This window comes from Dermacentor variabilis, chromosome 1 (genome assembly GCF_050947875.1).
Source record: "Dermacentor variabilis isolate Ectoservices chromosome 1, ASM5094787v1, whole genome shotgun sequence".
NCBI lineage: Eukaryota > Metazoa > Arthropoda > Arachnida > Ixodida > Ixodidae > Dermacentor > Dermacentor variabilis.
Window position 1 is genome coordinate 74,849,942 of NC_134568.1, and position 288,358 is coordinate 75,138,299.

Here is a 288,358-nt window from a genome sequence, read left to right on the forward strand (position 1 = left end):
TCAACCACGCAGTTTTCTGTATATACACCCTCTGGTAGGTTGACGAAAGTTGCTGAGGCTCAAGGCAGGTGTGCTTTGAAGCTCTCAGATATTAGAAACCTACCTTATGCCCGTTGAGTGAGTTACTGCAAAAAATAATGTATATCTGGGGCCTTATTCACAAAGCTTCTCGTTCCTAAACGCTCTTTATCAATGGCTCGCCGCCTTTGCTAATAATATGTCCAAACATCAGAATTGGTTTAAACTTTTCTCTTACGAACAATTGCGCAAGAACGTTTTTGGGAATACGAGCCCTGAATTGGGAGCTACCTTCTACACAACACTTTCTTCCTCAGGCAGTATCATGAATGGTTCTTTTAAAGTTTGATAATTTCAGTGTGGTGACAAGAACTGTAACGTTTCAAACATTTACTTTTAATTTTTATTTGAGATTATTTCTGAAATGAAAATTGATTTAAAAAATAAAAGCACGAATAAGGTTTGCACTATAGCCAGGTTGCAACAGGCTGGGCTGGATATCCTTTGTGTGCGAGTGGCTTATTCTGATGACATTGGAGATGTTGGCAACTCTTGTGCCGCCGGCTTCTCCACAAACAATAGATTGGGCAGCGAGCAAAGGATGACAACATGATGTGATATGGAAAACAGGCAAAGGGGCCCGGCAATAAAGCAGATTTCATAAACATGCTTAAGCAGCAAGAGTAAGTATAGAAAAGAAAAACTCTGGATTAGGGAACAGCCCCGCATACTGTCACGTGGTTGTGGAGCTGCGCAGGCGATGAGGCAGGGAAGCAGGGTGACTTGAGATCAGATGCCAAACTGTTTATTGGGTGAACTTAATCGTGCCCTAAAAACTATACTACGGCCGTAACTGCAAGCCCAAATATATCGTCGGTCGTCGCATCGAATGCCTGGTTGATATTCGCGGTCCCCTACACTAATAGTGGCGTCATCCACATTCTAGACCGACCGGCCCATGGTTGTGATGTGGTAATAACCACAAGGTCGGCCGGTTCCAGAAGTTGTTGCATGCATACAAATCAATCCGATAAGGTTGGCGCGTCTTACTAAATACGCAACAATCGTGACATCAAAAATTTCACATCCGAGAGCGCTTGTAGCGCGAGAACAGAAATGCAACAACACCGATGAAACCTAAGTGGCAACTGGCCAACATATATATTGGGGAAACTTTCAGCAGCCACCTTCAGTGCCTCCTTACGAAAGGCGAGCTTTTTCAGCTATAGCCATATGACTTATGCTACAATTCGTATGGCGCTTTCGAGGACACCTCAACGAAGAAGATAGGACCAGCGCGAAAGGGAGCTTTGGCGCTGCGATGTTGTTCTCATTAGCGCCATACAAATGGTAAGGATTGAACTAACTAGCCTATATAGTAGTACGTGTTATTAATGCCCCTTCTGGTGCTGATGTTATGTAAGTGGGTCTCGCGTTATGTAACTGCGTCGTCATAAAAATGATAGCCACCCGGTAATACTTGTGAACGAGCGCACCTCGTATAGCGGGACTCTGGATTGCACTAGAGGAAATATGCACGAATGACAAGCGAAACCAACGAAAGTCATCGGTAACCATTCATGCTAAGTAACTTCACGAATCGATTTATAGCTATTAGAAAGTGCAATCACGGGCCTAGTGTCCAGGAGCCATAGATTCGCACAGCGATGAGAGATGGCGAAGAGGGGCATCACTCAGTATAGCTGACATGGCTTGTCCTGAAAAGCGGGCTATACTTCTGCTGATATCTGCAGCGTACAAAGCACGTGGCTGCATTGCTCGCAAACGCACGTATGTATCGTCGCCCGCGTTGCTTGAAATGACCAAACGACACACACAAATCATAGCTATATGGTACAATTTTGTCTGATATTCAGTTTACTCCCCCGGTGACAATAAAGCCGCGTAAAATAGCATTTGAACAGGACAAAGAGGACTCGGAGCCAGCGTTTAGACAAGGAGACCCGCCTTTGACTGCTGGCTGAGGCTTTAATAATAATAATAATAATAATAATAATAATAATAATAATAATAATAATAATAATAATAATAATAATAATAATAATAATAATAATAATAATAATCAACATCATCATCATCATCTTTTATGTACACTGCGGGACGAAGGCCTCTCCCTGCGATCTCCAATTACCCCTGTCCTGCGCCAATCGATTCCAGATAGCGCCTGCGAATTTCTTAATTTCGTCACCCCACCTAGTTTTCTGCCGCCCTCGACTGCGCTTCCCTTCTCTTGGCAACCATCCTGTAACCCTAATGCTCCACCGGTTATCTAACCTACGCATTACATGACCTGCCCAGCTCCATTTATCTTAATGTCAATTAGATTATCGACTATCCCTGTTTGCTGTCTGATCCATACCTCTCTCTTCCTGTCTCTTAACGCAATGCCTAACATTCTTCGTTCCATCGGTCTTTGCGCGGTCCTTAACATCAGAGTTTGCCCCGCGTGAGCCCCTGTCAATCGCACCAAACATCAGAGAAAACCTTACAGTGGCCCCCATACCTCGGAATGTACACCCCGAACACTATAAAAGCAGGCGCACTGCACGTGCAATGGCACTGCACCGAGCATACGGTAACGACCGCGACACCTTCTATACAGACGCCGCGTGCTACCCCGACATTGCAGCTGAAGTGGTAGCGGTGGCCGACGGGAGGGCCGAAACAGTATACCAGCCACAATACGCACTGACAACTGCACGGAAGCGGAAGAATGTGCCATAGCTCTCGCCATCGGCGCTCAATCCCAAGATAAGATATTATATTGTTGCAAAGGTCTCTGCAAGAAAAATACGCAGGAAGCGAGAGTAGCGAAAGACGAGGACGACGTTGCTCCTACGATGTCGACAGTTATTTGTGCTTTGGTGATCATTAAAGCGGCCCCTTAACCCTCTCCGGAGACCGTAACAGATTGGTGTAGGTGCGGGGTAAGGCGAATACGAACCCAGCGACGGAAGCTCTACTCCCTGGACTTCACCGCAGCCGCCGCCTTGCCGGGCTTCCACCTTCGCCGATCGAAATGATATCCCAAGTCCAGACCACTGATGCGGTGGGGTCAACTCCTATGGGTTTCTTGCCATACTATCGAGTGCCTCCGAACTTCGGCGGGACCTCAGGAGATGACGTCGATGAGTGCTCAAGAAATACAAGCGGGTGAGCAGAAGCAATGGCTGGCACTCGGCAGCGCAGCTCAGTCATGTTGTGTTTTCGCTAACATCGCTCTCATGTGGTATTAAAACCACGACGACATGTTCACAACTTGGGATCGTTTTGCTGAGGAAGTGCAGAAGTGCTTCGGCGATTCTTACGTGAAGAAAAAGTGAGCGGAGCAGACATTGGCTCAGAGGGCACAGCTTTCAGGGGAGACATATGTACCACATATATAGAAGAAATTTTGAAGTTGTGCAATATAGTGAATCCCAGAATGCCTGACGAGGACAAGGTTGGACATGTTCTTAAGGGGATAGCCGAGGACGTGTACAATTTACTGATTGGCAAAGAAAACCCGAATTCCATGTGCGAAGTAATGCAGCACTGTCGCACATTTGAAACGCTGAACATGTGACGGATAGCTCTGAAATTTGGCCGTCTGTTGAACGTCCCAACAGTGGTCAGTGTCGATACAATGCCGCCTATTGACCTCTCGTCGACAATACGGCATATTGTAAGAGAAGAATTGCTTCGATGTCAGAAAATTTCTCATTGCCAGGACGGCTATGGAACAGAAAGAGAACGCACGCGAACGCCGGCCGCTCCGGCCCCATGGCAGCCATCAGTTAATGCAACAGATGCCGTCGATCAATGCCAAGGAACACTGGGATCTGGGCACTCATATCGGCGACCCTCCAATTACGAACGCCGTCTTAGAGCGATACTACCATTCAATTCCTTCTGAGAGGCCTGGCTACTCTGAGCTGCCGCAGGTGTCTCGACCCCTTCCGGTGTACTACAGCTGTGGCGTCCCGGGTCACATCTCATGCTTTTGCAACTACCACCCTTCATACCAGCGAGAGCGCTTGCACATGTCTTCCCAGCCTTCCGACCGCCCGTTCTCTACGTCATGGCCACCACGCACACCTCCCGGTTTACGCTAACCCTCGCTAGCTTATGATCGAAGCTTAACGCCGCCACGAGCTTCCCGTGCTCCACGATTCCCATCGCCGCGGCGACACACGCAGTCGCCGTCACCGGAAACCTAGTCGGTGTGGCCGATGGGGGCGAGGCCGCAAGATACCACGCACTATCGATAGATATACCCGCATCAGTGTTTATGCTCAAGAACAAAGTTCATGTACTTGTTGATGGCATACCTACCATGGCACTTGTGGATACAGGCGCGACAATATCTGTGATGAGTCAATTTTAAGAAGCTTCTTGGACTGAAAGTGATGTTTTCTTTAAGCCATGGGGCGACATTCCGCGGTGTGAGTGGTGATGCGTTGTGTCCTGTGGGAGTCTGTACTGCGGACGTGTCTTTGTGTGGCAAAGTGTTTCCCACAGAATTCGCGGTTATTACACGATCCACACATTACGTTATTCTGTGATAGGATACGATAGGAATAAAGTTTATTTGTCCAACGGTTATTGCTGTTGGTACCCGGGGCTAGGCTGCCAGGGGTCCATCGCCCGAGGAAAATCTTCCGAGATCCTCGGCAACGGCCCTGGCCCGCTGGACGGCCCACTCCTGGTGTTTGGGTGCCTCGCTGAGGAGGGCGGCTTGCCATCTGTCAGCGAGGCGCCCCGCTTCAGAGGGTCCTGCTGTTGTCTTCCCCTTTCCTCCTGGTCCTTCTTCCCCATGGCGCTGGCATTGCCAAAGCACATGGGCCATATCGGCCCATTCGTGCTCGCACCATGGGCAGCCGGGCGACGGGTGCGGTGCGGGCCACAGGCGGTGCAGGTGATAGGGGTTGGTGAAAGTGCCTGTCTGCAACCGTCTCAGGTCGACCGCCTGGGACCTGTCCAGCCGCCCGTGGGGTTGTGGATATTTCCTTCGTTCCTTCCTGTAGTGACCAAGCACCTCTCGGTACGTTGCCGGAAACTCCTCGACATAGCGATCGGCGTCCCCGTGATCCCCAGCTCCGTCCGCCGCGATTTGGATTGTGTTGGTAACGAAAGCGGCGGCACCGGACGGGGTGGCCGCCGCCATCGCCGTCACTCCTCCGCTGGGGTCCTACACAACAACGGCAGCGGCTGTCCTCTTGGTGACCGCGTCGCGGCGGGTAAGCTGCCTCGCAACGAGGTTGGCGCGCTCGTGGTGGTTGGGCGGGGTGTAGGTGTGTCTTCGGCCGTTAGTATTGTTCTTGTCGTTGTCGCGGCTGTTGTTGTTGTTAGTGCTAATCTCCCCGACGTGCACGGGGAACATATTGAGGGAGTTGTTTGTAATCGTGCCGCGCCCGAAGTCCCCGGCCCTGCATGGCGTTGAGCATGCGCACCACCTCCGCGGACACCCAACCTTTGGCGTAGTTCCGAATCGCTGATTTGGAGTCGCTAATGATCAGGCCATCCTCCGCACCTCCGTGGAGTACCGCGAGGGCTATGGCCATATCCTCCGCTGCTTCGGCCTACGGCAGCCTCGCTGATGCCGTGAGTCGGATCCTCCCCTTCGTTTCTACGACTGCCATGGAGAAGGCGGCCGCCGCCGCCGTCGGCCGGCCGTGTCGATGTTGCCGCTGTTGTTGCTGCCGTTTTTGTCGTAGTAGTAGTGTGGTGGTGTTGGTAACTCCGGTTCGTCTCGCAAATTCCGTTGTAACAGCGGTGGTGGTCGACGTCCCTCGTCGCCATCACAGTCACCGGCTGACCGTGGGTACCTGGCTGCATCGACGAAGAGGACGCCTTCTCGTCTTCCGTGCTTCTCAAGAATTGTTACCGCCTTGCGTTTACGTCTTTGCACGTCATGCACCGGGTGCATGTTCTTCGACATGTTTTCCGTCTGTATGGCGTCCCTGACTTCCGGTAGCAGTGTTTCCTTCAGTCCCCGCGCCTCGTCATATCGAATTCCGAGCAGGTCTAGGATTCGTCTTCCCGTTCTGGTGCTCGACAGCCTCTCCAGCTGCGCGATTCTCTGCACCTCGACGATCTCCTCGAGCATGTTGTGTACGCCCAGCTCGAGGCGCCTGTGGGTTGGCGTGTACTGGGGTACTCCCAGGGCTTGAACGCCTTGCGGATTGCCACGTTCAGCTTGTCCGTTTTGCTCCTGTTCCAGTCGGCGTACGTGGCGATGTACGCTATGCGGCTCAGCGCGTACGCCTGTAACAGCCTCGTAACGTTGTGTTCCTTCATTCCTTTCCTCTTGTTCGCGACCTGCCGCACGAGGTGTGCGGCGGTGGCCACTTTCTTCTGCAGTCGGGCAACCAGCTCGCGGTTGGCACCGTTCTCTTCCAGCCACACGCCGAGCACTCGAAACTTGGACACCGTCGGTATTCGGGTCCCCTCCCTCGTCGTGACGCGGACGTCCAAACGACGGGCGTCTAGCACGCCCTGCGGGAGGCGCCCTTTGTTGCGCGGTCTGTGGAGCAGGATCTCCGACTTGTCGGGTGAGCAGACGAGTCCCGTGTCTTCGAGGTGCCGCGCCACCTCCCGGACGGCCCGCTGCAGCCGGTCTTGCATTTCGCCGACGCTCGTGATCTCCGTGGTCCTCCACACCGTCACGTCATCTGCGTAGATCGTGTGATTGATGCCCTCTATCGCGTCAAGACCGATCATGATCAGGCCGATCATGATGAGCTTGAAAAGCATGGGGTAGAGTACGGAGCCCTGCGGTGTTCCCGCACCACCCATTCAGACCATTCGCGGCGGGGCCCCGTCCATCTTGACCGTCGCCTCGCGCCCATTCAGGAAGTTGCTGACATATCGATGGAACCTCGCCCCGAGGTCGAGTCGGCTGATCTTGTCCAGTATGGTCACGTGCTTCACAGTGTCGAAGGCGCTCTTGAGGTCTAGCCCGAGCAGGGCGCGCACGTGCGTGTTCGGAGCCTTCACGACCTGTTCCTTGATCTGCAGCATGGAGTCCTGCGTGGAAAGTCTCTCCCGGAAACCGATTATGTGGGTGCCGAAGGCGTCCTGCTTCCCGAGGAGCATCGTCACCCTGTTGAGGCAAGCATGCTCCATCACTTTCCCGATGCAGGATCAACCTCATGTTTCGGACCTCTAGCGGTTTGCCCGGCTTAACTGATATGAGTATAACGTCCTGCGGTCTTCCACTCTCGCGGAACTTGGCCCTCTTTCCAGCACGCGTTGATGTACTCGCAGAGCTTCTCGATGGCGTCGTCGTTCAGGTTCTTCAGAATTTTGTTGGGGATCCTGTCAGGATCGGGCTCCGATTTGGTCTTCAATAGCTAGAGGACTGTTCTAATTTCCTGCACGGAAAAGTCCGCGTCCAGCTCCTCGTTGGCAGCCCCGCGGCAATCTGTGGGACTCTGCCCTTCCAGTCGAGCGATGTGCCTCTGCACGATCTCTTCCGCGAAGGCCTCCGGGTCGTCCTTGGAATCGATTTTTTTTTGCGGGAGTGTGGGAAAACTGTTGACTGTAGAAGTGGGCACCTTTCCGTCCGCTGTAGCTTCCCAGCTGCGCTCTATGAGAATGCATCACGGGATAAATGCATCTTTGTCGTCTCCGAGGACACGATCATTCTTGCATTTTCTGCTTTGTGGATTCCAGTAACCTCTTCTAGTAACGACGTTGCCATGTTCGATGCCACTCTGGAACCGATTCAATTGACTTGTGTGAAAAAAAATTTTAGTTCCCGATTGCGTGGTGTCTGTAGTCGATAGACGCGCAAGTGTGTGGACCATTAACAGTTCAATGGAGCTTGCAGTGTTGCCTCGTGGCATGAAACTGGCTGTATTCAAACTCGAATCCTCTACGACGCTGGTTGCGCTTGTTGCTGCTACAGGCGAGAATGAACATCTAGATTCTCAAGGTTCAAAAGATTCACAACTTCTAGAAATGATCAGCAAGTCACTTAATCAAAGCGAACGTCATACACTCCTGGGCGTCTTCTCCAAGCACTCAAAAGTGTTCGACTTTTCGAAAAGCAATAAAATATCTCTCATTCCAGCGTCTCGAATACGTCATCGGATCAACACTGCTTCGGCGCATCCCATACGGCAGAAACCTTACAGAAAGGCACCGTCAGAGCGCAGCATCATCATCGAGCTAAGTGCAAGAGATGCCAGGAAAGGGAGTAATTGAAGAATCAGCAAATCCCTGGGCTGCTCCCGTCATTCTTGTGAAGAAGAAATATGGTACGTGGAGATTCTGCGTTGATTACCGCCCACTGAATTCCGTTACCAAGAAAGACGTCTATCCGCTGCCCCGTATTGATGACGCCATCAACTGTCTGCATTCCGCTTTCTACTGTTCTTCCGTCGATCTGAGAGCAGGTTATTGGCAAATCCTGATGCACCCAGCTGACAAGCAAAAACGGCATTCGTTACGCCTTGATGGGTTGTACGAATTCAACGTCATGCCGTTCGTATTGGGCAATGCGCCGGCGACATTCAAAAGATTCATGGATACTATTCTGCGCGGTTTGAAATGGCAGATTTGTATGTGCTACCTTGATGATGTCGCAATCTTTGGACGCACATTTCAGGAGCACAACTCATCTCGCTATTGTACTCGACTCTCGAAAACGCTGGTCTCGAGCTGAATTCCAAAAAAATACCATTTTGGCGAGTGCCAAACTGTGGTGTTAGGACATCTAGCTCGTCGATAAGGATGGCATTAGACCCGACCCACAGAAGACGGCAGCCGTTCAATCATTTGAGCAACCTAAATCTGTCAAACAGCTTCGTAGCTTTCTAGGGCTCTGCTCATATTTCCGGCGGTTTGTATCCCGTTTCGCGGATGTCGCTTATCCTGTGACGAATCTTCTGCGTAAGAATACTTCGTTTCAGTGGACCCCTGAGTGTGAAGCCGCTTTTCGCCAGCTGAAGTTTTTGTTAACTTCACGGTCAATCCTCCGGCACTTCGGTCCTTCGTCACCAACACAGATCCACACAGACGCAAGTGGCGTCGGCATCAGTGTCGTCCTCGTTCAGCGCTCTAGGAACAACGAACATGTCGTCGGCTATGCAAGCCGTTCTTTAAGCAAAGCTGAACGAAACTGCACTGTAACGGAACAAAAATGTCTAGCAGTACTATTTGCCGTGCAGCGGTTTCGCTCGTACGTCTATGGTCGCCCGTTCACCATCGTCACAGATCACAATTCTCTGTGCTGGCTGTTCAACCTTCGTGACCCGCCCAGTCGCCTCGCGCGATGGGCCCTTCGTCTACAGGAATGTGTTCACTATTTCGTACAAGAGTGGACGTCGAGACGCAGACGCGGATTGCCTTTCTAGGATGTCACTACGTACGGATTGTGAAGCCGACAACTTTGATCACCTTATTGCTTCCCTTTCGCCTGACTTTCCCGATGCCTTGACATTCGCCGCAGAGCAGCGGAAGGACCCAAGCTTGAAGGCTCTTTTCTCTGTCACAAAAGGGCCTATAGCCTCAGGTCGATTTTGCGTCCGCGATGGTCTTCTATACAAGAGCAACTTCTCAAAGACGGGCGCCCGCTTTCTACTGGTAGTTCCGGAGTCTATTTACACATCTATTCCGCGCGTTACGCACGATGACCCGGCCTCAGGTCACTTAGGGACCGCGCGAACACTTACTCGTACCAAAGAAAGTTTCTACTGGCCTCAAATGCGCAAAACAATTGACACCTATGTGGCCAATTGTACACAGTGCGAGAGCCACAAGCGAACTACCTCAGCTCCAGTCGGTCACCTGCCGCCAGTAAAGCCGCCCAGTTCCCCTTTTGAAGAAGTCGGCATAGACCTGATCGGACCGTTTCCGCGTTCTTCAAGAGGCAACCGTTTTATCATTGTGTGTGCGGACTACCTGACGCGGTATTGTGAGACGGCAGCTCTACTCTCCTCCACTGCAGCCCAGATTTCCCAGTTTCCCAGCATTCAGTCGCACTCCGACACGGGCCGCCTCGGTGAATATAAGTGACCATGGTCGCAAATTTATTGCCGATATTGTGGAAGAACTACTGCGTTCGTGTGCCTCCACGTTCCGACACTCAACAGCTTATCATCCACAATACGCAGGCGTGGCTTGAGCCAGAAGCTGCTCAGCGGCTATGCCAGGCCGTTCGTTATGCTCGATAGTCTAAGCGAGGTGAACTACACGATTGCGCGTCTCGCTTCCAATGGCCGCTCTTCACGCAAGACTGAGGTGGCGCATGTTGCCCGCCTGAAGCCGTTCACACGCAGGAAGCAGGAGTGACTCGCCCGGAGGGCTTCGTCTGGGAGAGGAGGAATGTTACAAAGGGTCTCTGCAAGAAAAATACCAGGAAGCGAGAGTCGAGAATGAGGAGAACGATGTTGCTCCTACGATTTCGACGGTTATTTGTGCCTTGGTGATCATTAAAGCGGCCTCTTAACCTTCTCCGGTGACCGTAACAATATATTCTTACAGATTCCCAGCAAGCATGTCGAAACTACGCACAAGGCCGTATTTCCCCGATGGCTCATAAATTGCTACACAAGAACCAACATATCCCTCTATAGTTCACCTAGTTTGGTCACCTGGGCATGCTTCTTTCCCTGGCAATGAGCGCGTTCATGCGACAGCCCGAGGCCTCACCCTACGGGCGCCGGTGGAAGGCCAGTCCAACCCAGACAAGGTGGAAAACATGCCACTTACATACTCGCATATACTAAAACACTACAGAATATCCCGTAGAACGTTCCCTCCACGACACGTGAAACTAAACCGTGCAGATGCAGCCGCTTGGCGCCAGCTCCAAACTAATACGTTCTCCAGCCTTGATGTCCGCCACACTTTTTACCCTACCCAGTATCCCGACAAATGTCCGTTCTGTGGAGGACACCCAGACCTCTACCATTCTACGTGGGAATGTTCCAAACCACACGGCCTTCCTGCAATACCCAACGCCTCCCGATCACAGTGGAAAGCCGTTCTTTCCAGCACAGCCTTGGATGACCACCGATACCTGATTGACCGGGCCAGCTGGATAGCAGCAGCAAATGGGGCTCTGGAATGAGAGCGCCACCCTCTGGGACTTCATTACCAAATAACAACTTGCTAAGAGATTTATTAGCAAAGGGCGCGAACGGGTAGCTGTCACAAGCGTCCGGCGAAAGACAGCAACCACGAGCTCATGCCGGTGGCGATGGTGCTGTGGCGCAGGCGGCTACTCTTCTTCGTTACAATCGCCCTCCGCAGAAAAAGGCGCCATCCTGGCGGCTTAAGGCGAAGAGACTACTATGGGGTCGTAGTACGGCTTAATGCGAGAGACGTGGACAAGTTCGCGGCCACGATAGCGTAGGTCCGTCGATGGCGTGAGGGGCTCTACGATGTAATTGACGGAGGACGTTTGCTCGAGAACGCGGTAGGGTCCTAGGTACTTTGCGACAAGTTTTGAGGAGAGGCCGGGTGTAGTAGCGGGTACCCGAAGCCATACGAGAGAGCCAGGCAAAAAAGTTGGTGCAGAAAGGCCGGCAGGTTGACGGGATTGCTGCTGCCACTGGTCCTCGGTGGAAAAAGAGCGGGCAAGCTGGCGGCATTCCTCGGCATGGCGAGCAGCTTCAGATAGCGGAGTACTTTCGGAGGCGTCAGGTGTATATGACAGAATGGTATCGAGAGTAGTAGAAGGTTCTCGTCCGTATAGGAGAAAGTAAGGGGAAAAACCAGTAGTTGCTTGGGTCGCAGTATTGTACGCATACGTCACGAAAGGGAGAACTTGGTCCCAATTTGAATGATCAGAGGCGACGTACATGGAGAGCATATCGCCAAGAGTACGGTTGAAGCGCTCGGTCATGCCGTTAGTTTGCGGATGGTACGCTGTACTGGTGCGGTGAACGATTCGGCATTCGTCGAGTAGTGCCTTCAAAGCCTCAGAAAGAAAGGCGCGGCCTCTATCGCTCAGAAGTTCGCGAGGGGCACCGTGGCGAAGAACGAAATGTCGTAACAGAAACGATGCAACGTCGCGGGCGGTGGCAGTCGGCAGAGCAGCTGTTTCAGCATAGCGGGTCAAGTGATCCACTGCAACAATAATCCAGCGGTTGCCTGCTGGAGTGGAGGGTAGCGGTCCGTAGATGTCTATACCAACACGATCAAAGGGCCGACGAGGGCAGGGAAGGGGTTGTGATGGGTAGACTTGTCCGGGAGGTAATTTTCGGCGTTGGCACTGAGCACAGAAGCGAATGAACTTTCTGACGTAGTTATACATGCCGCGCCAATAAAATCGGATGCGTAGCCGAGCATAGGTCTTGAAGAGGCCGGCATGTGCGCACTGAGGGTCTGTGTGGAAAGCGTCGCAGATAAGGTCACGGAGATGGCGGGGTATCACGAGAAGCCACTTGCGACCGTCAGAGAGGTAATTACGACGATAAAGAAGGCCGTTGCGAATGCAGAAGTGGGTAGCCTGGCGGCGAAGAGCGCGAGAAGGTGAAGAGGTGGATGGATCAGAAAGGATGCTGATGAGAGCACTGATCCAGGGATCCTTGCGCTGCTCCGACGGCATGTTGCGCAGTGCATGAGATGGAACTGTGGGCTCAAGGGCGGATAGGCAAGCGCAGTCAGCGGAGACCGGTGAGCGAGAAAGGGCGTCAGCGTCCGTGTGTTTGCGGCCGGAACGGTAGAGAACGCGGATGTCGTACTCCTGTAGCTTAAGGGCCCAGCGAGCAAGTCGGCCAGATGGGTCTTTAAGGGTAGACAGCCAACAAAGGGCGTGATGGTCAGTGACGACATCGAAAGCATGGCCATACAAATAAGGACGGAATTTTCCAAGGGCCCAAATAATGGCTAAACACTCTTTCTCTGTAACAGAGTAATTAGCCTCGGCCTTTGTCAGAGTTCGGCTCGCGTAGGCAACGACATATTCATGAAAGCCCGCTTTTCGTTGTGCGAGTACGGCGCCAAGTCCGACGCCGCTGGCATCGGTGTGGACCTCTGTGGGCGCTGCAGGATCGAAGTGGCGGAGGATAGGTGGCGAGGTTAGCAGGTGGCGTAATTTCGTGAAGGCGTCATCACAGGCGGGTGACCAAGCGGAAAGTTCTTTGTCGCCACTTAGAAGGGCTGTCAGGGGTGCACTTATGGAAGCGAAATTTCGAATGAAACGTCGGAAGTATGAGCATAAACCAAGGAAACTTTGAAGCTCTTTTAACTTCTTTGGTTGCGGAAAGTCGGTGACAGCGCGGAGCTTGGCTGGATCCGGAAGGACGCCGTCTCGTGATACAACATGGCCAAGAATAGTGAGCTTTCGGGCGCCGAAACGACATTTTTTTAAGTTAAGTTGAAGTCCCGCGTCAGTGAGGCATTTGAGAACTTGCTCGAGACGGCTGAGATGGGTTCGGAAATCAGCAGAAAAGACAACTACGTCATCCAGGTAGCATAAACATGTGTTCCATTTGAGGCCGCGTAAAATATTATCCATCAATCTCTCAAAAGTGGCTGGGGCGTTGCACAGGCCGAAAGGCATTACGATGAATTCGTACAATCCATCAGGTGTTACAAATGCTGTTTTAGGTCGATCAGATGGTGCCAAGGGGACTTGCCAGTATCCGGAACGTAAATCCAGCGAAGAAAAGAACTCAGCTCCCTGCAAACAGTCGAGGGCGTCGTCGATGCGCGGTAACGGGTAAACGTCCTTGCGCGTTATCTTGTTCAGACGTTGGTAGTCGACGCAGAATCGAATAGAGCCATCCTTTTTCTTAACGAGGACGACCGGTGATGCCCAGGGACTGTTGGAAGGCTGCACAACGCCACGCTTGAGCATGTCAGCAACCTGGTGGTCAATGACACGGCGCTCAGAGGCGGAAACTCGGTAAGGGCGCTGCCGGAAAGGTGCATGACTGCCGGTATCTATCTGGTGAAAAACGGTCGATGTGCGGCCCAAACCGGAAGCATGGCTGTCGAAAGAAGCGCTGAACCTCTGCAGGAGAGCAATAAGCTGGCGTTATCTTCGGACACAAACAGTTTAACACTGGAAGGGTCGTTTTCGATAGGCTCGACGTCGGGAAGTGCAGAAAGTTCAAGTTCGGCGTGGCAACAGTCAATAACGGCGTTATTATTTGCAAGGAAGTCCCAGCCTAATATGATGTCATGGGAACAAGTGGGCAGCACGACGAATTCGACGGTATACAGTAGACCTTGAATGAAGACGCGAGCAGTACAGGCAGCGAGAGGCGTTATATTTTGAGCGTTCGCGGTTCGAAGGGAGAAGTCGGAGAGAGGCGTCAAAACCTTTCGTAGTGTGCGGCAGAGTTCGGCGGAAATTACGGATACGGCGGCTCCTGTATCTACAAGTGCCAGGACGGCGATTCCGTCGACAGAGACTTCAATGACGTTGGCTGGAGAGGGACGAGGACTTGGGCATTGCGACGTGGACGCAGTTCGTGCCTCGGGAACTGCGGCCATCAGTTTTCCTGCTCGGTGGACACGGGACGACGCCGCATCGGAGAAAGCGAGCGACGACGGGGAGATGGTGAGCGGCGAGTAGAGGCGGTTGGGTGGTCAGGGGAAAAGGAAGAGGTAGGAAGGCTGGAAGGCGAAGAGGAAAACGGAGCGGGGAAAGGTGGCGCTCGCCGGATGTTCTGAAGAGGAAGCATGCCACGACGACAGTGGCGCGCCACGTGACCAGCACCACCGCAAGCAAAACATATTGGACGGTCATCGAAGGTGCGCCACTGGTGGGGGTAAGGTCCGAGTCGCGGTTGAGGATTCGGAAAATGCTGTCGGTCGGGAAGCGGCATAGGAGGAAAATGCCGGCGGTCGTGAAGCGGCATAGATGGCGGCAAAAATGTCGGTGGTCGATGCATAGAGGGCGGCAGGGGCGTTTGTGGACGAGATCGGGAAACTGCTTCAGCGTAAGTGAGAGGAGCCGTGACTGGTGTCTGCTCAACGGCTGGAGGAACGGCTTGAGAGACTTGTTCTTGAATGAAGTCCCGGATCGTAGGATGCAAAGCAGGGGGTGGTTCCTGGACAGAAGATATCAAAGATAGCTGGCGGGCGACCTCTGCGCGAACGAATTCCTGGATTTTTACGAAGAGAGCAGCATGGTTGTCGTCGACTCCAAGGCTTGATAGAGAGTCGGCGGGTGGGGTGGGACGTCGGGTGTGAAGCCGTTGCCTGCGCAACTCGTCGTAACTCTGGCACAATTCTATCACTTCAGCGACAGTGTGAGGACTCTTCGATAATAACATTTGAAATGCGTCGTCCTGAATACCCTTCATTATATGTTTTATCTTCTCCTCCTCTGACATCGACGCATTCACCCGTTTGCAAAGGTCGACAATGTCCTCAATGTAGCTTGTGAAGTTTTCTCCGGCCTCTTGGGCTCGTGTGCGCAAACGTTGTTCTGCACGAAGCTTTCTTACTGCAGGCCGACCGAAAACTTGGGTAAAGTTGGTCTTGAAGACCAACCACGAAGTGAGGTCGGCTTCATGGTTTAGAAACCATAGTTTCGCAACGTCCGTAAGATAAAATGCGACGTTTCTCAACTTGGTAACGTCGTCCCACTGGTTATGGGCACTCACTCGCTCATAAGACGAGATCCAATCTTCAACGTCTTTGTCATCTGTGCCGGAGAAGATAGGGGGATCTCGCTGACGCAAGGCACCGGCACAAACCAAGGTGGCCGGCGCCGTTGGAGGAGCAGGAGGAGTGCGTGCGTCGTCGGGCATGATGGGGGGTAGAGTGCGACTCCGAAGTTCCAGGGTGGTCGAAACCCCGCACCTCCACCACTTGCTAAGAGATTTATTAGCAACGGGCGCGAACGGGTAGCTGTCACAAGCGTCCGGCGAAAGACAGCAACCACGAGCTCATGCCGGTGGCGATGGTGCTGTGGCGCAGGCGGCTACTCTTCTTCGTTACAAAATAAACTTTTCTACTACTACTACTACTAACTTATTTTCGAGCTTCTTTGTCAGTCTCTAAGTTTCTGCCCCATATGTCAGCACCGGTAAAATGCATTGATTGTACACCTTACTTTTCAATAATAATGGGAAGCTTGCAGTCAGGAGCTCACAAAGTCTGCTGTACGCTTTCCAACCCATTTTTATTCTTCTGTAAATTTTCTTCTCATGATCAGGGTTCCCTGTGAGTAATTGACCCAAGTAAACGTACTCCTTCACAAATTCTAGAGGCTGACCGGCGATCCCGAACTCTTGTTCCCTTGCCCGGCTATTGATCATTATCTTTCTCTTCTGCATATTAATATTCAACCCCACTTTTATACTCTCTCTGTTAAGGTCCTCAATCATTTGTTGTTACTGATCTCCAGTGTTGCTGAACAGGACAATGTCATCTGCAAATCGAAGGTTGCTGAGATATTCGCCGTTGATCCTTACTCCTATGCCTTCCCAGTTTAATAGCTTGAATACTGCTTCCAAGCACGCAGTGAAAGCGTTGGAGAGACTGTGTCTTCTTGTGTGACCCCTTTCTTTATAGGCATATTCCTACTTTTCTTATGGAGAATTCAGGTAGCTGTGGAATCTCTGTAGATACTTCCCAAGATATTTACGTAAGCGTCTGGTACTCCTTGATTATGTAATACCTCTATGACTGCTGGTATCCCGACTGAATCAAATGCCTTTTCGTAATCTATGAAAGCCATATAGAGAGGTTGGTTGTACTCTGCGCGTTTCTCGACTACCTCATTGATGACATGGATGTAATCCATTGTGGAGTATCCCTTCCTGAAACCTGCATGTTCCCTTAGTTGACTAAAGTCCATTGCTGGCCTTATTCTATTGGAGATTATCTTGGTGAGTATTCTATATAATATTGGAAGTAAGCTAAAGGCCTATACTTTTTCGATTCTTTAACGTCTCCCTTTCTGTGAATTAGTATAATGTTGGCATTCTTCCAGTTCTCTGGGATCCTTGAAGTCGATAGACAGTTCGTATAAAGGGCCGCTAGCTTTTCAAGCATCATGTCTCCTCCATCTTTAATTAAATCGACTGTTAGTCCATCTTCCCCTGCCGCCTTTCCACATTTCATGTCTTGTAACGCCCTTCTAACTTCATCGCTAGTTATAGAAAGAGCCTCTGTAACCTGTTCGTTACTACTTCGAATGGAGATGTCGTCGCAGCTTTGGGTACTGTACAGGTCAGTATAGAATTCTTCCGCTGCTTTTACTATATCTTCGAGATTGCTGATGATATTACCCTGTCTGTCTTTCTGTGCATAAACTTGGTTTGTCCAATGCCTAGTTTCATTGTCACTGATTTCATGCTGCGTCTATTTTTTGCGGCTTCCTCCGTCTTCATCACGTTATAATTTCGAATATCCCTCCTGTTCTCCTTTTTGATGAGTTTTCACGGTTCCGTGAATTCTATCTGATCTCTTGAGTTGGACATTTTCATTCTTTGTCGTTTCTTTATTAGATCCTTTGTTACTTGGGAGAGCTTACCTACTGGTTGCCTCGGTGCCTTACCTCGCACTTCAACTGCTGCTTGTGAAGCCAGCCTAGTTAAGGTTTCATTCATTGCATCTATGCCATCTTCATCTCTCTGTTCTAAGGCTACGTATTTGTTTGCAAGTGCCAACCTGAATTGATGTGCTTTTACCCTTGCTGCGTCTAGGTTGGCCTGTTTCCTCTTGACCAATTTTGCTCTTGCTCTCTTCAAACTGAGGTGAATCCTAGCCCTGACTAACCTATGATCACTGCACTTTACCCCACTTCACACTTGTACGTCCTGCACTATGCTGGGATCTGCAAAAAGTATGAAATCAATTTCATTTCTTCTTGTTTCACCATTAGGGCTTTTGCAGGTCCACTTTTTGTTCCAATGCTTCTTGAAGAAGGTGTTCATTATTCGCAGCTTATTCCTTTCCGCAAATTCTGCCAACATCTCTCCTTGGGTGTTACTAGAATCCATGCCGTAGTTGCCAACTGCTTGTTCACCAGCCTGCCTTTTCCCCACTTTTACGTTGAAGTCGCCCATGACTACTGTATACTGATTTCGCACTTTTCGCATCGCTAATTCAACATCTTCATAAAACTGTTCTGTTTCTTCATCATCGTGATTGGATGTTGGAACGTAGGTTTGTACTACCTTTATTCTATAGCTCCTATTCAGCTTTATTACGACAACTGCTACCCTCTCATTAATGCTGTAGAATTCGTCAATGTTGCCCGCTATGTCCTTATGGATTAGGAATCCTACTCCGAACTGCTTCGTATCTGGTAGTACTCTACCGCAGACGACGTGGCCACTTGTCAGCACTGTATAAACCTCAGCAGTTCTTCTAACCTCAACTGCCCACCAAATCTCCATATTTTAGAAACACCATTGTCTAATTTGTATTTCATCCTAATGGGTGTATTTCTACGTTTGGTAATAGGCATTTCGCCACTTGATTCATTAGGCCATAATTAACGCGGTGATAATGTCCACAGTGAATGAAGTATGGGATCGCACGCGAACGGTTTCCCGCGTGTTGGTTTGTTTTATTCATCCTTCGCGGCCGTGTCAAAGGCCCGAATTTTCGCGCTGCGCGATCGTGTCTCTCAGTTGGATAAAGCGTTGCCATAACTCAAGCTAGTAAATGTAGATGGCGCCACACAATCAGCCGACGTCTTCGGTTTTCGTTTAAAAGAGCCAAAACGTTCACTTAATCCAAAGTTTCATTAAAACACTGTGAACCGATTCCTTTCAACACAATTGTAAGCTAGAGTTAATAAATTTAACTTGCTCGTCAGACATAGCAAATGCAGCTTTTCTCCCAGGTCCCACTTGGAACTCCCGTAATAATGCACGCCACGGGCAGCATCAGTCGCTTTTGTTTCGCGTTTCGTCGGCACACTCAAAATGTGCAAACTTGGCAGCTTTTATACTATTTTGTCACAAAAATCGATAGCGTTTGCTTCAGTCTTTCTGTAGGAGGACGCTATGGCTAAACATACAGATTGGAGCACGTATATACACAAAAAACGTTCTTATATGCTAGGACTGTTTGTAAAAGCAGATATCAGCCAATCATGATGCTGGACATATTAGCAAATGCGGCAGGCCAATGGCGAATGATACTCACATACAGAAAGCTTTGTGAATTCGGCCCCTGGGACAGCGTTCCTAAACCTTCTCCTAAACCTTAGCGTTTCCTCATTGGGCGGCACTCGGGCTCCTGCCATTCATGTTTGCGCGATCGGTATGATAAAGAGACGACCGTCGCGGCGGAAGCTAATCGCGGAGGGAGCTTGCGTAAGGGAACACTAGAAAAAAGACTTACCGTATAGAGCTTATCTCGTATTAACGTTAGTTGATGAGTTAGACGACACATGATTTGGAAGCAAACAGCGCTAAAAACGGGACAAAAGAAGACACCAAGTGAAATATTTATTTCGTGAAAGATGGCCTATAAACCTTAGAAGGGGAATGAAACAGAAAAAAAGACTAATGGAAATATAGCAGGCAAAGTTCGAGACACAACGCCTGCCTTAATCGCAAAGATAAATAATTTCTCTGTCGCTGAGTTTCACAGACGGAACGCTGACACACATGGCACCGCTCTTGAAACCTTGTGCTAGGATGGGGCCCTCCTTGGTGTCATGTGACTCCCGGTGCTCGGGCGTTGCCGCGAAATCGATCCTCAGTTTGCAATGATCGCGCTTAAATGTCTTTTCGAGCATGAAAAAGACATTCTAGGCAAAATTCAAAATGATATCCGGCGCCGGGGTTTGTTTAGTCAGCGGTGCATGTCAGCCCGAAAAAATTTCGAGGGTAGGGGGGCTGAAGCCACATAAGCCCCCCCCCCCTTCCCCCCGTCTACGCCCTTGCTAATGACGTACTCAGAAAAACGCAAAAATAGCAAAATGAAAGGCAGGAATTCGTTTACAAAGGTGGCATAACTCAGCTGCGATGCCTGAAGGGATGGCGCTTCGCAGGACAAGTGACTTGCTGCGTGCGTACACAACAGGCTTTATTGTAGGATAACTTGAACTTTCTCTTATAGTCGAAGACAACTGGGATCTTTTGATATTATTGTGATATTGCTCCATGTAAACGTTATATAGAAGTTCTATCTGGTATTATGTGGGAAAAATAAGAATACAAACATTGGTTTAACGCGAATGTATTTCTAACTGTCAAGAAATCTTGAATATTAAAAGTTGCAAGCATGTTAATTCTACACTATGATCGTGGGCATTGTAAAACGTTTGTACCTCAAGCCTGGCGCACACCAACAAAGTAACTACACGTACAATAGTTTTCCGTCTATGCACAACATTATACCACATCAGCGGTTACAAGCACGCTCGGGACACAGGCATGGTATAATTATTATATAATTCCCACAATTGGTGTCTCACCAGGCCGCCTACCGCGAACCGACCCCGTTAATTGTTTGCTGACGTAGTCGAGGACTAAAAAAAAGGCATTGTAGGTTTTAAATATGTACACTGGCTTTAGTATAGTATTACATATGTATATAAGTTCGTTAACGTTTCACAAAAATTAAGAGTAATTTAGTGTCCTTATAAGAGACGACATTTCATGCAATAAATAAATAAATAAATAAATAAATAAATAAATAAATAAATAAATAAATAAGATTCCTGAATACGTGTTTACCTTTTTCGGAAATAATGATTAGGTGGCGGTGGGACATAAACATAAGCTGTTGTTCTCGGTCGATCTATAGCCCGACTATAGAGTGTGTTCACAGGGACCGACCTCCGTCTTCTATAGACAGGCTGATAACGACGATGACGACGAATATGACTGTGTAAGAACGAACTAGTGAAACCTTTCTTTCTTCCTTCAACATGTATCACTGTAGGTTATAATAGACAAGTTCTTAAAGCCGACTATAAACATGTGACGCAAAGACGGAGCTTAATTTGAGCTATATACTCTGCTCACTGCTGGTAACGAAACACCACTATTTTCTAGCTAAAAATGGTTCGAATGACACAGAGCACTAAAAAAGTAGGAAGACTGCAGTCTCCGCTAGAATAATTTGTATTTAGTTTAGGATCTTTGAATGTTGCGCCATGCTTATTGCAACTTGTATTATGGGTTCCTTTGTGCAAAGTTGGTTTATTATCCTATTTGAGGGACCCATTTGCTAGGCGTGCCCAAAGAAAGAATTGCGTCATCACAATTTTAAACAAAATGTAAATATTTTTTATTTAAGTTGTTACTCATTTAATTACTTCATTAACTATCTCACTTGCGCATGAGTAACATTTCACTGGGTTTCAGTGGTGATTGCGGGTGGCTGGGGTCGTTACGTGACCGTCACCCCTTAACGCTCCAATGCCGTCTGTCATGGCGAATCCTGCTCTGGCTTTAGTTGTAAGCAGTTAGGCTCGATATAGCCCTCTTGGTTGGGGGTAGTCGGCACAGTGGAATGCAGCCAGGATATCGTCTCGGCTGTGTTTGTCGAAGCACCGCTGCGTTACTCCTCTGAGGCCGAATTCACAAAGCTTTTCGGGCATAAGTTCTCTTTACCATTACCATGCCTTCGCTAATAATATGTGCGATGATTCAAGTGACTGGAAAGAACAGTTCTATATAGCGTGTGGCTCCAATATAAGACTCCTCTGTCGACCATAAATCTGTGCCGAGAACTCACAGACAAGTGCATCAGTCGGCGCAACGGGGAACACAATTCAGAAGGGCGAAATTTTGGGCCAGTTGGTGATGCATATTTGAAGTACGGTGAAGCGCGAAGAACGCGCTTATTGAATTCGCTTGTCCTGTTTATCTCACCTCGCGTTGTCCCGTCTTTCGTGCTTCACCGTTCTCAACTGTGAACACAATTTCTCGAGAAGGCAGTATATATGGGCCGACGTGTCCTCCCAATAGAGTTCTTGCCGCCGTAGTCCCCTCTTCGCGACCCTACCTTCCTCCTCTTCCTTCCCCTTCCCATATTCACGCACATGAAAAACGTTCTTACATTACAACTTTTCATCAGAGCAAATGCGAGCCAATCGTGATGTACACATATTAGCGAAGGCCCGCGGCCAATAGCAAACGGCACTTACGAACGAAAAGCTTTGCGAATTTCGCTCTCACTTTTCTTTTATTGCATGCTTCTGTTCCGACGATTTCGTACAGGCGACTCGATCTCAGGCGAAACATAAGCCTTACGGTTACTTGAAGAAAGAAAAAGGAAGAAAAGGGGGAAAAAGAGAGAGAGAGGAACCGGTCACCTCGTGAACGGCCTTCCTTGAACTTCGAACTCTAGCCTCTCTGTTATTTTCCTCCTTCTCCTCTTCCTCTTCCTCCTCCTCTTCTACTTCTCCTTCTTCTCCTTCTTCTTCTCCGTAATATGTCGGGGCACGCACTTGACAGCCCCACCCATCACTCCAGACAGTAACATCCGCCGCTGCCGTCACGTCGAGAAATAATTAGCAGGCAACCGTGGTGAACGAACTTCCACGCGTTCGCAATTTCTCAGAATCGACACCGGGCGTGACGTTGCGCCATCTTTGCACCTGCCGATAAAGTCTGGATACGAAATAAACGAAGAAAGAAAATGCCAGGCTGACGAGCAGGGTGAGGTTATAACTAACCGGCACGAAGTTATGAAGAGAGAGAGAAACAACTTTATTTGCCACTGCAGAGTTGTAAGTTAGGGCAGGTAGGCCTAGTGCGGCCCCCAGGTGGGAGCCACACTAGTCGGTGCGCCATTTTTTCTCTCTTTGTGTCGACGACTCTGAAACAATTTATGGCTTCGACTCGATTAGGCCATTTCCCTACATGGCGCTCATTTTTGCGAGCTTCTTAGTGCTTCTGACACGATGAAAAATTAGGGAACCCCGATATAACCTATACAGGGTGTGTTTTTTTTTAGCTTCACCCAACTATTTAAAGATTGCCTGTGGCAGATAGCGTAATTCTAACCCTTGACCTAAATTACTCGATGAGACGACCATTGATTCTACGAGAAATGAAAATGTTCAATTGAATAATTAACGTAAATAAGATAGTTAACTTTTTAATTATTTACTGTACTACGCATATATCAATCCACGAATTATAGCCGCTGAGTTGGCATGGTGGGTGCACTGGGAATGAATCCTCTGGACAGCACCATGCAGTTCCGAGATATTAATTTTAAATGTGTCCGACGAAATGCACTGGCGTTCCTGTTACTTTTTAAGAAACCACTGTTTATGCATTGAATCACGAAAGTAACCGGAACACCAATGTATTTCGGCGGACACTTTGAAATTTAATATCTCGGAACTGGTGCTGTCCAGAGAATTCGTTCCAAGTGGACACACCGTGAAAACTCAGCAGCTATAATTCGTAGATTGATATATGTGTAGTACAGTAATTAAGACGTTAATTATCTTAATTACGTTAATTATTTAATTGAACATTTTGATTTCTCGTAGAATTATTGGCCACCTCATCGAGTAATTTAGATCAAGGGTTAGAATTATGCTATCTGCCATAGGCAATGTTTAAAAAATTGGGTGCAGCAAAAAAAAAAAAACTGTATAAAGCGCACCTGGGGTCAGATTCACAACAGAGCCCTTCATTTTTAACTCATATATGACAGCTGGCTGCCTGTCGAGGAGCGAAAAAAAAAATCTACCTAATCCTCTGTGGTGCACCTCGCCGAAAGCACCGCCGAGGTTGCCTTTTCTTTGTATTTTTTGAACAAACATTTTTCTCACTCTCATCCACCGGAGCCGTCCGTTATAGCGTCTAGTTGGTGCCCACTTCAATGCGACTAGACATCGTCGGGAACTTCACGCACTTTTCGGTTTGTCCGTCCGTACCTAACCCCTTTCACGCCAATTTTGGTCACTGGGTATGCGCCACCGGGTATGCGCCTAACTAGAGAACTTGTAGCACTAGATAGGTGCAACTGGGCACGTGACACTAGGTATGCTAATATTCCTGGCCAGTCCTCCAGAATGAGCATGGGCCACTGGGTAGGTGCCCAGATAGAGAAGCACAGAACAAGATGCAGGAAGTGAAAAAAAGTCGACATCAAAAGCAGCCGAGTGTAGAGAAAGAAGGGAACAGAATGCGACCAGAGCATGAAACGAGTTGGAAGCGTTGACCTACAGAGAAGTGAAGAAAATTGAATAAGTCGGCCAAACCGAAGTGAAGCATTTGGCAATTCGGTGAATCGCTATATTGCTTCAGTGCTAATCACAATAACGTCGACATTCATCGTGAGGTCGCTTCTGCTGGATTCTTTTGTTTTTCACGGACCGGGTCAACCTACAAATAGATTTCCACATCCTGCCCTGGTTTATTCGTTTGTTTTGAAAGCGACAGCTGTTCATATATAAATAAAACGAAACATATGTATTTTTCTTGATCTCGATGCAGTGTTAATATGTTTACGATGTATGAAAATCCTCAGCGACGTAGCGAACGACGTATAAATGAAAAAAACATAAGGAAACAGTTTCTACGTAATCGATGTAACCGCCTGGTTTATTCAAATAAATCAAACAGGTGTTCCCTCTTTTCTTTTTTACAGGCACATGGCCTAATTCTTTGTGAACATATTGCATTGTTTACAAGTGATAATGTGCTGCTTATAGGCGATTTTAATCTCCCACACATTGATTGGGAGAATGTATCTTCCTTCACCGAGTCTGACTTACACGTGAACTACCTACGCAATATTATGCGTTGTCATAACTTGCAACAGGTTGTCACACATCCGACATGCGTTCACGGCACGTCACCAACGGTCCTTGATCTTGTTTTCCGATCCCCTCCTGTCTTTTAACATTATGCCTAGCATTATTCGTTCCATCACTCTTTGCGCAGTCCTTAACTTGTTCTGAAGCTTCTTTGTCAATCTCCAAGTTTCTGCCCCATATGATCAGCACTGGTAAAATGCATTGATTGTATCCCGTCCTTTTCAATGATAGTGGTAAGCTTCCAGTCAGGAGCTGACAATGTCTCCTGTATGCGCTCCAACCCATTTTTATTCTCCTGTAAATTTTTTTCTCGTGATCAAGATTTCCTGTGAGTAATTGGCCTAGGTAAACGTACTTCTTCACAGACTCAAGAGGCTGACTGGCCATCATGAACTCTTGTTTTCTTGCCCGGCTATTGATCATTATCTTTGTCTTGAGCATATTAATCTGCAACCCCCTCTTACACACTCTCTGTTAAGGTCCTCAATCATTTGTTGTAACTCGCCTCTGGTGTTGCTGAACAGGACAACGCCATTTGCAAACCGAAGGTTGCTGAGATATTCACCGTTAATCCTCACTCCTAAACCTTCCCAGTTTAATAGCTTGAATACTTCTTCCAAACACGCAGTGAATAACATTGGAGAGATTGTGTCTTCTTGTCTGATCCCTTTCCTTACAGGTATCTTCCTACTTTTCTTGTGCGGAAATAACGTAGCATTGGAATCTCTGTAGACATTTTCGAAGCTATTTACGTAAGCGTCCTGTACTCCTTGATTGCGTAATGCCTATATGACTGCTGGTATCTCTACTGAATCAAATGCCTTCTCGTAATCCATGAAAGTCAAAGGCTGAGTATATGCCGCGGATTTCTCGACTACCTGATTAATTACATGGATGTGATCCATTGTAGAGTATCCCTTCCTGAAGCCAGCCTGTTCCCTTGGTTGAATTAATTCCAGTGTTGCCCTTATTCTATTGGAGATTATTTTGGCAAATATTTTATATAATACTGGGAATAAGCTAATGGGTCTATAATTTTTTAATTCTTTAACGTCTCCCTTTTTGTGGATGAGTATAATGTTTGCTTTCTTCCAGTTGGAATGCATCATGTAAGCGCGCAAACAACAAAGGACAAAGAAGGAAACACGCAGGACAGGCACGACTTTGTTATTTGCGCGGTTACATGATGCATTCCAATATCGACCATCAACTAGCCCGCCTATCCCTGCTAAATATGTTCTCCCAGTTCTCTGGGACCCTTGAAGCCGATGGACACTATATAGAGAGCCGCCAGTTTTTCAAGCATTATGTCTCCTCCGTCTTTGATTAAATCGACTGGTATTCCATTTTCTCCTGCCGCTTTACTCCATTTCATGTCTTGCAAGGCCCTTCTAACCTCATCGCTAGTTATGGAAGGAATTTCAGCAACCTGATTATTACTACTTCGAATGGCGGTGTCGTGAATGCTTTGGGTACTGTACAGGTCAGTATGAAATTCTTCCGCTGATTTTACTATACCTTCGACATTGCTGATGATATTACCCTGCCTACCTTTCAGTGCATACATCTTGGTTTGTCCGATGCCTAGTTTCATTCTCACTGATTTCGTGCTGCCTCCATTTTTTTGCGGCTTCCTCCGTCTTTCTCACGTTATAATTTTGAATATCCCTCCTGTTCTCCTTTTTGATTGGTTTTCACAGTTCCGTGAATTATATCTGATCTCTTGAGTCGGACGTTTTCATTCTTTGTCTTTTCTTTATTAGGTCCTTTGTTACTTGGGAGAGCTTACCTACTAGTTGCCTCGGTGCCTTACCTCCCACTTCAACTGCTGCTTCTGAGGCCAGCCTACTTAAGGTTTCCTTCATTGCCTCTATGTCAACTTCATCTCTCTGTTGTAAGGCTACATATTTGTTTGCAAGTGCCAACCTGAATTGGTCTGCTTTTACCCTTGCTGCGTCTAGGTTGGCCTGTTTCTTCTTGACCAATTTGACTCTTCCTCTCTTCAAGCTGAGGTGAATCCTAGCCCTCACTAACCTATGATCACTGCACTTTACCCTACAATCTCTTCTACATCCTGCACTATGCTGGGATCGGCAGAAAGTATGAAATCAATTTCATTTCTTGTTTCACCATTAGGGATTTTCCAGGTCCACTTATTGTTGCTGCGCTGCCTGAAAAAGGTTTTCATTATTCTCAACTTATGCCTTTCTGCGAATTCTACCAGCACCTCTCCCTAGCGTTCTTAGAATCGACGCCGTAGTTGCCAATTGCTTGTTCACCGGCCTGCTTTTTCCCAACTTTTGCATTGAAGTCGCCCGTTACTACAGTTTACTGAATTTTCACTTTTCTCGTCGTTAAAAAAAGTTATGGGGCTTTACGTGCCATAATCACTTTCTGATGATGAGGCACGCCGTAGTGGAGGTCTTCGGAAATTTAGACCACCTGGGGCTCTTTAACATGCACCTAAATCTAAGTACACGGGTGTTTTCGCATTTCGCCCCCATCGAAATGCGACCGCCGTGGCCGGGATTCAATCCCGCGATCTCGTGCTCAGCAGCCTAACACCATAGCCACTGAGCAACCACGGCGGGTTCCCATCGCTAATTGAACATCTTCATATAACTGATCTACTTCATCATCATCATGACTGGATGTTGGAGCGTGGGGTTGTACTACCTTTAATCTATACCTTTTATTAAGTTTGATTACGACTACTGCTACCCTCTCATTAATGCTGTAGAATTCGTCAATGCTGCCCGCTATGTGCTTATGGATTAAGAATCCTACCCCGTATTGCTTCTTATCTGGGAGACCTCTGTAGCAGAGGACATAACCGTTAGTCAGCACTGTATAAGCCTCACCATTTCTTCTAATCTCACTAAGACCAATGATATCCCAAACAATGCCTGATATTTCCTCTGAGAGTCCTGCTAAGCTAGCCTCACCCGACAGAGTTTGGGTGGTAAAGGTTGCCAGGGTCAGTTTACACTGGCGTACAGTTACCGTAATTCTACAAACCGCTCATTGTGATTTGTCGTACAAGCGACGCCCGCCTCTTCAAGTAGTTCAGCTGAAGGGGCTTAACGACGGGTATATGCTGAAAGCGATTTGAATATCTTAGACTTTCAAAAGACGAAAGGAGAAGGCATGGGGAAAGAGGCCACGCGGTATAGAAGGGGCTTAGAAAAAAATGCTAGGATAGGAGCGACCAGCCTGAATAAGTGCGCGCGGTTTTTCATGGATAATAGTTTTCAGAAGGTATTTCTGCAGTTCCTGTACAAAGCAAGGGCCACGCATTTGTTTAAGCATCTTACTCCGTGACAACTCATGCGAAACAAATAAATGTTTAAATGATAGCTTTGACGTTCAAGAAGGAAGGCACATATGTTCAAGTCATAAAGACCCTATACATATATACAGGTGAGGACTATATTTATTTATTTATTTATTTATTTATTTATTTACATGGTCTCTTACAGGCCTTCGAGAAGGCATTGTCTAAGGGGGGAAATACGGTAACATATTAGTATGGAATCGGGAAAAAATAAAAATCAGTATAATGAAAGGAATATTCACGCAACACGGAACCTAATACGACATTAGCAAATACAATATATAGAGCAATAACAATAAACGGTAAACACAATAACCTAATAACCCGCCGCGGTTGCTCAGTCGCTATGGTGTTAGGCTGCTGAGCACGAGCTCGCGGGATCGAATCCCGGCCACGGCGACGCGTTTCGGTGGGGGCAAAATGCGAAAATACCCGTGTACTTAGATTTAGGTGCACGTTAAAGAACCCCAGGTGGCCGAAATTTCTGGAGTCCTCCACTACGGCGTGCCTCATTATCAGAAAGTGGTTTTGGCACGTAAAACCCCATAATTTAATAGCATAATAACATTATGAACGTTTTTACATGTATAAAGCAGTAAGTACAGTAAAAAATTAGGATAACTGAAATTCTTTTATTAACTTGTAGAAAATGCAGGAAAGAGAAGGCAAGACGTGTTAGACGGTTGAAACAGCATATTGATCGATTAGAAGATAGCGAAATGCCCTGTGTTTAGATTGGCAAGCGATGTTATCTGGTAGAGCATTCCATAAACGGAGTGCACGGGGCAAAGCTGAAAAATTAAAAACGGGTGTGTTGCCACAAATTCGGGCGTAGCTGAACTTATTGTTCAGTCTTTGTGACGTCGGGGACGCTTTCTTAAGGTTTGATAAGGTTAGGCCAACTGTGTGAGCGAGTCTATGAAATAATAATAGAAGGGCAATATCACGGCGATGAGATGAGGGTAGAAGCAAACGCCTGTATACATTTCATTCACGTGGGCACTAATCACTGAAGATTGCGTATGTTCTAATTCCTGCCGTCATGACTGCACGCTGCCACTGCGACCAAATCGGCCATATATGAAGTTGTCCTGCTGTGCGCCAGGCGGCCTGCGTACACTATAGCAGTACACTAGCGTTTGTAGCTTTGAATGTGCCTTCGGTTGGGTTTGAGACGTATGGTTACCGGACGCGCTGGTATCCGCTGCTTATGCCTCTCGCTGGGCAATTGGCTGTAACAAGCTTTTGCAGCTACTCCCAAGGGGAACGCCTTACAGGCGAGCCGAACTCACTAGTCGCCAAGATGGAAAGCGCGCAGGCTCGCCACATCGCCTCGCTCGACGTACACCGCTCACTACAGCGGAGGCATGGTTTACCGCTAAAGCACCGCTTGGTGCGAGAAAAAAACTGTCCTCGACCACAAGAATGGCTCTGCCGAACGGCGCAAACGCGTGTTGCCTCACACCAGCCTCGCGCTTTGTGCAAGTGCTTGGTGAAGAAGATCTCACGAACTCTGAAGGGCGAATGTGTTTGAGGAAGCTGGGGGGAAGGAGGAAGGCATACTGTTAAAGCCTTGATCCCTGTGTATAGTTTTATTCGACCGCTACATATTGGCTCAGTATCAATAAATTGACATAAATATTTAGCAAATAAATTAATAGATAGAGAAATATATTTAGGTGGTACACTGTAGAGATGGTGCTGCGCAAGATACAGCAAGACCCCTTCATTCGGGAATACCTGTAGTGCCTGACTATAGTAGCAAACATTGCGCAAAAAAAATCCTAATTCCGCGTGACAGACAACTTTTCAAGCGCGTGCACGGAAGTTGTCGCGCTTGATTCTGCAGCAGCAACCTAGTCTGATTGGTACACCTATCTTATGGGGAGATGCGGGTGGGGGTTTGTTTTTATTCTAACCTCTTTTTTTCAGATTTTGCTCGCAATATTACTCTTCAACATTCTGTATTCATTTGCAAAAAAAAGAAAAAAAAACTACGGCCTTTTTTTCAACCGGAAGACTCCGAAAAGGTATTCTAATTGAGGCATGGCAGCTGTAGGGGCTTCATGTTTCCAATTTATGCTCGACCGATCAGTCGTCACGCCCACAAGTTTTGCCTAGATGGCGAGTTTTCCTGGTGAAAGTACAAGGAAGCACTAGCTCATTCTCCAACTTTCACTAGTGCTCAGGCGAAGGCCATGTGTCTTAGAACTGATAGGTTGACAGATGAAAAGTTGTTGTTTTGCTGTGTTCAAAGCAAAACCCCAATTGCCTCCGAGTTTGAAAACAGCAAGGTTTTGTTGCTGTGCCCGAAAAGATTTTCTTCACGCACTGTTGTGGAGATATGGCCACTTCGATAGCCATCCTGTTGTTCAATAAGGTTCATGAATACACTGAGGAAGATCTACAAGGGGCTCGTAGGGGATCTGAGGGCACCACCTATGCGGAAAGAGAATCTAAGTTTTACTCTTCTTCTAGAATTATTAGTCTACATTCTCGGCAAACATCAAGCAACTTTATTATCTGCAATAGTAGTAAAAATGTGCAGAAACTTTCAAGTCTGTTTTTCTCTTTTTTTCAGTCTTATGCTGCTTTTGATACTTGTGCACAAAATTGCTTGTACTTAACCATTTATCGACGAGTCTTGCCTACAGACAACATACAGAAAAATATTTTTTTTTCTTGCTGAGTTTCGTTATTGAGAACTACGTATCTCGTTAAATGCCTTCGGCCAACACTATCATCAGAAGCCAACAAGCACTGACACCAAGGACAACATAGAGGAAATTACTTGTGCTTAATAAATGAAATAAAGAAACGATAAATTAATGGAAATGAAAGTGGATGAAAAAACAAGTTGCCGCAGGTAGGCAACGATCCCATAAATATTCGTGCGATGCTCAATTGGTAGAGCATCGCACGCTAAATGCGAAGGTTGTGGGATTGTTCCCCACCTCCAGAGTGCAAACATCCGTATTTCTGCACCGGCTGGCGCCTTTTCCTTTCTTAAAGAAAGGCGCCGGTTATGTGAAATGTTGTGGCCAGATAGACCTCTGGGGAACAATAAGTCAGGTAAAATTACTGTTAGCGTATATGAAATGAAGATCCAGACAAAACATAACTGGGACACTGCTATATGGATATTGCGATTTTCATTTCGCTGAGTCACTGCTCCATGCAATACGCGTATTTTCGCTGGAATGCGTGTTACTCTTAAGAGAAACGTTTTTGCATAAAAAAATTTACTCTTACTAGCAGGAATCTATGTGTAACCAGATTAAGAATGTAGTTTCTGAATCAAGAAAAAAGCTATAGAAAGCTACTCGTATATGTATTGTCATGCATTCAGTTAGGCGTTCAACAATGCGCTTCGGAATACAGGCCGCATAACAAAGAGTCTATAGGACTAAATTGTGTGGAGTATTGAATACAGCGATCGTTTTGTGTGTGTAAGTGAATTTTTCCGCCTCATTTCGCTCTGTTGAGGCGTCAGCATGTCGCGTCAACTTGCCCAAACCAAAGTTATTGCATTTGCCGAGAGCTTCATCTTGGTGCGCGCTGTGCTTTCCCGAATAGAAATGTTTGCAGCGTCTAACAAAGGGAGTAATGCTGCGATATGTGTGAAGCACACGTATGGCAGCAGCAGCACTTGTTCCACGTCAACGGTGGAGCGAAAGAGACGCGTAAAACAGCACTATGTGTTTGCGAACCTTACGGGTGCGTCGACTCTCTGTTCAAGGTTACCTTGAAAGGCAGTCACATCTGAGTGGCTCTCCGCCTACAGACGTTCACTTGCGCTTTCCTGAGGAACTTCGATGCTTCAGACATGCGATTCGATGCTCGCGAAAATAGCCTTGACAGTGGCTACAACTCCTTCAGAGAGCGGCGCCTCCTTCTTACGGACTCGAATGAACGCTTGCCAACTTGTTTGAGGCAAGAGAGAGAGAGAGAGATTGAAGAAATGAAAAACGAGGAGGGTAATTAGACGCACGTCTGGTTTACTACCCTGCACTGAGAGAAAGGGATCAAGGAACGGAATGAGATAGAGAGAGAGAGAGAGAGAGAGCACTAGTGCGTGCACACGTGACGATGCGCAGCAAGTCATGTGTTCAAATACCTGTCGATTTGAGGACCATGAGTAACCCTCTCCTTGTTTTCTGCACCAGCGACGCGCACTATCATGGTCCAAGGACCTCGATTCTGAAAGCCGCATCGAGTGCAGCCGGTTTAATGCGACCCTTGTTGAAGCGAAGAAGCTATTGAACAGCCTTTGTGGGCCTTTGTTCCCGGGACGTCTGGTGGGGACCTCTCCGGACAGCATTGTCTGACGCAACGTTACCAATGTAACCGGATACGGGATATACGAGCTCATTACTGCTTTGATCTCTTCAGACAGAATGAAGCATCGATACGCGCTATTGCCGCTTCACCCTCATTTCTCCGAGCAGATACCGGATAAGTGGCCGATGCAAGCGTACTTGCTCACGCTGTCGCCTTACGGAATCTTCATTTGACTTATCTATCCATCCAATCCTTGAAACCTCAATGCAAATACGCCGTGCGGGCATGCTTTATTCACTATTTTCGCGTCATAATCACGTCGCAGAAGAATGCCTGGACAGGTCTCGGCTGTCGCTCCTGCAGCCTATATTGTTCAGCTGCTCAGACTTTGGTGCACAGGAGTCGATCTGCTCCTCACGAGTTTCTGTGGCCGAGAACAGGCGCCGAGGATTAAAAACAAACAAACACTAGACCTGCTAAGTGTTGCAGAGAAAGAAATGGTAGACGAGGGGGGAAAGGGGGAGGAAAGACTGGCAGGCGATGGCGACACTCGAAAACAGGTAGCGCGCAAATAATGTGCATGGTGGCAACGCGTGCGTGATTTCGAGCGGGACCAAGGTCTACAGGTACGGTGGCCAGCTAAACAAGCAAGAAAAGCAATCCAGAATTTGGAGGAGCAAGAAAAAAGAAAAAAGAACAGCCATAATATTGCATAACGTTAACAAAAACGAAGCAAACAATCAAATAAAGCTATCACCAGTCGCCCAGCGGTGGGCCAAAAAGCGAAGCAGGCGGGGGAGACAGTGCCTGCTCAGCTGCGGCGGCATCGCAAGACGGAATCGAGGTTGGGCGGCGAATTACGCCACCCGCCGGCGCGCTCGGTCGCTGGCCGGCTGGCCAAACAAAAGCGCTGCCTCGGCGACGAGACGCAGGCCGTCGCCGCGTCCGTATCCTTGACCGGAATGGGAGGCCGGAATGAAACCGCATCCCACTTTCAATCTCGATCGACGCGCCGCTGGCTCGGGCGCGCGCGTGCAAGACGGAGAAAACACCGGAAAGCGGGTCAACGCGCCGAGGGGAAACGAGGGAGGGGGGGGGGAAGCACCGAGGGAGCAGCCTCCACCCGTAAAGAGGGAGGCACAAGTGGAAGCAGAGGAAAATAAAGCAGTGAAAGTGAGAGAACACACACACACAAAGAAAGGTGTTGTTGCATATGTACAACTTGTTAACTTTCGCTGTTACCGTTCTCGCTTGTCGTCTGGCAAATAATTGGGCTCACATAGAAGTATAGAGTTCAGCATTGTACACGCATTGCTGGCGGCTTGCGCATTAAGGTTAGAACGCGTGCGGTTCATTTGGCGCGCAAAAAAAAAAAAAAAAAATTAAACTATCCTATCTCGCGCGTTCTCAGGGATTCATCTAGGGTGTTAATAGTAAGGTTGAAAACTTAGCTCAACACTGCGGTCCAAGTAACCAAACGGGGTATATGAACCCGCCGGCTACTATGCGCTCTAAGTTCTGAAACTTAGAACTTAGGAAATGCCCTCTGTCCTATAGGATGACCGCCTTGACTAATAGCATGCTCAGCATCAGGGTTAACTGGAATTTACTCTTACGAACAATTCTAGCATAGCTTTTTGTGAATACGGGCCCTAGGCCGAATCCTGAGCGCTTTTAGTTCGCAAGGGTTGGTTGCAATGCGCCGGTCACCTCCACTAATGATAGGTGCGACATCACCAATTGGCTCTCGTCTTCTCTCAGGAACAACTTTAGTGGAAGATTCTTTTTGAGTATGAATAAAAATCAAGGGCCCATTTAGAAAAAAAAAGAATCTCTTAGGCTATAATTAGCAATGCATCATTACCACGAGCGCTTGCCTAGTGATCCAATCTATTAGACAACTTGGGCCACTGGGTCAGGGTAGAAGGCGGGACGACGAGGCAATGGTTAGATCAAAATCCAGCCGATCCTAACGGTGGATAAATTATTAGCGAAGGCGGCCAGTCAATTGCAAAGAGTACTTGCGAACGAAAGACTGTGAATTCGGCCAAGTTTTGTCGGTAAAAGGTTATCTGTAGCACCGTATGTGTATATCTGTACGCGCAGTAACGCAGTACATATATAGTATAAACGATTCGGCAATTCGGACAAGCAATGTCTTCGACTACGGTTGACGCAGACACACCCTGCGACGTATGCCATTGTCTATAATTAAAGAATATATGGGGCCAAATTCACAAAGCTTTTCTTTCGTAAGCGATATTTGCCATTGACAGGCCGCGTTCAATAGTCATACGTCCAGCGATCACGCGATCGGCTTGCATCTTACGAACATGTCTAAATGTTTGCCCCCGAATGCGGGCTCTAACCTTCAGTGCTAGCGAATGGAAATGCACGAGTCAACCTGATTAACGGAAAGAGAAAACGCCACTTCTTGTGGAAAGGAACGCGCACTCAGGCACTCGTGCCCACGTAGCCCGCACAAACGAATCTCGTGCGTTGCGTCGTAGCTCCGTCGCAGAAAAAAAAAAAAAGAAGGGTTTTGTGTGCCACTTAGTGAAACCCGACCCCACTTCCCCAGGTTTTGTGCGCACTCGCACTCTTCTTCATGCCCCTAAATTAAGAGTGACAAACGTAAAGAAGAAGAAAACAACAACAACGGGGTAGAGTGCGACGACGCCCCTCCAGCGGTTCCTGTTTTGCGCGACGGCACAGACAAAAGCAGTTGTCGACTGCGGCCCGCGCTGCCTTACTTTTCTCTCCATTACTGTCGTAACGCGAGGCGGTGTGCGGCAGAGACTCGCTCGCCTCCTTTACGCGAGAACGCAAAATGCCAAGGCAAGCCTCTCTCCGTTGCCCACACAGCCGGGTCTGACGGCGCTGCCGCCGCTAATGTAGCCTTCGGCGGAGTGACGCCCGGAGAGGGGCATTCCACCGGCGCGGCGCCTGTTATGTAACGGGCACTAAAGAGACGTTGCGCGTGCGCAGCCGCATCTTGCGCAAAACGTCGCCCTTGCATTGCCTTCGCTCCCGCTTGCTTTCGCCCACTCCCAGAAGCACGTTCTCGCCTCGAGTCGGAAAATCGTGCGTTCGTGCGAAGCATGCGTGCATACTTTAATTGCTATATAGGCTGCCATGGTTGCTAAACGGACGCTTAAAGAGAAACGTTAAGTCAATTTAGACTTACAAAGTATTGTTTCAAAAACTACATTTTCGCTAATTTCACGATAATATGTCGACTGTGAGAAAAGAAATTGAAGGTCAAAGTTTTGTTCCCATTCTTTTCTTGTTTTCTAATTTCGCGTCGAAACCCCAGCACCTGTACACGTCAATGTTATATATGTCACGAATTTCAAAGTAGGAAAAATTTCTCTCGAAACTTGACAAATTGAGTCTTTGGCTCTTTTCGAGAACACCATGTAGTCATTCTTTACAGATATATAAAAAAGGAACTAGACCCGAGTACGGACGCATGTCAAGAATCCATGACGTCACGGCGAGCTAGTGCGGGAGCTCGTCGAAGGAGGCGTCGCCACCCGTCTTTCGCGTATGCGTCTTTTCTGGCTTGTACGAAGCCAATATATATATATATATATATATATATATATATATATATATATATATATATATATATATATATATGTGCGCGTATGTGTGTAGTCAATGCTGGAGCTTTATAACGTCTGGCTCCTCGGTTTCGTAAGATACAGCCTCCCAGTGATAGGCAACACCTTCGAAACAAACCTGCGTGTACTGCAGGGACTACAAACTCAAGCCCTCTCGGTCTTCCGAAGTGTGCATCTACCGCGGCAACTATTTTCATAGTGCGAGATCACCCAATATCAAAGTATACGTAGCCACCGACGCTCTCAGGGCGCACATTCGGCACGTTGCCCGACTGCTTCCCCACCATCTTGCTTCTTTACCTGCAGATAGGCCACGCACAACTTTCAGTCGTATAATTGCTGCCAATCGTACCTCGTTGCCATCGAACTGCATGCCTACAGCAAGACCATCCTCACCTTTATGGGGCCTGCACCAACCGGAAATACGCCTCACCATCCCAGGAATCACGAAGAAAGCTAACATGCCGTCGTTTTACCTGAAACAAGCCACATTAGGACATTTACATGAGGTGCACTGTGGCCGCGTACATGTTTACATCGATGGCTCAGTCACACCTACAAGTTTAGCTGCCGCGGTGGTGCTTCCAGCAAGATCCGTCAAAATACAGCCTAAAACATCTCAGGTATTATCAACGACAGCTGCTGAACTGGTACCTCTCCGTGTGGCTCTTCATTTCATTCAGGAGGAACCACCCCTGCATGGTCAATCTTCTGCGATTCCAAGGCAGCCCTCCAGAGTGTACTCTCAGCACTGCGCCATGGATAACATGAGCAGCTCGTCACATAGATCAGAGAAGTCCACCATCGCAAAGTCGCCGAAGGACACGATATAATATATCGGTGGTTGCCTAGTTACTGGGGCATGCATGGCAGTGATCGAGCGGATGCAGCTGCGATCGACCAAAAGCGGCGTCAGCTGCGTTGCCATTCCTCTTTCGAGAGCCGACGCAGCGAAAAAACTTTCCGCACTTGCGCGTGAATTAACATCAGCTCAGTGGAATTCATCTGAGTTTACAAGTGCACGTCTTCATACCTTGGACCCTAATTTACAGCTCCGTATTTCACCCCCGACCTTACATGACGTATCTGCATCCTTCTAGTCCGTCTATGGCTTGCAGTAGCATTTTGAAATGCATACTCCTTTCTTATCCGAATGGCCAATAGCCCACTTTGTGACTTCTGCGGGTACAACGAAACAATCGCGCATGTTCTTTGTGAGTGCCCTCGTTTCAACCCGCAAAGAGCGGTCCTCTCAGCCACCATAGACCAACTGGACAAGCGCCCACTAACGGAAAACAACAACCTTGGAAATTGGCCTACGCGAACATCAGCGCGAGCTGCTTTGAAGGCACTGCTGCGTTATTTAAAAGACACCGGACTTTGTGACAAGTTGTGATTGTACACTGTGTGACGTATAGGATGGGACGCTGACACTGTGTAACACTAGGAACGCCTTAACAGACTGCGTGAGAGTGCCCACAGACACAATTCTGTATTTTGTGTGTGGTTTTTTTTTCATTCTTTTTCTATCTCTCACCTGCCACATCCCTTTGCCTTTCTCTCCCTCTATTTTCATCTCTCTGTACTCGCAAGCACGTTTCGTTTGGTGACACACACACACACACACACACACACACACACACACACACATATATATATATATATATATATATATATATATATACACAGTAACACTATAGAATAGAGTGTCATCGGTCAGCAATGTAGGGTGAAAAGCTTGTTTGAACAAAAATTACTTTTCTTCTACCCTTTACTATATCATCCCTGTGAACAAGTGGTGGGCGACTCAGGCTTACACGGTACCGTTCAGCCACCGCTAACACGTAGGTGTTACATCACAATCTTGCGTGGTAATGCACTAAAAGAAAGCAAACACAAAGAAAAAACGAGCTTTTTCTTTTGCAGGCACGAACCCATACCATTCGCACGCATTTTTCAATGCGAAGACGGCCTTGAACGCAATATATATAGGTATATAGCGCAGGGGCCGAATTCACAAAGCTTTTTCTTCGTGAGTGCTGTTCCGCCGTTGGTCGGCCGCCTTATGTATAAGTCCGACATCCTTAGCGCGTTAGAAGCCGTCGGACTTGGTGGTAAGATATATATGTGGGTATGCAGCTACTTGCAGAGGAGACCATTCTACGTGCACACAGAAAATGGCCCGACATGCGAGCATTACGGTAGCCGAGGAGTCCCTCAAGGCGGAGTGCTTAGCCCGACTCTTTTCAATCTCACCCTCTGTGGATTAGTTGACAACCTGCCAAGCATCGTACGACTTTCCATCTATGCGGACGACATCTGCATTTGGGCATCAGGTGTTACACGGCTTCAGCTTCGCGCTCGGCTTCAGAAGGCAGCCACAATGACATCTTGCTACCTTCGTGAACAACGACTTGAAATTTCATGCGGGAAGTGCGCAATGGTGGCATTCACGAGGAAGCGAATGTCTGCTTACGGCGTATCTATTAACGGGCAACTTATACCATACAGCAGAAGTCACAGGTTCTTGGGAGTCGTAATTGACAGAGACCTATCTTGGACTCCGCACGTGAATTACGTGAGAAAGCGGCTGACTGCTATCTGTCACCTGTTCAGGTTCCTTGCAGGAAAAATTTGGGGAGTATCTATACACGCTATGTTACAGCTGTACATGGCGTTGTTCGTTGGTTTCCTGCGATACAGCATGCCTGCAATATCCAATACCTGCAAGACTAACCTGCGTACGATTCAGAGTATTCAAGCCCAAGCCCTTAAGATATGTCTTGGCTTACCACGCAGTGCATCAACGGCTGAAACCATTGCCCTTGCGCAGGATTACCCAATCACGACGCACATTACCGTTGAGACAATGAGTATGCATCTCAGGCATTATGCTAGGACCCCTTCCCACCACTTGGCGAGCCTTTAGCGGTATTGTCAATGCACATCGTGCGTCGTTTACTTCAGGGTACGCACCTGCGGCCAGCCAGCGTTTCCTCCGTGGTGTTTGAGCCGTCCACAAGTACATATAATGATTCCAGGACTACAGAAGAAGACAGATATACCGGCCCCTGCTCTAAAACAGCTGAGCTTACTTCTTTTGCATGAGAAGTACAGCAACCACGTGCACATCTATACCGATGGATCGACTACGTCGTGCAGTTCTGCTGGTGCCGTGGTTATACCAACGCGAGGAATGACACTGCGGTTCAAGATATCGCATGTCACGACCTCAACGGCAGCAGAACTAACGGCCCTGCGTCGAGCACTGGAATTGATTGATTCTGAAAGACCTACAAAATGGGCTGTGTTCTGTGATTAAAAATCGGCATTACAGTGCACGCAGTCAGTTCTCCGACATGGATGCCATGACCAATTGACATACGAAGTCGCGAAACGTTACCATCACGTCCAACAAGAAGGTCACGAGGTCGTTTTTCAATGGGTACCTGGCCATTGTGGAATCAGTGGCAATGATTCCGCCGATAACGCTGCTCGCACAGCACATCAAGAAGAGCACAGCGTTTCATTTCCGCTTTCGAGGACAGACGCCGCAAAGCAGCTTCGACACCTGGCACGCAGTCTCACACTGACCGAGTGGAACTCGCCAAACTTACGACTTACACGGCTGCATCGACTAAACCCCTCCCTACTACTCCGACCTCCACTCGGACTTCCTCGACGTGAAGCTGCGCTTCTCTGTCGCCTTTGGTTAGGAGTTGCCTTCACAAAGGCATACTCTACATTAATTGGAATGACTGACAGTGCAGCATGCGAGGTCTGTGGCACCGAAGAAAACATCGATCACCCGCTGTGCCACTGTCCACGATACACCCAAGAGAGACAAGAACTTGCCAAAGCTTTCCAAAAACTGGACAATCGGCCGCTTTCTGTGCAGGCGCTGCTGGAACACCGTCCCCATCGCCCATCGGCCCATAAAGCGGTGAAGGCGCTTTTGTGCTTCTTAAGGACGACGGGCTTGTGCGACCACCTGTGACTATTAATGCAATTTCTGTAAGACCACACACGTCAGCGAACTCACCGCAATTTCCTTCTTTCCTTCCCTCCTCTCTCTCCCTGTTATCTTTGTTTCCCCCTTCCCCCTTCCCCCGGTGTAGGGTAGCCAACCGGACGTTATTCTGGTTAACCTCCCTGCCTTCTAACCCGCCGTGGTTGCTCAGTGGCTATGGTGTTGGGCTGCTGAGCACGAGGTCGCGGGATCGAATCCCGGCCACGGCGGCCGCATTTCGATGTGGGCGAAATGCGAAAACACCCGTGTGCTTAGATTTAGGTGCACGTTAAAGAACCACAGGTGGTGAAAATTTCCGAAGTCCTCCACTACGGCGTGCCTCATAATCAGAAAGTGGTTTTGGCACGTAAAACCCCAAATATTATTATTATCCCTGTCTTCTACTTATCTCTTTCCCTCCGACATGAAAGTTATCTGGCACTTGCCAAATACGAACATTTCTAGCGTTACAACTTTTTCGTGAATTCGGCTTCATGCAAGACTTTAAGTTCTCCCGCATGGCATCGCCACGACTCCTGTTCCGGCCTTCCTGCAGAAATCGTCGCAAACCACGGCCCATAGCTTTCGCTGTTTGGCTGTTGGGGATGACGAATGTTTACGCCCTCGGAGCATAATGCGAGCGGAGCCTGGGCGAACGCATCGAAGCCTGCCGCCTCGTCTCGCAGGCTGTCCCTACAGCTTTGCGCGTGTTCCTCCGTGACAATGAATCGCGGCTAGCTAGCGCGCCCCCCCCTCCTCCATAATGCGGGTGCCCTCCTCCTCTACGCTTGCACCGAGCACAGAGGCGCCAGCTGGCCTGCCGTCGTGTGCTCGATTGAACGCGTGAAAGCCTGTCTAGGCCGACGTGTAGAAATCAGTGCTCATATTCGCGATACGCGCGTCCCCGTGGTGTTATACGTGTTGCCTTGGCGTGCAACAAAAAGCCGTTCGGCCAGTCAACTGTACGACGGCTGAAAAAAAAAAACACACAAGATCACGCAGAAACCATCGACGATGATCGTCAATGTATAAGCGATTAGCCGAACACTTCTAAATATCCATTCGCTTTTAAAGGAATCATGCCCAAGTTTGGCGACGCATGTTCGTTGCAGTGAGGCTAACTAGGTAGCGTTCGTTATATCATCGGGTAATTCTGTGGAGAGTAGAGCCGTTAACCAGCATAACTGTAGCGGTAGTATAGGTATACGGCAAGTACGTCTCAAAGAGCTACAATATATATAGTTGGCGTTGGGCGACGAACGCGAACCGCAACTCGGTTGCGCAAGAGCACGTTCCCTTTACGCCACCATCTTTGTGTCAGCGGTGAAAATCCAACCACCGACCACGAAAACGCGCGAAAGAGCGAAACAAAGCTATCCACGTTAAAAAGAAGAATAGAAAAATAAAGTGAGAGAGAGAGAAAGCATTTGCGTGAACACTGAATAATAATTTTTAAAAAATGCCCGAGTTCCCTAAACGGAAAGGCTTGCCCTATTTTAGAGAACACCAAACTGGAGACACTTCTCTGTGAACAATTCGATTAGCCGTTATAAATTTCTTGATCGCGTTTATACAAGGCGTTTTAGAAAAGGCATTTGAAATTGCTTTAAAATACGGAAGATCTAGTAGTTATGCGATCTCCTCGGCATTGTTCTCACCACGGCGATATATTAAAATGACTCGGGGAGGTAATCAAACGAGTAATAATGAAAATTAGACTAACATTTTAGCCGAAACAGTGAGACGGTTGGTCCTAATGATCCTAATCGTTGCACCTAATGCAAGTCTGTTAAGCGAGGGGTTGACAGACAGACCGATTTATTCGACATCATGACATTACACAATGTCAGGAACGTGGGCGAAAAGCCGGAAGAGCGCGGCTTGACAAAGGCCCATGTTCCCTCTAAATACAGGCTATACTTCGGTTGTACAGATCTATGTAAAAAGAAAAGAAAAATATTTCATAACCGGTTGCAGACATGCAAAAACTGGCGCTCCTAATTTCGGCGGCCATGATGAAATCCGGCGAATTTCACCCGGCAAAAGCGTAACTGCCGAAGGGTGCAGTCGTCGTGCCCTTAGCAGACGCCCAAGAGGGACGTGAATGTTTACGCCTCGAGATCGGTAAAGCATGAAGAGAGTGAGATCGTGCCTGGATAGGGCCCATGAGCTAATCTCCGTCTCTTAAAACACAGAGCACAAGACACATTTACTATCAATAAGGAGGCTCGCTTTACTTCTCGAAACCGTTGTAAAATTTAGGCAAATAGGAAGGTTGTAATCGACAAAGCCACGTAGGAGGCTGTTGCGCCTCGTGTCAGCCTGCGAAGGTTTACGTTTGTAAGTGCTCATTGTCACTGGCTGCGGTCGCGTTCGCTAATGATGAACCCATCACGAGAATTGGCTGTAATTTGCTTTTACGAACAATTCTATATAGCTTAGGAGATTTTTGTGAATGCGGGCTCTCATATGCAAGCGTTCCTGAGCCTAAGGCATTGCCTAGGCGATTGCCAATAGCGGACGACATCTGCGTATGAGAAGCTTTAAGACTATACAGGCTTTGAAGTCTGCTTCTGTGATCATCAGGGCCGGTATTCACAAATACAGTTCTAACGCTAAAGGAGTTCGTAGAAGCAGCTAGGCACCAGCAAATCATGATGTTAGAATTACTGCCAGAAATAGTCGGCCCTAACAGCCTTTTACGAATGAAAAAAAAAAAGAAAAGAAAATCCGCAGACGTATAAGAGTGCTTACGCGTGGGAATGCGGAAGCATTGTAGTCCTCTTGGCGTAATGTTTTTGTTTCTGCGCGTTCCCTGTCCGCGTAAGCTCTCGCCTGGGTTTTAACTGCGCCTCGGTAAGGCCACATGAAAACGCTCTAAGCGCTCAACGCACTTGCTTGCCCGCGAGGAGTTCATAACTCGAAGGACCACTCAGCGGCGTTCAATTGGACATTCGTGCTTTTTATTTTATCCACTCCTTTTATACACTCATGACGTGGCGCCACCTCCTACCCATTGGATGCGCCGTCACGTGCCCAGCGACGCGCGCTCTAGGTCACACGTTTAGTCAGCCAGATCGCTGCGACGTGATGTGCGCAATGACGCACGTGCCAGGCGCGCATTTAGTCAACCAGAACCGTGGAGCCGCCGAGGCGGCGGGGAAGCGTGCTCGTCTCGCATCCCGGTGGCTCGGGTTCGGTTCCCACCCAGCCAGAAATTTACCTGATAGTATTTTCGAAGGCATTAATTCACTTTATTTGCAAGAATCTCCCTGAGATATTTGACGTCAACTCCAGAATTTTTTTGTATGTTGTTTTACTCTACGCCGTCGGCCATTTTTGGTGCCATCATTCGGTCACGCCACCGACTACAACGCCAGATTTTCGTCTAACGGGGCGTATAATGCTTTCGCATTAAAACTTTGGGGAATTTGGCCCTAGATTCGAACAGACGCGGGCAGATTGTGGCACGCAGAGCGCACTATAGTTAAGTGGATAGTTTTTGAAACAACTCTGGGCTGCGAGGACACAATAATACACCTGGGCCCGTATTCACGAAAAGAGTTCTTCCGAAAAAAATATTGTTCGTAAGCATATTCCAGCGAATAATTATGTTGGACATCATTAGCGAAAGGGGCTTGCCAATGCCAAACGATCAAGATCAAAAACTCTGTGAATTCGGCCCCTGCCCTGTGACATCTCCCGCTACATAGTGCAAACCAGACCGCGCTAGGAAGCCTGTACAATTGCCCTTAGTAGCTGAAAGATATAGAGATTGGCTGAATGGGGAATGTTGACCGCATCGTAACGGTTTAATGCGACACCGGAACATTGGCCAGCATGCATGAAAAGTGTGAAGGAGAAGACGGAAGGAGGGACAGCAAGCAGGAAGAAGAAGAGTGAAGTTCGCAGCCCTATACTCGAAGAAGCTGCCAACAAAACACCACAGGTGCTCCGTAAGCAGGCGGGACGCGACAAACCACGCTGCGCTTACCGTGCCTATGGCGTCTTGCTCATTACCTTCCTTCGTGAACCATAGCCATGCCGTGACTGGACTCGAAGAAACGCGGGACTTCGTTGCACTGCGTCTGCAGCTGCCCGACAAACGGTGAGTATACAGCGAATTTCGCCTTTATGCCGACAACGCGGAATGCATGCCTTGGCCGCGTTGGTACGTCCGAGTGCATGGCAAGGTCTACTGTAAGGTCAATTTCATCGTCATAGGGGAGAATTCAGTGTGTCCAGGCCATTGTCAGCAAAAAGGGCTTTAAGCTGCGCTTCTTTCAAGGCGCACGAACTGAGCGATAAACTTTAAGAGTAGTGGCACTCATTTTTGTATTATTTACGTGCATTTGATTGTCTCTACTTAGAAATCATCTCGTCCCCCCGTCTTCTAAATAATTTAACGGACTAATGGATTTAATGGAGGCGAACCTCCAATTTTCCGCGCTCTCCCTCTTGTAACCATGCAGCAGGAGCTCAAGCTAACGTGTCATAGCAAATTCCAACTGCGAACAAGAGCACGTTTCCGCGTACAGAAAAATGTTCTCGCGACGGATCGCACACACCCCTTAGTATTATCGCCAAGATCGGCGCGAGCCATCGCGAGAACGCCGCACAGTTAACTTTACAATTCGCTACTAAACAAGGGAAAGTCACTTATAAAAGAGAACAACCCAACCGCGACCGTTGTTCTCTTTTTCCCGCCTCTTCTGTAGCACCTTTTGTGTCCAGCTCGATGCACCGAGACGATCAGCTCTGGGACGTCCAGCAGGTCCTCGAGGCGCTCGAAAGGCACGGACCCAGCGAGCCGGCAACGGCGAGCGGAGACCCGCGCCGAGTAACGGCACCTTCGAGGATGACGTAGGCCCTCGTCGGGGCGCGCGAGCGCCCAACTGCAGGCATAAATAAAGTTTCTCCAATCCAATCCAATATATCAGCTGGTCACGCCAGTATGTCGCTATTTCTCGGCACAGCACGCCCGGCAAGGAGGGAAGCAAAATTCAAGGTCGTTTCGCATTCCTTTTCAAGCGTCCGGAACAGCAGCAGAAAACAGAGAAAGAACGCACGTCCGCTCGCCCGCAGCTCATGACAGCTAAGTCAACGCGGGGACACGTGCAGCAGCGAGCGAGTCAACAGCACGTCCGTGCACGCGCGCCGAGCGAGGCGCGTGAGCGCAGCTGCTGTCCACGCTGCCAGCGCCGGCCCAGTGAGGCCACGAAGCGCGCTGCTGCTGTCACGCCATGGAGTCATTCGTCACCGCCAGTGGGCCGGGAACAACGCGCAGTGAGAAGGATACAGGAAAACGAAGATCCGCCGCTGTAAAACCCTCGACAAATCCTTCCTTCACGCCAACCGCGACCGTTGTTCTCTTTTTCCCGCCTCTTCTGTAGCACCTTTTGTGTCCAACTCGATGCACAGTGGTAGAACGGCATAGCGGCTCCCTTTCTCTTTCACTTGTACCGTACGACTGCGTTATGCGGCTGTGCGGTTGTCCCGACCGGCGATAATGGGGAAGAAGACCCACTTGAAGAGGTAGGGGCAGTAAGAGACCTTTAGGATGAGCAGAAACGCTTTCTAGGCATGCCACCAAGCCCTATGTGTACTACGGCCACTCTGGCCACTTTCTCTGGCCACTCGTGGCATTCATCTGTGATGCATCATTTTTTTTTAATGTTTGGTTCTAGTTAGGTGAAATGTTCTGTATATTTCACGTGCTTCCGCATGGGGCAGCAATACCCGAACCAGTGCTAAAATTGCCTCAGCTGCCAGCAGAAACTAAACGCACAGCGTAGCGAGTGGAGAAAGCAACATTTAGCTGCACGCGCTCTGGTTTTTTTAGCCTCTTGTCTTAAAACGACAAACGTACAGAGAAACCAAGGATAACGCCTCTGCCCACGCTCAGATGCTTATTAATATTATTGTTACTCGATATTGACTTGTGCACTTACTCATCTTTTTCCGGCCACCGTTTTTCCCCCGCAACAGATGCTAGAGTTATCGCTGAGCGCAAGACACGCCTTGCTGTATCGGAACATTCTCGAATGTTATCACCGATCCTACCGTGTGTACTGCAGCTACCGTTAGCGAAGCTGCTCATCAACAGCAAAAAAAAAATTATTTTAGAAAGGCGGTACAAGATACAATTATAAGACCTACGGTATTTCGTCATCAGAGGTGTGACGACCGAACGCTGTAGGTCTTCAGATCGCATCTTGCACAGTGTTTTTTAAATTCTTTTTTCTTTGAACAGCATGGCTAACGTTAACTTGGGCACCCTATATAGCGAAACCTGCCTGTAATAAGATTGCATGCGCGGCACGAATAGTGGTGGACTATCGCGCTCATGTGCGAGCTCAATTGGCGAAAGCGCGGTGCAAAGCGCACGTGCCAGAATCTACTGCGCCAGAATCTACAAGCCATGCATAAATGCCACCATAGCCGACGCACTTGACGCGTACATCACATTTTTGGACGATCGACAATTGTGCTCGCCGCTATGGCAGCGCTTTGAGGGCCACTTGTGTGGGCACAAGTTCACCCATGCAGCGAAGAGTTAAATACGTGGCGGACAGTTTTCGGACTGCGTTTTTCTTCACCGTCAATACAACGTGACAATATGAAAGCACACATATACGATAGACAGAGAGGGATATAGCGGTGGAGCTAGCTGGCAATCGCCACCGAGAGGAGCACAACGCCTGCCTGCTCTTTAGGGAGAAGAGAAGAGGAAAGAGAAACAAGATGATCGCAGACAACTTGCAACCAAGAACGCGCGCTGGAGCACGCTTACGTGATGTAAGACAGTGTAAGCTCTATGCAACCTGATGACACAATCTCGTGCTACGTAGGAGACGACAAAACGCATTTGCATAATGTGTGACTATGTGGTGCCTTCAGAAAGTGTGACAGCGCTCACACCCACAACCTTGTGTTGTTCAGTCTTCACTTCTTGTTATCTCATCCCTCTTGCAGCTTTTCGTTTTTATAAGCACAGGGTAGCCAACCGGAGGCCCTCTGGTTAACCTCCCTGCTTTTGCCGCCTTTTATCTCCCTCGCTCTCTTACAGGTAGACAATGCCACTGAATAATTGAAGCGCGAAATTGAAATAGTTTGTAGCGATTTTCGATGCAATAATCTTTTAATTTATTTTACGAGAGAACTAGTTACAACAGTGCTGATAATTTTTTCTTGCTCCTGATGAAGTAATGATTTGTCGTGACGGCCACTAGCAGGCCAATAGACGGCCGCGGGATGTAGCGACGGGCCTATTGGCCGCGAGATCGAGCAGAGTCACCGCCTGGCAGAGAGCGGCTGAACCACACTATAGTGTGGATGGCGAGTAGCGACGTCTGCTAGCCGCTACTTGTTTACACGTGCGCGTGCGACGCACGTGTGCCTTAATGTCTGCTCACTGCGTGGTTGTACTGCAGTCGTAAGTGGTGGTATGCATTTTTTGGGGGAATGTAGAGACTCATTTAGCTTGGCGCTGTAGTCACTCGCTGCAATAAAAACAGTGACCGCACGTGTCGAGAGCAAGATTTTGTGATCGTCGCGCCCCTCCCTTCGTGACAATTATTCAAATTTTATTGCTGAATTGTTGTTAAAGTAGTTCACACAAAAAGAAACAACACTTGGCGTCGTCTTAAACAGCTGAATTGGTCACTGCTCTATCAGAGCGCAGCGCTTTATCGATTCCCTGTAATGATGCTTTGGTCATAACGCAATCTTCATGATACTAAGAAACATGGACGAGGTGGCGTGAGACCACTTAGCAGTAGGAAGTAAAATCTTATGCGCTCATATTGTCGCAGGATATAAGTTAGCATAGGCGTGCAATTGTACGGCTGTCGTGGTTACGTGACCATCCTTAGCTATTCCTGAGGTGCCCTTCCATCATGTACATATCCCACAACGCAGAAATCATTTTGTCTCGTAAGTGAATTTAGACGCTTTGGTACTTTGATTACGTAATACAAAATGGAAGCGGAAATAAAGTATTACAAGAGGATCACGTGTAACGTTGCAGTTGCTAGGCACAGGACGTCTTAAAGCTAAGCTGCTGGTGGCTAATATAATGCGCTCCTTAGCGTGGTGCTTTTAGCCTGACGGACGGTGGCGCCCGCATTATTCACAAAAACAAAGCAAACAAGGAAGTCCCACCGAGCGGCCGCTGCTTCTTCGGTGAGATATTATTTTCTGTTTTCTTCGAAGAATCAGTGCTGCTTTGAGACTTGGTGCTGTTGCCCAGAAAGAACAGACATCCCGTGGGATACCTATGTGCTAAAGATCACGCACAATATCGCGTGGTTTTGCTGCGCTCTGCAGCGCATTTGTGCCTACCATGGCGGTAGGCAGCAAAGAACACCGGCGCGAGCCTTATGTCCGACAGCGCATTCCTAGGCGCACGAGTGCCACAGAATTGGCGCCGCATTCGGAAGTGCCACAACACGCGCCTAATGTCATCAAGCCGGCGACGCTAGTTTTCAACTCTGCATTACGTTCCAGCGCACCTTCAGTGAATATGGCTCAGATATGCGAAAGTGATGCCAAGAAACCACCGGTTGACAAAGACAGAACATCCACCTATGAGCTAAGCGAATATGAAGACAGACTGCGATGATACGCCGTTCTCCTTGGTAATCTATAAAAAGAAGCGATCTGAGGGAACTCCAGTTGTTTTTCGACCCTCACAGGAAGGCCGCAACTTCTGGCAAGTGAATCCAAACCGCGCTGCGTCGGAAATTGTCTCCACGGCAAAGGAAAAAGTACAGTCATTCCGCGTAAATAGAGATGGAAGTGTCTCTGTCAACGTTACTTCAGTCTCATCTACAAGACATCTACTGTCAATGAGCGAAGTGGCTGGTTTGGGAGTCAAACCATTCATTCCGGCATCTTATACAAGAATGTCGGCAAGATACGCCATGTACCAGTTGAATATACAGAATAACAACTGGTTGACTTCCTCGAGGATTTTGGCGTGACATCTGCCCGTCGTCAGGCGCGCTACAATCGCCAAGAAGACGGAGGAACAGAATCACGCCCTCTGAGAACCGTCATTCTCCATTTCAGAGAAGACAAACCAATGCCGCAACGAGTGCATTTAGGTTTCACGAGTCATCCCGCAGAAGAATATCACGGCCCTGCTCTGAGATGCTACAACTGCAGAGATTCGGACATTTATTGATGAACTGCCGCAGTCAACGTCGCTGCAAGATACACTCAGAAGACCACAACCATTCAGAGTGAAAGTCTGTGCGTCAGCCAAAGCGTGCCAACTGTGGCGCAAACCACACAGCTGCCCACTCCGAGTGCCCTCAGAGCAGAGCTGCCTCAAAGTTACATAGACATGAGTTGAAATACGGAAGGCTGCCTCCTCGTAATGCGCCCCCATCCAACCTAGATACTGTAAGATATGCGCTTCCAACTCCCAACAAAGAAAAGGAGCAAGGGGACAATTTGAACTATTCTGCAGCTCTAAAGCACTCAGGTCGACAACGTTCTGACAGCGAGCGACACGATCCATCTTCAGAGAATGCTAATCACCTTGCCCAAACATCGAGTCAAATTCGCAGACCTCAGAAACGCCCTCTGCCATAGACACAGGAACCTCATCTAACATCTGAGTAACTGTCTTAGCATTCGCCTCAGCCACACCAGTCATCACAGCGACCATCCCAGTCAGTTCTTCAGCGACCTGCATCGATCACATATGGAGCTTCAGCGTCGCTTGGTGATTACGCGTCTTTACCCGTGCCACAGATGGTCCCGCACATGCTATTCACAACTTTGTGTGCAATTCTCAATGCCATTCCACACGCAAAGAACCTGCCAGAGGTAAAAGCACTGCTTTCTATAGAATCGTTGGTGCTTCCACAACCACCAACAGCTTCAAGGCAGGCTTACAATGAATAATCGTTACAACAATATTTTCATATTTCAGTGGAATGCTAATAGCCTTCGAAACAAGTCAGCTGATTTTCGCGAACTACTAGCTCAACATAACTTTACTGTTTTATGTATACAGGAGGCAGACGTACGAGATGACTTTCGTCTTTCCAACTATGTTATATACAAATAATTGCGCATTGCTGGAAGTAACAGAGCGATGTTATGCATGGGAAAAGACCTGCCGTCCTATTTAATACAGTCGAGCGATTTAGATATACTGGAGTTCGAAGCATGCAAGATATCTCTTAGAAATACATGCGTCACAGTGATGAGTCTTTATCTACAATGGTCTAGCAAAATATTTGTAGACAGCTTGGTGAATGCGTTTGATATCGCAAACTCACATGTGCTGGTTTGTGGGGACTTCAACGCATATAGCGTCATCTGAGGCAGTGAAGATAATGATTCCCGCGGAAGCATTATAGAATGCGCAACAGAAAAAGGCAATCTGATCGTGTTAAATGACAGCTCTCCAACGCTCTTGCGGGGGCTTCGTTACTCAAGCTGTATAGATGTTACGCTCTGCTCACAAGACCATCTTGATGGCGTTGAATGGTCAACGGACAGAAACGCCCGGTAGTGATCATTTTCCGGTTCTGGTAAAACATTGACTCATACGGAATGAAGGGACCCGACACTACTGAAAATATACTAATTGGCAAGGTTTTCGTCACTACTTAAGTAACACTTTGGGTGAAAATCCGAACTTTCAAAGTTTTGCAAGTGTATTGTGTGACTCTTACAAGATCTGCACAATGCAATTCATTGTTCCAAATGAATACGCTGCAGTTGACGAAAAATATGAATGTCTAAGAGCAATTAGAAGACGCGCAGAACGTGCTTACCACCGCAGCGGAAAACTGGATGACTACAAGATGGCACAGAAAGTTCAATCAACTTCGCGCAGACGCTTACAAAAAGTAGGTACGAGAAGATGGCGAGAATACTACGCGCCGTTGTCTCCGTTTACTCCAGTTCCCAGAATATTATCCGTTGTCCGATCTTTTAGTGGTCCAGTTACCCAGAGCCATCCCTTCCGAGCCCTTGCCGTAGCTCGAAGCACTCCGGAAACATCTGTTTCTGACGAATTCGGTCAACTCATATCCAGACCAGTAACTCCGTTTACTTGCCTACAATTTACAAGTTCCACAACACTAGCAGTACAGAAGGTTCGTGCATGCTTTATGTCACAACACCCTCAACTCGAATGTGAATTTAGTTTAGATGAATTGAAATGTGTTCTTTCGTCATGCCGTACAAAGACAACCCAGGCCCAGACGGTGTTACGTATGTGATGTTAAAGAACCTCCGTTCCGCAGGAAGAATGGCTCTTTTGGAGATATAGAGACTCTTCCAGATTCATGGAAATTAGCTCGAGTAATTCCAGTACTGAAACCAGGAAAGATCGACTCCCCTTTGTCTTGAATCCTGCCGACCCGTCAGTCTCACAAGCTGTTTTTCCAAACTAATGGAGAAGATGATAGACAGTCGACTGCAATGGTGGTGTGAACACACAAAGGTGTTTTCCAACTACATGACCGGTTTCGACAAAATCGGTGTACAATGGATGCAGTATTAGACATTGCCACATGCGTCGAACATGAACGAAGCTGCGGAAATGTGACAGTAGCAGTATTCTTACATTCAAAGAGCATTCGACACTGTAAGTCACATACACGTACTTGCTGGTACGTTAGAGCTTGGCCTACAGGATGGAACGCTGCGATGGATATCACATTTCTTGAACGAAAGAAAAAATATTTATGGAAACAATTGAAGGAGAGAGTAATTATCACAGCAACACGCAGGGCGTTCCGCAGGGCAGTGTTTTCAATCCGTTTTTATTCAACTGTGTCATGGCAGCCTTACCAAAAAAACTACCGTCTGGTCTACAGTATTCTCTGTACGCAGATGACATCTGCATATGGGCCTCTGGATCTCATATACAAGACATTCAAACAACGCTGCAAAAGAGTCTTGATAGAATCGACACCTTTTTAAAAGAAAGAAGCACGAGTCTTTCATACGCAAAGACATCCGTACTTTCTTTCACTAGACGACAGCTGAATAACTTCCAACTTACGCTTAATGGGCAAACTTTGATGTCCGTGAAAGAGCATAAATTTCTTGGCGTTATTCTTGACCGTCAGCTGATATGGGCATCACACATCCGCGCAATTCAAAAACAGACCAATGCTGTAATAAACGTACTTCGGCGACTGGCTGGCACAACGGGGGGGAACAGCCTCTTCACTATTACAACTTCATAACGCACTCATAAAACAAAAAAATGCTTATTTGGCACCTATTCTCCATGGTTTATCGCAATACTTGAAGTGCACCGGCTTAAGAGACCGTTTATAGTGTCCTCGGGTATAGTGTCCCTCCCACACGCACTCAGTGCTTACTCTCTCCCTTTTTTCCTCTTTCTATTCCCCTTTCCCCCACCCCCATTGTAGGGAAGCAAACCGGATGCTCTTCTGGTTGACCTTCCTGCCTTTCCTATCCTTGTTTTCTCTCTCTCTCTCTCTCTCTCTGAGAAACGTCTTCAACGTTTACTGGCAAGGGGGCTGCGAGTATGTCTTGGGGTCCTGCAAGCTACCTCGAGTTCTCTAATAATTGCTGAAGCTCATCACCCACCATTTGCAGTCATACGAACGGTTGAAACATGCCGACATGTTTATCGCATCTTAATCCAACACGAGGAGCATCCATTACACTTCGCGCTTAGCGAGCGAAACAAAAGCAAAATTGATGATGTTCAAGAACATAAAACATTATTACCAGGATTTGAATTATGCAAAGTGGATGTTAGTTAGCCTCCTTGGATGTTAACAAGCCCTAAAATAGAGGAGGAGGAGGAGGAGAAACATATATTAAAAAAAAGAAAGGAGAAGCAGGTGTCTTTCTGCTTGTGCGGGAGCCGCCCTTAGTCCAGGGCTCCTGCGGCTCTTGCTGTCTCTCGGGCCCGCCGCACCAGTTGCTGCTGGTTACGAGGGTCCAAACTAGTCAGCACGGCCTCCCATTGCTCGCGTGTGGGGTTGGGTATTTGCGGGGCCGCCTTCACGTTGGGGCACGCCCATGTGGTGTGATATACGGAGGCGTAGTCGTTACAAAGGGGGCATTTGTATGAATATAGTGTAGGGTGGATTGCGTGTAGTCTGCTTAAATGTGGGTATGTATTGGTTTGTAGTTGTCTCCATGTTACGGCGTCTTCACGTGAGAGGGTCTTGTGTGGAGGTGGGTATTGTCGTCTGTTCAATCTGTGGTGTTGTAGTATGGTGTTGCATTGTAAAGGTACTGGCTCCATGGATGTGTCCGTATCCCTCTCTTGTGGCGCCCGGGAGGCATGAGCTCGGGCTACAGCGTGCGCACGCTGATTTCCACGGAGGGACTCGTGTCCTGGAGTCCACACTATTTCAACGTCCGGGAATTCGGAGGCTTGTTTGAGGAGTCGGTGGGCGATTGAAGATATTCGACCTCTCGCGTAGCTACGGCAAGCTGCCTGGGAGTCAGTAATAATTGTGATGTACTCGTTGGTTAGACTTGAAGTGATGGCCAAGGCAATGGCTGTCTCCTCCGCTACGAGGGCGCTGGCAGTGCGGACCGTCATCGAGACCACCTCTTGTAGGCTATAGCCGACAACGCTGGCCGTCATGGCTGCTTTTTGGGGGTACTGCACGGCATCTGTGTATAGTGTGGTGGGGAGACTGCCATATTTTGTCTGTAGAGTTTTTGCGCGAGCTTGGCGACGATCGGCATGATGTTCCGGGTGCATGCTTCTGGGGATAGGGGCTACCTTGATGTGCTCCCGGAAGTTGGGGGCCAGATGGATTGCTTGTTCGTGGCCTTTGCAGTGTGTGGGGTAGCCTAGGCGAGCTGGGACTGTTCTTCCTGTTGGTGTGAGGGCTAGTCGTTCTCGTTGGCTTGTGAGGTGGGCGTCTATAATTTCTCTTATAGTATTATGGACTCCTAGGGCTTCAAGCTTGAGTGTCGCTGTTGCCGGGGGTAGGCCGAGCGCTTGCTTGTAGGCTTTCCGAAAAAGTACGTCTAATTGATCTATCTCCTTGGGAGTGAGGGGCAAGTACGGGGCAGCGTAGGCAATGCGGCTGATTATCAGGGCCTGGACGAGCTGTATTATGTCGTCTTCTTTCAGTCCGTATTGTTTGGTGGTGATACGACTGACCATTCGCATGATCTGGAAGGTGGTCTGCTTGAGACGTTGGATGGTGTATGCGCCTCCGCCTTCCTGTTGTATGTGGAGTCCGAGAATGCGGACGCGGTTTACTGTGGGTATTTCTTTGTCGTCGAGGGCGAGTGTGATGTTTGGTAGATCATTAAGTGTTCTTCGGGATTTCTGTCCAACGACTAATAGTTCTGACTTCTCGGGGGAGCACCGCAGACCACTTGTTCTTGCATATTGCTGGACGACGTCATCGCTTGTTGAAGGGCGTCTTGTTTCTCTCCTTCGGAACCAGCGGTGGTCCAGATAGTGATGTCATCGGCGTGTATAGCATGCCTGATTCCTGGTATTGCGCTGAGTTTGTCAGGTAATTTCATCATAGCAATATTGAAAAGGGTGGGTGATAGAACAGCACCTTGTGGAGTTCCTGTGTTGCCGTTTCAGAATGACATGTTCCAGAAGCTTGCCTAGGCATGAAGTCAGTGAGATTGGTCTCATATTTTCTAAGCTGGAGAGTTTGCCTGGCTTCGGAATGAGTATGATGTCCGCGTGCTTCCAATCTGCTGGTAGTGTACCCGCTTCCCAGTGGTGATTAAAGAGGTCAGTAAGAGATTGAATGGTGCCATCATGCAGATTGCGCAGGAGCTTGTTATTTATTTGTCCTTGCCTGGGGTGGTGTTTCGTGTGAGTGCATGGAGTGCTTGTTGCACCTCAGTGATAGTGATCGGCTTGTCGAGGTCGTAATTGTCGCTGCCGCTGTAGGTTGGAGGTTGTCCTTGTGCAGGTTCGAAATCGCCTATGTACCGCGCCCGCAACTCCTCCAGGATTTCGTCATCAGAACCCGGATGGTTGTGGAGGATACGTTGGATTGTTTGCTGGCTAATTGCCTTGCTTTGTGTGGGGTCAAGAAGATGGCGTAGCAGTGACCATGTTTTGGCCGTGCTAAGATTACCCTGCAACTTGTTGCATAGTTGTCTCCAGTTGTGACGGGTGAGCTCCCCAGCATAAAATTCCGCGGTTGCCGTGAGTTTCGCTATACGTAGTTTCAATTTACGATTATGTTTTTGGCGCTTCCATCTCCTAACAAGGCCTTGACGTGCTTCCCAGAGGTGAAGAAGGTGCGGGCCTACGGCCGGTATGTCTGTGGTGAGTGTGATCTGTTTTGAATGTCTGGCTACGTCTTGATGGAGCTCTCGTACCCACTGCTCGAGATCCGTAATACCCGTTGAGGAGTCATCCGCTCGCTCTTTGCGAAAAGCTGTCCAATCTGTGAGTGTTGTCTTTTTTATCGGGTGGCGTGCATGCGTAACGTTCAATGTGGTGGCAAGTATGCAGTGGTCACTGCCCAGAGTTTCCTCCGTGTTGTGCCAGGCTGCTTGCTGTATCCCTTTAGCAAGGGTAAGGTCAGGGCATGTATCTCGGGAGACGCTGTTTCCTAGACGTGTGGGGTATGCGGGGTCTGTGAGGATGGTGAGACGGTGCTGCTGTATCGTGCACTGGAGTGCAGTGCCTTTTGATGTGGCTGTTGAGTAGCCCCATGCCTGGTGAGCAGCGTTGAAATCGCCTACAATCAGCAGACTATTATTTTTGGCTATGCCAATCGCTTTAGTGATCAAGTAGTCGAACTTGGCCTGCTTCTGCTTGGGCGGGCTGTATATATTCAGTATGAAAAGGCTCTTTCGGCCTCGTTGGAGCGGCAGGATCTCAATTAGGTTATGATCGACGTCACTGCCGTCTATTGTGTGTTGTGTGGTTGTGAGCGTTTTAGCTGTAAGTGTGGCCACGCGGTTTTCAAGCGTGGTGGTATGTGTATTGTAGCCAGTTTGAGTTGGGTGTGTGCCTGTTTCCTGTAGTGCGATTACGCTTGGTGTCGTTTTGGAGTTACCTATGTACTGTCTCAGTGATCCTTGCTTGCGTTTGTAGCTGCAGCAATTCCATTGCCAGATTATGAGTGGGTTTTCGTTCCTGTGGTGTGTTTTGCTATTCGTCCTGGCTGACGGGTGGATCGTCAGGGTGTCCCTGCTCTACTTCCTGTTGTACTAGTGTTCTGACTTTCTTGCGTCGCTGATCTTTTGCGAGCCGTGTTTCTTCAATAACACTTGCCAGTTGCTGGATGCTTTGTTGCATCCTAAAATAGAACATTCGGTCGGTGGGATCATATCTACGACAGACATGTTCATGGTAGCCGCACAGCAACTGGAACTTTTCCAAATTTGCTCACTATATCCCCAGTACATCCACGTATATACAGACAGTTCGTGTCATAAAAATTCCTTGACTTCAGCATTCGACATTCCACATTTAGCGCTAGAGCAAACATTTAAATTAACCCGAGAGACATCTTCCATCGTGGCAGAATTGTTTGTAATCCTGTGTGCTTTGCCTTTCATAACATCAGAAAAGCATTCGCAAGAATGGGTTATGTTTAGCGATTCGCAAGCCGCTCTCACATTATTACAATGCAATAAGAAAACTTATTTGAACACATTGCTATTGTATGAGACGCTCAAAGAACATACAAAAGTAAGCGCAACGAATCACGTAATTGCATTTCAGTGGATACCCGGGCACTGCAGTATTCCTGGTAATGCGCGCCGCCGATCGCCCATTCACACTAACGCATTGACGGTGCTGCCACCTATGGCCCGATCTGGCTGCCGATAGAAGGAGTGCTGCGCTTTCAGTAAGGTCCAGAAAAGAACGCGGGACTTTTACAGCGATAATGTGACATTGTCTGCCACCTGTAAGCTAGAAAGCTCATATGATCACGACAGCGTTGTTTCGTGCCAGGTAGGGTGGTGGCGGCGGCGGCAGCACCATGAATATAGGGACATAAATTAGTGTGGGCATATAAAAAAAGAAATAAGAATAATATTGCCCAGTCTGCACCGCCTAAGGCACAACGGGCCCAAACTAGTGCAAAATAAAATATTTGTATAAATAAAAATTTAGCATTGCAGAAAAGCATAAAAAAAGGGGGGGGGGTATTACCATCAGCAATTTCACAGCCAAGGGGCGGCCCGGGCTCAGCGGCATTTATTTTTATTTATTTATTTATTTATTTGAGTACCCTAAGGGCCCATTAGGGCATTACATAGGGGGGGACGAAAAAGTTCAAGCATGAGTGAAATCTGTACAATGTAAATATATGAAGGCATTAGGAACCATAAAAAACATCTAGCAGAAGCAAACAAAAAAAAAGAAAGAAAGAAAGAAAAGGGTAACGAAATTTATACAATGTTTAGTAGTGTGAAACACGCATAAGAACCTAGAATGTGATGCAAACAATCAGTACCCATCGGAACACGATGGGTACTCAAATCAAATAAACGTTTAGGGAAACAGCCGACACAGATACATAGCAGATGAAACGGAGTGAATTTTACACAATGCCAAGCACTTTAAAACGCTGTTTAAGTAAATATTCAAGAAAATGTGGGTTCTGACAGGTTGACACACTCTAAACAGGTTAGTAGTGCTGCATGAAATGATGATGATTCCGTAAGCGAGACAATGTTTGCAGGTAGCGAGTTCCATTCGGCAATAGATAAAACGAGAGGCGAATTTTGATAAGCGTTAGTCCTGGCAAATATAGGTTTTACTTTATGAACATGGTCTGTGCGGGTAGAGATGTGGGGAGCGGGAAGAATATGGGCTCGAGCGAATGCAGTGTTGCTGTGGTAAAGGCTATGGAAGAAGGTCAACCGTGATAATTTCCTGCGCATGCCAAGTGAAGGGAGATTAAGTAATTTCTTTAAGGCGGACACACTTTGATATCGCGAGTATGAAGTTAAGATGAACCGCGCAGCTTTATTTTGAACTGATTCGAGTAGGTTCGTGAGATTAGACTGATGGGGGTGCCAAATTATTGACGCATATTCTAAAGAAGGCCTGATAAGAGTACTGTATGCTCGAAGTCTGGTATCTGTGTTAGCAAGGTGTAAGTGACGTTTCAGGTAACCAAGTTTTTTGCATGCTTTTGTGGTGATGTGTTCAATGTGAGCATTCCAGCTTAAATTGGAGGTAAACAGGACACCCAAGTACTTGATTGAAGATACTGAGTCAACAGTAATACCGCGTATTGCATATTGGTCAGAGGTAGGTTGAGGTATCGAAGCAAATTTTACGTGTTTAGTTTTGGCTATGTTAATTTCCATCTGCCATGTGTCACACCAGCCAGTTAGTTTTGTTAAATCAGACTGCAACACAGAGATGTCGGCAGGGCAGCTTATTTCATTATATAAGACGCAGTCATCTGCGAAGAGACGTATGTGTGAGGTAATATTAGTTGCGATGTCATTTATGTATATTAAAAATAGCAGTGGCCCAAGGACGGATCCTTGAGGAACTCCCGAAGTGACGTGAGTGCGGTTAGAAAAGCAGTTGTCGAGACTGATTACTTGAAATCGGTTCGTTAGGAACTCCTCAATCCATCGCGTCGTGTTGTAGTTAAGCTGTAGGTTACTAACTTTCAGTTTTAGTCGATTATGAGGTACTCGGTCGAAAGCTTTAGAAAAGTCAATAAAAATGGCGTCTGTACTAATCAATCTGTGCAAAGAAATGTGAATATCTGTTACGAGTTCATGTTGGTTATTGAGGAGCAGGTTATTATCGTTAAGATAGGCTATAATGTGAGAGTATAGGATGTGTTCCAGTAATTTGCAGCAGATAGATGTCAGTGATATAGGTCTGTAATTATTAGGGTCTGCTGTATTACCTGATTTAAATACCGGTATCACTAATGCTGTTTTCCAATCTTCCGGTAAGCACCCTGTATCGAGTGATTGCTGAAATATTAGAGATAACAAAACTGAAGAGTAGTGCGAGGTTAATTTTAGAAGTTTAGCGCTTATACCGTCAGGACCTGGGCTCGTTTTATGAGGAAGCCTGTCAATGGCACGAGAAACACCATGTTCCGTTATTATGATGGATGAAAAAGGGAATCGAATAGATGGTTGTTCAAGTATGTGAGTGTTATCAAGTGGCAGTTCGTTAGTAAAAACTGCAGAGAAGCATTTGTTAAATAGCTCAGTGCTATCTTTTGTGTTGAGCACTGCCCCGTTTTCGGAAAGTAGTAAGGGAGCAGTGTGATCTGCTTTTGGGTTAACTACTTGCCAAAACTTTTTCGGATCAGTTTTTATCATATTGGGAAGGGTGCAATTAAAAAACTTGTGTTTAGCTTCGATAATTGTTGTTTCTGTATGGCGTGCTATGGTTTTGTAATTTTGCCAGTCTTCTGGAGCATTTGTTCGCGCAGCTTTTCTGAACGCTCTTTTTTTCTTGTTTATACACTTCTTCACTTCGCGGTTAAACCACGGATCGTTCTGCCTTGAGCTGATGGTCATTCTTGGTATGCATGTAGTTTCAACTTCTTTGAGTTTATCGCGGAACAAGCTCCAGTTATCATGTACCGTTCTGTTTTGAAAATTGTTTGCAAAGTCTGCTGTAAATGAGGCTAACATATCGATTATTCTGCCATTGTCGGCGCGTGCGTAGTTGAGAATGTATTTTTTCGCTGTATATTTCTTGGCAGGTTTCAATGAAAAGGAACATTGCACCACCCTGTGATCACTTAATGGTTCTAGCACATGTGTCGTAGCAAGGTCTGGATGATTTGTTAAAATAATATCTAGTATGTGTTCACCCCGAGTTGGTTCGCGCACGACTTGAGTTAAGTGATGAAAATACAAGGTTTGTAGAAAATGAAGACACTCAGATCTGTTGCAATTTACCTTTAACGAAGAAGTTGACCACTCGATACCTGGGTAATTAAAATCCCCCCCTAATATTAGTATGCATTTTGGAAACTGGGATAAGACCTGTTGTAAAGCATCATTGAAAAAATGAACAAATTCCAAACGGCTATCGGGTGGACGATAGCATGCACCAATGACACATTGCGCATGTCCGATACGTGCAGAGACCCACACTATTTCAAGAGGAGAGTCGATTATCACTAGAGACGGTTGATAGTCATCTTTAATGACCAAAATAACTCCGCCTCCTCGGAAGCCTTCCCGGTCCTTTCGAAAGATTACAAAAGATGGATCAAGTGCAAGTTCGCTATTAGTGATGTCACTGGAAAGCCACGTTTCCGTACCTATTACTATATCTGTGGTGCAAGTATGTATGAGCGTTTTCAGCGCATCAATTTTATGAAAAAGGCTGCGGAAATTTGCCAAGAGCAACGAGACTGCATGTACGGGCGTGAACTTACGCCTCTCAGTTGTTTTTCGTCAATTACTGGAAGGTTGGTTCCTTGAAGCAACCTGTACAACATTATTAGTGAGTGAATCGAACCGGTAAACAGAATCTTTAAAATGTAGAGACATATAACGAATAGAAAAACGTTCGTTTCCCTCACGATTGCTCTTAGCAAACTCGCGCAACTTCCTACGAGCCAACTGTGCCTTAGGCGAAAAGTCTTCTTCTATCCACACTTTAGGGGACTCGAGATTTTTCAGTTTATGGGCATTTTGTAGGACTTCTGTTTTAGATTTAAAGTTGAGGAATTTAATTATAATAGGACGGGGAAAACCGTGACGGCGCTGGCCAATACGGTGAGCACGCTCAATGTCTCCAACGTTGACCTTCAAGTGAGTGGAACAAAATTTCTTCACAATGGCTTCGGATTCCGCGTATCCTTCATGGCCCTCTTCGGGTATACCCTTGATTATAAGGTTGTTGCGCCTCATTCTGTTGCTTATGTCGTCCACAACATCGACGAGTTCTTCATTTGCTTTCGATATGTTTGTCTTAACTTCCTGAACAGTATTTTTGACAGCGTCAAAGTGCTTTTTGATTTCCGGTACGCTACTAATCTTTTTTTCAATGGCAGTGACCCGGGTATTTAAGCTTGCAATTTGGTCGTTAACTTGTTTTAAATCGGATGAAATTTCTTCACGAAACTCTTTCAGAAAGGTCAGTACGTCCTCAATCTTGGGCCCGGGGTTACTCTCCACGTCTCCAGCTCGAAGCAAGAGCAGAGCGAGACAAATGCACAGCAATGTCAATGAGGGTCTGGGGCTAAGCGTGTGAATAAAGCACGAGCTGTCACGTAAAAGTTCAACCCCACTGTGACTGCGGCATGCAAACAAACCAATGCGTGCGCGGTATGTGCACAGATCCACACCCATTTGAACATCAAAAAAGGCACATACACGGGGGGATCAACGGCCAAAACAAAAATCACCTAGGGCTAAACGAACAACTCAAAATTATGGCCTACCTATGACAGGAAAACGCACAACTCAGTAAATGCTGCTTGTGGCCGCGAATCCCAACGAGTTGCTGCAGTGCTGGTCCTTTTATAGGTCCAGGTGGCGCTGCTTCCGATACCGGCGACGCAGACTCAGTGAAGTTCGCTGCGGAACCAAGATAAGGCTCAGGTGATGCAGAGCTTCAGTTTCTGATGATGGGCGGCCAGGCAGCACACGGCGGCAAGCACGAGTCAACCTATGACAGGAAAACGCACAACTCAGTAAATGCTGCTTGTGGCCGCGAATCCCAACGAGTTGCTGCAGTGCTGGTCCTTTTATAGGTCCAGGTGGCGCTGCTTCCGATACCGGCGACGCAGACTCAGTGAAGTTCGCTGCGGAACCAAGATAAGGCTCAGGTGATGCAGAGCTTCAGTTTCTGATGATGGGCGGCCAGGCAGCACTCGGCGGCAAGCACGAGTCAACCTATATTAAAATTGAACATGACAAATACTAATAACATAATTTATTGGCTTTCCTGACTCGCAATTCTTTAGCGTGTCTTGTATCTTGACGTACATTGCTCCAATTCAACGTGTTCTATTCTAATGACATGACTTGTTGGCTTTTTTTTTTACTAACAATCTTGCTATGCTGATGTACCCTCTCATGTAGGAAGATCGTGCTGTGATGTTATTGGTCCCAATGCTTTATTTGAAGATCTGGTCCTAGTGTTGGTGCTCGTCTTGCCATTTCGGGTGAACATACTGCAGTCTGTAAAACTAGTTAAAAAGAACTCAAGAAGAGTATTATTCTCTAATTGCGAAACAAAGTAGCTTGTAGCAACTCAATTTCCCTCTTTCTCTCTATTCTCTACTTTTCCTTTTCACCTTCCTCTTTCCTCCATTTTCTTATCGTCATTCCCCTTTTCTCTTCCTTCTCGTTTCCATTATTTACTTTTCCCCTTTCCTTTGTCTTTCCTTTCCTCCTCTCTCCTCATTTCTTTCCCTTGACCTCCCTTCTTTCTTCTTGCTTTTTTCCCTTTCTTATTCCCTTTCCCTTTCTATTTTTGCGTTTTACTTTCTTTTTGCACGATGTAATATTAAGTTGTGATTTACATGTAATGTATTTGCCTGAATTTCTTCCAATAACAATGGCTCCTTCCAGTTTATTGCGTAAGCTTGTATGCCACGAATGTGGTAACGAGTTGACTTGGCTGCTTTATGTTTACTACTAGTGTTTTGTATACCATTGTTGTGTCCTACAACGAGTTCAATAGTGTAGGCAAATGGAATTATACCTTACACTTCTTTTCTTTCCCTCTCTCTCTTCCCTTCTATGTCTCTGCTGATTTTCAATATACTTAAAGAAAAATAATTATTGATGTGTTTATCATTACACTGGTTATCTTGAGTGTTGTCTTACATGTTCTAAAAGTATTGTTCTTTATCTTTTAGAATAAGCAGTAACTGCAAGGAGTAAATAATACGTCTACTTTGTGGAGGATGACTATACAAGGTTCTAATAAACAAGGAAAGCAAGGGAGAGTTCCAACTGAGCACCTAACCAAGAAAACCAAGAAACGTGCCTGCCTCGGGGGTGCTAAAATCGTAGGACCATCCTTGGTAGAACCAAGAAGATGTAGGTTGTATAGGGGTGTATGCGGGTGAGTAGCGTCCCTGTGCTCAACAAAAAAGGTAGCTGAGTGTCGTGCTGATTTATCCACAAATAATTTGTAGATGTCAGAAGAACTCATGGGCTCCATAGCATTGAACAAGCCTCGTTTCTTTCAACATGAAGGATCTGTGACGCCTCCAGGGCTCACAAGAATGGGCTGGTAGAAGCCCAACTGGCATGGATGACCAGGACTACGTCCCTTGCAAGATGCCTTATAATACTTACCTAAACGGAGCTCTCAGTCGACTCAACCCGCAGGGAGGACTGTAACGATGGGCTCAAACAGTAGAGAGCGTGGCAAGGGTCCTAGCCCTTGATGTCAAGCTACATGATGGTGAATAAGCTCTATGCCTAGAGAACCCATGTTTAACAGCCTTGCCATAAAATGAATGTCCTTTGATACGTTCCCCCCCGCCTCCCCCGTCCAGCGGCGAAATGCCAGGCTAGGCCTTATTTTATTTCTTAGTATAGTATCATTAATTATTTGTACTATTTCTTCTAAAGTTTCTATAGAAGTTTTGGTTTTGGCTATCTCAGGTTTATGACTTGTAGCATCTCCTTCAAGGTTATTACGTAGTTGAGTTTCCTGTGCTTCAGTTCCAGTACATTCCCCGAGATAGTGATCGAAGCTATTTGCTATTTTTCCACAGAAACGCTCTTTTGTAGTAACTGTACCGAATCTCTTGAGGTCAAATGGAAGCGACCGGGGCCGCTTAGTGCCCGAGAAGAAATATAGTAAGTGGTGAAAAATTTTGGAATGGGTTTACACTTCCTATCCATTGATCGCTATACGTTCGTATTCCTTGTTCATGCCATAGGAGATCCTGTTTCTTTCTTGCCTCTTGAGAAAATTCTGCTTTAAGGGGCTGTTTAGTTATTGGCGCATAGGTAGGAATACCTTTAGTTCTTGCGGTGTTTGCTAGCTTATCCGTAAATTCATTTCCGTTGGTTCCCTGACGTGCCTTAACACATGCTAAGGAAATTTTCGCATTATTATCAAGGATGTAAATTAATTATTTATTTAGCTTAATAAAGTAATTATTGTTGTTGGGATTTTATAGTCATTGGAATGTGGATAAACTATCCGTTAAAGTTTGATAGTGGCTGCCGTCGTTGTGTGCTGTGATGTATTTTACGGATTCCATAATTGCCGTCGTTTATGCAACGAAATTGTTATTGTACTTGGATAGTTGAAACTGAACCTAGTGAATACAATTCCCATGTTTGTCAAACACAATAAAAGCTATCCCAACTATGTTTTAGTTCTCAGACCCAACCGTAAAAAAATTTGGTAGTCTGACTGGACGATTTTCTTGCTATATTTAACAATATTTTTGGCAAATGTTGAATAGGGCCTTTTTGCTGGCAAGCAAGCAAGATGATGAGAGGGAATCTGAGTCAGGTGTCAGATGTGTGCTCTCAGGACACCTGTATATAGCAATGTAGACTGCCAAAGGAAAATCTCCGGCAATGACCACTGACGCAGTCGCTTGGTTTTGGGAGACCAATACAAATTCTGAGTCCTTGGGCTTGTACACTCTGAAGTCTGCGAATATTTGTAGTGAAAGTATTTTCTAGTACAGAAAAGTTGTGCCGCTGGAAGCCCTAAAATAGTGCTTTATATAATTGAAACACTGATGACACTGTAGCGCCTCAGGACTTCCCATCGAGAAACTTGAGAAGGTCCACAATGGCCACTAAACACTTTGTCATGTACAAGACGTGGGGACTACGAGACCAGTCTCCATCAATGAATACGCCAAGAAATCGGTGCTTTCGTATGTATGGTACATTTTGACCATTAATCCGCAAAGTGCACGGAGCCATCGCTTTGTGAATAAAAGCAACACGTGCACACTTCTCAGGTGAAAGCTTCAGGCCTTGCCTTCTTAGATATGTTGACACTGCTGTTGAAGTCTTCTGAAGACAGCAATGTCTGCGACAATGTAGCTCATCATCCAATTCTGGACCCCTTAGAAGCGGTAGGGATTGGTGGACACGTCTTTCGCTGGATTCGCAGCTATTTGAATGGAAGATCTTTCGTTATTTTGACTGAAGACGGACCAACGCCGTCTAGTTATACCAGTCGTGGTGTACCGAGAGGCGGCGTACTTAGCCATACCATGTTAAACCTGGTGCTCATTGGTCTCACCGAGTCGTTGACGCAAATCCTACAGCTCTCAGTATATGCGAACGGCATATGTATATGGGCTTCAGGAGTGACACGTGTACAAGTCCACGCACGCGCTGCAAATGCCCGCAATGTCCCTGGAAAATCAAAATTATTGGAAAACAGCACTGAAACCCAAGACAGGATTCATAATGCGAAATCCGCTGAAAATTTTACTATACGGTGAACGTGCATTTTTTCCACCCGCTGTGGTTGCTTAGTGGCTTTGGCGTTATGCTGCTAAGCAAGAGGTTGTGGAGTCAAATCCCGTCAGCAGCGGCCGAATTTCGATGGGGGCGAAATGCAAAAGCGCCCGGTTTACCGTTAATTGGGTGCACGTTAAAGAACACCAGGGGACCAAAGTTACTCCGGAGTCCCCCACTACGGCGTGCCTCATAATCAGATGGGGGGTTTCGCACCTAATACCGCAGAAATTAAATTATATTACATTTTTGCCGCTTAGACGATCCCTAGAACTGTTCGTGGTAGCGGTAAATTCGTTAAAATGACGACACTGCTCGTATCAATACAGCGCATTGTCCGCCTTATAACTGCACAGCGTGTGGACTCTGTACCGGTGCGAGCTGGCGTTACGAGTGACTTTGATGAAAGTGCAGCTGGGGCAGACGGCAGATACGAGTGCTGCAGATGTTATACGCGACTGCCGTTCCAGCTGCCTTTTCCCTCGATCCACGTAGCGCGTGTTCCGCGGAAAGCGCGCACGCCCGCGGCCGACCAGGAGTGAAATCCATCGGAGCTGCTGCCGCCGCCGGAACGAGGCGAGCGGTCGTCTTGACCTTCTTTCCGTCGCAGCGCAACTTTCACCTCCGTCGTCACCCACCGTTCGCTTTCCCTGCCAAGCCCGCTCCCCTCTCCCACGGCGTAGCGTACGCATCGAGGAGGAGAAAGTGGGGGGAGGCGTCCGTGTGGAAGGAGGCTGACGGCAGAGAGAGCGCGCACGACCGATGGATGAACCCGCGCGCGGGGCGCATTTCGAGAGTAGCTCGCACACCGACGGCCGTCGGAGGACAGTCGCGAGGGACGCAGCTACCAGTGCCGGTGACAGCAGCAAGATCCGTGTAGCTTTTTTTTTGTTCTTCTAGCTGTGTTATTTTAAACTCGTCTTCCGGCTTTTGTGGATGAGCTGGCCCTGTCATCGTCGTCACCTTTCCTCGTGCCAATTCGTAAGAAAAGAAAGACGAGCGCGGAACTATCCCCCTGCGGCGTAAACCTCAAGGCCGAGTGGACTGCAGGAAGTGCTCTGGACTCATCGGCGTCGATACTGGGAAGCCCGCAGCGCCGCCCGGTATAAATATCGCGAGTGGCTCGCATGAAAGGCGTCAGTGCTCTTCGGTCATCCATAAGTGGTAAACGCTGTAAAGCCCGACAGCCCACGGTTTGGGTTGAATCAGGCTAGTCTCGGAGTCCTTGCTGAAGACGCCGCCGGATTTACAAAGCAGAGAGGTCGTGCCTATGGACTAATTATTTGAAGAACATTGTATAACAGAGCTGAAGGGTGGTAAGTGGCCAGCTTTCACGCAGTTCACCGAGGAAAGCTGAGCTCATCTTAGTCACCAGAAGAAAACCCACGAGTCATTGACGCCAACTAAGGAGCTTAGTCCCACTTGTCTGAAGGAAGAGGGGCATCGGGCGCTTTCAACTCAACACGCATATTTCTGAAGGTATCCAAACAGGCCGCCAGCGCGGAAGTCATATCGACAACAGACCCAATGGATTGCGCGTGGTGAGGTTGTGCGTCCCGCTCTGTGTCGCCAAGAGTCGTAGCCGCCGGCACTTGCAACCCGAGTAAGCTGTAAGCACGCAACCAGGGGTACGCGATGCTGAACATCGTGGCAAGCACGTTTTCGGCCGTGTCCAGCGCCACGTCGGCCTTTTCGTGGAAGTACGTGATGCTGCTAACTGTGACCACGGCCACTCAACGCGTGCTACTTGCCACCATCGTGGTGGCCGGCTGCGTGGTCGTGAGCCAGGCCCTGCTGCGCTTCTACCGGCTCTGGAAGGCGCTGAGGCCTATGGCGGGACCCCCGGACTGGTTCCCACCTCTGTTCAACGTCAATTGCCTCAGGGCCGCGGCCCGTTACCGGGACATCTTCAACACTTCCACAGGTACGTCTTGGTGAATCGTCCCTTCGACCTAGCAACCGGCGGTACTGTTGATCGAGACATTTGCGACACTCGGCGCAGGGGAACTGCAACTCATGGTCACGTGTCAATTGCAGTGCCTAGGTCTTCCTTTTTACCTTTCTTTAGTGGCATTATTTCATTGCTACTCATTGCTTGCGCTCGAGGCTTCTTTTCTTCCCTGCGTTGTGTCCAGAGAAAAGAATGTAGAAACGCTAGCAAGAACGTAGTAACACCTACCATTACTACATTTTTGCTAGATTTGCGTGACTGTTTGTCATGTTCTTGCTCTTAGTAAACAAGATTTGCATGACTTTTCACCATTACAGCTGGGACATCAAGGAAAGTTCAGTTGCGTGGTTAAGTGATATTATAGACAGCCATTATGTTGTGTAAGGACTGAGCAAGCAACCACGGCGCTTAATTGCCAGGCCCTTAGATGTTGGCATTTTCGCTATTTGCACTTTTGTACTTCAACAGACGTGTCATGTCGATAAGAGTTAAGACTCAAAAGTAACCTGAACCATTATTATAAGGCAATATGTTGGGCATGTAGTACGAGCGTCACTGCACTGATTTCATGGACGAGTACATGCACTAGCGTTCCGCAGAAAAGACGCTAACAGTCATCGATATCGAGAAAAAAGCAACATATTGTGCTTTCCTTGTTGTCAGTGACTGTTGGACGCTTTTGTCCATGCGTTTGATGATCCGCTGAGATTCCTAGTTTTTGCGACAATTAGCGAGTTCACACTGAGCATTTGTAAAATGTGCACTCAAAGGCAGCGCCTTGCGGCACGAGATTTTTCGTTTTGCGATGTAAATCAGAAAACAAGGTAATATACAAAGCTTGCAATTTATATTTTCCTTTTAATTTAATTTTTTTTTTCACTTTGAAAGAGGGACATTTAATCCCTCATTCAGAGCAGGTGAAATAGCCTACACAACGTTGAAGGCACGCAGATCTCGTGCACACGCCGTTACTGCTTTTCAGACAGCTTATGTTGTCAGACGGAAGGGTAGTAGTATGTAATGGGAGACATAACTTCGTAAATCAACGCAGGTAATATGAGGGGGCGGCTATGATTGTTTGCTAGATCAAAGAACAGTACAAGGCAAAAAATATATAATTACACAAGAAAACTCATGTTAAGGCAAGCCAAATAAGAAACAACGAAGTATATTTACGCCAAGAAACGCGAGAACTTGAATGCGAGCACAGTTTCATGTATTCACGACAAGAGACATGCTGTTACCATGTGATACAATAGCGATGTAAAAAATTTTTTTGCCACTATTCAACCAAGTAAAGAAGGAAGTTATTCAGTTGAGGCTGTAATCGGCTTTACTTGAAATACTTACAAAGTGTCTGTAGTCTTCATAAGTATTACACAATGTTCGTACCAAGCAACTTAATTTATAGCCCGCAAATTAATAGTCATTAAACGTGCTACCGTTGCTGTCAATTATACAACTTTCTCATGCCAGCGTCTGGAATGGCGTATTACTATTTTTGGGCTATACGAAAAGCGATTTCTCCAAAAATAACGACAAATGACAAAGCGCCACACAAAATGGTTTTATTTTGATTATGGTGACATGGTGAACTCATGTATGACTTCGGGAGGCGATGCGATATCTCTTCAGGGGTAAATTTCCACTCTGCCATGGAGTACATTCTGCCTTTCCGCATATGCCAATTAATTGCACATACCACTCAAAATTTGATGCGAGCTTTCCGGGGCCGGAGCCAAGCAAGCAAGCAAGCAAGCAAGCGAACAGGCAGACAAGACAAGACAAGACAAGACAAGACAAGACAAGACAAGACAGACAGACAGACAGACAGACAGACAGACAGACAGACAGACAGACAGACAGACAGACAGACAGACAGACAGACAGACAGACAGACAGACAGACAGACAGACAGACAGACAGACAGACAGACAGACAGACAGACAGACAGACAGACAGACAGACAGACAGACAGACAGACAGACAGACAGACAGACAGACAGACAGACAGACAGACAGACAGACAGACAGACAGACAGACAGACAGACAGACAGACAGACAGACAGACAGACAGACAGACAGACAGACAGACAGACAGACAGACAGACAGACAGACAGACAGACAGACAGACAGACAGACAGACAGACAGACAGACAGACAGACAGACAGACAGACAGACAGACAGACAGACAGACAGACAGACAGACAGACAGACAGACAGACAGACAGACAGACAGACAGACAGACAGACAGACAGACAGACAGACAGACAGACAGACAGACAGACAGACAGACAGACAGACAGACAGACAGACAGACAGACAGACAGACAGACAGACAGACAGACAGACAGACAGACAGACAGACAGACAGACAGACAGACAGACAGACAGACAGACAGACAGACAGACAGACAGACAGACAGACAGACAGACAGACAGACAGACAGACAGACAGACAGACAGACAGACAGACAGACAGACAGACAGACAGACAGACAGACAGACAGACAGACAGACAGACAGACAGACAGACAGACAGACAGACAGACAGACAGACAGACAGACAGACAGACAGACAGACAGACAGACAGACAGACAGACAGACAGACAGACAGACAGACAGACAGACAGACAGACAGACAGACAGACAGACAGACAGACAGACAGACAGACAGACAGACAGACAGACAGACAGACAGACAGACAGACAGACAGACAGACAGACAGACAGACAGACAGACAGACAGACAGACAGACAGACAGACAGACAGACAGACAGACAGACAGACAGACAGACAGACAGACAGACAGACAGACAGACAGACAGACAGACAGACAGACAGACAGACAGACAGACAGACAGACAGACAGACAGACAGACAGACAGACAGACAGACAGACAGACAGACAGACAGACAGACAGACAGACAGACAGACAGACAGACAGACAGACAGGAGGCACTTTTGTGGGCTAAAAGGGGTTGGTCCATGAAACATACTGACCAGTGAAAGTATACAGTTGACACAAATATACACGGAACTTCAACATAGCATCGAAGAAACAAACAGTACATGGAGAGTGATCCATTACTGACAGATTTTGTCAACTGCTTGCTCAGTGGTGTTAAAAGCCGTGTTCGTTTTTGTCTACATATTAATCTAGATTATAATCAGGAGCAAATATCTCTCCTTTGACCCATTCCGAAAATTATTTTAAAACGAGCTAAGAGGCCGCCAGCAACAGATCCTTACAAAATCCATACAAAGTGAGAAATCGCTATGGCGACGCATTGAAAGTCGCCGATAATACTGCATTTGTAAGTAAAAGACACAAATCAGCCTCGTATTGCAATGAAAAAAAAAGGACAAAAAAAGAAAACTACGGAGAAATGAGGCATTAGATTTTTCAGAGGAGTCACAAAACTACGGAGAAATCAGGCATTCGATTTTTCAGAGGAGTCACGACTGCAGTCATTTCAGTGTCTGGCGGTGGTGCTTTTGAAGTGTTGACCACGGCCTGCAATATTTTTGTCACCTGCTTCAAAAGAAGGGGCAGTTTTCCCAACTGCCCCTTCTGTCCTTTTAAAAGAAGGGGCAGAAGGGGCAGTTGTCGTCCTGCGATGTTGTTGCGCAATACAGCTTTATTACAGTTGTTTCAAAGTATTTTCTTTGTTTCTTTTTCTTTGATCGAGTACCACTTCTATTCTGTGCAGAAACAGTCTTATGACTCTTTCTAGCGGGCGATAAGAAGTATTATTCGGGCAGTTCAAGATACTCCTCATCACGAACTCGAAAGCGCCAAAAGCCATCGACTGCCATTATTTGCTGCCCGTATGATACGGTCAACCACATCTGCTACAAAATACTTCGGATGCTAAACAGGCAGTGGATATGTCGCACGGCTAGCTGAAGAGCTTTGTCTGATGCACGTGAAAATATTGATATTATAAATGGATAACGGTCTCCAAGTTACTTAAGTAGGGGCATCCGTTGCCTCTCCAAGCTCTCGCACGGCTGCCATTCAGTGTGCGAGGTTTGATAGGCAAAGATCAAAGCCGGATGCGACCTCGTCGTATGCAAACTACTGTGCGCATTTGGCTCCAAATTCAAATGCGTCATCGGCGTGGACGACACCACGTGAAGTAGGAAACTAAAGGGACAAGATTTTGCGCAGTACTGACAAAATTCAACTTTAAGGCGAGCATATTAAAAGGGGTTGGGGGGAGATTAAGGCGGGGCGAAAATCAAGTTATATGGCACTCAGGGATACGTGAACTCTTCTCTTCTGCAATAGCAGAACAATTACAATAAAAAGAAAGATCGGTTCGTGCGTAGGTGCGTGCGTGCGTCGTATATGCATTCACCCAAGCACGTACCCTCCCTAGCCCCTCCCCCCCCCCCCCCCCCCACAGACACACGATTATGGTGTATGTCTGTGTGAGCGTATTATGTGTGTTTGTTTTCCGACTTCGTTAAACTTGAGTTGGAACGTGCGTAAAGAACTGGGGCCGTGTATTGTAAAATTCCTTTTCAGTTTCGGTTATTTATGCCCTTAGTTGCTTTATGAGACTAGCACGTAATCTACTTGAGCGCTGAACGCATAAACGGGACATGTATTTGAATAAGCTTTCTTTGACGGCTGACGCAAAGGTCTCGCTCGCCGAAAACTTCTTTCTGACGCGGCTGCCATTTCGGGGGATTATTCAAGGCGGCCACCACTGCTCGCGCCGCCCAAGGCGCGCGCCCAGAGTAGGAACGCCCGCATTTCCGTTTTTGAGGCTATCCCGCGCCGCCGCCGAAGTCTCGTCTTTTCCTCGTGTCCCGCATATATGCACAGAAATTGAGCAGGCCCTTTCCATGGCACTTTTTAACTTGCTCGCACGACTAGATGCTGTTGTGTTTAGTTTTGTATTTTTTTTCTTCTCTCTTAAGTTCCACATTTGTCACACGTCTTTGGGCACGCTGGTATGGGTGAGGGACATCGGGGGTAGTCGAAGCCTCCCCCCCCCCCCTCTTTTGGTTCCTGTTTTCCAATCCATCTTGTGCTGCGTTTGTACTGTTTTTCTTTACCTCAGTGTGGCTTTTTTTTTTTTCGTCTCTCTTGCACACCGAGAGTCATAGCGCGAGAACATGTTTTATGTAACAGCTTTCCCTGGAAGTGAAAGCCTGTATACGAAGACGCACTTCGACAAACCGCTCCGCTGCTTTTTTCGGCGGATTCTTCTTATTTTTTATTTTTTTTTCCGGCTTGCCGAATATCAGTACAGCGAAGCGCCGTCGACGTCTTCCTTCGGCGTCAACGACGATCCGCGCCACACGTATATATGTGCCGTGGTCACAGTGTTTGATGTTGCGTAACTGCGCAAGTTTGCATAAGATACCGACGACGTCGAGCAGATTTTAAAACCTGTCGAGTATGTCCAAACGCGCCCCCTGCAAACGTTGCGGCAGGAGGAAGCGTCCGCCCGCGGAAGGCTATGCTTTCTTCTGCGGCGCTGCAGTCATGCGCCATTTGCAGATTGTTCAGCAAACTTCCTGTCATGTCCGTGATGTCTATCTTCTGGACGATTTCGGCCAATCAATGGCTGACTTACGTGCTTAGCTCGACTTAGCCATTAACGTGGTCCGTGCTTGAAACCGTCGCTGCTTCATGCAACGCTTACGTGTGTCTTCCCGCTTCTGCGTTTACGAGATACTTGCCTCGTACATCTCACATAAACGCCAGCACAATAGCGTTCTATACCGTAGCAACCGGGCGCAGCCATCAATATGCGCAGACGTGTTAAATATTGCGACATAAACAAAAGGCTGTCGTGCCATGTGACACGAAAAGCTGCCAAAACTCCACGTGTGACCACGCGTATAGCCGTACGCTGCAGAGCTAGCTCCTGACATGCTCCACTCCTTCAATCGCTTGCCATTACCGTGGTGATAACCCTCAACTGCAATAGACAGCTGGGCAACAACACGTAGCTGATAATCTGCGCTGCAGCAACTTCCCTTATTTCTTAACGGTAACAACGTCTCTTGAAATGCCCTGGCAAAAGGAGTTAAGCATGAATGCGCTCTTTTGAACTATATTTCGTTTTTATTTTCTTCATGCAAATATGGTTCAAACGTGCGCAGCACACGCGTATGTGTAGTGCACTGACGACCTTATCGACCGAATGACGAAACAGAATCACATCTCTGTGCGGTGAGTCGCAAGACGTAACTTCGCGGCGAGACATCAGCCCGTACATATATGTCAAATAAGTGGCGGCCGTAACAGCTTATAACGCAACCTGTACTACGCCACTCACTCCACTGACATCCTAGAAATCGCGCCGATGCTGCGGTTGGTCACGGCGCAACGGTTCGCAAACCTTTTCGTAATGTGAAAATTACGATAACGCTCAGATACTTCGCGGTCCAAGCATGCAGCGCCGAGCCGAGAAGTGCACCACACTTCTCGCGCCACAGTGCACCATACGCCGCAAGAAGTGTACCCACCCGCACCACACTCAAGTGCAGAATGCAGCCATCATTTGCAAGCTTCACGCTTACGCCGCGAAGCATTTGAGGCTTTTCGCAGGTGACGCTCTCCGAAGGAAGCTTGCGCGCAAGTGTGTGCCGTGCTAAGCTAAACTTTGTTGCCAGCTAAGAGCCCCTGAAGAAAAGGCTCGCGCAACTTCCGTTCCACTCCAGACTCGCGCGAGAGGCCGGCCAGGGTGGCCGACCGACGGGCAGCGCGGGCGTCAGTCTCGCTTTGCTCGTGTAACGGGCGAAGTCAAGGCCAAGTTGAGTGCATTGTAGGTCAGACCGGAACGCGTTTATTGTTGCCCTGCTTTCTTTCCTTCGGGGGGAGGAGGCAGGAGAAAACGACAGGGGGAGAGGACGCCGAGCGACGGCAGGTTGTGCAAGGAAACGGCGGAAAGCGAAGAAGAAACGGAATCGACCCTTATTCCTTCCTTTTCTTTTTCATCTCCGACGGGCGCAAGTTACGCCAGCGCGGACGGGCGAGCGAACGACCCCTTCCGTCCTCAATCCGCCGCCGCGGCAGAGGCGCGCGACGCTCAACGAAGGGCGGCAGAAGTGGGCCTCCCATTTCGAGCTCTCGCTGCTCGGGCTAGGAGCGCTTCCGACCGGTGCAGCCTGGTTTCCCCCGACTTTTCAGCGGCCATATTGCAACTGTTTCAAACACCACCGCTACTGCGAGAACGTCGGCATAACGCGGCTATCACTTGCCGAAGTACAATATGACCGGTTTTCCGTCTAACCAGAACACTTCTTGACCTACCAAGGACTACGTATGTTATATCTCAAAAGGGAATAATATTTGGTGTTTACATGGTATTCTGGAATTGAATGGCTCTATTGGCGCCCTTACACAATTATGATTAGCTCTTGTAAGCCAGTATTCAAAAAAAGAAATTCGTAAACAAATAGTGGTAGCGGATCCACTACAAGAACGCTCGCGAGAATAATCTATTGTTATCTTAAAGGAGGCCAACCATTACAACATTAATAGTGATAATCCCCCCCCCCCCCTCTTGCTGTCGATTTTTTTCCTTTTGTAGGCTTCCCTGTCATTTACTGTAACAAATACCAGAGCGCGAACGTCCACGCGATGCCTTTAACGTATTACTTAAAATAATGTCCTAAAGCATGTTATCGCATAATTGTGGAAAATCGTGAAAAAGACATATTCTGGAACAATGTGCTAAAACGCACATGATTCCACGATACATACTTTCTCCTACACAACAGAGAGAGAGAGAGAGAGAGAGAGAGAGAGAGAGAGAGAGAGAGAGAGAAAGATACAGAGAGAAAGCGAAACAAAAGAAAACGGAAGTTAACTTAAGCAGCTTTTAGGTTGGGTAGTCCATGTTGTCTTAATTAAAATCTATATATGCGATCGAAAAAGATTAAAAACGAACAAACAAAAGAAAACAATAGAACATAGGAAATAGAAAATTGTCCACGCAAGCACTGTGGTCGCGCGTGATATATTTACGTGATATACAGGCTTATGACGGTGTAGTAAAGCTAGCGTAGTTTGTTATCCGCAAAGCTGTCTTCTGAAGCCGTACTACAGGCTCCAGGTATGTTTTGTATGTAAATCCCCAGGCTTCAATACAATAGGCTAAGTGAGAATGAATGAGACAAAAATATAAGGTTCTCAACGTTTTGAAACTGAAATTACTCCGCGCCTTTGTCAGTACGAAAGATGCGGAAGAGACCTTACCACACAGCCTATCGATATGAGGCTTCCAGTTCAGAGCGGAATCAAGGGTTACCCCTAAGTAGAGCACTGAGTCGACTTTTTCTATTTCATCATGGCCAATCGCAATGCGGCATGGCTCCCCAAAAGGCTTTTTCTTAAACGGGGACTTAAAAATAACAAATTTAGTTTTATTTGTATTTAAGGAAAGTCGATTACTTTCAAACCATTTGCTAATATATTGAAGTTCATTGTTGATTGTTTTAACTGCTTTATTTAAATACATATTTGCTACTGACCACAAGAGCTGTGTCATCAGCATACATGAAGGAATGTGCTCCATTTAGGCCATCTGGAAGGTCATTTATATATATGATAAATAATATTGGCCCAAGTACCGATTCTTGTGGTACACCCATAGTAATGTCAGAGAGACTTGAAGTGTGCTCATCGATGACCACTGCTTGTTTACGGTTATCGAGATATCTTCTTAAAAAGCCTAAGGAAATGCCTTGAAATCCAAGTCTTTCCACTTTCATGAATAATATGTATACGTATATGTATAATTAGAAGTATACGTACGATTGTGGCCTAATGGTTAGAACGTCGCGCTGCTGTGCTGGGGGACAGATGTTAGACGCTTCCAACGGGCACGTAATTCGTTCTTTCTCTAAGTCTGGGCTATTAGGCAGGACAGCAGCAGCACCCAGCAGTCATGGTCAGGAAAGTCCGGGGATGGTTTGCAAACAAAGCTTCGCTCTAAAAACTACAGCAGCGCCTTAGAAGCCGTCCGCCCCATTCCGTACAAAACTGAACAGTCCGAATGCGGACGGTTGTTCAGCATTTGCACTGCGGGTTAAGGGGTAGAAGCTCGCAAAGAAAGTGCACAGCTTTGTTACATCGCTCCCACATGCCTCAAAAAAAAAAAAAGGGGCTATCGTTCGTTCGGACGACAAACCATTTTACATAGAAATGGGCGACATCACCGATAGTGACGTCAGGCTTAGAATGCCATTCACGAATGCGCATTGTGCGATCGTGAGTGCTGATCCGAGCGAGGGAGAACAATACTGATACAGAGAGAGAGATAGAGTTGTGTCCAGCCATGATAGTCTGAAAAGAAGTCAGAAACGCAGATGTGGACCCGGCGAGGGAATGAAGACGAGAGTTTGCGAAGTGAGTGGAGTTCCACTGGGACGGCACGTACAGCTTACCCCTGCGTCTGCTCACTAAATCGGGGCAGTGACATGATCACAGTTGATGCCGTCGTAGGCAGATGCCCACTGCGCCCACTGGATCGTTGATTAGTGACCTGGTAGCCACTGAAGAACGCTGTCCAACCCATTATAAACTGTGCCATTAAGAAGTTATCTTTTGTCATCGATGAGCTGCTCGTAAGATCCAAGGCGAAGTGCGGAGAGTAATCACTGAAAGTCGTACAATGCCGTACCGTAATAGGCGAGCTTCCTGATAAATGAAATCAAGAGCCTTATGGAGGGGGGCCTATGCGAGCTTGGAAGGCCTTCGCTGACATTAAATAGAATCTTTGGAGTTTCATTTCGACAGACTTCGCAGAGCTGACCGCCGCAGTTGCTGATCTAAAAGGGGTGATCAATCCACAGAGTGTTGTACAATGTTTAACAAAGGGAAATCGGTCATGTGTCTTCGGGTGCGTGTCTCTTTGGTAATGATAGACAATGCGAGCGTTTGTCCGAAATTCGTCGCTCTGGCTTCCAATTTCCTTGTAGCATTTTATGCTAACCTTGCTAAGCATAATTTATCATCGCAAACTCGTTGTCTCGCAATGAGTAACCTTACTTATTCTCCAAAGTAGCATTCGACTGTTTTCAGGCTGCTGCAGAAAAAAAAGGGCTCGTTTATAACAGCAAAACTAAGTTAGCCGAGGGTTGTCTTTCTGCTAACAAATAATCAAGAAACGTGTGCTCTCAAGTCGCAGTTTATCTGGGCGCAGTAAATTACGCGATCAAAACGAATCAGCTGCGCATGTAGAACGGTTGATCTGCTCTGAATAAACGTTGTGAGCCAAGCACCCAAACGCCGTTGAACGGTGAAGAATGTTCGCCAAGTCATAACGTGCTTTCTCAACAAGACTGTGCCAAATTGTAGAAAGGTTCATTTTATGCCCATGGTTGTTGCAGCAGTTGAACGATTCCAGTACGTAAATCTCCCTCTGTAGTAATTTCAGCGTAAAGCAGACCGATGCATCGCGGTAAATATGGCAACAGGTGTTGCGCACTTCGTGTAGAAGAATATGTCCTGTTTGAGATCTCCCTGTGGCATTCACCGCTGCAGCCCTACCTCGCCATAGCTCCCACCTCCCCAACCTTCCTCCTCTTTTTTTCCCACCATCCCCTTTCCCAGAGGTGCGGAGCCGTGCTCCCAATGAGTTGCAGAAAGTAGTACCCTCTCATCGAAAGCCACACATGCACACGTTTAACTTCGCTTGTGTTTGAAAAACTCGAAACACATACACGCGCGCGCCATCACTCGCGATCAATGCTGGGCAGTATCAAAGATACATGTATCTTAGATACTCTTTGGGTATCTTTTATCTGTATCATGATACGTCTGGCAAGACGTGTATCGGTATCTGTATTCCTGATAGATTAAAGAATGTATCGTGTATCTTAAGATACAAGGTACAAGGTGGAGGCTCCGTTTTCATGACACACCATCTTAGGTTTGCATAAAGAATGACCTGTCCTTCAAGTAGCTGAATATCCATCGAAAAATAAGGCCACCTAGGCCGACATCGCCCAAGGCGTCCTGGATGGCTCGATGAGTCACGTTGTCATAAGCGCCTTTAACATCCGGAAACATCGCCGCTGACTGTCTCACTAGGCTTTTTTCCTTGCTGAATAGACGAGCCAAGACCTATGACATTGTCTGTAGAAGAGCGCCGTCGTCAGAAGCCTGCCATAGCGTCAGGGTATATCTCATAATGTTCTAGATATCACTCTAGACGTATCATCCTCTCCAGCACCATCCTCTCCATCACCTTTCCCAGACAAATGGCAGAGCGATGAGACGATAAGGCACCACGTCTAGCGGTGGTTTGCCTGGTTTGAGCAGAGGCACAAGGTGACTGGACTTTCCCGCAACACGTCCAGCAGAGTATGCCCGGCTGCTTGACCGAGGTTGCCAAGAGCTGCGTATGTCACCCCGTCATGCTCAGGCGATGAGAAACGCTGGCACGCTGCTAACGCCGCTGGTAACTCCTCAATGGAAAACAGATTGTCCATACGAGAATCCCGTGAGATTGGAATGTCATGAGGATCATGTGCGGTGAGCGAGTACGGATGACCAGCAATTTCGAACAGAAGTTCTCCGCGGCGTGGATCTCTCGGCGACCTTGGCAGAGAGCCAGGCATTTGGAGGAGTAGCGTTGTGGCGGCGATGTTCGAAGACCGCGCACCGTTCTTGATATATGTGACAGGGGTTTATGTGAATCAAGGGAATCACAGAAAGTCTTCTATCTTAGAGGCTGCAGGGAGTTCATCCGACGCTAGATCTTCTGTATGCGTCTCACCTTCCTTAAGTCGCAGGTGGACTTAGTGCGCCTGTACCTGCGTTCCGCGCGATGGCGAATTGCTAGCCGCTCCAATTCTGCTTCGAATGAAGAAAATTTAGGAATAGGCCTAAAAACACTTGCTGTTTTTTGAGCAGCGTTGTTAATTAGCTCCTCAATGTTACCAGGTACACACTACTCAGACTTTTGACAATTCTTCTCCATGATCAACGTATATTTTGGCCAGTCGATGCATTGAATAACTTTGGTGTTACTTGCTTATGCCTTCCATGTTAAGATACGTTAGAACGTGGTCACTACCATGCGTTTTGTTGTCCGGGAACCATTTCACACAGGCGCTGAGGCATCTTGAAACAAAAGTTAATATAAGGAAGACGAAAATAAAGCTAACTGTGTTGATGCCTTCGGCAACAAACCTTTCATAATTGTGAAATTTCTACTTTAGCGTTGTTACTGATAATGATGATAACGTGGTGTGGTGGTGATGACGAAGATGTTTAGCTAGACAGCGACAACGTTGAAAAGCAGGCAGACCTCCTCACTCGTGCATACTTCTTATCACTGCAGTGTTGTAGCTGTAGCTCTGACTGAACCGAAGCATTTTCAATCTGTCGTACAGGAATACTTGCGGCTGCTCGATTCGATTGGAGCCAACTTTATTTGTGCCTGCAGTTGGGCGCTCGCGCGCACCGACGAGGGCCTACGTCATCTACGAAGTCGCCGTTACTCGGCGCGGGTCTCCGCTCGCCGTTGCCGGCTCGCTGGATCCCTGCCTTTCGAGGGACCCGAGGACCTGCTGGACGGCCCAGAGCTGTTCGCCTCGGTTGTAGCTCTTCGCGGCTGCCTCGAGCCGCGGTGGGATCGTTCTTGATTTTGCTTCTGGATTTTTAACGCAGTCCCACAAGATGTGCGTGTAATCTGCCGTCTCCCTCCGGCAGACTCTGCAATTATCAGTCGGATATGTCTCGGGGCACATGCGATGCATCAGTCCCGGGCTCGGTAGCGATCCGGTCTGGAGCTGTCTCAGTAGTACCGCCTCCGCTTGATTCAGCCTCGGGTGCGGGGGTGGGAGAGTCCTGCGAGCCAGGCGGTAGGCCTTCGTGATTTCGTTGTAGTCCGTCATGCGGTCCTTGGTTCCGAACCATGTCGGATGGTCTGTCGCCGGGGCGCGGTAGGTTAGTGCTCCCGCCGCTGCGTGTGCCGTTTCATTGTGGTTCTCATTGAGTCTCGACGCATCGCCCGCGTGCGCCGGGAACCACTTGAGTCTTAGTTTTCTGTCTTGTAGTTTGGCCGTTCGCAGTACGCGCTCGGCCTCCCTGCAGATTTGGCCTTTGGCGAAGTTTCGCACCGCCTGTCTCGAGTCACTCAGCACCGTGTGGCAGTCCGCGTCGGTGATGGCCAAGGCGATGGCTACGTCCTCCGCTTGTTCCGCTCCGGCGTTTCTCACGCTCGCTGCCGTCCTCGTGGTGCCGGTTGACGCCTCTACGACGATCGCTACGAAGGCGTTCCGTTAGTATTCGGCCGCGTCCACGCTGCTCAAAAAGCAGCAAGCGTTTTTAGGCCTATTTCTAAATTTTCTGAATTCGAAGCAGAATTGGAGCGGCTTCGAGCAATTCGCTGTCGCGCGGAACGAAGGTACAGGCGCACCAAGTCCATCTGCGACTTAAGGAAGGCGAGACGCATACAGAAGAAGTTCCAGCATCGTATCAACTATCTGCAGCCTCTAAGATGGAAGACTTTCTGTGATTTCCTTGATCCACACAAACCCCTGTCACATATATTGAGAACGGTGCGCGGTCTTTGAAAAGCGCTCTGGAGAGAGGTTCGCTAAAGTGAGCTGTACTCCTGTTCGCCCAATGGAAAGCGCCATAATGCTTGCCTGAAGTGCGCCATCTTTCACTTATCGTGCTTTTGGTGATTAGCGTGATCGCACGAGCGCGTCTCGACTAGATCGACAGGTGCTTGGAACTCAGAATGGCTAGCGCGCATGGTTGCCAAGCTATAGGAGTGGGAAGTCTCCATAGGTTTCGATGATCAAAAAGTCGGTTGAGAGAGTAGATAGTTGCGAAGAGATTGTTTAGTTGCACGACGGACGCCTGGACACGTACGGATGCTTCCATAGTTTCCCGTCGACTGAGAGCTACTTTCGACAGTACGGGACAAACACATGCAAGCTAACCCATTCTCATTAGGTACCGCTTTTCTTTTTTTACATATTTTTTTTGCGTTTCTGAAGGACTACCGCCGAAAAATAGACATATTCTGGCGTAAAGTTTGTATAAGGTAACTCACAATTATTAAAACACTCCAAGTTCAGCAGCTGTGCGACACTTCTAAAGTGATGGCTTTCTTTAGCTACTTCGGCCACATTAGATGGTTGGACCAACTCGCACAATAAACAATGGCACATACCCAGTAGACACAAGTTGTCTACAAGCATGTGTCGCTATGTATATGCTGGTTGCTGTTTGACCCAGTAGACAACATGGGTAAACTGGGCATGTGCCGCTAGGTATGTGTGCTCGAACAGACAACTTCGGCACTGCCAGTGAGATAACAGTATGTGGCTGCCATGTCCACTCATCCAGAATGGATGTGCCAAGGTGACGCAAGGTGCGTGTAGACTTAAATATAATAAAGTGATAGCGCCTCATCCGCAACAGACAATTCTGCGTCGAGCGCGGTCGCTTGATTGCAAAGAAGTTACAGCCAGGATACTATGGGTAGTAGAGGTTACTACGGAGCTTCAAGTGAGATGCAATGATTACAGCAAGATACACTTTGTTGTGGTATCATTCGACAATGTTGTGGACAGCGAGATCGCCACTTCGTGTGCCTGCTAATACGTCATAAGCTTTTGTGATTCACGGATGACTAAGGCGGCCAGGCGTCCCGATTTAGGCGGGACACGTCCCACTTTTACAGTTGCGGTCCCTTTGACTCACGCCTTTCGTGTGGGATGTTATTTTGTCGCGCTTTGGTCTCTGCACACCCCAGTTCTGAAAATCCCGCCTTGTAGTGCCGAATCGACTGCTCACTTTCTCGAGTGTGGTCCTGCCACCTTCACATAGACTCGAAGGCCAAGCGAAATACTACGGGAAGTGAGGCAGCAACATATGCGGTTTTTAAAACTGTTCGAAAAGCGAACCGTTCGCTTGCTCTGAAGTGATTACTCAGAATGGCGCTTTTGCTGACGAAAACGCGATTCTGTTCAATCACGTGAGGCCAAGCAAACGGTTCGCTTTCGGAGTCGTTATAAAGTCGCACGCTTCTAGAACACACCGGTCAATTATGACTCGTAAATTGTTTTCTGTCGTAAGTTCTTAGCCTCCCCCCCCCCCCCTTCTTTTTAAGACGCTTTTGCGTTCGAGGAATCTGGTCACATCACAGATACGCAGCAGGTCAAGCAAGAGAGCTATCACTGACATTGACAATCATCTTCGGTAGATTCTAGCACATTTTTTTTGAGCCACAATAAATTTAAATGTGTGCTCAGCTGCGCATGTCCAAGCGAAAGCAGATGAAACACATGGTCCCGCTAGGATGTCTGACTGTCTTATACTGCCGAAAGATCGCACGGGGTACAGAGTGTATCCATGATTCTGCTGAGACCAAGTTCGAAGCGGAAAACGGCAATAGAGATTTATAAATGTTTCAGTTTGCCGCTACATAAGAGATCAACATTCTTTTTGAATATTTTCCATAGGAACCTAATACGATGTTTTTTTTTTTTAATTATTGACATGGATACACAAGAAGGTGCTGGCTCCAGGAGATGGTACCGGTTGCTCCGTGTCTGTTGAGGAAAGTAGAAGTATATCAAAAGTTACAACACCGCACAAAAAAGCAACACACCATAACTGACACTAAGCACAACAATGACAAACCAGAAAACGTCACAATAGAGAAATACACGAATTTTAAATTGCTATTGACCCTGAAAATACTAAAAACAGAAATTGTTGCAAGAGCTAAAGAAAACAATACATTTCGCTTCTTCGAAAAAGAAAATGAAATGCAAAATACAGCGTCATCCTCAACCACCACATGTTTTACATTCACTTCTTATTTTAATATTCGTTGACAGTGACTAGACTCCACATTATGTTTTTAGAAAAACTGGTAGACGATTTTAAGGAGTAGTTATTAGCCGCGAGCTGAAAACCTTCTTTGCACTCATTGGACTTCGATCAAGCCTTATTAATTTGGACACCAGTCACATTCTTGTATTGTAGTGTATGCAGAACTTTAAGTCTTACGTCTTTTCTTGCTCTACCACATTCACAGTGAGAGTTTTCAGCATGGACAATGCGATACAGAAACTGTTTTGTGCAGGCGCTGCGCAGTCGTAAATGGTGAATAAGGGCTTGTAGATATCCGTTGAGCTCACTCAGATCTTTGATAAAACGTTTCAGTGCAACTTGTTAATCCGTTTGATTGTCCTTTTACCCGTACTTTTACGAACGAATTTACAAAAGTGACGGGAATCACACGTATGATTTGATAAAGCATCCGCATTGATTGATTTGATACCGCATTAGATAATCAGTTTACGAATGAAATAACACCGCTTTTTTTATTGACCGAACAGCTCACGTGGCGATTGGCAGGGTACTTTACTCGTATAGGCGCACTTCTTTTTTTAATGTGGAGAAAAATAGCGAAATAGCGAGGACACTTGATTAACGTTTAGCGGAACAAGGGCGCAGAGAATGGCACAGTTCGCACTCTGTACAGGACCATTCTGGTCACTTTTACGTCCCACGTTCCTTTACGCCATAATTTGTCACCTTGTTCCTCCAGCTTGTGCGTTACAAGGGGGGAATTTCTCACTCGTTTTACGCATCGGTGAGCCTGTGCCTTCCATCTTTGTCAACACCGCAGCCTGACTCAGAACCAAAGCTTTTTTTTTTCCCCCAGCGATTTCTTGCGACTGTTTCCTTTTCGTGTCGCGAAGGCAAACAATGGGTGATTTAGCACGTCTCGCCAATATTTCCTATGCAAAGAGATGCACTTTCGAGAAGCGCGTGCTGTTCTATTGGGTAAGCGGCCTTCTCCGAAGCGTTCTGTACAAAGTTCCCCCTTTTCAACATGCGTCAGTCTCCAAAGACGTCTGGTAAGGAAGCCTTACACGATCGTCTTGGTTTCTTTTACTGGTGTTTTTGTGAGGCACAAAGAAACGACAAAAGAAAAAAAAACAGAAATGAAGAAAAGTGGTAGTCACTTTTGCGAACATGTTCTGTGATTCAGACAATGAGTTGAGTGAATCAGCGTGTATTGAAGTGAAATTGAGGCACTGAGGTACCGAAGAAGGCCCCTAGTAGATACACTCCTGTAGATTCGTCACTGCTGTATGACTTCATTAAAGTTATCTATTTTCTTCTTATCTTTCTACCTCCCCTTCCCCCATCCTCCAGTTTAGGGTAGCAAACGGGATTTTCTGTTCGGGTTAACTTCGCTGCATTTCCCCCTTTATTTCGTGTCTCTTTCATATAGTGTTCTAACTCTCTCGTAAGCACTAGGACGGTTGTTGCAAATTGTTACAAAACATAGTTTTAGTGTCTCTCGAATAAAGTGATAATCGGAGGGAGTCCAAACGAAAACGGAAAGAAGAAAACGAATTTGATAGAGAGCCAGGGTACGACGCGTACTTTAGAAAAATATTGAAAGCGGATAACGGAGGAACATGCAGCTTTCAATAACTATGTAATTACGAACACACACAAAAAAAATCATGCTCTTGGTCACTCACTCAGCAAAAGTAAACAAAATAAGCGCAATCTCATAGGCCCACTCAAAGCCCGTAATAAAGCGGTGTTACTACTTGGTTTCTGCACGTATAGCAAAGCTTACACCAAATCGAAAGCAAATGAAAGGAGTCGCATATTCATCGTTGTGTCACAATACACGCAACGATCATATAACGCCTGCTTTATAGTGAACGATTGAGGCACGATAAACTTCGTATTTCTCCCATAAAGATGAGTTAAGCGCATTTATTCTGTTCCATACGAGAACACTGCCTGCGTAAACACGCATTTCCCGATGCTGTAACTGATCTTACAGGTGGATTATAGGTTATCTTTTTTATTTTATTTAGTCAAATGTTCGACCTGCTTTCCAATGATGCGATTTTTCTACAATGTAATTGTCCTTTAATTTTCTTTTTTGTCCTCGACGATTCAAGGAAAAAGGATACGTGATATAGCTGTCATGCCAGTGATAAATAACGCATACCGTTCGCGACTGAAGCCGCGTTCCCATGGGCCTCGTCTCTGGCTTATTTCCAGCTTTCATTGCCATAGATAAGAAACAAAAGTGAAGCGACGGTGATTGGTGGAGCCAAAAGCCCGTCCCGGTACCACTGTAATTTAGAGTGTACTCAATCACGCATTCGCTCCTTTAATTCAAGTAAAAGTAACAAAGCAATACCAAAGTGGCACTGGGTGTTTGTTTTTGAGGATGATATTATTCCTGTTTCACTTTCAGCGTTAATGGTGCGCGCTTCATACGCGCTTATACTAGCTTGGCAACAGTGCAACAGTTGGTTCACACCGGAGAAGTCGCTGCGTTCAGCGAGACGCCTTCCGCGTCGAACCGAAGCAACGCGGGCACATTGCGATGACGAGGCTTAGCAGGGCTGACAAGCAGAGAAACTCGGAGAGCGACCTGTTGTACAAAGGCTTTGGCTATGCGCGCGAGACAGAGCATGCCACGCACTTACGAGTCTTCTGAAAGTGATACGGTTTGCTACACTTCAGGAAGCTACTTAAGATGTGCCGTGAAACGCATTGCCGGGGCCCTCTAACGTAAAACTATTCCAACCTGTTTTTATTTCAATCTCCTGACGTCAAATTTACGTAATCGCCAATGCAATGATCGGGAGGTGACCAGCAGCGGTTGTTTGAACCACCCAATCAATCCCTCTCCTCGTTTATAGGAGATCACTTTTGTTTGATTTCAAAGCGAATAACAATGCCTACTTTGACTAGTCTTGCTGATCTAATTGATTGACAAGAGCCAAGGAGCCCACAGAAATGGAGAGGGCTTCGGTGGGGCCGAGCTAGCCCAGTTAAAATAGTCGGATGAAGGGCGTGGTGCCGGCCTCTAGGATTGGCTCGTTTCCACTTGCTTAGCTTGGGGCGGCGGGTTGAAAATCTGGGCGGCGTGCAACGGGAAGTTAAAATGTGGCTAAAATGGATTCTCAGCGAGAGAGAGTTGGGGCCCTATAACGTAAAACTATTCCAATATGTTTTTATTCCAATCTCCTGTCATCAAATTTGCGGAATCACCGACGCAAGCACCGGGCGGTCAACCGCAGGGTTGTCTGAACAAACCAATCAAACGCTCTCCTGGTTCATAGGGTTGCGCTTTTTTTTTCATTCCCCAACCAAGAATCTATATCTCATAGGAGGTCACTTTTGTTTGCTTAAAAAAAAAACGAATAACATTGCCTACACTGAGCGGCTTGTCGTATCTAATTGGCTGACAAAAGGCGAGGAGAACGCTCAAGTGGAGAGGGATTCGGTGGGGCAGAGCTAGTGCACTGAAAATTGATAACCCGATGAAGAGGGTGGTGCCGGCGTCTGCGATTGGTTCGCTTCCCATTACTTAGCTTCCGGTGACTGGTCGAAAATCGCGGCGCCATGCAACGGAAGCTTAAGAATAACGCTAAAACGGATCCTTAGCAAAAAAGAGTTGGTAGAATAAGGTCGTAAACGTGCTGAAAGTGCTTGAAAACGTTACACGGCCACGCAAGAAGTGTTATTATACGCAAATAAACCCATGCTCTCCGGCTGGTGCGAGTTGCCAGCGCCTGAGCGATCGGCGGCAGCCATCTTTTATTCCTTTCGGAACGGGGCAGCCCGCGGCTATTCAGAAGAAAATTCAGTTTTGTTCGGCATATTAATGCATCTTTATCGCGTACACGTCACTTTGACGCGGTGAGTTTTCGCGGTTTTGTGACGTCGCGTGACAGGCAGGGGAAGTGGGTGCAGCCCGAAAACTTTTGATCAATAGCCGGGCGAGGATAGGTGGGCTGCGCTCTTGGGCAGCCCCGAACTCAGTGACCAAACCCTGGCCGTCCAGAGTGCCCGCGATCGGGCCGTCAAGCTCGGCTTGGCGGTCCCTACGTGGGACTAGCCGGGTGGCGCGGGGTCACCCCTGCGTCTTTTCTGGACCTAATAAAGTTATTTCACTCACTCACTCAGCCGGGGGCTAATGGCAAAAAGGCGCCTAATCAGAAATAACAGTTTCTCTTTTTTCGGTCAAATCATGCATAATCAGTGTGTATACATCATATCAGATGGGGAGGTATCACGATTTTCGTGACGTCGCGTGACAGACAGGGGAAGTGGGGGCGTTCCAAAAAAGTTTATGACCAATGGCGCAGGGCTGATAGCAGAATTAGAATAGAAAAGTTTGGAACAGTTTTACGTTATAGCGCCCTTAGCATAGCGATGTCGTATACATGCTGAAAGGGCTCGACAGCGTTATACTGCCACGTAATTTTTTTTTATTATACTCAAATAAATCCATTCTGCCTGGCGGCTCCCAGTAGCCAGTGCCAGAGCGGTCGGTAGGCAGACGTCATCTATCCCTTTCGAAACGAGGCATTCTCCGGCTATTAAAACAAAAATTCGGTTTTGTTCGGCATATTAATGAAGTTTTATTGCTAGACGTCACTTTGACGTGACGAGTTTTGGCGGTTTTGTGACGTCGTGTGGGCGAAGGCGTCGCAGCCAGAAAACGATTGACCAATAGCGGAGGGCTAATGGCGCAAAGGGGTAGAATTGGAAATAATTATGTTTTGTTTGTTCGGTCTAATCATGCATAATAAGCGTGCAGACGTCATATCAGTTGGGAAGTTTTTGCGATTTTCGTGACGTCACGTGACAAACAGGCGAAATCGGGGTGGCGAGAAGAATGTTTGACTAATCGTGGAGGGCTGATTGCAGAAATGGAACACAAACAGTTTCGAATAGCCCTAAGTTACAGCGCCCCTGTTCAAGCTAATTTTCCCGTACCGTGTAAATTTTTACAGGGCGAAAACATATTAAACGGAACTGCAATACACCTCGCAGCATACTGTCTACTTGTTTCTCAAAACTAGAGCGAGCCCAACATTATGGTTTGATAATACTGTTTGACATTAATTTTTTTTATTGAAATGTGTCCCTAATGCTCGTATATATAAAAGGTGATTGGTAAAATTTAGTAACTCAATATTTGCAGTGGCGTTTATCGCGCGAATTATAATATCCGCCGCAGCTGCGAAGCATAACCTGCAAAAAGTATTGTTTTGGCTCGAATTCCCAGTTTTTCATAATCAGAATCAGCCGTCGTAGAAACGCGAGGTATTTTTTATATAACTCCGTAACGTGGCAACACACGGAATAGCTTATACTATATGTCATATGAGAAGCAAGTGAGGCATTAGTAATATTAATGAAATTCACTACAGAGTTAGAAATACGATCAGTCGCTAGTGCCGAAAGCTGCATGGGCTTATAGTTGGTCACTGACATTATGAAACATGGTTGTAGCGCTAAGAGATAAAAACGACTAACACCCGGTCCTGCGCATTTTGTCTCCATTTCTTCGTCTTCCTGAGCGCTGTAACTGTGTTTAATTTTCGCTCTGTAAGCGAGTCGGGAGCTCTTCGCGCCAGCGTGCCTTAATTAACGGCTTTGATCCGTTTTAAAAACCGATTCGTTACGACCTCGCCATAAGCTACAGACGTCCAGTTAGCATTAGTACCTAACATTATAATTAAAAAGTTAATTAGCGGATCTTCGATAATTAGACTGCCAAATGTTTCTCAGGGAGCTTCCTCTTGTCCGCGCTTGTTGCGAATCTTGTCCTGCGAAAACATTATGAGAAGGACAACCACAAGTGTCGACTTTTGTGTTGTCCTTGTTACACGCCTTCTTTTCAGGAACGTGAACGAGTTCCCTGACAACTTACTCTGCTCTCAGTTGTTCTATTATTTCGTATGTTTAATAATTAGAAACATTTCGAACAAGAACTAGAAGTTAGCACACAGACAACTATAACACACTAGGCATACGGCTGCGCCGACCGGACGAGCAGACCCCTCTATTACCATGATGGCTTAAAATATGATGGCATATTTTACAAGTTGTAGAAGCTCTGTCGCACGCCTGTCGCACTTAAAATGATGACACTTAAAGCATGAAGGTTGGAAAACGTAAGACATCTTAATTTGATCTCGAAATGCCGGCCCTGGTGTCACTCCCATTACCGATACATCAGGACACAGAACAAAATTTGCTGACCTTACGTAGCAATAAGGTCAGGTACGATGACGTTACTCACGAAAAATGAAAAAAATCCGCCTCCATCCCATTCTGTGAGAGTGGGTGCATAAGAAAGCTGTTGCCCACGTTAGACTAGCATACCCGACGTTAGACAAGTACCACCACCCCAACTGGCGCTAGACGACGTTTGAAAAGCACTGCCACCGCAAGCAGAATATTGGGGGTGAGCTCCACCCCTGGAAAAGCTGGCGTCACCATCGGCGTGACGTGCCATGAGGGATCCCGCGGACACAGCGGACACGTCGGCTGCTGCTTCGGAAGCGCCGAAGTGAACTGAAAACGAAAGTTTTAAGTCTCACCTGCGCTGCGGTTCTGATTAAGTAGTGAGATTTTCCCGCCTTGGGCCACTACCTATTATAGTGCTTTCGAATGCTTCACAGCATTTGAAAGCACTATAATAGGTAGTGGCTACTTTTGGAGGCGTGCAGCATGGCAGGCTGCTGCTCGGTGCCGCAGTGCCGGGCGCACGTAACGGAGCCTGGTGTCAGCCTTATTATAAGCTTAGCTCGCGAAACTTGGAACCGGTAAACAGCCATCGGCTACAACTCGGGCATGCAGCAAGCACAGACGCGAGGAAGATTTCTGCTACGGCGTCGGGACTGCGATGTTCGGTTCGCGCCATGTTCGTTTGTGCTTCGACGCTGCGCATGTTCGCGGCGTCTCTTTGCATCTCTAGCACTTGCGCTTTCCCTGTGGCACAACAGTCGTCGCACCGTCGAACGATGCGTGTCTACCCAAGCTTAATCACAGTCATGTCTAGCCGCCAACCTAGGCAGAGCCGTCATACCTGGCTTAACGACAATTGCATGCCTGAGTATAATAATTACAGCTAAATCAAAGGTTAACCAAGTGAAACCGAAACTTAACCAGGCTAAACCAAGCTTTCGCTTTGCACATCCAGGCTTAGCTGAGCTAAGCGCAGCCAAGTTTTTTCAAACTCACTTAGGTTGTGCGCGGCACGAATCATGATGAAACGCTTCGCTATTTATTTTTTCTTATTTATTTATAACATACTGCAGACCAAAAATTGTTCCTTGCAGGAAGGGCACTCACGCGTACAAGGCAAGTAAGAAACAGGGCAAGCAATACAAAAATACGCAAATATAGAAATATAAATACTATACAATAAATACAGATAAATATGCATAACAGAGAAAATATGAGTAACGCAATTCATTGGGAAGGTTTTAATACATCGCGGGTCAGGAGTTCCACTCAGACACTATTCTGGGAAAGAAAGAAAATTGGTATGTAGTTGCCCTGGTGAAATGAGGGGTTAATGCATATGTGTGATCATGACGTGTACGCCTTGTGGACAAAGGGGTGACGTATACCGAGAGGTCTAAGGATAATTCACAATTAATTAGTTGCTGTAGGAAATTCAGACGAAACATCTGCCTCCATGTCTCGAGGAGGGGAACGTCGTTTGCCACCATTAGCTGTGTGCCATCGTTAGCCATCATCTCTTTCTATATTTAACCCTCCAGCGTGGGTTCAGAGAGCTGCCTGTATACGTAGAACGGTTTGTAACAATAGCGTGAACAATGCTTTCGGCGAGTGACAAGCAAACCATAAATACTAACGGGAAGCCTCGCGAGTCAGCCCCCTGATTTTCGCTACTGCACCTTCCATGTCCTTTGGCACTTTCCCCGGCATAGTGATCGACGATGTAGGCGCGTAGTCTTACATAACCTGAAAGCCTCGGCAAGTGTAACGGTGCCCTGTATAGGCTGTCACACTTTTTTTTTAGTATTCATAATTATGTTCAGCCAGAATCTTTGGTCTTCGGATGTCCAGCCCATTAATTGTCAGCCATATGTGTTTATCATTCGGCGAGTATCGTAGGCAAACTTTTATAACACGCAAGTTAAATTAGTGACTGATGGGGGCACTGTGCACGACCGGTCGCACGTAACTTGGCGATTCGTTGTGGCTCCGTCAGGTATTGCGACTAACAGGCAGATATCTATAGACCACAGGTGAGGAATCGGCCAATCGGGAGCTAAACCGAAGGGCAGGAGACAATATGAATCCAGTGCGCCCCCGCTTCATTCCATTGCTCTGTGTTTATACCGCGCTGCATAATTTGGCACGCGCCCTCTATACCACGGATCAAGGTCCAGCTATATTTATTCCATTCGCAAAGAAAGGGAGAGGGGGTAGATTCTGCCATGTGAAATTCTGTAAAACAAGGGCCTATACTCACGAGAAGCTCTTACGCTAGAATTGTTTGTAAAAGGAAATTCTAGCTAATCCCGATGCTGGGCAAAGTACTAGCGAAGGCAACCAGTCAGTGGCAAGGAGTACTTACGAACGAAAAGCTTTGTCAGTTCGACCCCAGAGCCATTCTCAAAAAAGATCATACGATAGTGTTGTTCGTAAGAGAAAATTCCAGCTAATCCTGATGCTGGACAAATTATTATTATTATTATTATTATTATTATTATTATTATTATTATTATTATTATTATTATTATTATTATTATTATTATTATATTTGGAAACATGCAAACCTACAAAGGAAAGAGGGAGGGAGCAAGCTGACAACTGCCACCGAGAGGGGCACAAGGCCTGCCTACTCTGTCGAGAGGAGGGAATGAAAAGAGGAGAAGAAAGGAAACAAAGAAATAGAAACAAAGAAAAGAAACAAATCACAGAGGCACGGACAAAAGAAAGTAAGTAAGTAGGAACACGGAAAAAATGTCTATAAACGAGTGGCCAAATCACTTTTCTGCATGAAAGTTAGCAAGGCTCTATGGCCCTGGTCGCGTTGAGTAGCGTTCCCTCTGGGAAACAGGCCACCGTCAAGGGTCGACACTTGAGTCCAATCAGTCCATATTCCTTAATTAGAAGTGCACGTTGTGTGACGAATGCAGGACACTCCAATATAAGGTTTTCAGTTGTCTCACAGGACCCACAATACGTACACGACTGGCTCTCCACACGTCCTTGACGATACAAGCGTTCCCGCACCAACACAGAGCCAACTCTTAATTTCACTAACAGTGCTCTGGCACTACGAGGCAAACCACGGCCACGAATACTGGGAGGGTACGAGCCGTTTGCAACACGGTGGTCTGGGTGCTGCTTTAGGAGGTACCGGCGGATTAACACGCGGGCGTGGTCAATCATACATGAAATTTCTGAGCAGTCACTTCCGTTGTGAGCACAGGTTGAAACGAGGTGATCAGCCTCTTCATATCCAGCAATACCCACGTGCGAAGGTATCCACTGGGCAATGAGGAACACCCCACGAGAAATAATTTTGTTGGCGGACTCTATTATACGGCGGAGAATTGGGCTGTTGACATCCTTTCTCAACAGCCTGCCAAGAGCAGTACGGGATTCTCTAAGGATGACGACCTACGACGTGCTTATTTCTTCCTGTACGTACTTCGGTGCAACATCAATCGCTGCCAGCTCCGTAGTTGTTGATGAGGTTGGATGAGGTATTCTAAACACCCTCCTTATGTCAGTCGAAGGGCAAAAGAAACCTGCTGCAGCGCCTTGGGCTTTGCTGCTTACCGATGCGTCCGTAAATACTTTAACATGGTCTCCATATTTTACAAATAAGTGCAGCTGGGCCAACTGGAATAGTGCCGAAACAGGCTGGTCAGACTTTTCGTGTATCTGGGGAATCGAAAGATGAATAGGGAAGGGGCATTTGTTGTTCTGTTTCTTCGGAGTTGTCAGTGAGGTAGTATCTTCTGAACTGCCAGCAATGGCAACGAACAATGCGCCATTTTCCCCATGTGGGAGATTGGTCACTGAATCAGCCGGTTAATAAGTGCTTGTCCACTTGACGCTCGATGAAGACGCTCTACGTGATTTAACGCTGTCTGGTCTGCTTGTAGCCTCAGGGGCAGCATGGTGTGCTTCAGTGAGTAGTGAAACAGACTGCCCCTCACGAGGTAATCCAAGAATGACTCGGAGGGCAACACGATGGTCCCGTTCCAATTGAGACATCAAACTAGGCGGCACGTTCAACACTGGCAAGGCATACATTATGCCAGAAAGTACAGATGATTGATATACCTGTACCGTTGTCATCTGATAACAGCCGTCGCCCTTAGCAGTCAAGGCGGCCACACATCTGAGTAGGGACTGCGATTTGCACCGCACAGAGGTGATGGCAGGGCGCCATGATAGGCGGTCATCGATAATTACACCCAGGTAGCGGTGTTGCCGTAGCCAATCTATAGGTGTATTTCCTAGGTATAGCCGGCTCATGGTTCGACGATTGCGTTGTCTAGGATATGCAATTGTGGCTCATTAGCGGGTGAAATATGCTGACCAACTTCATCCATGTGCTCTGATGTGACGTTCAGAGCGCTCTGCAATATTCCACGAAGACGTGGACCATGGTGCGACGGGCCACTGATCCACAGTACAATCTCATCAGCATAGATTGCTATACCTATTGGAAAGCCACATTCTTGAGGCAATCGGCTTGGAAGCCCAGCAAGTACGCTGTTGAAGAGAAGCGGCGATAAGACGCTGCCTTGTGGACACCTCACTTGACAGTGCGAAATTTACTTGTTGCTCCTCCAACGCGCACTTTCATTTTGCGCTCCGATAGAAAATGGGCCACAAAACGAAGCAAATGACGCGAAATTCCCGCAGTCATAAGTGCCAAAACAATCGCCCTATGTGGTACCGAATCAAATGCTTGCTGTGTGTCTAGGGATAGCATATATGCAGAGTACTTCTTTACTCGAGCAAATTCAAGCGATGATACTAGGTCTGCAATGCTGTCAAGGGCTGAAAGATGGCGACGAAAGTCGCTCATGACATCCGAAACGAAATTCAGTGCCTGTAATCTGTTATCAAGACGAAACAGTACCATTCGTTCCATCAGCTTGATAACATTAGATGTTAGTGATATTGGCCGGTATGACTTGAGGTGTTTTGCAGGACGCCGCGCTTTAAAGCAGGTATCACCACAGATGATTTCCATTCGTTGGGGATCTGACTCATTCGCCATACACCATTATATTTGTCCAAGAGAAGCTGATAAGCTTGGTACACGACACCGTCTTCGCCTGGGGGCAGTGCGGCGTTTAGAAAGGCTAAGCGCATAGCTTACCTCCTCGAGAGTAAAATCTGCCTCATCCATCTCGCAAGCAGGACCATAGAAAAAGTTATGGTACCGTGACTTGTCAGAGAATTAAGGTCGCCGTTTGTGCTGTCTCCTGACATAGCAGATACGAAAAGCAAATGCTTCCGCGAGAATTTTCGGCGACCGGCCAGTCGTTATGCACAAAGCAGTAGTTGGATTCGTGAAGATCTCAGGAGTCCAGAGAGCCTTCAGTATGCGCTATAAACTTCCGAAACCGCTTGCCGTATGCAGCGAACTACAAAGTGCGGCCCAGCTCTTTCGACGAAGTTGTTTTGTGTGCCGCCGTATAACTGCATCTAGGCGGTTATATACCGTCCAATCGGAGCTTCGTTTAGAGCCCTGCGCCCTCTTGTAAGCGCGGCGTCGACAAGAGCGTACACTCAAGAGCTTAAGATCAGGGTTTGGTTTATCTATGCGCCGCAGTCGTCGTACCGTAGCTTGTTGCAGACACTCACTCACCAGTTTGAACAGCTTGTCGTATGATGGCGCCTTTGAAATCAGCTGACGGAACTTGTCCCAATTTGTCGCAGCGTAGCCAGAAGTATGGCGGCTAGGAGCATTTTCTAGAACCAACCAAATCGATACGTGATCTGAGTCCCATGGGTCAGCTTCACATGATCAGGCCAGGCGCACATCTCTCGTTGATATTGCAAGGTCGATGGAGGCTTGTTCCTTTCCTCTGCCAACAAATGTAGGTGCGCCGTCGTTGAGGGTTTATAGATCATGCCTAACAATAAGTTCATTGATCTCCACGCCACGATTGTCTTGTGGACGAGAACACCAGCGAGGATGGTGAGCATTGAAGTCTCCGCTCAGCACAAATGATGGGCCGCAACGAGAGTCTATGCACTCCAGTAATAAGGAGTCTGAAAACCGCGTCAGTCGATAATATATGCTTGCCACAGCCGTGGCTGTATCTCTGAGACTTACAGCAACAGCCGCACATTCAAGATCGCCGTCGCAGATGTTATCTATGTCAATAACTGCGAAATGTAGATCAGCTCGTACGTACAACGATGCTTTTGAATTGGACAAGCGGCTGTAGCCTGAACAGATGTTGATAGTGCTGCAAGTGCTACTGCGCTGTGTGGTGACGGTATACGGTGACAGTATTTGACTATGATTGTATGTCTATGCTCCTTTCTTTCTTTATCTCTACTTTGCTATCACTTTACCTCTCCCTCCCATCTCTCCCCAGCGTAGAGTAGCAAACCGGATCTACCTATCTGGTTAACCTCCCTGCATTTCCCCTTTCTTTTGTCTCTCTCTGAAGCATTTCGTGGATGCGTGACGTCCGTGCAGTGGAAAGTACCGTATGCCGGCAATGTGCGTCGAGTGTTGCTGTCGACACCTACGAAGCCTGGAAGTCTGAATTCTTCTTTTCTTACATTGGTTTCTTGAAGCGCTATAACATCTGGCGGGGTGTACATTGGGAGGAGCCGAAGGACTAGATCAGCATGCCGCGGTCGTAGGGACCCGACATCTATTGCAGCACAAATGGACGACGCTTTCGACAAGTGTTCATATTTCTTCTAGTGAAGGCCGTCGAGAACTGGAACGAGAGCCTCGAGAAGTTGCTCTGCCGCTAAAGCTGCTGGTGTATGACGACCGGCAATCAGGGACCTAATGATGTTGACGAGCATCTTAAGAAAGTTAATAACCTGAACATTGTCGTTGACGGAGACCGTTTTGGGTACCCTATTGACAGTGTTTTCTGCTGTGGACGGGGCCTTGGCAAAAGCTGGTTCGGACGCTTTCGGAGGCGTGATCTCGGTAGAGACAAGTTCTGATGCTTTCGATGGAAGCGCCGGCCATGATGTCGCTGAGAGACAGAAGTTCCGCCTCCCTCCTTCCCTCCGATGCACGGTGTCTGCGTCGGGGCTCTCGGCGAGACTATAGGACATTTCTACAAAGACGGATGGCCGTTAGGCCATCCCACCACCTCGGGTTTCCTGATAGGCCACTACTTCGCTTCCATTTCTACAACCCTCTATCTTTCTCCCTCCTACCCTTTCTCTCTTTTAACCCCATCCTCTCCACCCTGCTGGCGCTGAGCCGTGCTCCCGCATGGGTTGCAGAAAATAGCGCTAGCCTTTTCTCCTTCCCCACATGAACCCCCCTCCCCCCCCCCCCCCCCCCCCCGCTATTCTTCGAACGCGCGGGTACATATTCAGCTGTAGCATTTGCAGCCGCTGGATGGGCGCTATAGCTACAGGTTTTCGCTCCTGGTGCCTTATTTTTAGCTTTCTTTCTCAGAGCTTATAGATTTTCCTTCAATGTGGGACAGTCTTTGTCTGTTGCCAAGTGTTCACCTTCACAGTTAGGGCAGCGAGATATGGGACTGTCGCAAGAATTTATGTCGTGATTTTTGCCACATTTGGCACAGACTACAAAAATATTGCAGTTAACCCTGTACATGACCAATTTTTAGACATTTACGGCACTGTAAAGGCCTTGGTACAAGAGGTCGAACTGGATATTGCACCAGTCAAGCCTTTATGTGGCTAGACACCTTTTCACAGTCAAAAAGTATCTTCGCACGTTTTGACGAGCTGAGCCTTCGAGCGCTGATGATTTTGCATGGTGGCGTGCAAATCATCATGCTTTTCAAAACGTTGTCTTTAAGATCTAGGTCAACATCAGATATGACACCAGCTGTTACACTCGGACTCTGTGGTATATAAGCCCGCGTGTTGACACCACAGAGTTGAGACAGGCCAAGTAGAGTTTGCACCGTCTTCTCATCTGTTGTTTCTACGGCAACGATACTTGTCCAAGGGTTCTCTCGAACCTCTTTAATAAGACCAGAGGCCAGTTTGAAGAAAAAGTCATGAAGTTTCTGTTTGGAGATGTCATTCAAGCTTACCACGACGTTGACAGGCACGAAGGCTACTGTCGTGGTCACGATGCTGTTGTATATGATGGTCGCTTCACTTCAGAACGACGTCGAGGACTTCCGTCTTGAACGCCGATGTTTAGCAGGTATGAAGATATCCGAGCCATCCTACCTTGCATCAGACTCGGAATCACCAGCTTCTGATGCCACTAAAGTGTTGAGACGCTTCCTTGCAGCGGGAGGTCCGTCCCTACCGCCAGACGGTTCCACCACCAACTCCTCCATCGCAAGCTTTGCAGGGAGAGTCTCCCAGCAAAGCAGAGGTCCTGAGGGCGAGTACAAACAGCACTGGGTGTTGCTGATGCACGATGAAGCACAAAATTAGAAAAAACTTCAGCATCAGAAGAAACCACCAACCGAATGCAAGAAGTTCATGGCCGTTCCCCCCGGACAAAGTACTAGCGAAGGCAACCAGTCAGTGGCAAGGAGCACTTACGAACGAAAAGCTTTGTCCATTCTGCCCGAGGGCCGTTCTCAAAAAAGGTCTTACGCTAGAATTGTTCGTAAAAAAAAATTCTAGCTAATCCTGCTACTGTACAAAGTACAAGCGAAGGTAACCAGTCAGTGGCAAGGAGCACTTAAAAAAGAAAAACTTTGTCAATTTGGTCCAGGGCCCATTGTTAAAGAAGCTCTTACGCTAGAATTATTCGCGAGAGGAAATTTCAGCCAATCCTGATATTGGACATATCATTAGCGAAGGCAGTCGGGCGGCGGCAAGGAGCAGTTACGAACGAAAAGGTGGTCGAATTCTGCCATAGGCCGTATTTCTTTAGTACGTGGCTCTAACCAAACATTAAAAACAATGCGATACATGGTCGGCGAAGGTGACCAATGGTTTGTTGTTAGCAGTCATCCCGAGTTACTAAGAATATTATGAAGCGAAGCTTTCTCGTCCTACTTCGTCGGAGTGTCAGGTCATTGGTTTCTGGCCGGTTAGGCACGCGAACGAGGGTGCAGTTAGCCCGGAATGCTGACCCACAACGTAGGGCCGGTGAACGCGCCTCTGTTCTGCGTGGTGAAATAATCAGTCTCGACGTAAAGCTTGTACAGATAACGTCGGTTGATAGGCATCTCTAAAGCACGCCTACGTAATAATGGAATAGCTCATGACAGTCAACGATATCTCCGCTTCTGATTAATTTTTTTTATGTTGTGCTAGCCCCAATTGGACCATTGGGCAAGTGCCACTAAAATATGTGCTACTGGGTATGTGCCCATTCTTGGCCGATCCTCCAGAATGGGTGTGTGGCAGTGCGACACAAGAAGTATAGAAGCCTTAAATGTATTTAGATATTTGTCGCTCTAATCGGTGAATGGCACCTATATCCTGCACCATTATTTCCTCGACCACCATCATACATCGCCTTCATCCTCGTGACATCACTGCGTCGACGTCTCACACTGTACAGGTCTGAAGTGGCGTTGGCATTCCGGCATAACTTGTGAACCGCATGGCGCATAAATATAAGCATTAGATGATATTACGCGTTGCATAGGACGAAAATCAACGCGGCTTTACGCAGGGCCGTTAGTTGTGTAGACTTTAAATAACCGTTCCAGCAAATCGTCGCTCCACATCGATTCCAACTTGAGCAACAAATTCTAGTTGTCGTTGTGGCTCCGTTAGGTTTTGCTACTAACAATAGGTTCAGAAATTGAACAGCATGACGTTCCTTTGTCGAAAATTCAAGATTTTAATTTTAGGGCGTGAGTTGGATTTGAAATGTTGTAGAGCGTGTTCAGAAGCACCGGATGTAGTTGTTCTCACGATGTATCTTTCACGTGGTTCTTTTTCCCAAAGTTCTGAAGAAATCCATCGATTTTGTTTTTCTTTTTTTATTTTGTTGAGTTACGTCACCCACTTTCCCGCAGGTGAACAGCGCTTTTAATTTTGTTTCTAATGAAACCGGGACGAAAATTGCAAAGAGAAAGGTCTCGCAACAAGAAGAAAGGTGTGCGTAGGAAGGATTCCTACCTTACGTTCTCTCGTCTACAAATACGAGTAATTTCCCTTATGCTGTCCGACGTCTCATTCTTTGTTGGCTTCTTGTGATATGACTAATAAAAATCGGGTCCCTCGGTTTCCTTTCTTCACACACACACGTATATATATATATATATATATATATATATATATATACTGCATGCAGCTGCTTATCTATAGCCTTGTTTCGGGTTCCGCAAGATGTTATCAGTTAACTCATTTCCGTGTAGGGCGAGCTTTTATGTGTGCACAAGTGTGTGACGATAGCGGCAGGACGGCGACGATGGCACGACAATAGCATGAATTGATTGGTTAATTCGGGTTTAATGGCGCAAAGGCGACTAAGGCCAAGCTGCGCCAGCATAAATTATTTATTGTACTCCGGCATTGAAACTTTACAACCTCGAGTGTGGGCCAGCTGTCTCAATGCGCTATCGCTCACGCGTGAGAAGCGCGGTAAGGTTGCCGTTTTCTTGCGCCATGCGTTCGTCTGTCATCTGATGTGCAGGGCATTGAACTGTTGCGGTGGGGAAACCTGGTTCAAATCCCAGCGTCTGACCAAATATCTTTATCGAAGAGGCCATAAACGAGGCGAGACAGGAACCTACCTGCCGCAAGGCTCCGAGGAAAAGGGCAAAGAGCGCTTCGCATTAAAGAAACGCGCCACAAAGCGCTTTAATCTCAGCAGGACGCTCCCTTTACTTCTGTCGCAGGTTATCAAACACGAGTTCTCACTGTGCTAATCGAGGCTACTCGCGTCTCTCGCGCGCCAGGCAGCGGCAACCTGCGCGCCCTTTGGCGGCCGGCGTCGTGTCAGAGGCGCCCCTCCCGGCATTCGCGGTCTCGCGCGCCCGCACGCGCGTGGCTTCCTTCCGCCTCCCACTTCCACCCGCGTCGACAGCGGCTTCCTTCCGCGTGCCCGAGAAGAGCTGCTGCATGCGTGAGACCCGTCACGTCTACTGCTAAACGTACGTCCCTCCTCTCCCCACCCCCCCTCGTCCTCCACTTTTCGTCACCCGTACCCTCTCGCTTTCTCCGTTCTGACCCTCTATAACCGCGTGGCGACTGGATCACGGCAGTGTTCAGAAATGGGCGAGATCTGCGCCTTGCAATCGTACCCGTGATGCATTTTATGGTTGCAATTATCAGCTTGCTAATTGCACACTGGCATGTAGCCACTGCCCACTTTCATGCGTACCGATTGGTTGGCACGGCGAGTACAGAAATGGAGAAATAAAAAAAAAAAGATATAAAAGAAGCATCAATATGCACGTATCTTTTGCAGGTCCTTACGTATCTTTAACCACAAGGACAAGAAGCACTTGCACTAGTACGCCAACGTTAGCGCCACGATCAGCAACAACAGAAAATATGGAGTTCTCGCACCGACTCCTGCATAATGTAGCGTCTATTCATAACATTTTTACCTGTATCTTGTGTACAGTTGTGCACCATTTGGAACCTTCGATATTTAATCCCTTGTTTTCCTCGTATTTATTTACGCTGTGCGTATTCGCATTGCGTATATCCTTGATAAAGTTGTAACAACGCCGTGCTGTTGCGCGCAATGCACCATGTATTACAGTATAAAGGGTAGCTATGCAGTATCCCATCGCGTAGAAACACGCACCCTACATAACAACTGCTGGCTAATCATGGGGCGTCACTCCCACTCTCCATTTACAATCTTTTAACTTTTGTTATTCGGTAGTGTCGTCATATACATTAAGCCACTTAGAGATGTCATATTAGGACCATGTTTTCGGCTTAGCGAATAAAGTGCCTCATTGATACAGAGGATTGGCATGGTCGTGTACACGGCGTAAAGTGGTCCTCGGAGTACGTAGCCAGAACATGTCTCTACTCATCCGATAAGGCGAGCGGAGAAAAGCAGTTCCTTGGTTGATGCATCGCATTCATTCCCGATTTAGCTGCTGTTTCTGGTGTTCAAACAAAGCTGTTTGTGTGGTCCTTGCATATGACTTTGCTAGTAGTACGTAATACGAGTAGCTATAATCGACAGGTAAGTGACGAAGTAAGTCTACGAGAGCAATCCTATAGAGCATGCCGTATTTTTCCTGTGGAGCATACTGCTCTTTGATAATAAATGAAGTATGCGTCCTGGCGGCTGTCTCTTTTCTCTGCTTTTCTTAGTTTTTATCTTTGGAGTAGCGCAGGTATCTTGTATCTCAACCTCTCCGCATTACAATGCAGTTGCAACAGAGTATAACAGGCAGCTAGCGGTGGCGACAGGTGTAAAGGTAGTACGCAGATGTAAAAAAGAAAAGGCAAATGAAAAGATAAAAGAAAAGACAGAGAGAAAAAAAAAGACAAACGAGCCATCAAGGCGACGACAAAAGACGGGTCAAGCGAAGCCGGACGACGTCAGCGCCAATAGTCGTAGCTGCGAAGATCAGTGAACTGGCTGTCAGAAGGGCTTCGGGTAGAAGGCAGTCGTGCTTCGGCCAAACGCTGCGAGCAGCAGCAGCGGCGGTGGCGGCGGCGGCCCGAGGCGATTGCGTAAAGATCCGTGCACAGGCGCATTTGAATGACCGCGCTGGGCGGCACAAAGCCCCGTTACCTGGTTCGGACTTGTCCGTGTCACGGTCGTCCGTGCAACTCAGCCGCCAGTGGGCGACGCACACGCGGTCGCGTAACACTACCCCGCGCTTGGCCTCAATCGACCTCGATAGGAGAAAGGGAAGGCCGCCGCCGATGACGACGACGATGGAGAGGGGGAAACGAGGAGCCGGCGACCGCTCTCTTCCGCACTCCTGCTATCGCATTACAGAAGGATATGCATGCGGCGGGAATTCCCGCGCAAGGGCGCCGTAAGTGGTTATAGAAAAGCAGACAGGTCACTTCATTGTGAAAGTCGCGCAGCGCCCAGCTCACACAAGAACATGGACATAGTTATTCCTACGTTATACAGGTCATTCCGTTCTAGAGACGTTCTTTGGGATGAGAGAAGCATGCATATAGTTTGAACATGGCGTTCTAAATATACAGCGTAACATTGATTAACCTTCTGATGTCGCTCAGCACAAGTAGCTTTTCATTAAAAAAAAAATTGCTGATCCACCGCACATGTTGGAATCTTTGCAAAGTGATGCGAAGGTTTGGGAAAGGAGCTGATTAATATTGCTATACGATTAAATGCGATGCGGAAAATTGGATTTATTTTCCTCGTACGCTCCAAAAATGTTGTACCTGAGTCCGTGGAGCCGAATTCACAAAGCTTTTCTGTCGTAAGTGCTCTTTGCCATCGGCTGGCCGCCTTGGCCAAATGATATGTCAAGAATCACGATTGGCTGGCATTTTAAATGCGCAAGCAGTTCTATGCATACCAAACAAGGAAACCCATGTGCCCGTCGTATAAGACTTCTGCCTTCGAGATAGGACCAGCAGCAGCGAGCGAATTGTCCTTCGTGCTGCCTCTCGTTTCAACGCGAACTCAGCGGTGAGAACACAGCGCACGCGAAGCTACCAGCACTTGGCTCACTCTGTCTCCATCGCAGATCGCTTTCAACATAGGGCCCGCGCGGCATGCAGGCGCCATACGCAGTCGCTGCCGGAGCACGCTTGATCACGGTTGGTAATGGTTCGACGCGGATGGATAAGGCGCTAAAGAGAGACAACAGCTTATAATTATCGGAAAGTCATCAGCGCACCATGGGTCTGCCACCTACAATAGTTTGTTTGCGTCATCAATCTACCTTGCGCCGCCGTCCGCAGCAGTTCGTGTCGCCGCGGCGCTGTCGTTTATACTGGTCGGACCAAGTTTCATAACATTGATAGTGATGCCGGGCTGCGTGGAGATGAGCAAGTGGCACAATGCTTACGCATACTTTGAAAACTCCCAGAGGAGTTTCTGTGTTTTCTTCTTTTTTTCTCACGAGGCATTCTAGCGTTAGAGCATTCTGCACATACGGGCCCTGATGCGCACGAAAATTTCTGACACTAGAGTTCGGCCGCGCTAAATTAAAGTTTATTCATGACGTTGTGTTGTCATCTGTTGCAGCTGTCATCATCTCTATTCGCCACAAGAAAGTCGCCCAGAAAAGAATGCTTGATTGACCCCATCAACGATTTCATGTTACACCTTTAGGCTAAGGGTGTTAATCATGGGACAAACAAGCCCCCTTTGTACATCCAAGGAGTGAAAATCCTTAGTGTGTATGCAACATATGTATAATAATACATACGTGTATGTGTATTTCATGCTGCTCTTTCTCGTGGCTGCTGTGGCGACGTGTCTGGACTGGCGCCCTGCGGTGCTCGTAACCTGCGTCCACGCACACACCTTCGCGCGGCGCTTTCCTTTCCGATCCTAACTCGAGCCTCTCAAATTTGTAGCACACGAGGCTCCCTATCTTCTCTCGGTTCGCTTTTTCTACAACTCTCCTCGTCGTGGTTCCTTCGAGTCGTAACACCCAAATGAATTCGGCGCATGTATAGCATGCAGCAATTTATTTTCTTTTCCGTGTAGGACGCTAAAAGGGCGCGCTTGTAGCCACGGAAAATCATCATCATCATCATCATCAGCCTGGTTACGCCCACTGCACGGCAAAGGCCTCTTCCATACTTCTCCAACTACCCCGGTCATGTACTAATCGTGGCCATGTTGTCCCTGCAAACTTCTTAATCTCATCCGCCCACCTAACTTTCTGCCGCCCTCTGCTACGCTTCCCTTCCTTGGAATCCATTCTGTAACTCTTAATGACCATCGGTTATCTTCCCTCCTCATTACGTGTCCTGCCCATGCCCATTTATTTTTCTTGATTTCAACTAAGATATCATTAACTCGCGTTTGTTCCCTCACCCAATCTGCTCTTTTCTTATCCCTTAACGTTAGACCTATCATTCTTCTTTCCATAGCTCGTTGCGTCGTCCTCAATTTAAGTAGAACCCTTTTCGTAAGACTCCAGGTTTCTGCCCCGTACGTGAGTACTGGTAAGACACAGCTCTTATAAACCACGGAGAATAGCAGGGTCTTTATAGTGAAGAAAGAAAGCCCGACGGATTTTTCAGTCGACAGTGTGCTGTTTTCGTTTCTTTTTTTTTTCTCCGTGTACGACATGCGTAATATTGGGGTAATCTGTTAAGCACATGCATGATCTGACGGTGTGGAGAGCTCGCTTGCTTTACGCTCAATGGATGCTTGAAAGTGCGTTCAAATTAATATTTGATAAAGGGAAAATCAGACATCCACCCGTTCGTAGCAATTACTACAAAGGAAACCCATACGGGTTCCGATCGAAAGAAAAACCTCAGATTTGAAGAAAAATTCGTCCTGGTCCGGGACGAATTTCGCTTCAAGTCTGAGGCTTTTCTTTCGAGGAACCCGTATTGGTTTCTTTTGTAGTAATTGCTACGAACGAGTGGATGTCTGATTTGCCCTTTATTAATCACTTCTCTCCACTTTGCGGGTTTCCGCAGAACTACTACGTAAAATTAACATTTGGTTTACATTAACCGTATCGAGAAGTCTTGAGGGCCACTTTTACAGTTTGTACGGAATACGCGTGCCGATTGCAAAAAAACAACAACAAGAAATGGTGTTTTACGTGCCAAAGCCACGATTTGATTATGGGACACGTCGTAGTGGGGGACTCCGGAAATTTGGATCACCTGGGTGTTCTTCAACGTGCGCCTAAATCTAATTACACGGGTGTTTTCGCATTTCGATCGCCCCGCCATCGAAATGCGGCCACCGTGGCCGGGATTCGATCCCGCGACCTCGTGCTTATATAGCAGCCCAACACCACAGCTACTAAGCAACCAGGGCGGGTGCGCCGATTGCATTACCTCAAGTACAACACCGGGATTATAGCGTCTTCTGCTCCTATAGGAGCACTTGAAACCGCACGAAAAATGCTCTCACGAGGGCCCGCGCCGGTCTTCGCGGCAGCGCCTGTGCAGGCTGGCTCAAGCGCTCGCGAGAGTGCACGCCTCATGAGGCCTTGCAAGCAGTTGCAACTGCAGGCGCTCCATGCAGGCCGTCCATTACCGAAGGCGCGTCATTAGTCGCTCATGGCGCTTTAAGATGGCGCAACAGGAACAATCGTGAAGAAGTGAACGAACGCGAGCGAGCCCTCGCAAGGGCACTTTTCGAGTGCCATAGGTAGCCCTACATACAGGGTGTCCCGGCTAACTTTAGCCGGAGTTTAAAAATATGCAAACGCCACGTAGCTGGACAGAACCAAAATAATGTAGTTTGCCGTCGCTTGGAAATAAACTTTTTTTCTTTCATTCCGCCGAATAAGATGATTAGTCTTAATTAATCAATCAACTTCTCAAATCTTATAGTTAGATTAAAAGTATCAATGAGAAAATTGTAGAGTGACACGAAAAACGACAGCTATTTGTCGCTCACTACGTGCTACGTAAGAGTGTTTTTCCGAGCGTGAAAGAAGCCCGCGAACACACGCAAAGTGCCTCGAGCGGCCAGCCACGCGGCAATTTTGCGCGCACTTGCGGGCTTCTTTCATGCTCTGAAAAACAGTTTATGTAGCACGTAGTGAGCAACAGATAGCTGTATCGGCAGTTTTCATGTCGCTCTACAATTTTCTCATGAGCACTTTTCATCTAATTATAATATTTGATAAGTTGATGGATTAATGAAGACTAATTATTTGATTAGGCTGAATTGAAAAAAAAAATTGAGTATCTCCAAGCGACGGCAAACAACATGACCTGTGTTCTGTCCAGCTACGAGGCATTTGCATATTTTTAAACTCTGGCTAAAATTTGCTGGGGCACCCTGTATGTGTATCACTCTTATCACGGTAACCTTTAAGTTAACTTATAATTGCAAGTAATTTATAACATCAAGGTTACTCTATCGCTAAAACACCTTGGTCTTTGTGTTTTTGCTATTTTGCGCCGCGGCTAGAGGTTACATGTGTCGAAGCGTCTATTTTAAAGGTTACTGCAACGCCAAAGGTTTTGTAACCTTCAAATTGTATCTTATAAAAGGAGTCGTACTTGGTGGCTCAGGGAATCTATTGTATTGATTGCAAGTTTATGGATTATTGTGTCGTATTGCTATCCTGATATGATTTTTTTCAGCCGGAACTAACCTGTACGATATTGTGTGCGGCCGGGGGACTGAGGCAAGTTGGACTAAATTAAAATTTTATTGGTACCAGTCGGGATCTTTGGTTTCGCAATGTCAAAAAAAGTTTAAATCTTGCAGAAGCGCATTCTAGAGTCAGACAGCAGCAATTCATTGGTCAGTGATCTATACTGCATACGTGCCATTATAACATAAACCACGCCACAGACCCATTAAATATTGTGAACATACATATGGAGAGTATTGTGGCGAACGATGTTGTGGCATAAGTTATTAATACGGTTCAATTTGCTGGAAAGCCCTCTGCTACCACTGCAGGCATTTTAGGCCGTGGTACAAAACATAGACCTGTAAACCTACACAAAAACTACAATCGGATGCATTATGATCATTGAATATATATATATATATATATATATATATATATATATATTAGTATCCAATAACTCTTTATTTCCTTGTGTATCAATGCTCCCTTTAGTCGCGTTTGTTTCATCTCCTGAAACGCGACACCCACTGACAGCGGGCGTACAGGGAAGGTCGCACGCGGGGGCACGCTGGAGGTCTGTAAAAGCTGTACGACTGACGGAATAAAAACATCGAGCAGGAGGAATAACTATTCTTTAGGGTGAGAAAGATGCTTCGTAGTAAGACTCACTGTACACTGCAACGGCATGTATTACATACGTGTTATTATTAATTTTTTTAGCATATATGAAGGAGTGGTTCCTAAATTGTAGTATATGTCTGATTCATTAGAGAACGGCAGACACGCATCGCTTTTGGCCACTCGCCAACACGCGAGAAAGACGCGCCGGTGTGCATTCACATGACAGTGGGCGGCAGCCGCTACAGTAAGGTCTCGTAGAGCGATGAACATGCACTCACGGTAGAGAGAGAGAGAGAGAGAACAACTTTAGTAAATATGCCTGCAGAGTCGGTTAGGCTCCCTCCACGCAGGGAGGACAAGCTTTTACCGCGACGCGGCCACTACGTCTGTCTCGTGCATTGTGCTCCTCGAGGTCTTGGTTCCTCGCTACTTCCGCGGATCCGAGAGGGCCGCCATCCCCTTCCTAGGGGTGCTCCCCCCTTCTCCTCGGTTTCGCGAGGTCGCTGCCTCTCTAGAGCTGCCGAGACCTGCTGGACGGCCTTTAGTTGTGTATCTTGGTCATAGGTCCTCGTTGCAGCCTCTAGCCGCGGCGGGATCGTCGTCTTCTCACTGGCTTCTCGTGGATTTCTACTACAGTCCCAAAGGATGTGAGCCGCGGTGGCTCTCTCCTTAGCGCACAGTCTACACACGTCACTCGCGTACACGCTCGGACACACGTGCTTAGCTAGCACCGGGGTGAGCAGGGACCCCGTCTGTAATTGCCTGTATAACACTGCCTCCTCCCGGGTAAGCCCCGGGTGAGGTGGCGGCATAGTCTGTCTGTTAAGTCTGTACCACTTCACTATTTCGTTGAAGGTGGTCATCTTGTCCTTGGCACTGCACTCACGGTATGAGGCAACAATGGCGGCCGGCCAAATGAGCAGGAAGAAAACATACAAATACAAACGAACAGCAACATCCTTAAACTATAGAATATTAACATCTTTAAGTATGATTCTGTGACACTTTGACAGAACTGTATCTCGATTATTATTAAATGCGAAGCATTTCTTGACGATCATTTGACACTTTGGCAGTATCTATCTAGCCGCCTACGTCTTGGTGCTCTAATGGTCGTTTCGTTAACTTGGTATGTACAAAAATTCGCATAGTATGACAGAAGTGTTTGAAGAACATGAATAAATGATCGGTTATGACATTAACGTCATGACATGCGTGTCATGTAGGTCACGAAACAGCCGCCTACGTTTTGGTGCTCTCATGGTCGTTTCGTTAACTTGGTAGGCTTCTCGCATACTGCTTCGCGTAACGTCGACTCTGACAGAACAAGGGATCTGCCGGCGTTTTTCTTTTATTTATATTTATATACAGTTCCGCTGGTCATCCGCCTTCACAGAGTGGAATGGCTCTGAATTTTTTGTATCTCTATCAGTCCCCATGCTGGTTATTCTTGAAGCTCAAGTTTATGTTGCACTTTCGTATGGACGCACAGCATTAGACCCCACGCACGGAACTGGTTTTCTTTGCTGATATGGTCAGACTGATATGGATAGTTTACAAATGAATTGCAAACTACCCTTATTGAAAAAAGAATATTAATTACAGTAATTCAGTTTGTAATCACTTGATATTGGGTTTTGCAGTTAGACTGTCTCATTTTTGCGGTGTTGTCTTTCGTACTGGAGGCGAGTGCGAACTGACTGGGGAATTATTTTGCATTCCCTTTTTAATCTTGAATTTTCATTGTTACTGAAATTTCCCAGACAGAAGAGCATACTCCAATTATGAGTGTTTAATTATTTGTTCTGCGGTACTTTGTTTATCTGTCTGTGGTTTATTTATGCCTCTTTCAATACATGTTAATTGCTGTTGTTTGCAGTGCGACTCTAACAAGTAACCATTAGATTGCAAGATTACTATTCTGTCCTTGTAGCCTCCACTACCCAGCAAGGAGATCGGATAATTAGCAAATGACATATTGACAGCAAACATACATGATTGTGCTCGCAACAAGGATGAGACCGTCTTCCCTATCATAGCCTAAAACGTGTGTACACGTATTTGTATTTAAACATATATTGTACATGAACCTTCAACATTTCTGTCTAACTGCACCATTCCTGGTGCTGCTGTAGAAAATTGTGCTGCCACGCAGCGCTGCGCGCAAAGTCTTTTCATTATTTCTTCATGGCTGTAAAGAAAAAGACAGAGACAGGCAAAATGTATTTTTGCTTGCGAAGGGCAAACTTGGGTTACATTGTTTTGCATAAGCAAATAAAGTAATCATGACATTGTTACCAAATGTTTTGTGTCAGCTTCTCTTCTCCCAGCTGCCACTCACATCATTTCCAGAATATGGGTGCTGCCGCCTCATACCTCCATAAATTTCTTTTCGATACAGGCAATGTTGTATGCAGAAATGTCTAGTGATTCCGTAATGTGCAACTTTTTCAGATTTTGTTCTTTCCACTTGTGCGAAATATAATTATTAGGCATCTTACTATAATGTGATGACGGCATCATACTATTTGCAGAAAACTCTCTTTCAACGTGGTCCGCGGCAAAGAAATATGTTACGAGTCGAACCTGTATACAATGCCTTCACCTCTACAAAAGCAGCATACTCTGTATTTCATCACATATTCTGTTCTGCACATTTAATCCTGAAATTACCAAGTATGTGCCAGCTTATTTCACAAGGTACAACTTTTTTGATGCACCGTGCCTTCTATACTAATTGCTGCAAGCTGCCTTGTGTAAATGACCTGCGCTGTAACATAGCAATGCGGCAAAGGTCATTAACACGCTGTGATCCAGACTGTCTTTTGAATAATAAAAATAGAGAACTTGAGACGAAAAGTTGATTTCTATGAACAAGTTTTATAGTTATAGCGACAGAATTCGTTCGATAATCGTTTGTACGAATATTATGAGTATTTGACTTATTAGCATGGAAATAACCAATTGTTGTTAATGGCAGAGCTGGCCAATCAGCACTCCATATCCTGTTGCTGGAAGCATTATGCCGCAGAATAGTTTGAAAAAAAAAAACACAGAAAACACAGATTGATAACATGCCATAAAATGCATTGCTGTTCCAGTTGAGATATTTTTTGCGCAATTTTCCTGTAGGGCGTGCAGAAATAATAACTGAAACAGCAACCCACTTCATTTCAGATTCTGACTTCCTATTTCTCGAAACTGATGCCAGGCACAATTTATGGCTAATTCGCATGCTTTCAGTGCTCACTGCCTTCAATATGCAATGACATGTCCCCTAATGAAAGGAAAAGTAATTGTATTGACTATCGCGCAAATCCTCATGTCTGTCGCCGCTATGAAGCTCTCACAGCAATAACATGTCATTTTATCTTAAGACCTGAATATTTATGAATTTTAGACAATGAGTTATGTCCAAGAATTTCGGGCATAGCCCCTCGGGCCATTATATTGAACATCTTCTTTAACTCATTGCTATAGGCATAGTCTTGCACATCTTCAACCGTGCATCCTACTGCGCATGTCCATGCATTTTTTACATTGCTCCTTCAGCGGTCCATCGAACTTCACTGCAGTGCACCAGCGTGACTAATTGAGCAGCGCTTACAAAAAAGTCGCAGCTTCGCCAGAAAGGCGAAGCACCAATTCCGATATCAAACTAGCACACGTCCATACGAAGTAAGGGTAGCACTTTTATCGGCCGTATCAGCTTGCAAATATTCACCTGCTAACCAAATTAACAAGCCTGTTCTCTGCGCGCACAGTAAACATGAATCGGTCACACTCGATGACCACGGACACTCGTCGTCGAAGTGCTGGCATGAGCAAGCGCGGCAGCAGTATCGAGCGAAGTAATAACCAACATGCTGTCTATCGCTTCAATGCAACCTGAGCACCGATAACACACATTAGGCACAAATGTACGAGCCGTCGACGCATCGCTCCCAAGATACGGCCGAGCGACAGCGCGCAACCGCCACGTACGCACTTGTACCCAGAGTAGAACATCGCCCCTCTCGCCCTCCCTCCCCCCGGTGCCTCGCAACGTTGGGTACTTCGCGCGCGACTGAAGACGACGTGCTTCCTCCCCCGCACTCCTCCCTTTAGCGCGGGAAATTTGAGCCGTGATCGTCGGCTCCCCTCGCATGCTTTCACTCGCACATACAGCGTATAGTGCGCGCGGCGACGGTGTTGTCACCCTTGTATTTCATACGAAACAACATGGCAACGGTGACGGCGACGGTAGAAATGTGCCTGGAATGACCGTATAATTGCTATAGCAATAAAAATGATATTTCAGAAGCTCGACCGAAATTCAACAACTTTCCGCTACCTAAGTCCAAAGGATACTTTTTTTTTCTGATAACATACGCTTTTACGGCATTTAGTCGTAATTTCCCCGCTGATTTATGGCGGCGTTTCAGCCTTGATCAAAGCGCTACCACAACGCAGTGGAGTTACGACTAAGTGCCTCAAACGCCTATATTTTCAGAAGAGAGTATCCCCCAGACGCTGGTAACTGAAAGTTGTTGAAATTAGGCCGATCTTTTGCAATACGATTTTTATACAGTGTTACTCGGTGAAATACGCTAGTGCATTGCGGTGAAGTTTGACGGATGGCTGAACAGTCACTGTCCTAAATTCATGGGTATGCGCGGAAGGATGCGCTGGTGAAGGCTTGCAAGACTGGAGATTACAATACAAAAAGGCTGCGTGTACCTGTACTAAAGATTACTATATAACTTTTAACAGGTGCACAGAACTGTGAGAATATGGCCCTTTATACAACGTTACCGGGCTGAGAGTTTATAATTAATCTAGATGGGCCGCAACGATCGGCCGAATACACCTCAAAACTTCAGAAATAAAATGATTGAATGAATGAACCTTTATTTCAAGAAGGGGGACAGCTCTCGTCCTCTGCTGCGGATTAGGTGGGAAATGCGTCTGGGTTTAGGGGACTGTTGGATCTTCGGTTTTTGCTCTTCCGGCCAATATGAACCCTTGTACTTCTTGCTGGGTGCATGCTCGATTCGGCCACTCACGCATGAGCCGGTCGGCCTTCCGCTACGCTACTCAAAACATGGCACTTCGAGTACCGTATGTCGCGGTTGCTTTCTGTGCTTCAGGGTACAAAAAAAAATTTATTTCGCACACTACATGAACACATTCTTTTTTATCCGACTTATGACTTTACCGGAAAGCTACAAACTTGTGCAAACATGTTCCCAGAAGACTCCTTCATAGCGCAAGAATGATTGTAACAGTCCCATCAAAAGCAAATTTCCATGATGTCGCTTGATCCTGGCTGCCTAACGTAAGCCCTCAAAAATGAAAAAAAAAATGGAAAAAAAATATCGGCTGCTCTTTATGGTATAGGACGACCAGCGCATATTCTGCGCTTATACACTTGTGCGAGGGCAGCACTTGCGGACATATGTTTTTCGCTTTGTGAGTCGCGATGGCGTGGTGAAATTTTGATGCGGCAACTATCGACATACTCATTGTCTCACTGCGCGGAAAATTGTCACAGTGAAACAAAAAAGAAAGCAAGTGATAAAACTTAAATTCTGGGGTTTTACGTGCCAAAAGCACGATCTGATTATGATGCACGCCGTAGTATGGGAGTCCGGATTACTTTTGACCACCTAGGGTTCTTTAACGTGCACCTAAATCTGACTATACGAGCGTTTTTACATCTCGCCGTCGTCGAAATGCGGTCGCCGCGTCCGGAATCGAAAATGCGACGTCGAGATCAGCAGCGCAACGCCATAGCCACTAAGCTACCGCGGGGGAAGTGATCAAAGTGGTCCACGCTAGTTTACTTCGAAGCCAACAATAAATAGATGCTTAGTATTATCATATTAGTTATGCAAAAAATCTCATAGGCCTGCTTGGTGGTCGCAGACATTTATGCATCGTGACCAGCTGGATAGGTAAGCTTGACTTACAGCGCGCAGACAGACAAAAGGACCGAAAGAACAACGAAGACAAGCGCTGACTTCCAACTGAATTTTTATTTCGAACAAAAAGCATATATGCACCAAGAGACCAAGACAAAAATGCTCCCTCCAAAAGAAAAATTAAAACCCTTAGCAGCCTCCTGAAGACGAACGAGAGTGCATGTGCGATCTCAAGAAAGCAAATTCTTTATCTGTTAACGTAATTTACGGCTTAATAACCAAAGTACCCTACAATGATCGCTCTGCTTCTTCAATGATAAGTCTAGTGTTTTCATTAGGATGTCTAGGCAAGATACTGAGCTTTTAAAAGAACAGAATATAGCCGCATTCTGCGCCATGAACACCTCGAAACCCCTCTCGCCCTTTGCGCACTGTAATGCTATGTTCTTGCAGTCTAACATTTAGACATCTACCTATTTGCCCTATATACGACAGGCCGGTCTGACTTATATGTTCTTTCTTTCGTATTAAGGAGGCGGGTATGGTTCGTTTGAATTTTGAATGCGAACTCATGCTGGCTTCGTGTTTTGGAGGAGGTGTTTTTGCCTTGAGGTCTTGGGTATACATGCTTGTTATTCTAAATAAAAATTCAGTTGGAAGTCAGCGCTCGTTTTCGTCGTTCTTTCGGTTCTTTTGCCTATGTACGCGCTGTAAGTCAAGTTTGAAATGGAATACCAACTAGTCCGTACTCGAACCCTGCTTCAGAATACACAAGAGAGGGAGCTTGAAATCTACGTGATTCAGTTGGAATAAGGGTAAACGTTTACAGTTTAGAGGTGTTATTGTGGTCGCAATGTTACCTAACAACATCAAAATAGTAGACGAAGTAGACGACTATACGAATTAGTAGACGACTATACGAAGTAAGGATATTAGTTTTGTCGGCCGCATAAGTTTGTAAACATTCGCTTACTAACTAAATTAACAAGCATTGTGTCACGCGCGTACAAGCAAACATGAACACATCTCACTCGATGACAGCGCACACCTGGAGTCAAAATGCTGGAGCGAGAAAGCGCGGTAGCAGAAGCGAGCGAATTGTCCTTCGTGCTGCCTCTCGTTTCAACGCGAACTAAGCGGCGAGAACACAGCGCACATGAAGCTATCAGCATAGAGCTCGGCGTACTCTGTCCCCATCGCAGATCGCTTTCAATATACGGCAGGCGCTACCGCGCCATGCGCAACCTGTAATGTTCATGTGATTGCTGTGGCAATGAAAAGAACAAAATATCCCATTTACAGGGGCAGAACAGTTCCCATTGACAAGGGCAAGAACCTTGTGAAGCTGCTAACCAGCAGGTTTTAGTTCTTGTCTCAGCATTCATGTTGTAAACGAAGAAATGCCAAATAAAGATTGATTGATTGATTGATTGATTGATCTAACTGGTCATCCTAAATAGTGATCCTAAACATTAGTGGTTAAAAACAGAATCGTCAAGTGAACCAGCAAACATTTGCACAAAACTGCGACAAATTACCATTATGCCGGAAACTCAAGAAGGACAGTATAGGGAAACACTATATCTATGCAGACTGACAGACAATTTTTTTTTAGTATTCTGTTCTAGACCATCTTATTCTGAGGGAGATTCATCAGTAATGAAAAGGAAAACGAAGTCCAAACGTCCCCCTTTTTTAAATTTCGAGCCCGATACGCGTCACCGGTTACGTCAATGTGACGCCATAGTTCCCCACCAATGTTGACAGGCTGTGTCGTTGTTTACCTTCTAATGCAATATAATCTTTCTTTTTCTTTTTTGATCCGGAACAGTGACATAGAGCTCAAAAAATGCTGGCAATCTCTATAATGTCACAGAGGAGAAGTAGCCGCGTGCCACCTGCTGGCAACAACATCTCCTTAAATACAGTTAATAATTACATAATAACATATTGTCAGGGGGGCGTAGATAGGAAGTTTAAAAATGGCGTCGGCACTCGCTTTTTTTTTTAATTTGCCTCTTTTCTAGCATATTAGCAGCTGCGAGAGGCGTAATCTACCACTCTAATAGCATTAACTTAACGCTTCTATTTAGTGTACACCTCTTGCCACACCAGTGTAGCGGCAGCAGTTCACAAGGCCCCTCCTCGTACTTTTCTGTCTGCGGCAGGGCTGTTCAGCCTGCTCGTGGGCCTGACATACTTCTTCGAGCGGGAGCGGGTGTTCAAGACCTACCTGGGATTCCAGCCCGTCGTCGTGCTCTTCAAGCCGGAAGCGGTTGAGGTGAGTGCGGCGCCCTTGCTTTGCGATGACAATTGTCGAGCGCAATGGCTTCCGTTAAGCGTTCCGCATATTTGAAATGATGTACGAGACTTCTCGCGCCTGGGCCGAAGGAGCAATCTCATTCACCTGCGCAATCAATGCATTAGGTGGTACGAGACACCACTGTTTACGAATCAACATGCACAAGGCGCGTCAACTGAGCTAGGGCACGGAACGGTCGCTTCCTCCACTATAGAGAAACACTTTCACTTGCACGGTGTGTGTTTCATATAGCCGAGCTTGTTTCCACGTGGCATTTAACCTCATCTTGATTTTATGCCGGTTTTGCCAGGACACACGCTCGGAATTCCTTAATTGATATTGAATTATTTATTTATATTTATGAATAGACAAAATGAGATAATTAATTCATTTGCTTTCTATTGTTTTACGACGTAGGCATACATTTGAAGATCACTCGATGTAGTAGTTAGACTAGTAATTATACAAATTAGTATAAATCTTTAACCAAAAGAGCGGCGCGATTGATACCAATGGAAGACTGTAAGCGCGCCGTCGAGGATCTCGTAGCCCTTTCAAGAAACGTGACAGATTGACGCTGCTAATTTTTTACAGCGTAATCAATTCCGGCCAATTTCACACAGAAAAGCAAAACTCAACATCCCAAGAGCGCCACTGTGACTCCCACAGAAGACGCCCTTGAGTGACGTTATGGACTGTGCCTCAAAGGTGGGGGCCAGCATCACGCGAACGTCCTTATAAAGCGGCGATCACCCGTCGCTTCAAGGTCGCCCGACGGTGAGGCGCAAGCAGTCACGCCACTCACAGGCGTCTACTATAGGCGTCGCGGTTGCGCTCTCGGGCTGTTCAGGTTCGTTTTTCTCTGTGAAATTGGCCAGAATTGATTACGCTGTAAAAATTAGCAGCGTCAATTTGTTGCATTTCTCGAAAGGGTAACGAGTTCCTCGGATGGCGCGCTTACAGTCTTCCATCGGGATCGATGGCATCGCTCTTTTAAAAGTTAATACGTCTCATTTGCGTAATTACCTCTCCAGTTACTACATCGAGTCATTTTTTACGCGTTGGACTCTCGTAAAAGCAATACAAAGGAAATAGTTTAATTATCCCATCTTCCCTACGTTTAGGCGATTTCAAGCGCATTTCCTGAAACAAACGCTTTACGTAGCGGGGGATAAACAAGGACCAAAAGGAAAGTGAGAAAATAGAGAGAGAGAGAGAGAGAGAGAGAGAGAGAGAGAGAGAGATGGGATTCATTTAGCACTGTATCCACGCCACTCTTGTTTAAGTTCTTCTATATGGTGTGCTACGTATGTGAAATTCAGATGTGTCAACTTGTCTAAACCGTTACACTTGCCAACTTCGCTGGTTATTTAGAGGCTGATCGACTGGACAACAGCCAGGTGTAGGATCGCTATAGGAGCGTGCCTCAGTGTTGGCGACGATAGATACTTCCCAATGAGAAGATGAACGCCGAGTGCTCCCCATAGGTATACAAGTATCTATGGTCATGGATCTATATATTGCAGAGTGAGCACAGTGCCCCACAACATATAAATATACTAAATTCATGCGTGGCTGTACTAGTTTTGTACGGAGTCTGAGCTTCAGCAGATGCTGAAATATTTCGCTTGACGCGTGCCTGCCTCAATATTTCTTGCGCGGGATGGAGTTAGTCACTGTCAAAATCTATTTAGGAGAGCAGAGCGGGTGTAATACTGTCTTAATACGCTTTTTAGACGTGAGCACATGCCGGTGTTTACGAACCGCGCAAAAATATAATGCAAGGTGGCAAAATTGAGCTCAAGCTCGCAACCTTCAAACCTGTGTTGCTGTGCGCTGCTGCTCGCATCAACTTGCACAGCTTCTGTGACGCTGTGTGCAGTTGACCCAAGCCATTCGATGAACGAAAAAATAAAAGCCGGTTTGCGTAGCCGGAAAGCAGGGCAGTGTGCTTCGTGTTACAAGGGCTCCGATGGTGGGATAACGCTGTAAATGCCGGCGGCGGCCGCCGCCCTGCTTCATGCCAGCTTGCACGACCTTACCCGACCATGGCCCCGAATGATTATGCATTGGAACGTGTTCGAAAAAAAAAAATGGGTCGACTCGAACCACTACGCGGCGGTGAGTGGTCGAATCGCTCAGATAGTGCAGTTATTGTAAGCTGTGTTCGGACAATACCGAGTGAAATAGTGTACCGGCTGAAAGCCCTTACTGCACTAACATGAAAACTATTGAAGCGAACAACTATTCGGCGCGAGATTTCAAGGTCGTCGGGCATACTTGGCTAGCAGTAGCGAACGACGCGATGTCGATGTTACCGGTGACCATGGAACACTTCTTACGGCTAAGAATATGGTGGTAGCTAAATATAGGTACTGCAGAATAATTTCTGCCGCGTGGAAAAAGGTTGTAAGGAGCTTGCATGAGGGCAGGTCTATTCGCGTTTCATGGTCACTCAAACACTCGTGTATTGATATATGCAATGTTTACCATACTTTTTCTTTTTTTTGATGTGTTTGAGCGGGGGTGGGGGGGGGGGGCACAGCATTGGCAGTTCGAACACCAACTGCTCACACGTTCCGGGACGTAAGACAGAACGGAGGCTCTGAAGAGTTGCTTTCAAGTTGCAAAGCACGACGAATTTATGTGCTCACTTACCGGTGACACACTAGTTTACAGCGGCACAGAGGGCTGTAAGCACTGTCGCTGCGCATTTCGTTGTGTGTGACACGTTGAAGTTAATTGTGACCTGTTTTCCTGGGACGGCAACCACACCTGCAGAGGCTTGTTGGCATAGTCTAGTCATCGGTGTATATAGAGCATGCGGTCTTCGTACGTGTGGTGCAACGAGAGCAGCGCCATCTTTCTTCAGAGCCAGTGACGAGTGATCAGCCTTATTCGAAATGCCGGGAATAGACATGTGCACTTGAAACTGTCGAAGGCACCATAGAGGAAATGTAGATTTCACCTCTAGTGTACAATTTGGTGGTGTATATTTCTGACGAAGGAGGGTATCAGTCGCGAAAATGTAGCTCGATGCGGGCCGGGAATCCTAGTGATGGCTAAATATGCGTGTAACACGGCGAATGTGCGCCGTGATAAGGCCGACAGTCACGCGCGTTGGACACCTTAACAGGCTGAAAAAAAAAAGAAAGAAAACGAGGCTCGTGCGCATATGAGCGTGCCTCAGTCAGACAAAAAACGTCCGAGCACAAAGGGAACACGAATCTTCAGCTTACGGTTCGTCAACAAACTCTGGCAACGGTGAAGAACCGGTGTATACATAACATCAGTATCCGTTTTCCTGCCGAGGATTCCAGAAATTGAGCAACGTTCATCGCTCGAGTCGCCAGCGTCGAAGCGTGGAGGAAAATAAAATTTAAGAAGAAACGGCTCATACAAATGAAAAAACACAAATGTATGCTAGGAAGAGAGCGTAGAAGCTTCGCAATCGCACATGCCGGCGCCAATGTGGGTCAGCCTGGAAACACATTTGCCAAACCGGTGATAGCCATCGCTGCTGCTGCATTGCGCGGCACGTACCGCTGGGTCGAAAAGGCGCGCTTTCACGGCGCCCGCGTCCCGCTCGCGGAGATGGTCGATGCAATCGGCCGATATACTTCGGCAGATTACAGTTTCGACACTTTCACGAAGAGGTTGTTTGAGCGGAAAAAACTGACCCCTGCGAGAAAGAATCTCTCTCTTTCGTTTCTTTCTTCTTTTTTTTTTTACTGAGACTTGCGTAACGCGCTACATATGACGGGGGGATGTAGCATCTGGTTACTTTGAACGAGGAAATTGGGTAGAAATGCTGTCGAGTAGGCGCTACGGGTGACATTGCGAGCTGTTTCAGTGATGTGTATAGTGAAGATTTTCTTTCTTTCTTCTTTTTTTTTACCTTGAAGCACCACCGCGTAGCGGGTAATTGTACAGTCAGTTCGCATCATGAAACTGGGTAACATTTACCTTAATTTCAGCATATTTCGCTATGCAATGGTATGCCGCTTGTAATACGGTTTTGTTCGCAAGGCTTTTTCTTTTTTCTTGTAATGTTTCTGTTGCTTATGCATGCACTACCGTGCTTTTGAGTTTCTTCGCATATTCTTTTTGTAAATATTTTTTCTAGAGAATCTGCTTTTGTTTCGTGCGTATACAACTGAAAGTCGCTTTGTTTTGCCTCTTACTTTATGCTGTCGCTTTTCATGGTTACGTATGCTTGTTTCTCGATGTAGGTTCGTCATTGCGGCCTGAGGTGCTAATCTGCACATTTTCAAATTCCGCCATATTGTCAGTTCTGATTGGCTCACAGGGCTGCTACGGCCTCTCTTATTGGCTCAAAAGGCCAGCGTGGTGGAATTTGACAGAGTCCAGGAATAATGCCCCTGGATTATGATTCTCGTTGCCAATATTGGGATATTACATTAAAGTAAGCTGACTAAAAATATACTATCGCTCCACCAATAGTCTATTTTCCACCTACGCTATCACCCCGTATATAGGTCGTAGACGGAGGGCAATTGTGAAAGGAACAGAATCGAGCAAAAGGCGCTAGTGTCCAGCAAGTAGCAACCTAGTGGCAAACAAGCTTTCAACACGTGTGAACACATGCTGGTGTCAAGCAAGCAAACAAACACTATGGAGATCTAAAACTATGCCGACCACCAAAGATTTATCCGCTGCCACAAGCGCGCGCAGTAAAAGAAGGCACCTATGGAGGAAATGTCAAGTTCTCCCATTGAATGTCGTGCAGCTCCTTTAGCCCAGCTTCACGAGATAAACGGCGCTGAGAGACAGTACCCAACTTCGCAAATATTTTCATTCGCAAGAACTGTTTGTAACGTTGGTTGACCGCCTTCCCTAATACGTTCGACTATTAAGATTTGCCAGCGCCCGTTGTTATATGAAATTCTGGGCCCGTATTCACGAGAAGAAAAAAAAAAGGGAGAAGGGAGGTATGTTAATCAGAAAAGAAATCTGTTTTGCTACCCTACGATGGGAGGGTATAGATATGTGATAGAGGAATAGAGGAAGGATAGACGCGGTGAATGTACGCGGTGGACGGCACCGCACAATCGAAGACGTTCACACAGGCCGATCACCTTCAAGAAGCACAGAAGTGCTTTCACTGCCTTGTGAGTTGCCTTATGGGCGATAAAAGTGCGTAGTTACGCTAGAAATGTTCGTAAGTGAAGCTGATAGCAGTCGTGATGTCAGACGTATTATCGAAGGCGACCGGCCAATGGCAAAAAAGACTTACAAACGACAAGTTCTGTGATTTCGGCCCAGGTAGCACAGAAGCTTTAAAGGAACACCAAACGGTCACCTAAACAACAAGTGTAGCTCCACACTCGTAGCTTACTCTCTCTGAACTTTCCCTGCCTTTGCTTTGACGGATAAAGAGAGAAGATTGCTTAATGAAAATAAGGGGGGGGGGGGGATAAAAGGGGGCCAAGCTGTTTTTACCTGTTTCCTTTAATGTCGAGTCGTGAAAAAGCACTGCCGATGACGTCCATGCGATGAGTTTCGTAGTATTTTCGATGTTATGGTTCCTTAATTGTACGCGGTGAAGGTTAAAAAATTTAAATTAATTATGGGATTTTTACGTGCCAAAACCACTATTCGATTATGGGGCTCGCTGTAGTGGAAGACCCGGAATAATTTGGACGACCAGGGGTTCTTTAGCGTGCACCAAAATCTAACTACACGGGCGTTTTCACCACCATCGAAATGCGGCTGCCGTGGCCGGGATTCGATCCCGCTGCCTCGGGCTCAGCAGCCCGACACCATAGCCGCTAAGCAACCACGGCGCGTTGCGGGTTGCGGTGAAGGTCATGCAGAAGCTATTACGTCTAGTTTGGGTTCCTTTCTAACGCAACGCAATGGAGTATTATTATAAAAGATTGAACTATAGGTTTAGCCGGATGTGTAACTTGGAGAACTTCGAATCGCCGTCGCCGTTTGTTTTATACACTGCTCATCGTTGTCCTTCATTCCATGCCTCCATTCTCGGTAAACCCACACAATTCTCATTCCAGAAGTGGGCTAACTTGGCTTAACATTTTCTATCAGGGTGACTTAATAGCTTGATCCTCTACTTAAACAGCGGCAACCATATCCAACCAATAGACGTTCCAGTAGGAAAACTCAAGAATCTTCGTAAGAATAGCCATGATGCTTTGCTGTCATCCCCGGCAGGCAGAGGCAGCTTCGATGCGGTCAAATAAGTCGTAACTTGTCGCTTCGTCGGGGCACGTCGCAAATACCCATGAATGTTTTTTGTCCGCTAAGTGGCAACCAGATTATCCTGTAACCTACCCGCTCCAGTCCAAATTGCTCACCCGTCGGCTTCGCTACAGCGAGTACGCGTTACTCAACTCGCCGTACGCGTTCTGCTCCCTCTCAGCTACTTACGTAACCGAGCAATCCTGGCGCACCACGAATCGCAACGTGACGAGGAGGCGATAAGGAACGGGCAAAACAGCGTCGCCGTACGCAGGCAAATAAGATCAGTGCCCTCCGGCACCCCACGCGTAGGCGCTCTCCGCTTGTTACGCAAATCGACCGTGTCTGTAAACACACCAGTGTCCGCGCGCAACCGTGAAGAGAAAGAAAGAAACCTGCCCACGGGAACGGCGCGGCGAGCGGACGCAGCAGCGGCGATCGCAGACTTCCAGGTCAGCAGTCTTCGCAAGACCACCCCGTGGCACGGCGAAAGCGACACGGGGCAGAAAGCGAACAAGCACAGGGGCGCACGAGAAAGGCTTGGAGGGCGAAGCAATTTGGTCGGCGCGGCCACGCCGTCCTTGACTTTGTTTGGCGAGTGCGCCAAACACATATCGGACAGACAGTCTGCGGGGGTCGGCCCGGGCTCGCGGTGCGGGAAATGGGAACACCGTTGCTCGGCCGCCCGGCTGGGCGTCTCTCTTTGCATCTCTTTAGCGCGCGCGCGGTCTCTTGCTCGCACCGAACCAGCCTCGCTGCTTCTTTTCCTCGTTGCGGCGTTCGTGCAATGTTTTCCTTCCTTGTGCCTTACGACTTACGCGGTGAAATCCGTATTAAGCCGAGCCTTGTCGTCGCTGGCTCGTTTATAGACCCAGCTCATTCTGTCTACTAGGCCAACTCTGCTCGATTTATTGTATCCTGAATGCCTCCTTGTAGTAGACTGCTATGTATAGAGTGTATTATGAAGTTTCCGGACCGAGAAATCATTTTACGCCCTCTTTGTCTACAGAAAGCAGTTCGATTGAGGATGTGTAAAAAAGAAAGAGAAAGTCGCAGTTTCGGCCGGCAGACGACGCATCGATTGCCATAGCAAATTAGTAGAAAGTTATATGAAGTAAGGATAGTAGTTTTATCGGCCGTATAAACTTGGAAACATTCGCTTACTGATTGAATTAACAAGCATGGTGTCAGCGCGCACAGGCAAACATGAACACATCACACTCGACGACCGCTGACACTCGCTGACAAAACGCTGACGTGAGCAAGCGTGGCAGCAGCAGCGAGCGAAGTGACCTTCGTTCTGTCTATGGCTTCAACGCAAACAGCGGCGAGGAAACAGCGCGCACAAAGGTATGAGGCGTCTTAAGATCGCTTTCAAGATACGGCGTTCGCGACCACGCGCAGCCGCGCCGACTACGCAGTTGCTGGCGGAGTAGAAGCCGGCAATGACGTCCCGCATGCGTCACGTAATTCACGCTATGAGCAAACCGTCAGCTTTTTCCGCCGTGTGAATATTGTTTGATGCGGAGATGGGTTTGCTTGCTGTTTACCATACCTATGAACGATGGTCAGACAAAGGCACGACGCTCCTATACTCCGCAGGTCACAAAATCCCCTGCGGCAAGGTTCGTCGGCTATTCGACACAGCACTGAGAAGGCTCCACAGTCAGATCGCCAACAAAAACGTGTTTACGAACCCAGGATTCACGATAGTGTCACAGTCACAGCTTGCGGGGGAAAAAAAGGCTCCCTGCAAGGCCGATCGAGTATACGGGCGGCCTGTGCGCTAGCTAACCGGGTACTGGTCCACCAAGCACGAGAAGTTGCCAGAGCAAAGGCAAGTTGTAACCAAGTCGTAGCGCACTTGTGCAGTACTTCTAGTGGCGAGGAAACGCTCAGCAGCTCAGAGCTCGGAGAAGAGGGCTGGATCTTCACGGGGTTTCAAGTCAAATAAAGGTCGGTGGGCCGATTGGCATTGGCGGCCCACGCTGCACCCTGCGCTGCCTCATTTGTGGGCAGTCCACGGTCAGGGCGACGTAGGTTGGGTCTCTTTTGAAGTCAGAGAATCGCAGGGGAAAATTAGTACTGAAGCAACACTAAAAAACAAACGGATTAAAAGAAATGGGCAACTAAAGCGCACAAATTCTTGTAACATTATATGGAGCTCATTAACGTGGCCATGAAATAGAGTAAGGGGCCATGAAAGTTGGCAACCAAGTACAGAGCAATAGGAAGTGCAAGTAGACATCAAAAAGAAAGTCATCAAAAAGAAAGTCATCAAAAAGAAAGTGAGTCATCAAAAAGAACTTGAGTCATCGAAAAGAAAGTGAGAGAAACAGAGATACTAAATTAGATTGAAATGATGGAAACAACAACAAAAAAAAATGTCCGTGGAGATTTAAAAAGACAGCAATGTTAAAACCGAGAAAGAAAATTTGTACGATAAAACAAAGACAGTGCCTTGCTATTTCAGATTTGAAATGGCTGCCTGAGGGCAAAGACATACAGGAGCAAATATACACAAGAGGATGAGCCATGTGTATGCTGCAGAAAAAGTCCGGAGACGACTCAGCAAATCGCGATGGAATACCAAGATATTCACCCAGCAAGTACCGTGGAACGTCCACCTTCCAGAAGCGTTACGGTTCAAAGCTGATGGGAGCGTTAACTAGACAGCGGTCGAAGATAAGCGAAATACGTTTTGCGTATTAGTGGTAAAAAAATAAAGAAAGAAAGAGGTGGATCCAGCGTCATTACAGGCATAGGTAACCCTACAATATGAAGATAGCGCTTTCAATGACGCGAAAGAATGTAGATATAGGCAAAATCCTTGGCAGCAATAGATGCAGTAAAACTTGATTAGCTCAGGCATGCTAGACGACTATTAGTGGCCGCCCCATTTCAAATAGGATGCCCTTAGAAATCATCACCATCATCACCATCATCATCGTCATGGGAGAGGAAAATCATGGCGCGTCCCAGTAACATGCGCTTTAGCATGTGACTCGACTGTGACTGTGACGCATGTGACGACACAAAACACACAAATGAAGAAAGGATTTCTGTATTTTTTTCATAAAATTTCGCGCTTTATGCCGTCTCATCCAAGCTTCTACAGAATTACAGCTATATGCTGCTGTCTTCAGCCAAAGGTCTAACTCAGAACCAACCTCCTCCGAGATGTCTTCTATTGTATACAAACAATGCAACACTGTTTGCTTTCGTTAGGGTATCAATTTCTTGCGCACAGAAGAAACAAAGTACATCGACATGTAACCACTGGAGCAAAGAAGGAGAAGAATAATACTTGAGCACCAAGACACGTGATTCACCGCCTTTAGAATGTACTGCCGACGATTTTCACTCGTAAGAGCTATTGGTCGGCCACCTTCACACGGGCACCTTGCGAACAAGGCTCCCTTGCGAGATCCGAAACGTTAAGATTACTAAACATTTTGTGGTCAGTGTTCGTCTTCTTCGTTCATCATGTTCCGTCCTAACCGAAAGGGATTCCGTCATACCCTCAATTTCACTAATTATAAGTTTGATATTACCATTGGTTTGCGTCCATTCTTATACGAACCGCGGTAGTGTGTATGCAAAATCACCTGCGATTATTGGCCGAGGGCCGACATAATACGCTAGAGCCCGTATTCAAAACAGGTTCTTACACTGTTCGTTAGAGCAGGTGCCAGCGAATCGGGATGTTGGACATGCAAGGTCTGTCCTCAAATATTCACGCAGTGAGTCAGTAAAACAGTTAGGGTGTAGCGGTGCAGCTCTCTTGCTCTCTGCGTGAGTTTTCGGCATGAAATTGAATGAATTATGAGGTTGTACGTACCAAAACCACGATGTGATTATGAGACATGCCGTAGTGGGGGACTCCGGATTAAATTTGGCCACCTGGGCATCTTTAACGTGCCCCCAATGCAGTCGGCGTGAAACTGAAATTCAGTCACTGTATACTGGAACACCCTTAATACCGGATTTTTCCCCCTGCAAGATATATATTTTTTTTCATTCCTGGAATGCAAACTGGTGCTCCGGGAGAGGCATTTAATTCGGGGATGTGGTGACAATTCAAAAGGATACGACATCGCTGCTGAAGCGCTTAAGAAAAGAGGGCTTCCAAGAGTGCTTCCAGCCATGAAAAAAAAAAAAAAAAAAAGGTGGAACCAGTGTATGACGTCTAATGGGCAATATTTTCATGGTGCCCGTTTTGATGCATCTGAAAGTTTGTTATATGAACTTTTTTAAACGTACTGAAATAACTTCTGGGCAGAGGTCTTATTAATGGCGAATGTGACCGCCCAAGGGCGAACAGCACTTACGAACGATAACTTTTGCGAATTCGGTCCCCGATGCTAAAACTGCAACTTTAGCAGCATTAGTGGCGTCCTTGGCTCGTCTCGTTTCACGTGTTTGTTGTTTCGCTTCGCCTCTTTTGGCTTGTTTCTTTTCGCGCAGTGCGTTCACCGAAAAACTACTCTATAGCGCGGGCGCGTGGCAGCGCGCAATTACAACACATGCGCATTCTGACCTCCGGATGGTGGAGCGTAACACGCGCGCGCAACTTTCCGTGTCACGCTCGTCCAGAGGGTGGAGCTTGGATGCGCGAGCGCGATGATAGGGGCGAAGCGCATGACCCACATTGCGGCGGGCGAAGGTGCTCGCGCGAGAGCGGAAGGGAGACGGAAGGAATCGCGGGGCTTCCTTTTGTCGCGGCTGGCGGGAGACGCGGTTTTCCACGCACGGACCATTCTGCCTTCACGCCCACCGTTGTCGTGCTTCTAACCTGCGCATAGAAAACGCCGATTTTCTTGCGTTCATTATCTTGTAATCCTGAAAGAGAAATTGCGCGACCGATCTTGATTCATATTTTCTTTTTTTTTTCTCGATTCATCTTTTCCGTTAGCTTACAAACCCTAACGCTTGTAGCGATCGTAGCGTATTATAATTTCGCACATGATTTGTATGGCGAAATCTTATTGCGACTAGGAAACGTGCATATGTTTGCGAATGGGTGCGGCAAAGAAGAACATATGATCGGGTAATGAGGAAGCCTGAAACGCATCGGGACTAAATGATGTCAACACTCCTGAAAGGCTGTGAAAATGAAAGCGTCTGCCTCAATTTTCATAGCTTTGGAAAACGCCGCGTCTCAGCCAGCAACATCTAACAGTTACGATTTACAGGCAAGTCGGCATCGAACGATAATACATGATGGCAAATAATGCTGGTGACGGCTGTGTAAATGCTGCAGGCTTTGTTAGCCTGGCAGTCACTGTGGACACTTCCTTCTCCGCCTGAGCACCGGTGCCTGTTCAGTGTTTTCACTTATTCCATGTTTACATGCGGCAAAATTATACGAGTGCCACGCAGAATCCACGACCGGAGTAAGAAACGTTGCTTCCAGGGACGCAATGTCACAGCTCGCACTGATGGCACTCTTGACATGGGCCGTAACGGGTTAGTGCTACGTTTCTACGAAGGGCCTAGGCATTCCACAGGCACTTCCACAAAGCTTGCAGAATACCTTGCAGCTTCAGGTGGTAGCGCGAGCGGCACCGCAAGGCGTGTTCGTCAATGCAACGTATAGGTGTACCACACCATTCGTGCATTATTTCGCCAGTCAAAGAAAATTAATGTGGTACTACATATAGTAGTACTCAATTTGTAGTACTCAATTTTCTACGAATATGCATGGCTAGTACATGACCCATTGAGTTCATTATACGTCCTCCTTTTTTTTTTCTAAGCTTAGCGCCAGTATAGTGCTCTGGTTCTCGCTCCGCAAATGCACATGACTGTCTGAGTGATGCTGTCCGCAATATCTCCATGAATTCGGTGGTCTTACAGTAGGCGACTGCTATTTGATCATGAAACTATACTTGACGCAACGTTTTTGTACCTGCATGAAAAAGCGGGGGCGGTGGGTGGGGCAGCATTCCGGGCAAGTTGGTATTCAATTACTCAAGTATTATTGCTCAACAAAAAACGACACGGACGTAAGAGACGAAGAAACACCAAGCACTTGGTGTGTCTTCTTCTCTTACGTCCGTGTCGTTTTTCGTTGCGCAATATTACTTGAGTAATGGGGGTGGGGCGATAACGAGGGAGAGGGCTTAGAATAATTGGTGCAAAGAAAAGGCAGCTATAGGCCTACTAAATACGGAAACAAGATGAACGAAGAGGACAATTAGCACAAACGTGTTTGTCATTCTTCTTTTTCGCAACTGCGCGAACTTTGAACTTATAGTCGGCGTTTGTGTGGTGTTCTTCGTTTCTTTGTCATCTATGCTTGCCTTTTGTGACAAATTATCCCCTGCATACTCCCTGAGATTTCTCTTACTCTAAGGCTTAGAGGGAGGAAGTGAAATGGCGAGTATCTGGCCACTGTTTATCACATTCATCGCACCTAGATTGAGCGTAACGTTTAAGGGTTTAAAGCAATGCTTGCGCATACTATAACACGAGGCAAAATTGGCCTGCAGATACTCGTGTTTTAGTATGCGCTAACAAGCTGGTGCATCCTTAAAGCACTGTGGATATACTTACGTAGAAATTATACGTGCCCATATAATGCCCACAACACGTATACCCAGAACTCTTTGCGGACGCACCAGCCTTTGCTTATTTCTATAGGTGTATTGTTCGGTGTTTCACACGGACCATTGCGCCAGTGTTGATTGCGTATCGGTCGGTGTGCCGATGAGTAGTCTGAGTGTTTGTGCTTGCGCTCAACTTGAAGTTTCATACGACTTCGGTCGATGCCTGCCTACCGGCTCAGCCTGGTTAACCTCCTTGCCTTTCCCTCTCTCTCTCTCTCTCTCTCTCTCTACATACTACGAATCAGGTTGTCAAACGATGAATAAGCAATTCTAATGGCGTCTACAATAACATCTTGGCCCAGGTAGCTGGTTTTCGAGGTCAGATTGTGCTGCTAATGTGCTTTTTCTTTTCTTTCTGTGCATTTTCTCTGTGACGCAGTCTGTACTCAACTGTTCGACGAACCTGAAGAAGCCTATCCTGTACTCGCTGCTACATGCTTGGCTGGGAACCGGTCTTCTCACCAGGTAAGGACCCTCTTGGTGAGGTCTCTTTTGCTTTCTTATTTTGTCGGACGCAAGGCAAACATTAGCACAAGCGAACGTGTTGGGGCACACCCTCGCCAAGTAGACTGCCAAACGTGATGCAAAAACACGCGGGGGCAAATTTGGAGCCTTCATGCAACGTCGCGTCTAGGCACGTGTCTGAAAGGGAGACGTGTTCGACAGGGGCCTGTCACATTTTTGTAATATGCTTTCGGTACACGCGTCCAGAGGATGTGCGTAGTGTTTTCAGAAGTATGTATACCGTCAGTGTGCCGCGGCACAAGCTGCACAAGAAACAGCCCTTGCGTGTCGCTGTGTGCCTTAAAAGCTCTTTGCATAGCGTGCATTCTGAAGGCTGCGAAATGTTTTTTTTTTGTGCGCCATGAACAGATTGAATTGTTGGAAATTATTCATCTTCCCTCATTTTCTTTCTGCAATCTTCAGTGTGCATTCTAAGGTGTCCTGCTGGGGAAACTAAGAATAATTTATAGCCCCGAGTAATTCGAAGGTCTCTACTTAATCTTTGGCTCGGCAATTTAAAGAATTCAAACAGTAATTTTGTCTGTGTCTATTAACACAAGCTCTAAGATGTCTTTAAAAACAACTGGCAACGCTTTGACTAATTCTTGTTGGTCACATTCTCCGTAAGCACATGATGACGTTTCCCGAGACTGTCTGCTCAAGGCAGAGAAAAAATAAAAAGAACTATGAGGCTATGTTTCAGAAAGCACGTTCAGCTCATCACATGTCCCTACCATACCACTACTTCTGTAAAACCGCGCGTGCTGCCCCGTAGAGTATCTCTGTACGAGTCCCACTAAAAGCATGGTGGTTGCGCATTTTTTTAATGCTGATAATATTGCTTGAAAGGAGATAAAAAGAAAAAAGAAACTGCCCCGGTACACTGGTTAACACAGCTGGCTCGCATACGAGAAGTAATGATTTGCAGCCCCACCTTTAAGACAAAGGTTTTCTCATCGCTCTCTTTCTTTCTTTATTTCTTTCTTACTGTCCTTCTTCTGCTCAGCAATATTTTGTTATGACAGACTAGCAAAACGAAGGAAGGCGTTAACATGAAGACGAGTTCTGTATGCTGACTGTCATCATTAACAAAGCGGATCAAGCGCTGACGGAGAAATAGTCAGAGCTGTCGAAACGCACGTCTAAGCAAGACGGCACGTCGTCTTCACCGATTGACAGAGTCACATGCGGCGAAGCCAGAAACAAGAAACATGGATCGAAACGGACGGGGCGTTGTTGTTGTTTATTAAATGATGAGATCCTGAGAAAGTATGCAACCGAAGAGCCGGCCATCCCAACAATAAAAAGCAAACTGCAGCGACTAGTGAATCTAAAAAAAAAGAAGATTGAAACAACGGCAAAAGAAAAAAGAAACAAAGGCTTCATTTCCCCGCGCTGGCTGCTTGCCTTCCCGAAGTAGCACAGCAAATGAGGGAAGATCTGATCCTAACACTTAAACCTTTGCGCCAGCCAAGCGCCCTTAAAAAACACAGCGTAGGTTTCTATAATTAGTGTAGATTTCGTGCATTCATGCAAGCACAACAATGCACTTGTGAATTGGTAAAGCAGATATACTCTTAAACCTATGGTTGCGATGGGAGGTCGCCGGTATGCCGCCATCTTTGAATACCGGCGTATCAAGAAGAAAACAGAAACACGAGAACAGCACATGAACGCGCAGACAGTTTATTGGATGTTAGAGTCGTTGTGTGTTCATGTGCTCTTATCGTGACCTTGTCGTGTTCGCGTTGCTGTAGTATTCTTTTAGTACGTTAGACCGTAAACCGATATGGGCAGTTATCTACCCCTGCTCAGCAACAGCCCGAAATCACGCAGTACACTCACGACATCAACAGACAATTTTTTATTCTTTTCTTTCAACTCGCAGCCATCATGTAGAACAGCATAAACTAGGTTAGGCAGCCAAGATTTGCTTGAACAGATACATATTGTTTGAAAAAGTCGCAGTTTCGCACGAAAGGCGAAGCATCGATTGCGATAGCAAATTAGTGGACAGCTACACGAAGTAAAGATAGTAGATTTATCGGCCGTATTAGCTTGTAAACATAGTCATACTAACTAAACTAACAAGCATGGTGTCACGCGCGCACCAGGCAACGCGAACACATCTCTGTCGATGACCGCGGGAGCTCACTGTCAAAACGCTGCAGTGAGGAAACGTGGCAGCACCAGCGAGCAAATTGACCTATGTGGTGCCGATCGCAACCCCCCCCCCCCCCCCCCCCCCCCCCCGACACGAACTACGCCGCGAAAAACAGCGCAGCGCGGACCCTGTACCCGGCGCAGATAGCTTTCAAGATACAGCGGTCCGTCCGGGCACGTGCTGCCGCCAGGGCCGTTCCTCGTAATACGCGCCCCCTCTCCCTACCGCCCCCTCCCCACCCCCCCCCGCGACGCCTCGCGCGCGACGGAAGGCGGCGCGCTTACTGCCCGCTTTCCGCCGTTGCGTGCGCGTGTTTGCAAGCTTTCACTTGCACATACACATACAGCATACGGCGCGCGGCGACGATTTTATCATCCTTGGACTTTAACAGAACATTATGGCGATGCCGACAGCAGAAATGCTCCTGGTATGTCCATATAATTGCTATTGCAATAAAAGAAACCGAACAAGATATTGAAAGTTTAGCAAGCATGTTTCTAGACGAAGCATAACGTCTCATTATTGAAGAGGTTGCTGACCAATGTCAGAAAACAAAACTTGATTATTTGCGTCTTTATCTGACCATGGATTGTTCCATCGAATTCTTGATTACAGAAGCATAATGTTGTAATGCTATCACCTGCTGTAAGTGGTCTAACGTCCTATGCGAAAATGAATAAGCTGTATCCGATATATCGCCTATTTTCCATATGCAGCGTTTCTTGTTTTTTTTTTTTGCTTCGAAATGCTTTGTTTTTAGAGAGCCTACAAAATTTACTCGAATTACGTCACTACAGTGAAATAACTGTCCCGGCGTACATCATCTGCAAGACAAAAACGAGGCAATTACTTCACTAATCAATCTAATTGCATCTATTACCTTCTTATTTACAAACCTTATGCCACATGTATTGGTTGAAAAAGAGAATTGTAATAAAAGTCTAGTTAATAAATTGGCGTTAAATTATTGGTTCATGTCACCCGATTAGGCACGCAGGTATCGCGAAGCGTGGTTCTTTGTCCAACCACTCTTTGACGTAATAATGTGGCGTAAATGACGTTACCGTCGCGTTTCCTTCTTCCCACAGTCTTATTCCGATTGGAGCTTTGCGCCACTTAGCGCAGAGTTGCATAGTCAGCTCAGCAGCAGCGGCCAGAAGGACAGCTTTCTCGTGCGGTGTATGGCGAAGCGTTTTTTCACGCCGACCTATTTGCCCCGGGGAGGGATTGCACCATGAGCCGCTCTTCGCGGTGCCGTGTGCGTGATCAAGTAAATTAAACGAATAATGTGATGCCAGTCTTTTTCGTTCTACACAACCATTTCGAAATTTAGAAAGACGAGAATAGACGTTTATGACGATTCCCATCAACATTCCAATATAAACAGGTGCCACAAAGTTTGTAGGAAGTTTATTGATGCAATTACCTTAATTAGTGAAATGACTGTTTTGCTTTTTCTTCCTTGCGATCTTCACCTGGGGAGACAATTGAGATGTAGTGGCGTGTTTATAATAAATTTTGGAAGTCTCTTATATAGAAGTGCTTGAATTAGAAAAAAAATTGTTGTATAACAGGAAACACGGATAGCTTTGCATATAGCTATATCTGTGCATGGCAAAAATCTGTTTCCGACATGTACTGCATTTTTTTAGACGTACTCTGAGTAGTAGTAGTAGTATAAACTTTATTTTGTCCGAGATGGAGTTTAGAGAGGAGGGGAGTGGGAGGACCCGTCCTCTTCTTCCTCAGGCGGCGGCCAGGCCTTGCGCTTCGGCAGCGTCTTCGGCCATCTGGACGACCCGTAGTTGGAGATCCAGGTCTGAGCTGAGCAGTGAAGTCTCCCACTGCTCTAGGGTAGTGATGAGAAGGGGAGGCAATAAGCTAATGCTTTTTCTGGTCCTTATCAGGGGACATGCCCACATGATGTGGTGAAGATCGGCTCTACCTGCGCATAATTTACAATCCGCTGTATATAACCCGGGATAGAGGTGACTGTACGTTCCTGGGTTTGGGAAAGTGTGCGTCTGTTAAAGGCTCCAGGTAACTGATTGCTTTTTATCTTAATTTTTGTGAGCGGCAGGGTAATTCCGGCTGGTCTGGCGGTAGAATTGTGGAATTTCCTTGTAGGATAATATCCGGTCCCTGCCTGACCCGCGGAGAGTGAGAGTAAAACATCTTTATTAATAATATTTGAATGGCGAGAGCAGTGTGGGAGGATCCCTCAGTCCAGGGTCCCTAAGATGATTCCGGCGATGTTTCGAGCCCTTTGTATCACAGCTCGGAGGACCTCGGGAGGTCCGTCGCGGAGGGCATCGTCCCACAGCTCTTTCTTGCGTACGGGGTAAAGGAGAGTTGGCAAGGGAGGAAAGAGGTTTGCAGTGCACTCAGTCGTGACGTGGAAGATTGTGGGCGAGCTGCCACAGCCAGGGCAACGATCTGCATAACAGTGTGGGTAGAATTTATTGAGAGAGACAAGATTAGGAAAAGTTGCGGTTTGTAACTGGCGTAATGCCACTGCTTCCTCCCGCGAGAGTAGATAGAGAGTAAAACATCTTTATTAATAATATTTGAATGGCGAGAGCAATGTGGGAGGAACCCTCAGTCCAGGGTCCCTAAGATGATTCCGGCGATGTTTCGAGCCCGTTGTGAAGGACGGCGGTGGTGCGGCGTGGGTGCGACGAATGCGTGTATAATGACGGAGTATGTCTTTGTAACGGAGCAAGGGATCCAGCCACTCTGAACTAGTCGCCTCACCACGCCGAGTCGCCCGGAGGGAAATTTCTCGGGCAACCGCATGTGCGCGTTCGTTACCCGGCAGCGAGGTATGACCAGGGGTCCAGAGTAAGTGGATGCGGGGAGGTGTGGTTGGTGTATTTTGCGGGATCTGTTAGAGAATTTGGTGCGCCGCTCTCGGGATGCCATGTCCTGATAGGAACGCCCGGCATGCCTGTTGCGAGTCCGTCAATATATACACTTCCTCAACACGGATGGCGTATCGAATTGCAAGAGCAACACCGAGAATTTCTCCGTAAGCGGCATTTGTTCCGCGCATTGCAGCAGAGTCTCTCAGGGATTCGGTGCCATCCAAAACTACCGAGGTATAGCCCTCTTGAGTGCGTGATTTGTCCGTGTATAAGGTATGTGTTTCCGGGATGTTTGCAAGCATGCGGCCAATGTATCGAACACAGGCGTTGCGCCGCCCTTTGTCATGCTCGGGTGCATATTACGTGGCAATGGATGAATACTTAGTGCTTGGCGTATCGCTGACGACAAGATCGTTGGACGGGTTTCAGACTCAAGGGGTGGGACAGAGTATCCTAGCCGTGTGAGAAGATGGCGGCCAGTAGGAGTGAGTAGGAGGCGCTGGCTATGGCTGACTCAATGTGCCTCTAGCAGCTCGCCTAGTGTGTTATGTGTCCCTAAGTTAAGCAGACGGCGTGTGGAAGTATAATTCGGGAGGCCATGGGCCAGCTTCGTCGCTTTGCGAATGATTGCGTCTATGCGAAGTTGTTGCGCTTGGGTCAACCGCTGAAATGGGAGATGGTATGTAAGGCGGCTGATCACGCATGCCTCCACCAAGCGCAGCAGGTCTTCTTCTCGAAGGCCCGAGCGCCTGTTGGAGACCCTCCGGATCATGGCCAGAATTTGCTCAATCTGTCTGGATAGAACGGAAACAGTGTAGTTTGACCTGCCATCCACTTGGACGTGTAGGCCGAGGATACGAGCACGATTAACCTGTGGTATCGGTGTGCCATCCACGTGCACAGTGATAGGGGGAGTAGAGGAACGGCTCCGGAGGCGAATGATTATGAGCTCCGACTTTTCCGGAGCACATCTTAAGCCGCATTTTCTCGCATACTCGGAAACTGTATCGACTGCTTGCTGCAGTCGGTCTTGGATGGCTCCGTCGGAACCCCGTGTCGACCAGATAGTGATGTCGTCCGCATAAATAGCGTGGGCGACATCAGGGATCTGGTCGAGTAGCCGGGGGAGCCCTGCGAGAGCGATATTGAGTAGAGTAGGGGAAAGAACTGAGCCGTGGGGTGTCCCACGTCCTACAAGGCGAATCGTACCGGATCGATGCGGTCCCATTCCTACGGTGGCTGTGCGATCTCGAAGAAATGCGCGGATATAGTTGTACATACGAATTCCACAGTGTGAATGTGCGACATTGCGAAGGATGAGGTCATGTTCAAGATTATCGAATGCCCCTTTTAGGTCTAAGGTGATGAGTGCTCTCGTTCGGGCGGACGACGGAGGTCCTATGACCTCCTCCCGCAATTGTAAAAGCACATCTTTGGCAGACAGATGAGCCCGATATCCGAATTGAGAGTTAGAAAAGAATTATTTTTCTTCGAGGAAGGGCTGCAGACGCCGCAAGAGTGCATGCTCCATGAGCTTACCAATGCAGGATGTTAGGGAGATGGGTCGTAAGTTTTCAACCTTAACAGGCTTGCCCGGTTTGGGGATCAGTGTGATGTCGGCGTGTCGCCATGCTTGGGGAAGCATGCCCTTGCGCCAGCAATCATTGAAGATATGGGTGAGGTGGTTAATATCCGCGCCAGTGAGGTTACGAAGGGTGGCGAAACGGATGTGGTCGGCTCCCGGTCCGTGTTGCGGCGTAGGTCTTGTAGGACCACCCGCACCTTGTCAGATGTGATGTTTGCATCGACCAATTCGTTCGTCTCGCCTACATAAGGATAGTCAGGGTACTGCGGCGGCGGGCCTGTGGGTATGAAATGCTTCTCTAGCTCTCTGAGGATTGTCGAGACATCGTCCCTGCGGCAGCTGCAAGTCGCAAGAGGAACAGGTCTCTCTACGTAACACAGACACGTAGCCGCTGCCACTCATTTTCGTCGCTTCTTTGGATTTCAGTTCACGAGTATAGCGGTCCCTCAGCCGCTTCGATAGTTTCAGGCACTCTTCGACTGAAACAGGGAAAACAAGACAAACAAACAGGCGCTGAGTGCATAGCATGTCCGGAGACGTATACACACACGTGCGTAGCATTGACGCACCTGTTGAGTGGCCGGAGTACACGCGTATCTGCTCCCACGCGTTGTTTTCCCGCTCCGTATCCCAGCAGTCCATCCTTTTGGTGTCATAGACACGAGGGTGTTGTGGACGGCGTCCAGAAACCTTTCGATTTCGGAGCCGCACAGGTCGGGCACGCTTTCTTGCGAAGAAGCCATCTCGTTCTGGCTCAGCCCTCCGAGTAGCGAGTCGAGTAGCCTACTCGCCTATTAGCGAGTCGCGAGTCTACCTCGACGAGAGAGGGCGCTAGGCGCTAACTTGCTCGGCGCGGTCGGCGCGAAATGCAGTCGGTTGCATTCGGCGCCGGACGACGCCTGAGCGCGTCTGGGCAGGATGCCGCCGGATTGCAGAGGGTCGTGTTTTCGCCAACGTAACGTCGCCATGACGCGCGCGCGCGTTACGTCGGAGTGTATTGCCCCCTTAAGCTTGTAACCCTGCGTTTCTTTTCTTTCATACATCATTTCGCTTCAAAGTACTGATAGTGTATATGCATAAACACGTCATCACCATTCCTCTCTGGACAAGTATCATAAGTCGGCTTCCATTTTTTTTTTCACACGTGATGTTTAGAAGATGTTGCGCTATTGGGCGGCACCGGCTACTCCTTTTCACACGGAACAAATACATAGCAAATACCGACACGCGTACTTGTTTACCTTCGCCCGGTGACCGTATTAACAATAACAAACCGGCATTGAACGAAAAATAACAAGTACGAAAAAGGCAGACAGTGAGGTGACGTAAATACACTGAAACAGTTCATCACGCAAATCACATAAAAGAAATTTGAACATAAGGTCATCTCACATAAATGTAGAGGAGACAACTCACAAAATAGTCCAATAAAGCACGCTATAGAACGCAAATTCCGCTCACATACAAAAAAGACAGATCACATCAGAGGTCGCATCATCATCATCATCATCATCATCATCATCATCATCATCATCAGCCTAGTTACGCCCACTGCAGGGCAAAGGCCTCTCCCATACTTCTCCAACTACCCCGGTCATGTACTAATTGTGGCCATGTTGTCCCTGCAAACGTCTTAATGTCATCCGCCCACCTAACTTTCTGCCGCCCCCTGCTACGCATCCCTTCCCTTGGAATCCAGTCCGTAACCCTTAGTGACCATCGGTTATCTTCCCTCCTCATTACATGTCCGGCCCATGCCCATTTCTTTTTCTTGATTTCAACTAAGATGTCGTTTACCCGCGTTTGTTGCCTCACCCAATCTGCTCTTTTCTTATCCCTTAACGTCACACCCATCATTCTTCTTTCCATAGCTCGTTGCGTCGTCCTCAATTTCAGCAGAACCCTTTTCGTAAGTCTCCAGGTTTCTGCCCCATATGTGAGTACTGGTAACACACAGCTGTTATACATTTTCCTTTTGAGGGATAGTGGCAACCTGCTGTTCATGATTTGAGAATGCCTGCCAAACGCACCCCAGCCCATTCTTATTCTTCTGCTTATTTCAGTCTCATGATCCGGATCCGTGGTCACTACCTGCCCTAAGTAGATGTAGTCCCTTACCCCTTCCAGTGCTTCGCTACCTATCGTAAACTGCTGTTCTCTTCCGAGCCTGTTAAACATTACTTTAGTTTTCTGCAGATTAATTTTCAGACCCACCCTTCTGCTTTGCCTCTCCAGGTCAGTGAGCATGCATTGCAATTGGTCTCCTGAGTTACTAAGCAAGGCAATATCATCAGCGAATCGCAAGTTGCTAAGGTATTCTCCATCAACTTTTATCCCCAATTCTTCCCACTCCAGGCCTCTGAATACCTGCTGTAAACATGCTGTGAATAGCATTGGAGATATCGTATCTCCCTAACCTGACGCCTTTCTTTATTGGGATTTTGTTGCTTTCTTTATGGAGGACTACGGTGGCTGTGGAGCCGCTATAGATATCTTTCAGTATTTTTACATACGGCTCGTCTACACCCTGATTCCGTAATGCCTCCATGACTGCTGAGGTTTCGACAGAATCAAACGCTTTCTCGTAATCAATGAAAGCTATATATAAGGGTTGGTTATATTCCGCACATTTCTCTATCACCTGATTGATAGTGTGAATATGATCTATTGTTGAGTAGCCTTTACAGAATCCTGCCTGGTCCTTTGCTTGACAGAAGTCTAAGGTGTTCCTGATTCTATTTGCGATTACCTTAGTAAATAGTTTGTAGGCAACGGACAGCAAGCTGATCGGTCTATAATTTTTCAAGTCTTTGGCGTCCCCTTTCTTATGGATTAGGATTATGTTAACGTTCTTCTAAGATTCCGGTACGCTCGAGGTTATGAGGCATTGCGTATACAGGGTGGCCAGTTTCTCTAGAACAATCTGACCACCATCCTTCAACAAATCTGCTGTTACCTGATCCTCCCCAGCTGCCTTCCCCCTTTCCATAGCTCCTAAGGCTTTCTTTACTTCTTCTGGCGTTACCTGTGGGATTTCGAATTCCTCTAGGCTATTCTCTCTTCCACTATCGTCGTGGGTGCCACTGGTACTGTATAAATCTCTATAGAACTCCTCAGCCACTTGAACTATCTCATCCATATTAGTAACGATATTGCCGGCTTTGTCTCTTAACGCACACATCTGATTCTTGCCTATTCCTAGTTTCTTCTTCACTGTTTTTAGGCTTCCTCCGTTCCTGAGAGCCTGTTCAATTCTATCCATATTATAGTTCCTGATGTCCGCTGTCTTACGCTTGTTGATTAACTTAGAAAGTTCTGCCAGTTCTATTCTAGCTGTAGGGTTAGAGGCTTTCATACATTGGCGTTTCTTGATCAGATCTTTCGTCTCCTGCGATAGCTTACTGGTTTCCTGTCTAACGGAGTTACCACCGACTTCTATTGCGCACTCCTTAATGGTTCCCATGAGATAGTCGTTCATTGCTTCAACACTAAGGTCCTCTTCCTGAGTTAAAGCCGAATACCTGTTCTGTAGCTTGATCCGGAATTCCTCTAGTTTCCCTCTTACCGCTAACTCATTGATTGGCTTCTTGTGTACCAGTTTCTTCCGTTCCCTCCTCAAGTCTAGGCTAATTCGAGTTCTTACCATCCTATGGTCACTGCAGCGTACCTTGCCGAGTACGTCTACATCTTGTATGATGCCAGGGTTCGCGCAGAGTATGAAGTCGATTTCATTTCTAGTCTCACCATTCGGGCTCCTCCACGTCCACTTTCGACTAACCCGCTTGCGGAAAAAGGTGTTCATTATCCGCATATTATTCTGTTCTGCAAACTCTACTAATAATTCTCCTCTGCTATTCCTAGAGCCTATGCCATATTCCCCCACTGACTTGTCTCCAGCCTGCTTCTTGCCTACCCTGGCATTGAAGTCGCCCATCAGTATAGTGTATTTTGTTTTGACTTTACCCATCGCCGATTCCACGTCTTCATAAAAGCTTTCGACTTCCTGGTCATCATGACTGCATGTAGGGGCATAGACTTGTACCACCTTCAATTTGTACCTCTTATTAAGTTTCACAACAAGACCTGCCACCCTCTCGTTAATGCTAAAGAATTCCTGTATGTTACCAGCTATTTCCTTATTAATCAGGAATCCGACTCCTAGTTCTCGTCTCTCCGCTAAGCCCCGGTAACACAGTACATGCCCGCTTTTTAGCACTGTATATGCTTCTTTTGTCCTCCTAACCTTACTGAGCCCTATTATATCCCATTTACTACCCTCTAATTCCTCCAATAACACTGCTAGACTCGCCTCACTAGATAGTGTTCTAACGTTAAACGTTGCCAGGTTCAGATTCCAATGGCGGCCTGTCCGGAGTGGTGGTAGGTCGCATACGGCACACCAAAGCGTAAAGTCAGCTCTCATACACTAAATACATAAAATATGGAGCCAAGTCACGGAAATTCTAATGAATTTGGGCACATAACGTAATATAAAGGGCAATTAGTAATTTTGAACACTATCACTTCCTTCCAAAAATCTCTGTAGGGCCACTCGCCGTTGGCTACGGGCGCAGGATCTTTTTAAGGCTTAAGCGCCTTCGGTCTATTGCCATTAAGGTGCGTAAAATATGGCGTCTTTCAGTACCATGTCGTGGGCGTTCTAGCAATAGGTTATGTATGTCGCCATCCGCGAGCCCCAAATGCATTGCCGACTATCAGCGCGCGAAATTTTGTGCAGAAGATGCTCCGCAAACACGGTACCAAGCGTCAAGCGGCAAATTAGCGTTTAAAAAGATCTGCTGGCATTTGATTTGCCTGGAATATGGCATTCAAGGCAACGGTCAATGATAAATAATTCTGAAGATTTAGAATTTTCATCAAACCATGTTGCCACCATGGTCCTAGAGTGATGTGGCTGCGTGCACGTCTCACATTGCGCATCAGCGCAGCGTATGTGCATAACACAAAGATCACATGACAACAAAGTTGTGACTTTTGTCGTGCATAAACATTGCGTGCGATTACAAGTTGTATAGGATCAAAGTGAACAAATTTCTACGCCGCATCATCGTTGGCTGCAAAGCAATACAGCGTCACGTGAATTCCACCATGTCCGTTGCATCTGCGAATGTTCTATTACTACAGTGAAGCTTTCTTTGCCTCTTCTCCTGACTTTCCGGGCGCTGCTGCTGTGGTGTTGCTTGCGCGCGCCGCTGGGTCTTTTGCAACACCACCAGATTGCGCTCGCCTCCGCGCATCCTACCTGTGCCTGCTTTGCTCAATAGGTAGGCAATAGAGCGTCATTCTGGCTTGGGCGTGGTTGCCACGCCCACCCGATACAAAGGGCTGGCCACAACAACAACACCATCATCATCATCATCACCACCACCACCACCACCACCACCACCACCATCATCATCATCATCATCATCCCGTCATTCTAATCCAATTAAGCTTTAAAGATAGGCGAATACCAGACAGTTGACGAAAAAGTAGAATGACTCTTATGAAGTTAAGGGGGAGAAAGAATTCACTCATATAGACCGTTGACCGTAACATCGGTATTATACAGGTTAGCAATGCAAGCAATTAAATTAAAGCTGCAAACATGGGCAGATAATCATGGCATTTTGGGAGAACTTCAGAATGGCTGCAGAATAGGTAGGCGGCTGGGTGATGACTTATTTGTCCTTACTCAGTTTATTGAAATATCCAGACTAGAAAGGCGACAGTATTATATGGCCTTTTTAGACATTACAGGAGCCTATCACAACGTAGACCGCAACATTTTGTGGCCTATTCTGGAAGGGGAAGGCTAGGGCGACGATTGTATACAGCTTTTGAGAGATTTGCGAACAAAATACCGTTTCCGTTAAATGGGAAAGGATCAGAAGCGAGGAGAAAGTTGAAATTCCTCCGAGCGGCGGCTGCTTCTTCGTTGAGATATTGTTTTCTGTTTTCTTCAAGAATCAGTGCTGTGTTGAGACTTCGCTGTTGTCCAGAGAGAACGGACATCCCGTGGGATACCAGTGTGCTGGATATCGCGCACAATATCGCGTGGTTTTGCTGCGCTCCGCAGCGCATCTCTTCCTGCCACGGCGGCTTGCAGCAAAGAACACCGGTACGAGCCATATGTCCGAGAGCGCGTTCCTAGGCGCATGAGTGCCGCAAAATCGGCGCCGCACTCGGAAGTGCCATAACACGCGCCTAATGGCATCAAGCCGGCGACGCTAGTTTTCAACTCTGTCCTACCTTCTAGCGCACCTTCAGTGAATATATACACCCGCCGTGGTTGCTCAGTGGCTATGGTGTTGGGCTGCTGAGCACGAGGTTGCGGGATCGAATCCCGGCCACGGCGGCCGCATTTCGATGGGGGCGAAATGCGAAAACACCCGTGTACTTAGATTTAGGTGCACGTTAAAGAACCCCAGGTGGTCAAAATTTCCGGAGTCCTCCACTACGGCGTGCCTCATAATCAGAAAGTGGTTTTGGCACGTAAAACCCCAAATATTATTATTATTCAGTGAATATGGCTGAGACAAGCGAAAGTGAAGCCAAGAAACCACGGATTGACGACGACAATACATCTACCTAAGAGCTAAGTGAAGATGAAGACATAGATTGCGATGAAACGCCGTTCTCCTTGGTAACGTATAAAAAGAAGCGGCCTGAGGGAATTCCAGTTGTTTTTCGACCCTCACAGGAAGGACGCAACTTCTGGCAAGTGAATCCAAACCGCGCTGCGTCGGAAATTGTCTCCGCGGCAAAGGAAAAAGCACAGTCATTCCGCGTAAATAGAGATGGAAGTTTCTCTGTCTACGTTACTTCAGTTTCATCTGCAAGACATCTACTGTCAATGAGCGAAGTGGCTGGTTTGGGAGTCAAACCATTCATTCCGGCATCTTATACCAAGAATGTCGGCAAGATACGCCATGTGCCAGTTGAGTATACAGAAGAGCAACTGGTTGACTTCCTGAAGGACTTTGGCATGACATCTGCCCGTCGTCAGGCACACTACAACCGCCAAGAAGACGGAGCGGTAGAATCACGCCCTCTGAGAACTGTCATTCTCCATTTCAGAGAAGACAAACCAATGCCGCAACGAGTGCATTTAGGTTTCACGAGTCATCCCGTAGCAGAATATCACGGCCCTGCTCTGAGATGCTACAACTGCCAGAGATTCGGACATTTATCGAAGAACTGCCGCAGTCAACGTCGCTGCAAGATGTGCTCAGAAGAGCACGAACATACAGAATGCAAGTCTGTGTGTCAGCCAAAGTGTGCCAACTGTGGCGGAAACCATACAGCTTCCTTCTCCGGGTGCCCTCAGAGCAGAGCTGCCTGAAGGTTGCGCAGACATGAGTTGAAATACGGAAGGCTGCCTCCTCGTAATGCGCCCCCACCCAAGCTTGATGCTGTAAGATGCGCGCCTCCAACTGACAACAAAGTGAAAGAGCAAGTGGTCAATATGAGCTATTCTGCAGCTCTAAAGCACTCAGGTCGACAACGTTCTGACAGCGAGCGACACGATCCACCTCCAGAGAACACTACTCATCTTGACCAGGCTTCGAGTGAACTTCGCCGACCTTCTAAACAAAGACCTCTGTCATTGACACAGCAACCTCACCTAACATCTGAGCGACTACCTCAACATTCGCCTCAACCACACCAGTCATCCCAGCGACCATCTCGAGGCAGCGACCTGCTTCGAGCACACATGGACCTTCAGCGTCGTTTGGTGATTACTCGTCTTTACCCGTGGCACAGATGATCCTGCCAATGCTATTCACAGCTCTGCGTGCAATTCTAAGTGCCATTCCACACGCAAACAACCTTCCAGAGGTAAAAGCACTGCTTTCTATGGAATCATTGGTGCTTCCACAACCACCAACAGCTCCACTGCAGGCTTACAATGAATAATCGTTATAACAATGTTTTCATATTTCAGTGGAATGCTAATAGCCTTCGAAGTAAGTAAGCTGATTTTCGGAAACTACTAGCTCAACATAACTTTCCTGTTTTATGTATACAGGAGGCAGGCGTACGAGATGATTTTCATCTTTCGAACTATGTTATATATAAATCATCGCGCATTGCTGGTAGTAGCAGAACGATGTTATGCGTGAGAAAAGACCTGCCGTCCTATTTAATACAGTCGAGCGATTTAAATATACCGGAGTTCGTAGCATGCAAGATATCGTTTAGAAATACAAGCGTCACAGTGATCAGTCTTTATCTACAATGTTCTAGCAAAATATCAGTTGACAGCTTGGTGAATGTGTTTGGTATCGCAAACTCACATGTGCTGGTTTGTGGGGACTTCAACGCACATAACGTCATCTGGGGCAGTGAATATAATGATTCCCGTGGAAGCATTATAGAGTCTGCCACAGAAAAAAGTAATCATTTTGTGTTAAATAACAGCTCTCCAACGTTCCTAAGGGGGTTTCGTTACTCAAGCTGTATAGATGTTACGCTCTGCTTACAAGACCTTATTGATGGCGTTGAATGGTCAACGGAGATAGAAACGCACGGTAGTGATCATTTTCCGATCCTGGTAAAACATCGCCCCATACGGAGTGAGCGGACCCGACGCTACTCAAGATATACTAATTGGCAATGTTTTCGGCACCATTTAAGTAATTCATTGGGCGAAAATCCGAACTTTAAAAGTTTTGCAAATATATTGTGCGAGTCTTACAATATCTGCACAAAGCAAGTCATTGTTCCCAATGAATACGCTGCTGTCGACGGCGAATATGAATGCCTAAGAGCAAATAGTATGCGCGCAGAACGGGCTTACCACCGCAGTGGAAAGCTGGATGGCTACAAGATGGCACAGAAAGTTCAGTCAACTTCGCGCAGACGCTTACAAAAATTAGGTACGAGAAGATGGCGAGAATACTGCGCGTCGTTGTCTCCGTTTACCCCAGTTCCCAGAATATGGTCCGTTGTCCGATCTTTTAGTGGTCCAGTTTCCCAGAGCCATCCCTTCCGAGCCCTTGCCGTAGCTCGAAGCACTCCGGAAACATATGTTGCTGACGAATTCTGTCAACTTATATCCAGACCAGGAATTCCGTTTACTTGCCTACAATTTGCAAGTTCGACAACACTAGCAGAACAGAAGGTACGTGCGTGCTTTATGTCACAACATCCTCAACTTGACTGTCAGTTTAGTTTAAATGAATTGAAATGCGCTCTTTCGTCATGCCGTACAAAGACAACCGCAGGCCCAGATGGTGTCACGTATATGATGTTAAAGAACCTAGGTCCAATAGGAAGAATGGCTCTTTTGGAGATATTTAATGATATCTGGATAAGAGAGACTGTTCCAGATTCATGGAAATTAGCCCGGGTAATTCCAGTTCTAAAACCGGGAAAGGCTCCCCTTTGTCTCGACTCCTACCGACCCGTCAGTCTCACAAGCTGTTTTTCCAAACTAATGGAGAAGATGATAGACCGTCGACTGCAGGGGTGGTGTGAACACAGAAACGTGTTTTCCAATTACATGACCGGTTTTCGACAAAATCGGTGTACAATGGATTCAGTATTAGACATTGCCACATGCGTCGAACATGAACGAAGTTGCGGAAATGTGACAGTAGCAGTATTTTTTGACATTCAAAGAGCATTCGACATTGTAAGTCACATACACATCCTTGCTGGTATGTTAGAGCTTGGCCTATACGGTCGAGCACTGCGATGGGTATCAAATTTCTTAAAAGACAGAAAAATATTTATGGAAACAATCGAAGGAGAGAGTAATTATCACAGCATCACGCAGGGCGTTCCGCAGGGCAGTGTTCTCAGTCCGTTTTTATTCAACCGTGTCATGGCAGCCTTGCCACTAAAACTCCCGTCTGGTCTGCAGTATTCGCTGTACGCAGATGACATCTGCATATGGGCCTCTGGATCTCATATACAAGACATTCAAACAACGCTGCAAGAGGGTCTTGATAATATCCACACCTTTTTAAAAGAAAGAGGCATGAGTCTTTTATACGCAAAGACAGCCGTACTTCCTTTCACTAGACGACAGCTGAATAATTTCCAACTTACGCTTAATGGGCAAACTTTGATGTTTGTGAAAGAGCATAAATTTCTTGGAGTTATTCTTGACCGCCAGCTAACATGGGCTTCACACATCCGCGCAATTGAAAAGCAGGCCAATGCAGTAATAAACGTACTTCGGCGACTCGCTGGCACAAGGTGGAGGGGATCAGTCTCTTCACTATTACAGGTTCATAACGCACTCATAAAACAAAAAAATTGCTTACTCGGCACCTATTCTCCATTGTTTATCGCAAACTTCTGAGGAACGTCTTCAACGATTACTAGCAAGGGTGCTATACGAGTGTGGCTTGGGGTTCCGCAGGCTACCTCGAGTTCTTTAGTAATTGCTGAAGCTCGTCACCCACCATTTCCAGTAATACGAACGGTTGAAACATGCCGACATACCTATCGCCTCTTAACCCAACACGAGAAGCGTCCATTAAACCTTGCGCTTACCGAAAGAAACAGAAGCAAAATTCACGATGTTGTTCGAGAACATAAAGCATAATTACCAAGGTTTGAATTATTCAAAGTGGATGTTTGTTACCCTCCCTGGATGTTAACATGTCCTCAAATCGAATTATCGGTTGAAGGGATTATATCTAAGAGAGACATTTTCATAGTAGCCGCACAACAAATGGCACTCTTCCAAATTTACTCCTTATATCCCCAGTACGTCCACGTTTATACAGATGGTTCGTGTCATAAAAATTCCTCGACTTCAGCATTCGTCATTCCACATTTAGCGCTAGAGCATACACTTAAATTATCCCGAGAGACATCTTCCACCGTGGCAGAACTGTTTGCAATCCTGTGTGCTTTGCGTTTCATAACATCCGAAAAACATTCGCAAAATGGGTTATATTTAGCGATTCGCAAGCCGCTCTCACATTACTACAGAGCAATAAAAAAATTCTTTGAACACTTCGCTATTGAATGAGACACTCAAAGAACTTACAAAAGCAAGCGTACTGAACCACGTAATTGAATTCCAGTGGATACCTGGGCACTGCAATATTCCTGGTGATACTGCAGCGGATGCAGCTGCGAATCGGGCGCACAATAACGCGGAGACAACCAATCTTCCCCTATTGCGTAGTGAAGTCCGTCTACTCCTGAGACAGATTTCTTGTCGCCTCAGCAAAACTACCTGGTATGACCAGCAAACTAAAAACTCGGAGATATACTCTATAGACCCATGTATAAACTTATAAATGCCGGAAACTCTAAGAGACAACAGAAAATGTGAAACATTGGTACACCGGCTGCGTCTTGGTACTGCATTTACAAAACACTTCTTGTACAGGATGAAACGTGTCTCTAGTCCGCAGTGTTCTTGTGGCCATTCAGACGAAGATGTGCATCATCTTCTTCTCGAGTGCACGAAATACGATGCACAAAGAACGGTACTGCAAGCTAATTTGTTTATATTAGACAGAAGACCAGTCACTCTAAAAAGATACTTGGCCCATAGCCAACTGCGGGCCTTCAAAAAAGAGCACTTCTTTCTCTGAAAAAGTCTTTAGAAGACACCAACATTTTGGGAAAATGTTAAGTATCGGATGATCCGAATACGCTAAATGAGTTACATAACCGTTGTTCGTGGTTCATAATTCGTTTATGTGGTGATCACAACTTTTACGCAATATGTATAATTCTGTCCTGTACTTGCAGTGTATTAAATGTGTTGTGTGTTTTGGCTGTTCAAAAGATCTGACCTTATATACGCGTACGTGGACAGAACTAATGCACAGTACTTTGCGACCCATGTACTGTTGGACTGTATATTTTTTATTGATCCGGTGTTCTACTGAGTGATATATTTTGTGTCGCTATTCTCCCTTTTTACGTAAATTTGTTTCGTTTGCCAAGTGACAAGGAGTAGGCGGTGCCACCATAAAGGCGCCAACCTCTCCTAACATTCACTTCAATAAATAAAATAAAAAGGGACTTAGGCAGGGGTGCCCTTTATCCCCACTGCAGTTTACGATGTACATGATGAGGATGGAAAGGGCGCCAGAGGAAAGTAATATCTGGTTTATTCTCTCATCCAAACAGGCGGGTACAGTTGTAGAGCAGCAGCTTCCAGGTTTGTTTTATGCGGACGACATTGTGTTGCTACCTAAGAGGCAAAGTGATATGCAACGTCTGGTTAACGTTAAATTATGAGGTTTTACGTGCCAAAACCACTTTCTAATTATGAGGCACGTCGTAGTGGGGGACTACGGAAATTTGTACCACCTGGGGTTCTTTAACGTGCACCTAAATCTAAGTACACCGGTGTTTTCACATTTCGCTCCCATCGAAATGTGGCCGCCTTGACCGGGATTTGATCCCGCGACCTCGTGCTTAGCAGCCCAACAACATAGCCACAAAGCAACCACGGCGGGTACGTCTGGTTAATACCTGTGTACAGGAAGGCGACAATTTAGGTCTGAAATTTAGCGTTAAAAATCAGGTGTTATGGTATTCAATGAAAACAGTGGACAGTGTCAATTCAGGGCCAGGAAATACCTCGGCTAAAATAATATAAATGCCTTGGTATATGAATAAACGAAGGTGACAGATATCTGGAAACACAGGAAGAAAACAATAACAGCAAAGGGGAAGAGAAATGCGGCCATACTGAAACAAAGAGTACTAGAAGATGCAATAGGTACAAGGTGCTCCGCGTTATGTGGAAAGGTGTATGGGTTCCAGGACTTACATTTGGAAATGCGGTTGTTTGCTTGAAATCAGGCGTACAATTAGGACAGGATGGCAACCAACTCTTACAAAATTTTTCATAGAAAGTCTATAGACATGTGTCTATGAAGTCTATAGATTGTCTATATATATTTCTTTAGTCTATAGACAGTCTATAGACTTATGGCCTTCCGCTTTTTATGGACTAATCTATAAAATGTCTGACTGTATAGATTGTCCATTGAGTCTATAGATAAATGAAAACTCACGTTTGTAGAGAATTGTCTGCAGAATTTATTTAGACAAAAGTGTATAGGCTTATACAGTTCTATTTTTGTAGACTGAAGTCTATGAAATGTCTACAGACGAATGTACGTAGGTTGTCTATAGACATTTGCTTAAAAACAAATTATAGACTTAAGTCTACAAAAGTAGAACTGTATGCCTATAAGCAAATGTCTATAGACTATGTATCGACCTTTGTCTATAGACATTCCGTAGACAAGTCTACAAAAGCAAAACTGTATAACCCTATACACTTTTGGCTATAGACATTCTGCAGACATTTGTCTACAAACGTGAATTTTCATTAATATATATATATATACAATCTATAGAGTGTCTATAGACTCAGACGACTCAGACATATTATAGACTAGTCTACAAAAAGTGTAACGTCATAAGTCCATAGACTGTCTCTAGACAATTCCTGCAAAGCAGTCTATAGCTAATCCACAGACCTTGCACTATTTGTCGACTATCGTCGATACAGGATGCCCCAGCTAACATAAATTGAGTGAAGCTGTTCAAAGAAGAATAATGTAAAAAATACGGCGCAGTAAGATCCGAATTTAAGATTTATGGTGTTCAGCCGTCAGAGATCTGACCTGTAGGTTTCTTTATAACAGTATATCTTGTATCGTGTTTATTTTTATCTTTTATTTTCCTTGACCAGCTTGGCTAATATAGCCGGGATCGACACCCTATATACTAGCTATATAAACTACATGTTACCAACTATGTTTCGATTATACATAAACACTCGCTGCTGAGGTTGTTAATAAGCAGTATATAATGTACTACATCCAGCATGCATATGGGAACATACCCAGGGAACTATACATAGAAAATCATGCATGCGGATGGAAGCAGTCGAAATATCTCAGATGCATGTAGCCGTGAATCTATGCAAGACTGCATGAGTATTTGTGCACGAGCACATTTAAGAAATATTAAATTTGCACGCAATGCATCCGCTTGAATGAAATCTGCTCGCTATCTTCTATCTACAAGTTAGTTTGCATTTTTGTTTACATATGGTGGCAAAAAAAGTTGAATGTATATTATGTATGTTCACGTGTTGCTTCTCATCTGTACTTATGCATTAATGTCAATAGCTTAATAATGCTCCTGAACCAGCTGCACTGTCATATGTTGCATAAACAAAAAAAATTGCAGCAATTCAACTAATGCTGAATCATGCAGTGCAAAAAAGAAAACAAGTGCACCGATAGTGAATTAACGCTTTTTAATGCACAATATATTAATTTTCTTAAAATGTAGGTCTTATGCTAGGATCGAAAGAGACTATTTACAGATTTACAGACCACTTCCCCTTGGCAAGCAAGGTCGCCAGGCAGGTCTTGATCTTCATGTCGTATGTTCCAAACGTGCTGCAAGTGTAGGCTGCAAATAAGTGTATGCAGCAATGTGAGGCAAAAATAACAATTGTGTATTCTATCTATGGTTATTAAGCAGCATAATATATTTACTCAAAGCACTCAAACCAAAGTCACTCAATGCCGTTTAACTATAACTAATGGCTCCTTGTGAATACAAATCAGTACTATTATGCAATGTTTCATTTTATGGCATGATGAACAATTAAACAGTCACAACTGCTCCTGGTGCTGCAGCAACAGTGTGTTGATTTTATGACACTTCATATATGACACATTATTGTAATTATCCCAAATGATCTCTATATCAATTTCTGAAACAAGGTTACCCAGTTGGACTGTCCGTGTATTTTCTTGTGTGGTAAATAAATATGTCTGCACGGAGTGATATGCTCAGAAGAGTGACTGAAGTATTGACAGGGAAAACACGGGGAGGGCGCGAGATGGAAATCGAAGACGATGAGCAAAACAAGAACAAGGTGGAAGCAGGAGCCAACGTTTCGACAAGTGGACATGTCTGGACATGTGGACATATAACTAGACAGCATACATATGTTAACATTTTCAAATTGCCCAATCTTTTTCCAAGTCTTCCCTGGCTGTTTTCATGGAAATTCCGTGGCAGTCATGTTACCCGCAGCTTAAGTGCAATAAAAAAATATTGTAGTTTAATGCTTGCCAAGTACTGCCAGTCCATAATATTTAGATAAAACGAATAACACGTCAGTCACTTGACATGCAGTATTAGATTCAACTGAATTGAATTCCTTCTTTCATAAAGATGACAAGGGCTAGGGCAAGTTCGTAATTCATGGCAACACGAGCACAGCACGGAAGACAATGACACAGAAAGAACACACGTAAAGCAAATGCAACAATGTGAGGGAAAGCTATTCACTGAGTTATTTTTACGGCACATTAGTAGTTCTATATATAGTTTTCTCCCATCACTTATGTCTCTAGTTACCCTGGTTTACTTCTGACTAAAGACTACATGGCAATATGAATCAGTACCATTATGATGTTTCATTATGTTACAGTATGATGAACAGTTGACGACCGTAATGGTCGCCGGTGCCAGCAACGGTACATTTCGTTTCAAGACAGGTTCATGTGACGTATAGTGTACTTATCAAAATAAGAAACAAATGCAAGAATCGCAAACGATTCCTATAATAATAATTGCTGAAAAGAAGATACTTGGCTGGACCGTGCACATTTTCGGGTGTTAATGCAATATGCCCGTGCCGAACGAACATGCTCAGAATAGTGACTGCAGTTTTCAACCATCACGTTAAGAATTGCAGTTTATTTCCGCTTAGAACAATCTGCAATGTCCCTTTTTGCATATTCCGCGATGAATACATTTGACACACTTTCAGTAGAATGCACATGAATGGGGTGTATTGATAAGGTTACTTATCAGCTAAAACATGTTACGATCTCCTAGGTGTGTTGATAAGGTTAGAACAAATGCAATGTTCACTAAATTATTTGAACAATCTGTGCGTTATCTACTAAGAAAAGACCACCAAATGGATAATCTGGCTCTTCTTTTGTACAGGTCATGTAGTATACAGTCTGTCCAAGATGACAGCACTAAATGCAACAGTAATGAAAATCGGAACACTTATTACGAACGACAAGGGCGTTATACCATGCACGATTGGCACAATGCGAATCTGCGCCAGCAGTTGCCTAGTGAATAACAGCACTTAAACTGCACACCGCCGAAGCATCAAAAGGTGCCTAACGCTTTACATATAGCCCGGAAAATAACTTCTGCTGCTAAAGTGTTCATAAAAGAGACCCGAAAGAAAAAAAAAACATTCCAACTATCGTCAAACCCAATGCCTTGAATTTAAAACGTCTAAAGGTGCTTCCCCGAGGGACTAATTTATTGTTCTATAATTTTTTCGGCTAAGTTGCGAAGCTGCGAGTGACTGAGCTCATCGCAGGTTTCGTGCTCCGAAAGCTGTTGCGGTTGCATATATTTAGATTGGCTACCAGGTGCCTTCAAAATACTGCTACTTTTACCCTGTGCGGAAACGGCAGCGCACGCACTGCTGATGCATGCCCCGCAAACACGGCCTTTCATTAGAGTACGCTAGGATTTGTTCAACTATACGTCTCTGTTTGAAAATTCCTCACGCTAGCACAATTTCGAGGTATATACGTAAAGCGTGTCACGAGAATTTCACTACACATGCGGCGCAGCGTTCATGGCAGCCCGATCGAGAGCCACCAAATGAGATCTACCGACACTGGCTACTCAACACACACAATCCGCTTAGTGGCTGCTCAGTATCAAGGTAAAACATGGTGTGTTTTCTTTTTTACGCACATCAACTATGACGCGAAAATGAGCAAGTGTGAGTGATTGCTTGCCGTAAAACATTCCATATTGATACGGAACACGGTGCTCCGCGCCAATTACTCACTGACCGTGGCTGCAGCTTTCTCTAGGCAGTCGTCGAGGACATCCTTCGCTCCTGCACGACAAAGCAGAAGTTCAGCACGTCCTACCACCCAGATCAATGGCCTCGCGGAGCGCCTAAACCGGACTATCACCGACATGCTTTCAAAGTATGTTGCGACCGACCACCACAACTGGGGTCTTCACTTACCATATGTGACGTTCGCGTATAATTCATCGCGTCACGACACCGCCAGCTATTCACCATTCTATCTCCTATATCGCCGAGAACCCGCGTTGCCCTTGGACACTTTGCTGCCCTCGGCCACACGTTCAGCCACTGAATACGCCCGCGACGCGATCGCACACGCAGACCACGCACGCCAGCTCGCCCGCACCCGTCTCGAGGCCTCGCACGAGCATCAGAGACGCCTCTATGATTGCCACCATCGCGACGTACACTGTTCTCCGGGTTCTCCTCTGGTGACCCATTCGACGTGTGGGCCTTTCCGAAAAGCTGCTGTCGCGCTACATTGGCCCCTACCGTGTGGTGGGACAAGTGACCGATGTCACGTATGAAATCATCTCCGCCGACCTCTCAGCGCCATCGTCAGCTGCAAGCGACATTGTTCACGTGGCGAGACTAAAGCCATACCCCACACCTTTCACCGCGGATGCGTAGATTAAGCACCGGGGCGGTGCTTCTACTGCCGGGGGCGATGATACGGAAAAGCCGCCACAGTGTGGCTGCACTGAGGAGGAAGAAGACGACGTGTGCCCGCTTGATATAGCGTCGCTATTTTGGCCTCCGTTAGCGCCCCTGTAAATAAATTAAATTATGGGGTTTTACGTACCAAAACCACTTTCTGATTATGAGGCACTCCGTAGTGGAGGACTCCGGAAATTTCGACCACCTGGGGTTCTTTAACGTGCACCTAAATCTAAGCACACCGGTGTTTTCGCATTTCGCCTCCATCGAAATGCGGCCGCCGTGGCCGGGATTCAATCCCGCGACCTCGTGCTCAGCAGCCCAACACCATAGCCACTGAGCAACCACGACGGGTATGTAAATAAATTGTAAATAGCATTGGGCATCAGCTACACGTAACAATATAGTAGAAGCGAGAATAAGAGCGCGTTATCAAATCATGTAAACAACAAACCGACACTATGCCCGAGTAGCCTACGCTACATGCAGCCGCTTCGCGCTAAGAAATGCCTTCACCTAACGATGAGCCATTGACAGAAAACATCTTTGCTAAAGCTTACCGTTCTGTGCAGTTGACGTGTCATGCCACAAAGAAGACACGCATACACAGACACCAAGGTACAGGCAGACACAGCACACCGCACTGTAACAAGCGTTTACGTGCCTGGCGCAATCAGTGAGAATTGAAATTGACGCGGAAAGATGGCGCACCGCCTTGCACCGCCGTTAATGCCATTGCGCATGCGCGGACGCTCAGGGCGGCGATGCTGAGCGCGCTCCGAGAAGTCCGCGTTTTCCTTTTACATTTTGTTTTGTCTGTCTCTCTCTCTCTCTGCGCGCCATGCGCGCGGAGAGAGAGAGTTGTTTTGTTTCGGGTTGTTTTGTTTTCCAATTTTCAGTTTTTTTTTTATGAATGAAGGAAATGCGTTGGCACGTTGTATTACAAACACTGTGGGCTATCGTATGGAACTGGAACGCTCACATGTATGAATGCGCTGTTTGTAAAAGCCGTTACAGGGCTCGTCAGGCGCTTGCATTATCGCCAACGACGATGAGTATATTTTCTAGCATATCTTTCAGCCTACCGCGAAATAGGATACCCGCATACATGTTAGTGCATTTTCTGTTGAGCTACAAACATTACGAGTCTCTAGGCTCATAGCTTGATGTCTATTTGGAATCCAATTGTAGCTAAAGTTGGCGTTCATAACATCTATTATCACGATTGGATCGGCGTTTTGTTTTCTTTATTCTACTGCCGCAAAAGTGATGCTATGACAACTGTGAAGACTGTCTTGGTATGGCCGAGAGCGACTACGTAGATCATATCATGTGGTCAACAAATGTGGAGGTATACACTATGTGTATACTAAAGTCTACAAATAGGCTCTAAAGCAATCTCAGCAGTATACAACTTCAGTGGCTTATATCTAACATAGCTCCGTATTATCCACCGGTACCTGCGCTTGGTTAACGACTATTGTCCATAGTCAATCTATAGACTGCATGTAAACCTGAAGCAATAATACTTTTACAGTATTGATGATAGAGTGTATAAGCGCGACAGAACTCTATCACTAGCTCACTAACTCTACATTCTATCGTGGATTCTAACCAACTAGCCCGCCAACGTGTTTTAACCAAGTTTACAGTATCGGCTGTTCTCTAGTTCATCTTACGCCTTACCACAATCAGTATACGGGCTGTTCGCTCAACTTAACATGACCTTTGGTGACGTCCCACCCTATGGCCTTCATCGGCGGTGATAAATGGAGACGGCATCGAATTTCGTCTGCAGGTAATCTATAGGGCGGAAGCAGACAAAAAGAAACAAGCATCATATAGACTTTCTACTATAGATCGACTATAGAATGGGAGTAGACAAAAAGGTATAGAAAGCTTATCAACTTTTGCCTATAGACAATCCTTAAACTGGGAGTAGACAAAAAATAAATACAGGCTGTAGTGACGTTCATCTATATGTAGTCTATACAGGGGAAGTAGACAAAAAGAAACAAACATCTTATCGACTTCCTTACATTGATCGTGTATAGAATGCGAGTAGACAAAACGAAATAGAAACCTTATCGACTTTCGTCTATAGACATTCTGTAGACTTTGTATCAACAAAATACCAAATCTCTAGAAAGGCAAGGTCGTCTATAAAAAGTCTATAGACTTTTTATAGAGAGTCTAAACTCATTTTAGTAAGGGAAACGTCAGTAGGACGCCTCGCATTGGGCGCGCACGGGAAGACTACAAATAAAGCTGTGCAAGGAGATATGAACTGGCCAAGCTTTGAAGTGATAGAAGCTCACAGTAAAATTGATTATGCGGAGCGATTGATGAACATGGAATAAAGTAAATGGTTGGGAGAGTTTTCACGTATTTGTACAGGAAGAACATTGATTCACAGTGAAGGAAAATAGCGAGGAAGCTTACCAGCAAGTATGCAACCTGTATGGTGAATAACATGGCAACAAAGTACATCAAGCAGAAAGTCAGATAGGCTGAGATAATCTCATGGGTGGCGGAAATGGAAAAGAAACCAGCCATGAGTAACCACTTGAGAGGAAAAAACGAAATCAGGATAGGAACAATTTATGATAGCTCAAAGGGAAGCTCATTGCTTTTCGAATCGATATCAGGATGGCTTAGAACACGCATTTACAAAGCGAGATATAAGTAGGAAGTAGAAGCATTTGCTTGCTGCGGTATAAAGCTAGGGAAGCGATGCAGTATTCTTTATAAGACTATGAAGGTATCTGCCCAGCCGTCGATTTTGGAATCTCTGGCCTCCTTGAAGCTCTTGGGTTCAGCGAAAACAGGGCGAAAGTAAACATGTCCGCAGTAGATATTGGTACGCGGTGATTGGAAAATTGGTGTACGAACAGTAGGAGTACGACCAACAACGGACGCATTCATAAGCAAAGTTCACAATAGGGGTTCAGAAAGTTTCGTTATGGGAATTCATCGTGGATTTTTTCTTTTTTCCTTTTTATCTTTTTTTAACATAGGTAGGAAGGACATTAGGCAATATAATAACAAGAGCTTGGTGCAGCAACACACTGCCCCGTTCCAAAGGGGACGCTCAGAGCATCCGTCCATCCAGCCATCCATCCGGGCCGCCACCGCCACGGCAGCGTTTCGTAGCTTCCGCGTACGGCAAGAGCTGTGCTTTCTTTCCTATGCGACAAAAATGCAGGTGCTGGGCTGTGGAGGTCGCGTGCTGCGCTGTGATAGTGTAAACATTACAATCGTCCATAGCCTGAAGAGAGCGCTTGGAGCTGGCGTCTCAACAGCGTTAGTGGCCACGTGTGCAGAAGGAGCAGGTAAACACGCGCCAGCAAAATGGCGCCATAGCGTGCATTCAGGGTCGAGCACACCCTGGCCCGAAAGAAGCGTCGCGCGGAACAGAAGCCTGTTCGCTACGTATGGAAACGTGGTGCAGATCGAGAGTGTGTGTATACAATGTGTGCGTACAATTATAAACTTTATTACGTACAGCCCCATAACTCAATTAAGGCTTAACACTTCTGCCACGTCAATCAAAGCAAACAGCATACTAAGCTAAGTTTACCTCGATTCCCACAGTGCGTGGGATCTGCCAAATTCTTAGAGTGAAGCATGCTTACGGCCGGTACCGTGCATTTTTGTTCTGCATGTACGCTCATCCCGGAGAGGGTGCAATACCGGGCCGACCCGCGGCGGAGGTGAAGCAGGCTTCAAGAACTCCGCCAACTTGCAAAAATAAACTTAGCATCTTTCGTTCAAATAAAACCCGTATGAGACATTAAGCTAATAAGAAGAGACACTATATACACGTTGACCCGCGTCAGCCATGTGTGCGTTCGCACAGCCCTCTCTTTCTCGTCGTTCCAAGCGCTTGCGTATCTACTTCCATTTCCTTCCGCTCTGCCGTGGTGGCGGTCCCGTCGAGGAGGAGGAAAAACTTTATTTGCTCAAATTGGTTAGAAATTAGCGGTCGCAGATGTGGTCGGCCGTCTTCACGGTCTTCTTCCCATCTGCACAGGGTCGACGCCCCTATTCCAGGTCCCGTCGAAACGTCCCGTGCGTCTAGTTTCCTCCGGCTTCTCGGGGCGGCGGCGCCGTCGTCCACGCCAATGTAGAGAAAAATCACGGCAAACGAGTTCGTACCCCTTTGTTGAAAATTCTGTGTCACCTCTGTGTTGTGTGCTAAACAGCTTCGCTGCTCATTCGCATCCACAGAGTGGAATGGATAACGATTTTTTTATGCTGAGTCTATTTTTTGGCTTTGAAAATTTTGCTGCCGCCCGTGTTGAGCAGGATGACACGGGCGCGCAGCAGCAGCAGTAGGTGGCAACACCCACCGCTGCGGAGTCTTCTTCTCGCTCATCGACGCATCTGCTCTCGCCTTTGGCCACTTGCTCACGCAACAAAATTGATGGTGTGCGGCACCGCCCATTGTTCGCAGACCTCGCGCTTGCCGCGTGGTGGCCGCATCTCGCTCAGCTATTTGGAGCACGCGCTCTGGAACGCTATCCAACGTTTCGTGAACAGATTCTGACACTCGCGCAACAGTTTGAGAGAGGCGATTAAGTGATTTTTAGATGTGCCGCGGAGAAGGGAGCGGCTTACGTATAAGGAAACAAACGCCTGTCTGTCTTTAGGGTAATATCGAAATGTAAACCAATTAGAGCAGCGACGTTGACGAGAGAGATGCTGCCACAACGACAGTCAGAAATTCCTGCAACCACCGTCAAATGCCGTCACTGCAGTGCGGATACTTACGGCACGCAGCATTCCAAACCTCCTCTGGACATTTCCCGGCAGAGCATTTCGATCTCAGCCAAGACTCAGAGACGCACGAGCGAAAGGAGAGGGCGAGGAGGAGAGGGAGCAACGGCTGCCGAGGGGCTTTCATTCGCGTTTGTTTTTTTAAAGGGCCCTTCACCAGGCCCCATAGCAAATTTTGGTTATACGCTGGACGTTGTTACGTGTCCTCTAAGGAGCGTTCTGCCGCAAAAATTCTTGAAATCGGCTCATTAATATTTCAGTGCCGCGAACCCCTGATTTCAGCAGGCGGGCTCCACTGCCAAGCAAGACGCTCTCTCCACTCGCCCCGTCTAGCCTACGTAAGCGAAATTCCTTACCTGCGTTCTCCCATACCGGACCTCGAGGATCGCATACGCCACAGGCATACGCTGAGGCATACGCCACAGGCACCGCCTTCTTTTCTTTCTTTCTTTTTTTATTTCTTTGCTCCTCGTGTTTTCTTTTTTCGGCGTACGCACTTCCGCCGACGGCGTCGCGCGCGAGCTGTTGTCTCGTTCGCGCCGCGCACGATTTTGCGCGCTGCTCACAAGGAATTATGACTAGCGGTATAATTCAGTGCTACACGAATACTGAGGCAGAACAAGCGGATCGCAGAGCACGATCACGCGCTGGAACACGGTAGAAAAGGGCATAGTTTCGGTACCTGCGCACTTGACCGCACGACCGTGGGAACAAGCAGTCGAAGCGGAAGTACATCTCTCTTGCTTCGGTGCGAATAAAAAAAAACGCAGACATTCCATTTGGGTGTTTTATTATTTCTCTAAACTTCAATTCGTCAACTGAAGCAACAGATCGCACAGATAACAGATGTTGTATTGTATAATTCTCGAAGTCACGTGTCACCACGAGCAACGTCACCCTGCGGACACGATTAAGTAGGCGCAGGCGCACGATTACGTCACCGTCCGGCTTGGAAAAGAGGGAAACGGCGTTCGGATTGAAATTTCAGATCTAATACTTTGCAGACACAATTGTTATCGCGCAATGTATCGGCGCTTGTCAGCTCAAAATGGCCAGACGTGGTGAGGGGCCCTTTAAGGCGAAAGCCTTAGGTGTGTATGTTGGCGGTGACCTTGGCGAAACTGCGCCGTGACGAAAAATGGCCGACGTCTGAAAGAGTAAAAACGTTTAAGAAATTGCGCGGATTGGGCGAAACATTTCTCAGGGAGATCCCCGTAAACAAAGTAAATTAGTTGCTTTGAAACGAAGGTTCAGTACATTTTGGTCTCGGCGGGAATCGATCCGGGACCTTCGGGGGGGGGGGGGGGAGCGAGACGAGCACGCTTCCATTAAGTCACGGCAGCTCAACGGCTGTTGCTTCCTTGAAGTGTGCCTAGTGCGAGCCTGATTGCACACCTCACGTCGCAGCCATCTCGCTGACTTGCGCGTGCGTCATTGGGCGGCGCACGTGACGGCGCGGAGGAGGTGGCGCCACGTCATGAGTGTATAAAATGAGCACGTTGATGACGTTCCGAGGTCTAGAAACGGTATAATGCTTTCGAATTCCCACACACAAGCAGTATTAAGCGTCTGCCGAATTTTAAGTTTAGTAATTGTTGTCGCGCCAGGTGTTGTTGCGCACAAAAGCGGGCATGCGCGCTCTGCGCACCCACGTCAGGGTCTCATTTGGAGCGGCGGTGGTTTAGGCGCGTGAACGCAACTGCGGCTCGTAAAGGACGGCCGCGCAAGTACGCCACTGCGGAACAAACGCGTGCCGCTGCGCTTTAGTGCCACACGTGTACTTCCCAATGCGGCTCGCTATGCCTTGTAAGAAGTCTAGACCCGGTTGTATAACTTTGTGTATTAGCAAATGTGCAGCATGCTTTCGCCTTCTTGGGTTACAAGGATGTAACACCTGCCGAACTTTTTGTTTATTTTTATTTCATTTAATTTATTTTTACTTTGTACTGTGTATGCATGTGCTCGAAGGTTACCTTAGTTCGCTTTTTTTTTAAATCTGGTGATTAAGTGGGACGTCACTTCATCATCCATTTGAGACGCGTTTTCATCTTTATGTGCTAGTTAGTATTTCTGAGTAACTTTTGTCACTCATGATGCGTTAGTCCCTACATTAGTAAAATATAGTGCCTGAAGGCACGTGCTTCCAACCTCTCTATTTGATGTCCAAGCTACATATATCGTATCACCCTGCCTTATATGTCTTTTTTTTTTGCCTTATAAGTATCATCTTTCAGCGGCGGAAAAAAAAAAAGAACTGACTGGACAAGCAAGACTAGGAATGAAGTCTGGACAAACAACACATATCACATGGGGCCTACGCCTCAAAGCTTTTCGTTCGTAGACGTACATCGCTGACTGGCCGCTTTCGCTAAAGATATGTTCGCTGTGGCTGTTGGTAGGCATTCCTTTTTAGAACACGCGATAGCGTACGAGTTGCTTCTTGAGTATGCAGGCCTTGGGCCAGCTTCCTCGAACGATAATTTGTCAGTTTCTGGCAGAAACGGAAGCGTTTACGTAAGGGTTTGCGACTTGTTATCGCTAATTTTAGACATCGTCCGAAAGCCGGACGCATAGCGAACGATTTACGGTCGAGCCGCACCCCGTACCGCCCGCCATTGCGCGTGCGGTCGTGCAAAAAAAAAAAAAAAAAAAAAAATCACCGCCCCTTCCATTCCGTGAAGATGGTCGAACAGCGAAGCTGTGTTAGTTACACCGAGTGTTACAACATGCAAGTATAACTTCGCAAGTAGTCTATATTGTGAATCTTTTTTTTTCATTATTCTTACCAGCTCATTTTCGCTTTTGCGTTCTTCGCGTGGTAAGCATGCTTTAGGAGTGCCTTTCTTTCTTTTTTGTTTTTGCGGCATCCCTGTCATCTGGCATTAGGAATCTCTGGCGCGCAGATGGGGGTCGGCCCTACGACGACGAGCCCGTTCACGAGCCAACTCTCGCTGACACTCGCAGTAAGCAGCTTCCGCAGGAGTACGCGCTACTCGTGGTCTTCCCGCAGTTGTAACTGGGATCTAATGTGCGGAACCACTAATACAAAGCTCCCTATTTTGGGCGCAACGTCTACCACTGGAGATACGGGCGCTGCAATCGCTTTGACGATTTGTTGGATTTGTTTGACGATTGACGTGGCTGCCGGCGCTTCTTGCTGGCGCAAGACGTGCTGGCAGGCACGCGCTCCTAGTATCGCGTTTCAGTCGCTGGGCGCTGTTCGTTGCCCGCAAACCGCCAGCATAACATTTGTTTCTTTCGAGGCAAGGTAGAATCAATCGTCGATAAATTGGATGCTGATCTGGCTCGATCATCCGAAATGCACCGTGTGACAACCGTATGAGTTCTCGTATAAATAGAATTTTCACAGGGGGAAATGGGGTCACTCCAGCACCTTTCCCCCTGTTGAGCTCTTCTTTTCCTCTCCCGCTAGGTCACGTGGCCCCTTTTCAGCGGTCCGACAACGACGGCACAGGGTCCGCCTAAACAGCTTCGCTGTAAAACTGTACAGGCGCTCTCAGAATAATTCGGAACGCAACAGACGCGGCCGCTCGCCGACGGAGCGCGCCCGTGGAAAAAGTAGTACCATGGTCTGCGCGTGCGCGGTCTCCCTAGCGAGCAGGGTTGGCTCCCTAGTGCATCTAGTTTGGGTTGCGTTGCTTCAAAACGGTAGCCCTAGGTGCCCCTTAACGTTTTGTCAAGGGGGCTGGGCCGATGGTGTCCGTGACAAGCTGTGTCTGCGCATGCACTCGCGTTGGAGCATAAGCGCTCGTGTCTGCATGGTCGGGTGCTTGGGCGCCTTTGTTTTTCATTTTTCATGTGGGCCGTATTTATCATTTGCTCAAAATATTTATGGTAGCTGACCGTGACTAGCGCTGGGAAAGGGCGGCGTTTGCGTCTGATGCAACCGTGATGATATCGGCGGCTCGATTGATAAAGAGATACGAACATATTTAAACAATGACAGTTACGCGAATTCCGCCCTATTACAATCGAGGCAACATGCCGAAAAAAGTGCCGATGAATGTGCGGAGAAATATTAAGCTCAGTTCACAAGATATACCTCAACGTGAGATATGCCGCCTCACAGGAAAGTCTATAAGTGCGGTCAACCGAATAATCCAAGCATACAGGGATGAAGATGGCCGACTCAAAGATGCAGCACGATCGGGACGACACCGATGCATGTTGCAAGAGTCCGACCTTCTGATTGTTGCTGCAGCCGTTGCCGATCCTTTTTAGAGCACCCGCCAGATCAAGACAGCCCTCAACCTGCAAGCCAGTGAGGAAACAATTAGAAGGCTCATGCGAGAGGCTGGTCTTCGTGGATTTGTCGCGGCACAAAAGCCACACATTACGGAGTGCCAAAAACGCCGGCGCCTTGAGTTTGGCAGGGCATATGAGCGCTGGACGACTGTGAAGAATGGAAGGAAGTCATATTCTCAGATGAATCGACATTTTCATCTAGATGGGATTAAGAGCGCCGGGTATGGAGACCATACAACTGCAGGTATTTTCCTTTTCATTCTGACCTTTTAAGCGCAAATTCTTCAGACGCGCAAGAGGTCTTTCATCTGAAAAGACCATTATCCATTGCCTCCTTTTCGTGTAGATATGAGCCTGAGTATGTTTCCGAGATCTACAACAGCGGCCACTCTGCCCTCAACGTTTGGGGAGCAATTAGCAAAGAGGGCCTCGGTTCGATAATCCGGCTGTCCCCATTGTTCACAGTTGAAGTTTACAGCGAAATTCAGGACTTCCACCTATTGCCATACGCTCTCGACGGGCCATTTAAAGATGGCTGCTACTTGTTCCACCAAGACCTGAGCCGGTGCACATGGCCAGAGCTGTGGAAAAACTTCTTAAAAATGTGGTGTTCGCGTTCTTTACTTGCCTCCGAAAGGTGCAGACTTCAATGTTATGAACGTGTGGGGCACGATGAAGGAAAGTTTATCCAAGCTGAATCTTGGAGGGGCAAGTGCCGACGAGCTCTGGCTCGCCATAACGCGCGAGTGGAAGGGCTTTGGTGAGAGGAGGGACTTCGTAGATGCGCTCTGCGAGTCAATTCCACGCTGCCTACAAGCTGCGCTTCGCGTCGACATCGCGAGATGTTGATAGCAGAACATGACAAGCGCTTTAGACGAAACAAAGTTACGTTTCGATTCTTTTTGTTTTCTGTGGAGAAAATGAACCCAGTGTTCTTCCTGTTATTTATATTTACTATGTTCTCCTTATTATATTTTTTCATTCAGCTCACACAGCCTACCCTTGATTATCATTGTATATCCCCTCTGAGCAAAAGAAAATGAGTATGAAAATGAATATCTACACCAACAAACGCCGACACGCGATCAATACGTAAGAATACTCGCTTCCAATGATCCAGTTTCCGTGATTGATTGGCGCACAATATATGCGAACCACGTAATGTGGTGCGCCAATAAATGACTGGAGTCGTGAAGAGTTCATTAAAGTGCCCTTCGAATGGATGGATGGATGGATAAAACTTTACTGGATCTATTTAAATGTGGTTGGGCCCCTAGACGTCCGGGAGCCCCCTGGCGGACATCTCTAGGCAAGCACGGTCCACCAGCCAGAGCTGGTCATGCGAGCAAGTGGCCCGAAGAGCGGCCTCCCACGAGGAAAAGGAATGAGGTGGCCTCCTGTGCATGAGACTGGCCTTGAGGAACGTGCCGCGTTATTTCATTTTGTAAACTCTTTTATTGCCACTATCGCAGACACAACCTTTAAGAGGGGTCATGTATAAGTGGAAATTGTCCTCGTTTTACGAAGCCATTAGTACCACGGAGCGGGAGATAATTTATTAAGAACTAATACTTCGCAGGACAGGCTAACACGGTTGAAAAAATAGCGCAGCGAGGTCGTTGTAGCCAAGCCGCCTCACTAGCACGTAATCACGCAAAGCATTGCTATTATCTCCCACACGGGATGCAGACCATGGCGGGAATACGCTGCACGGCGTCCACAAGCCTTTATTTATAGATTATGGTGCATGCTGCGCTACAGACATTCATTCGCCCAGCCTCCCCTGCACAATGCTAAAGGGCACCTAGCGCTACCTTTTTGGAGCAAGCCAATGCCAATCTAGAAACACTAGGGAGCGAAACTTGCTCGCTAGGGAGACTGCGCATGCGCAGACCTTGCCTGTATTTATCCGCCGGCGCGCTCCGCCGACGAGCAGCAGCGTGTCCGACGTTCCGAATTATTCTGGGGGCACCTGTACGTGTCACACACTGGTGCCCCAATTTTGATTTACGGTGCATGTACGCGCCCAGTGTAAACCGAAATTTGTGCACCATTGTGCGACATGCGCAATTTTTCTCACGATCGCACGCATGCGCCTGGCGTGCGGTATGGCGTGCAGCTGGCGTGCAGAGTGTAGGGCCTGCATGATTTTATGAAACTGAAATATGTATCATGACAATAAAGTAAAAACAAATCAATTTTGGTGAAAGAAAAGGAGGCGAAAAATGTTTGTACTCAGGGTTTATATCTCATTGATCCTAAATGAAAATCTAGGATGGTAGCGCTAACTTTCCCGTCGCTGTACCCAAGTGTAGAGGCACACAAAGAAAGTATACTTTGAATAGTTAAATCTAATCCAAGAAGGCGGAGTGGTGTTGCCAGGGTTCGTTTTCTTAAGCTAATAAATGGTCGACAAAAATTTTTAAAATGTTCTATCGTTTCATCTTCCGTACACACATGACAAATCGGTGAGGGTGCCAGACCAGCCCTGTATAAATAAAAGAATTAAAAAAGGTATGCGACAGCGAAGCCTACTAATTACTGCTTGACTTTTTCTAGACAGGCAAAGGGTGTTTTTCTAGTAGTACATTAAGTGTTTAAAATCCGTAGAATTTGTTATATATACTACAGAGAATTCTCGCATCACCATTTGCCTCCGAGCTCTTGCAGCTATGACCAAGGCTGATGTAGGGAGAACTTGAATGGCTGGGCCACCTAGTGACGCTTTCGGCAATGAAACAGCCGTTTCATTTAGAACTAGGCCTAATGCCTCGGCAGCCAGAATAAAGGGATATTGATCAAGTGTTGAGATACTAAGGATTTAAACATTCGGCAGAACCAGAGATTCATTAGTTGCTGTGAGTGAAGTACACATTAGGATGGATAGTTGGGCGTGTTGGTTAAGCATGATCTGAAGTGAAGGCGCTAAAAAGACGATGGACGAAGAAGGAACATACACACACACCTTCTTCGTCCATCGTCTTTTTAGCCCCTTCACTTCAGATCAAGAAGTACACAAGGACAAAGAATAGGTAACACTGACTACATAATCTATTGTTGGGCTTAATCTACGAAAGGCCAGTACTACTGCTAAAAATTCTGCAAGAAATATTGGTACAAAGTCTGGAAGCCGCAGGGAAAATGACCAATCGAGAGCAAGGCTGAATATATAAATACCACATTTTCTTTTGTTCTGCGTGGCATCAGTCGCTGTGACAACATTTGTTTGTGATTTTATTAAATAATCCTGTAAAATAGCACCTAACATTCGGTAAGGTAGGTGTTTTGTGTTGCTTGGGAAAATATCGTCAAATGGTATGTTATAAGAATTTCCCCGTCACGAAGGGGCTTTACCTCTCTGACCTTAATGTTCAACGGATCGAGAAGAGTTCGTACAAAATTAACTTGAGGAGTGTGGAATCGAGACTAATGTACATCGAAAAACATACTAGGCTGAGAAATGAACACTGCTTGGCAACGTCTTATTGGGGATTAGTACGCCCTAAAATATGTTTGTACTGTAAGCACAGGAAACCGAGTTACAAGAGAAGGATTTCTTGCTTCTGGGTACAAAATAGTATTTGCTACAAATTTAGACAGCCCTAAAGATAGCCTTAATGCCTGCTTTTCTAGAAAAACAATGGGGCGAAGCTTATAGGCAGGCGCCCCAGAGTATAGTACATAGCCGAATTTCAGGAGAGGGTGCACATACATAGGGTAGATCGGTAACAAGGTGACCCTGCGCATCCCTCATCCGACTGTTGCTCAGTCTACGTAACAAACCCACCGCTCGAACGCCCTTAGCTGCAATATAATCTATGCGCGCTAGCCATGAAAGAGAGCTGTCGTATATAACACCAATATACTTAACAGCATCTACTTGTGGAATGAATCCGAGCTGGTACGACATAGATATATGCACACGGTCCTTCAGAGGAAATACGAGGAATGAGCACTTACTTGTTCACGTTTAGAGCCAGATGAACGGAATTTAGTCAAGCCTCTAGAACAGATAAATATCGTTGCAGGTTTTCGTAAAGTGTTTGAATATCCTTTGCCGATGAGAAGAATGCAATGTCACCCGCATACACATAAGTGTATACGTCCTCTTGGGATGGAAAGGAGCTCAGTAAAATAATAAACAAAATCGGAGAATGCACTGAGTCCTGTGCAACTCCTTTTGCCGGACTATATATGTACTCGATGAAAAGCCGTTCTGGAAGCAATAAAATTATCTGCCACTTAAAAACTGCGTAATCCAAGCTTGCAAATATTTGGGGAACTTAAGTTCTCGCAGCCGGCTTAGGAATATCTCGTGTTCGACGCTATCGTATGCCTTGGTGGTATCAAGCGTAACCAATGCCACATACTGACCTTGGCGCCGTGCACGTTGTATACGACTTTCCAGGTCAATATATGCGCCTGCCATATTAAGCACCCCGGCATGAATCCAATTCGACATGGACAAAGAAGCATTCTTGTATTAATAATATTCATAACGCGAACATGTAAGGCTCTCTCTATCAACTTTACAAAATTTGATGTAAGGGCGAGTGGTCTAATGTTGTCTATGGTATAACCCTCTCCTGTTTTTTTTTTGGTAACGGTATAATTATTGCAATCTTCCATTCTGGTGGAGTCCAAGCTCCTCTGACTGAATAATTTATGATGTTTAGTAGATCGTCTGGCGACTCTTTATATAAAACTTTTAACATGGCCGAGGTGACTCCATCAGGGCCTGGAGCCGCAGTCGGAATTTCCTGTAACACATTTGACAATTAATCCACAGATATCTCCTTAAAATCATCATCAATATATGAAATCAGTGTAAGGGGACGAACGTTAGAAGAAAAGCGATGCTCCAGCTCTTTAGCTAGAATTTCCAATGACTCTATCATGTCATGTGGGGTCAAAACTCTAGTTTCGACGTTTACCGGGAACAGAATTATTTTCTTGTACCTAAGAAAGCCGAATAGCACGCGTTTCTTATTGGGTTTGGCAAGAAAAATCAAAATGCTACATGCCGTATTCATTTTTTGCTTTTGATGCGCTACGTTTACATGTAGCTGCACCAAATTTATAGTCTGACCAATTTTTCGGGCATGGGTTATGTAACCATTTCTTCCAGGCGGCCTTTCTTCTTCTATAATCCCACGAGCAATCATCATTCCACCAGCACGGAGAGGATTTATCTTTAAGTGAACCTCAAATTCAGCTTTTCTACGGGAGTCCTCTAAGAGTGAACAAATGCTTAATGCTTTTTGTTTAGAATTCGCTTCAGATAGGGCAGCCAATGATGATCGCAAATTACTTTGGAACTTACTGTAATTTATGTATGTTCGCGCATGAGCCACTAAGAATGTTACCGGGCATACAATTTCAAAAATCACCGGAAAGTGGTCATTATTTGTGGCATAGCCAACAGTCAACCAACAGGATACGCAAAGACCTGAACCTGAGAAAGTCAAGTCTAGAGCAGAAGTAGCTAAACCTCTAAGAAAAGTAGGATGACCTGAATTTTTACACAAGACATTATTGTCCTGAGACCAATGTCACAGTCTAGTACCGCACGGATCTCTTTTTAAGATCCATACGAGATGAGTGGAGTTGAAAAACCCACACATATGACATAATTTCCGCTAATAGAAATTACACTATCCAGAGGCCGTGTGTCGTGCACCCCTGAAGGATAGTATATATTGGCGATGAAAAATGATCGACATAAAGGTAGATTTAAGGCTATTACCAGAATTTCGAATTCTGAGGACAGAAGTTTCAGTACTATCTTTGCTTTGTGGCAAATTCTGGATGAAACTAATATAAGTAATCCACCACCTTGTGTAGACCGATCTAAACGAAAAGGGCGACAGTTTCTGAGACGAAAATGTTTATCTAGGGCTAGCCAAGTTTCTTGTAAAATGGTTATTTCAGGATCTAATTGAACAGTGAGACACGACAAGTCTGCGGAAGCTGCAAAAATGGAACGACAGTTGCACTCTAATACTTTTAAGGAACCTAGGTTGAGATAGTATTGCGCTAGCAACAACCTTCTCCAAAGCACCCTACTTGAAGGTCTTATTAGGCGGAGACTTTTTGTTCTTATTCTGGGGCGACAAAGAAGAAGCACGGTTTAATGGGAAACGTTCTTGAGCTCGAGCATTGAGTTCAACGTCAGTAGTGAGATGCAAGTCCAACGAGTGAGTTTAGTCCGAGCTCCTTGAAGATTTAGGGGTCTCACGGCTGTCATCTGAGGGAAGCAAGCTGCGTTTGTTGATGTAGTTTACTTCTGTAGGAGTTGGTAGGTTCGAGGCTACAGGAGGGTGTGATGGAGTGATATTTACCAGGTTAGCCAGCTGAGTACTTATTAGCTGGTATAAGCATTCTGATCGGCTGGCGACTAATCGATTCATCGCTTTTGTCATTACCTTTCCCACTGCGGCTTCAACTGTCTGCGCAAAGGTCGTATCCTTGAATGAAGGTTGACGTGCAGTAATTCCAGCGTATCCGTGTCACCTCTCCTTGACAATCGCCATAGCGTGGCTCCTAGAGCGCCTCCTCTTGTCAATAACTTCTACCACTTGTGTTTCTAGCACACGAACTGGACAGTCTGCATAGTCCACTGTGTGTGCGCCTTCACCGAGGCGATACTTCTCATTTTGGGCAATGCAGTCGGTATATAGTGTGGCCCTCTCCACATATGCAATAGCACAATCCAGATTTGCATCCACCTGCGCTATGTGCGAATCTCCAGCAATTTCGCCATTGTAGGGGACGTGAAGCGAGGGGTTCAACCCTAAAGACAGGAGGCCATGCTTTGATTTCTGGTGGGTAAGATGGACCAGCAAACGTAGCTATAACCGATTCAGTGGGGGCCCTTATATTATCCACAATGCGATTACAGCGGTGAATTGCTACATCTCCGGCCATGGATAGTTTCTGCAGGGTTTCAGATGGGGTTATTTGAGAGTCAACTCCGCGCACGAGTCCCTTGGTGCATTCAAGATGTGGCGGTATAAACGAACTCACCGGGACAGAGGCAAGTGACAAGCACTTCAGTAGATCGGCTACGCAAGCCTGGTCTAGCGACCTGCACACTATGCCACCGCGACCAGTACGCCGGACATCGCTGATATTCTGGTAGTGAGGAGTCGCAGCATGAAGTTGTTCCTGTATTACTTTGGGGTTATTTAATCGGATTGAGCCATTACCCGAGGGCACTAGCGCGACGGGAATGCTGCTAATGCCGCTGCGGAGAAAGGTTTCCAATGATAATTTATCATGTTTGAGAGATGATGTCCAGGCGGAACGTGCCTGCCAAGGATAGTTCCTGGACATCACTGCGGCCTCTGTTGTATCCCTGCAAATAAAACTGATTGAAGCTTAAATTGGAAAAGATTGAAAACAGGAACCAGATTGGTGTACCAAACCCGCACAGAGAAAGGCAAAAAAGAAAAGAACTGGAAGCCAAGGCGTCGAACGGCAGCGCTTTCGAAGAAGGCGGGGATATGAGCCATTGATGATAATAGTTTCTGTGTGGACAAGAAAATTCAGTGATACCCTATTCATTTACAGCTCCGCTGTAAAAATAGTTATTGCACTGTAACAACTCGCATAGGAGCAGATGGTGTCCAATCGTTAAGTTGTGCGTATTATTTTAAAGCCGAGCTTTCGTTGCCTCTTCTCCCAACTTTCCGTGTGCTGCTGCTGCTGCTGCTGCGGCGGTCTTGCCCGCGCTCGTCACTGGGTTTCTTGCAACACCAGCAGTTGGCACTCACTGCTGGTGTTTGTAGTGTCCTTTTATAAGCACATACAGGAACACTAGGCCTTTAGGTATCGTTCGCGCGCGCCGCTGGGTTTCTTGCAACACCACAAGACGGCGCTCGCTAGGGGTGCCCTTTATCCCCACTGCTGTTTATGTAGCACTTGGTGAGGATGGAAAGGGCGCTAGAAGGGAGTGTTATCGGGTGCAATCTCTAATGCAAACAGGCGGGTACAGCAGTAGGGCAGCAGCTTCCAGGTTGGTTTTATGCGGATGACAATGTGTTGCTAGCTAACAAGCAAAGTAATATGAAACGTCTGGCTAATATCTGTGGACAGGAAGGCGAGAATTTAGGTCTGAAATTTAGCGTTAAAAATCAGGCATTATGATTTTCAATGAAAACAGTCAACAGACAGTGTCAATACAGGGCTACAAGATACTTCACGTAAAAGAATATAAATATCTTGATATATGGATAAACGAAGGCAATAGATATATAGAAATACATGAAAAAACCATAACAGTAAACAGGAAGACAAATGCGGCCATAATGAAACACAGAGCGCTATGGGGATACAATAGGTACAAGGCGCTCCGGGGGAGTGAGTGAGTGAAATAACTTTAATAGGTCCAGAGAAGGCGCAGCGGAGACTCCGCGCCACCCGGCTAGTCCCACGTAGGGACCGCCAAGCTGAGCTTGACGGCCCGATCGCGGGCACTCTGGACGGCCAGGGTTTGGTCGTTGAGTTCGGGGCTGCATAACAGCGAAGCCCACCTATCCTTGCGGAAGGAGGAGCCGATGGATTCGCACACCCACAACACATGGTCCAATGTTGCCGTTAGTCCACGGGCAGGGCAGTCCGCACTGGGATACCTTTCAGGGTATATTGCATGGAGAACCGCAAGGTTAGGATATGCACGGGCTTGTAAATGTCGAAGGGTCACCGCCCGCCCCCTGCATAAGGCGGGGTGCGGGACGGGGAATGCCCGTCTTGACAGGTAGTAGTGTGCTGTAACCTCATGGAACGTGAGCAAGGGTTCCTCGCGGGGCAGGGGGACTGCGGAGGCGGCGCGGTCAGTGAGTCCTCGCGCGGGCTCGTCCGCACCCTCGTTAGGCTTAGAAGGAGAGCCCTCAGTCGACCGCAAGTGAGCGGGAAACCAAGTGATAGAAGGCTGAAATACACTTTTGGCGCTTTGGAGAATGCGGAGTGCCTGAAGGGAAACTATCCCGGTTTGGTAGGCCTTAACGGCTGCCTTTGAATCGCTATATACTGCCTCTCTGCGACCATCGAGCACAGCCAGCGCGATTGCAACCTGTTCGGCTACCACGGGCCTCGAAGTGCGTACCGTAGCGCAGCAAGTGAGCCTGGAATTGGAGTCGACGATGGAGAAGGCGAATGCCTCTTGATGGACATATGCCGCGGCATCCACGAAGCTTGGCCCAATGTGGTTGTTGCGGACATGCTCGAATAGAGCTGTACCCCTGGCCCGACGTCTGCCGACGTTGTTTGCAGGGTGCATATTGCGGGGAATGGGCGAGATGTGCAGTTGAGACGTGATGTCGCTGGGAATCCGGATGGCGTCGGGGCACTGGTCGACAGGGTTGAGGCCCATCTCGTCGAGTACCTTGCGGCCCGCCGGGGTGCTAGATAGCCTGAGCAGCTGTGACCGCTCTTGTACCTCGATTATTTCTTCGAGCGTGTTGTGGACTCCGAGATTGAGCAAGTTTTCGGTATGGGTGCTGACAGGTAAGCCGAGGGCAAGGTTAAAGACCTTTCTGATGAGAGAATTCAGCTTGTTCCTCTCTGCAGCATGCCAATTATGCATGGCCGCCGAGTACGAAAGGTGGCAGAGAACAATAACATGTATAATGCGGATCAGATTGTCTTCCTTGATTCCCCGGTGCCTGTTGGCGATCCTCCGGATGAGACCGAGAGCACTCTCCATCTTGGCGGTGATCTTTCTGAGTGCGGTTCCATTGGCTCCGTTAGACTCGATATACATCCCCAATATTCGGAGCGAGTCTACTCTGGGCACCGGGGACCCGTCACCAGTGAAAAGCAGTATTTAGCTTTCTGACGCCGGTTTCCAATCACAATGGCCGCCGCCTCTGGGTCTTTTCTTGTAGAGAAGTAGTTCAGATTTGGATGGAGAACATCTGAGCCCAGTGGGACGGAGTAAGCGCACGGTCGCATCGATGGCGCTCTGCATGGCGGCCTCAACTTGGCCGTCACTCCCACCGACGCACCAGATGGTGATGTCATCTGCGTAGATGGTATGGTTGATTCCTTGAATCTTCGCGAGCTCCTTGGAAGGCCCGATCATTGCGATATTGAATAATGTTGGCGAGATGACTGAGCCCTGAGGCGTGCCGCGTGAACCGAGGGTGATCTCTTGCGAGAGGTATCCTTCGATCTTGAGCTTGGCAGTTCTTTGGCTAAGGAAGGATCGGACGAAGTCGTAGGCCCTCTTCCCGAGCCCGAGGCCGGCAATTGACTGGTGAATGCATTCGTGTGAGATATTGTCGAAGGCCTTCTGCAGGTCTAATCCATGGATGGCTCTAGTATCTCCCGTGCTCCGGTCGATGATCTCATGCTTTATCAGCTTTATGGCGTCCTGTGTCGAGAGGCCGGCTCTGAAACCAATCATATTGTGGGTGTACATGTCATTGGTCTCGATGTGCACTTTGAGCCAGTTGAGCAGGGCATGTTCTGCGACCTTACTGACACCGGACGTCAGGGAAATTGGTCTGAGATTGTCGATGCCTGGTGCATTACCGGGTTTGGGGAGGAGTACAGTGCAGGCCGTCTTCCATCGTGTGGGGACCTGTCCACTGCGCCAGACTTCATTATTATTTCAGCGAGGAAATCGATCGACTCATCATCGAGATTCCTGAGCATCCTGTTAGTGACGCCATCCGTGCCAGGGGCAGATTTTACGTTGAGGGAGAAGAGGACATCTCGGATCTCGGCCGCAGTAAAGTCCTGGTCCAATACCCGCACCGCCCACCCTGCGTAGTCCGGGAACTGGGTAGGGGCAGAGCTATCCGCGACTGGCAGGTACTTGTTTATGAGCCTGTCGACAATCAACTCGTCCGTGGTAGAGTCCGTAGCGAGGTGGATCGCTCGCGCGAGGGATCGTCTCTGGCTGGATCTGGTGCTGCCGTCATCGAGAAGGTGTTTGAGAAGACCCCAGCTCTTGCGTGATCTGAGCTGACCCTCGACGGATTCGCAGAGCTCCTCCCATTGTTGTTTGCACAGGTTCTTGCAGTGCTGTTCGATCTCCCCGTTAACCTCGGAAACCTTCTTTCGCAGTCTGCTGTTATGTTTGCTTGAAATCAGGGGTACAATCAAGATTCGATGGCAACCAGAGGTAAATGGGACGCCTCGCATTGGACGCTCATGGGAAGACTAGAATGAAGCTCTGCAGGATGATATGGGCTGGACAAGGTTTGAAGTGAGGGAAGCTCACAGTAAAATTGATTATGAACAATGACTGAGGAATATGGAAGAAAGTAAATAGGCTGGGAGTGTGTTCAGGTATTTATACAGGAAAATAACTGATTGACAGTGGAGGAAAAAAGAACTAGGAAGCTTACCAGCAAGTGTGTTGCCTGTAGGGTGAGCAACAGAGCAACAAAGAATGTCAAGCGGAAAGTTGGAGAGGCTGAAGTAATCTCTTGGGTGGCGGCAATAGAAAAGAAACCTGCCAGGAGTAACTACTTAAGAGGAAAAAACGAAATCTGGGAAGAAACAATTTATGATAACTCAAAGGAAAGCTCATTACTTTTCGAAGCGAGGTCAGGATGCTTTAGAACACGCATATATAAAGCGAGATATAAAAAAAGAAGAAGCATGTGCTTGCTGCGGTAACGATAAAGAAACGATGGAGAATGTTTTATTAGAATATGAAGATATCTGGCCAGCGGTAGATTTAGGCACCACTGGCCTCGTTGAAGTCCTTGGGTTCAGCGAGAGCAGAGGGAAAGTAAATTAACTTGTCCGCAATTGAGATTAGTAAGAGGCGATCGAAAGATTGGTGGAAGTAGGGAAACGACAAACAAGAGAGGCGTACAATAACAAAGTTCAAAATAGGGGCTCAGAAACTTCGGTTATAGGAATTCACCGTAGATTTTTTCTCTTTTCTTTTTTTCTCCTTTAACATAAGTAGGACATTAGGCAGTACATTAGGCAAGGGCTTGGTGGCGCAACCCATCGCCCCGTTCTAAAGGGGACGCTCATAGCATCCATCCATCCAATCATCCCTCTATCCACAAAGGACGGCGCCACCGCGGTAGCGTTTCCTAGTTCTCGCGTACGGCACGTGCTGTGCTTGCTTTTCTATGCGACAAATATGCAGTTGCTAAGCTGTGGAGGTCGCGTGATGCACTGTGATAGTGTAAACATTACAATCGTCCATAGCCTGAAGAGAGCGCTTGGAGCTGGCGTCTCAACAGCGTGCTGGCCACGTGTGCAGAAGGAGCACGTAAACACACCCCAACAAAATGGCTCCAAAGCATGCGTTCAATGTCGGGGACACCCAGGCCCGACAGAAGCGTCGCGCGGCACAGAAGCCTCTTCGCTACGCAGGGAAACGTGATGCAGACCGCGAATGTGTGCATACAATGTATACGGATAATTGTAAAATTAATTGAATTACACACAGCCCCATAATTCAATTAACGTTTAGCACTTCTGCCACGTTAATCAAAACAAGCAGCATACAAAGCTTAAATTACCTCGAAATCCACAGTGCGTAGGATCCGCCAAATTCTTACAGTGAAGCATGTTTATGGCTAAGGTACCGTGCGTTCTTGTTCTGCGTGGGCAAAAACCGTGGGCCGATCCCGGGGAGGGTGCGATACCGGGCCGACTACGGCGGAGGTGAAGCAGGTATCAAGAACTCCGGCAACTTGCAAAAATAAACTTCGCATCTTCGGTCCAAATAAAACCCGTATCAGATATTAAGCTGATAAGAAGAGATACTGCACTTTGACCCGAGTCAGCCATGTGTGCGTTCGCACCGCCCCCTCTTTGTCGCAGTTCCAAGCGCTTGCGCATCTACTTCCCTTTCCTTCCGCTGTGCCGTGGTGGTGGTCCCGTCGAAACGTCCCGTGTGTCGAGTTTCTTCCGGCTCCTCGGCGCGGCGGTGCCGTCATCCACAGAGTGGAATGGATAACGATTTTTTTATGCTGAGTCTATTTTTTGGCTTTGAAAATTTTGCTGCCGCCCGTGTTGAGCAGGATGCCCCGGGCGCGCAGCAGCAGCAGTAGGTGGCAACAAACACACCCACCGCTGCGGAGTCTTCTTCTCGCTCATCGACGCATCTGCTCTCGCCTTTGGCCACTTGCTCACGCAACAAAATTGATGGTGTGCGGCAGCGCCCATTGTTCGCAGACCTCGCGCTTGCCGCGTGGTGGCCGCATCTCACTCAGCTATTTGGAGCACGCGCTCTGGAACGCTATCCAACGTTTCGTGAACAGATTCTGACACTCGCGCAACAGTTTGAGAGAGGCGATTAAGTAATTTTTAGATGTGCCGCGGAGAAGGGAGCGGCTTACGTATAAGGAAACAAACGCCTGTCTCTCTTTAGGGTAATATAGAAATGTAAACCAATTAGAGCAGCGACGTTGACGAGAGAGATGCTGCCACAACCACAGTCAGAAATTCCTGCAACCTCCGTCAAATGCCGTCACTGCAGTGCGTATACGTACGGCATCCAGCGTTCCAAACCTCCTCTGGACTTTTCCCGGCAGAGTATTTCGAGCTCCGCCAAGACTGAGACGCACGAGCGAAAGGAGAGGTCGAGGAGGAGAGGCACCAACGGCTGCCGAGGGGCTTTCATTCGCATTTGTTTTTATTTATTTTTATTTCATTTCATTCATTTTTACTTTGTACTGAGTATGCATGTGATCTCGAGCTGTGACTTATTCGTTTTTTTTTTTCAATCCGGCGCTTAGGTGTGGGATAACATCATCCACCATTTCAGTCGTTTTCATCTTTACGTGTTAATGGGTATTTTTGAGTAACTTTTGTCACTCATGGTGCCTTAGTTCATATATAAGGAATATGTAGTGGCGGTAGGCACGTGCTACCAACACCTCTGACTGATCCCCAAGTTGCATCTATCGTATCACCCTGCCTCATACGTATCAACTTTCAGCGGTGAAAAAAATAGCTGACTGGACAAGCAAGAGTTAGAAAGGCCGAATAAAATCTGGACAATGCACGTTAAAGAACCCCAGGTGGTCGAAATTTCCGGAGTGCCCCACTACGGCGTGCATCATAATCAGAAAATGGTGTTGGCACGTAAAACCACATAATTTAATTTTTTTTTAATCTGGACAAACATTACACTCCCCACCTGGGGCCTAAGTTTCAAAGCTTTTCTTTCATCGATGTATACATACATCACTGGCTGCCCGTCTTCGCTAAAGATATGTTCGCTGTCGCGATTGGTAGGCATTTGTTTTCAGGACTCGCGCTGGCGTACGAGCTGCTTCTTGAGTATACAGGCCTTGGGCCGGCTTCCTTGAACGATAACTCCAGAGTTTCTGGCACAAACAAGCGCGTTTTTGTAAGGGTTTGCGACTGCTTGTCGCTATCTCATTCATCGTCCAAAACACGGACAAACAGCGAACGATAATGATCGCGCCGCTTAAGGCCGATCTATGGTCGAGCCGCACGCTGGACAGCCCGCCTCCCGGTCATGCGAAAAACTGCAGACGTCGCATACGAGTGCACAAATTTCGATTTACATTGCATGTACGGGCCCAGTGTAAACCGTAATTTGTGCACCATTGTGGCACATGCGCAGTTTTTCGCACGACCGCACGCGTGCGGCAGGCGGACGGTACGGCGTTAGGCTCGAGCGTAAAATCGACCCTTACCGAGGCCCTTGAGGCGCCTTTCGCACGGCAGGTGGGCTTCGTTGACCGTCGTTGAGACACTAAATTCGACGATGATGCCACGGCGTGCCACAGCGGCTACAGCACCCGTCCGTGTCAAATGCGTAGCTTTCCTAAGTTTGCACGTTATTCACGTCGCGCGAAAGTACTTTGCTCCACTCTTCCAGATTCTGCTACCTAATAACCGGAATCCAATGTCCGCATTCACAAAAAGAGTTCCTGCGGTGTAACTACTCGCATAGGAACAGATTCCAGCCAATCGTCAAGTTGGGTTATTACCGAATGTGGCCTGCCAGTGGCACTCATCCCTCGCACACGAAGAGTTTAGTGAAGTGGGCCCCGGAATAACAAAGCTTTCATTGGCCAGCCTTTTTCGTTAATAATGCGTTCGTTTGGTTAGCGGCTGTTGTTACGAAATGCTCTATCGTATAAGAACTGGGGCCGAAATCGCATAGCTTCTCGTTTGTAGTAACTGTTTGCCATTGGCCGGCCGCCTTCGCTATTATGTTCATCAAGCTGCCCTGGCACCCGCTGTAATGAGCAGTGGTTCTAGCGCATGGACGTGCTTTTTCTTTCTTTCTTATTATTTTTTTTTTACGAATACGGGCCCAGCTTTGTAAACACGGACTCGGTTGGCGCCGAGCGCGACAGGCGTTCAGATATCGTTATCATGCCCCGCTTCTCCATCGGTGAAGCTCCCGAAATCGTAGGTGTAGGTTGTGCCTGTTTGTTTCGACATTTCGAGGAAAGCAGGGCTAAAATAGGGGACGAAAACCGAGGCAGCGCCCCTGTCGTCTGTCTATCACTCTTGAGTGTCGTGTTACAGCGCCTGCCTTACACATCAAGGAATCGCAGTTATTGGCGGGCCAAGCTCTTGCGTATATACATCACATCATGAGAGCGTTTCCTAGAGGAATCCAAGTGAGAGTGATTGTATTGAATTTTTCTCTTCTTCTCAGTAGCTTATGGGTCTGTCTCCCACGCGCAACACGTCTTCTACAAGTTCTCAACTACGAAACGCGAAGTCATCAAGCTTAGTCTGCCCTCTATCTCTTTTACTTCCCCTCCCCACGTGCAAGGTAGCAAACTGGACAGTCTACTTAACCTCTCTACCATTCATTCATTCATTCATTCATTCATTTTCTCTCTCTCACCAAGCTGCTAGTCAGTAGTACTGTGCCAACAAACGCGAAAAGACTTAAAGGGTAATGGGACGCACAAGACCAGGACGACACGCAAGCTTGTTTGAGTCTCGTTTTCTCAGCCATTTCCAGAAATTTCAAGCCGATGTAAATAATATACGGCAAAGGTGTACATTCTTTGGCTGACTCGTTGCTTCCCCGCCTCCTACTCTGGTATTATGGACATTTAGATGGAACTTTACCTTCTACCATCACGCGGCGCGTCTTGAGCTGTAAAATTCCAATTTCTCAAGATGACTCAAGCATCAATTACCGCATGTCTTGCGGTAATTAAGAGAAACAAGGAAAATGCAGAAATCAGAAGCGACGCAGTACAGGAAGATATAGGGCGGGCGTCCTCCAAAACGTGGGATACCCGGAGCAAAATCTGATTCGAAAGATGAAGTACGCACGAAAAAAGATGAGCGGCTAGGTAAGGCTAGGTTAGGTTATTTGACAATTTCAGATACGCTAATGTAGCGGAAAACCGTAAAAAGCTCTTAAAAGGAAGCTTTAGCTCGGCCCAACTCCGATGCGACCTATTCAAATGCATGTAAAACGCAAAAACGCTTTTCTGAAAGAACCCCTTGACAGATTTTAATGAAATGTGTTGCACTTGAAAGAGAAAGTTAAATTATAGTGACTGTTTGAAGCGTAATTTCGATTTAGAGCCTGAACTTTGTTAAAAAGATTTTCAAAAATACGAAAGTTTGAAAAATATAGAAGCAGGAAGTTTACAAGTTTATAGCTCTGCATCAAGAACAGATATCGCGGTGTTCTATAAACGGCATTCATCAGATCATTCAGAGCGGACAAATTCGATATGTAAATTTATATCTTATTTGAATTTGTTACGTTGTGCACAAGGGTTCTGCAAAAGCTGTATTTCCATATTACTGAAATTTTTCAGATTAGTGTGCAACATATTACTTTTGTCCGCTTTAAATGTACTATCACACGCAATTCACAGAATTGTGCTATCACTTTTTCTTGCTATGTTACAAATTAGTAAGCTTGATAGTTTCGTTTTCTGAAATTTTTGCCACTCTTTAACGAAAAGTTGACTACCTGAATCAAAATTTGGGAGCCAACAGTCACTAGATTTAAAATTTTTCTTTTAAATGCAACAAACCTTGCCATATTTGGTGCGGTGGTTGTCGAGAAAAAACGAATTCTCCCTTTGCATGTATTTATATAGGAGCACTCGAGCTAAAGCTTCCTCTTAAACGGAAAGCCGGAATAAATGCAGAAACAATATACTGGATAGGCGGAATGGAGAGGAAGCCAACTGTTGTGCCTTGAAATGTAACGATTGCATTGGATAACGACACCCATGGCTGGAACTGATACTGCTTTAATCCGCCATTGCTGCGCTTACAGGGTTGCGAACTGCGTACATAGATTCGGTTAGATAGAGCGGGTATGTAACAGCATTCACGCTACGTAGTTGCAAACTGGCTCTGGATACTTGGCTAGATATAGCAATAGAGACACTACACTAACCAGCGAAATATATTTAATAATAAAGAATATACTCCGAAGGGAAAAGCTTTATAATTCAAGGGGCAGTTTCCTATTGTTCTAACCGCGATCAGGGTGTCTAAGAACGCGGTGTTCGAGAAGAACATTTTCAGAGGACGATTCGTGCATAGCGTGTGGAAATTGAGCAGAAACAGTTCAGCATGCTCGTCTATGCTGTAGCAGTATCCATCGAGTGATAAATGTTGAAGTAGCTGGCCTGCCCGGGCGCCTTCGGCTTTTAGGACCAATGGGGAAAACGTAAACTAATCTGGGACATGGGAGCTATAGCAAGAGACGGCTGGAATCTTGGTGACGCAAAGCAATGGTAAGCATGTAACGAAGAAAACATTCTCTTTTAATTAAAGTAACAACGTTTTTTGCAACTGTTTAAATATTTACACACCAGTAACGTTAGAAGAATAAACTTGGGGGCTGGTGCCAACACGCCGTTAAAAGGAAATGTTGTTGTTGTTGTTGTTGTTGTTGTCCTGAGTGGCCGTGGCACATACCCACAGTGGGGGATTGGCCAAGAATCGGGCGGTTTAATTAGGTGCCTAAATAATAATGATAACAAGGGAGTTAACAATTTGGGCGTGTGAGTTGAAAAGTAAACGTTTTGTGTTTGGAGAAAAAGGAAATAATCAGATGAAAACCGGGTATAAGATAATATTAATATTAACAATAATAGTTAATAAAAGATAAGAAATAAAAGAAAGCTATGCTCATAATCCTCCTCCTGCTCCTCCTCCTCATCATGATTGAACTCTGTGGCTAATAATGAAACTAACAATTTCAGCGCACAATATTCTTATTAGCGATTTTGATATCTGTTTATTAAAACCACTCACCCACGACCACGACTCACACAAGGTGGAATGTATGTGTTTCCGGTCGCTAAAAACAGCGCCTTTAGTATGTGCAGCTAGAATATATTTTTGTGTACAATTTTGAATGCTTGTCACAGTCTTTCAGTTATGCGCGAAAAATGGCGCCTCCCATAGGAAGCGTGTCAATTTCCACCTCACAGTCGTTATAGGGCTACTGGTTGTTCACAACCATAATTCATCGACTTGTGGTGCCAAAAAATTATCCCCTTTCTCAATTTTGCTGATGCTTTGCCATAGTGTGTCCCCTTTAAGATGGCATGGAATTTCTGTAGCTCTATGGTAGTGCGTAAGCACCTCGTAAGCATCTCCGAATAAAGGACGCTGCCGCCAAAGCACGGTTTCTTGAACCCCGCACTACACAGTAAACATTTAACACCCGTAAGTGTGTAAATCAGTTTGTCGCCAGACGGACACCCTAAGGGTGCTGTTGCCTACACCCTACAGTTGGGGTGCAATTATAGCGCCCCAGAGGAAGAGTGTCCAGCAAAATAAATTTAGGGTGTAAGGGTGCTAGTCCACATTAAAAACCATCTATGTGGCTGTCGGAAGAGGGTACACCCTTTTATTTCTGGCGTGCATGGAAGGCAGGTTCGGCAGTACACGCCTTCAATTACTACTATGTACAGCGATCCACGCGTAACTCTCGTGTGTGCCAGAAGGTTCAAGTTCGGCTACCAAACGCACCGTCAAACAGCCGGTCTTGAATCTTCAATGGGCATACACAACACCTATACGTGTGGATCACATTACACATCAGTAATTCATGGTGCATATTGCAAAACCCGTCTTCGCTGCACAAATACAACCTAGCAAATTTGACACTTTTGAGCATGTATATCAGCACCAACTGTTATCACGATTTTCAGATCTGTATAACATGCAACACAGGCTGGTAAGACATGCTGCATTTTCACGAAAAATGTAAATGTATTTATTGCATGCTACAATACAGAGTACAAGATATACATAAATCACATGAAATCTAAGCATGCACAATCACGAAACACATTTGTAAGTATAACATGTACATTGCCAACAAACCTACTTAAAATATATGTATTGATCATATCTGTTCTTATTAGAGAAGAAACTATGTATAGCAGCACTGAAAGAGCCTGAGTTGACCTCGCTGTGTTTTGGGCCACCATCAAGTGATAAATTTTCAATATTAAGCTCCAATGAACGAAAACTCAAGTTTTGATGCCTTGAAAATAAAAGAAGAGACATTGCAAAGGTCAATTAGAGAAGTAAATGCTGAGCAAACGCACAAGAAACACACCTGTTATTTTGTACACCACTGTCATGGCAAAGCATTGCGAAAAGTTTGGAAAGTCGATGTAAGGCATACCTCGTCAACATTTTTGAGATTGAAACAATATTTTCCAAGCATAGACGTGCTTTAAATAAGGTTTAAGCCAGGAGCATTATTGCTTATTTTCTCTTTCCGACAAGATTACTTGAGCACAAAGAATATGTAGAATTTTTTAGTGCCTAAATAGTTGTTTTTTCTTTTGTGAAACGAGAGTTCACTGGGATAAAAGTGCTGTGTAGCAGATTTTCTATTTACAATGCCGGTTTCTTTAAATTTTTGTTTCGTAACCAGAAGGCACTGGTATGTTATACAATATGAAGTTTGAAAATGCGTTCTTTTCTTAATATAATACGAAAGACTGAATATTCCACATTTACTACTGTCTAGGTGCAAAGTGCAGTATCAATGGAGGCCTGATAAAAACAAACCACTGTTCATTAAACTATTTTGCTGAGCACAAAAGGTGGACAGTGTTTTAAAATACATTGTAAATTTCTAAATCATTTGCACTTAGATGCGCTAATGCAAGATTAGGGCTTGCTGTAGCATATGAGTATGCAAATGAGCAAATATGGTTCATTAAATAAGTCATACTCTGGTTACTAAAAACACAGGCACAGGCAGTCATGTTAAATATCACACTTTTATCATTTGCCAGCAAGAAATGGTTGTATCAAACAGTATAAATATTCTGAACAGTGTATATTAATTGATTCAAAATTAGAAAAGATGGTACACATTTGAGCTGCAAAACTGCAATTTAAGCAGCAAGAGGCATTTAGCTTTCAAAAAGAAAAAAATACTGTTCACGTTTAACCACGAGATGCAGGGACGCCATTCTCTGAGCATCTTGACCAATAAATGCAGCGCATGTCATCGCTGGAATCTTGCCTCCTGCATTAGCAAAATAAGAAGGGAATCATGAGAGTTCCGTCTGTGCAATTACTCATGTACACTGCGGAAAATTTTATAAGGCAACAAACTCCTGAAAACAACAATCTAATTATTGTGACCAGGCGCATTGCACAACTTACGTAACTGGGCAAGACAAGTGAAAGGTAGGAGAAATTGCTATTATGCAAATTTAGGAATAGCACGTTACCGTGAGCACTAAACCACTATTTCATTGTGAATACAACATGGCACATACAACAGCAAAAGCAAATAAATTTACAGTAGCCTTTTCACCATAGAAAATAAGAGTGAATAAAATTTATAGAAATTACCACTGCATCTCTCAACAGCAGATAATTGTCCAGGAGCGTGTATGTTACCTTAGTATAAAATTGACATTATGAAATCTACAATATATCTGTGCATTACACTTTATAAGTACTGAAGCTGAGAACATTATGGGATATGGCACATTAAGACTGAGATACACAAACCATGAAAAAAATAATTGTTTTACACAACATTATTACACTAGGAGACAAAGAGTACTGTTTTACAGAGAGTGCACACAAATGAAAATGAGGAATACCCCACTGGCATTCTCATTTAATACATGCATCCAGCCCAACGATCTCCAAACAGTTTATTAAGCCCTTTCTGTACCCTAAAATTTATTGTGTATTTCTTATTTACTAATTTAGTAAGAATTGGCATTTCGGCATACTCTCCTGGAAAATTTAGCATGTGTTGTCAACTACTTTACTTAGAGCACACCCCCTTCTTTCAATGGTTTTGCCAGTTTGTGATGTTATTGGGGCCGGATCACTCCAGAAAAGGGGAGAAGCAGCTCGCGAAAGCACAAACACACATCGGACTTGTATTGACGTACACGACACAGATAACGGCACACACACGTGACAATTTCCCAGAATGCCTCATAGGCGACATGCACTATCTCTATGGATCGGTGGATTATGATTGGCCTACAGTTCCGGCGGAAGCGTGTGTCGCCTTGTCTGAGACCTCGTGGAACTAATGCTGGCCAGCGGGGTCGGACAGCAGTGTCGGCCGGCGGGTCGGACAGCCGTGTAGGACGTCCGGGTCGGACAGCCGTGTAGGACGTCCGGGACGGACGGCTGGGTCGGACAGCCGGGACGGATGGCAGGGTCGGACAGCCGGGTTGGACAGCCGGGTTGGACGGCAGGGTCGGACAGCCGGGTAGGACAGCCGGGTAGGACGGCAGGGTCGGACAGCCGGGTAGGACGGCAGGGTCAGGCCGCCTCGCGGGGCTCAGGTAGCCGGCCGCAGTCACCGGGTCGCGTCCACAGCTGGCGGGGTAGCCCTGTGGCCGCTCACCCGAACGCTCGACCGCCCCGGTTCAGGACCGCCTGCCCTCCTGGACCAGTGCCCAGCGGAAGAGCGGGGCGAGGTACCCTCCCAGCGGGCGACAGTGTTGCTTCGGGTGTGGCGTATTGGCGCGGGCGGCGATAGCTCCTACGGGCCAGACGCCCAGCGAGGAAGCTGTTTTCCGTCGACCGCCGAACCTCGCGCACTGCTCACGCCACGGGCCACACTCTCGCGCCACGCTTTTTGAGGCGCCACTGCCGACGCTCCCAAGTCGGCGTCGATGATGATGATGACTCTTGCGGGTATTTGCCAAGATTCGTCCTCTTCGCCCCCGCACGGCGCACTGTCTTCGTATGTCTGTTTCGCACTCCCGCATACCACATATTATAACAGCTTGACAATACGCTGACAAGTAGTATTTCCTGATTTAAACTTATGAGCCTTCCTCATGCTCCCAATTTCTACTTCATGCTCTAAACTGTGATGTGCCTCCTACGCAGTTTATGTTGGTCTGCGACTGTTTACATGGTCCTTTCTGTAGCGTCTCAACTAGAGCCTGAAATTTCTTGTATCCTAAAACAATCATGTTTACCGCACAAAACATGCTGCATAGTTATCCTTCACTGGGTTCACTGGGAGGGGGGATTGTATATAAGTGTTCAGATATTCGAAGAACCACCGAGCCACAACCATTTCTCATCCTGTGTTGCCACTACCCGCATGAATCGCTAGGGTGGTAAATTGGCTACCTGTCCGTTCTCGCTTAAAAGTACATTTTGCCACGTTGGAAAATGACCACAAACATTGCATTTGATTTAATGAGTGCTCCTGTGCAATTTTTTTCTCGTCTACTAATGAATACGTTCAACATAGTCAAGTTGTCTGAAAACTGTCTAACCCCAACCAATACTATGTGTAGTTTCAAAATTATGAAACATTCATATTCAAGACTTGTCCCAAATTAAGCATGAGACAGATTTTCATGATGCAAATGAGGAAAGGTTGCGCTTAGAGACAATGATAGTCCTGCTATTTGCTGCAAAACTGTGTGAAATGAAATATGTTTGCAATTTTCATGACCAGCTAGCTCAGCACAAGCAAAAGGCGCATGGCCTGCTGCAACGTTTTTTAACGCCCATGAGAGGTCCTGGTTTCTTCTAATTTTTTCAAGTCCCTTGCAGTCTAGATTGCAATCCGGCGCATTTTGATATTGTATTCAAAAGAAAAACAGCTCAAATTTTAAGGTTTTGAGATTTATATGGGAATAAATTAAAGGTAGAAGAGTGTAATGCAATAAGCAAATAAAAAGCTCATTGCAGGCAGTAAACAAATATTCCTTTCTTGCAGATAAATTGGTAGCAGGAAGGGGATACGAAATTAGCACTGAATGCACAATGAAGAATGTGATGCTGCAATGCCCTATTCTGTGAATATTCTTACATAAAGAAAATCGTCATTATATACTTTGGATCAGCAGTCATACCTACAGTATGCACTGTACCATCGGCAATATTTAAAACCACACACAACTGTACATGATATCAAGCATAGACGGCCAAGGAGCTTCAAAGTTTGAAATTATAACTTGACTTATTGTATTACACTACACACCTATATCTACTTGCAATATTGTCTTCACAACTGCGTCCAAGACATCAACCATCTGTCCGAAGGCGAACGCAAGTGGATCGCTCTTTATGGAGGGCGCCAAGGCTGGGCATAGGTAAACTGCTGCTATCACCTGCATGGTCTGCGAGAAGCGAAGCTTTAAGTTTAAGATAAACAAATGCTATTAGAACAAAAGACAAGCTAATTGGCAATGCGCCTCGTTTTGGTTTGCACGAGAAAAGCCAAAATATGAACTTTGTGCTGCTTACTGAAAAAGAAGCAAGCCTCATTCCAGATGTTGCAGTCATGCATTAAGATTGTCACACAGCTGCATGTTTGTATGCTCATATGCTGCGGTTGCCACTGCACCAGCATGCTTTGCATAGTGAATTCTTTCAAGTTAAATGGATTACTGTGTTTTCTTGCCAATCCTTGGCAAACAACACCAGCAATGAAGTAGCTCACTTACACACATACTCCCTCTTTAGGAGCGAATTTACACACACACACACACACACACACACACACAAGCCTCTACCACATGAGCAGCTTCCCCCGCTTGACACACACGCACTTTTTTATCCTTTGACACTCCTACTGCTAAGGCATAAGAAAGCCTTTGCATGACCAACCCCAAACTCCTCAACCTACACTTCCAGCTTAAACACTTTGTCGAGAGCCAGGGCAAGCCTTCTAGCTTCCACAGTGCTCCAAACTGTAGTTACGAATTTCGATAGGGCTATAAGCGACAGCTCTAGAAGGGCATACAAACTACCCAGAGAGACCTAAAGCTTGTATATGATACCACGAAAGCACAATACTTCAAATTTTCAAAATTCAATAAAGCTTCTGAAGCCAACTGCTATATACGTAGAACGTCTCGAATGACCTACCATTCACAATTTCAGCAGTTGTCTATATCAACGGAAATGTAGGCTAATCCACGTCTTTGAGATCAGAATTAGTGTACTGGCGAAGCACGCTACCAGATTTCTTTATTTATGCTCTGGATGTAACGTTCCTTTCACAGTAACAATCAAGGATATGGATTCATCAGGGCAGAGGAGGGAAAAAGGAGGGAGCGTATACCTGACGCCTTCCCAGTGGTCCTCCCCAGAAACGATGCCTCATACAGCAGTTGTCCAGGGTGGCTTGAAACCAAACTCGGCTTTCAGGCAGGAACACTCGCTGTACCAAATTGGAAGGGTTTTATTGCGAGTAAAACTCTACCGACCTTATGCAATACATACGTACGCACACAAAATGCACTCGCACGCACACACACGCGCACTGTCAAAGCGCAGACACAAAAGCGCGCACGCGCAGATTGATAAACACAAACAAGCACACATACATGCAGGCAGACACGCTAACACGTGCACGCACACACTGCGGCCCACACAGAAACATGCTCGCACACGCACGCATACACAAACACGCTCACAAAACACGTACGCACTAGACACATGCAAGCACGACGGCCCATTCAAACCGGCATGTACGCGCGCGCACGCACACACATGGACACACACAAACAAAGCGAGCCGAGCGCGCGCGCGCGCACACACACACACACACACACACACACACACACACACACACACACACACACACACACACACACACAAAGAGAGCCGAGCGCGAGCGAGCTCACAGACACACGCACAAAGCCGGCCTAAAATATGCTGAAGGCGTCCGGCAAGCAGCAACAGCCGCACGCGACCACAACAGTGATAACCAATACCGCGCCGATTCTTTCGAAAGGTGGCAAAGCGAGTCGTCCTTTTTCTACGCGACGCAGAAGTGGTCGACCACATTTCACTTAAGTGCGAACGACCGTATTACAAGAAGCCGCGCTGAACACACAAGAGAATCACACCTATGAACGTTCAAGCGCTGAGAAACAAAGCGGAAGTATGCAGGCGCACCACGCCCGATGCAGGTTTGACAAGCATTAGTCACACGGGACGCAATCGAGGTAGTTAACTTGCCCTACTAGGAGCGCAGCTGCTCTTACTCTTTGATTGGTGAATTATGCTACGAGATCACAGTGAGATACCTCTAAAGCGAACAATAACACGTAACCCACCAAACAAATACCAAATAAACGGGCACTTGCCTGAATATTTCCATTATGGCAGTACTACCGACCGCCGACACTGGGCACGTTGCAACTGCTTGTTTCAGCCTCCGTGGATCCATCTTCCAGTGCGTACGAACGCTGTGCTTTGAAGTGGGGCAGAAGTAATACACAAAGCACGGGCCACATCTTTTTCTACACCGCGCACAAAACTAATCACACGCTTAAAATTATTTCGCACAGCGCCAGACACAAACACAGGCGAAAACGAGACAATGCATTTCATGCAGCAAAATCAGCGAATGCAATGATGGCGTAGTTTTCGCCTTCCCGTCCTGCCGCGCACCTAGTGGTCTGTGACGGTACAGCGTCGTCCCGTCACTTCCAGTCGCTTTTCATTGTGGGCAAGGGATGGCCGCGCCGAAGTCAGTCGAACTATATATATATATATATATATATATATATATATATATATATATATATATATGCTGCTACCCGTTTATTCTGACAGGTTTGCTTGCTCGCATGGCCGCCTGTGTGCTGCTCTTTCGTAGTGGTCTCTAACTAGAGCGGTGAGTGGGTAGTGCTACTACGTTTCCTGCCGAACATTTTTTTCGTGGGAGGGGGGGGCGCGGTCTGTGCTGCATCATTGAGGGTACAGTGCACAAATCATGACCGTGAACGAGACGTTCCGCGCTCTTCTGCTGGTGCGATTAGATTACTTGCTGCGTCCGAACGAAGCAACCTTGCGAGGTTACAGCGTAGTTTCAGCGAGATCGTGGCTCGATAAAGATGCTCACATCTTGGTCGTGCGACAGCAACGCGTAAGCATGCATGAGGAGACTGAAGACTGCGTTTGTAAGAGCGTATGCTGTGGATAAGCAATTACAACTTTGACGATACCAGCCCTTAATATATAGGCTGAGCCTTACAAACTGCGTCTGAGGATGCGCTTAGAAAGCAGATCAGTAGCTTAGTAAACTTCTTAATAAATTAGGCAAGGTAGGTGGAAATTCGGGTTTGAGAACTTCCAACGTGATCTCGCCGCTATAAACGTCTTCTTTATTGCTTCACCAGGCAAATTGTATGTTGATATTGTACAGCAGAGGCTCGTCTAACAGCACGTCCCTGTTTGATCAGCAATGTATCCAAACAGCTTCTTTAATTTCGCCACTTTTTGTTGGGCTAATAAGGGCACCGAAATATTCGTGCAGAATTGTGCAAGTTGCTCGCGTGTTTTCGCTCTGCTACTGCAGTTTTTCTAGAAGTGTTTCATTGCATGATAATATTACTGTGAGCACAGAATATAATGATAATTAAATTGTGAGAGGGCGTACTTTTTCTGGATGATACATTTTTGGAGTGGCCGTCATGCCGGTAACATCAGGATCCTTGAAAAAAATCGACAGTCACTTAGGAATGCGAAAACTTAATGACTTCACGGATGTACACTTGCAACTGTCACGTGACCGTGATAGGTTAGTTCATACATTGTCACGTGTCGTTCACAATTCTACCTTAATCTACCGTAATCCACCTTGCTATAGTTTGTACGAACCTTAATTCAATTTATTCCACCCTAATTCACATTATTTCACATGAATTACCCATAATTGCTCATAATTAACGTTGTTCTATTTACTACTTTCTGTGTGACTACTGACGTCATACAAGACGGTGATGACGTCACATTTTATTTATTTATTATACATACTTTCAAGGCCTAATAGGCACAACAGAAAGAAGTAGCGAAAATATACAATATTTGCAGCGCAGGGCAAGAATATAAAATCATACTGTAAGACACTTTGAACAGCAATCTTGAATTAGTGGTGTCCCAAATTGAGACTGTGGAGGCGGGAAGGCTATTCCATTCAGTGGCTGTTCTTGGCAAAAAGGAAGAATGGCACATCAATTTTGTGTTGATTGTCGATGCGAGACGAGAACTTGGTGTGGTGAAAAGATTTCCTTTAAGAGAAGAGTTAAAGTAGCATATTCTATGAAAAAGGCAGAGACGAAAGTACTTGCGACGCAACCAAAGGTCAGGTAGACCTAGTGTTCTTTTCATGGACGTGACGCTAGAATGACGTGAATAATTTGAGAGAATAAAACGGGCGGTGCGGTTCTGAATGCTTTCAATGGAAATGGCAAGATTGGCATGAGCAAGGTCCCATGTGGATCGTTGTTGCGGAGAACTCCAGCTTTTCTACCTGAAAGGACATAAAATGCCTTTGCATTTAAAATGCAATACGTAAACACATTGCTGAATGCGCGGACGTGTACACGTTACCCAGATTTATGCATCAATGCGTTCAACACCCGTGAGTCGTTGATTTAACACCCTTCTTCGAGCAAAGTCACACCTTATGTGTGGTATACGCCCTTAGGATAGGGTGTTTTGGCTGAAAAGGGTGCTGAAAAAGTGTAGACATGGGTGTAAATACAAAAAACACCCGTTTTAGCACCCATAAGGTCGTTAAAATGTTTAATCTGTAGCTTTGAGGGAACCAGTTGTGTTGGAACCAACGGAGGTGTGACTGCTTTTATATATTCAATGAACAAGGCGCCGTCCAGCGCAAGCCATCTATTTTCACGTGTATTCCTCATGCGAATGAGCGCAGTATACAGCTGAGTATAGGGCACTGGTTTGGGCGAGTGATCCATGCATGATGGCAACTTTTGTGCACAAACTAGGACACAATAACACGTGAATGCACAAACGCTAGCGCCTGTGTGTCTGTGTCAGGCACGTGTTATAGTCTCCTAGTCTGTTGCGCAAAATCAGCCATCTTAGATTGCAGAATACAGGCTCTGCTACATCTTGCGCGTAGTCAAAACTGCAAATCACTGAACAGAGCAGGTGGTGGCGGTAGCACTACAACAGGCGAGGCTAGCCTGGCAGACTGGACCAGCAATATTCTCGGCCTGAGAGTCTCTTTCGCTGCCACGACGATCTGCCACCATAAGTTCAGACTCTAGCAGAAATGTTAGAAAAAGTCTTTCAACGGTTAATTTGTATGTGGCCATCGCTGAAAATGAAGCTGGTCAAGCGGCGTATTGTTTTTCTTTACATTAGTCGCACATTCTCTTGATAATTTCTTCTTTCTCCTCCAGCAGTCATCAAGCATCATGTCCGGCCTGGTGCCATATCTTTGTTGTTATTGTTGTTCACCTTAGAGGCTGTGGCGCATACCCATAGTGGGGGAATGGCTATGAATCAGGTGGTTAAATTAAGCGGGTAAAAACAATCAGCGTGCCTTATAACACCTTCTTCTTCTTCTTGCATTTTTCTTTCGTGCACAGCCCCAGCACAGATAGATAGGAAGATACTACACATTTTTTTCTTTTACCTTTGCAGTTCCGGCTCCAAGTGGAAGTCGCGGCGGAAGATGCTGACGCCCGCGTTCCACTTTCGAATACTCGAAGACTTCCTGCCTATCATGAACGAGCAAGGAGAGATCTTCGCGCAGGCGCTGCAGCACCAGACACATTGTGTAATCGACATCACCAAGTTCGTCACTGCCTGCACTCTCGACATTATTTGCGGTACGCTCGCCGTGAGCAAGAAATATTTGTGAAAAAAAAAACGGAAGTGTAGAGAATGGCTGATGTGTCTGCGTGGATGGGAGGTGTACTGAAACGAGGATATATATTCCTGCTCGTTTAACCGGTAGGCTAGAACAAGTTTAACTGGTAGGATGGAACAGGCATGCCGCCACCATGGTGAACTAAACAAGGCGTATTCCTGCTGTGTAGCACGCACTTTCATTATAAGGTTCAAATGCCAGACTCCCCAAAGTACTTGACGTGTAACGTTCCAGTGAAGTTATGTAATTTGCGCCTAAAGCCGTTATGTATACTCCTTGTATAGAACGCTCATGAATGCCGCTTCGATGTATTCGCCATAACCTGCGTCCTGAGAAGTAGTAGTTAAAACGTCTTTATACCGAAGGTATGACCACAAGGCCGGCGAGGGGATTGAGTAAAAATATTGCCAGGTTCATCTGTTAACAGCAGGCGCCGGCCTTCCAAGATGTAAGAGCGTGCGATACGAAGTGTCATTCAGCCGTGTTTGCAGGCCGATTTGATCTTGCATGCTGACTTTAGCTCGAGCGGCGTGACGACGCCCGATGGTTGCGGTAGCTGAGCGAGTCCACAGCAAGTGTGGTATGTCCACGGGCTCATTATCGTGATGGCAGAGGGGGCAGCTAACTCTAGATTTGTAGCGTTCACCGATACTGCTGTTTCGCTTGTTTCACTTTCCCGTGACGCGATTTGTTATGGCAACACTCAAACGAGCTACGTGACAATTTCGGCCTGTTTAGAGGCGCTTTTGGCGGCAATCTGGTGTTAACAAAGCATTTTAGGTTGTTTTCAATGTGAATGGCTTGTTAGAGTTGGATGTATGCGTGTGTTCTTTTTGTGGGCGTTGTTTCATCTTTCACTCAACATCCACAGTATCACGCCAGGCCTGCGGCCAGGTTTCTCTAGTTTTCATAAACGACCATCGCGCGCTCTCTCTCTCTTAGCGAGAATATAGTCTCGAATTGAAGCAAGTAACGAAAATAGACTGAACTGAAACTGAAACTGAAATTCCTCGAAATAAGAGGAGTGGTTCAATGTGAAATCAGTATGACGGCCTCTACAGCGTTCCCCCGTTTCAGTGGTGAATGGTTATTTCGACCTTTCTACCGTGGTACTCTGCCGCATTTGTGTTTCATATGCATGAAGCCTTTCCGCCACGAGCTAATTTTCTGTCACTGTTTAGTCATCCTATTTGGGCAGCTTCTCTCGCTTTCAAGGTAAACATGTCCGCTGGGCGTGTGCTCGCTGCATCCGCATTCTCGGGTAAATATTCTAACTTGCGCTCCTCCTAATGCGTCGCTTCACGTTCATGCGACTCTTTCCCAGAGACTGCCATGGGAGTCAAGGTGAACGCGCAGACGAACCCGACCTCTACGTACGTGAGCAACATCTACAGGTGAGATGCCACTCTTCCTGGGAGATGCTCGCGGTGCTAAAATTCTGCACAGCTGATGAGCGGGAAAGGGCTGCCGATGTCCGTCGCTTTTCGGAAATATGAAAATGTGTGTAGACAGCTTAGAGAGCGTATAGTTTGACGAACGCCAAAGAGAGGGCGCCATTGACTTTAACGCCATTGCATGCCTTTATTTTTTGTACGGATCCTCAATGCCTCAGTAATCACAAGCTGAAAGACGCAACGAGCGTCTTTTGATAACAGTTTAAGGTATAGGCGAACATAGCGAGCGTGTATTTCGCAGTGTGGCATGGTGCAGAGAAAAAAAGTATGTGCTGACACAAACGGGTATTTGTAGACGAAATACCAACCATTGAATGTACGAGCCCATTTGATGCGCGTACATGGTCTTTGAGTTGGTGAAGTTTGTAATGAACATCAATTCGATAGCATAAATGAACGGTTATCCACCATAGAGGAACTGGTTCTATTAAAACTAATTACCGATCATTAAAAAGTTATTTTTAGCTCCTAGGTGCATGCGTTGCGGGCAGTTACGATCGAGCGTGAGTAATCTATGAATGATAGGCTGGCCTTTCGTACGTTTTCATGTTGCCGCACTGCCACTCTGCCATGTTGCTTTAGGTTCTGATATGCTCATTGTAAGGAAGTCACAGGAAGACACGCCTAGTCAGAGCTCACAAGTGCACGTAACCATTGTGGAACGTGCCAGCAGTCATGATGATAAACTGAGAAGTTTTCATCCGTAGTCATAAAATAACCGTAAGCAAGGACAATACTCTAGAACTAGACAAGAAAAGCGCCGTCTTATCTACTCCACTTTCTTATAGTCGCTGTTTACGCAATTTTGGTGTCTAAATATGAACTTACTAGTCCAGCAGGGTGCGCTAAAATTATCTGGTAAAGTAAACATACTTTCCAGGTTACGTTATTGAAAGTACAGCAATTAAATAGTTTTGTTCCCCTCTAAACAAAGTTCGCTCAGAGCACGTGAAGCACTGCAGGAAACAAAAAAAAGAAGTGCGGTTTCACCAAAGCACAAGACGCGGAAATCGCTTCAGGAGAAAGTTTTCGAGAGAGAATTTCCGTCAGGAAGTCCAGAGTGAGAAAACAGTTTGCGTTTCGGTAATCATTTCGCTGCGAAAATCTGCACAAGCTATAAAAACAGCCTGTGTACAGGATTTCTCACCACTTCTTAGAACCACCAAGTGTTAGAAACAGAGGTGGTCGAATATCTACTTTATCCAATATGAATGGAATACGAATGGCAAGTTTCGAATACCGAATAGAATATCGAATAGTCGAAGCCTGAGGCATATATTTACAGAAGGATTATTTATTGCGGAATATTTAGGTACCGCGCCTGTACGGACTAGTGCGAGTAAGACGGCTAGCTATCAGAAACAAAGGATCAGTTTTAAACCCAAGATCACTGTCACAATGAAAGATTGCACGAATAGCTTCTCAACAAAATTGGAGGCTGGTAGCAAACACGTTTTCCCAGTAAGAATGGATGCTGTATAACTACCATTCCAAAGACGTTACATAAATGGTTCCCGAAAAAGGATAAAAAGTTGTGGAAAGCGAAAAAAAGGCAAGGCTGCTTGTGTTCTGTAGACATGTCAAAAGGTTCGTTGAAAATAAAGCATCACAGGTTGCCCCGTAAAAGATAAAGCTGCTACATGACAGCGCCACTAAAGCCGCCAGCCTCTCGTTTAATTACATATAAGAAAAGGGGGCTAAATGATTATAGACTGCATGAGAACCTTAACGATAGACTACAACAAAAATCACAGGTTGACATGCAGGCTTCTGCCAAAAAACTGAAAACAAAGTTTGCATTGCCCATTTTGTTTCTCGTTTCTGCATTGCTTCGAAACGTTGCTTTTAAATACTTTGTTTAGCCAGACGGCGAACAGTGACCAGATTTCAACTTTCGGTTTTTGCGAAATATTTGGTTGCTTTGAGATATTCGAAAATGCCGATTAGTTCATTTTCGAGTACGAATACGGATAGTTAATCTGTATTATTCGATTAGTATTCGAAACTTCGAATATTCGCCCACCCTTAGTTAGAAACAATCGAATCTAACTACCATGGAAACGACCATACGATCAAAAGGTATTGATAGAATGTAACCCTCAGGATCTGTCCACTTGTACTGAATTATTATGCTCAATTGGTATTCACACGACGGTTTTGTCCTGAGGAACATCGGCGTCACGTCAGGAAGAAATGACGATTATTTTTGCGGCTCTATTTTTAACCCTAGCTGCACGAATTTAGAATGAATGTAAGTATTAGAAGACGAACTTATCTGGATGCGCATCATAGTTCAGTGAACACATCCTAAACTATAACCAGTGGTGGTCTAACTGCGCCATTTGCGCAAGTTTATTACAATTCCATTTGCCTGCGCCTGGCTGCGCCCACTGAAGTGCCATATGGGCCGACTGCGCAAAAGTGCGGTATTCTCGCGTTTTCACGGCAATGCAATGCTTTCAGTAGGCTTATGCAACTACAGTCAACTACCGACTTTCCGGGCGCCCGATAATTAGGATGCCTTCACGGCACCACCACGGTGCCCCATATAGTCAGCGTGTAAGAACATCTGAAATTGCGGACGCAAAAACCCTTCACCTTCCGATTTTCCGGACTTTTAGCCATGACCGCAGGTTCGAAACGGCAATGATCGAAGCCACCACATCCGCCATTTTGATTATCTCGCTGCCTAGAACAGGCGCTGTCGCACGCAGATCCGCTGGCAGCCGTATAGCCACCACCGTGGCAACGCGAGGCCTAGCTACTTCGACGTTGGCTACGAAGCATCTTGCTGTTCGGTGCCGTGTTTTCCATTAAAACAATTCGCTGATGTTGGCAATGGTGCCGACTCCGCCTTTGTAATCTTGCCAATGGCTTCGAGCCTCGCAAATCACGGCGCATAGCATAATGTTGGTTCCAGGAAGTCAGCTTTGTCTCAATGACTGTTCTTATAAGGTGAAGCATACAAAAAGTATTGTGGTGATGCATACCAAGAGGGGGAAGAATCAATTGTCAGGGGACAGAATATGTATTGCTTAATTATGCACGCGAGCACCCACCGTTTCCTGTCACAGTACAAGCACCGATACGCCTAATAACTGTACTCGCAGGCCTTGAGAGCTATTTCGGGTGTGCTTGTGGCGATTTGAGCCCCTGATCAAGGGCAGTAAAAGGCATGAATTCGTTTTTTTAGGACTGCCTGAATTCTTGGACATTTTCGCGGCCCCTAGGGAGTCCGAAAAATCAGAAGTTGGCAGTGCTCAAGTACACGAATCAACTTGTGAACATTCAAATAATTCAATTCGCGACTCGATTATCTAGTACTCTATATTTCGTATATTTGGTGAATTACTTGGCTGAGGCCGATGCACTGCACTCAGCGCTACCACGGCGCTCAGTTGGTTTCGGGCAAAATGAAATTTAATTGTCGAATTTTTAAGTCGCAAAACCACAATCTGATTATGAAGCACGCCTTCCTTGTTACAAAGGTCGTCCGGGTCGTTAACTGCAATCGAATCAATTCCCATACCCGACGCTGACAGAGGGACAGGCGACGAAAGCAGCGTCTACATGCGAAGATATAGGACCGATTAGCCACTTGAAGGCACGCAGATCATATCGCATACGCGTGTTCATACACGCAGATTCACGCGTTTGCACATGCAAACGACCGCTGCAAACGTCCTTGTCCGTTAGGTCTAATCGGTAGGGCTTGGAAAGGTGGGTCGGGTATCGGCGACAAAAGTTGCGGTTTTAGGCCGAATTGATTCGTATCTATTCGCAGAGGCCACATGACACATGGGAAGCCGAAAAACCGCCTCATAACAAAAGAAAGTGTGAGTGGATGGTGAGAACGTTGTCCTCCAACGCCATGCACCAGCTTTGCGACACGCCATTCGGAGGCATCTCGATCATCTTAGAGCCGTTCATAGATGCATAGTCTCTTGTCGAGCATCTAACGTTGTTATTGGGCGTATTATACATTTTGTCTAGGGCGGTAAAGCATATCAAAGCAGATATGTCATTTGAAATGCACGTAAGACATTTGCCATCACTTTTTGTCTTGTGCATGAGGGCGCAAATTGTTCTAGCTCATTAGCAATTTTTATGTATCTTGCACCTAGGCGCATGTTTCTGTTCTCGTTAGCCTAAAACATTTTTTTATTGTTTACGAAATTAGGTTCCTTGCCTACCCAAATAAAGATGTTTGCAACATGCCATGCATGGTATACCGTCCGTGGGAAGGCGTGCTTAATTGGTTGCTGTTGGCTCTGTGTCTTGCTTTACTGTTGAGCAGCGCTAACTGATTCCACAATGATAACAAGCTTCACCAAATGGCTACAGATTAGTGCCGCACTGCTACAAGTGTTCCAAAAAGACAAATTTTTCTGCTGCAAAACTGCACCAAAATGCTGCTGTGGCTGCTACTAAACTGCTCGTGAAAGACATTTTTCCTGCTCCAAAAAGTGCTCCAAATCCTAAACTTGCTGGACCATCACTGCATAACGTTTTGCTTTTAAAAACCTAAACATCAGCGCTTAAAGGTCGATACGCCGCAAATGTTACAGCTGTACAGAAAATAACATCGGTGTTTTTACATGCGATGATAACCGACGGAGCCCCTTTTGCATGTCGCTTTCATCCCACGAACACATTACTTTTCTCGCTGACGATGTTCCAACGGTGAGCGCCATCTGTGCCACATACGGCCCAGCATATTTTGAGGCTGTACTGTTGACAAGAGACCATAAAGAAATAGTGATACTGAAGGTATCAATTCAAGGCGTCTAATATATCCTCGTATTTCTAAAAAAAGTGTCACTGCTACCGTTCATCTGAGCTTGTCCATGCCAAGTTCTCATTCATACCTATTCGTGTGTAAACGATCGAATAACAGTCGATTTAATCAAAGATGGTGAGAATAGTATGCTTGAAAAGCTTGCGGTCTTTTATGTGCAATGCCTCACGACTTCAACTGTACCAGAGAGCTGAGAGAATGCTAACGTTATACTAATCCGTAAGAAGGGGAAAAGCAATCCATTGAAAAATTTTAAGTGTATTAGCTTGCTTTCAGCATTGTATAAAATATTCACCAAGGTAATTTCCAATACACTCAGGCAAGGTTTGACTTTCATAACACTTGAATAACTAAGAGAACTTGCTGGCTTCAGGAAGGGTATTCTAGAATAGATAACATCCATGTCATCAACCAGGCATTTCATAAACCTGCAGAGTACAACCAACCTCTCTCCATGTCCTTCATAAGTCATGAAAAGGCATTTGAGTCAAAGAGACACCATCATTCATGTAGGCATTAAGTAATCAATGAGTACAGGAAGCATACGTGGATATCTTGGCAAATATCTACACAGAATCCACAGCTACCTTAATTCTTCCTCAAGACAAGTGGAAACATCCCTGTCAAGAAAGCGGTCAGGCAAGGAGACAAAATCTCTCCAGTGCTATTCACTGCATGCTTGGAAGAAGTATTCAAGCTATTAGACAGGAAATCTATCAGCTATTAGACTGAGTGAGGATCAAAAGTTAATATCTCTAGAACCTTCGGTTTGCAGATGACATTTTCCTGTTCAGCAACACTGGGGATGAATTGCAACAAATGATTGGGGACCTTAACTGAGAAAGCGTAAGAGTAGGGTTGAAGATTAATATGCAGAAGACAAAGGTAGTGTTGAACCTTGGCAAGGAAACAAGAATTCATGATCGCCAGTCAACCTCTAGAATCTGTGCAGGAGTACGTTTATCTAGGTCGATACTCACAGGAGACCCTGATCATGAGAAGGAAATTTACAGAAGAATAAGAAAGGGTTGGAGTGCGTACAACACGCATTACCAAATCCTAACTGGGAGCTTGCCACTGCAGCTGAAAAGAAAAGCGTACAATCATTGCATTTTAGTGGTACCAACATATGGGGGGCAGAAAGTTGGAGGTTAACAAAGAAGCTTGAGAACAGGTTAAGGACCGTGCAAAGAGCGATGGAATGAAAAATGTAAGAGACAGTAAGAAAGCGGCCATGTAATGCATAAGGCCATGTAATGCGTAAGGCAGTCAACCTACGGACCATTAGCATTATGGAATGGGTGCCAGGGCAAGGGAAGCTCAGTCGAGAACTGCAGTACATTAGGTGAGGTTATGAAATTAGGAAATTTGTAGCTGCAACTCGAACTCATCTAACGTAAGGCAGGGGAATTTCGAGATCGCTGGTATAGGCCTTCGTCCTGCAGTGGACATAAATATAGGCTGATGATGATGATAATGGAAGGCCAGTACGCTGCATGCGCCAGAATTCGACGTGGAAGCTGGACAAAAATGTGCCTTGTGGCTCAGCGTTTCTACCACTATTAAGTGGTAGGAACGTCGTGGCGCATTGAGCATTCCTTAGAGTGAGTGATGATCCTTTGCGTGAATATGGCTTATCACATAGCTAGGTCAGTAAACAATACCAGCAGTTGAAATACGCTACACAGGCACATTTGTGAGGGCTGTTGCAGGCTGAAGAAGCTTCTCTCGAGATCACTGGCTACGTGGGCCTCATCTCATGCGAGCAACAGTGCGGTGTTAGCCACACCGATGATTCTTGTTAAACGGGGGCCATGGTAGTGTGTGCCCTAGGTTTCAACTGGCACCTTTCGTGTCGCATGGTGGCGCCACCTGCAGAGTGGGCAGCAACTTCATCAACCGTGCCGTGCGGCCGTGGCTGTGGCTGGACTCTCTTTACCGGCTAACGAGGAACGGACGTCTCTACCACCACGACATAAGCGCCATCCACACATTCACCAAAAAGGTAGGCGTGCTCCTTCCTCCGGTGCGGCGCACGCTCGGTCAAACCACAAACAGTTTCGTCAATGATCCGATGAATTCTGCAATTCTTGCACCCTAAAACAATATTATCGAGGTTAGAATTCAGATTCGGCAGGCCACTTTGACAATTGTGCAAAACGTTTCTGCCGATGTAACGTGCCACGTTCACATGGACATTCGTCACTTCCTTTTCAAGATCGTGAACTGCAGGGAGGATTGACGTTTCTGAGACCCAATTTGTGAAAGAGTAATTTCAGTCGTCTAGTTTTATCACCTGTTGCAATGAAGGGGAGGTAAAGGAGGCAGATTAGAAGGCAGGTAGGTTGATAGAAAAAAGAGGTTGCACCGAAATAAATATTGTTATTTCTTTGCGAAGAAACGCTGCTTTTAATCTTTGGTTTCTCTTCAATTTGATGATAGAACTAATCAGTGCATTCTAAAAGGTGTGTTTGAGTGATAACGGTATTGCCTCCCTCCTGTCACTTTCCCTCTGTTGATAAGTAATTACATGCTGGCAACATCGATGCAGAAGCCTTTATGAGCACTGCAAGAGTGCTTGGATGCATGGTGTACCTTAGATTACAACCAATAGTTTGCACTAGCGTACGTGCCATTTGTGAGGCGATAATTAGAATGTTCTTTATAAAAGAGGCGCTACCTCCATGCAGAACGACAATGCACAATGGTGTAGCCGTGTTAGTGAACAAAAGACTTCCTGTTTCGTGGCATTCTGAGAATGTCAATGGCGCAAAGTAGCAGTGCTTTGTTAACTTGTATGCTTTATTTCGCATGTTATTTTGAAAGCGTTAAGTTCTAGCGTCTTTTAGGTTCGTATTAAAATATTGCACACAGAGGTGTAGTGGCAAGTGGCATGGTTACAGTTTAAATTATCTGCCTTTTTATGCGTTTTACAGCAAGAGCGCAAATATTTCACCACGAAAGAAGAGAAAGAAAACTAAAACGTTTGTTACGCAAGATAGAAAGCTAGAAATTGTTCTAAAACATGGATAACAAGTTACTGACAAGGACGAACTGCACCGACATCCGTCATAACAGATGAAATGCAGTTCCTTGGCGATAACTGCCATTAGTATTGCGGAAAGAGCGCATCAATAAGCCCGTAAGAACAGCAGAAGCACGAAACACGTGGTTGAAAGCCATACAGTAAGGCTTTTGTTGATTAAGTTGGAGAAAATCGACTAATGATGAGAAACTATTGCGTTCCCCGGCTGCCGTGCAGGTGATACGTGAACGGAAAGACGTCAAGCTCGCCGAGAAGCGGCTCATAACGGACTCCAGCGACGAACTCAAGAAGCGGCCAATGTTCCTGGATGTCCTGCTTGACCACCACATAAACGAGAACAGCATCTCTGAAGAGGACATCCGCGAAGAGGTGGACACCTTCATGTTCGAGGTACGCCGAACAGAGTTTTCGTAGTCGCGCGCAGTACAGACGGCTACGTCTACTCGATCGTTTCTACTGACACCACATTGGCCTATCATTAATTGAAAACCTATTTCGTGTGCTTTCTCACCTGTTCGGTAATGAATTTACCTTACGTCAGCGACAAGTTCACCAGAACTACGGTGTAGTGCACAGAGTAAGTTCTGGAGAGTTCGAGCAGTCATGATAATGACCGCGCCAAAGGTAGGATAACTGGAGTTGAACAGGAAGTAGCACTGACTCCTAACTAACCACTTTCATTGATGTGCGCTAATTATGCTAAATAAATCAAAGAAACCATGCAAAGAGTTAATCAATGCATAGAAGGAAAGAGTATACAGGAAAACGTATTTCCTTCGAAGTCAAGGCTATATAGATGACTAGCTAAAGCTGTCATCGCTAACCTTCGCAATATAGTGACATTTCACATATCTAGTGGGACGGATCGCCCTTGTTCCTAACCAAAACAGTCGTGTTATTTAAGACAGGATGACACTGGCAAGTGTGACAGTACATCTCCAAGTGTGCCAACTCGTTATTCTTAAACTGGGGATGCGTGTTTTGTCAACCACCAGTTCAGCCAGCCTCACCTATGTAACAAAATCCACAAGAAAGCGAAATGCGAATTATGTGAGGGATCGTTGCTGTCCGAAATCGAAAGACAGATCTGAGATGTTTGACACGACCGCCACCCCTTATGACGCTAGTGGCCTGTTCAGCCTTTCGGGGCACCGCCGGTGCATTTCGATGCGCAGGCAAAGAAAATAATGCATTCGCATATATATAAGCAAAAAGACCACGGCTGGAGGTTCCTAATTATTGAAGGAGGCAGTTATGGCACAGACGTATGCGAGTACAGCAGTCGTATAATGGGTACCAAGTGCGATGTTTAAAATAGTGACACAATTCGCCGTAATGACAGTGATGGCTACTGAACTACAAGGCCTGACCGATTCATCGCTCTGTAAAAGCGCAGGCAACCTCTGTGCACTTCGTAACAACACGAGTAACAATCTGGCCCGTTTTGTAGCCGGAATGTCCGTAATCATAAGGCGCCCTTGATGTGGATTCTGGCAAGTCAAGAGCAAGGGTATGCTTTTACTGCAGGCATTTTAGCTCAGTGGCAACGAGATACGCTTGACAGCAAGAATAAAGCTTAATATTGTGTTCGGTATAGCTGCTGGTAAGCAGGTAAGATTGCGGGAAGATTGATAGAAGATTGCGAGAAGACTGCGAGATAACTTGAGCCAAACATTAGGTACATGCAAATGCCACGTAGCTGGACAGAAACAAGGTAATGTTGCTTGCCAGCGCTTAGAGATACACAGATTATTTTTTTAATTCCACCGGATTAGGTAATTAGTCTTAATTAATTATTCAACATCTCAAATATTATAACTGGATGAAAAGTGTCAATGAGAAAATTGTAGAGCAAGATGAAAAACTCTTGATACAGTTTTCTATGTATCGATACGCGCTACATAAAAGTGTTTTTCCGAGCGTGAAAGAAGCCCGCAAATACACGCAATATTGCCGCGCGACTGGCCCCTCGAGGCACTTTGTGTGTATTCGCGGGCATTGACACTTTACATCTGACTATAATAACTCAGAATTTGATTAATAAGCTTCGGCATTAATTATGGTAATTAATTAACTTAATTAAGGTAACTAATTAGGCGTAATTAAAGAATAATCTGGGGACTCAGGGCCGGGGTTTGATTGTTGTATCCTATATGAATACAACAATCAAACCCCGGCCCTCAGTCCCCAGCAGCCGCGAAGCAATTGACCACGGCGGCGGTCAGATCTGTGACGCTGCAGAGGGTGCTAAGAATACCTGGCTCCGGACAGGCCGCCATTGGAATCTGAACCTGGCAACGTTTAACGTTAGAACGCTATCTAGTGAGGCGAGTCTAGCAGTGTTATTGGAGGAATTAGAGGGTAGTAAATGGGATATAATAGGGCTCAGTGAGGTTAGGAGGACAAAAGAAGCATATACAGTGCTAAAAAGCGTGCATGTACTGTGTTACCGGGGCTTAGCAGAGAGACGAGAACTAGGAGTCGGATTCCTGATTAATAAGGAAATAGCTGGTAACATACAGGAATTCTATAGCATTAACGAGAGGGTGGCAGGTCTTGTTGTGAAGCTTAATAAGAGGTACAAATTGAAGGTGGTACAAGTCTATGCCCCTACATGCAGTCATGATGACCAGGAAGTCGAAAGCTTTTATGAAGACGTGGAATCGGCGATGGGTAAAGTCAAAACAAAATACACTATACTGATGGGCGACTTCAATGCCAGGGTAGGCAAGAAGCAGGCTGGAGACAAGTCAGTGGGGGAATATGGCATAGGCTCTAGGAATAGCAGAGGAGAATTATTAGTAGAGTTTGCAGAACAGAATAATATGCGGATAATGAACACCTTTTTCCGCAAGCGGGTTAGTCGAAAGTGGACGTGGAGGAGCCCGAATGGTGAGACTAGAAATGAAATCGACTTCATACTCTGCGCGAACCCTGGCATCATACAAGATGTAGACGTGCTCGGCAAGGTACGCTGCAGTGACCATAGAATGGTAAGAACTCGAATTAGCCTAGACTTGAGGAGGGAACGGAAGAAACTGGTACACAAGAAGCCAATCAATGAGTTAGCGGTAAGAGGGAAACTAGAGGAATTCCGGATCAAGCTACAGAACAGGTACTCGGCTTTAACTCAGGAAGAGGACCTTAGTGTTGCAGCAATGAACGACAATCTCATGGGCATCATTAAGGAGTGCGCAATAGAAGTCGGTGGTAACGCCGTTATACAGGAAACCAGTAAGCTATCGCAGGAGACGAAAGATCTGATCAAGAAACGCCAATGTATGAAAGCCTCTAACCCTACAGCTAGAATAGAACTGGCAGAACTTCCTAAGTTAATCAACAAGCGTAAGACAGCGGACATCAGAAACTATAATATGGATAGAATTGAACAGGCTCTCAGGAACGGAGGAAGCCTAAAAACAGTGAAGAAGAAACTAGGAATAGGCAAGAATCAGATGTGTGCGTTAAGAGACAAAGCCGGCAATATCGTTACTAATATGGATGATATAGTTCAAGTGGCTGAGGAGTTCTATAGAGATTTATACAGTACCAGTGGCACCCACGACGGTAGTGGAAGAGAGAATAGCCTAGAGGAATTCGAAATCCCACAGGTAACGCCAGAAGAAGTAAAGAAAGCCTTAGGAGCTATGCAAAGGGGGAAGGCAGCTGGGGAGGATCAGGTAACAGCAGATTTGTTGAAGGATGGTGGTCAGATTGTTCTAGAGAAACTGGCCACCCTGTATACGCAATGCCTCATAACCTCGAGCGTACCGGAATCTTGGAAGAACGCTAACATAATCCTAATCCATAAGAAAGGCGACGCCAAAGACTTGAAAAATTATAGACCGATCAGCTTACTGTCCGTTGCCTACAAAGTATTTACTAAGGTAATCGCTAATAGAATCAGGAACACCTTAGACTTCTGTCAACCAAAGGACCAGGCAGGATTCCGTAAAGGCTACTCAACAATAGACCATATTCGCACTGTCAATCAAGTGATATAGAAATGTGCGGAATATAACCAACACTTATATATAGCTTTCATTGATTACGAGAAAGCGTTTGATTCAGCCGAAACCTCCGCAGTCATGGAGGCATTACGGAATCAGGGTGTAGATGAGCCATATTTAAAAATACTGGAAGATATCTATAGCGGCTCCACAGCCACCGTAGTCCTCCACAAAGAAAGCAACAAAATCCCTATAAAGAAAGGCGTCAGACAGGGAGATACGATATCTCCAATGCTATTCACAGCATGTTTACAGGAGGTATTCGGACGCCTGGAGTGGGAAGAATTGGGGATAAAAGTTCATGGAGAATACCTTAGCAACTTGCGATTCGCTGATGATATTGCCTTGCTTAGTAACTCAGGAGACCAATTGCAATGCATGCTCACTGACCTGGAGAGGCAAAGCAGAAGGGTGGGTCTGAAAATTAATCTGCAGAAAACTAAAGTATTGTTTAACAGTCTCGGAAGAGAACAGCAGTTTACGATAGGTAGCGAAGCACTGGAAGTGGTAAGGGAATACATCTACTTAAGGCAGGTAGTGACCACGGATCCGGATCATGAGACTGAAATAACCAGAAGAATAAGAATGGGCTGGGGTGCGTTCGGCAGGCATTCTCAAATCATGAACAGCAGGTTGCCACTATCCCTCAAAAGGAAAGTGTATAACAGCTGTGTGTTACCAGTACTCACATATGGGGCAGAAACCGGGAGGCTTACGAAAAGGGTTCTGCTGAAATTGAGGACGATGCAACGAGCTATGGAAAGAAGAATGATGGGTGTAACGTTAAGGGATAAGAAAAGAGCAGAGTGGGTGAGGCAACAAACGCGGATAAACGACATGTTAGTTGAAATCAAGAAAAAGAAATGGGCATGGGCAGGACATGTAATGAGGAGGGAAGATAACCGATGGTCATTAAGGGTTACGGACTGGATTCCAAGGGAAGGGAAGCGTAGCAGGGGGCGGCAGAAAGTTAGGTGGGCGGATGAAATTAAGACGTTTGCAGGGACAACATGGCCACAATTAGTACATGACCGGGGTAGTTGGAGAAGTATGGGAGAGGCCTTTGCCCTGCAGTGGGCGTAACTAGGCTGATGATGATGATGATGATGATGATGATGATGATGATGATGATGATGATGATGATGATGATGATGATGATGATGATGATGATGATGATGATGAAAGAATAATCTGAGTATCTCCAAGCGACGGCAAACAACATTACCTTGGTTCTGTCCAGCTACGTGGCATTTGCATATCTTTAATTTGTGGCTTAAGTTACGTGGGATACCCTGTATAGACAGCGTGTAGAATCATCAGGGTGCCAACGGCTTTACAGGTACGTTTGGACTGGGTGACCTCACGCCAAATATTTCTCAGCCGGTTCTCTTCGGCCCGCTGGAGTCCGTTGTAAAACAGGAATGAGGTGCAGAAAGTGCATTTATGGGAAGTAAATATTGCGCAATGACCCGCCGCGGTAGCTCAGTGGCTGTGGCGTCGCACTGCTGAGAACGAGGTCGCTGGTTCGATCCCAGCAAGGCGGATGTATTTCGATGGGGGCAGAATGCGAAACGTTCCTGCACTGTGCATTTGGCTCTATAGTTCAAGAAGATCAGGTGGTCAAAAAATAATCCAGTGTCTCCCATTACGTCGTGCCACACAATAAGATCGTGGTTTTGGCACGTAGACCCCAGAATTTAATTTTAAATAACCCTTAATGGCGAGTGCAAAGTGCCGATTTAGGCCTTCTTGCGTGGGTTACGAATATCGGCTTTCTTGTGCACGTGTCGTGTGCCCTGGTGCCGTATGTTATAACAACTGTTTCTCATTTTCCGATATATTTGTAATTCATTATCGCCTCGCACGAAGTCGTGCCCCTGGTATCACCGAGGTAAGTGGTATCACCAGTATCAACGTGTGATAACAGAATATAGACAATAGTCGACGGATGATGAATAGAATCGGAACAGCAGAATCACAACCAGATACAGCCCCAGGACGATTTTCTGTTAGGCGACTGTGCACCTGGATGAGTTGAGGCTGGTTTGTCTTTTTTTAAGCCGAGTCAACATGCCTCCTAAAAACATGTGCAGACTATGGTTGCTGCATACTGTTTATTTAATAATTGTGATTTATCTTCACCACTGGCGTGATACTTTTGAGACTTTTGTGTGCAACACTGTTTCTGTGATTTTATTTTAATAGTGCAATCCCTCTTACCTTTCACTCTACTTGGGTTTCTACCTATCATTTCATCGTAGGAAACTTCGTGATGTGTCGTCCACCTTTTTTTGTTTTTTCACCCACTCTCTCTCTCTGACTTATTGGACGACAGGCAGGCGTAGTGCCCCTTCCGCTAGAAGTTTGCAGCCTCTTGATTACACAAAGCAGAGATGGATTGATATTTACGATCAATCTGCCTCTGCTTTGCGTGCCCATACACAGGTTATTAATAAACGAAATAATACTTCAATATCACTCTCTTTTATTTTTTTATGTCACTCTTTGTATTCGTGCAACGCAACATGAAAAGAGAACTGTCAACCATAATAAATGAAAGCGTTGACAAAGACCATTGTCTTGGAATTTTTACACCACCACCATTTCTGTGGCACTCTCCAAACCCTCCTAGCCGTCGACAATTCACGCATGGTTCTCGCGTCCCCTTGTAATACCCAAGGCACAAGAATATTTGCTTATCGATGTTTCTCATTGCTTATAGAAAGAAAGAGAGAGAAAGCAGGGAGAGCAAATGCTGGGAGGTCAACCAGACGAGCATCCGGTTTTCTACCTTACACTGGGGGCCAAAAAAGTAAAAGTAAATAGAAAGAGGGAGAGGGGGAATACTGTGTGCCAAAAGGGGGATGCAGAAGACTGTGAATGGTCTCTCAGAACGGTGCACTTAAAGAAATGTAGCAGCGCTCGAATAGAGAGAGAGCAAATGATAAATTAAAGGCAAGGAGGTTAACCAGGACTGATCCCGGTTGGCTACCCTACACTGGGGAAAGAGAAAAGGGGGCGGAAAGTTTAAAAGAAGAAGAGAAAGTCCACTGAGGATATCATATTCGGTCACTCAGTCCGTATCACAGACGCTGACTCAATCCGGTAGCTTTTAAATATCGCAGCAACGCTTTTGTGGCCTTTTGTAGGTGCGATATGCGAGGCCATGGTCCCAAGATCTTGTTCAATATGAACGGTTTTCTATCTAACTGATTTAGAGCTGTGCAGAGGTCATGTGTTTCGTTTTCAAAAGATGGGCAGTAGCACAGTAGATGTTCTATAGCCTCCTCGACACCGCAGGCATTGCAGTCGGCGCAATCAGCCATCCCAATCAAAAACGTATATGCATTGGTGAATGCGACGCCCAAGCGTAAGCGGCACAGCATTGTTTCCTAATTACGCGGAGGCCCTGGTAACAGCCGCAGTTGTATAGACGGATCGAGGGAATGCAATCGATGTTGAGGGAATTCAGGTGTGTGCCACTTCTCGAATGTCGTATGGTGCGCTAGCTTACTTATGAGTTGGGCTGCGTCAGTCCGCGATAAAGGTACAGAAACAAGGGTTGCTCCTTCGTGTGCTTTCCTTGCAGCTTCGTCAGCGAGGTCGTTGCCGGAGATACCGCAACGGCCTGGCAGCCACTGAAACACGACTTCGTGTCCTTTCGCGATCATATGATGGTGCATTTCTCGTATCTCCGACACGAGTTGCTCACAGGACCCGCGACGAAGAGATGACGGAAAACATTGTGAGGCTGCCTTCGAATCGCAGAATATCGCCCACCGATTAGCCGGTTGGTTGTTAATATAATCAACGGCACCTCGAAGGGCAACAAGCTCCGAGCCGGTGGATGTTGTCAAGTGAGAAATCTTGTATCGGGTGCTTATTGGTCGTGATGCTATATCCACTGCGCCAGTAGAGCTGGTCTGAGTGCAAGAGCCATACGTATATATGGGGACTCGGTCAAAGTAGAAAGTGTGCAAACAATCCAGAACTGCTTGCTTCAAGGCCAAGGTAGGCAGGTCGGTCTTCTTTCTTATCGCTGGAACCGTAAGACTCACTTGAGGTTGTTTTAAATACCACAAAGCTGAGGTTGAACGTGCTGAGGGTGTGAAGCCCGATGCTAAGGAGGCACGATGGATGCTGACCTCGTTGGAGAAGGACGCCTGTGGTCGTCGTTCGGGCAGGCAGGCAAGAGAGCTTGCCTGCATCCGTGAAACACGACGAACATGGGCCCTAAGTGTGTCTGTGCTAATGTAAGTCGTGATCGGGTGGTCTTGAGCCATTATAATGGTTCCTGCTGTTGAGGCGCTCCGCGGAAGGCCTAGGCAAACATGTAGTGCCTGTGCTTGTACAGTCCGAAGTTCTCGAAGATTTGACTTGCATGTTTTAGCAAGCACGGGAGAGCTATAGCGTAGGAATCCGATAAGAAGTGCTCTATAAAATTGCAGCATGGAGCTCACTGACGATCCCAACTTGAAGACGTGAACAATAGATGTGAGCTTCTTCAAGTGGGCAACCTGAGGGCTCCAAGAGAGGCCCCGTTAACAATGACGCCCAAAAACCGATGACTTCTCTTGTAGCAGATAGGCAGGCCATTTATGCATACTGGATAACGAGTCATCACTTTTCGCGTAAACGCCACTAACTCACATTACTCTGTTGAGATAGATATGCACATCGTCAACGAGAGGAACCCGCTAGCAGTGGGCGCAAAGAGGATTGGCAGCACGACCACTGCGATCGTGGTGTTTCTAGGGACCCAAGGTACCGAACTTCGTCCGATACGGAGTTACCGTGATACCGTGCAGCCTCTACAGGAAACAGATTGACGTTTGCCAGCAGTGCGGCCGAGTGGGACACCTCAAGGAAGTGTGCCCGACCCCCACAATCAAGACGTGCCTGGCCAACGGACTCGTGAACCCTACAGAAGACCATCGCTGTACCCCAAAATGTAAGTTGTGTGGGGACGAACACCCTACCGGAGACCGAACGTGCAAGGCGAAATACAAGATCACCTACGTAGTGCGCAAGCAACAATGGGAGCGCCGACAGGCCGAACGGCCGCTGCTGTCGAAGAGCATTTCCCCCACTCGAAAAGCCGCCAGCTATGCGAAAGTCAAGGACCCCATCGGAGAACCGCGCACCTAAATCCAGAGACAGCAGCTGCTGCAAGAGAAGCCTAAGCAAGAAAAGGTCACCATCACGTGAGCGAGTGAGTTGCGTCGGCGCAGCGAAAAGAACAATATAAGGAACGCGCAGAAAATCACCGAAGCCACGAAGAAAGAAGATATGAACAAGGTACGAGAAACAAATCAGACCCTAAGACAAGAAAACGCGACGTTGCGAACGACCATCAGCAACCTTACGAGAGAGATCGCCGACATCCGTCAGTTACTGCTATGCAACAACGAGCCTCTACAGAGACCCACGCCAAGCACAAGCAAGACCGAGAAAACAACCACGAACACCCAGGAGACAGCCGTAGAAGAACCGGCACTGAAGAAGCGAGCCGTCGACGTCACGCACAAGCAAACAGAAAACGATCGCATTGACCTCCTCGAAGCGAAATTCGAAGCGACATCCACAAAACTCGAACAGCTAATCACGGCGAACATCGCAGCAGTGACAGCAATGAAACAAACAATGGAGACCTATAAAGCCGAGAACACGAACAAATTCGCCTACATCGAAAGGACCCTACAGCCGATGGTAAGCCACCCGAAGTTTGTGCCCCTCTTGGCGCAATATCCACCCAACCAGGGAGCCCCGTACACGCCAACGTAATCATGGCCGCCAACGCAACACCAGCAGCAGCAGGTGTAACAGCGTGGCAATGAAACTGTCGCAGCCTGGGAAGGAAGAAGAGAGTAATCGAACACCAAATCGCACATGCCGCGCGCAAGCCAGCCGTTATACTATTACAAGAAACACTAACCGACGCACCGTCCCTCCCCTGCTATAGAGTGCACAAGGGACCGCCCGACGGGAGAGGCCTGTGCACCCTGGTCAGGAAGGGACTCACGTTCGTCGAACACGAACTGCAAAGCAGTACCAATATCGAGCACCCGTTCACCGAAATCATCCAGGGCAAGAAGACAAAAGGAAGCATCATCATCATCATCATCATCATCATCATCATCATCATCAACCTGGTTGCGCCCACTGCAGGGCAAAGGCCTCTCCCATACTTCTCCAACTACCCCGGTCATGTACTAATTGTGGCCATGTTGTCCCTGCAAACTTCTTAATCTCATCCGCCCACCTAACTTTCTGCCGCCCTCTGCTACGCTTCCCTTCCCTTGGAATCCATTCCGTAACTCTCAATGACCATCGGTTATCTTCCCTCCTCATTACGTGTCCTGCCCATGCCCCCATTTCTTTTTCTTGATTTCAACTAAGATATCATTAACTCGCGTTTGTTCCCTTACCCAATCTGCTCTTTTCTTATCCCTTAACTTAACACCCATCATTCTTCTTTCCATAGCTCGTTGCGTTGTCCTCAATTTAAGTAGAACCCTTTTCTTAATCCTCCAGGTTTCTGCCCCGTAGGTGAGTACTGGTAAGACACAGCTGTTATAAACTTTTCTCTTGAGGGATAATGGCAACCTGCCATTCATGATCTGAGAATGCCTGCCAAACGCACCCCAGCCCATTCTTATTCTTCTGATTATTTCAGTCTCATGATCCGGATCCGCAGTCACTGCCTGTCCTAAGTAGATGTATTCCCTTACCACTTCCAATGCCTCACTACCTATGGTAAACTGGTGTTCTCTCCCGAGACTGATAAACATTACTGTAGTTTTCTGTAGATTAATTTTTAGACCCACCATTCGGCTTTGCCTCTCCAGGTCAGTGAGCATGGATTGCAGTTGATCCCCTGAGTTACTAAGCAAGGCAATATCATCAGCGAATCGCAAGTTACTAAGGTATTCTCCATTAACATTTATGTCCAATTCTTCCCAATCCAGGTTTCTGAATACCTCCCGTAAACACACAGTGAATAGCATTGGAGAGATCGTATCTCCCTGCCTGACACCTTTCTTTATTGGGATTTTGTTGCTTTCTTTATGGAGGACTACGGTGGCTGTGGAGCCGCTATAGATATCTTTCAGTATTTTTACATACGGCTCGTCTACACCCTGATTCCGCAATGCCTCCATAACTGCTGAGGTTTTGACTGAATCAAACGCTTTCTCGTAATCAATGAAAGCTATATATAAGGGTTGGTTATATTCCTCACATTTTTCTATCACCTGATTGATAGTGTGAGTATGGTCTATTGTTGAGTAGCCTTTACGGAATCCTGCCTCGTCCTTTGGTTGACAGAAGTCTAAGGTGTTCCTGATTCTATTTGCAGTTACCTTTGTAAAGACTTTGTAGGCAACGGATAGTAAGCTGATCGGTCTATAATTTTTCAAGTCTTTGGCGTCCCCTTTCTTATGGATTAGGATTATGTTAGCGTTTTTCCAAGATTCCGGTACGCTTGAAGTCATGAGGCATTGCGTATACAGGGTGGCCAGTTTCTCTAGAACAATCTGCCCACCATCCTACAACAAATCTGCGGTTACCTGATCCTCCCCAGCTGCGTTCCCCCTTTGCATAGCTCCCAAGGCTTTCTTTACTTCTTGCGGCGTTACCTATGGGATTTCGAATTCCTCTAGACTATTCTCTCTTCCATTATCGTCGTGGGTGCCACTGGTACTGTATAAATCTCTATAGAGCTCCTCAGCCACTTGAACTATCTCATCCATATTAGTAATGATATTGCCAGCTTTGTCTCTTAGCGCATACATCTGATTGTTGCCAATTTCTAATTTCTTCTTCACTGCTTTTAGGCTTCCTCCGTTCCTGAGAGCATGTTCAATTCTACCCATATTATACTTCCTTATGTCAGCTGTCTTACGCTTGTTGATTAACTTGGAAAGTTCGGCCAGTTCTATTCTAGCTGTAGCGTTAGAGACTTTCATACATTGGCGTTTCTTGACCAGATCTTTCGTCTCCTGCGATAGCTTACTGGTATCCTGTCTAATGGAGGAAGCATATTTCTGCTCAACGTCCAGAGCAACCCATCGTAGAGAAAACAGAGATTCAAGACATCACTCAACAGAGCCAGCGCCGCAGCTTGCCGCAACACGCTGATCGCGTGCGGCGATTTCAACGCGATGAACCCTGCCTAGGGCTACAAGAAGTACTAAGCAAAGGGCCGCGACCTTTACCAAGACGCTACGAAACTCGACTTCACCCTCATCACGGACCCGACGCATCCGACGAGAATCGGTAACTCCGTGTCCCGGGACACCACTCCGGACCTCACGCTCGTCAAGAACGACGTACGGGGCGCGATCACCTGGAGAAACACGGGGACCAACCTCGGCAGCGACCACACCATTGTGGAAATCGGCATACCGGAACACAACGACACCAGCGTCAAAACACACAGATGGATAGAGTGGGATGCCTTCCGAGACGCCAGAAGCCAGAAGAGAGACCGTGACGACGAGATCGAAGACATGGACTCGTGGATGGTCGAAATCACCAAGAGCGTACGCTACGCGACCAAAGAAATTGAGATGGGCGCTGAGATCAACAAAGTAGACAGCCGGCTTGCGCATCTCATCGAAGCCAAACAGTCGATACTAAATCGCTGGAAGAAACAACGGCTCAACCGCAGACTCAAAAAGGAGGTAGTGGAGCTCAACCGAGCGATCGAGGGGCACTGCGGCGCGCTCTGCACGCAACAATGGAATTAGATCTGCAACGCGGCAGACGGGCAGATGCACAGCGGGAAGACGTGAAACCCGCTGCGGCATCTGCTCGACGAAACCAAGACCAAGTCTGACCGAAGGGACAGACTCGCCAGGCTCATACATCGGGCGGTCTCGGTACACGGCGCCGACGAAGTCACCAGGTGCATTAACGACAAATACCTGCCGACTACACCCACCGAACAACACGCGCCGTACGGCGGCCTGCCCAACACGAAGCTCGATCGTGACATCTACGTCGAGGAGGTACGTGCGGCCCTGCACGACCTCGACAGCCGGTCGGCAGCCGGCCCGGACCTCGTCACGAACAAGGCGCTCAAGAACCTCGACGACGGCTCGATTGAGAACTTCGCAAAATACTTCAACACGTGCTGGAGAGCGGGCGCGCTGCCAAAGCAGTGGAAGACAGCCAAGACCATCCTGATCCCCAAGCCGGGGAAGCCGCTGGACACGGACAACCTCCGGCCCATCTCGCTCACGTCCTGCGTCGGCAAGGTTCTGGAGCACGTCCTGCACAAGAGGTGGCAATACTACCTGGAACGAGAAGGGCTGTACCCGGCCACGGTGATCGGCTTCAGACATGACCTAAGCACGCAGGACGTGATGCTGCAGCTCAAATACCAAATCATCGACGATGGCGGCAGTGCCCGCGACAACAAGGCAATCCTGGGGCTCGATCTGCAGAGCGCCTTCGATAAGGTGAAACACTCGGCGATTCTGTCCCAAGTCTCCAAGTTCAACATGGGCGAAATACCTTACAACTACATCAAGGACTTCTTCACGGACAGGACCGCCGAGCTACGAGCAGGCGACCTACAAATGCAAGAGAAGAAGCTCAGGAGCACCGGCACACGGCAGGGATCGGTCATTTCGCCGACGCTGTTCAACCTGGTAATGATCGGAGTGGCTGAGAAGCTCGCGGACATCGAAGACGTCAAGCACACCATCTACGCGGTCTATATCACGCTGTGGGTGACCGGTGGCAGCGACACCCACATCGAGGGCGCGCTGCAAGCTACCGTCGACGCGATAGAAGACCAGCTGGAAGGCACCGGACTGAGATGTTCGCCTAGCACACCGCTGCTTCTCATACTCCCACCTACCAAAAACGGTAAAGGCAAGACCAGACAACGCGAATACGAAAAAATCAGAAACGTAACAAAATCCGGCAACGTGATCCCCGAGGTCGGCAAAATTAGGATCCTAGGCACGGTCATCAAAAAGCACGGAAGAAACGGCGAAACCATAACCCATCTCACGGCAAAGGCGGCCAACGCGATTCGACTCCTCAAACGAGTCACTTCCCGGAAGGCTGGCATGAGAGAGAAGAGCCTAACTAGGCTCGTCCAATCCTTCATCATCAGCCACGTCGCGTACGTTGCAGCCTACCACAGATGGCTTCAACAGGAACGTAACAAAATGAACGTGATCATCAGAAGAGCGTACAAGACGGCGCTGGGCCTGCTCAAGTCCACCAGCGCGACCCGCTTTTTACAACTCGGGATACACAACACGCTCGAAGAAATAGCCGAAGCGCAACGGACCTCTCAACTGGAGCGGCTGTCCACGACCAAAGCCGGGAGGAAGATACTGGACGACCTGGGAATAGGACGCTCGAACGAGGAGGAGATGAAGCTCCCCGTCCCCGAAGAAGTCTGACGCCAGACCAGAATCGACCTCATACCCAAGAACATAAATGCCGAGTTCAACAAGGGAAGAAGAGCGGTGAGGGCCAAGGCTCTCATCGACCTGCACGCCAACGACGAGCACACGCGTTACGTGGACGTGGCCAAATACCAACGGAACGCCTTCTCAGCGGTCGTCATAGAGGCGTAAACCGGCGCCACGAGGACGGCAGCGAGCGTGAGAAGCGCCGGAGCGGAACAAGCGGATGAGGTAGCCATCGCCTTGGCCATCGCCGACGCAGACTGCCACACGGTGCTGAGTGACTCGAGACAGGCGGTGCAAAACTTCGCCAAAGGCCAAATCTGCAGGGACACCGAGCGCGTACTGCGAGTGGCCAAACTGCAAGACAGAAAAGTAAGACTCAAGTGGTTCCCGGCGCACGCGGGCGACGCGTCGGAACGCGATGAGAACCACAATGAGACGGCACAGGCAGCGGCGCAAGTGCTTACCAACCGCGCCCCGGCGACAGACCGTCCGACGTAGTTCGGAGCCAAGGACCGTATGACAGACTACAACGATACCACGAAGGCCTACCACCTGGCTCGGAGGACTCTTCCCCCCCCCCCCGCACCCGAGGCTGAGTCGAGTGGAGACAGCTCCACTCTGAGACACTCCACTCCACTCCACTACTGAGACAGCTACAGACCGGATCTCTACCGAGCCCGGGACTGATGATCGCATATACCCCGAGACATACCCGACCGATAAGTGCAGAGTGTGCCGGAGGAAGGCGGCAGATTACACACACATCTTGTGGGACTGCATAAAAAATCCAGAAGAAGCAAGATCAAGAATGATTTCGCCGTGGCTCGAGGCAGCCGCGAAGAGCTACGAATAAGACCAATAGGTCTGGGCCGTCCAGCAGGTCCTCGGGGCGCTCGAAAGGCAGGGACCCAGCGAGCCGGCAACGGCGAGCGGAGACCCGCGCTGAGTAACGGCAATCTCGAGGATGACGTAGGCCCTTGTCGGGCGTGCGAGTGCCCAACTGCAGGTACAAATAGAGTTTGCTCCCATCCACTCCAATCTATTGAGATGGTAAGGCCTTGTGTGTGAAGATAGTCAGATGCCTGTGTTGCTGCGTTCGGTAGCCTTGAGCGAACTTGCAGGCGAGTGACCGCTGATGTCCAGATGCAGATGTCGTCGGCGTAGTTTGAGACACTCACTGTTTCCGGTAGGGATTCGGGCAGCCCAAGAAGTGCGAGGTTGAAAAGAATAGGGCTTAGAACACCGCCTTGGGGAACGCCTCGGCATGTGTAGTGGTCGGCAGTCGGACCATCTTCCGTACGTCCGAACAAGGACCTTTGTGTCAAGTAGTTTCTGATCCAACGATATACTAGCCCTCCTAGTTCAATTGTCAAAAGTGCGTCTTGAATAGTTTGATGGGAAGCGTTGCCGTAAGCGCCTTTCTCGTCAAAAAGAGTGCTACTCATATTCGCCTCCGAGATTTTTGCTGTTCTACAAATGATACTTGATCGATGACAATGTCAATCGATGAACGACCTCGTCGAAATCCCGCCATAGAGTCAGGGTAAATTTTGTGGTATTCAAGGTACCATTCGACACGCTGAGGATCATACATTCCATGAGCTTCCCGACGCAGCTGGCAAGAGCTATAATCCGATAACATGCCAGTTCGAGCGATGACTTTCCTGCTTTCAGAAGCGGTACCAGGCGGCTGCGTTTCCATTCCTGTGGGACGACATCATCTTACCATGAACTATCAAAAAGGCTGAGGAGTTCCTTTCGTGCTTCTCGACTTAGGTAGCGCAAACCAGTAAATGTTATGCCATCGGGTCCTGGTGAAGACGAACACCTACAGAGCGCCATAGCAGCTTCTAACTCTTCCATAAAGAATGAGGCGTCCATACTTGCATCTCGTGGACCGGGGATGTTGCTAAAGCCATGTCAGCGACTAAAATTGTGCTGCTGGCAACTTTCGCACAAAATTCCTCTGCAACGTCTATTTCACGGCGGTTTTGATAGAGAGAAAGGGCGTTGAAAGGGCGTCGTTGTTGGGGACGAGCAGAGACCCCGTAGGGTACGCCATACACGGGCAATGGCTTGCGGGGTCCAGTGACTCGCAAAAGCATTTCCATCTTTGATCTGCTAGCTTATTCATTCAGCGCTTTATCTTCTTTTGCATGCGCCGAGATTCTCCGAGGTCAAGAATTGACTTCGTGCGCCTGTACCTCCTTTCAGCTCGACGACGTAATGCGCGAAGCCTTTCCAATTCAATGTCATTCTCTGTACGCTTTGATGAATGTGTGAAGCAGCATGTACAATCTTGCATTGCGTCCGCAATTATGTCTTCTAATCTGCGTGTGATATGTTTCTTGCATGTGTCTTCTACACGACCTTGAAAGACTGACCAGTCGATTTGGCGAGATACAACCGGTATTGCGGCGTCTAGCCCATCGATTGTCACATAGGTCGGAATATGATCACTTCCATGGGTTTCAATATCAGTGAACCACTGTATACGCTTAAAGTCAGGCAACGTGACACCAAAGTTTAGTCAAGGCAGCTGCTGTACGTTGTTCCTAGCAGAAATGTCGGGCTTCCGTCATTTAGAAGACACAGGTTGTGGCCTAATGCAAATGATATTAGTGACCTGCCCCTCGAATTTATCCTGAAGCTTCCTCATATATGGTGGTGAGCGTTGAAATGCCCTGTTATTATCCAAAGACCGGGAGTAGCAGTCATAATATCTTCTAGTCTTTTGCTATCAAACTGACTTGCTGGGGAAAGGTAGACGCCAATAAGAGTAAGAGTTTTTACAGTATCATAGACGTGTTGGTTACCGTCGTGTGGCGCTACGGGTTGAGACAAATACGTAAGTTCCTTTCGAATGTAAACCAGAACCTTACTACTACGGGCACACATGTTTGAAACAAAAGGTTCATATCCTGATAGTCTTATGGAGGCTGATAAGTTCGGTTCACAGATGACCAGTATAGGGAAAGTGGTTTTGAAACACGAAATGTCCAAAATCCGAAATACGTGACCTCAGGCCTCTGGCATTCCATTGGAATACGGAGGCACTTCTGACATCATCCTGGAATGATCGCTGTTTCTGTCGATGAGCCATGGTTCTGCTGTAGAAGTTCTCAAGCACTGGACTTCTGAAGGCTTGCTAGAACCGGACTGATGGCACCCAGCACTTGCAACGCACTTCAAGCTGTTGGTGTCTGTAGCTTGTCCAGAAGAACACGCATGGCCCTCATCAGAGAGCTGATCATGACAACAATTTGTTGATCTTGGTCCGTCAATTTATCAGGAACAGACGAAGTGTCCCTTGCTGTAGAAGTCTGATTTCGCTCAGTAGGGGCATGTAGCCTCGGGAGTGTAGGCCAAGCGTCAGCAGCCATGCTGTCCGATGCACCTTTGTCCTTTGAGCTGACTGCGTTTGGCCTGGGCGGAATAGTGAGTGCTAATGTACGTGGGTGGCGTTCTGCAGAGGCTTTGGAGGCTCTTGATCGACGTCGGCGGCGTGATCGTCGTCGCTTAATAGATGTTGCTGCTTCTCGGTGAGACGAGTGGTCTCTAACCATTTTCTTGAATATTACCATTTCCTTTCGAATGAAAGGGCATTCCTTCGAGGATGCATCGTGAGGGCAGCTGCAGTTTGTGCACTTCATCGCACTGGTCTCGCACGTGTTAGTGGTGTGGGGTCGGGTGCAACAAGAACAGACGGTAGTGTTATTGCACATACTACTCACATGGCCAAGCTTCATGCACTTCCAGCGCGGCAGCGCTTTTGGTATAAAGGGGCGAACTGCGTGTCGGAAGTGGCCCACTTTAACACGCGATGGCAGGGATTCGCCCTTAAATATGATCTTAATACACCGTAATGTGCCGAGACGAAACAGGTTTGTGATTATGGCGTTTTCTGTAGCTGGCTTGGGTAAGATCGACAGATCGCAGTCGACAATGGTCTTGTCAACATCCTAAATTAAGCCATTACTGACTTGTTTGCCCAGCGAAATATGAGGGCGGACTTTCATCTCGTCAAGTTCCGTGACTTTGCGCGAAGAATCCAACGAAGCCATGTGTTCTAGGTCAATCGCTAGCACGTTCTTACGGGTGTTCACTCGGATGTCTTCGATTTCATTCGGAACCAGCGCCTCTAGATGTGAAGACAAGGCTTGCCTATTGAGGCGTCTCAGGTTGTCAGTGGCGAGAACTGGCGCGAACAGGATGGTAAGCACCTCGGTATTACGCGAAGATCTCACGGTGGACTCCCTCGAATTCGAGGATGCGCTGAGAAACCTTCACTTTGCTTTACGACTCCACATCAGCTCGAAGGTGTCGTCACAAGAATCTTCGCTCTGACATAGTACTTACTGCACGGTGTCGTCGCTGTCCGTGTCGCTCTCGATTGCCGTTGCGCTTCCTGGAGGCAGCCACCTCGGGCTTAGTGCATTCTCTAGAGAGATGCGCTGGACGGGCAGGAACGCGACATGTGCTCGAGGGTTTCTTCGGATCACGAGAGTAGCAGGTTCGTTTATCATTCATTCTAATGTAGTAAGAATAAGCGTTCGTATATGACACTTCAGCCGTAGGCAGTCGAGCAACATTGTATCGCCGAGGGACGGGAATGTTGCCAATCACATCCGCCACAAGTTGTCAAGGGTACGCAAGGCGCGATTTTCCTCAAATGTGAAATTCCAGAACAATAAGAAACAAATTGTTATAATTAAGTGTCACCTGTTCCCTCAAGGCTCTATATAGAGAACAAAGCATCCCTTCACTGTTTCCTTTGTAGTAAAATGTTAAATTATAAGGTTTTACGATCGTGACACTGGTGCCATCCACGGATTCACGAAGAACGTTGGCGCGGGTCCGCCTTCCGTTGCGGCATATGATCGCTCGGCTGCTTTCTCGCTGCTCGGTCACTTTTGCGAAAGTGACTTGCGAAGCCACAATCTGGCTGTAAGAAACGCTGCAGTAATGGTCGCTGAATTGATTTTGAGTGCCTGTGGTTCTTTAACTTGCACACAAAGCTCGGTACACGAGCTTCGTACACTCCGCCTCCACCGGAACGAAGTAGCCGCAGCCACGGGTAGAACCCGCGACCTGGCAATCAGCAGCAGAACGCCACAGCCACTGAGCCGGCGCGGAGGGCGTTTCTCAGTTATGCTCGAGCAAGCCCATGCGCTTCATCTCGACGCATTATCTATGCAGACACTTACCTTTCGCTGCTTTGTTTCTTTATGCTTCGGGAAGTGTATCCCCTTCTGTCGAGAATTGTGATAGACTATATATAAGCGTGTCAAAGTTATCGCATTTTATTCGGAGACGTTGTAAATTTAACCGAAACAAAGTCAGTGTGATAGGATCATTCTTGATGCATTTTGACGATGATGGTAATAATAATGATGATGACTCGTAATTGCAGAGAAATTAAATATCGAAATAGTGTACAGTCAGTCATGTGGCGGCGCTTTTTCGTAAACAAGATTTGAATCATTGGCTCACGGGGGATGCGAAACCTTGAAAAAAGCGTAGCGATCATTTTCTTATTCTAATACAGCATTCCAGACTACGATTTTTGACCTATCGGCGCACTGCAAAGATAAGAAATTGGCAAGCATTTCGATATCACATTACAAGTTAAGCTGATGCGGTCAGTGATAAAGACACTCTGTTATCGCTTATTGAAGATAAATTGAACCTTTGCTCAAAGTTTGTTAAGATACCTGAAGGCTACGCTGGTGTAGACCCTGAATACGAAAGGCTCAGGGCTATACACCGCAGAGCTGAAAGAAAATAACAGGCCTTATTGAAGATTACCGGGAACGTCGAAATACGTATGATCGTATGGGTCGGCAGCTGGAGCGCCTATGTACAAAGCGCTGGCAGGAATTCTGCACTTCACTTACTCCCTCTGCACCTGAATCAAAACTATGGAATGTTCTGCGCTCTTTGAATGGGCCAGTAACACACAAAGAACCATTCAGAGCTCTAGCTTTAGTCCAGAAAGTACCGGAAACAACCGTTACAAACGAGTTCTGTCAGCTTAGGCGCTATAACGTAAAGCTATTCCAAACTTTTTTATTCCAATTCTGCAATCAGCCCTCCGCGATTGGTCAGAAACTTTTTTGAACCACCCTCACTTCACCTGTCTGTCACGCAACGTCATGAAAACCGCGATATCTCCCCATCTGATATGACGTGTACACACTCATTATGCATGATTTGACCGAACAAAAGAAGAATAGTTATTCCTGATTCGAGGCCTCTTCGCCGTTAGCCCTCGGCTATTGGTCAAAAGTTTTCGGGATGCACCCACTTCGCCTGCCTTGCACGCGACGTCACAAAACCGCAAGAACTCACCGCGTCAAAGTGACGTGAACGCGTTAAAGGTGCATTAATATGCCGAACAAAACTGAATTTTCTTCTGAATAGCAGCAGGCTGCCCCCTTCCGAAAGGAATAAAATATGGCTGCCGCCGATCGCTCAGGCACTGGCTACTCGCACCTGACGGAGAGCATGGGTTTATTTGAGTATAATGAAACTTTTTGCGTGGCCGTGTAACGCTTTCGTGCACTTTCGGCACGTTTACGACCTCGTTCTGCCAATACTTCTTTGTTGAGGATCTGTTTTAGCGTCATTGTTAAGCTTCCGTTACATGCCGCCGCGCTTTTCGACCAGCCACCGCAAACTAAGCAAGGGAAAACGGACCAATCGCAGGCGCCGGCACCACCCTCTTCATCCGATTAGCGATTTTCACTGCAGTGGCTCGGCCCCATCGAATCCCTCTCCGCTTGAGCGTGCTCCTCGCCTCCTGTCAGCCAATTAGATAAGACAAGCTGCTCAGTATAGGCAATGTTAATCGTTTTTGAAGCAAGCAAAAGTGACCTCCTATGAACTAAGAGAGCCTTTGGTTGGTCTATTCGCACAACCCTGCGGGTCACCGCCCGATGCTTGCGTCGGCGGTTACGCAAGTTTGACGTCAGGAGATTTAAATAAAAAACATATTGGAATAGTTTTACGTTATAGGGCCCCATATTACATGCCCAAGTGCAGCAGTAAACACACCTGAATACACTGACTCTGTTGAAGAATCAAAGCATCGATCAAATTTTCTATCAATAGCCATGACCTATATCAGCCGTTTTCATTAGAAGAATTAAAGCACGTCCACGCTAGCGGCAAACATGCCGTAACGGCGAACCGGACTTCAGCGCCGTAGAACGTCTGCCGCGCGAGAGGTGTCCAAAGCAGACGGCAGTTCGGCCGGAGCACCGCCCTCCGCACGAACGACGGGCCAATCGACGACCGCGAAGATGCGCGCCTCCGCCACCAGCGTCGCAAACATAGGCTACGCTACTGCTGCAAGAAAAATAATTTCCGCCAGATAAAGTGATGCGCAAATTGTACATTTTATGAAACACGATATCCACTGTCAAACGTTAATTAAACACGAACGAGAGCTCAGATACTTGTCGAGCTCGGCTGCAGTGCGCGGCTGCCGACGGCAGACGAGCGGCTCGGCTGGGCTAGCATCGCAGCCAGCGGCGGTGCCGTTAATGTTAGCTCATTTTCTTTTTTATGTATTATTATTGCGAAGAGAGACAACAACGGCAAGAAAAAATATTGCGGCTTGTAAGTACCGGTGATTCATTCCGAAGCGCCGTCAGCTTTCAAGTGAAGAGGAGAAGGCCTAGCGACGATATCGGCACCGCAGAACGATCAGCCGCGGTGAGGCTGCCGTCGGTGCCAGAGTGACCACTCTGAGCAGTCGTCGGTCGCTGATTGGCCACTTCGCTGTACGGCTGCCCCACAAATGGGTCCCGGCCCATCCTCTCTACGGCAAAGAAATCTTGCGTTCGCTAGCAAAACCGCCGTCGAACGGCGTCCCGCTAACAGCGTGCGGCGAGTTGCCGTGCCGGTAATGTGGACGGGCCTTTAAAGAACGCACTTGTATCGTGCCGCCAGAGGACAGCGGCTGGACCTGACGGGGTCACATCTGCTGCACTGAAAAACCTACTGGTTCTGTGGCCACAAAAGCTTTGTTAATATTACTGAACGATGCGTGGATATCGGAATGTCTTCCTCCTTTCTGGAAAATTGTTCGAGTGGTTCCCATAATAAGCCGGGTAAAACTCCTTTATGGCTAGGTTCTTTCCTTCCTGTCAGTCTAACAAGTAGCCGATGTAAACTAATGGAAAAGATGATAGACGCTAGGCTGCAGTGGTGGACAGAATGCACCAACACACTACCGAAAAATATGGCAGGCTTCCGCAAGTGCCGGTGTACGATGGATGTTATTTTAGATCTTGTTACATACGTAGATCACGAGAGGAGCTGTGGACTAATCATCATTGCAGTGTTTCTAGACATAAAGCGTCCATTTGACACAGCCAGCCACAGTCGCGTACTCCATGAGTTAATTCAGTTGGGCATCGTTGGCCGAACACTGAGATGGATTCCGGATTTCTTAAGAGACAGGAAAATCTTTATTGAAACTTGTGATGGCAAAAGCACAGGGCATAAAGTGAACCAAGGCATTCCGCAGGGTAGTGTACTCCGTCTATTACTATTTAATTGTGTTATGGCTCAATTACCCCATATCCTGCCTGCTACCTTGAATTACTCACTATATACAGACGACTTGTGCATATGCGCATCTGACTCGAGTACTCAAGCCGTTCAGCAAAAGCTACAAGCTGGCCTAACACTAATTAATGATTTTTTGAAAAGCTGAGGTATGATTATTTCACATGATAACACTGCTGTACTTTCTTTTACAAGGAAATGTCTCACGAGATTCCAGCTCGTGCTAGGCTCTCATCGTCTGCAACTTGTGCGACAACACAAATTCTTGGTTATTGTCATAGACAGTCGGCTATCATGGGCTCCCCAAATAAAAGCATTAGAAGAGAAAGTAAACTCCCTAATCAACATTCTTCGTCGATTTGCTGGAGTGAGATGGGGTAGCTCAACCTCTTCCTTACTACGCATTCAGTCGGCAATCATTAAACAAAGAATAACATACTATATATGCTTCTATGCTACAAGGAATATCCTCTAATCTAGAGGAAACAATTCAAAGATTGCTGGCTAGAAGCCTTCGCACATGTCTGGGTGTTCCGCGTGCATCTGGCAGTGTTTTGGTAATTGCCGAGTTCCGTCAACCAACTTTTCATGCATTAAGATTTACGGAAACTTCTCGTCACTTTTTTTATTTTGGCTGCACAACACGCTAATGATCCACTATGCGAATTCCTTCAGGATAGAACCGCTGTACGCGTACATGAAGAAATACGGCGGTACAAGAACTTACTGCCTGCTCACGAATATAGTGGCCTACATGCGCAACTCATCCCCCGTGGCGACTAGTAATTCCAGAAATAGTCACTTCAATTCCTGGAGTAGGTCGCAAATGTGATATGCCCGTAGTTGCGATAAAGCAATTAACTTTATCACACCTTTACACGAAGTACGTAGATCGCATTCACGTGTATACCGGTGGATCATGCTGGACACAAAGCTCTACATCTGCGTTTTATATACCTGCATACCAAGTCACTGAGCACTTGCTGGCGGGCGAGTTGGTTATACATGATTACAACGAAGGCGCCAAAGAAAACAACGGCCGAAGGAAGGCGACACGGGACAACCACGTAGGCCAACCACGGCGCCTACGTGGTTGTACCGTGTCACCTTCCTTCGTCCGTTGTTTTATTTGGCGCCTTCGTTGTAATCATGCATACCAAGAGAAAAGAACTGATCAGCTTTGCCAATTTGCAACGTCTACAACGGCAGAACTTTACGCAATGCTTTCTGCTTTACGTTACATATGTCAGCAGTCGGAACCACTTCGCTGGGTAATTCTGAGTGACTCACAAGCCTCATTGCTTTGCTTAAATGAAATCAGCTTAAGAAAAGCAAACAGCACATTGACATACGGAATACAGAAGACATACGCCATAGCGAAAGATCCGCGACACGACATAACTTTCCAGTGGATTCCAAGTCACTGTGAAATCATAGCAAATGTAACAACTGATCACATGGCACATGCAGCCCATCAAGAGAATTAATTAGCACTACTTCCTCTGGCGGCCAGTGATGCGCGATGTCTATGGAACAAACTATGCGGTAAATTGTCCAAGGAAACTTGATTCAGAAATGATGCGCAGAACTCTCAATTATATAATGCAGATTCCGGAAAAGAATTCAATATTCCGTTTAATATTAGTCGATCTGTTGAAACAACACTTCATGGGCTTCGACTAGGCACTGCCTCTACTAAAAGCTTTCTGTATAGGATAAGAAAAACTAACTGTGCTACATGCTCGTGTGAAGAGGCTGAAGAAGACATATAACACATTCTTCTACACTGTAAAAATCACGATGCTCTCCGCAAGAATCTCTCTAAAAACTACATGGCTTGGATAGACGGCCATTATCGTTAGGAAAATTTTTCGGTCCATGGCCAACAGAAAAATTTCAAACAATCACTGCGCACGCCTTAGTACAATTTTTTGGAGGAATCAAAAATACCACAGAAATACTAAGTTATTGCTCGCATTGTTATTATTAACAGGCACACTTAATTACATGTTTTTTGTGTCTTCGCGTTCATATAGCAGTTGTATTTGTTGCGTTTAGAGTGCGGCATTCAAGTGCCCAACATCTTTTGTGTGAACATTTTGGTTTTGTGAACATTTATGCGGCGTTAACTTATGCGTTGCGTGCGAACATTTCGGTTTTGTGAGTACTTAAGCTATGTGAAGTCTTCTGTTGCGCGAACATTTATTGACATTGCAGTACTGAGACTTAGTATGTGAATGTTCGTTCATGTGTTTATTTGTACACTTTGGTGATTGTTGAGAACTTTCCGACGATAACTATCACGTAAGAGAAGAGGAGTAGCCGCCGCCACACATAGGCACCAACCTCTCCTAAAATACATTTATTAAAGAAAAAGAAGTGAAAGGCAGAGAAGTTCACCAGATTAAGTTTCCGGTTGCCTACTCTGCACAGGGGGATGAGGAAAGGGCAGAAAAAATGAGAAAACAAGAGAAGATTAAAAAAAGGAACGCATCAATTCGCAGATTCTATAGTTCCTAAATGAGTCCCGCTTCATCTAAACAGCGCATTAGTACTTTTTAAAGCACTTCGGGTCGACTTCGTCTGCTACCAGGGTTCAAGAATATTGGCTTCCGCAAGAGGACGGTTGCCGGTCTTGTCGAACGTGGTGCTGAGGACTTTTCTTAGAGCATTGAAATCACGACAATCACACAGAAGGTGCTCTACCGTCTATTTGCATCCGCAAACTTCACATTCTGTACTTGTGGCCATTTCGATGACGTAGGAGTACGCATTAATAAAAGCTGCTCCAAACTATAGGCGAATAATAGGAGTTGCTTCCCGTCGTAGTAAGCCATGCGGAAGGCGGAGCTTCAGATGAGGAGCCAGGGAACAGAGTTGCTGGTTTTTAGATTCAGCCGAATTGCATTGGGCCAACGTAAGCTTGCGAGCAAGAAGCTCTGCCGCTCCGTCTGTTCTTGACGTCGGCATAGCGACGCAATAGCCACTGGTATGTGAAAATTAAATTAAATTGTAGGGTTTTACGTGCCAAAACCACTTTCTGATTATGAGGCGTAGTGGAGGACTCCGGAAATTTCGACCACCTGGGGATCTTTAACGTGCACCTAAATCTAAGTACACGGCTGTTTTCGCATTTCGCGCCCATCGATATGCGGCCGCCGTGGCCGGGATTCGATCCCGCGACCTCATGCTCAGCAGCATAACACCATAGTCACTGAGCAACCACGGCGGGTCACTGTTATGTGAAGATCGAGCGGTTGCGTCTGCTTGTTCGTTTGAAAGGATACCACACTGACTTGACAACCATAGAAACTTGAAGCCATGTGCTTTCTCAACTGCCCGATGGTAAATTTCTCGTGTGTCAGCGACAAGTCGTTCGTGGGGTCCACGGCTTAACGCAGAGAGCAAACTCTTGATGGCGACCTTGAAATCGCAGAAGATTGGTCATTTCTGGGACGTTTAAACACACGCACAACCAGGCAGGCATTGCGAGAATGCAAAAGCTGCTCATTCACCGTTGCTGTCGGAACTCAGGACCTTTGGCAAACATTGGTCAAACACGTTGGTCAAATGTGACCGTGAATTCGGTAAAGTGGCCGTGTTAAACTTTGAACATCGGAGAAAAGGGAAAGCTAGCCACATTGGGTAAGCAGAAGGTTCAGTGTTGGTGGTTTTTTTTTCCTTGCCACTACGCAGGACAAAACTGGCAAGAACAGGTCATGTATACACAAGCGTGTACACTGCGATTTCGCGAGCCACTCGCGCTTCACTCTCGAAGTGCGAGTGGCCCACCGCATAGGATTTGCCTGGACGTCTCATCCTCGTTCAGCCCAGCGTTCGCTGAGCCTTCCAGTCTAGCTGCTGCGTTGCGAACACCCCGCCGCAAACGCTGCGCGGTTGCCTGTCTTCGAATACGCGGCTGTTCACCTTCTCATGTCAGTTCCACCCTACGTCCCTCTGCCGCTGCCCCACCGTTCTCCTCTCCCTGCGCTCATGTGCTCGCAGCGCGGTTACAACCTGCCGCAACTTTCCAGCTTTCTTCCGCCTCCACTCCATTGTTGCCAACTAGAAATCGAAATACCCCTTAGTCGAGGCCGCGACAAACTTTAAAATCCGGGTTACGAGCACCAAAAATAATCGAAAAACCGGTTAAATACAGACAAGCAAAATCACGATCTGAATATGTTTCATTGCGTGTATGTAGAACACGGTTGAAAAAGAACTTCACTTGATAAAAAAAAGTTTGTCCGTAATAGAGTAAATATATGAATTCTTACTTTTTATTAAGCCCATTTTTTGTGAGACTAAAGCGCGGAAATGTGTTGTGAAAATTAATTACAAAAATATGGCTTCATGAACTGCAATCACTAGCTGAAAAGCAGGTTAAACTAACCAGTGGTGATTAAAATGATGGGAAAATTTCCTCTCTTTCATCTTGGTGTGGTCGCCCGTCCTCAGTGTGTATTTGTTGGCTGGCATGGCTGGGTCTAGGGTCGCTGTCATCGCTGACTCCATAGGCCTCCATCGCACCGATTTTGCGATCTACGTGCTCGGGCAGCGTGTAACTGAAGCAGCATTTATAATTTCTTGGGAGTCCCCCCGCACAGTAAGGATGTCACTTGTCAGCTCGGCGGTAATTTTCTTTCTTAACTTAGCTTTAATCATGTTTAGCTGGCTGAAAACATGCCCAATTCCTTCTCACTTCCAAAGGGCCATGGATAAGCTACATGTTTGTGACACGTGAAGCAGGAATTATTAAAAAATGAAGTTTTTGTACGGCCAAAAAAAGAAGCAAGCATTACATGAAAACCCCTAAAAGAAAACCGCCGCCCGCAGAAGAACGAATGTTCCCGCTAGGAAGCACCGAAAGCCGCTGAATTGAGCGGGAAAACCACTAGATTGTCAACATTGCTCCCTTATCGTCGCAGGCTGGCACCGTCTCAACTCTGGGGGGGGGGGGGGGAAGAACGTCATTTTTAGTTGTAGCGAATACCGGCTCTGCAAATAAAGGAATATCAGTGCTTAAATGTTCGTTCTAGAAATTAAAATTGGTAACGAGACCGAGACGTGCCGCTCAATACGTTACACGTGCACACGCAGGGACACGACACGACGTCAGCAGCCATATCTTGGTGCATCTACTTGCTGGGCCACAGCCTAGAAGCACAGAAGAAGGTGCAGGACGAGATGGACCTCATATTCGCCTGCGACCGAGACCGCTATGCCACCGTAGCTGATCTCAAGGAGATGAAGTTCCTAGAATGCTGCATCAAGGTACTCTGCTGCACCCAGGTGTTTCCAGTCTCCTTTGAAATGCGTAGAACTGAGCTGCGACGTGACGGTATCTCACATTTTAATTATTTTTTTCTGTCTCGCTAAACTCGAGGACGCGAGCGGCGCCCACGCGAATGAAGCTAACTATAAACAGTCAGCCTAGAAATGGAAGTACAAAACATGGCAATTCGCTACAACGGAGAGGTACATGCGCTCAAGCAAGCAAGCAAGCAAACGCACACACACACACACATCGGCCCTTATGCCAACATATGAACATATACGAGTGTTTGAGGACGCAGTGAGAGGGGAAAACGAGGGGTGGTAATATGCCTCCGCATATGGGCAACATTCATATGATGAGGAATTGCCACAGCAGTCTTAACTTGTCATTAAATACAGCTGTGTTTGATTCTTCGAAGTTCTTTGATCAAGGCCATATTCGTGTTTGTTGAAGACCGTAGAATGTAGAGCGTCACCACCCCCCCTTCGTTCTAAAATTTTCTTGGTGGCCATATATATATATATATATATATATATATATATATATATATATGTTGTACATATGTATGTTGTATGTTGTACACATGTACCGTATGTAAATGATGTGCCGGAAAACCTGACTACGCTCTACCCCCTCTACCCCCCCCTTTTGCCTGCACCATTTTTCCTCGTGTGACAAAGTTATGGATACCGCACTGATATATTGTGCTTGCTGCGCTCGTAGATGCGACGATATCTCCTGAGATATCTTGCATCTTCTACATAAACTATACTTCATTTTTATTTTTTATTTTACAGGAGAGTCTTCGATTGTTTCCTTCAGTGCCTATAATCGGCCGAGAGATATACAAAGAGTTCTGCATAAGTAAGTCCTTTCTTTTGTTTTTTCCTGATCTTACACAACTTCCAGTCGAGTTTTGTAACAACCACCTGGAAGTATGACTTTCCTGTGTTTCCAGGGCACATCGATTGGGCCGCTTCGCACCGGGAAAAGTGAAGCCTATAATAGCTAAGTTTTACAATGACAAAGAATTAAAGCCCGTGCTGAACCGTGGGTATAGGTTGAAAAACACAGCGTTTGGCATGTTGCGTGATTACTCAAAAGCAGTACGAGATGACCTACGAGAGCTGTGGCAGCTTTTTAAAAAAAACAAAGAAATATGGTGACCGTGTTCACCTAGTTTTTTTATAAGCTCTTGGTCGATGGCGACACATGTATTTGGAACACGGAAGCAAACGGTGTAGTGCGTGTGTCGCAGCATGTATCGGAATGAGAAGCCAAACCTTCGTCGTCTGCAAATGTGGGAACTAGACAGCCTTTGCAACCACATACTCATAAGAGTTCCGCGAACACGTCATTTTTATAGAATTATATTCGAAGTGGGGGGGGGGGGTGATGTCGAGAAACGTGTCCCCTTCATCGCTCATTGATTAATACTCGGCATCTCTGGTTGTACCAGAAGGGAGACGTGGCTAAACGATACCATCTCCGATAACAAATTTTGAACTTAACGTTACAGCGCAAACATCTAAGACGAACCACAAAAAGAAAGACGCGACACACACTGGCGCGACACACACAGCAGCGCCAGTGTGCGTCGTGTCTTTCTTTTTGTGGTTCGTTTAGGTGTTTGCGCTGTAACGTTAAGTTCAGAATTATGTACCAACTAGGCCCAAATGAAGTTTTACCGATAACAAAATTTTTCTTTTCACATCTGCACACATTTTTGGTTGTGATCGAGGCAACCGCAGATGAGGTGGCATGCTCATAGCTTTAAGAAAGGAATTCCTTGCGGTATCCAATTGTCATTCATTCATTCCTAGAGCCCGCTTTTAATTCCACTTCAATATTCATGCAGATATGTTATCATACGTGTGGTCCACCGCTTTCCAGATAAGAATGATGCATTTTCAAGTGAGTTTCGAAGGGTTCTAAATGAAGTGCGCGTGCTTTTTCCACGTTCTATTCACATCATTGGCGGTGATTTTAATTTCCCCGTTATTAACTGGACAGCTGAATCTGTTGCAGCTGCCCACACTGATGATTTCCTTCACAAATGTCTAGACTACACGTTATCTTAACTCGTTACTTTCATAACCCGTTCACCATGCACGTCGGCCAGTATTCCAGATCTCAACTTGACGAGTGATCCTCTAATCGGTTCCGATATCACTCACCTTGACGGTCTGTGTGCTCACGCATTTATAACAGGCCTGCTTAACTACACGATAACAAAAAATTCAAACTACATCATGGAGTTTTACGTGCCAAAACCACTTTCTGATTATGAGGCACGCCGTAGTGGAGGACTCCAGAAATTTCGATCACCTGGGGTTGTTTAACATGCACCTAAATTTAGGTACACGGGTATTTTCGCATTTCGCCCCCCGTCGAAATGCGGCCGCCGCGGTCGGGATTCCATCCCACGACTTCGTGCTCAACATCCCAACACCAGAGCCACTGAGCAACCGCGGCCGGTTACACGATAACAAAGAAAAATAACTCAACTAAACACACTAGACACAACAGTATATAGGGCCAACGTTACAGGGATTAACTTTGTATTATTCACCTTCGCAGACACCTTCATGGATACATTCCACTCGAAATATTGAAGTGAATTATGTTTAGAGACACCTTTGGAAATCTTATCAAACCGTGCGTCTCTGTTTTTAGCATTAGATGCAATAATACTACTCCTTGATTCAATAAACGCTTGCAGCGCCTCAATAATAAAAAGAAACGGCTTTACAGAACGGCGAATAAAGTAGACAAAGATTCCGACACATGGCAAATATATAAAATATGCGACAATGAATACCCATCCCTACATATATGCAAAGGTTGGCACTTCTAAGTCTTGATTAGTATCCTTAAATACGAGTAACCCTGGACGATTCTGGCACATAATAAGTCGCTGTTCTCAGCCTGACATAATCCTAACTAATTCTACGTAGTTCCCGAGTTACAGTGTGCACAGTTACGAAGTGACGCGTTTTGTTCAGTCTTCACCTGCGAAAAGGTCGCTACATGCCCCGATTTGCCCGCACGATCCGACATCAGCATGTCTGAAATCGTTATTAAAGAGTCGGACATTCTTACTTTACTAAACACACTAAAAAGTTCAAGTGAATCGTATTACAACGGATTTAATAGCAAGCTTCTGAATAATGCGTCACACTGTCTCTCTCGGGTAGTGTCCGCAATATTCACGCAATACCGTTCCACTGGTTCTATTTCTCAAGACTGGCGAGTAGGTACGATCATCCCAATTTATAAATCAGGCGGACGTTTCTCACCCCTTAACTACCGACCACTGTGATTAACCAGCACAATTTGCGAATTTATGGAACACATTGTTCATTGGCAAGTCACCAACTATCTCGACGATAACAGTTTAATATTTGAATGTCAGCTCGACTTTAGAAAAAAGCTGCTCTTGTGACACAGCTCGCTGGATTTCTTGACGACATGCATTCATTTATTGAAACCGGATTCCAGGTTGACGCAATATTCCTAGACTTCGCCGAAGCTTTCGATCGTGAGCCTCATTCAAGACACCTGGCTAAACTTTCAGGAGTTAATATTCATCCCCATGTTTTAGGGTGGATAACTGATTGCCTAGCATCTAGACTACAGTACACCTCTGCTAACATTTCTTATTCAACCTTTCGTCAAAGGACCCGCCTTGGTTGCTTAGTGGCTATGGAGTTGTACTGTTAAGCACCAAAATCCCGGCCACGGCGGCGGCATCTCGATGGGCGCGAAATGCGAAAACACCCGTGTACATAGATTTAGGCGCACGTTAAAGAACGCCAGGTGGTCCAAATTTCCAGTCCCCCACTACGGCGGGCCTCGTAATCAGATCGGGGCTGTGGCACGTAAAACCTGATAATATTTTTTAACCTTTCCTCACATCACGACCGGAGTGTCTCAGAGGAGCGTGTCTGTACCGTTACTTTTCCTTGTGTATATTAATGACTTGCCTAACGTTGTTTTTTCCGCATTAAACTTTTTGCGAATGATTGTGTACTTTGTCGTAACATATCTTGTGATAGCGATCATGTAGCTCTTCAAGATGAGTTAGACGCAGTTAACACATGGTGTAAGTCATGGTTAATGCTCCTAAATCTTAGCAAAAGTAAATGTATGTATTTCACCAACCCAGCCTTCCGAGTCTCCAGTTCGTATGATTTATAGCTCAGTAGTGTGCAACTCCTTTCAACCTATAGGTAAATAGGTGTTTATTTACATTAAGACAACGCGTTACCGTCACATTTACCCTACCCTCGCAGTTGCTAATCATTCTTTGGGCACCATCACATGCAACCTAAAGCACGCTCCTGTAAACATACGTAAAATTACTTGTACTCCAATAATCCGCCCGAAGCTCGAATACGCATGTTGATGGGGGATCTGGGTCAGGCATACATCGTCAACAACATTGAATCTGTTCAAGACCGGGATACTTGCTTCATCTTTTCCGACTATTCATCCTACACTAGCGTTTAATCACTAAAAGCACGGGCCGATTTATAAGCGCTATCTCTTCGCCGCAAACCAACACGTCTTTGACTCCTTCACAAACTTTATCACCATGCTTCTCGTCACTAAGATTGCTTTCAGTCCCCGCTGTCATGTTTTTCACGCCGGGATTACCACTTCGAAATCAAGCGCATCGCCTGTCACACGCTACATTATACACATTCTTTAATGCCCCGCACCATCATTGTACATAACGGCTTGCTCTCTGTAATTGCCACTGAAACTGACCCTGTAAACTTTCACGACATGCTAAGCTCTGTCATTTAGTTGCATTTTTATTAGTGTTTTGTTTGTTGTGAGTTACTATTAAATACTTCTTTTAATACTGTACACTATGTGAGCATCCATATTTTCCCCCCATATGATTGTGCACCGTGCATTATTTTTTTTTGTTTTTTTTGTATACTTTACATGTTCTTTCTTATTATCTAAACTGTGTTAGCATACTTTTGTTCTATTCTTCATCCTATTGCTTCTTGCGACTACTTCTTTGTAATCGCTTTTATGTTTGTACTGCCGCCCTCCCGCCTCCCCTCCCTCTTTTCGTATTACCCTCGGCCTAGGTCCTTTAGGCGTACTTTGAATAAATTAATAGCCATTGAAAAGTTGCCAAAGAACATAGATACATTTGCCAGCGAAGAGATTGACGTCATCACCGTAAAAGCCGAATAGTCCACGACCTTTACGCCACATGAACAAAGGAACTGTTTCTGAACAAAGAATAAAATATAGGGGGTGCTGTACCGTGCAAATGTTGATCCAATGCAAGTTACACACTATTTGCTCTTTGCGGAAGATGTGCCTACAAGCATGTTCAGTTTAAAACGTAACATAGAAAAAGCATTCAACCATCAATTATTCCACAAGGCCCATTCGCTGGAACAGATTGATCCATAAAGGAGTTTCAAACACAGCAGCCAGGTAACAAGATAACCAAAGCAACAAGATGTCAGATATATTCAGGAGTGAAATTTACTTGGAAGGAAATTGGGGCACACGGTCGCCAACGAGCACCACCGAGCTCAACTTACCCGTTCCTATGCTACCTTAGGCGCGTTGCTAAGAGCCTGTGAGGCCGTGCAAAGTTTAGCGATGGCTAGCAGCCTTCGGCGCCAGAGAAATTCATCACTGAGCCATAAGGTGGTCCTTACGCAAATAAAGATGCGCGGCCATGTCTGACATGTGAGCGATACGCTACGGCGGCCAGGCTGATCAGTTGCTTCAAGGCGCACAACGGGTGTAGGAAACGCCTGGTGCATCCAAGGATGAGGTAGTTGGCTCAACACACTTGTTGGCGGCGGTCCGGCCTAATTCGTTGTGAAGTAAACTTTCCTACGTGATAAGCGAGTTCCACCAAGCAGGTCTGAGTTCTAACATGACAGGTATACGCAGAAGTGTGAAATTTTTCTTGTTGAAACAACAGTTGCATAAAATCTTAAGTTGAACAAAATTTGAAGGCATATATGCATTTCAAAAGAAAGCGAGGGATTCCCTCTCATACTACACAGCAATAAAAAGTGCGAACAATATGCACAGAATGCACACTTATGCACTCAATCTTGAAAGCAAAGCATGTATTCCATTGAGATAAGGATCGATAGAGGCTCACCTACGTCGGCAATTCCTTGTGCATAGGCCTTAACTGCGTTTGCAGGCAACTGTTATTGGATTATTTAAAAATCAGCAGACCAACCTTTTGATTTCTTTCTCGTCTCGGGATCAGACGGTCGAGTGGTGCCGGAAGGCTCGATCGTGATCATCTTCTCGTACATGCTTCATCGAGATCCGAAGACCTTCCCGCAACCGGAAGAGTTTCGGCCTGAGCGTTTCCTGCCGGAGAACACCCTAGGAAGGCATCCATTTGCCTATGTGCCGTTTTCAGCTGGACCTCGTAATTGCATTGGTGAGTGCCCAGTTGAGCGTTTGGTTGGACCGCAGTCAAAACTCACAGTGAGCACAAATAGGTTTTCTTCGCAAGTGTTTCATTGATTAAGTAATCTAGCCATTAATTATATAATTTTGAAAACACTAGAAAGGTTTGTCGCCGGCCTTCCATGGGATGGACTAGAATAGAATGCCAGGCGAGCGAAATGGCAATAGCAAGCACGTATTACTTCGAGTCTGCTATGCAGACCCTAAGAAAGAAGAGTAGCTCCTTAGCCTGCAGACAGATCTTCCTTAAGCCAGGTTTCGATGCTGTAGTGTTACCATGAAGGGCTTGGAGTGATTAGGAAATGAATTCAGCGCCTCTTGGTTGCCTTCCGTCGAGACCGGAGTTGATGGACGCTTGGTTAAGCCTAACGTTCCTAACGTAAGCGATGCTCAGACAAAACAATATCCGGCCAAGCACTCTAGGCTAAACCCGCCAGCTTCAACACCTCCAGTACCATAGAAGACTGTTTTGCTCGCAGAGCATGTTGGTTAAAACGGGTATATGCAGCAAATTGTTCTTTATGCGAACACAAACGACATAGGAAACAGAAAAGAAAAGGGGGAATTATCTACTAATAAGTGCGCGTGCGTGTTTCATTTTCATTTTCTACGTTATAATTCACACTGTTCAAATATTACAAAGTAGAGACATGTGTTACCTGACTGTACATATTAACTGCTATCGTCCATTGCTTGATGCTTCTACTACTTCTAGAAAAAAGAAACGCTGGCAAGTATTCTAGCTGTTTGACCAGAGCGGTTCGCTATGTGAAAGTAAGGAAGGTTTTATTGCGAACGCTTTCAGAGAGCAAGAGATTGTGTTCCTTCCTTGCCTGAGGAGTGCTGCATTTACCTCTCCGTATCCTCACCTCGCAGGCCAGCGGTTCGCGCTCATGGAAGAGAAGATTGTGCTGTCCAACTTGTTCCGGCGGTTCAGCGTACGCTCGCTAGTGCCCCGCGACCAACTCAAGCTGGCTGGCGAGCTTGTGCTTCGAAACAAGACTGGCATCGAAGTCACGCTATCACCCCGACAAAACACCCACGCCGTGGAGAAACATGGATAGAGACAGAACATTTATCACCCTGCCTTCATCATCGCGCTTTTTTTTCTTTTCATGTTTGAGATCTGTACAGAATTATGCGTCCTAACTGTGTGTATGGCGGAAGGCAAGAGCCTGGGCACAAGTTTATTCATGTACTCATAGGTCTGTGATGTAGCGCAGCAGCGGGCTGATGCGCATGCGCGGTGTGGGTGTCAGAAACCCACAGTTAGAACCAAACGCACCGTGCAAGCGCTCAAATGTCCACTGGTACGTTATGTGCTCAATGTGATGGAGTCAAAACGACCGAGCGATTGATAAGGACGCGATCCTAGTTGCGCACTTCAGTTTCAGACATGCGTCCAGAGACATGGCTATTTCTTCAGGAGAACATTTTTGAAAGCGCCCTGGCCAATGATCAGGGATCCCGCGCATGATCAGGCGTGACGATGTCCAGTCATGTTACTGCTGCTTTGCAACTTTCGATCTTTCACACCCATTCCCCCTTTCTCAGTGCAAGGTAACGAACCGCGCTCTAGCCTGGTTAATCTCCTTGCCTTTCCCTTATCACTCCTCTCTCCCTCTCTCTCTCTCTCTCTCTCTCTCTACGGAGGAGCGGCAGAGCATATATTTTGCGCGGCGCAACAAAGTTAGGCTCGAGGCAACTTGTACCACATTGAAGATAGCATGAACAATTTCTGTCGAAAGTTTAAGCGCCACTCCACGGTTGGCTACAGCTCTTTGTGGATCATGGAATCCCTTTGCTGCAAACGCTTGTTGCCGTTCAAGTACATGCACAATAAGAATGGCTCTTCTATATTTGTGTGTGCGAGACCAGCTTCACCACACTTACGCATGAGTGATAGCACGCGGAGCCGCGTTTAAGCTTCTCACACAGTCACATACTCCTAAAACCCTATATACCATACTAAAATCCGAAAGGGGGCTGATAGATGGAGTGGCTGTCAGACGCCCACAATTAGAACCAAACGCGCGGTGCAGCCGCTCAAATGTCCAAGCGCAAGTTCTGTGCTCAAAGCAAGTTCTGTGCCGATACACAATTCTGAAGTACTCGCTGATGAATGAAGCAGTAAATACGAGACAAACATAGAAGGCAGCAAAGCAAAGACTTAGTTCAGAGGACTAAAACATCTGAGATAACTCTAGCGCTATGTTTTCAAAGGTGGACTCTGAAGTGTCGGTTGTCTTTGTACCCTAACCTATGTACAGCAGAAGCCAACGCGTTCTGCACGACTCCTCGCTGAAAGGAAAGGATGTTGGAAATTGTTGTGCAGGACACCCGCATAATTATGGTTAATCACAATCGGAAGAGAGCAAAAGTCGCGTTCTGGAAAACTCGCACACTCGTCTCTATTCACCAGGGAGCCCGAGTCTTCAAAACGAGGCTCCGACTATTAGGGTAGAGTTAAGTGAACGACAGAGAGATATAGACGACCATAAACTCGAGCTCTATATTGTAATAGAGTAGAAATGAAAAATGCTAGAAGAAAGAAAGGAGAAATAAACAATGAAAAGTGCCTACAGGCACAAGAAAACGCCCTAAAATGCTCCTAGCTTGCAGCGCAATGCAAATACCTCTAAAAGGGGCAACTACAGCCGCTGGCGCGAGTCGAGACCAGCGTCCCACAGGATTAACAACTGCAGTGTTTGTCCAAGCCCGCCTAACGCGGTAAGTGTGCGCTTTATTTCGCGCATTGATGCAGCGACAGTGGCGTGGGATATGTACAGACAGATGAGGCTACACTCCAGGGTTACCGTATTAACTTGCATAATGCTTGCAGCTCCCCATTGGTCATCAAGCATCACAAGCGGCGAGGCTTCCGCCATTTCGGAAAGTATGCGAGTTACATGTGGGTAGCAAAATTCGGTATTGTGTGGCGCCTGCGTTGATGAACGTGTTTCGTCACCGTCTTTTGCGCCCTCAAGCGCATTCGCTGTGTATTGTATTTCTTCTGGTGGCTTCGCTGTGGGGCTATATGTAAGCGAACAGCAGTGGCGACGCCGACTCTGAATAGGTTAGGCCACATTCACTTTATTTATTCACTTAGTGACCCCAGGTTCAGTTACTGTTTGTAAATAAAGGAACGTCGCACTTTCGTCGCACGTGTGGAACCTGTGCTCTTAATACAAATGCAAGCGCTGTTTGGAAGTAATAGTTTGCTTGAGCATTCAGTGGCTGAGTGCACTATCTGCAGGTTTGACGTGCAGTCTGTTAACATTTGTATGCTCGTTGTTATGGCATAAGCATTTGTGCCAGAAAAAGTTTCTACATCAGCACATGTTCCTCGAAAACACATGAAGTTAGAAGCGTTCTGCCTGAAGGCACTGCGGTCTAAGAATGAAAACTTATTGCCCCGTATCCGAGGGATCACCCGTGCTGCATTGACACTAACAAGCACACGCTATACTTTAGTACTACGACTCGTGTCAGTAACTGTGGCGAGGTTACTGTACCTGCTTAGTATCATTCATAATAAGTGCATACCATGCCAAAAATGAAAATTATTAGGCTGTGTTATCCTGCAGAGTCGGCTAGGTTGAAGGACACAGGTGTTGTATAACGTAAAACTATTCCAATATGCTTTTATTCCAATCTCCTGACGTCAAATTTGCGTAACCACCGACGCAAACATCGGGCGGTCACCCACAGGGTTGTCTGAACAAACAAATCAAATGTTCCCATCGTTCATAGGAGGTCCCTTTTGTTTGCTTGAAAAACGAAAAACATTGCCTGCACTGAGCGGCTTGTCTTATCTAATTGTCTCCCAAGAGGCGAGGAGCGTGCTCAAGTGGAGAGGAGTTCGAGGGCGTCGAGCCACTACACTGAATATCAATAACCGGATGAAGAGGGTGGTGCCGGCGTCTGCGATTGGTCCGCTTTCTCTTACTTAGCTTACGGTGGCTTGTCGACAATCGCAGCGGCATGCAACGGAAGCTTAAGAATGACGCTAAAACGGATCCTCAGCAAAGAAGAATTGGCAGAACGAGGTCGTAAACGTGCCGAAAGTTCATGATAACGTTACACGGCCACACAAAAACTTTTATTACACGCAAATAAACCCATGCTCTCCAGCAGGGGCGAGTAGCCAGTGCCGGAGTGATCGGCGGCAGCCATCTTTTATTCCTTTCGGAACGGGGCAGCCTGTAGCTATTCAGAAGAAAATTAAAACTTGTTCGGTATATTAATGCATCTTTAACGCGTACGCGTCACTTTGACGCGGTAAGTTTTTGCGATTTTGTGACGTCGCGTGAGAGGCAGGTGAAGTGGTTGCAGCCTGAAAGCTTTTGTCCAATAGCCGAGGCTAATCGGAAACAGGCATCGAATCAGAAATAACAATTTTTGTTTTGCTCGGTCAAATTATGCATATTCAGTGTGTACACGTCATATCAGATGGGGAGCCAACGCGGTTTTCGTGACGTCGCGTGAAACACAGGTGAAGTGGGGGTGGTCCGAAAAAGTTTTTGACCAATCGCAGTGGGCTGATTGCACAATTGGAATAGAAAAGTTTGGAATAGTTTTACGTTATAGCGTCCCAGGTTTCTTGGTGAAAGCACAGTGTAAATAGACTTGTGCCCAGGTGAATTTCCACTCAGCGGCTGCGCGATCGATGCGTTACGCACCTCTCTAGACGCGTTGTGATGGGTTCTAAGGTAGACGTCCAGTTTAGCGTTATGTATTTCTCGACAGACGAAAGGCTTTAATGCAACTTGTTTGATGCACCTTTGTTCGCATACTTGAGTCAAAAGAAAGCTTTACGCCTTTGAAGGTGTCAAACTAACTTGCATTTACAATGTCTTTTTTTTCTGTACATAATTTCTTTCTCCTAGTGCGGGTACCCTTAGCACTGTAGCTTGGAGACTCTTACCGGTCGAGAAATATTGTTTCTGTCGCCTAGGATGTTACAGTATAGTGGACCTGCGGTCACTGCACCATGTTCGCCCAAGAAACGCTGAAGTGCACCACAGCACACAGTGTCTAAGAAACCACCGTTCAAGCTAAAACTAGTCCACTGTTATTTATCGTCAAGTTGCATGTTTAGAGAGCAATGTTCGGCTTGATGGACTAGGTAGGTATATCATCGCCTGCCACGTTTGGCAGAAATAAGAACAAGAACAAGGAACGGGTTGAAATAAAAAAAGAAGCCACTCGCTCAATGTGGGCAAGCTAAGATAGCGACTAGACCGACTGTGCTTGCTCGACAGAGACAAATGCCCACACGAGGTCTTAACAGTGGCGATTTGTTTCGGACCAACTTGATAAAGATTAACAGCGAACCCTTCACAACGCGTCATAAACGTCAGCGGCAACCATATCCGCAGACGTATGCCGGACGCCTTCCAAGGGAAGCACATAGATCTGGGAATTTTATTCACGCATTGTATTTTTTTACATCATGCAGGAAGAACAACTCATCGTCTAGTCAACGTGCCGCGCCATACAAGTCAGGGTTTCTCGCGTACAGATGTTTGAACACGTTGGGGGTTGTTTTTCCAGTTTTGTGTGCACACTGCTTTCCTTCATTACAAGCAACGCGTAATCATTCTTCCCACCACTGTAAGTGCCGCGGCTATCGCGATAATTGTACGGGCGTCTGCGCGTTGGTTCTTACTCTGTATTCTGTAGAAATAGCTGAGATATTCTGTCAAGAGAGGCGACGCATGTTCACTTTGAATTTCTCGTGATGACAGCCGTTACATTGAAGTAGGTTTGTTCGAAAACGCAACCCTAAAACACAAACAAAGCAAGGTCATTGAGTCGCTAATGTACATTCACCACTACAATGTACAAAAGATCGCGGTGTTCGCAGTGTCGTTATGTGATCATCGACAATTTATCAAGGTGGCATCTGTCATCAATGCCTCTAAAGAAAAGCGAAGAACAACGCGATGACTAAATGAGAAATGGTGCGCCTCTTTTTTGTTATTCTAGCGGAAAGGAATACGCAGTGATTAAGAAGATGTATCAAAGGTAGAGCTAGCTCAGCAGGAGCATCGGAGATTGCTCCGTACCTTGGAGCAATGTCTAAGCTACAGATGGAATGCGTTCGTCAACCGTTCGAAAAACGTGTGGAGTGCATCGAAAGTCAAGCTCTTGCCTAAGGGTTGACAGAACGGGATTGACAAGCCGAAACTTTTGGGAGACCTTTAGCGCTGATTGGAAGAAGTGTCTGCGTCTTTCTTCTAGATTCACGATAGACCGAAACATGAACATTATTTCACAGCAGCAATGCACGACGAAGGCGGCTATTTCAGTACAAGCTCGCTTCACATTTTGTGGGCTTTTGAAACAGTTTGCCGGTTATAAGCTGAACATGAGTTGCAAATTATATTGTATAAGCTAACGCAGTTCAGTTTTCACAAACACCGTTTCGCAACCCCAATGAAAGCACTCTTACCGGCATTTTTGATTGCTCACATTGCATTGATTTGTGTACTCTTCGCTTACTGTCTGCCGGGGAGCGCTCACATCTGGTTACAATCAAAATCGTGATCTCTCTACACAACCATTGGCAGCGCAGTTTTTGTGAAGAATTGTTTCACGAAAGTCTCAGCCAGTCTTCTTTTTTTTTCATCTTCACGGTGCTCATCTCTTCCCGCTCCTTCTGTTCAGCGCGCGACCCTTATTCTTCATTGTACCCTTATATCCTATACTCCCGATTCCTATCTGTGTGGTTCTGTAATAAACATGCCCCACGCTATATGTTGCATTGAAAGAATAGTCCATCATATCACATCACTACCGACTCCACAACAACTCCCGGTAACTCGAGTCTGGTTTTGCAATCGCGTACTGCTGATAAACACGGTAGAGAAAAGTAATCAGGTCTAGGGTCAGCTGCAGCTACAAAATCTTGCTACCGCGACAGCACCACGCTCTCCGAGCGGACATTGCCGTTATCTGAAGAACCTTAATTGCGATGCAGACAATGTCGTCCTCATCGAGTACAGTACAGACTCACCTAATATGGCCTCCGAAATCCATGCACAGGCACCGCCATACACAGGCACCACGAGCTGTGAGGGGACACAAAAATCCGAACAATTATCGGTGCTGTTAAAGCAAGAAGATTGACGTTACAGCATAAAGTACGAAGTTTCTTTAATGCTTTCGCTCAATTGATGTATGTACCGAAAGACGCACGCCAAGCATTGGAAGCTCACGTACATAGAATGTGCATCTCCAGAGAGGTTTTTGGCACTCCGGAGCAGATGAAATCGTTTACTTACTACGACGCTTGCTATGTAAACTGCCGTGGTTACTTGAGAGGCTATGGTGTTGCGCTGCTAAGCACAAGGTCGCTGGCCACAGCGGCCGCAGCTGCCACAGCGGCCAATCCCGGCCACAGCGGCCATATTTCGATGGGGGCGAACTGCAGAAACACCCGTGTACTTAGATTTAGGTGCGCGTTAATGAACATCCAGGTGGTCAAAATAAATCCCGAATCCCCCACTGCGGCCTGCCTCGCAATTAGATCGTGGTTTTGGCAAGTAAAACGCGCAAATCTAAATTTTTATCTAGCTATGTTCTTGAGTTATCGGTGAATAGATTATAGTTTGCTGCCGCATGAGGTGAAGCCCCCCGAATCGCGAAGAACAGTGATATGTCGTTATGGGAGACGCCCGCACGCAACCAGAGAAAAGAGTACGAGTCGGTGTGCGCATTTCAAGAAATTGTCGGACATGAATACCTCATGTTCGAGCCAATTTAGCACGCCCACTGCCGACTAAAAGGTGGATTGTCATGGTGTCATTATTCGCCAAAAGTGGCATATATTTGGGCGATTTTGCCTGAAACTTCGATATCACGAAATTATCCGCATATATATTGTAGATGAAATCGTAGACACAACGAATTGTATTCGCGATGAGTGCAAAGAACGCTGACGTGCGCGTACGAGGCGACTACAGAGAAAAAATTGGCAGCATGCACCGCCAGTCGTAATGACGGAGAATACTTCTGTGCGCAAGACTCCAGACGCTACAGCGTTTGAAACACGGTCTTTGTCATGCTTCTCACGGTTATCACATATACGCATGATGTGCCAAAGGACGCTTCGTGTGGATGAAGATTTTAAACCAATGGCACGAAAGAAAAGTATACCCGGCTCATAGAAAAACCGAGGCTAGTGCTCTGAATAATGCTATGGCTTCCGAGACCGTGCCGGCGCAGCTTGATCTCAGAGGCTATAGCTCCCACCTGCAGAAGTAGAGCCTTGTTCTTTGGTTCCCAAGCCCGCCCGCCACCCCATGCTGCAGGAAGCCCCCGTTTTCTTTGCTTTTTATATATATGAATCTCCGAACCCTTACACTGCAGAAATAAATCAGTGATTTTTGTTGCTTTTTAACCCACAAATTTGCAGACGTGGATTTGAAGACGACAGCATCAGTAACTACATCGACGAAACAGGAGAGATGGTTAGTCGTTGCCCCTGCATGGTATGAACGGATCAGGAGAAAGGTTAGTGCGGCATGTAGGAAACCGGACTGTGGATGTTGGTCGCTGCGAGAACAAATGTAGGCGGGAGGCAGGAGAAAACAGTCCCTCAAAAGAAATTGTGAAGCAAGCACAAGGGAGAGCATATATGGCGTAATTCGAGAGCAGATGCACCATGCGTTTATTTTGCAGAATACACAGTGACTTCGCATGAGTCTGCCTGCAACAAAACGGGCGGCATGGTTTTGGACACTTAGGAGAGCATGCGATAAAGTAGCATGGACTGCATGCCAGACATAACTGGCACACTGGAAGGAAGGAAAAAGTGGAGAAGGAAGGCAGGGAGGTTAACCAGTTTAGCCTAACCGGTTTGCTACCCTACACATGGGAGCGGGATGGGGCGATGAAAAATGAGGAGAAGAGATAGAGAGCACATAACACGGCACACACATCGTTGGTTACAGTCTGTCACTCTTGCGCGGTACGTGACATCACTGTCACAGCCGCTTGTCCAAACCCGTCTCCTTCATAAACCGAAGTAGTCCCTTCGTCGCCTTCAGCTGCGATGTCTTCTGTCGGCGATATGTGAAAATGGTTGCAAGTGACAATGGTCTATTGTGAAGGTGCGCTAGAACGGACGCCATGGACTGTCTCTGAACATTATATTCAGGACAGTCGCACAGAATGTGTTCCAGCGTCTCCTCGCAAAGACAGGCATTGCAGAGAGCGTTGTCGGCCATTCCAATGCGAAACGAGTAAGATTTCGTGAAGGCAACCCTAGCCATAAGCGATAAAGCAGGGTGGCCTCACTTCGGCGGAGTCCAGTTGGCACACAGAGATGCATCAAGGAGGGCAGGTCTTGTTGACGATTGCTCCGGTTGGTCTGGCTGCTTGGTGTGCACCACAGAGAGAGCGTGATCTCCCGTGCAATCACTTGAAGTCTGCTGGCTGCGTCGGACCGTGAAAGTGGCATGGCCTCTTCCTGTGTGTCTTCAAGAGCTGTCCGAGCGGCTTTATCGGCGTCTTCATTTCCTATGACGCCGCAGTGACTTGGCAGCCACTGAAACGTCACGTGATGTCCTTTCTCATGTGATGTATGGAGTAGGCATCTAATATCGAGCACGAGCTGTTCGAATGGCCCGCGACGCAGAGCTGATAGCACAGATTGTAGGGCTGCCTTTGAGTCACTGAAAATTGACCATTGTCGAGGTGGTTCCCGATTGACGAAACAAAGTGCAGCGCGAAGAACAGCTAGTTCCGCAGATGTAGATGTCGTTGGGTGGTCAGTCCTAAAGCTGATGGTAATACCTCTTGCTGGGACGACCACAGCACCGGACGAACACTGGATGTTTGTGGAACCATCAGTATAAATATGTGCACTGTCCGCGTACCTCTCGTGCAGAAGAAGCAGAGACAGTTGTTTCAGCACAGGCGACAACAGCTCAGACTTTTTCCCGATTCCTGGTACGCTGGTATGGACTGTGGGGCTGACAAGGCAGAAAGGGGTATCGGTGGTTTAGATGCAGCGGTGAAGCCCGAGGGAAGTTTGTCGTTTTACTTTACGATAGTTTTAGATAATGATGCTTGGTGCCTGTCTGAAGATAGTGTTGCAAGGTGGTGATAGGGGGCACGTGCAAAATGTCTGATATGCGTTCTCAGGGCTTCCATCGTGATGTGAGTTTGCATTACATGGTCCCGAGCAATCGCAATAGTTGCCTCTGTTGACGTGCATCTGGGCAAACCAACATAAACTCCGAGTGCTTGAGCTTGTGCTACCTGCAGAACATGAATATTTGTCTTGCAGGTGTTGTTCAGTACAGGTAGACTGTATCTTAAAAAACCGAGAAAGAGAGCTCTGTAGAGTCTCAGCATTGCGTCTACTGACATCCCCCACGTCTTTCCTGTCAAGTATTTAAACAACTGGGAGGTTGCTGTCAGGCGCCGTTTCATGTAGGCCACGTGCGGGCTCCAACAGAGGTCTCGGTCGATAATTACGCCAAGAAATCTGTGAGTTCTCACATAGGAAATGGTCCGCCCATTGATCGAGATGACATAAGGCGTCATTGGTTTGCGAGTAAATGCCACTAGGGCGCATTTTTCTGGTGATATGCTGAGACCTTGTTCACACAAGTAGCTCGCTGTCAAAGTAGCCGCTCTTTGAAGCCGTGCAGGTATCTGAGAACGGGTGACTGCCGAAGTCCAGACACAGATGTCGTCTGCGTATATTTAAATTTTGGTGGTAGTTGGCAAGTGTTCAGCAAGCCCAATAAGAGCGACGTTGAAAAGCGTCGGGCTGAGAGCACCGCCTTGAGGAACGCCCTGCTGGTATAGCGTCGCGTAGTTGGGCCATCGTCAGTTAACACATAGAATGATCTTGCAGATAGGTAACTTGCAATCCACAAAAATACTCGACCACCTAGGCCAATCGTCACAAGAGCGTCGAGAATAGCCTCATGTAATACGTTATCGTATGCCCCTTTCACATCTAAGAATAAAGCTGCAGATAAACGTTTATGGCACCTTTCGTGCTCGACATATGAAACGAGATCAACTACACTGTCGATGGAAGAGCGGTCACGTCGGAAACCAGCCATGGAATTCGTATAAATCTTGTAGTGTTCAAGGTACCATTCCAGGCGGCCAAGGATCATCCGTTCCATTATCTTTCCTGCACAGCTGGCCAACGCTATTGAGCGGTAAGAGGTGAGCTCTAGCGGGGATTTGCCCTGCTTCAAGATTGGCACCAGGCGGCTCACTTTCCATTCGTCAGGAACATTTCCCTCCTGCCATGAGGTGTTGTAGAGACTCAATAATGCTATCCGTGCGGATTCTCCGAGATAGCACAAGGCTCGGTATGATATACCATCTGGACCCGGAGATGATGAGCCTCTGCAGAGAGCTAGTGCCGCCTCGAGTTCCTCCATTGTAAAAGGAAGGTCCATGCGGCAATCATGGGAATGGGGGACGTCATCTCGTGCTGGAGGATCTGGACGTGTCGCTTGGTCTGCCATCCGCGCACAAAAGTCTTCTGCAACATCGATGTCTTGCCGCCCTTGGAAAAGCGCGAGCGCCTTGAATGGAAAACGCTGTTCCGGAAGGCAACGCAGACCTTGCACCGTTTTTCAAATGTGCTAGACAGTGGCTTGCGGGGTCGAGTGTCTGGCAAAACGTTGCCCAACGTTCCGACGCTAATCCATTCATACTACGCTGAATCTTCTTTTGCATCCTCCTGGCTGCCCTAAGGTCATGGATTGATTTTGTACGCCGACATCGATGTTCCGCCCTGCGACGAAGTGCTCCAAGTTGCTCTAATTCTATGTCGAAGTCGTTTCGCGTGTAAGAGGTCGTCAGCATGCGAGTGGCGTTTCGCATCGTATTTTTAATTGTTTGCTCTAAACCAGAGGGTAGGCCCTCGCGGCAGGCATCTTCCATATCAGATTTGAAGTTGGCCCATTGAATCGTCCGAATGGTATCCCGTGGGCCAGATCTAGACGACAAGCCTTTGATGTTCAGATAGGTGGGAATGTGATCACTCCCATGTGTCTCAATATCTGGAAACCACTTCACACATCTGGCGAGAGAGTTGGAGACGAAAGCAAGGTCGAGGCAGCTGCCGTATGTCACGCCTCGAAGAAAGGTGGGGCTACCATCATTCATGAGAGTAAGGCCATAGTTGTAGGCGATGCTTGATAATCTTCGTCCTCTTGCATTTGTCTTTGTCCTTCCCCATGCTGGATGGTGTGCATTGAAATCTCCTATGATAACCAATGGGGCGGGGCAAACACTCAAGATATCCGCTAATCTTTTACTGTCGAAATTGCTGGAAGGCGATATATATACGCCTATAAGAGTAAACAAGAGTTTGTTCTTTTTAACTGTGATGCATATATACTGATTGTCGTCGTGGGGCGCAATTGGTTGCAAAACATAGGTGAGTTCACGACGAACAAAAACGATGATTTTTCTGCATGCACTATTTTTTGATGACATGATACATTCGTACCCTGACAGTCTGATTGGTTTCGACAAGTTGGGCTCACAAATGACGATGAGTGGAAACACATTGGTTTACACATACTGACGGAAATCTGAAATTCGTGATTTTAGCCCTCTGGCGTTCCACTGCATGACGGACGCTGCCTTGACTTCTTTTCGGAAGGATGGGGTATGGGTTGCCATCTTTCTAGTGGAGGGATTCAAGCACTGGGCTTAAGGCGTCCAGCACTTTAAGTGCGCTTCGAGCAGACGGTGTCCCCATCTCAACTAGAATGGTTCGGATGGCCTCCATGAGGGAACGTAGCACCGAGATGACTTGATCTGTTTTAGATGAATTATCAATGGCCGGAGAAGGCTCCGGTGGGGCCGTGACCTTCTGAGGTTCCTTAGCAAGGGAGCGGCTCGGTAGCGTAGGCCATTCCTCTAAAGAAAGAGTCTTATCTGATTCCCTCGTGTAAGTGGTGGGCCCTTTCGCGGCGCGACTAAGTGGTACCGTAGTGGAGCGGGTACTGTCGCTTCGCGCATGCGCCTTCTTTGGAGACGTACGACGGTGCTGACGTCGACGCCGACGCCGGACTACTTCGGCTGCCTCCCTGTGGGCCGAATTGTCTCTGGCCATTTGCTTCAGAACTGCGCGCTCCCTCTTGATGCGGGGACAGTCTTTCGACGAGGCTGCGTGAGGGCCGCTACAGTTGGAGCACTTCAGAACTGTGGCACCACAGGTCTCTTCTGCATGAGGTTCAGCGCAACGGGAACACAGTAGAGAGTTGGGACACACGCCCTTGACGTGTCCTAGCCTGAAGCACTGATGGCATTGAAGCGCCTTCTGGACAAGTGGTCCAACCGGATGTCGAAAATGTCCGCCTTTAACGTGGTGTGGTATACAATCCCCCTTGAAAATTACTTTTACGCAGCGCGTATTCCCAAGACGGGGCACTTGCGTAATGATCGTGTCCTCGTTTGCCGGCTTGATGAGGCTAGGTAAATCATCATTGGGAATGGCAATGTCAATGTCGTAAATTACACCGGCTATCGATGTGTCGTCGATCGAGATGAAGGGGCGCATTTTGATACCGCCTAGCTCCGCGATTTCTTGAAGTTTTCCAAGCGCACTCGCGTTGTACACGTCTATGGCGAGTATATTCTTGCGTGGGTTTATTCTGATGTCTTTAATTTGATCCGGCACCACACGTTCCAGAAAAATGGATAGGGCTTGCCTGTACAGCAACCGTAGGTTGCTTGACGGTTCTTCCGGCATAAAGATGATGACGCGTGGCCAGCGCGCAGGCCTTGACTTCATAGTCGTTGTGCTCGCAGGAGTTGACGGCGCTGTGTTGGCGATCTTTCTCTTCGCCCTCTTACTCAGGACGGGTATGAGTCGCCTTCCGACATAGAGTACAGCTCGGTGTCCTCGGTGTCGCTGGGGGAGCCAACTCGCTTCCTTGTGGTTGACAGCCGCGATGACTTCTGGCCAGGCGGGCCTCTGGCATGCTCCGCGTCCATGGCCCCAAGACGGGGAGGTGAGGCACCCCGAAAGGCGAAGATTTCACCAAAAATTCAGAGAGCACAGAAACAAGTGTTCTGTCAAGAACACACTTCGTCGTCTTCCCGCTGGCACACTGGAGCTGTGACTGCACTATATATGGACTTAAAAAGGAGTAGCTTCAGATGATGAGGGGGCCGAAGATAAATTGCGGCGCAAATAAATGAGCATGCGAGATAGATTCTTAATCACAAACTCAACGTTCATATTCGAACTCAAGTCGTCTGGAATGTGCATCCCGGGGTATTAGGGGTAATAGCCGCCACCGGTGAGTTTTTGACTGTTTAAACGGTAGGTAACTCTGAGCGAAGAATGTGCGATACGCGCTGTTTTATCCATTAAAATGTTAAGGCTCCACTATATCACACCACGACGATAGTTCATTTGTCACTTTGGTAAGTGAAAATATCTTTAAATTCATTCATTAGCAAATACAAGACGTTTTCAACAGCGTCTTCATTCAACGCATGATTACGTTAAATAACACCAATGCTTCACAGCCGCTGACGAAGAAACAAAGCCATTAACATGCACGCATTGCGAACGTTTCGAGGACTGTATCCAGCCTATAACGGAAATTTTTTTTTCAGGACGATTTACAGCAAAGCCATATGGGGAATGAAATAAAACCAAATAAAATCTTGCAAGTCTGCTGCAGTTGCTGCACAATGCAATGTTTCCGGGAAACAATTGTACGGTGTAGTTTTCTGGTACATCTGGCTTCAGTCTCGCCCTAAAATCTTAGGTCTGATCGCTCGCTTTCCAAGGCACAGCAATGCAAACTGCTACAGAGGGGCAGACACATTCGAAATTATGTAGTAAACACCTTTACAGCCGGCTTCTTCGTAAACAGACATTGTGCCAAGAACAAACGTGAGCCTTAAAACTACTGAACAGCTCGCAAATTGCGATCCGAATAAAGGCTAGCGAAGTCGATGACTGCCAAATGATTGAAATGCTGGACCGACCAGATCCCCGAGCAATCTTCGCCGCAAAACTGCGCTGTAAGAGCAGCGTTCGCATTTGTTTCGCCGGTAGCAACATCTACCGAGATGCTGTCGGCGTAGCGCGGCAAACTGTTGCTGCTATGACAATGTAAGAATTTGCGGGTTGAGAGAGTTCCGTGTTTGCCGTGCGTTTGCCGTTAGCTGCTGGCGTGAAGCAGTTAACTATGCTCCGTAATTTTCCATGGTAAGTCGTGTCCGATCCTCCCACGACACGCACACACACCTCCCAACGACGATTTTCTCAGTTACGGAAATCAATGGGCCTTATTTAAAGTATCTATAGCAAGAGCAATAATGACTGTTCGTTGGCGCCATCTCTGACTCGTGGTACTGAACCGATCAATAAGCGATGTGCAAGCATCGCGTTTATTAGGTGCTGTATAACTTGGTACAACTTTAGTACAAATTGCTGCGGGGTTTTACATGGCCTCCGAGACTGCTTATCTGGCGAACGGCGACATCGCCGCTCGTCCGCTAACGAGCGGAATGAGCACAAATTAAAAAAAAATGCGCTCCAAGGCAGTGACAAGAAGGCGATAAGACGGCGATAAGAAGGCGACAAGACCGGTGATAAGAAGACTATAAGAAGGCGATAAGAAGGCTATAAGACGGCGATAAGACGGCAATAAGAAGACGATAAGAAGACGATAAGAAGACGATAAGAAGGCGATAAGACGGCGATAAGAAGGCTATAAGACGGTGATAAGACGCGATCGGGTACCGTAATGAATGGTGCATGCCGCAACTTTGAAATCGCGTATTACTCGAGTTGACCACGACACTCCTAATTATGTAACCTCATTGTCCCCATATGAAAGCCTGAGCGATGAATTGTTGGATGACATTTAGGGTGGTGCAATGTTGAACCGTTAAACGCTGCTGTATGTAGATGTTTGCTCGTCATTCAGACAATTTGCAAGGCTCTAAAATAATGTTTATATAGTTGTCTCAATAAAAACACTTAACAATCCTGATACACAAGCGCTTTTCCATATCATCAATGTGAGAGCAAAGTTCGGAAATCATTACCTATCTGTTCGATATCAAACGTCAGTAAATGTCCGACGAGTTCCATAGCTCCTCAACAAAAAGTTTCAGTAAACACTTGCAGAACTGAAGGTATACTCAACACTCAATGCACACTACTGAAGCTACTCAACGCTCAATACATGGAAGGAGTCAACACGAGTCCCACTTTGGCATCAGCCTCCATGCACTTCCCCACAGACCCTTCAATATACAACGCTCTACATAACCGCCAATTGGGACACGCTTATTTCAGAACTGGTGCTAGGCTCAGGAGCGAGGATTACGCCTTAAGCGCTCACCGGCATTGAATTGATCATTTTTGTTAAATAAATAGGCGATTTGTGCCGTGTGCCTGGTGCCTACTACTGCAAATACTATACTGCAAAAAATAAAAAAGAGCTAAGGCAGGTAACTACTAGACTGCAACAAAATATACACCAGCTCTATCTGAGCTTACGCGAGACGACACCGGGACTGCGGGAATAGCACTGTTTATAAAACAACGCCTCAATTCCACGCTCTTAGCACAAAAACTGAAGCGCAGCCCTCATTAAAACTGTCACTAAATATAACGGCGCCATTGCACCGTTATATCTTGCAGATACCAAACAGTGATTGCATCAGGAACTTATCACTTAAACAACGTTCGATTGTATAACGCTCCGCACCACATTCAACGTTTCCGGTTATCATAAACCCCTACCCAAATACTGGTTTTCCCGCCGATTATCCGCTGGCTTGCAGCACTATGTCAAAGGCGGACTTTTTTCTTCCCAGATTTGACGAAGATCTCTAGCGTGGAAAGAAAGACAGGGCATTATACATAGCGGGGGCAATAATCATTTATTCGCACAGAGGAAGCGATAAATTCGTCAAAACTAAAACGAAGTAAAGTAGAATATTTACAGCATGCCCTAAAGATCAGCCTTGACAAAGTCACGCCAATCGCGTTTCCGTGTAACCGTGGTTGCCCGGCGCAGTGAACGTGGGAGGAACCCTGTCAGGCGTGTCTTCTCAGGCGCCTTCAGTGGAGACGGTGATGCCCCTTCATGGCTCTCAGAAGACAAGGGCAGAATTCGCACGGCATTATTATCAAACTGCATTCCTGAAAAGTCATAAAAAAACGATTACTTAAAGCGACCGAAACAGCGACAGCGCGACTTGTACGGCTGCTCGAGGTTACGAACATGCCGAAGGCTTGAGTACCGGGGCCGTTCCAACGATCGCTTCCTTCGGCAGACAGTTATGTCACCTGCATCCCTACGATGGTGGCCCCTCATCACTCAGGATCAATTTTGTTGACGAGTGACCACCGAATCACTTCGATGACTGGAAAGTAGGACGCGTTTTCATGTTGGAGACCTGCAGTGAACGTGTATATTGTCGCTGCTCATGCCGCATGTCTCAAAATATTTTCTTTTCCCTCGGCGACTGCAGATACTCATACATGCGATAACGGATGTTGCGACTCTGTACATTGGGTTTCTACCAGAATGCACACAGAAAGAAGCTGTTCAGTTTATGGTTAAAAGATCGAAAGGCAGCAGAGGGAGTACGCAGACGGAAAAAAGCGTGTGACTACAAAATGACGTCAGAAACTATACTCAGCCGCCTACAACGTACAACACATTACACTTAGCCATCTATATATGATAGACAAGAGATTACACTAAGCCGTTTATAATATACAAGCAATTGCATTAGATATAGGTACGAAATAACAACTTAGCATAATAAATGCAAATGAATGCATTTTGCACATTACCGAAATTGACAAGGCACCTTGGCAATGCTTATGTGACTCCTTACATTACATAGAATGAAGTAGCCAACGAAGCAGCAACATGCTTAAGTTGCATTGGCAGGGCACGCTACATGCGCTGGTTCAGGGTTTTGTTGCCACGGGTAGTGTGTTTTGTTATTGCACCCACTGTCTTTCTCACGCATATGAATGATAAACGCAAGATTGACGTCCCCTACAGATAAGAGAAGTCCCCAACCTCTGATTAGCGGCAACTTCCGCTGCCTACTGGAATTGCCTTAGGCACAATTGCTCAAATCTTGTCATTACATCCCAGCGCGTCAAAAGCAGATGAAGCCAAGGACTTCTCGATATAAGGCACTCCAAACGTACGACACCACTACTGCGGATAATCCGCGCAGTGTGCACTCCCTGATGAAAATGGCAGCGTTGTTTAAAGAGACAACCGCACAACCAGACAGTAGTGCGTAGATATTCTTACACTGCACGGGAGGTTTCTAGGCACAATGTGTTCATTATCTTATCTTATTTATACGAGAAGGAAAGACATGTAACGTTTCATCCGGTTGCTGTGCCAAAGAAGCATTTCGGCGCTTTAAGGTGCATAGAATTGTCCGCTGTGAAGTGAATGAATGAAATCTAACTTAAATAACAATGAGGCTATTCAACATAGAGATGACGGTCCTGTATATACACAATGCGTATGAAAAGGAGGCTGTCAAAAGAGAGACAAGTGCTCCACGTAAGATGCAGTAAGTAGGACTGCACGATCAGGTTTTTATTTCTTCGCACTTTTGGGTAGAAAAGAAACATATGCGTATCTTTGCAACATTCGGCTAACGCGGGCTGCGAGCGCTAACCACGTACGCGCACAAACATCCTCAACAGGAAACCGTGTTCAGATGGGTGTATTCGCATATAGTGGTACAAGATACCAGAAAAAAAGGCGCGTTGGAAGTGCAGCACTCGCCCTGCCGACTTCCATTGTGTAGGAGCGCTCGTCCTTCATATTCTTTACCAATGATTTCGTGTTTGTTTACAAGGACACTCTGAAGAGTTAAACCAGGACCACCCAACAGTGACAGAATCGCCTGCCAGGGCATATGAGAGCTACAAAACACTGCTATTTCGACCATGTGAACGAACTTATGAAGCACATTAGTGCGAATTTTCGGCGTTTTCGTGGAGTTTTTACACCAACTAAAGAAATTGGGTACGACAAATTACGACAGATAGAATGTACAGAAAAGCCGGGAGGTTAACCAGAGGTATTTATGGTTGGCTACCCAGCACAGTTGGAAAGGGTCACAGGGATAAAAATAAAGAAAGAAATATGCGAGCTCGACAGCGTTCAAGTATACCGCCGAACAAGGGCTGGACGAGTTGGCGACACCTGGGAGGATGGAGGCGAACTCGCCACTGCTGTCATCTTTCCAAAGATCCTTGAGTTTCTGATGAAAAACATTTCCCAGGCGTCGCTGCCAGCCTTGCTTTTTCTTGGTGCCCGTTGCCGAAACATGACCCCTGTGCGATGAACCTGCGTCCCACTACTCGGACAGCGTGAAGCGTTCGTCCGGCTGGCACTTCAGCTGGTCCGGGGGCTGCGAGGAGTTTTGCAACGAGAGAGAGTTGCCGGGAGGCGAAGATACGAAATATTGTTGCAGGAAGTAAGCAGGTCCACTAGTGCAAAATACTGTATATTTACAACTGGTGTCTATCGCGTTCAGGCAACGGCCAGTATTTCGTCTTCCTCTAGTTCATGTGACCTCCTTCTTTCCCTTCACCGTAGCATCACCCTCCCGCCGGCGTTAGCTCCGTCCCGGTGCAAGTTGTAGAGCCTCACTTAATGGGGGGACATAGGTATTGAGCCTGGCGACGTAAACAACATCACTGGTGATGTTTGGATGCACTGTAGGCTGACCGACTGGAGCGATCTCGTATGTCTCGTCGGATAGTTGACGTAAGATCTGCTACGGACCAGAATAACGGAAAAGTAGTTTTTCTTACAAGCCGACGCGACGTGAAGGCGTCGAGAGAAGGACAAGGGAACCAGGTGAAAAATGGTGGTCTCGGTGCCGAAGGTCGTAGCGTCGCTTTTGAGAAGCTTGGGAGACTTTGAAGCAATGACGGGCGATCTCTCGGGTCTGGGCGGCTAAGGTCACAGCATTGCGATCGTAACCAGTGCTAGCTGATTGTACTGCCGAACGTAGCAACGTGTCGAAGGGCAAGGTGGGGGTCGCGGCCATACAAACGGTAAAATGGGGAAAATCCGGCAGTGTCGTGACGGGACGAGTTGTATGCGAAAGTGATGTATGGTAAAGCGACGTCCCAGTCACGGTGATTGTCGGAAACGTCCACGGCCAGCATTACAGCCAGTGTGCGGTTTAGTCGCTCGGTGAGGTCGTTCGTTTGAGGGTGGTACGCGGTAGCAAGCTGGGGCTCTGTAGAACAGGAGCGGAGCCGATCATCGACGACCTTCGATAGCAAGTAGGGGCCGCGATCCGTGAGTAACTGGCGAGGGGCGCCGTGGTGCAGGATAACGTCGTATAGTAAGAAGTCGGCGACATCTGTAGCGCAGCTGGTTGGCATCGCTCCTGCAATGGCGTATCTCGTGGCATATGTTGCTACAGCAAGCCATTTGTTTCCTTTAATGAAAATTGGGAAGGAGCGAAGGAGGTCGAGGCCTACATGGAAGGAGGGCTCTGTAGGGATGTCAATTGGTTGAACCAAACCAGCAGGAGGCATAGCAGGCGTCTTCCGGCGCTGACACAGGTCGCAAGACGCGACATAACGGCGTACACAGCGATAAATGCCGAGCCAGAAGAACCGGCGCCGCAGGCGGTCATAAGTACGAGTGATGCGCAGATGTCCAGCAGTAGAAGCGTCGTGTAGTTTCTGGAGCACGGCCAGTCGAAGGTGCTTGGGAACGACTAAGAGGAGCTCCGGGCCATCAGGACGAACGCTACGACGGTATAAAGCTCGATCGCGCAAGGTGTACATCCGGAGGGATGGATCATTGGGCGAGGAGCTTAGGCATTTCATAAGTGTTCGAAGAACAGGATATTGCCGTTGCTCGTCACCAATATGGAGGAAGCCGGAGAGGGATAGAACACTGATGTCCGAGTCTGCATCGGTACCGACCGGTTGATCCACGGGATTGCGGGACAGGCAGTCAGCGTCTTTATGCAGGCGCCCTGACTTAAACATAATAGAAAATGTATATTCTTGTAGACGCAATGCCCAACGTGCAAGTCGTCCAGTTGGGTCCTTCAAAGAAGAGCAAGTAGAGGGCGTGATGATCGGTTACGACGCAGAAGCTCTGACCGAAAAGGTATGGTCGAAATTTCGCGACCGCCCATACGAGCGCGAGTCATTCTCTCGCAGTAGAGTAATTTCGCTCGGGCGTGGAAAGAAGGCGGCTGGCGAAAGCGATGACACGGTCTTGGCTCTGTTGACGCTGAGAGAGGACAGCGCCGATGCCATGACCACTCGCGTCAGTTCGTACTTCAGTGGGCGCAGAAGGGTCAAAGTGTAACAGAATCGGGGAAGTTGTAAGCCGCTCAATCAGGGTAGAAAAGGCTTTCTCCTGTAGTGGTCCCCAAGAGAAAGAGACATCTTTCTTAAGAAGGTCAGTGAGAGGGTGAGCGATGTAGGCAAAGATTTTCGCAAATCCCCGGAAATAAGAGCATAAGCCCAGAAAACTACGGACATCGTTTGTTGAACAAAGTACAGGAAAATTTCGCACGGCGTGAACTTTCTGTGGATCAGGTTGAATTCCGGCGGCGTTCACGAGATGGCCGAGCATGTTAATTTCACGGCGACCGAAATGGCACTTGGAAGAGTTTAGCTGAAGGCCAGCCTTGCGAAACACGGAGAGTATGGTTGTGAGGCACCGCAGGTGGCTCTCAAAGTTCGGCGAAAACACAATAACATCGTCGAGGTAACAGAAGCATGTAGACCATTTCAAGCCGCGCCAAAGAGTCCATCATGCGCTCGAATGTAGCTGGCGCATTGGATAATCCGAAGGCCATGACTTTAAATTGGTACAGACCATCCGTTGTGACGAAGGCGGTTTTTTCGCGATCCATCTCATCGACGCTAATCTGCCAATAGCCGGAGCGGAGGTCAATTGAGAAAAGTATTAGGATTAGGATTAAGATTAGGTATTAGGATTAGGAAGGCAGTCAAGAGCGTCATCAATGCGAGGCAGGGGATAAACAGCCTTCTTTGTTATCCTGTTGAGGTGACGGTAGTCAATGCAGAAGCGCCACGAGTTGTCTTTTTTCTTTACTAAGACAACTGGTGATGCTCACCGGCTACTGGAAGGTTCAATGATGTCCTTGTCCATCATCCTGTCTACCTCTTTCTGTATGATGGCCCTTCCTGTTGCGGAGACACGATATGGCCTCCTGTGAATAGGGCTGGTGCGTCACCGGTGTTGATGCGATGCGTGACAACAGATGTCTGGCCCAGTGACGGCCGTCCATATCAAAGATATCCCGATAAGAAGACAGGAGGTGACAAAGAGCAGTTGTTTGCTCGGAACGAAGGTCAGGTGCAATCATCTTACAAACATCGCCCGCAGGCGTCGAGTACAAAGGAGTGGGTTACAAAGATCCGTTGGTACTGAGGAAGGATTCAGAGGTCAAAGAAGAAACCTTAAATTCTTCCAAAGTAGTCATCATGCGCTATGGCGATACCGTGTGGCAGCACATGCGACGAAAATCCAAAATTGAGGATGGGCACGCGAGCGCAGTTCTCACGGATCCGGATCAAGGTGCTCGATAGGGCAATATTGCGCGAGAAAACCATGTCAGTAAGCGGCGACACGACGTACTCGCCATCAGGTACGGGAGGACAGGGCGTCAGGAGGACATTCGTAGCCGCCTGTGGAGACAACCTTGCATACTCAGCCGAACATAAGCGGTGTGAACCACAAGTGTTTGCGTCATCAGGAAGCGGCAGATCCAACTGTACAACATCTGCGGAGCAGTCAATTTGGGCAGAGTGTTTCGAAAGGAAGTTGAGGCCGAGAATTAGGTCGTGCGGACAGTGCTCAAGGACGACAGATAAAACAACGGTATAATGGCCTCCAATGGTCACACGGGCTGTGCACATTCCAAGGACAGGTGAAGTACTCCCATCGGCGACTCGCACAGTGCACGGTACGGCGGGTGTCAGAACCTTTTTGAGCCTTCGGCGGAGTGCAGCGCTCATAACTGAAAGCGCTCCTGTACCAACGAGAGATATAACAGGAACGCCATCAACTTCAATGCCCAGTAGGCTTCCACATGTAGGCAGAGTCAACAGAGGATTTGTGGGCCGGGTCGGAGTTGCAGCTTCACCTCCGGGAGCTGCAATGCCTAGTTTCCCGAAGTGAAGCGGCCGGTTGCAGACGGGGACGAAGAGCGGTGAACGAGAGGCGAACGGGACTTACGACCTTGCGGAGGCGGGGAGCGACTGGATCTTGGTGGAGCACTGTCGGCGTTGATGTTCCTAGTCGGCGTATAGGGCGAGAAAGTACGATTGTCTGGCACTTGGCGGTAGTGATTCGCAGACGACCACCGAGGAGACGACGACAAGTGGTAGCGGCAATGACGGGCGATGTGTCCAATATCGGAACAATTAAAACAACTGGGTTTATCATCCGCTCTGCGGCAGTCGGCTGGGTTGCGACGGAGTGGCGGAAAGCTTTGCGCCTGGGAGCGAGCGGCAGGAGAAATCTGGTAGCTGTTTGCATGGCGGACCGAGTAGAGAGATGGAATGCCCAAACTTGCTATTTCCTCCCGAACGACCGCTTGTATAAGGGAGATAGCGGGTACGCTTTCCCGACAGTCGGAACGAACAAGAGCCGGAGCCATGGCCTCAAGCTCACAGCGAACGATGCGCGTGATATCTTCCGGTCCTGTGGGCTGAACGAACCACGGCGGGTCTTCGCAAGAAGATGTCGCGGTGGTATTGGGCAATCGGTCGAAAGTTTGCGCGATGCGGCTGCCCTTCGCTTGTTCGAAGCGCCGGCACTCTTTTATAATTGCATCCACAGTGGCACAACCCTTACACACCAGGAGATTGAAGGCATTGTCTGCAATACCCTTTAGTATGTGACTAATCTTGTCTGCCTCGGTCATGTTGTTATCAGCCTTGCGACAGAGGGCTTGCACATCCTGTATGTACACGACATAGGATTCTGTGAACGTCTGAGCGCGGCACACAAGTTCTTTTTTTTTTGCTGCCAGCTGACGACCGACAGGTCTGCCAAACAGGTCTCGCATTTTATCTTTGCAGACGTCCCAGCTCGCTAGGTCAGCTTCATGTGTGTCGTACCATTGCTACGCAGTTCTTCTCAGATAAAATATCACGTTTGCTAGCATCATTGTTGGATCCCACCTGTTGTTGTCGCACACTCGCTCGTACATCGTAAGCCATTCCTCAACGTCGGCGTTGTCCGTACCACAATATGTCCCCGGGTCCCGCGGATGAGTGAGGATGACCGTTGGCACGGGCTGCAGAGGCGTTGTCGCTTGTGTCGGTTGATTTGCCACTGTGGCGGCAGGTAGATGATGTCCGCTGCGAAGTTCCGCGATTGTACTCCACCAAAATGTTGCAGGAAGAAAGCAGGTCCACCAGTGTAAAATAATGTATATTCACAACTGATATATATGGCGTTCAGGCAACGGCCAGTCTTCGTCTTCCTCTGGTTCATGTCACCTTCTTTCCCTTCACCGTAACAATATTGAGAGGAATCAAACAGGAAAGTAAAAACTATACGTGCTCGCTGGTGATTAAAACGACTAAAAGTGTTAGAGCAAGAATGACTTGCAATATGGAATACGTATGAAAGAGCACCGGATAAGACGGAGTCGCAGGGTGTACGCATGGGCACTATTGCAACTAGCATGTGTATACCCTTTGAAATAATATGAAAGAAGCGGCACTTACTAAAGCAAAGTAACTACAGTTAAGCTTTATCATAAGAAGCCAACAAACATTGACACCAAGGACAACATAGGGCAAATTACATGTGCTTAAGAAATGAAATAAAGAAACGATGAATTAATGAACATGAAAGTGGATGAAAAACAACTTTGCCGCACGTGGGGAACGATCCCACAACCTTCGCTTTTCGCGTGCGATGCTCTACCAACTCGGAGGTGGAGATTGCCTTTCCCCTGCGTTCTGCGAGCTTGTCGATCTGGTCGAAGGAGAACTCTAGGAGCTCCTCCATGCCGACTTCCTCGTCTGCAGACAAGCAGTGAACAGTTTGACTGAGTGAAAACATATTTTGTGTTTACATACACCATGCAGGCCTCAACAGAAGCATTGTGTAAGGGGGCGGGGTCAAATACAAGTCTATAAAAATTAGGTTAACAGAAAAAATATATAACGGCGGCAAGTACAGTAAGATAACGGATAATTACAGCTTGAGTCAATCCTGTCCAAAACGCTGTGGCGCAAAGAAGGAGCATTATCACAACGGCTGCCGCGTTACAGGTGCAATCATGCGATTTAAGACTGAAACCAATTTATGATTGAACTAGCTTGACCCGACCTTGTCGCGTGCGTTGGGGGCACGTTAAAGATCCCCTCCCCTGGAAGTCGTGGTTTTGGCACGTAAAACCCCCAGAATTCTATTGTACCAGCGTATAACTGGTTTCCCAGGTAACTTGGACCAAGATTTTTTTTTCAAAACCAAGAGCACTAAAGAAATCGTACCAACTGCATATTAGCGGTAGTCATTTTGCACTGAACAGCGTTTTTTTCGTCACTAAATATTATTTTCATTTGGTCCACTTTTTCATTATTGCTATAATCTCGAACATTAAATTATTATGTTGTAGAGCGCATCAAATATCCTCGGATGCCAGCATTTCCTACTGGAAAAAACTTACCTGATTGTCTTTGTGGAAAAAAACAAAATCCCGCGAAATATGAAAAATTCGGCTCATATCCACGCTGCAGTGAAGGTGGTTGGCCAGCAAAGGAGTGATATCACTTGATCCGATAGACCAGGCACGTACCCCCGCGCCCGGGGGGGGGGGAGGGAGGGGGGTCCGGGCCCCCTTCCCGCCCCGCCCACGCCACCCCTCCTCACACACATTCCTAAAGCTCCGCCAAATCAAAGTTGAGACTTGACAGCCATTAGGCGGTCAACATTTTGCTGCGTTTTCACCCCTTTTGGATGGCGGCAGTTATCGGCATCTCCTGGGATGTGAAGGCCAGTTTTGTCATCCATTCGATGGCCGCGCGATTAACTCTAGATGCGTTCAGTTGTCACCATCTATTCAACGGCCACGCGCATTGCTGTTGCTTCGTTAGTTGAACCTTCTTTGGTTTAACTAATCCAGGGACCAGGAAAGGGATTCAGTTCGTCGTCAGCTGGTCCGTATGTTAGTGGAACGAGTTACGGCAGGAGAAAAAACCAGCTGCGTTTAACTTTTCCTTTCGCTTCATTATTTCCTCGAGCGACGGCTCGCCGCGACGCTGGCAGATTCCCGGAATCATATACCCGCGATATGGGTGCGATAAGATGGAAAATAAAACGATGCGAAGCAGCGTCCATCATCATACCATGCAATAACCCTTAAACCTATAAGCAATATGACTGTCACCCGTTACCTCGTTTGGCTTTTCCCTAATTGTACAGCGCTTTTCGTGCAAAATTGGCAGTCATCAAATCGTAGTCATTTCACTGCTGTGCATATGTGGGTGTTTTTCTAACCTTTTGCGGTGGGCTCAGTACGTCTAAAACCACCGCGTCCTGCGCTGTACGCGGTTGTACGGGACTGGTGACCACGCATCGTTACGCAAATTCTCAAACAATAGCACAAGTCGGTTTCGGCCCTTCACTTGGTAGAGCTGCAAACGAGGGATGCAAACGAACTGTGATTCTTCCGAAAATAAATATTTCTGTATAATTATTCCAGAGATATTTCAAAAAAAGCGCCTATTGTCGGATACAACTTAAATCTGCAGTGAAGCCCCACCCATGCCCTCATAACCGCCAGTCACTGTGGCTCCGCAAGGCAGCAAATAATCCCTAATTCAAACTTTTCCTGCTACCCTAGTAAGGCGGTAACTACAAAAATAAAATTGTTAGCGCGTAATTTTATACGTTTTCCCACGCCTATTATAGTGGAATGGCGAAAGCCTAATTCTTTATTGAACTGAAATAAGATGCTTGCTTCGCTGCAACTATTTATTGTCAAGTTTCACTTCAGTTGGAAGTGAAGTTTCATGAGTAAAACGGGTTCAGCAGTGAAATTAACTGTACGGCAAACTTTTGAAGACTTAAATGCTCAGACTCCATACATTTTGTCCATGTCTATCCGCAGATCGCGGACAGCCATGTTACCTTCCGCGTCCGAGGCGTCTCGGTGGTGTTGATGTTGTTGATTACCTCCTTTCATTTCCCCTCCCCCTTATGCAGCGCGTTTTGAGAGACAGTTACTGCGCTGCGCTTTACCCCACTTTCAATTCCCCCTTTCAAGAACCTCCTCTCTCTCTCTGTCTCTTGCCAAGCGAATGGCGACCATGCGAACAGCAGTGGCATCTCATCGGCGTCGTCTTTAGGTGCGGCGATGAGTCCGTTTGGTGACGATTTGAAGTGGATTATTGCGATCGAAAACCTGAAGCGAGTGCTTGACCACGACAAATGTATCGCTCACGCTTTGCTGTACGGATTAAGAGGGAACAAAATTAGCGTCGTGAGCTCGAGTAACGTGCAATTTACAAATCGCCCATGCACCATTGCTTACGGTACCTGATCGCTCTCTGATCACTGCCTTGGAGCGTCAAAGAAGTGGATAGTCAACAGCCAACTATAAAACACCCGTTTGTATGACCTTACCAAGTTGCTTGCTTGTCTAGTCCGTTCTTTTCACCACAGAAAGATGATACCTATAATAAGGAAGGCTGATGGGATAGATGTAGCTTGGGGATCAGTTAGGTTGGAAACACGTGCCTTCGTGTTGCCGCGGAGAGGCATTCGCCAGAGATTTCACTTGTTTTGGCTAAGTTTTGAGGCTACCAGCGTTAGTGAACAACTCTGTTTTTCTTTTGTTTTATGTTAGCGATTCATTTTCAGGGTACCGAAAATGCAAACGCGTATGAATGGAGCTATTTAAATGCGTAAGCATTTCTATGCCCACCCAACGAGAAAGCCGTCCCTCCTTCCGTCTGTCCGCCCTGTAAGACGACCGCTTCCAACATAGCTCCCGCAGTAGTGAGCGAATTCACCTTCACGCTGACTGTCGCTTCAGCGCCAACAAAGCGGCGAGAACGCAGCGCTCACGGAGCTCTCAGCACACGCCGCAATCTGACACATTCGTGGATCGCTTTAATGATACGGGCCCGAGGGTCTCTCTTGAACGTTAAGTGGCAAGAATAGAGCGCGCGAAGCTATCAGTAGTTGGCACTCTCTGTCGGCACCGCACATCACTTTCAAGCCAGTACGGTCCACGCGGCGGTGCCTACGAAGCCACAGCCCGAGTAGGTTTGGTCACGGTTCATAATGGTTGGACGCGGATGGATAAGGCGATAAAGAGCGATAACGGCCTATAAAGATTGGAACGCAATCAGCTGGCCTGGCGCCGCCACCTGCAGTATTCTGCTTGCGTCAATCAATGCTCCTTGCGCCGCTATCCGCACCATGCAGTTCGTGTCGCCACAGCGATGTCGTTTGTACTGGCCGGATGAAGTTTCATAACATTGATAATGATACCAGACATCGTGGAGATGAGCAAGTGGCACAACGCTTACACATAATTAGACAACTCCCAGAAGAGTTTCTGCGAAATTGTTTTTCTTTGTTGACGTGGTACGGAGCTCAGGCATGGGTAAGCTTATGCACGGCTGCTATTCTAGGCGGGCGTTCAGATGTTTTTTCCTCATTGTGCTATCGTCAACAAGTGCATGAAGCAATAGATTGCGCAGGCTGTGTGCAGTCGTATACCCTGCTAAAAACGCCACACGCATTATTGCTGTTGTATACTACCGACAGTTCGTACGTACCTTTCTCAGTTGATGCTTTTGTTGGGCCCTGCAAATATATTTTGTGTGAGCACAAGCTCTTCATTACCAAGTGAGAACGATTTTGGCTATTTGTGAGTAGGCTCTCTCCCCTTCGCCGTCTCGGCAGAATAAAGTAGTGCACGAGTTTGTGGGCTCGTATTACCTTTGAAACTGCGTAGAGAAAAGGGGCAAGGTGCTCATTGATGCAAACCATTTCTAAATGTAACTATCGTCCTTGCATACGTTTTGTTTACAAATGAAGTACAGGTCCCACAGTGATGGTTGGGGTTGACAGCCGGCGGAACCAGTTTGTCATAAAGGCGTAGAATAATAAAGGCGTTATGCTGCTTACAAAGATACCGGCGTCCTGACGAAATGAGGAAAATAGTTGAGACGCTCCGCGTTCATAGCGCAATAAAATTGTTGCGCGAGTGTCAGAATCTGCTCACGAAGTGTAGGATAGCGTTCCAGAGGGCGTGCTCCAAATATCTGAGACAGATGCGGCCACCACGCGGCAAGCGCGAGGTCTGCAAACAATGGACTGTGCCGCACACCATCAGTTTTGTTGCGTGAGCAAGTGGCCAAAGGCGAGAGCAGATGCGTCGATGAGCGAGAAGAAGACTCCGCAGCGGTGGGTGTGTTTGTTGCCACCTACTGCTGCTGCTGCGCGCCCGTGTCATCCTGCTCAACACGGGCGGCAGTAAAGTCTCTGAAGACAAAAAAAATAGTTAACCCTATTACCCTAAGTAAAAAAAAGCTAACCCGCAGAACATATGCACCCCCACAAAAGTCACTACCTAGAGAGCAGGAGTGATTCCTCCGAGCTCTACAGGTTAATACATTCCCCCACCCAACCAGAAATCACCTCATACACACTACAAAATTCTCTCCGCAATGCCGCTTCTGCGCAGAGCCCGGGTCCCTCAGGCACATAGTAGGGGGTTGCAGAGCGGCACCATTAAATCCTCCGAACCCTTACCCCACTAACGAGCTTTGGGAGAGAGCCTTGGCCAGCTCCGACCTCGAGGATCAGCAACGGCTGATTGCGAGGGCCCAGGACGCGGCCCGAGCTCAAGGCATTCTGGAATGAGGACGCCTCTCCAAAGCTGCATTTACCTAATAAAAATGTTTATTCTCTCTCTCTCTCTTGCCTAATCTCATACCTCAGTTATAAAAGAGAAAGAACAGAAAAAAATCCACGATGAATTCCCATAACGAGTTTCCCAACCCCTATTGCGACATTTGTTTTGCTACGCCTCCGTTGCTGGTCGTTTCCCTACTTTTCTCACACCAATCTTCCAATCGCCTCTCACTAATCTCTATTGCGGACAAGTTTCCTTTTTCCCGGCTCTCGCTGAACCCAAGGGCTTCAAGGAAGCCAGTGATTTCTAAATCAAAGCTGGGCAGATATCTTCACATTCTAATAAAGGTTGCTTAGTCGTTTCCCTAGCTTTAGCGCAGCAAGCACATAGTTCTTCTTCCTTCTAATAATTCTTCCTTCTAAAATAACTTCATCAAGTTCTCTTAAACTGTTGTACGAGCGTCAGAATCTTTTCACGAAGTGCTGTCTACACCGCCTTGCTCAGGGCCGAGACGTCGATCGACATGTTGTACTGGTGGACTGGGCCGGGAAGGCCAAGCAGGCCCATAGCTTTTCTTGAGCCCGATCCCTCGGCCGTCTCCCCCTCCCCCCTTTCAGTAAACTTTATTACCACCACCAAGTGTTCGACTGCGTTGCAACGTGCGCGCTTCAAATAGCCGAGGGAGATGCGGCCACCGCCCGGCAAGCGCGAGGTCTGCAAACAATGGACTGTGCCGCACACCATCAGTTTTGTTGCGTGAGCAAGTGGCCAAAGGCGAGAGCAGATGCGTCGATGAGCGAGAAGAAGACTCCGCAGCGGTGGGTGTGTTTGTTGCCACCTACTGCTGCTGCTGCGCGCCCGTGTCATCCTGCTCAACACGGGCGGCAGTAAAATTTCTGAAGCCAAAAAAATAGTGTGCGAATTACAATTGTATGTATACACTGCATACATGCATTCGCCGTCTGCACCACGTTACGCTGCACGCGATGCTTCTTTTCGACCTGGGAGACCTCCACATTGAACACACGCTTTGGAGCCATTTTGTTATGGCGTGTTTACATGTTCCTTCTGCACACGCGGGCAGCGCGCTGCTGAGACGCCAGCTCCAAGTGCTCTATTTTACGCTATGTACGATTGTAATGTTTACACTATCACAGCGCAGCACGCGGCCTCCACACCTCAGGCACCTGCATTTCTGTCGCATAGTAAAGGAAGGACGGCTGGTGCCATACGCGAAAGCTACGAAACGCTACCGCATCGCCGCCGGCCTGGGTAGATGGATGGATGCATAGATGGATGCTATGAGCGTCCCCTTTGGAACGGGGTGTTGTGTTGTGCCACCAAGTTATTGTTATTATATTGCCTAATCTCATACCTAAGTTATAAAAGAGAAAGAAGCGAAAAAAAAATCCACGATGGATTCCCATAACCAGTTTCCCAACCCCTATTGCGAAATTTGTTTTCCTACGTCTCCTTTGTTGGTCGTTTCCCTACTTTTCATACACCAATCTTCCAATCGCCTCTCACTAATCTCTATTACGGACATGTTTACTTTTCCCCGGCTCTCGCTGAACCTAAGGGCTTCAAGGAAGCCAGTGATTTCTAAATCGAAGCTGGGCAGATATCTTCACATTCTAATAAAACTTGCTCAGTCGTTTCCCTAGCTTTAGCGCAGCAAGCACAAACTTCTTCTTCCTTCTAATGTCTCGCTTTATAAGTTTGTGTTCTAGGGCGTCTTGATCTCGCCTCGAAGAGCAACCAGTCGTTCATCCCGCCGGCTCCATCTGGTGGTGTTGCAAGAAACCTATCGAAGTGCGCGTGGAAGACCGCAGCATTAGCGTCCGTAAAGTTGCGAGAAGAGGCAAAGAAAGCCTCGCCGTAAAACAAAACGCAAAACTTCACGATCGGCTAGCATCTGCCCCAAAGCGAGCAGTTACAGCGCAAGAACTTCTTTTGTGAACAAGGACTTTGGATCCCTATTCTTACGGCCGCCGAATATCGAATAGTGGCGCAAAGCACTTTAGCCAGATGCCAATAACGTGCAACATTCGCGTAGCTATGCGGTTCACACAGACGGGCGCAGTGGCAGCTGTGGCGCGCCGTGGGCTCATCGTCGAGTTTAGCATCTCAACGACGGTCACCGAAACCCCCGTGCTGTGCAAAAGACGCCTCAAGTGCCTGTTTTAAGTGCCAATTTAGGCTCGAGCTGCACCCGCGCTATCGCGCGAGAAATTCTACATATTTCACAACGGTGCACAAATTATGGTTTACACTGGGCCCGTACATGTAGTGTACACCGAAATTTGTGCACCAGTATGCGACATCTGCAGTTTTTCGCACAACCGCACGCGTGCGGGGACGCGGGCGGTACGACGTGCGGCTCCACCGTAAATCAGCCTCAAGTGGCGCAATGATTATCGTGCGCTATGTGTCCCGATTTTGGACGATGTCCAAAATTAACAATAAGAAGTCGCAAAGTCGTACGTAACCGCTTCCGTTTGCGCCAGAATCTGACGAGTTATAATACATGTAAGCTGGCCCAAGGCTTGTATACATATTCAAGAAGCAACTCGCACGTTAGTGCACGTGTTAAAAAAATGCCTACCAATCACGACAGCGAACGTATCTTCAGCGAAGGCCTCCAGTGAGTGATTGACATCTATTATGAAAGAAAAGCTTTGAGGCTTCCATGGTACAGTGTATAAGCGCGACTGGACGAGGACGAAGAAACAGATACACAGACACAGCGCTTCCCTTTCAACTATAGATTTTATTTTTGCACGCATCGATAAATATATACCGTGCGAGCGGAAACAAACGTAACAGCAAAAAAGTACATTGAGTGGTACATTTCGTTGAACCGGACACGTGTGCAAGGCAAGGGAAAAGAAAGAAAAAAACATGTACTACAATCGTCACAAAGACAAACCAAGGAATCGTATCTCCTTTTCCGATAGTGACACCGAAGGCTTGCTTACGCACTTTTGCTCTAATTTTGCCTTCGCGTAGGCCTCTACAATCTCGCTCGTCATCCTGCTATGAGCCTTATACAGAACGGAAGTGCTTTCAAACATGGGCTTGCAGGAACAATCTCGGCAGTGAATACCCAAATGACCCGAGATTACCTTAGTGACCTTATATTGATGCTCCTTTAATCTCTCGTTGATGCATCTGCTGGTTTGACCAATATACGTACTTCCGCATGAAAGTGGAATGGCATAGACAACGTTATGAGTACAGGTTACAAATTGTTTGCGATGTGGGGTAGAACATGAGTGCCTTTTGTTATTTTCTGTGTTAACCTGTTTGCATAGCTTCTGTAGACGCTCAGGGGCAGAGAAAACCACGTCTACTCCCGATGTCGCCGCTATTCTTCTGAGACTATGTGAAATGCAATAAATGTACGGTACCACAGCAACTTTCATCGCTCCAGCATTGGTACTGCTTGCATTCGACGCGTTTTTGCACTTTTTGCTTAAGCCCTCCGCGACAGAAGTTAGCATGCGCATCGGGTAACCAGAATCTGCCAGGCGCTTGGCCTGCTCTTTGAAACTGGCTTCCATTTTGTGGTCACATGACTTCGTCAAAGAATTGTTGAAACACGATGTCACTACTGCGCGTTTTACAAGTTTTGAATGAGCGGAATGAAATGGTAGGACTGGCTTATTGCCTCTCGGCTGATAACTCCAGCATGTCATTTGTGGATAAAAGTACAATCCCAAGTCTAAAAACCTTATGAAATTGCCTACGGGGACTTCATGTGTCAAAGACAAAGGGGACAACACTTTAGTGAATGAGGTTACGGTTTTTCTATAAACCGTTCTATAAACGGTTTCAACTATAAAAGCTATAGTTGAAAGTGAAGCGCTGTGTCTGTGTATCTGTTTCTTTCTTCGTCCTCGTCCAGTCGCGCTTATACACTCTACCGTGGATTCTAACCAACTAGCCCGCCAACATGTTTGAGGCTTCGGCATCAGGCGGAATGTAATGTTTGTCCAGCCTTCATTCCATCTCTGCGACTCTTGGTTTTCCAATCAGTTTTTTCCTCCGCTGAAAGTTCATACCTATGAGGCAGGGTCATACGATAGATCTAGCTATTGCATCAGTTAGAAAGGTTGGAAACACGTGACTAGCGCCACTGCCTTTTACTCCCTGCCTTTCGTATCCCATTCATATCTCTCTCTCTCTCTCTCTCTCTCTCTCTCTCTCTCTGCGGACTAGGACACCATGAGTGAAGACTGTTGCTCAAAAATACTCATTAAGACGTAAAGATGAAAACGACTCAAATGGTTGATGATATGATATCCGGCCTAAGCACCACATTGAAAAAGAAAGCGAATAAAGCTAACGCTGGAACCCATGCGTACTGAGCACAAAATAAATATCAATAAAATTGTTATAAATAAGAGAAAAGGCGAATGAAAGCCCATCGGCAGCGCTCTGCGCCTCGACTCCTCGGCATCTACTTTCGCTCGCGAATTTGAGAGTCGTGGCAAAGCTCCATATACTCTGCCGCCAAAGTTACAGAGCAGGTTTGGAATGCTTGGGGGGGGGGGGGGGGAGGAGTGAAGCAAGTATCCGGGTTGGAGTAACTGCATTTGACCGTAAAACAGGAATTTCGGGCTGTCGTTGTGGCAACAACACCTCATCTGTCGCGTCATCGTCACTGCTCTTATTCGATTACACGTCGATATTAGCCTAAAGAAAGAGAAGGCAGTTTACATATAGGTAAGCCGCGTCTATTTCCGCAGTACATCTGAAAATAACTTCATCAAGCTCTCTTAAACAGTTGTGCGAGCGTCAGTATCTCTTCACGAAGTGCTGACTGGACCGCGTTGCTCAGGGCCGGGGACGTCGATCGACATCTTGTACTGGTAGACTTGGCCGAGAAGGCCAAGCCGGCCCAGGGCCTCACTTGCGCCCGATCGCTCTGCCACCTTCCCCCTCCCCCCTTTCAGTAAAGTTTATTACCACCACCAAGTGTTGGCCAGCGCTGCAGAGCGCGTGCGCCAAATAGCTGAGCGAGATGCGGCCACCACGCGGCAAGCGCGAGGTCTGCAAACAATGTGCTGTGCCGCACACCATCAGTTTTGTTGCGTCAGCAAGTGGCCAAAGGCGAGAGCAGATGCGTCGATGAGCGAGAAGAAGACTCCGCAGCGGTGGGTGTGTTTGTTGCCACCTACTGCTGCTGCTGCGCGCCCGTGTCATCCTGCTCAACACGGGCGGCAGTAAAGTTTCTGAAGCCAAAAAAATAGTGTGCGAATTACAATTGTATGTATACACTGTATACATGCATTCGCCGTCTGCACCACGTTCCGCTCCGCGCGATGCTTCTTTCGACCTGGGAGCCCTCCACATTGAACACACGCTTTGGAGCCATTTAGTTGGGGCGTGTTTACATGTTCCTTCTGCACACGCGGGTAGCACGCTGCTGAGACGCCACCTCCAAGTGCTATCTTTTACACTATCACAGCGCAGCACGCGGTCTCCACAGCTCAGGCACCTGCATTTTTGTCGCATAGTAAAGGAAGGACGGCTGGTGCCGTACGCGAAAGCTACGAAACACTACCGCATCGCCGCCGGCCTGGGTATATGCATGTATGCCTAGATGGATGCTATGAGCGTCCCTTGTGGAACGTGGTGGTCTGTTGTGCCACCAAACTCTTGTTATTATATTGCCTAAGCCTACCGCCGCTCCTCGATAACATCCCAGGGATCTGGCATGGCCTATATGCCGACGACATTACCATCTGGTCGTCCACGAGGTCCATCGGGGAAATGGAGAACCGCTTGCAGGAAGCTGCAGGCGTGGTGACCGACTATGCTAAGTCGTGCGGGCTCAGCTGCGCCCCCCAAAAGTCGGAGCTACTCCTGGTCTCACCGCGAAAGAAGCACACATCCGACTCGCCCACTATCAACGTACAACTGGAGGGACACACCATCGTTCCGTCTCAGGGCGTAAAGATATTGGGAATGGTTTTCCAGTCGGATCGCACCAATACAATATTAATTCAAAAGCTTAAGAATACAACAGCCCAAGTTACGCACATGATCCGGCGAATAACAACCAATACAAGAGGCATGGGGGAGGCGGACACGCTTCGGCTTGTCCAATCTTCGTCGTGTCTCGAATAACTTACGCTATTCCATACGCACTACTCAACGAGCCGGAACTCAAGAAAATCAACACAATGATAAGAAAGGCATATAAGCAGGCGATGGGCCTGGCAATCAGTCCGTCCACAGAATGCCTACTACGACCAGGTGTGCACAACACGGCCGAGGAGCTGATCGAGGCACATTTATCCAGTCAGCGAACAAGGCTGGCGATTACGGAAGCAGGGAGGTCCATTCTCTTACGCGTGGGGCTCTCTGCCCCTCTGAGCCATCCGCCGCCTCAGACTGTGAGAGCTTACCCCATGCTATCCGGAGAAACATCACCGTACGTCCTCTACCTCGCAATATGCACCCAGTGCGCCACGCAGAGCGAAGAGAGGCCCGCGCACTGGCCATACACAAGCGACACGGAACTTTACCCTCTACAGCCTACACGGACGCGGCTTCTTACTCCAGACGCGCAGCCACAACAGCCACCGTAGTCGTCAAAATAGAACATCGGAGCAGCATTTCGCTCACACGAAACAATCCCCTCCGAGCCGAGGAACCGGCCATAGCCCTCGCGCTCTCCCAAACAGAGGTTGAAGTCATAGTGACCGGCTCCCAACAGGCGTGCCGCAACTTTGCTAGCGGCAGAATTAATACCACTACGCTGCGGATCATCAATCAAAAGCCGCCAACGAGATCAGTCATGATCATCTGGGTGCCAGCTCATCAAGGCATTCCTGGCAACGAGGTCGCCAACCACGTGGCTCGAGATCTGACCCACCGAGCCGACGCCGAGGAATCTGAACCTGAGCGCATGCACCCTCTAGTCTCTTACCAAGACATCACACAACACTACAAGCTAACCCGCAGAACATATGCGCCCCCACACAAGTCACTACCTAGAGAGCAGGAGCGATTCCTCCGAGCTCTACAGGTTAATACATTCCCCCACCCAACCAGAAATCACCTCATACACCCTACAAAATTCTCCCCGCAATGCCACTTCTGCGCAGAGCCCGGGTCCCTCAGACACATAGTAGGGGGTTGCAGAGCAGCACCATTAAATCCTCCGAACCCTTACCCCACTAACGAGCTTTGGGAGAGAGCCTTGGCCAGCTCCGACCTCGAGAATAAGCAACGGCTGATTGCGAGGGCCCAGGACGCGGCCCGAGCTCAAGGCATTCTGGAATGAGGACGCCTCTCCAAAGCTGCATTTACCTAATAAAAATGTTTATTCTCTCTCTCTCTCTCTTGCCTAATCTCATACCTAAATTATAAAAGAGAAAGAACAGAAAAAAATCCACGATGAATTCCCATAACGAGTTTCCCAACCCCTATTGCGACATTTGTTTTGCTACGCCTCCGTTGCTGGTCGTTTCCCTACTTTTCTTACACCAATCTTCCAATCGCCTCTCACTAATCTCTATTGCGGACAAGTTTCCTTTTCCCCGGCTCTCGCTGAACCCAAGGGCTTCAAGGAAGCCAGTGATTTCTAAATCAAAGCTGGGCAGATATCTTCACATTCTAATAAAAGTTGCTCAGTCGTTTCCCTAGCTTTAGCGCAGCAAGCACATAGTTCTTCTTCCGTCTAATAATTCTTCCTTCTAAAATAACTTCATCAAGCTCTCTTAAACTGTTGTACGAGCGTCAAAATCTTTTCACGAAGATCTGACTACACCGCCTTGCTCAGGGCCGAGACGTCGATCGACATGTTGTACTGGTGGACTGGGCCGGGAAGGCCAAGCAGGCCCATAGCCTTTCTTGAGCCCGATCCCTCGGCCGTCTCCCCCTCCCCCCTTTCAGTAAACTTTATTACCACCACCAAGTGTTGGACTGCGTTGCAAAGTGCGCGCTTCAAATAGCCGAGGGAGATGCGCCCACCGCCCGGCAAGCGCGAGGTCTGCAAACAATGGACTGTGCCGCACACCATCAGTTTTGTTGCGTGAGCAAGTGGCCAAAGGCGAGAGCAGATGCGTCGATGAGTGAGAAGAAGACTCCGCAGCGGTGGGTGTGTTTGTTGCCACCTACTGCTGCTGCTGCGCGCCCGTGTCATCCTGCTCAACACGGGCGGCAGCAAAATTTCTGAAGCCAAAAATATAGTGTGTGAATTACAATTGTATGTATGCACTGCATACATGCATTCGCCTTCTGCACCACCTTCCGCTGCGCGCGATGCTTCTTTTCGACCTGGGAGACCTCCACATTGAACACACGCTTTGGAGCCATTTTGTTGGCGCGTGTTCGTATGTTCCTTCTGCACACGCGGGCAGCACGCTGCTGAGACGCCAGCTCCAAGTGCTCTATTTAACGCTATGGACGATTGTAATGTTTACACTATCACAGCGCAGCACGCGGCCTCCACACCTCAGGCACCTGCATTTTTGTCGCATAGTAAAGGAAAGACGGCTGGTGCGGTACGCGAAAGCTACGAAACGCTACCGCATCGCCGCCGGCCTGGGTAGATGGATGGATGCATAGATGGATGCTATGAGCGTCCCCTTAGGAACGGGGTGGTGTGTTGTGCCACCAAGTGATTGTTATTATACTGCCTAATCTCATACGTAAGTTATAAAAGAGAAAGAAGCGAAAAAAAAATCCACGATGAATTCCCATAACGGGTTTCCCCACCCCTATTGCGAAATGTATTTTGCTACGCCTCCATTGTTGGTCGTTTCCCTACTTTTCTTACACCAATCTTCCAATCGCCTCTCACTAATCTCTATGACGGACATGTTTACTTTTCCCCGGCTCTCGCTGAACCCAAGGGCTTCAAGGAAGCCAGTGATTTCTAAATCGAAGCTGGGCAGATATCTTCACATTCTAATAAAACTTGCTCAGTCGTTTCCCTAGCTTCAGCGCAGCAAGCACATAGTTCTTCTTCCTTCTAATGTCTCGCTTTATAAGTGCGTGTTCTAAGGCGTCCTAGTCTCGCCTCGAAGAGCAACCAGTCGTTCATCCCGCCATCTCCATCTGGTGGTGTTGCAAGAAACCTATCGACGTGCGCGTGGAAGACCGCAGCATTAGTGTCCGTAAAGTTGCGAGAAGAGGCAAAGAAAGCATCGCCGTAAAACAAAACGCAAAACTTCACGATCGGCTAGCATCTGCCCCAATGCGAGCAGTTACAGCGCAAGAACTTCTTTTGGTGAACAAGGACTTTGGATCCCTATTCTTACGGCCGCCGAATGTCGAATAGTAGAGGGTTTTAGAATAGGGGCCCCAATCGTTTTGGGGCCCCAAAGAAATAGCGTCGAAGCCACTGCGCATGCGCGAGACGCAAACTGCGTTTGGGTTTTGCGTTGGGAACGCTATTTCACCGATTTAGCGAGAGCTCAAATAGCGTTCCCAAAAGCTTTGCGTCAACAAACATGGCGGCACCCATCGAAGCGACGGCTCTAACCTAGCGCCAAACCGGGTTCGATTCGCGGTAACGCGTGAAGTTCGCAAGCTAGGAGAAGTGACTGCAGTTATCGCTTTCTCTCAACTAACGTGTGTTATGAAGATTGATTCATTAGACGCCGCTGATTCCGAATTCGAGTGTGGATTTATGGCTCGTAGGCCTAACACGGCTAAGCTTGGCTGGTGAAGGCACGTAAAGTTGGTTTTGTTGCTCAAAACTAAGCACAACTAATTGTTTGCTGCTTGAACAATAACCTCTAAATTGTAATTAAACGCGAATACACGCAGGTTAAATTTACTATTCATATCATGAAATGGTATATTTTATTTAATTATTTCTAATAGCTTTTCTTTGACGCCGTAGTGGCGCTGTCGGCACAAGACGCTATCCGCAAACGTAAAACCTTATTCTAAAGCTCTTCACTCCTGCGTGCCCCAACGCTAACACCCGCAAAGCTCTTTGGGGCTCCAAAATATTGGGGCCCCTATTCTAAAACTCTCTAGTGGCGCAAAGCACTTTAGCCAGATGCCAATAACGTACAACATTCGCGTAGCTATGCACTTCACACAGACGCGCGCAGTGACAGCAGTGGCGCGCCGTGGGATATCATCGTCGAGTTTAGCATCTCAACGACGGTCACCGAAGCCCCCGTGCTGTGCAAAAGACGCCTCAAGTGCCTGTTTTAAGTGCCAATTCACGCTCGAGCTGCACCAGCGCTATCGCGCGAGAAATTCTAAATATTTCACAATGGTGCACAAACTATGGTTTACCCTGGGCCCGTACATGTAGTGTAAGCCGAAATTTGTGCACCAGTATTCGACATCTGCAGTTTTTCGCACGACCGCACGCGTGCGGGGACGCGGGCGGTACGACATGCGGCTCCACCGTAAATCAGCCTCAAGTGGCGCAATGATTATCGTGCGCTATGTGTCCCGATTTTGGACGGTGTCGAAAATTAACAATATGAAGTCGCAGAGTCGTACGTAACCGCTTCCGTTTGCGCCAGAATCTGACGAGTTATAATACATGTAAGCTGGCCCAAGGCTTGTATACATATTCAAGAAGCAACTCGCACGTTAGTGCGCGTGTTAAAAAAATGCCTACCAATCACGACAGCGAACATATCTTCAGCGAAGGCCTCCAGTGAGTGATTTACATCCATTATGAAAGAAAAGCTTTGAGGCTTCGGCATCAGGCGGAATGTATTGTTTGTCCAGCCTTCATTCCATCTCTGCGACTCTTGCTTTTCCAGTCAGTCTTTTCCTCCGCTGAAAGTTCATGCCTGTAAGGCAGGGTGAAAGGATAGATCTAGCTATTGCATCAGTTAGAAAGGTTGGAAGCACGTGACTACCGCCACTGGATTTTACTCCCTGCCTTTCGTATCTCGTTCATCTCTCTCTCTCTCTCTCTCTATCTCTCTCTCTCTGCGGACTAAGACACCATGAGTGACGACTGTTGCTCAAAAATACTTAATAAGACGTAAAGATGAAAACGACTCAAATGGTTGATGATATGACATCCGACCTAAGCACCACATTGAAAAAGAAAACGAATAAAGCTAACGCTGGAACCCATGCGTACTGAGCACAAAATAAATATCAATAAAATTGTTATAAATAAAAGAAAAGGCGAATGAAAGCCCATCGGCAGCGCTCTGCGCCTCGACTCCTCGGCATCTACTTTCGCTCGCGAATTTGAGAGTCGTGGCAAAGCTCCATATACTCTGCCGCCAAAGTTACAGAGCAGGTTTAGAATGCTGGGGGGGGGGGGTGCAGCAAGTATCCGGGTTGGAGTAACTGCATTTGACAGTAATTACAGGAATTTCGGGCTGTCGTTGAGGCAACAACACCTCATCTGTCGCGTCATCGTCACTGCTCTTATTCGTTTACACTTCGATATTAGCCTAAAGAAAGAGAAGACAGTTTACATATAGGTAATCCGCGTCTATTTCCGCAGTACATCTGAAAATAACTTCATCAAGCTCTCTTAAACAGTTGTGCGAGCGTCAGTATCTCTTCACGAAGTGCTGACTGGACCGCGTTGCTCAGGGCCGGGGACGTCGATCGACATCTTGCACTGGTAGACTTGGCCGAGAAGGCCAAGCCGGCCCAGGGCCTCACTTGCGCCCGATCGCTCTGCCACCTTCCCCCTCCCCCCTTTCAGTAAAGTTTATTACCACCACCAAGTGTTCGCCAGCGCTGCAGAGCGCGTGCGCCAAATAGCTGAGCGAGATGCGGCCACCACGCGGCAAGCGCGTGGTCTGCAAACAATGGGCTGTGCCGCACACCATCAATTTTGTTGCGTGAGCAAGTGGCCAAAGGCGAGAGCAGATGCGTCGATGAGTGAGAAGAAGACTCCGCAGCGGTGGGTGTGTTTGTTGCCACCTACTGCTGCTGCTGCGCGCCCGTGTCATCCTGCTCAACACGGGCGGCAGCAAAATTTCTGAAGCCAAAAAAATAGTGTGCGAATTACAATTGTATGTATACACTGCATACATGCATTCGCCGTCTGTACACGTTCCGCTGCGCGCGATGCTTATTTTCGACCTGGGAGTCCTCCACATTGAACACACCCTTTGGAGCCATTTTGTTGGGGCGTGTTTACATGTTCTTTCTGCACACGCGGGCAGCGCGCTGCTGAGACGCCAGCTCCAAGTGCTCTATTTTGCGCTATGGACCATTGTAATGTTTACACTATCACAGCGCAGCACGCGGCCTCCACACCTCAGGCACCTGCATTTTTGTCGCATAGTAAAGGAAGGACAGCCGGAGCCGTACGCCAAAGCTACGAAACGCACCGCATCGCCGCCGGCCTGGGTATATAGATGTATGCCTAGATGGATGCTATGAGCGTCCCTTTTGGAACGCAGCGGTCTGTTGTGCCACCAACCTCTTGTTATTATATTGCCTAATCTCATACCTAAGTTATAAAAGAGAAACAAGAGAAAAAAATCCACGATGAATTCCCATAACGAGTTTCCCAACCCCTATTGCGAAATTTGTTTTCCTACACCTCCGTTGCTGGTCGTTTCCCTACTTTTCTTACACCAATCTTCCAATCGCCTCTCAGTAATCTCTATTACGGACATGTTTACTTTTCCCCGGCTCTCGCTGAACCCAAGGGCTTCAAGGAAGCCAGTGTTTTCTAAATCGAAGCTGGGCAGATATCTTCACATTCTAATAAAACTTGCTCAGTCGTTTCCCTAGCTTCAGCGCAGCAAGCACATAGTTCTTCTTCCTTCTAATGTCTCGCTTTATAAATGCGTGTTCTAAGGCGTCCTAGTCTCGCCTCGAAGAGCAACCAGTCGTTCATCCCGCCAGCTCCATCTGGTGGTGTTGCAAGAATCCTATCGACGTGCGCGTGGAAGACCGCAGCATTAGTGTCCGTAAAGTTGCGAGAAGAGGCAAAGAAAGCATCGCCGTAAAACAAAACGCAAAACTTCACGATCGGCTAGCATCTGCCCCAATGCGAGCAGTTACAGCGCAAGAACTTCTTTTGGTGAACAAGGACTTTGGATCCCTGTTCTTACGGCCACCGAATTTCGAATAGTAGAGGGTTTTAGAATAGGGGCTCCAATCGTTTTGGGGCCCCAAAGAAATAGCGTCGAAGCCACTGCGCATGCGCGAGACGCAAACTGCGTTTGGGTTTTGCGTTGGGAACGCTATTTCACCGATTTAGCGAGAGCTCAAATAGCGTTCCCAAAAGCTTTGCGTCAACAAACATGGCGGCACCCATCGAAGCGACGGCTCTAACCTAGCGCCAAACCGGGTTCGATTCGCGGTAACGCGTGAAGTTCGCAAGCTAGGAGAAGTGACTGCAGTTATCGCTTTCTCTCAACTAACGTGTGTTATGAAGATTGATTCATTAGACGCCGCTGATTCCGAATTCGAGTGTGGATTTATGGCTCGTAGGCCTAACACGGCTAAGCTTGGCTGGTGAAGGCACGTAAAGTTGGTTTTGTTGCTCAAAACTAAGCACAACTAATTGTTTGCTGCTTGAACAATAACCTCTAAATTGTAATTAAACGCGAATACACGCAAGTTAAATTTACTATTCATATCATGAAATGGTATATTTCATTCAATTATTTCTAATAGCTTTTCTTTGACGCCGTAGTGGCGCTGTCGGCACAAGACGCTATCCGCAAACGTAAAACCTTATTCTAAAGCTCTTCACTCCTGCGTGCCCCAACGCTAACACCCGCAAAGCTCTTTGGGGCTCCAAAATATTGGGGCCCCTATTCTAAAACTCTCTAGTGGCGCAAAGCACTTTAGCCAGATGCCAATAACGTCCAACATTCGCGTAGCTATGCACTTCACACAGACGGGCGCAGTGGCAGCAGTGGCGCGCCGTGGGATATCATCGTCGAGTTTAGCATCTCAACGACGGTCACCGAAGCCCCCGTGCTGTGCAAAAGACGCCTCAAGTGCCTGTTTTAAGTGCCAATTCACGCTCGAGCTGCACCTGCGCTATCGCGCGAGAAATTCTAAATATTTCACAATGGTGCACAAACTATGGTTTACCCTGGGCCCGTACATGTAGTGTAAGCCGAAATTTGTGCACCAGTATTCGACATCTGCAGTTTTTCGCACGACCGCACGCGTGCGGGGACGCGGGCGGTACGACATGCGGCTCCACCGTAAATCAGCCTCAAGTGGCGCAATGATTATCGTGCGCTATGTGTCCCGATTTTGGACGGCGTCGAAAATTAACAATATGAAGTCGCAGAGTCGTACGTAACCGCTTCCGTTTGCGCCAGAATCTGACGAGTTATAATACATGTAAGCTGGCCCAAGGCTTGTATACATATTCAAGAAGCAACTCGCACGTTAGTGCGCGTGTTAAAAAAATGCCTACCAATCACGACAGCGAACATATCTTCAGCGAAGGCCTCCAGTGAGTGATTTACATCCATTATGAAAGAAAAGCTTTGAGGCTTCGGCATCAGGCGGAATGTATTGTTTGTCCAGCCTTCATTCCATCTCTGCGACTCTTGCTTTTCCAGTCAGTCTTTTCCTCCGCTGAAAGTTCATGCCTGTGAGGCAGGGTGAAAGGATAGATCTAGCTATTGCATCAGTTAGAAAGGTTGGAAGCACGTGACTACCGCCACTGGATTTTACTCCCTGCCTTTCGTATCTCGTTCATCTCTCTCTCTCTCTCTCTCTCTCTGCGGACTAAGACACCATGAGTGACGACTGTTGCTCAAAAATACGTAATAAGACGTAAAGATGAAAACGACTCAAATGGTTGATGATATGACATCCGACCTAAGCACCACATTGAAAAAGAAAGCGAATAAAGCTAACGCTGGAACCCATGCGTACTGAGCACAAAATAAATAACAATAAAATTGTTATAAATAAAAGAAAAGGCGAATGAAAGCCCATCGGCAGCGCTCTGCACCTCGACTCCTCGGCATCTACTTTCGCTCGCGAATTTGAGAGTCGTGGCAAAGCTCCATATACTCTGCCGTCAAAGTTACAGAGCAGGTTTAGAATGCTGGGGGGGGGGGGGGTGCAGCAAGTATCCGGGTTGGAGTAACTGCATTTGACAGTAATTACAGGAATTTCGGGCTGTCGTTGAGGCAACAACACCTCATTTGTCGCGTCATCGTCACTGCTCTTATTCGTTTACACTTCGATATTAGCCTAAAGAAAGAGAAGACAGTTTACATATAGGTAATCCGCGTCTATTTCCGCAGTACATCTGAAAATAACTTCATCAAGCTCTCCTAAACAGTTGTGCGAGCGTCAGTATCTCTTCACGAAGTGCTGACTGGACCGCGTTGCTCAGGGCCGGGGACGTCGATCGACATCTTGTACTGGTAGACTTGGCCGAGAAGGCCAAGCCGGCCCAGGGCCTCACTTGCGCCCGATCGCTCTGCCACCTTCCCCCTCCCCCCTTTCAGTAAAGTTTATTACCACCACCAAGTCTTCGCCAGCGCTGCAGAGCGCGTGCGCCAAATAGCTGAGCGAGATGCGGCCCCCACGCGGCAAGCGCGAGGTCTGCAAACAATGGGCTGTACCGCACACCATCAGTTTTGTTGCGTGAGCAAGTGGCCAAAGGCGAGAGCAGATGCGTCCATGAGTGAGAAGAAGACTCCGCAGCGGTGGGTGTGTTTGTTGCCACCTACTGCTGCTGCTGCGCGCCCGTGTCATCCTGCTCAACACGGGCGGCAGCAAAATTTCTGAAGCCAAAAAAATAGTGTGCGAATTACAATTGTATGTATACACTGCATACATGCATTCGCCGTCTGTACCACGCTCCGCTGCGCGCGATGCTTCTTTTCGACCTGGGAGACCTCCACATTGAACACACCCTTTGGAGCCATTTTGTTGGGGCGTGTTTACATGTTCCTTCTGCACACGCGGGCAGCGCGCTGCTGAGACGCCAGCTCCAAGTGCTCTATTTTACGCTATGGACGATTGTAATGTTTACACTATCACAGCGCAGCACGCGGCCTCCACACCTCAGGCACCTGCATTTTTGTCGCATAGTAAAGGAAGGACGGCCGGAGCCGTACGCCAAAGCTAAGAAACGCACCGCATCGCCGCCGGCCTGGGTATATAGATGTATGCCTAGATGGATGCTATGAGCGTCCCTTTTGGAACGCAGCGGTCTGTTGTGCCACCAACCTCTTGTTATTATATTGCCTAATCTCATACCTAAGTTATAAAAGAGAAAGAAGAGAAAAAAATCCACGATGAATTCCCATAACGGGTTTCCCAACCCCTATTGCGAAATGTATTTTGCTACGCCTCCATTGTTGGTCGTTTCCCTACTTTTCTTACACCAATCTTCCAATCGCCTCTCAGTAATCTCTATTACGGACATGTTTACTTTTCCCCGGCTCTCGCTGAACCCAAGGGCTTCAAGGAAGCCAGTGATTTCTAAATCGAAGCTGGGCAGATATCTTCACATTCTAATAAAACTTGCTCAGTCGTTCCCTAGCTTCAGCGCAGCAAGCACATAGTTCTTCTTCCTTCTAATGTCTCGCTTTATAAGTACGTGTTCTAAGGCGTCCTAGTCTCGCCTCGAAGAGCAAACAGTCGTTCATCCCGCCAGCTCCATCTGGTGGTGTTGCAAGAAACCTATCGACGTGCGCGTGGAAGACCGCATTATAGCGTCCGTAAAGTTGCGAGGAGAGGCAAAGAAAGCCTCGCCGTAAAACAAAACGCAAAACTTCACGATCGGCTAGCATCTGCCCCAATGCGAGCAGTTACAGCGCAAGAACTTCTTTTGGTGAACAAGGACTTTGGATCCCTGTTCTTACGGCCACCGAATGTCGAATAGTAGAGGGTTTTAGCATAGGGGCCCCAATCGTTTTGGGGCCCCAAAGAAATAGCGTCGAAGCCACTGCGCATGCGCGAGACGCAAACTGCGTTTGGGTTTTGCGTTGGGAACGCTATTTCACCGATTTAGCGAGAGCTCAAATAGCGTTCCCAAAAGCTTTGCGTCAACAAACATGGCGGCACCCATCGAAGCGACGGCTCTAACCTAGCGCCAAACCGGGTTCGATTCGCGGTAACGCGTGAAGTTCGCAAGCTAGGAGAAGTGACTGCAGTTATCGCTTTCTCTCAACTAACGTGTGTTATGAAGATTGATTCATTAGACGCCGCTGATTCCGAATTCGAGTGTGGATTTATGGCTCGTAGGCCTAACACGGCTAAGCTTGGCTGGTGAAGGCACGTAAAGTTGGTTTTGTTGCTCAAAACTAAGCACAACTAATTGTTTGCTGCTTGAACAATAACCTCTAAATTGTAATTAAACGCGAATACACGCAAGTTAAATTTACTATTCATATCATGAAATGGTATATTTCATTTAATTATTTCTAATAGCTTTTCTTTGACGCCGTAGTGGCGCTGTCGGCACAAGACGCTATCCGCAAACGTAAAACCTTATTCTAAAGCTCTTCACTCCTGCGTGCCCCAACGCTAACACCCGCAAAGCTCTTTGGGGCTCCAAAATATTGGGGCCCCTATTCTAAAACTCTCTAGTGGCGCAAAGCACTTTAGCCAGATGCCAATAACGTCCAACATTCGCGTAGCTATGCACTTCACACAGACGGGCGCAGTGGCAGCAGTGGCGCGCCGTGGGATATCATCGTCGAGTTTAGCATCTCAACGACGGTCACCGAAGCCCCCGTGCTGTGCAAAAGACGCCTCAAGTGCCTGTTTTAAGTGCCAATTCACGCTCGAGCTGCACCTGCGCTATCGCGCGAGAAATTCTAAATATTTCACAATGGTGCACAAACTATGGTTTACCCTGGGCCCGTACATGTAGTGTAAGCCGAAATTTGTGCACCAGTATTCGACATCTGCAGTTTTTCGCACGACCGCACGCGTGCGGGGACGCGGGCGGTACGACATGCGGCTCCACCGTAAATCAGCCTCAAGTGGCGCAATGATTATCGTGCGCTATGTGTCCCGATTTTGGACGGTGTCGAAAATTAACAATATGAAGTCGCAGAGTCGTACGTAACCGCTTCCGTTTGCGCCAGAATCTGACGAGTTATAATACATGTAAGCTGGCCCAAGGCTTGTATACATATTCAAGAAGCAACTCGCACGTTAGTGCGCGTGTTAAAAAAATGCCTACCAATCACGACAGCGAACATATCTTCAGCGAAGGCCTCCAGTGAGTGATTTACATCCATTATGAAAGAAAAGCTTTGAGGCTTCGGCATCAGGCGGAATGTATTGTTTGTCCAGCCTTCATTCCATCTCTGCGACTCTTGCTTTTCCAGTCAGTCTTTTCCTCCGCTGAAAGTTCATGCCTGTGAGGCAGGGTGAAAGGATAGATCTAGCTATTGCATCAGTTAGAAAGGTTGGAAGCACGTGACTACCGCCACTGGATTTTACTCCCTGCCTTTCGTATCTCGTTCATCTCTCTCTCTCTCTCTCTCTCTCTCTCTGCGGACTAAGACACCATGAGTGACGACTGTTGCTCAAAAATACGTAATAAGACGTCAAGATGAAAACGACTCAAATGGTTGATGATATGACATCCGACCCAAGCACCACATTGAAAAAGAAAGCGAATAAAGCTAACGCTGGAACCCATGCGTACTGAGCACAAAATAAATATCAATAAAATTGTTATAAATAAAAGAAAAGGCCAATGAAAGCCCATCGACAGCGCTCTGCACCTCAACTCCTCGGCATCTACTTTCGCTCGCGAATTTGAGAGTCGTGGCAAAGCTCCATATACTCTGCCGCCAAAGTTACAGAGCAGGGTTAGAATGCTAGGGGGTGGGGGGGGGGTGGGGGGGGTGCAGCAAGTATCCGGGTTGGAGTAACTGCATTTGACAGTAATTACAGGAATTTCGGGCTGTCATTGAGGCAACAACACCTCATCTGTCGCGTCATCGTCACTGCTCTTATTCGTTTACACTTCGATATTAGCCTAAAGAAAGAGAAGACAGTTTACATATAGGTAATCCGCGTCTATTTCCGCAGTACATCTGAAAATAACTTCATCAAGCTCTCTTAAACAGTTGTGCGAGCGTCAGTATCTCTTCACGAAGTGCTGACTGGACCGCGTTGCTCAGGGCCGGGGACGTCGATCGACATCTTGCACTGGTAGACTTGGCCGAGAAGGCCAAGCCGGCCCAGGGCCTCACTTGCCCGATCGCTCTGCCACCTTCCCCCTCCCCCCTTTCAGTAAAGTTTATTACCACCACCAAGTGTTCGCCAGCGCTGCAGAGCGCGTGCGCCAAATAGCTGAGCGAGATGCGGCCCCCACGCGGCAAGCGCGAGGTCTGCAAACAATGGGCTGTGCCGCACACCATCAGTTTTGTTGCGTGAGCAAGTGGCCAAAGGCGAGAGCAGATGCGTCGATGAGTGAGAAGAAGACTCCGCAGCGGTGGGTGTGTTTGTTGCCAGCTACTGCTGCTGCTGCGCGCCCGTGTCATCCTGCTCAACACGGGCGGCAGCAAAATTTCTGAAGCCAAAAAAATAGTGTGCGAATTACAATTGTATGTATACACTGCATACATGCATTCGCCGTCTGTACCACGCTCCGCTGCGCGCGATGCTTCTTTTCGACCTGGGAGACCTCCACATTGAACACACCCTTTGGAGCCATCTTGTTGGGGCGTGTTTACATGTTCCTTCTGCACACGCGGGCAGCGCGCTGCTGAGACGCCAGCTCCATGTGCTCTATTTTACGCTATGGACGATTGTAATGTTTACACTATCACAGCGCAGCACGCGGCCTCCACACCTCAGGCACCTGCATTTTTGTCGCATAGTAAAGGAAGGACGGCCGGAGCCGTACGCCAAAGCTAAGAAACGCACCGCATCGCCGCCGGCTTGGGTATATAGATGTATGCCTAGATGGATGCTATGAGCGTCCCTTTTGGAACGCAGCGGTCTGTTGTGCCACCAACCTCTTGTTATTATATTGCCTAATCTCATACCTAAGTTATAAAAGAGAAAGAAGAGAAAAAAATCCACGATGAATGCCCATAACGGGTTTCCCAACCCCTATTGCGAAATGTATTTTGCTACGCCTCCATTGTTGGTCGTTTCCCTACTTTTCTTACACCAATCTTCCAATCGCCTCTCAGTAATCTCTATTACGGACATGTTTACTTTTCCCCGGCTCTCGCTGAACCCAAGGGCTTCAAGGAAGCCAGTGATTTCTAAATCGAAGCTGGGCAGTTATCTTCACATTCTAATAAAATTTGCTCAGTCGTTTCCCTAGCTTCAGCGCAGCAAGCACATAGTTCTTCTTCCTTCTAATGTCTCGCTTTATAAGTACGTGTTCTAAGGCGTCCTAGTCTCGCCTCGAAGAGCAAACAGTCGTTCATCTCGCCAGCTCCATCTGGTGGTGTTGCAAGAAACCTATCGACGTGCGCGTGGAAGACCGCATTATAGCGGCCGTAAAGTTGCGAGGAGAGGCAAAGAAAGCCTCGCCGTAAAACAAAACGCAAAACTTCACGATCGGCTAGCATCTGCCCCAATGCGAGCAGTTACAGCGCAAGAACTTCTTTTGGTGAACAAGGACTTTGGATCCCTGTTCTTACGGCCACCGAATGTCGAATAGTAGAGGGTTTTAGAATAGGGGCCCCAATCGTTTTGGGGCCCCAAAAAAATAGCGTCGAAGCCACTGCGCATGCGCGAGACGCAAACTGCGTTTGGGTTTTGCGTTGGGAACGCTATTTCACCGATTTAGCGAGAGCTCAAATAGCGTTCCCAAAAGCTTTGAGTCAACAAACATGGCGGCACCCATCGAAGCGACGGCACTAACCTAGCGCCAAACCGGGTTCGATTCGCGGTAACGCGTGAAGTTCGCAAGCTAGGAGAAGTGACTGCAGTTATCGCTTTCTCTCAACTAACGTGTGTTATGAAGATTGATTCATTAGACGCCGCTGATTCCGAATTCGAGTGTGGATTTATGGCTCGTAGGCCTAACACGGCTAAGCTTGGCTGGTGAAGGCACGTAAAGTTGGTTTTGTTGCTCAAAACTAAGCACAACTAATTGTTTGCTGCTTGAACAATAACCTCTAAATTGTAATTAAACGCGAATACACGCAAGTTAAATTTACTATTCATATCATGAAATGGTATATTTCATTTAATTATTTCTAATAGCTTTTCTTTGACGCCGTAGTGGCGCTGTCAGCACAAGACGCTATCCGCAAACGTAAAACCTTATTCTAAAGCTCTTCACTCCTGCGTGCCCCAACGCTAACACCCGCAAAGCTCTTTGGGGCTCCAAAATATTGGGGCCCCTATTCAAAAACTCTCTAGTGGCGCAAAGCACTTTAGCCAGATGCCAATAACGTACAACATTCGCGTAGCTATGCAGTTCACAGAGACGGGCGCAGTGGCAGCTGTGGCGCGCCGTGGGATATCATCGTCGAGTTTAGCATCTCAACGACGGTCACCGAAGCCCCCGTGCTGTGCAAAAGACGGCTCAAGTGCCTGTTTTAAGTGCCAATTCACGCTCGAGCTGCACCTGCGCTATCGCGCGAGAAATTCTAAATATTTCACAATGGTGCACAAACTATGGTTTACCCTGGGCCCGTACATGTAGTGTAAGCCGAAATTTGTGCACCAGTATTCGACATCTGCAGTTTTTCGCACGACCGTACGCGTGCGGGGACGCGGGCGGTACGACATGCGGCTCCACCGTAAATCAGCCTCAAGTGGCGCAATGATTATCGTGCGCTATGTGTCCCGATTTTGGACGATGTCGAAAATTAACAATAAGAAGTCGCAGAGTCGTACGTAACCGCTTCCGTTTGCGCCAGAATCTGACGAGTTATAATACATGTAAGCTGGCCCAAGGCTTGTATACATATTCAAGAAGCAACTCGCATGTTAGTGCGCGTGTTAAAAAAATGCCTACCAATCACGACAGCGAACATATCTTCACCGAAGGCCTCCAGTGAGTGATTTACATCCATTATGAAGGAAAAGCTTCGAGGCTTCGGCATCAGGCGGAATGTATTGTTTGTCCAGCCTTTATTCCATCTCTGCGACTCTTGCTTTTCCAGTCAGTTTTTTCCTCCGCTGAAAGTTCATGCCTGTGAGGCAGGGTGAAAGGATAGATCTAGCTATTGCATCAGTTAGAAAGGTTGGAAGCACGTGACTACCGCCACTGGATTTTACTCCCTGCCTTTCGTATCTCGTTCATCTCTCTCTCTCTCTCTGCGGACTAAGACACCATGAGTGAAGACTGTTGCTCAAAAATACGTAATAAGACGTAAAGATGAAAACGACTCAAATGGTTGATGATATGACATCCGACCTAAGCACCACATTGACAAAGAAAGCGAATAAAGCTAACGCTGGAACCCATGCCTACTGATCACAAAATAAATATCAATAAAATTGTTATAAATAAAAGAAAAGGCGAATGAAAGCCCATCGGCAGCGCTCTGCACCTCGACTCCTCGGCATCTACTTTCGCTCGCGAATTTGAGAGTCGTGGCAAAGCTCCATATACTCTGCCGCCAAAGTTACAGAGCAGGTTTAGAATGCTGGGGGGGGGGGGGGGGGAGGTGAGTGAAGCAAGTTTCCGGGTTGGAGTAACTGCATTTGACAGTAATTACAGGAATTTCGGGCTGTCGTTGAGGCAACAACACCTCATCTGTCGCGTCATCGACACTGCTCTTATTCGTTTACACTTCGATATTAGCCTAAAGAAAGAGAAGACAGTTTACATATAGGTAATCCGCGTCTATTTCCGCAGTACATCTGAAAATAACTTCATCAAGCTCTCTTAAACAGTTGTGCGAGCGTCAGTATCTCTTCACGAAGTGCTGACTGGACCGCGTTGCTCAGGGCCGGGGACGTCGATCGACATCTTGCACTGGTAGACTTGGCCGAGAAGGCCAAGCCGGCCCAGGGCCTCACTTGCGCCCGATCGCTCTGCCACCTTCCCCCTCCCCCCTTTCAGTAAAGTTTATTACCACCACCAAGTGTTCGCCAGCGCTGCAGAGCGCGTGCGCCAAATAGCTGAGCGAGATGCGGCCCCCACGCGGCAAGCGCGAGGTCTGCAAACAATGGGCTGTGCCGCACACCATCAGTTTTGTTGCGTGAGCAAGTGGCCAAAGGCGAGAGCAGATGCGTCGATGAGTGAGAAGAAGACTCCGCAGCGGTGGGTGTGTTTGTTGCCACCTACTGCTGCTGCTGCGCGCCCGTGTCATCCTGCTCAACACGGGCGGCAGCAAAATTTCTGAAGCCAAAAAAATAGTGTGCGAATTACAATTGTATGTATACACTGCATACATGCATTCGCCGTCTGTACCACGTTCCGCTGCGCGCGATGCTTCTTTTCGACCTGGGAGACCTCCACAATGAACACACCCTTTGGAGCCATTTTGTTGGGGCGTGTTTACATGTTCCTTCTGCACACGCGGGCAGCGCGCTGCTGAGACGCCAGCTCCAAGTGCTCTATTTTACGCTATGGACGATTGTAATGTTTACACTATCACAGCGCAGCACGCGGCCTCCACAC

General features: G+C 47.1%; 1 protein-coding gene, 1 long non-coding RNA gene, 1 other non-coding gene and 2 pseudogenes across 3 annotated transcripts; 2 read left to right on the forward strand and 3 right to left on the reverse strand.

Annotated features, from left to right (window-relative positions):
* Positions 1-32,564: 32,564 nt before the first annotated feature.
* Positions 32,565-36,655, reverse strand: LOC142571540 (uncharacterized). The gene is made up of 3 exons (XR_012825902.1): positions 36,584-36,655; positions 36,326-36,405; positions 32,565-32,727 (listed from the first exon to the last, which is right to left on the reverse strand). It is a non-coding gene; the product is annotated as an uncharacterized LOC142571540 (long non-coding RNA).
* A 29,460-nt stretch (positions 36,656-66,115) lies between these two features.
* On the forward strand, positions 66,116-241,719 carry LOC142579661 (cytochrome P450 4V2-like). Its single transcript, XM_075690091.1, has 11 exons — positions 66,116-67,242; positions 115,128-115,240; positions 128,474-128,559; positions 190,653-190,840; positions 192,206-192,275; positions 199,012-199,138; positions 200,396-200,569; positions 228,303-228,476; positions 229,278-229,344; positions 234,749-234,928; positions 235,834-241,719. Exons 1-11 carry the CDS (start codon positions 66,954-66,956, stop codon positions 236,019-236,021), a joined length of 1,656 nt encoding a protein of 551 aa, XP_075546206.1. The 5' UTR covers positions 66,116-66,953; the 3' UTR covers positions 236,022-241,719.
* On the reverse strand, positions 156,414-156,596 carry LOC142568036 (U2 spliceosomal RNA). Its single transcript, XR_012825353.1, has one exon. It is a non-coding gene; the product is annotated as a U2 spliceosomal RNA (small nuclear RNA).
* Positions 174,388-174,566, reverse strand: LOC142567909 (U2 spliceosomal RNA; annotated as a pseudogene).
* LOC142574060 (uncharacterized) lies at positions 209,976-215,571 on the forward strand (annotated as a pseudogene).
* Positions 241,720-288,358: the final 46,639 nt, after the last annotated feature.

Excerpts from the sequence above, each read along its gene's own strand:
- LOC142579661 (XM_075690091.1), top strand. The coding sequence starts at position 66,954 with ATGCTGAACATCGTGGCAAGCACGTTTTCGGCCGTGTCCAGCGCCACG. Across the intron at positions 190,841-192,205 it reads CACTCTCGACATTATTTGCG|AGACTGCCATGGGAGTCAAG; the intron begins GTACGCTCGCCG and ends ACTCTTTCCCAG. Across the intron at positions 199,139-200,395 it reads TCCACACATTCACCAAAAAG|GTGATACGTGAACGGAAAGA; the intron begins GTAGGCGTGCTC and ends GCTGCCGTGCAG.